The 274,692-nt window shown below is 37.3% G+C and overlaps 3 protein-coding genes across 4 annotated transcripts; 2 read left to right on the top strand and 1 right to left on the bottom strand.

Annotated features, from left to right (window-relative positions):
- Positions 1–67,823: 67,823 nt before the first annotated feature.
- On the bottom strand, positions 67,824–207,808 carry MTA3 (metastasis associated 1 family member 3). The gene is made up of 19 exons (XM_062573590.1): positions 207,681–207,808; positions 206,264–206,331; positions 204,318–204,411; positions 188,005–188,131; positions 174,773–174,836; positions 173,519–173,636; positions 152,966–153,068; positions 143,221–143,320; positions 138,127–138,315; positions 130,520–130,594; positions 124,270–124,328; positions 121,378–121,502; positions 120,268–120,419; positions 119,394–119,616; positions 110,627–110,713; positions 106,023–106,169; positions 94,135–94,166; positions 86,180–86,334; positions 67,824–67,959 (listed from the first exon to the last, which is right to left on the bottom strand). The coding sequence occupies exons 1-19, from the start codon at positions 207,706–207,708 to the stop codon at positions 67,824–67,826; spliced, it is 2,082 nt and encodes a 693-aa protein (XP_062429574.1). The 5' UTR covers positions 207,709–207,808.
- Positions 207,809–227,039: 19,231 nt separating this feature from the next.
- On the top strand, positions 227,040–237,212 carry KCNG3 (potassium voltage-gated channel modifier subfamily G member 3). 2 transcript variants are annotated; one of them, XM_062573589.1, is made up of 2 exons: positions 227,040–227,656; positions 236,567–237,212. In XM_062573589.1, exons 1-2 carry the CDS (start codon positions 227,040–227,042, stop codon positions 237,210–237,212), a joined length of 1,263 nt encoding a protein of 420 aa, XP_062429573.1. The 2 variants fall into 2 exon arrangements, with proteins under 2 accessions (XP_062429573.1, XP_062429572.1); XM_062573588.1 differs by having other exon boundaries at positions 227,040–227,689.
- An 18,772-nt stretch (positions 237,213–255,984) lies between these two features.
- On the top strand, positions 255,985–264,821 carry LOC134138358 (cytochrome c oxidase subunit 7A-related protein, mitochondrial). The gene is made up of 3 exons (XM_062571894.1): positions 255,985–256,141; positions 263,004–263,138; positions 263,996–264,821. The coding sequence occupies exons 1-3, from the start codon at positions 256,070–256,072 to the stop codon at positions 264,137–264,139; spliced, it is 351 nt and encodes a 116-aa protein (XP_062427878.1). The 5' UTR covers positions 255,985–256,069; the 3' UTR covers positions 264,140–264,821.
- Positions 264,822–274,692: the final 9,871 nt, after the last annotated feature.

Here is a 274,692-nt window from a genome sequence, read left to right as displayed (position 1 = left end):
AATCCAAGTAACAGGAATTTATATATATACACACACACACATACAGAGTATAATATACATGATCCTATCTAGAATAAAGGGTTTTTTTCAAATGCAATCCTCTGCTGCAAAATGAAGAAAAGGAGGTAGGAGTAATATTGTTTTCCTAGATTACAGTTTAGCTATATCACAAGACTTCAGATAAGGAACCCTGCATTCTAGTCATATTTTATCCCTGGTGGCTTTTGTAACCTGGTCTTCACTACTTTGTCTCAGTTTTGTTATGTATAACAAATTGGGCATAACATTTGAAATAGCTCAGCTAGAAGAGCACTAGACTGAAGATCTAAAGGTCCCTGGTTCAAGCCTGGGCTTCAGCAGGTGGGAGTCCTTTTTGCTGCAACCCTGTCTAACATGCTCTAGGTGACCCTACTTGAGCAGGGGGGGTTGGACTAGATGATCTCCAGAGGTCCCTTCCAACCTTACTGATTCTATGATTGATTCTATGGTTGATTAATTACCAGCCAATGGCTGGTGGGTTTTTAACTGCATTAGTTCCCAGAACTTCTGAGATCTGGATAAAAGGTACTTTCAAAACAAAACAAAGAAAGTTTTACCTGCTGCAAGCACTGCTTGAGGATCTGAACCATTTGTGGGGAAAGGGAAAGGGATACTAGTGAAAGGGCAAGAGGTGGCTGCCATAACAGCAGCAAGCATTACTTAGATCATCACTGGGCCATTACTCCAGGGCCCTTAGTACCAGTTTACCAAATCTGGCAATGCAATGTCAATGACAGTTATCAGTAGCATGCCGTACAGCATGCTGAGTGCCATCTGTGTGGTACACTATCCTAATCTAATGGGCTACGACACTAACGCAAGCATTCTTGTCATGGTTTTCCAGCTGCAGAAATTTCATTTCAAAGTAACCTAAAAAGTGTATTGCTGGACAAGGGAGGAAAAAAAAAAAGAAAAAAGAAAAAAAAAAGATGTAAAGTAATCAGTTTCTGCTAACTGTTGTTTCTTTCTGAAGGAACGGATGAGATTTCTTCATTGCACTTTAATGTGTGAATGTAATGTGAAAGCAGGGTGTATAATTAGCTTTTCCTGTTTTTCTCCCAGGAACTCTCCAGGGATTTCACATATTGTCCTTCATAAGTTTTTACCATTGGATAACAGGTTGCTTAAATATTTCTAAATGTTACCAATCACATGTTTAAAAAAAGCAAATAGTTACCGTTACTTGATTTCTTGTAATTATAATGTAAATTTTAAAAATATTTTTAAACACATCTATCACCTACAAAGCTTATTAAACTAAGATGTCATATGTGTTTTATTCACATTTTCATTCTTATGGTGAGAATGACTCAGATGGGTTGACTTTAATCTGTACCTTACATTCAGCCCAGTCCTTAGGGAATTATGAATGCACATATGAAAAGATCTCTTGCCAAAGGTAATCATTTATCTGCTATTCATGTGCCTGGGTGTCTACAAAAATGCCTGCTCCCTGAATGAACATTAGGATTAAGGGATCTAGGATAAGAAAAAGTTAATTTTGTAGTCTACCAAATAGGAAGTAGCTGCTATAGTGCTAGTTCGGGGTTTACTTCATCTCACAGAAATGTTTCTGTATTTCAGACTAAATAAGCAGATAAAAATACATCAACATGTAGAACAATGTCTGGAAAAATCAACAGCTCTTCACACATTCATAGGCTCTGCCATCCATGGAATTTTTATTTCAAAAATTCCATGTCCTGTAGATTATTAATATCTCCCAATTTTAGAAGTAGCTGACTTCAGAATTTAAAATATAGGCTCCTCTCAAGCTATTTTCAAGATGAGTATGACTTTTTCTAAGGTCTCTAAACCCTTAAACACCTGAACCAACTCCAGCTCTAGATGCCTTGATGCAGAACAAACTGGATCTAGAACCCTAAACCAGTTATCTGTCATCTGCTGTCCTGCTGCTTCCAATGCTCTCAACCCCACAGTTGAGCAGATAGTACTGTTAGCAGACCACTCAGATAGTGCATTAGCTTCTTTTGAGCAGCTGCTGTCACCCAGAAAAATTAGGTAAGGGAGGTCCAGTCCCATAAACGTACCCAAAGTGAGGATCAAAACAGCACCGGAAGGTTTGTAGAAAGGCCTAGATATTAAGATATAGCCCCACCAAAGAGCATCTTACCCACCTGAGCCTGTGGTCTGACAACTGGAGTACTTTCTATTGATTTGAACCTTCTTCAGACTGAAAAGGGATTGAAATCAGGTTGCCCACTGCTAAGCAGGCACAGGTGGGCTTGAGCACTAGTGCCTTCTTTTAAAGAAGGAATTGGACTCAATACTCTCAAAAGCTAGCTGAAAGTAGTCACTCTGGACCCTGAAACCAGTTTCAACTATCAGTGAGCTAAATTCTATATTTCTGAACTCAAAGAAACATTATCAGATTTAACCTCACATTTTCTTTCAGCTATCTCCAGGGGGCTCCTGATCAGTCAGATCTTTTCACGTGCTTTATACTTCCCCTGTATTATATTAAGAGGTTCCAAACATGGGACATTAAACTAGGTACCTAAAAAGCCCCACTCCTCTGTCTATGAGGAAGTTGGCCAGATGCAAGTTGGTTTCCTGGAGTTCTCTTAGCTGTTAGGTGTTGTTTACTGTGCACGTGTGGTCAGCTCAAGTCTACTCTGGCATCCAAATTTGTGGGGTTACAGCCTGGCAGTCCAACACTAATCTTATCTCAGAGAAGGATTATAGGCACCAGTCAGTGACAAAGGCTGAGTTAGGCACACTGTCTACAAAGGGCCCTAACACACTCCTGCAGACAAAGTGTTTTGTGCATGCATGTCCATGACAACACCAGCACAAAACTAGATTATGTCCTATCAATATCGGTGACTACTATCAGCGACTTATTCTTCTATACAACTCTTTTCTTTTTTTTTCTTTTTTTTTTTTAATGTAGTGTGCACTTGTTACTCAATTTGGACACTCTTTTTCCATTTGAATCAAATAGGTATTGTGTTACCTCACATTTTGTAAACTTTGTTATTGCCTTTAGCAGGACTGTGCTGACCTTACTAGTACATTCTTGCATAGGCAGTCCACGTATTTGCCACAGCTTCTCAAAGACTTCCAACAAAACCTTTCTATGTACATATATTTTAACCAGTGTTCCAGCAAAGCCTGCACAGACTAGAAACTAGACAGGGACATTAAGTATCAGGAGAACCTGAGGTTGTTCAGTTCTTTAATGCACTAACAAGCAAAGCAAGTTGATCAACTTAATGTTTGAGCCTGGTGAAAAAAATGGTAAGTTTTACAAAGAGAAAGGTAAAATATGATGGATGTATTTTATTATTGATACATTTGAATTTCTATTACAATATTTAAATGAACAAGTAATATCAAAGTTATTATAATACTAAAAAAAATGAGCAGTGACATGTAGCTTTCAGTCAGTTTCTCAGTTCATTTAAACTAGTTTAATTAATTTCAATCTATTCTGCTAATTAGTGTCTCTTATTGCCACTAGCCTAGATGAGTTTGAGCACTTCTCATGTTCTTATGCTGAGCCATGATGACTTACACCAGTTCTTCAAATAAGCTTAATACCAAGGAGGAATGCAGTGAGACTGTGTCTCACATTTTAACACTTAATAAAATATATTGATTAGCAAGATTCCATTCTATCCAGCATCAGTTCATAACAATTAATGTTGCTCAGAGTAATTACAACATTAAAAAAAAAGTAATCCTAGTAAGGTAAGCAAAGCTCAAGTCTTCACCAGCTGTTCCTAATCTATTGAAACAAGATGTACAAAAAGCAATTTTAAGCAAAACGCATGTTTGTGGTTCTGAGTGAACTACAAGAGGAAAGTAGTGACCCTTGCAGGTCATGTAGTAAACAGATCAAAGACCAATAACAGAGCTTTAATTTAAAACCAACTGGATAATCAACACAAGAAAAAAAAAACACAGTTCAGGCAAAATAATGATCTAATACTAACTACATTTCATGTTGCAGAATATAAATTGACAGCTAGCAAAAGTCAAGAGAGAAGCTCGTCTTCTTCCATGCTTGCTTTATTTTTTATATCTTACTTGTTCCTTTAAAGGAACAAGCCCCACCAGAAAAACAGATTGGGTGGATCAGTAAACTGATTTGGTGTGTTGTAGTAAATTGTTTCCTCAAACCCCCATAAACAGTTTACAGGTTGCACCTGTGAAACGAGTGATTTCACTCCTGTTGTGTGATGATAATAAATACTTTCATTCTGTTGTTAAGTGTTCATTGTACTCCAATTTCAGCTCTCCAGCAACATTTATTATATAAAACAGAAAGCTTCCCTCCCACTACCATTGCACATAAGTGAAAGGGAAAAGAATTACTTACACTCTTTAACAGATTTTCAGAAAAACAGCTTGTGTTCATGTTACAGACAATTTAATTATTTTTCCTAGCTAATAATCCAGAGTGCACTTGAAGAAAAACTTCAAGCTAATGAAGATCATAATTTTCTCGTCTGTTTCCAATTGAAGATACAAATAGTTGTAAAGCTATTCTTCAGCAGCAAAGGATGCAGAATAGCTGTCTGGACCCAAAATAAAACTGCTGCTGTTAATTTAAAAGTGAATGAGACAGAGCTAATGTACATTAATAATCATATTGCAACTCAGAGTCAATACCTGACATACCAGTGGCAAAACAATCCATCTCAGAAAGTCCTTGATTATCACTGACTAGATCCAACATAAGAAACTGCAGAAGTCAATAGGAAGTCTCCCATTTACTGGGCTTCTGACTGAAGCTTGAAGACTGGAAGGGGCTGAGGAAAGGGGGAGAGGAAAATTAGATGGTTCAGCAGTATTCAGCACATTTGCAGAAACAAACCAAGAAATGGCAAATTTTTTAGGCAAATCAAGCTCTAATGCATACATCAGATTCCCTTCTTCAGAGATCTTCTGTTTTGGGTCTGTGATCCTTGGACAATGTTTTCTGAATTATTGTTGCTCTAGATTCAATACACCACAAAAGACCTTTGGCCATGTAAATTCTGTGAAAGTTGCATTGCAAGCATAAAATGGAATACTTGAATGCTGCTTTGTATTTTTAACATTCAGTAGGTGCATGTACATGCCCACTACAGACAGGAATTTAAAGATGTCTCTCTAGTTTGGGAGATAGGTTATCCTGAAGTTGGGGTAAAATTATCTGGAATTCTACAAATACTATACTATATTACCTTACAAAGCACCGAGAAAAATCTCAGCAATGCAAGAGTATACTAAACATAAGCATATTTGGAGCTTCAGTGAGGAAATTGGACACATCTTTATTATGCCAGAGAAAAATAGGACTTTTGCAGTGTTGTACAGCCGTAGAGAAAACATTAATTTAAAGGGGTTTTAATTTTCTTTCTTGAAGAAAACAAGCTTGATTAAGAGGCAAAACGAAAGCAGGTAGATGATGAAGCTTGTATTTCACTCACAGCAGATGTAAACTCTTGTACAATAAGCTGCCCTCTTTATGCTTCACCGTTTGAAAATATATTTGACAATCCAATTATGTAAGCAATGAGCTGATGTATAATACCAGTGCTTGGAAGCTTCAGTGTAGGACTTCTAAAGACTACTGGGATTTGGCCCTGAAATACACCCTACCTAGCTTTCTGGCATCTCTCCCTTCCTCCAGCAGTAATTCAAAAACCCGAGGGTCCAATGTCTGGACTCCATGTGGAAGGCAGATTTGGGCAACCTCAGATGGGCTCCATAATAACTTCTATGCTGTGCAAAAAACAGCGCACGACACAACTGTCTGCAGCTAAACCACAGGGAAATGCCCAGAGTTAACTGCCACCTTGCAATGTTCTGCTCTAAAGGTGCTATGGAAAGCTACCTCCAATTACCAAGGACCCACGGAGCCCTGCAGTCTACTTCTTCCAAGTGCTGAACAAAGCTCATTCCCCCCATGTAAACCACAGCCAGAGAGCTATCACATCATTTTATCCAGTAGCCTAAGGAAAGGAGCAGTCTCCTCTGTGCAAGAGTGGAGATTCAGACTCTCATCTTCCCTCTCCCATGGGAACATCCCAGTCACCAGCTACGCTGACAGGGCACTCTGCACCTCCTCTTATTAAAGCTCTGCAATATTGCAGGAAGATTAACTGAGCCACACAGGAAGCCCTGCAGAGCTGCTAGTGAACGTAGTAGAGTGCAGAACTAGAGGACAGCTCCTACTCCCCAAATGCTTTTACAGAAAACATTATTCTATAAAATAAAAGCAAGCTCTAACAGAAAGCATGTATACTTTCAAAGACATTGCTCCAGAGAATTATTTGCCTGATTGCACTTGTAGATCTGAGCCATCTATAGTGTTTTGGGATGCATTACAAAATGAAGGTGAAAAATATTTTGACCTGGAAAAAATAATCTAAGGATTGTAGCATCATGAAGAGGTTAATATTGTTTATGACACTCTGAGAAAAGTGTTAACAGCTACTGGTTGCTTCTTAATACTGGTGAACAGAAAAGCAAGTGGGTGAAACCCTATATGCTTTATTACTTAGTGACAAATAAACATTAAATGTCTATATCCTCTAAGCAGATTATTCTCTTTCTGAAGAGAACAGCAAAAAACTATAAACCTGAATGAAACTGAGTAGCTTCACAAGCTTAAAAATATCTAGCTTTGATATGACACAATTCAAAGTTTGATATGACATTGAAAAGAGGAAGCATATGCATGTGAAATTCTTTGACCACAGTGTGCATACTAAGGCAGGAAGAGGAAGGGAGGGGGAAGGAGAGAACTTGTTAGCAGCTAATGAAACACCCTGCAAAACAGGCAGGGATTTTAATTGTCATCTGTAGTCATGAGCCCCACTGACTAGCAGCTGTGAACATGAGGCACGACATAAGCAGGTAACTGAAGTTGGAGGTGATGATAATTAAAAATACTGAATGATGCAAGCCATGGCTGATCTAAAGGTCTTCAGCGTAGCAGGAAGACACATAATAAAGAGCAAGAGAATTAGGGGAAGAATTAGTCCCTTTCAAATGTGCTTTCAGTTTAGAGAGATGCATCTACTCCATGAGAAGAAACAATAACTTACAGCAACTATGCAACCAAAGAAAATGAAATTGCATTTAACATTTCACAGAATACACAGGTAACTTCCCATAGTACATTTTTAACATTCAGAAAGTATTTTCAGCTACTAAAATGCACTTGATAAATCTTGAAGTGATTTCTACAAGGATCACACAAACTGCAGAATGACAAGAATTAATTTAGTATTTTATTCACCAAAACCAACTAGATTAGTTTCACTTTTAAAACAAGACAGGAAACAGTATGCTAGCACCAGAATCAGATTGTCTTAGCCCATCAGATTTAGATTTTAAAATGAAAGCTAATCAACCCTCTGGCTTCCATTTCCAGTATGGATGGCACCGCTAATTAAGACTGTCAAAAACTATTTATTCCATCTTTTGGATATAAGCTAGGTAATCTACACCCAATTCTTCATTTAAAGTAATTTGCCACTCTTATCTTTACTGGCTGTGATGCAACTGCCCTGACCGACAGCTCTATGGAAAAAGAATCAGGCTCTCATACTTCAATGACGCAGATGTTGCTCTGCTCTGTGTTCTGCATCCCCCAAAATACCATTACAAAATTTTTATTTTTTAAAAAAAAGAGATTTTATATCTACGTACACGTGTGCATACTTGTATAACTACCATGCATACAGCCCTGTATATACCTTCTTAGTATCTTTATGTGGCAACTAGTTGTTAAATCTTATTTTGCCTATACTGGTGAAATTTGTGTCAAAGCATTAATTTATGTGCTTGAAGTTTTGTAGCACAACTAGTCAGTTAGTGGCAGTCAGAGAGATACAAGAGATTGATGCTAAAGGCCATTTTTATTTATGTCAAATGCAGGATGTTTAAGAAACTTCTATGAAGCAGCTATTTCTGTGCTCTCTGTGGGTTATATGCACTCCATACATACTGTCAGAGGACACGCAAAAACAGATCATACAAATGGGAACAACTGTCCTGGGCATCACTGGCAGATGCCTACCTGAAATGCTCCATCTAAACCAGCCTCCTCTCAGCATCCCAGGCAGTTGGATCTTTGCAGCTCATACATGCCTCACAAGGCAGGAGGGACAAAGGTTGTTTTTTTATTATCAGTTTTAATCCAATAGAAAGGTTTCAAGGCATTTATTTCCTTTATAGCAAAATTAACTCTACTTGCAAAGCTTCCTCCCCCTCAGAAGGAAATAAGATGTAGGCTCAGAAGCCCAAATCCGCAATGATATTTAAGTGCTTGAGGAATTGTGCCAGAGTGTCTGGCAGAGGAAGCTAAACAGACACAATTTTTAAAGGGAATACAGTGAATGGAGAGACAGACTGAAAGTTCAGGAGAATGAAGTACTCCTTTTATCTACTATATGGGAGCTATTAAGCAGGAAACTGAGTTTCTCCTTATTCTTGCTGACCTGTGTGCTTTAACCCACCATTAGCACCGTTTCCACCTGCATTTGATATTGGCCTTTGCTACAGCTGGCACCGAGTTAGTTGCAAATGTTATTTCTATGATACTAACATTAGTCCAGTGGGAACTGGACAGAGATAAATACATTTTACTTGATCATATGAACAGTTATCCTCAAAATCTTTACCCCGCAGAACTAGTAAAAATATTATTTGTGAAAAGCACCAATATTCACCTTGCTCAAAAAAGACACATATAAAAAGTAGAAAAATGTTTTGAAAACATTTTCTACTACTTACTTTATACAGCCTGTGCGTTCTTTCATTAAAATATTTTTCATATCTAATTCCTAATTATTTCACATTGAACCCATTTTATTCATTTCTTCATGTATCTATATTGGAAGAAATGCAATCCTCAATTGCATTTGTGCAAATATGCAGCTAACGAAATTGTACTTGGCTGTGGAGCTGTAAGACTAGGCTAATCTGGCCTTCTTTCTACATAGACTTTATAGCTAAAGCATGACACAACGATGGAAATACACTAGGACATGAAGACTGCTTAATACAGGGTACATTTGCATATACCATTTCTCATCTTCTGCAAGTTGCAGCTTCACTCATATTGTTCTATTATCTTGAATAAGGTACACAATTGTTTCAGTACTCTAATGTAACAATCTCTTTGCAGCTGAATTTTTCTTTGTAGAAATGCTAGAAAAACAGAATTGTTAGCTTCATTCTGTTGAAAAGGGAGGGCTTCAAGGATGGAAGCACTGAAATGTGAACATCTAGAAACAGGCAGAACACAGCACTGGAGAACACTGAAAACATCTTAAAAAAACAGTTAATTAACTCCTTTCTCATTACTTTGGAATTCAGCTAAAATTTTTAAGTGGAGTGAAAGCAAGCTCCAAGTTAGCTCATTAATCATCTATACAACAACTAAGTTATAAATTGGAACTGAAAAACAATTCATATTTTCCAGTTTTTTAGATTTGTTCCTGCTTGCTACACTCTATGAGGGTAGACTCTAGAGAAGAGCAATGCATTCAAATGTCAGTAGTGTCTCCCATATTCATATTTCTAGGAGACCTTCATAAAGAATTTTTTTTAAAAAGCAGCCATCTGAAAATATGTTAGAAGACCAGGCCATTGAATTCTTTAATTCTTTGTATTATTTCTTTGATTAAATGCACACTATTTGAATCTGACCTTTATTTATCTGATTTGAAGTAGTAAGGTTAGAGAATGCTGTAACAATCAAGTAGTAAATCTTATAGGTATTTTATGAAGGCTTGCAAAACCCTTTCATTCTGATGTGTTTAGAAAAATAATAGACATAAATTATCTGCCATAAGGTTTCCATTGAGGAGGTTCATGCTGTGAGGATTTCCATAGCAACCGCTTGAAGTGACATAAGTGTTCATTTCTGAAATATAAAGCTCAGCGACATGATTAGCTAAAGCAATAATTCCATGTAAACTACCTAAACAGAGATCTTCTGTTCAGGGCCAAATAAACTCACATTGCTTCTCCTCTGTGGAGATCAAATTCAGAATCAGCCCCTAAGTTTTAAAAACCCTATGTTGTCTGTCAACCTTCTGCAAGAGCCACACGTGTGTTTGTATTTATACACACACACACAGAGCTAAAATGATTTCTCTTAAATTATCTAGTACACAGTACATAAGGTGGAATACAGAAAGTCTGCATGAAGACGACTAGACGGGTCACCCTAAAGAGTCCCAGAACAGCACCAGGTCAGATTTTGTGCGACGTTTCCAAGTCTATTGAAATTCAGCTGAAAAGAGCTTCCAAAAAGGACATGACAAGTTCTCCGTGATTATTAATCAAAGTATTTAGATAATAAGTACTCACCGGTATATTGAATTGAAGCTGTTATAACAAACTGAAATTCTAGTATAATATAACAGCAAAGAGAGAAGCCAAATTAATAAGCATTGCTCCAGGGGGAGAGGGGAGAAGGAAGGGAAAAAAAAAACAATTAAGATCACCTGCTTTAGCAGACACAAAAGTTGATCAGCCTGGTCCTTTACACCTAATTTCCTTCGGTCTAGATGTAGCTCTGATTTTAATAGGCATGAGTTAGGTGCAGGAGGTAAGCACATTCCAAATTACAATTCCAGCCTGCGGTCAGACACTTCAGAGATCACAGAGGGCAGCATAAACTCAATTCAAGGCTAATTTGTACTGGGATTGGGGCTGATAGGGAACAAGTCCTAAAACCCCTTGGCCCCAACTAACTCTTCTCAGCCCTGGTCTTCATAGTGTATGTTTGATCCAGTTGAATGCATTCATCTCACGTAGCTGATGTACGGTAGCTTTATTCATCAACTAAAGTCATATTTTAAAAGGTCTCCTTCTATAATACAGTACAGCTGATATAGATGGATCATTAAAGCCAGTTTGAAAAATACAGTTTACTTTCTATGTAATCATCTGAAAGAGAATTTTATACCAACTCAAGTGAAGCTCCACAAATACCTAGCCTTTATATTCTCTTTAATTCTAACATCTATTTCAAACCTCCATTAAAACAGCATAACATTAATTTATTCAGGAAAGTTTAATAGTCTCCTGCTGGAAATTTTCTCTATTAAGTTGATATTACAGTCATTTCATAGAAGGTCTGAACAGATGTCCTTTTTTCTGTAAGGATTATTTTTCAGAGCTATGCTCACAAAGGCAGTTTCTTACAGCAGAAGTTAAGTTCCTAGAAATAAATGTTTTCTGTGATATGCCATCACATCTCCTTGCCCTCTGTCTGTTCTAACAACGGCAAAACCATATGCTTCATCTTGAAGGACATTAAAGACTCAGTCACAAAAGACCTGACAGTGGTGGAGAAACAGATATGAAGGAAGAGCACTGGCTCAGATTTTCTGCAGACATATCAGCTGGAGGAAGCCACATATAGGCAGACTGCACAGGAAAAACTCTGGCTTTTGGTAAAAATACCTGGCTATTTTTAGTACTGAAAGACACTTTATCTTCTACTTTCTTGGGAAAAAGGAGGATGGCAAGGTTTTAAGGGACTTAAGGGATCTGCCAATCAACCAGTGTCCTCAAACCAGGGACTGAGTACTGAAACAACTCTACTCTGGAGCTAAGTGGGATGGGACATTCATCCCTGCTCCCCCCACAGTTAATACTTCCTCTCAAGTCCAGTGCTGGAGAATGGCATATGCTCATTGTCTTCATCTGTTCCCACAGTTCAGTAAAAGCATTTCTTCTCCAGTGTCTGCACTGACATCTACATTTACTGAATATTCATCTACAAAGCATGTGGATAAGACATAGTGTGTTTCCTTGCATCTTGGCTAGACACTGCTATTGCTACACGCCCAGAGGATTTTTCCTACGATCAGGGGAAAGCTAGTATTAGCTTTCTCTCTGTTTAGGTTTGTGCTATTGCTGGAGACCAGGAAGGAAGAGAAAAGCTGTACAGAAGGCAAACTCTGCCAACTTGACTGATCAATAAAGCAAATACTCTATGATTTAAGGCTCCCATGCACAGCAAGGAGCTGTACAAACTTAGATGGAGACAATCTGTTTCCTGAGGCTTGTAGGCTAAATAGCTAGCTAGAAAAAAGGGAGCTACCCAACAAGCAGAGAAAGGCATCTGACAAAAGCCTCATCAGCCCTCCACTTCCTTCATCCTCAGCATATGTTTGTTTCTTCTGAGAGGCAGCACTTCTGTATATCTGGTTCAGTGCTTATCTTGAGTATCCAGCAGTGAGAAACAAAGACTGCATAGTCCTCTGAGTTACAGATTTAGCGTTAAAAATTTGCTTCTGCGATCACTGTATGTTGTGAAAAGTCAAGCGGCTGACTGACAAAAGAGCAGAACTCTTGACTAAAAAAAGATTCTGCCACTGAATAGCTTTTTATCAAGATGTTGCCTCTTGATGTGTAACATCAAATTAGCAATATTCTCAGGGTGAACAGTAATATGGCAATCAAGTAATTCCTTACACATATATACCAACAATTACATGCTCTTCTGTCCTACTGTCTTTTCCTCAGTATTTTGTGCAGTGCTCATGGAATAACTTAAAAATATCCCTATGCAATAGGGAACTCATTAAATTTTTATTATTCTATCCGTTTATACTATCCCTATGATGTACACATCGTAAGTCTGAATCTTATCATCACTTGCATTTCAGTTTAATGGAGATAATTGTAGTCATGGCTGGCTGCAACAGGGGAGTCTGTGAACAAAGATGCTACTTCAAGACCAGTGTTTCTATGTTCCTGGCTCCCTCACACATCCAACTGAAATTTGTTATAGGCAGTGTGAAACACAGCATTAACCAAAGTTGTTTCAGAGGATTGTTTACAAATAATCTTAACTATTATTTTAATTGGCATTAAAAATAAATTCTATCCAAGGTAATTTTCATTTTTGTCCACATTTCCATTTTAATCAGATCAGTTTCTACAATTTTATTCTCTTATCAACTCACTTAATATCCTTTATAATCTGTGTATGTACATTAACAGAGGTTTAGATATTGTCTAGGGTATCGATTCCCACTGCAAAAAAATAGAAATTAATCATTTTTCAGACATAGTAAGCATGCCACAAGTGCATTCAGTAAGTTGTCTTTGACTGCCCAGTGATTCAGGCTGCACCTACGTGCATCCTGCTAAATAGGCTAGTGCTGGAATGGGGCTGGGAGCTGATTCCAGTCATCCCTCAGCCCTGTTTCCAACTAGCTTGCTTCAAATCTAGGGAGCACTTTGGGGGAAGAGCACTCTAAAGACCATTGCCTGCCATATGGATGAGGTTACAGCAGGTTTGTCTCCCTCTACCCTTTGCAGAACTCTGACTCCACCATGCTTGGTATTCTCCATGACTCCCAATATACCTTGCCGCATCCTAGGTTATAAAACATATGCCTGCTGTTTCATGGTATAAAAACCATGCCTCTGGCTGGCTGCAAAAACAATCCACACATTATATCAGATGCTATAAGGTAAAAAAATATACCCTTATCTACACACACCACAAACTATATTTCAGGGTCAATGGGAGACACCTGATGCCGAGGGAAGAGCCAAAGACAAATGATCCGCAACATGGATGTGTCATACTACAGAAGCGAGGTAGCTTTGAGCAGAAAGCCCAGAAACCACTTCAGTTGGCCCAGGAGCCAAGAAGCACTCTCTTCACTGTGGTATAAGGTGAGTGGGATTGTTCCTTTTTTCAGAATACACATAATATAAGGCTACCATTCCTGTAAGATTCCCAAATTCATTACATTTGTCACCATTGGTGGTGGTGGATGGAAAACCAATTGCATTTCTCAGCAATGCATGTTTTGAAGTGCTCAGCAGTACAATTGTGATGCTATCCCTCAGTAAACATACCACAGTTTTGGAATTTCTTTCTTACATCATCTTGTTTTCAAGTTAGTTAAGCTTGCATTATTATTATTATTATCCATAGCTCATCCTCCCACTTCCCCCAGAAGCACACATCTATGCATTTATCCTCTTTCTGTGAGGTATAAATTCACCTGACTATACTAATAAATAAAGCTATATTTGAATGAATATTTACAGTGAACATTTTTTTTCAGTTAAGGCCAGAGGTCTGTTCCCTCTCCAAGTGCAATCAGGAAAAGCTCAAGGGATGTCCTTAGAATCATTGGGAATTTCAACTGTATAAGAGTGGAATTTGACAGCCACATAAATTATATCTGTTCCATTGCAGGCATCTGTAATTCAATCTCCAAAATACTAATCAAGTTTATCTGACTTGATTTTTCTCCATCATCAACTTGCTGCTTATTTCTCCTTGGTCTGTTACTCTTATATACTAACAGATTTTAATTCCCCTTAATATTTATGCTTTTACATTAAGAAAGATTCAGTTACATTTATTGGACCATCTTTTTAGTGATCAATACTGCATTACCTCTCTAATCATTCTGTCCCTGTTCTCTGTTTGTTATATGGGTCTCCGTGGTCCACTTTATATTTGCACTGCTAAACTTAATGCAATGTCTTTAGGGTTAGCAGTACATTTCAGTACTAGAACTCCCTATGAACTGAAAGACTTGATCTTAATTTTTATGTAAAGTCTTTATAGTTTCATTTTATTCATCTTTCTTGTCCTGAGCTCGCATGCCTTACTCTGGTTACATTTCATGTTTTTCTCCACAATGGCAAGGGCTGGAAAACATTTTTTTTTTTTTTTAATAAAAGCTGTGATTTGTTTAAGCACTTCTACTGGAATCTACAGAAGAACACTACCTTTTTTTGTGATTTAAAAGAACTGGCTATCCTATGAAGTCTTTCTGAAAAAACATGTTGATTCATAAGTTAAGATTTTCTATAGGAAAGTACCCAGTTGCAATATCACATCATATTCCTATTTTTTCTTACTGTCTGACAGCCAGGGATAACTGGCTGTCTTATTTTTTTTTCCCAAGTTTTTTTTCAGCTGCACTTCATATTCTTTTTCCTAGAATTAATAAACCATAGGAACTTAGGAATCTGAATATATGTAGCTATGGCTCTCCCCCCCTCTCCTCACATTATATCAAAACACTTCCATATGCAACCTTTGGCTATTGAATCCATTTAAATAAATATGGGATTGTTTCATCACAATTTCAATTTGCATCTCCCAGATATGTGATTTTGAAAAGCCTTCATTAAGTTTCCTGAAAGTATCTTCTTTTCAATTTGTTATTGTTTCTCATTACTTCCATGGGACAGTTCATTAGAATGGTTTAAGAAAACCATCCAGATATTTTATACTTTTAATAAATCTCTTTGAGTTCCCCCAGTAGTTGGACTAGGATTGGTCCACCTAATTCTGTCTTTGGGTACCACTGATGATTTGTATAGTACACAGAAATCTTTGGTTTCCTTAAAGAGTCTTTCATACATTATCAGTCCTATTAATCAGAAGAGAACAATTTACCAAAAAAGTGATTTTTTATATAAAAAAATACATATAATGCAGAAGTGGCTTACACAAGTCTGAATGGCTGAGACTAGAAAAGCTGTATCTCTGTATCAGGTGGTTATTGTTTCTGACATTTTGCCAAATGGAGACTTCCATTTAGAAATACTTGACCTATTCATCCCCTGATACTGGTACCAAGGAAGTTAAAACAGACAAGAGAGCTATTTCAAAACCACATGACTGAGCAAAGCCAAGATTCTCAAAGGAAAATAAACTCAACATGGCTAAAGACACCTTGTGTTAGTATTGAATAATAATCAAATCTCAGAAAAATTATTCCATCTTTAGCATTGAAGCTCAAGAGGACATATTACTGTGTCATTCCCCAGAGGAATTTAGCCTTCTTTTGAAAGGAATTGTAAAACCTTATGAACTCCAAACAATGCTCTTCACATCTAGCCACTGTTCTGCAAATATTAAGGCTGCTTCAATCTTTACATACTCTCAGTTTTGTTGTTTTGACATACAGAAAGATTTGAAGTATCATCTAATTTTGACCTCACTATTATTAAAGTAAATCTAAAGTAATATCAGGTAAAGTCCTGGGAATCAGTGCTGATTTACAGAGATGCAGGTTATATCAGAGTACATTTTCTAAAGAAAAGGACACACTTAAAAGTTTTGTTATATCCTGTACAATATATATTATCTCAGATGGAACCTTTTGGACTTCTTCAAAAAAATAGTTTATCCCTTAATAGTCAAATCAAAATCACAAAACTGAGTTAACTCCATTGTCTCAAGATCTAGAAACATCCAGGAAGCAAGAAATACACTGGATTAATCCCTCAGTCACTTTCCCACCACCAAGTCTTATATGACTGAAGATCAGAAGAGCTAGCAAGCCCAGTTATGAGAATTAAGATGGTAAACCATACGTCTAGCATGTCCAAGTCCCTAATCCAGCCAAGCTGTTACTCCCTCCCTTGTAATAGCATCTGTTCCACTAATCTTCATAGTGTGTAGCAAAGTTAAGGAAATGTTCCCTTTTTATTCTGTCTGCTTGGCCTCTCTCCTAACTACCTACCTGCCACTTAGTTTACATAGCATGTGAAGTGTGCTTTGACAAGACCTGAGCCCCTTACCTTGTCATTTTTAAAGGAAAGGAGAGAAGGAATTTTCAAATTACAGTGAAGTGGGATGATTACAGAAGGCGTTCTTTGTAATTGCTGCAAACTCTGCAGAACTTGAGTTAGTACAAAAGAGAGAAGCACATGAAACAAGTTTCATTACTGAGCTTTCTTCCACTTTTCTTATCAGTAATTAGCATGAGTAACAAAATGTATGCACTTCCTCAATGAAAGTAATTATTGTGTAGAGGACCAGAACTTTTTAAACAAAGGCTTAAGTGACACCAAAATTACACAGGCCTCTCTCTCATTCAGAAAAAAAAATGTAGCTATGTAACATTTTGTATTACCACAATCTCTATTGGCACAGGACAGTGTAACAGTGACTATTCATCCTTCAGGGCTGGACAAATATTCTCATACTGCCACAACAAAGTATCACAGAAGCAAAAGATATCCAATACTGTTGTCCAGATCTTAAAGCATTTCATTGGTATTAATGAATTAAGCTTTCTAACTTAATTCCATGACTTCTACAAATTATCTTTTTTTTCAGGCAGGAAAAGACTGTCAGTAATTTCTGGAAGGCAGACAATAGGAAATTTGTAATATCAGGCAAGAAATCTAAAACAGCTCTTTAATTTTAGGTTAAAGGCAAAAGTCTTCCCCCCCGCCAAAAAAAAAAAAAAAAAAAAAAAAAAAGCAATAATACATCCTGCTCTCAACAGACCTGCTACTTCAAGTCACACAAACACTTCCATCAGGCAGACAAATAGGAGACATCACCGAGGTCAGTTCAAGGCAGGTCTTGCGTTTTATGGGGCTAGTGAAGACACTGAAGACACACAGCACTCCTGTATTTGCATTCGTCACCCATTTGTGAAAGGTAACTGGAAACATTTTCCATTGGAACAGTCTATAATACTGAAGGGCACACAGAAAAAGAGGAGCTAAAACAGAGAGAAAGGGAAAAGCAGAATGAAGAATATGAAGAATAGAGATGAATGTCCTTCTGAACAAACAGAGATGAAGAAGGAACCAACAAAATTCCCACAACAGTGACTATCAGGAAAGGCATTTCAGAAAAAATAGTGAGATTTGAAAAAAGTATGAAAAAGTTGTGTGGGGAAAAATAAACTTAGCAGATAGGAATCAAAGGAAACTCAGCTCCATGTTGCTCAAGTTTACCTTTAATTATCATAGAAACTGCTAACTGGCAATTAACCACAGGACTGACCCCCCTCCCCCCAAAAAAATCACACATTTACTGGTTCCTACAGGACAAAAAAGGTGTAAAGCTAAAGAGAGCAATTGTTAGGTGCTAATACGGCAGCATTTCATACTGCCGTAATTAGGAATGATTGATCCCTTTCCGGTAACTTGCAAAGTGCAGCTGAATATTTGTGATGCACGTATCCAAGTCCTAGGCACTGTCTTTTGCTCTTTGGAGATGAGGGTAAGAAGTCACATAGGACTGTTACTACTGGATGATTTACCACTACAGTGAACAGATTCCCCCTCGGTTCCACAGCAAAGGGGAGGAAATGTCTCCAAAAAAGTGACAGTGCTCTTTCGGAAGCCACATTTGCACGTACATAAATTGACAAAGGGTATCACAGAGAACGTGTTTCCTGTAGAGCGACCTAGGGAAAGGTCTCAGAAACTGAGACGATGACATGATACCACAATGCAGCCAAATGCACCCACTATTTCAAAATAGTCTAAGAGTCTCTAAAACCAAAGAAACATAGCTATTCAACAGCACATGCCAGAAAAAATGTGCTAATACATACAAGGTTTCTAACCTGGGCCCACAGACTCAAGATCACAAATATAAGTGATGTTGGATCTAAGTGAAGAAGGACTTTGATTGTGAAAATGTGCTTGAGTTGGATTTATGCCATTTCCTGTTTGTCTAATCATTTTCTAATTCAATTTTTTGCCTTCATTTACTGCTTTTGGAAAGAGCCACTAGGCCTATGCAAGTAGAACACCAAGGTTTGGTCCACAGTTTTGATCAGTAGGAAATAGAGGCAGAGACAATTCAAAAATAATATTGAAAAGTGATAATAACTAATAGGAAATATTTCCACATTACCATTTAGCTGAGGGATTTCTATTTTATATTAACATCATTTTATTGTAATCTCCTATAGGTATTTTATAATTAAAGTATATTGAGAATATTTTTATGATGAAACTTAGTAAGACAATAGGTGGCACATTTGAAGGAAAAATATCATCTCCTTAACTATAGCTGATAAATTATCAATATGACCATCATCTGAATGTTTTCTTGGTTCATGGGTCAGGAATCTCTCTAGTACTAAATGTGAAATACGCAAAACATAAAGAACAACCTCTTGTGTGTTCAGCAACAAATGGTAAATCAAGAGAACTTGTGCTTCAGCCTGAAAGGTAACTTTGGATACAAGAGTTATCAACATTGTCAGAATACATGGCCCATTAATTTCATCTTAACAGTGGCATATCCTATCTGCAACAAAACAAAAACAGTTTTCAAAAAGGATCAGAAGAAACTAGGTACTCTACTCCCACGGAGATATTTTGGGAAAGAGTCTCAGTGTCATAGAGCAAAGATCAGATCAGAGTAGATTAAAAATTTCCCAGAGGGAAAGCAGGATCAGTTTTTAGGGTAAGTTGTTACTGAACAGCTGTGGCAGATAATGAAGTTTGTGGAGCAGGGTCTCTGTCTTCAGTAACAAGTACAATTAATCTGTAGATATCATTTGAGACATGGACCATTTGCAAAATTACACTTCTGTCTCCTCATGGATGACCAGGTAAAGTTGGTTTTGCTCACCGTAATGAAATTGATTAACCAGAAACAGAGTGATTCAGACTTTACACAGAGAATTTTATCCCAGTTTACCACTAATATTTTTCCCCTCTCATTCCTCTACCAAGACTTTAACAGGGTTGGACTTGGTAGACCCTGTAGTGTGTAGCCGTTTATGAAAAGACTGTGTGTGTGTCAGATCACTTGTTAATTTCCCAGTGTTTTATATTGGTATCTCCCAAGAAATGTCAACAGCTTAGACTTTCTGCACCTCTGTGTAATGCCGATCAGTGGGCTCATTTCACAAGCTCTGCAAAGGTCTTTTTAATGCTCTTCATTCCCTGGAGTGGGCTCATTCCATTAATCACATGGGCAGACAGGCTCACAGCTGTGTCCGGGGCTCATATTCTGTACTGTTATCTTACCTGCCACTGCTTTGTTTGGTTTTCACAGCAAGTCATTCAATATTGCTAATGTCCAGGGAGCAGTGGAGATGCCACTATCTCTGTTACATTTCAAGTGTCTGCCCTGAAAAACCATGCTCCTGAATGAATCTGTCTGCTCTATGACTTCCTTTTCTTTCCAAACTTTTTCTACCTGACGATTTTTGAAAACAAATTTATGTTCTGGATATCTGGCCACATCATTTCTGAAAATGCTTCTCCTGAAAGCATTTGTATGTATGTATGTTTGTAGCACTCGTGAGTGAGTGAGTGAGTGTGTGTGTGTGTGTGTATAATCTTGACATCTTTGTTAAGACTTGACTAAAATATAAACCTGACTCAAATATTCCTTCCTTCCTTCCTTCCTTTCCTTCTTTTCCCCACTCTCCACCCCGGCTTCATAGATTATAAATTGTCTCAATCTATGGACATTATTTTGCAGGTTTTGGAAGCTACTTTCTATATTGTAAGTACACAGAGTAATATTCAGTAGCTATTTCTTCAACAAACATTACTACCAATGGACTTTAATTTGTCTATGCTATTCTTTTTGCCACACAGACATGCTACAGTAGGTTTTCTATATTGTCTTGCAGAGACATGCTATACCCCCTGAACAGGCAGAAAAAGTTCCCATCTAAGTAAGAAAAACTAGCAAAGGGGAGATAAGAGCACACCACTAGTAAGATTACCAAACTTGCAAAATGCTAACTGCTTAAACATCTGGATTTCTGAAAAACAACATTTTATGCCACTCTAAGATCAGTACTTTAAAAATAAATCTTCAGGCTTACCTATAAAGTATAACAGTTTGATAGTATCCCATAAAAGATGTCCTTCATTTCAAAGTAAAGTTTATAGGGAGAGAGAAAATCTGTTAGTAGAGCAACACAAATAAACTCTGGCTACTCTTTAAAGTCCCCCACTGAAGACAGTGATTTCCTTTCCTTGGAGCAAACAGTGGAAAGTTTTTCTGTCAGTATCTTCTGCCCACATTCCTCTCCCTCTATATCTACCTAGTCGTGTTCACACTGCATAGTATCAAGTACACTCCCTGCCTGGGGCCCATGTCATATGCCTGTGACCCGAGAATGTAATTTTACTGGGGCAACAGTGGAGAATGATATTCTATTTCAAAGAGGCATATCATAACCCATCAAAATCTCTTTTAAAATTTCTTTCTAGTATGATGCTGATGGCATGTCTAGCATTACCCAAGGGGTACCATGAAAGCATTTTTGCGTGCAAGACCAGGAGGTCTAATATTCTGGGAGAATATTAGAGGGCCGTGCAGGACAAAGGGAACCAGAGTGAGTTGCCCCTCCCATACTTCCCTGAATATGCAGTCCCTGGAACAGACCAGACCCAGATCATATCAGTCTCCAGCACTTCATCAACATTAGCAACCTGGCTCACAGCATTAATATGTCTTCTGAGGCAAATCCCTCAATTATCGCTGTGTATTGCTTATAGCTTCAATTCTCAGAATGATTTACATGTGCATCAATGTTCCTCTTGCAGGAAGCTCCAGTGTAAATGCACTCCAGTGCTTAACAGAGATAATAGTCTCCAAACTAATATGCATGTTGCAATACTGCATAGTCCTCTAGCATACAGCTAATGAACAGATATCAACAGCAAGCACCATCCACAAGGAAGCCTGAATTCTCCTCATACTACTATGAGCCAAGTGATCCTTCCTATTTACCAGCTCTTGCTTTCATCTCTCTGTTACTGCTTCAGGATCTACCAAATTCTGGTTCAAAAATTCTTTCCCATACTTATTTGCTTTACTTTCTCTAGCAGTTCCTCTTTTCAGAGCTCCTTACTTCTTTCATCAGTTGTACTATAACTATTCCAACTCTACTCTCTTCTGACATAGAGATGGCTACTGCTTCAGTATTTCACATACTGAAGTTCAGTCTGACATGCTGAGAAAATGACATAACCATGAGAATGACAAATACAAGCTGGTGTGAGGAGGTCTCCTTTTATTTAGAAGGCTGTTCTTGGCAGAAGTAATGGCTTCTTACGGTTACTCTCTTCACTCTCCTTCCACACACCAGCAACCATGAAAACTGCTGCTTGCCTTCAGTCAGTTGCTGAAGGTGAGCAGTGAAATGCAGTCCTGTTTCTGAGGCTTCCCTTGGTGATAGCTGGCAGGATCACAGCATCTGGAATAGAGATGCAGAGAGCATTTCCAATTTCAGTGAGTAGCCTGCTGGCAGCAGATCAGCTGTAGGACATATAACCCCCTTGGAGGGAAGGGGGAAAAAAAAAAGGTAGGAAAATGAGGTGCTCTTGTATTTGCTGGCATACTATTGCTTCTAATGGAATATCACAGCATGCCATAACATAACCCCATGCAAGATGGGAGGTAGGCAAAACTTTGTATCAGCAGGAATTCCAGGTAGCTGATTACAAGAGGGCAGCAGCCCATGACAGCCTTTACAATCCTGGTAGTATACAAATAGAGAGATGATGATGTTCAGCACCATCCATTTCAATCTATCACTCCACTCTTGCATACCAAGTTACAAATGCAGATAGAGCCCAGGGGTACTAATTAGTTCCCTCCAGAAGACGGCTGAGGAGTAAAATATCATACCCACAAATGCAGATGATCAGACAAGGCATTGCAGATGTGGAATTTCTTAGAGGGGAAAAAAAGGTAGACAGAGACAGTTTGACTTAGATTTTTCCATAAGAAAGGCATTTAAATACAGTCATTGGAATGTTAATACTGTAAATTAGAAGCAAAATCTAGTTAAAATCGAGTCAGGGCCCAAGCAAGGTGGAAGACTGAGGAACCATCAAGCAAGTTACAGGAGTCTTGCTGTGTTTGCAACTAGAAGCCAGGTGAGCAATGCTGTGAATACAAAGCCACTAATCTCATATAAAATACACATTGTTTTATTAATCCAGCAATATCCTATACTACCTGTTCCAATATGAGTGGAATAGTTTGAGTTCTTATGTATCATTTTCCCCTGTCCACCAGGTGTACAGGGTCAACAAGGGTATCACCTTCCCTACAAACTTTGTTTCTCCTGACAATCATGTTTGCAACAGCAATGCAGCTATCTCATTTCCAATAAGCAAGTGTTGTGCATTAATATTTATATGAATGCAAGAACACCATACTGATCAGATTAACTCCATATACATTTTCACTGCTGTAAGTATTTGAAATCCTTATACTCATGCAGTAATTTCCTTTGTGCCACCAAAATTTCAATTATTACACATGAAAAAAAGCTAATTTCTGGATAGCTGATATCATTTATTTTTTCCTTGCTACTGCCAATTTGTTCTTTGATTTTCTATAGTTTAGAACTCACAAGAATCCCCCTAATATAGGAAAACACTCCCTCTCTTTTCCAAGTCTCATTTTTTTTCCCTTATTGTCTGATAAACATGATTATTACATTGTTCTTCATTTCAAGTTAACATGTTTAGAACACATTTACATTTCTTAAATACTTAGCTTCTTAGAAAGAGAAGCATATAGTCTACAAGCTGAAAAACCTGCAGTATACTGAATATAAAGACTCTTGGAAGATAAATGACAATAACAAATACCCTTCAACATAAACACAGAAAATCTCAGTAATATGAACTGTACATGTTATTAAAGTGTGAACTGAAGTAGTTTATATACCATAGACAGAAAAACCCACATCACTCTAAGAACAGACTGATCATTTCTACTCATTCTTTCAGGTCAAAGAGGGAGCTGGCTTCTGAATTTGAGGCTTTGTCAAGGCTAAGGGATTCTTTTTCCATTTTAGGCATGAAAGACCTTTTTAGATTTCCTCCTAATTTTAGATTAAATCCAGATCACACAAACACAGAATCACATAAATAAGTTTACTGAAATGGAAGTTACCTCAACCATTAGACACCTGGAAGCCTCTATTTGGAAATTACATCAATGTGTTGACGAGTTTCTACTGGAGTTTTTCATAAAAACCTCAGAGGAGAGGTGAAGGACTTGGAGTTTGCTTCCACAAAATGAAAGGCATTCTTGTGAAATATTTATCACACCAAAATTCCCACAAAGCTAGTGGAAGTTGAAGACTCCCACCAACTCCCAGAAAAGCTCAGCATCTTGCAGTAAACCGTAAATGAGCAAGATGATGAAATATCCCTTATACCGTATTTCAATGCCTTTAGATCAGAGTTAAATATAGACATATTGGCTAGATAGAATAAGAAATGCATGATACCTCTGCCAGTGGTATGAAGGCTGTCTGTTTGGCAGCTTTCAAGAGTATAATTCTGTATATACACTTTTATCATGAAAGTTTCCTATTCTAGTGCTACAATTGAAACAGTACACAGAAATACATACAGTCACCAGCACCTCTGTACTTTATCTGTGTGACTCATCTCCTGAAATAGAAGATATTTTATGCCTGTGAGATCCTCAGACTTGCTGGTCTGACTTTTCAGCCAAGGATGCCAAATCTAATTAGTGTCAAACATGATGGCTGTTTCTGAGACCATGAAAGTCTGGTCAAGTGATCCCTAACTTTCAGCCAATCATTTTCACTGAAGCTGTTGAGATTTTTACTTCTTTTCTGAACAGAAAAAGCTATTACTCAGTGTATATGTTATGGGAGAGGCCAGGGTGCAGTAGCAAAATTATAGGGTGCCTATATAGAAACAGATGTGAAGGCATGATCCCAGTCATCAACAGCTTCAAAATCTGGGGCCCTAACTCTCTCGTCCACGTTTGCACGAGTCATAGCTCACTCCTCCAGGGGTACAGAGCTTGTATTGTATAAGGTACTACATGTATGTATAAGGATAGGAAAATTACAACTTACATAGGAAAAGAAGGGGGAGAAGAAAATGCACAGATTTGCTATACATTTTCTTATATATTTTAATTATAAGAAAGATGGAGTGCCAATCTTTCCAATCTGCCTTTAAATCCATTTTTATCTGTCTTTAGATGCTCAGGCAGATCAAAGTTGGGGGAGGGTTGTTTTCAAATAGTTTATTTATTTTATTTTTTTTTTGGGGGGGGGGGGCAGGTTGCAAAGGCAATTAACCTCAAACTAAAGTTCTACTGAAAGACGTCTACTAATACTGAGCTGTTTATTTTCCATTTCTGTTGATTAAAGTATGACCCCATTTTTCACTCTGCCTCTTTCATGATCTTAATAAACTCATGCCCTTTAGAACTACTGACTTTTATAAATCAGCTTCTCAAATACCCATCAATCTTCATGCAGAGCATTAATGTTTTATTGTTCTTGTTCTTGCAGTAATGATTTTTCACTTTCTCTGCTGATTTTTTTCAATCAAAAGTAATTTACAGCACTCTTCACCAAGACAAGCCTTTTCCCATCCTAAATACATCATATTCTCTGCCACTTGGTCAAACCAGAAATTTGACTTATATGTTTTGCTGGCTTTAAATCAAGCTGCATTAGGTAATAAATAAAAAGGCCTTGTAGGAATTTCCTAACCATTTAAATTAAAGAAATAATGCCATTTAAGCCACTTAAAATATGTTTTTTGTAAATAACTTTTGCATTATTAAGCACAACTATATGATACAGCCTTTTAAAATAACATATCTCTTATTGTTTTGATTTGCAGTCTCATGAAACAGATTTCTTAATACACAAATTTCTTAATACACACAGATGATTTGTCACTATTTATGAAACAATCACTTTGAACATGATTATACATTATGAAGCTAATTAAGCGGACTATGAATAACTTAAAAACTGCTCAGAACCAATATGAATTGAGGCAAACACCTACTTGGGTATTTTCTTTTATAGTCCATTCTATGAGAGGCAGTTCCAAAATTCTCCAAGACTTCATTTAGCACGTAATCAGTATTGCCAAAGATTTTCCTTATAAAATTTCCTGGCATTAACTCTCACTTTCAGTTATCCACTGTGCAATAAGGATAAGACTATTTCCTTTCTGACACACCGTTTTGTGTACATTAAGCTTGTAAGATCCATGGATAGCAATAGCCTTTTACTATAGGCATTGTATAGTATTTCTTGCTAGCTCCAGTACAAATTATATTAAAGTTATTAAAATAATATCTATTAGAAGCTCTTCTCAGCAATAATTTATAATAATTTGCTAAACATTCAATTAATCATTTCTAAGTCCTTTCTTATCGTCCTGAAACCAAGAATTCAGCTGGTTATAGCCATCTGTGAATTTTCTTTGCTTTGTTACATTGCTATGCTTACATATCCAGTCAATATTTGTTAACTCTTTCAATCCTAATAAGAAAATTTGCATGCACTGGGAATTTTTTGCATCTTGGAGGTTTTTCAGAGCTGAAAGCAAGAATTGATCTTGTTCCTTGGCAAAGACATTGTGAAAAATGTCTTTTTCTGTCCTTCTCCCTGCTGTTTAAGAAACAGGCTGATGAGATCATAGACAGTGAATGCTTCTTCCTTCGGAATCTGCTGCCAAAAAGCTTCAGTCTACAGAAGACAGAGTTTCTTCTAGCAGCATGTAATCCTTGAATTTTGAATAAGCTTGACATTTATATTATACAATTAGGAGTAGCAGTTATGCTGCTATGCTGCTTTTCCCATACGGCACAAAAATCTAACATCACAGACAAAGTTCATGACACCATTATACGTTCAAGAGCCCATCTTCACTGAAATATATTTTCTATTCTCATTTGTTTTAGACAGTCATCAATTTTTATTATAGGGAACAGTGCCAGATGGACCAGTGGAGGCACTGGAGTGCAAGGTGTGTAGGAGGGGAAAGGGTGCAGGGGTGACTTGTCAGCTCACAGGGTGCAAGATGAGGACGCAGACCAGGTATGTGGCTGAAAGCTGCATTTAAAAAACTAACTAATTTGAAAAAAAAAAAAAAAAACTGCCTCTTTTGCAGTTCTCTTTTGGCAGCATACTGTTTCTCTGAACCACAGGCCCCTTGAAGTGCTTGATCAACAGAAATGAAAATGAAAAGTGAAGCGGCAGCTTGGGCTGTAGGACCTATAGGCCAACATGCTGCTGCAAGCAGCAGCTGATACCCTACAGATATCAGTCATACATTTGCAGCAAAGAAAATACAGACTCCAAATCATTATAAATCATCATAAGGAAACATTTGTAAGAATCTATATGAAACCACCAGCACCTTCCATCAGGTGAAGACCTAACTAGCTATTTGCTTTGTGATATACTAGAATATAAACTGCCTTTTATTTCATAATGCTGCACAGATCTGCTAGCAAGATGATTATGCATAATACTAATGTTCAGGGCTTCCAAAAGGCCTGTTTTTGCACTGAATATCCAAATATGCTAAAATGTACCACTGATGCCAATGTCCTCTGGAAAAAAAGTTTTTATGGACAAGACATGGTGTTTTGAGAGAGAAGACCCTCACTTCCTTTCTTATCTTTAGTACAGATATCTTGTGACTAAGGAACATCATCCAATCCTGCCCACTGCTAAGAATTCTGCACTCACATTTTGCACTGTGAAGACTGTATTGAGTATCTAGCTAACAGCAGCTTTGTAGAACATAAATCCAAGGAGAGGAGTTAGGAATGGAAAATTAGCTCATCCAAAAGGAGTCAAAAGCTAATAATCTCAATTATTCTCTAAAAAAGAAAAAAGTTAAATCCATGGTCATCTTTGAAAAAATCTGTTGTTGTCAAGGTACAATACCAAGGTCACAGTCCAAGCAATCTTACTTTTTATATTCTCTCTGAATACAGAAAAGGTAGTTCAGGTACAAAGCTGATGTGCAGAAAAAGTAGTGTAGTTCTACTTTTAGCATGTAATAGTTCACTACATCTAGGTTCTCTCAAGGGAAATACTACCAGAATCTCCAATATATTCAATGTTAGGGAAAATATACAATTTAGGGCTTGTTTGTGCATAGAAGAATTGCTTTATTCCTATCCATTAGTACTGATGCAATTACAACAGTACTGTAGGCTAATTTCAATATGAGAAGCAAACTAAATTATATCAATCCAATTTCATTCACAGATTGTCTCACCTGGAATAAATATGTTGGAAGAGAAGGAAAAAGAAAAAAAAAAAAAAGTCATACCTGGAACAAAAACTTTTGTACCAGGAGAAAAACCGTGTGCAGAACCTTCATATCATAGCACTTAGGAATTCTCATCAGTGGTTGCTTGACTTTTTGTTGCTGAAATAAATTGAAGTAAATGTAAATGCATGAAGATCTTGGTCCTAAAAGCCATTCTCATCTTTGAGAGAGACATTTTCTTCTGATCTCCTTGATATGTGAAGATATTACAGGAAGATAATGATTTTCAGTAAGTGTTCTACTACTGAAGTGTACACTTCAGTAAGTGTACACTCTCAGTATTAAAAGGACAAGACCATGCTCTTAATCTTCCCACCCATCAACTGTCATTATTCTGCAGCTGAGATGCTGAAGTATGTGATTTGGATTCTACTGTTATCTAGCAAGACAACATTGCTCAGCTAAACATACAAACATCTAGGGAAATGGAAGTACTGAGCTTTCTGAAAGTGAAGTAGGAATAACTAATAACTAATGACCTAATAAATAACAGAAAAGTAACTCAGAGACAAGCTGCAGTTTACTGCAATATACAGGGTCAGGAAGTTTGCTGATAGATTCAGACCAGCTGAAGGCCTTGGAAGATCCCTGGAAGAAACTCCAGGGATTCTCTGGGAGCAAATGTGGCAGTGCACTCACCACAGCCTTTTGATGTGCACAGTGTTCACTGCACAGTACAGCACCAAACCATGGAGCCGAAATGCTAGCAAGGCTATTGTGTCCTAAGGACACATCCTTGCATCCTGGGAATTACAGTTACTTGCCTGCACTTACTCTTGCTTCTCACCCAGAAACCAGAAAGAAATTGGAATATTTCTTTTTGTGATGGCTTCTATGTGATGTTTTGGTAGGAGCACTTAAAAAAAAAAAAAAAAAAAAAAAAAAAAGAGAGAGAGAGAGAGAGAGATCTGTCAAGTTTTTTACACTGATTAGCTCTGTGTCTCATAGGGCAGGAAAAAAGAGGCTTGAGAGGTCTGCACTAAGCAAAGTCTAATTTGGAAAGGGGAGCAAAAATCAATGGAAGTACAGATGGAACGAACAGAATAAAACAGAAAATAGACTACAATAAGCAATCAGCAGGTCTGCAGTTAGAAAAGTCACATTATACTCCTTTCACTGGAGTGATCTGAGGAGGGAGTCATAGAGGAAATAAGTACCAAAACGATCAGAAGTGTATACAATCCCTCTACCATCAAGTAAATGAGGAAGAAAACAAACAATTATTACTCTCTGGGGCACCTATAGAAAAGAAAGCAAAACAGAACAGCAGGGAACAAGAAAAGTTGCCTGTAAAAGCCATAATGACCTCAGGCCATGACTAGTCTCAGAGAATACCAGCTGTGTGAATTGCTTAGGCTTTTATTAAAAACTGTTAATGCAAATAGCTGTAATAAGGAAACAAAAACTGAACAGTGCTTACATACAGCCAAGCTACAGTTCAAAATGCTGTTTTCCCTCCTCAAGCAAAAGCCTAATAAAAATGACAACTATTCAGAGAATATTCTTGGGCAGGAAGGGCTCAAAATGTAGCAAAGTGGGACAGGATACACAGATGTTCAGTCACTGCATGTGGAAAGCATGAGCTCCAAACACCCAGTTCAAAGACACACACCTGAACAAAAAGCCACTCTTCACTCTTTTGCAATTGCAACTGTAGTTGAAATGCAGTTGAATACAGTTCTGTCTCCTATACTGCCACAGTATCTAGTTGCCACGGGTATTCCGTGCATTTTGGCAGCAAGTAGGAACAGATGTCTTACACTGCAGCAGAGGCCCAACCTCTTCTGGCAGGCCCTAAACAGGATAGGCAGGCATCACCCCCTACATACATTCACATTCCTGAATTTCTCTCCTTTTCTAGAGAAATTTAGCTAAGGCAGAGCTTCCAAGATGTTACAGATGGATGGCACAACAGCAACTTCCTCCTTTCTGGGCACCTGCAGATGGAGCTCTCAAATAGGACATTAGGAGAGGTATGTATGTCCCAGATAAAACTACATCACAAGACTAAAGAACTAAAAACAAGCAAAAAAAAATCCTCAATCCCTAAAATCCCAAGGAAAATATATGCTTTTCTTTGCCCTCTCTTCACAAAATGCATGCAAGCAAATCAGCTTAAACATAACACAGCTCTGGGCACAGGAGGAGGAATGTACCAGACACAAACCAGCCAATCAGTTAGATGTGTCAGACATCCATCACATCGCATGGTGCAGTTGTAAAACTACTAAAATCTGTGAAGACTTGAAAATATCCATCCTTCTTATTAGTTTTTCAAATGTAAATATTAGTTGCTGGTTGCAAACATAACTGTCAAAAAAAAAAAAAAGAAAAGAAAAACGAGTCTTTATCTTTCCAACTCATCATCTGAACAAATTAATCCAAGTTGAAGAAACGATTAAAATGCAAAATTAATAAAAAAGTAAAAGATGCTGTCTCTTTTTGTGTGTTTATAGCCCCCAATGTGGTTGGGAGTTAAGTTCACACTGCCTTATGCTGGTATAGCTCAACAAAAATACAATCCAAAAGGATACCAGTCCATATCATTAAACAAAAGAAAATGTCCAAACATAAAGATCACAAAACTAGGAATAGTATTGCTCAACTTCTGTGTTGCCCAAAAGAAAGCATTAATAGAAAATGAAGAAAGAAGTTAATTGTGCCTTAAGTACAAGAAACAGTAACTACTTCTACTTCTTACCATGGCTTCTGCCCCTATTTACTACCTCCTTTGACTCAAAAAACAGAGTTACAGCATCTCCCATAGATTAATAACTATATCAATCAAATCAAAATTGTCCTATTTCAGAGGCTTCTCTTTAGACTGACCCTTCTGTTTCTGACTTCTGGCAAGCCTTTGCCCAGGTTACCCTGACTTAGCTTTTCAAGCAAACAAGGCCACCTGGCCACACTAGCAGAATCAACCATGAGCCCGTAGCTGAAGGGCCAAACAGGCTTGTGAAGTAAAGACTCCCCAGCACCTCCTGCACGGCAATTCTGCAGTCAGAATCTCCAGAATGTCAGGGTAACTTTTATACTGCTAGACATTGGTTACCTTTCTAGAGTTTATGAAATCCATGACTGCTTATCCAAAGCCAGTCTTAGGCAGCATTATCATGGAAATCTAGAAATGGTGCTTACTGATTCAGATGGTTCCCAGACTGGGAAAGAAAAGATTCTCTCTTTGCCCTCCCCTCACCCAGGCACATATTAGGAAAAACCTTAGAGAGAGCCAGAAAACTCCAGATTATCATGTGTTTTCTATGGTACTTACATTTGCATTAGAACTATGCATATATGAAGAAACTTAAAACGATAGAAGTTACTTGGGTCACTATTATCCTCTCTCTCACACACAGGCAAACATATTTTCAAACAAGAGGACCATTTGTCATTCAAAAACTTTCATTGGGATTTATGTGCACAAAATTAATCTTATTGATTGGTACTATGCATTCCCTTCCATCACTTCCTATGTTAATTAGGGTCACTCTTTTATTGTCAATACTAGAAGAAGAATAGTAATATGCCAAAATTAGCTACTTTTATTACTTCTTAACACTTGCTCTCCTTAACATTCCACGACAATATATCTCCTTACAACTATTTCTAAGTCAGCAATACTGGGAAGAGAAACAAGAATAGGAGAAATAAAGTGTGAACACCATCATTATAAAATACTCTGGGTGTCATCCTGGTTTTTTTACAAATTCTATAAACACACTTGTGCATGCTTCTAAAATGAGTGATCAAAACCCAAAAGAATGCCATTTTTCATCTACACTTAGTCAAAACCTGTACAAGTTAAACCATCCTATTAAGCTTCATAAACTCTTTCAGGGTTATGGAAACTTCTTTATTAGCAAATAACTTCTGTAACTGTTCTGAAAGGTGTTAAGGGCATGAGAGACAAATGCTGCTGTAAATTCTAGTCATGGGTTATGGTAAGAAACTTTTCAGTTTAATCTTTCTGTTGCTGTTAAGCCAAATACATTACTGTTATCTCAAATTCACACAGCAATTGATATGAATATGAATTGCAGAAGTGCTTCACAAATCAAATCCATACAGCAGGACTGTGCTCCGACTACCTTGGCACCAGCCTGGATCATGACTGCAGGCAAAACACTGCATCACAAAGGTAACAGAGAACAAATTCCCACTCCAAAAGGGTCACTAACAAAACACTGGAAACAGACTGTAGAGAAAGCTCCTCCCAAAACCACGCCACAGTTCTTAATCAATTGACTAGAGCAAAAGATGGTAAATGAAATGGACTAGAACACAAATACAAAGGAGCCCCTAGGAAGAAAGGGCAGGTAAATTGTTTTCCCCTAAATGCTGTATGCTATGCAACACACAAAGGTCAGCCTGGAAGTTAAGAATCAGGCAACACAGAGAGAGGGCTGATTACGTCTGGCTGACGTGGTGCACGTTCCTGGCTCATCCCGCAGGTGGCTCCCATGGAGCTCAGCTTCATAGGCCCTTGCCAATATGGGCTCTTTGGGCTCCCAGACTGGGCAGCAGGCAGAGTACAGTAAGGGGTACTCCCAGTGTCCCACAGCCCTAGGACTCTGTCCCAGCCTTTCACAGCTATTAAGCTACCCAAATAAGAGGCTTCTGAGGTTCTGAGCACCCTAGAGAACTTTAGAAATGTTTGGTAAAGGAAAAAAATCAGCATTTTCTTATTCTCTTCTTCAGAATAGAGGTCTTTATTCATGTTATATGACACAAACATGTCAATTTTCATTCCATTTCAAAGTGATTTCTTTCAACTCTGAAGTTCCTTTTGGTTTTCAGACAGCTGTGGTACAATCTTGGTACAGTTTTTAAAACGTAATTCCTTACATCCAGAAGAAATGAATACAGACTGTGATAAATACTGTGAAAATAAAGAATCCTGTTCTTGTTTATTTCATTTGGTCTCTCAAGAACAAAGACGTATGCCACAAGGCAACATACCTGAAACTATAGACATGTCTGTACCTTGTGTAAAATAATACATTCTTATGTATTAAAACTCATTTCTACCAGATAGCTCCAGCTATGTCAAGGCGTATGTCCACTAGAACTTAAGTCCATGCCCCTGAGCATACTTAAATTCAACTGTTTGGAGACAAAACCATACTTAGGCAAAGGATGTCTGCTACCCAACAGAATAAAGTGAATGGTTTAGAAAGATTCTCTACAAAATCTGGTATTTTAATGAGCAAACAGAAGAAACATAAGTTTGATTAGTGACAATTTAAAATTTAAAAAGTTATAGAAGGGTTAAATGTTTTGTTTCAGGGAACAGACTGATATACCCAGTGGGAGATGCAAGGAGTCTTTCCCTACAAATAGGTGTCTTTGATACAGCTGTTCCTTGCATCCTTAGAGTACTGAACAGCCATATACAAAGACTAATGGATGATAGTGTATTTCAAAAGGAAATTGAATGCCTAAATACTCTGATGAGACCCTAATGATTATGCTGTGCTTGCTGACTAATGAACAGAGACCTACAGATTTGGTACTGTGAATAAAGGGAGCCACTTTTATCAACTTAAACTAGTTCTTACTGAATGAGATTGAAATAAAACAAGAGTAAAATTAATGGTTTTAGTCTGAATGTAGCTTTTCTGGAGACCTAAAAAACTGTATAGTCAAGTTTTGCATCCTATGGTAATGCTTTATCTGAGCAAGTATTTCACTTGTCACTGAGGTATCTTAGCAGTTCGAAAGAGTCCATCATATTAAGTATGACTCATAATTTGCATACAAATATACCACATCTTGAAACTTCACTGTACTTCCGTTGCCGCTCACTTACAGACTCTTGGCTGGAAAGCAATTCAATTTACCATCTGACTGTGGGCAGCAGACATTGATAAACAACAACAACAAAGCCAGAAAAAGCTCCAGAACTGCAGCAACAAGCACAACGATAAGTGAACATCATAGAGCTTTGATAATTCTTGTCCCTGTGCTTGGCAGTGGCACTGCTTTAAGCATAGTTTAATTTACAGGAATCACTGCACCACATATTTATTCACTACCAAGCACCATATTCATTCAGCTTAATTATTGCCAATTTCTTACTAATAATCAGTTTGTCATTTCATATACACTACTACCTGAAAAAAGAATACTAGTCTTCCAGCAAACTTCTCTGCAGTTTTAATCTATTCATATTGCTACAGAATAGAATAGTAATCATTATATTCCTCCTTGTCATCACATTTGATTGGTTCTTTTAAAGTGGTTCCTCTGCACCACCTATTGAGTAAAATATCAATAGCTTGTGCTATAAAAACAGCAATTATGTTCTGGATTACTGCTGCACTTCCATTTCATTACCATGGAAGTTTTCCTTGGTGACAAAACTTGTCAGAATTACATACCTGACCAGAAAGATACAAGCAGCAGTTGTATGGAACTTCATCTTATTCTTTTTTTTTCTTTCTGTTTTTAGGTATCACTTTCTTCTGTGTTTTCCACATTCTCTTGACGATGAAGCATAGATTTATGGCTGAAAGGAACACATCCCAAAGATAAATGAAAGTGATAATAGTCATTGTTCTGGGGTGTGTGTGTGTGTGTATATACACGTACCTGTGTGTGTGTGTAGTGTGTATATATATGTGTGTATATAAAATGTTTATATTTATCACCTGCTTCTTCCCTGCTCTTCTGTTTGGACTATTGGTACTGTAGTTCCCTTATTCCATGCTTCAATTGCCTTTACATACCTAAACTGTCAGAGTGCCTGAACCAATTCATTGCATTTCAAGTCCAGTGTCCATAAACAGATACAAAAAAATGCTACATCTATTCACACAGCTTCCTGTAAGAGATGGAAATAAGGGTTCAACAAAAGTTGTAGAAAAATCCTCTCAAAATACTCATGTTATGAGGGTAGAACAACTTCAGGTTTGTGTTTGCATGTCCTCTGTTACTCTTGACATCTAGTCACTAAATCAGGTGCTTTTCAGCTTTTTTCGGGTTTTTGTGGGCTGAACAATAAACGTAGTAGTAAGAGATAGCTCTGATGTATGGGCTCAATTTGAGAGCTGTTGCTCACACAAAGTTCACAATGACTTTGATGGGACTTGAGCATGAGGTTAATCCTGAACTGACCTGACAGTATGTACACAGAAAGTACACAGTGTGGTTTAGGTAAGTAAGGCATCATGGTCCACCATTCAGAGAACAGAAGAGCATGAGGGACTCCTTGGTCAATATTTACAGTCTTTTTCCACTAAGTAAAACTTTGGGCAAGTTGAGCAGCCTCAGACTTTTGAACTTGAGTTCACCGAATTTTCTGTATATTCAGCTAACGCTTTGTTTGATTTCTTGAGACACTAAGGCTTCCTCTCACCTGAATCGCCCAGATTATGATTGCAATCACCACAGCCTCTATTGTACTGGAGAGAGGCAGCAGAGGCTGATACATATCATAGACAGGGAGCCACATCTCCTTAGGCTGCTTCTCTCTACCCACTGAATACAAAGAAATTTAGCATGACACAATTGTTTTTAGTGACCTTGGCTAAATTGCTGATAGTAAATTGGGTGAATTAGAGTATAAATGTTACTACTTCTGAAACTAATGGAAAGCAGAGAGTCTTTAAGGCTTACCTGTTCAAGCATATAGATTTGAAATTGTTGGGCTAAGTATCTCTGCACCGCAATTATCCAAATGCATGTAAGAACGCTTCATGCTCACAGGGGGGTTATTTAGAGAAAATATATTTAAAGAAAAAGCATTAGTATAATGACATATACAAAGCCAGACTACTCTCAGCTGTTTAATAAATAAGAACAATAACCTATTAAATCATAAAATAGACTTTTATGGTTTTATGCAGGGACTTTAAAGAAAAAAAAAAGTGGAAACACTATTTTTTTAAAGGTGCCTGGCAATCAAACAACCTCAGTATCAGAGGGACCCATTTCACTTAACAAGAGCAGAAAAATCTTTACAGAAGAACTGAACACTCTAAAAAATTAAAAATCTGTCCAGTGAACCACCACAGGAACTGGAAATCTATCCAGTAGTCTCTGCCCCAAATAGTTTTCAATCTCTTACACAAATTCAGACATAGGAATTGAATCCTGTCTCTCAAGAAGCCAAAAAGAGTTTTGCAATTATCTTCAATGTAGTCAAAATGTCATTTGTGAAATGGAAGTATGTGATAAAAAGCAACATATGAAAAATAGCTTTTTACAAGCACTTTCAATAATGTAGTTTATATGCCTGACATGCAAAAAAAGAGGCTAGTCCAGGCACAGGACGTTTATCAGAAGAGGCAGCAAGGTATGAAGCAGAAGACAACAGGACAATAAAGTGAAAACAGAGGTAAACAGTTGGCTCACTGGCAGAAAAAAGAGAAGCACGGCTTTGAGGTCATGAGGCCACTCCAGACTGACAGTCAAATAATAAGATCAAAAACTGGCTTTTCATTTTCATAGTGTAAGTTCTGCCTTTTCAGGAAAGAAAATAAAATTATTTTTCCATGTCTTGATTATCAGAAACAGGCCAAATTTCTTAATCAAATACCTAAATCTATGTTTACTTCTTTGAATATCCAGTGTAGAAGGAACACTTTGCATCAACAACGCAGGGAATAGCAGATTGTAAGAACTCAGACCAGAGTCCATTGTCTTCACTATTACCTAATCTTTGGAAAACAACTAAACTAAAGCCAGTTTTTCTGAGAAAATTATCTTCTTTGGATCATACAGAAAACAAGCTGAGAACATGATTTTTATGGGAATCTCCAGCCTACCCAGCTACAGCTTCAGTGTTTTCCTAGGCAGCAGTTCAGTTCTGTTAACACTGATTAACTGCGTGTTAACTCAGCATTAGCACAGTTGACTTTTTCTCCCCTCCAAAATGTTTACTCTCCGGGGCATGCCTGTAACTTTCAGTGAGAGATGAGGTTACTTCTCATCAGAATTCACAGGTGCTTCAGGTAAAGAATGCAGTGGTCTGAATTTTTGTAAGAGCTGAACTCTTCTTACTGGCATAAATGTTAGAAATTATGTGTCATCTCATCTTTTTGTGATGGTCAACATTGCAAAGTGATTGGAACAAAGTCAAATTATATCAGTTATAAAGCTGGCTCAAACTCAAAGTTTAATTTGAAATTTCTAAGCTATCACAGAGCGGATAATAGTTGTGTGGCTGAAACATTACCACAAAACTATCAAAAGGAGGGGAAATAGAGTTAACTTCACCTGCTTATTCCAAAGCTAAATAAGTGAACTTAATGGCTAGGGATGGTAAGAACAACGAATTTGTAGCTGATCTTTTTCAAAACTGTCATGGGAAAGAACAAACTTGTTGCAAAAAGAAATTTAACTATTGTTATAAGGCCTTTCTACCTCAAAGTGTTGTTGCAGAATTAATTCTTTGGTAGGTGGCTAGATGAAAAGTGCTACAGATGAGCAGTAATTCTTATTAGAGAGGCTCACTGTGGATATATTCAGAATTACCATCCAGCTTTAATTTTCATTTAAGAATTCCAGAAGGAAATGCTAGGCCATATTGCTATAAAAGGATGATCTGATCTTCTTCCAACTGAGTGAAATCTACCTTATGCTGGTGTCATGAGATTAGAGTCAGGCATAGCACTTTAAAAAGAGAAGCTGTTTAAAAATCACAATAAAAGCACAGTTGTTTCTTTTGTTAACTTCTTATGGAAAACAGCGGTAGCTCTGAAAACGTGCAGGATAAGACTTTCATTTGTGTGTGGAATTAGCTTCTTCTTTGGGGGATAAAGTGATTCCTCTGTAATATTTAATTTCATCTCAAACTATTTTTTATAGATGGCTGCTGAGCAGAGAGAATGGAGTGCTGTTTTCATTTGCTGTAATCTTGCAAACAGTATAGTTAATCAAACTGTGATTGATGGCATGGAATCTTTTGACACATTCTTTAAGGAGTAACCTGTTGAGAACTCCTCCATTATTCTGCCCTGTATTTTTGGCTTTCAGTCAGTACAGAGTAAGACTCGGCAAATATGTTCTAAAAAGTTTGGCAACCACTGATCAGGTTCATCAGAATTCTTTTATGCAGTGAGAGTTCTCTGCCAAACCCTGTCCAAATATGTTTTCCTCATTGAATATTTTATTGTCCATAATATGCTAAGAATACTTCTTCTCTATAGTTGTACATAATTGTGTAAAACTGAAACTCACTCAATCTATTTTGCATGAAGTAGTTTTTCGACTGCCTACAGATTACTACTCCACAGTCTGATATGTCAGGTGCTTCAGCTACATTTTAGAGTACACCAACATTTCCTGCAATTTTTCAGGACCTGCAAAGGGGCAAACCCTTACCTGCATGCTTTCTGCAATATTTATTACTCTAAAACAGTAACTGAAAATATTCCTGCCAAACTAGCAAGCTGTTTTTGAAGTTTCTTACACATGCTTTGCTTTCTTCTGATCTAAAGCTAAATATACAAGACTTAAAAGTAGAGAGAATAAACTTACTAGTAATATAATCCTCAGACTTTTGAATTAATCATAAGCTTTCCACTTAACTGAGAAAGGAAGAAAGATTTGTGGGATGCAAGTCCAGCTAATGTTAAAATGACATCTTTGCCAAACAGATGCTTCTAAGACCAGGAGGCACAAATGCATGCTCGTCTTGAGTACAAAAGTAGTTTCCAGTTAATCTACATCTGCTCATCTTTGACTATCCTGCACCAGCCTAGCCCATCGTCATACTTCACAGCAGCCAAAAACCTGCACTGGGAGCTACTGATCCACAAAGTGAGGAAGACCTGCTTGGAAACAGGATCTCAAGTCACAGACAGGGAAAGCCTTCACAGAGAAGCTGTTTAGCCCCTTTGTCTGAAGCTCAAGATGTAAGACCACATAGCATCTTCCAGCTCCTGAGCCTGCTACACATGAGCCAGCCGCATCTGGACTCCATTACATCCTCAGAGTCAGATGTATACCACTGTCACAGGGAAAAGGACCACCAGATAACGTGCCACTGTTAAGCTGAATTATTAAGTGGACAATGCCAGTGATAGGCTGCATCCAGAAAAGCTTTACACTCACAAGCATACACTCAAACTGAAACCCACCACCGTTACCACTCCAGTGAGCTGGCACAGTTTAGCTCTGGGGAAACGCAACACTGGCTATGACCAGACTCACTGTTGTGGTGGATGGTAGCTTAGCACCAACATGCAACTGTTCCACGTTGAGTCCTCTGCTTCTTTTGATGTTGGCATCCAACATAGCAGTATTTCCACAGATCTCTACTATTGGTGGGTGAAGGGAGGGGGCTATAGCCAGATGTTGGAACAGGCTGCTGGTCAAATCAATATGCAATGATATCATCCTGTATCTTTCCAGGAGTTTCAAACATTGTGCTCATATAATATTTGATTCATGGCCCATACAAAGGTGAACACACTCAGTTCTTCTTTGCACTGTCCTGTCAGCCATGATTCATCACACTCAATTACTCAACTTTGGATCCAGGCAAGATCATGATGCTTCTGTGACAACCAGCCTGGCTGCTTTCTCCTGTTCATCCTCCTTCTGTGATTCCTTCACAGGCAAGAGGGAAACTAGAAAACCAGAACCAACAAGTTCCTGTAATATGCTCTTTGCCAAGCAGACTTGACAAACCTCATTTCCTATTATCTAGACATACCTTAAATATCCAATCTCCTACTCCTACTCAGATTGCCTTTGCAAATGATCAAATAGCAGACGACCTACCTAATCCAAAATAGGCACGTTCACTGACAAACTCAACTGGACAATGCCCTGAGCAAACTGTTCTAATTTGTCCATTCTTTAAGCGGGGAGTTGGACCAGATAAGCTCCAGAGGTGCCTTCCAACATATGTTTTTCTGTGCTCCTGTGACATGATCAGCACAGGCTCTATTTGTCACTGACTTTACCACTTAAATCTTTTCAGTGAAAAAAAACCCTAAGGCAGTTTGTGTATATCCAAGATAAAGACAAATCCTCACATGGAACAGCTGTCAGGAAAGCTTTTTTCTCTGTTTAGTGTTTCTCTGCAAGTACAGGTTAGAAACCAGCTTTGGAAAATATGTTCCCAGGCTGCCTATTCATTGTAATAATTGAAGGTGTCTTAGGTTAGAAAAATCTTGGTTCTTTCTACCGAGCTAACAACCTTTTTCTCTTCATGGCACTGTGCTCAGGAACTGTAACGTGTTGATTCAATGCTACAACGTAGTGAAAAAGCTGTGCTGACATAATGTAAAAACAATCCATTGATCATCCTGACACCTAACAAATAACTTCTTAATCTGGAAATGATGGCTGTTGCACATGTTACTAAATCATGCTATAGCTATTCCATAGACTGTATTTGTTTGACTTTAGGGTTTTTTTCCTTTCACTGGTCCAGATTTCTCCTTCTATATGCCATTGTGACATTACCTTTACAGGGGAACATGGGTAGAGCCAGATGAGCTACTTACAGTGTATAGGTCATACATTTGTTATTATCTGCAGCTCACATTATATCAGCGATTAAAAAGAGGTTAATTCCCAAGGAGTAGATAGAATAAAAACACTACAACAAAAAGTAATTATGAACTCAAAGACATATTAAAGTTTCAAATCCTGTGAGGATGAGAAGCCAGTATTTCTGCATTTCAGTTCAGTGAATGTAGACCACCTTTCAGCTGACTGTGCCTTCCTTTCTCATCAAATACTAATGAGATGTTGCAGTGCTCGAAGTATTTCTCAACAATTCTCCTTTTTTGCAAATAATCCATGAGCAGATTTTTCAATAACTACTAATTTGCTTTTTGAGATATTCAATGAATTATATTTATGAATATAAATCAGACCACAAGTTTCTTGAAAAATACTTGCTATTAAAATTTTCCAGAGCATTCATCATTTACTGTTTGTGCTATATGACTGCTATGTCACCTAATTTATATCTTTCTTAGCAAAATCCAAGGCTACCCACAAAAAATGGAGGTGCTATGCAACACTTTCAGTGTGAATAGACTGATATATGGCATTCATGACACTAACTTCTGTGAATATTCCTGCAAACAAAATCTCAGTCACTCCAGGATTCATATAAACCTAATGACTAGCTTAGTAATACAGTGAACTTATGGTATTTATTTGAACAAATGCATCTTAACCCCTTCCGCTTAATATTTCTTCTCTGAAGATAGCGGCGAGGTAGGGAAATGCTTCTGGAAATGAATGGATATACCTGGTTTGGGCATAAACATTTTCCAGGATACATTCAAACTGGTGGCTTGAACCACAGCTCCTTTCCATCTCATTTTGTCAGGTTTCCTCCCCACATGGAAGAAAACATCATAATAAAAGTTCAGTGAATACACACCTGATCTTGGAAAACAAGCACTCAAGTTCATCAATTTAGACAGTCTTATCCTTTCAGCCAGTATTACATATAGTTTTTGAGTCAATTCCCTACAACAGCCACAGAGTAGTCACCATTTTAAAAATAAACACTTGCCAAGAGTTGCCAGTGCAACTGTGAGTAGCATTAACATCATCAAAGGCGTTCAGCTGGCTTCTAATTAGAAATGTGATTTAATGTTTTTACCAGCCTTTTTTGTTTCTTTTTTAAAACATCCATATGTTTGACATTTTGTTCATAGGAATATTCACAGAAAATGAATTCTGGGTCCATGACTGAGATATATAAGGAGATTAAAAAATTGTTTCAAGTGAAAGGCATTTTTAAAGGTTCATTTGTTGGGTCTAAGAACTAAGTAATGTACATTCATAATATAACAGGTCACACAGCTTCAGTATTAAATCATGACCACTAAATACCTGACTAATCAAGTTGGTGGAAAAGAAAAGAAAGGGCTTCTCCCAGGAAAACGCTAAGAAAAATGAAAAACAGTGAGAAAAGATCTATCAGCAATTTTATAAGGAACTTTGTTACCTTCCTCACTGCCATTTTGTCCCCTGCCAAAAAACAAAATCACAAAAAAGCCTACCCCACCCTAACAACAAAAATTATTTCAGAAAAAAAACAACATATTACAGACATATTAGCTTCTCTGGATCTCCCAGTTGGTAAAGTTATAATATTTAATATTAGTCTCCTTTAGATATTTTTCTTCCAGCTTGGACAACATTTTTACTGGTGCAACACATTTTCTCTCACTGTGCCAGGAGCCAAGTATATCGCAGAAGTCTGTGATCAGAGTACATCACAAGTAATGTAATTGAGCCTGAAATCCCAATCCATAGCAGAGAATCATAACGTAAGAAAACAGCAGGATTCCCATAACGCGCTGTGGCAGAATTCCAGAATGAAACATCTTATTTTCAGCCAAATATTGGCATTTTCAACCATTTGGATTTTTGAAGGGGGGGGGGAGAACCCACTCAGATAAGATACTTGTGAAAATATTTGCTTTGTTAAAAAAAGAAATACTTTTTCTACAAAATAACAACATTGACTTAAAAAAGTACGATCAGCCCATCTGTTTAGAGCCTATGGATGTAACTACAAACACCTGCATTGGTTAGGGAAACTATTTATCAATTTAAGTTAGTATTCAATATACTCCACCCTTGCTAACAGAAATAAAAATACTGAATTTAATAGTGGCAGACTGTACAAGCAGTACAATGGTGGAGAAAGAAGCTATACCACAGCTTACTGTGGTACTGTGCTTGCACAGAGAAATTACAATACAGATGCATACAGACCAGTCTTTTCAGTACGTATTATTTAGTACCTTTGTAACATAGAAGAAAGAAATGCAAGTGAGGTGCTTGATTAAAAGGAACTATGTCCTAGTTAATAGGTATCTTTTTTTCCTCACACTTACTCCTACATAAAATTTCACTGATTTCTGTGAGATTAATCTCTCATGTCTGGGTTGCAAGAACCTCTAAAACCTGACAGACAACTTGTAGCAGACAAATTAGGTGCCTGAACTGCATTTTTTTAATCCAATGTCAATTATAATATCTTTGTTTGCTGCTTGCCAAGATTATTACTGTTTTTTCTGCATGTTTACTGTATTGGAAGCTTGTTTGAACAATACTGTTATTAGCTCTAAAACAATTCTTATAAATAATAATGGATTACCAAATCATTAATTCAAAACTTCATCATAAATCAGCCATAGAATATAGTGTGTTCTATAATTACATATTACAGAAGCTTAGCTTAAAAAAAAAATAAGGCAGAAAAAAGGCTTTAATCGCTTCTTTCAGCCTATTTAACCATCTTTTTTTTCTTAGTTGTACTTTCAATAGCTGATCCAGAACTCTAGCAGAAATCTATATAGGAAGAAGGTGACCAATTACAGTAGACTGTACATTCTTATAGCTAGATTACTACAAGGAGTAAATTTTTGATGGTCAAGTTTCCAAAGTCCAGAAATGGGTTTTTTATTTTTTTAAAAAAAGGTATGGTGAAAATCAAAAACCTTGAGAATATGCTTCACATACTTCCAAATGGTCCAGAAAGCAGAACACAAATATGAAATGTCTTTTTAAAAGAGATTTTTTATGAGTTTGGAGGGCTTTTTAGAGGTTTAAGTCGGTTGTGACAAATTTCCTTACAGGAGTCCGATTAGCTGTTCTAACTCACATGAAAAAAAGCCTCTGCTAAATGCTACCAGACAGGTCGCTAATGTGGGCAACAGCTTAGCTCCCACGGAGCCAGGCAATCAAAAGGCTACTTGTCCCACTCCACAGAGAGGATTAAAACCATCTGCGTTAGGGAACGTTTTCCTGAAGCAGCAGTCCTTGCTCAGCTGTCTGGTAACGGACTTGGAGGAGCCGTTGGTCAGGAGCCAGGCACCAGCCAGGCACAAAACCTTACCCACTCCCATTAGCTGCCACGGAGTCCATAGGAAACACCTTTTGCTATAGCAACAGCTTCGCCCAACCTTTTAAAGTAACTGAAGCAGCTTAGGATTTTGAGAGGCTTTTCCCTAACGCAGAAGGCCACAGGATGGGGAGGGAAGTAAGGGGAGGAAGGGCGATAAGCACCACTGAGAAACCCATTACAAAGCAGGTACCTCTGTAACATGCCACAAGTCCGTCAGCAGCTCTGGAGATTTTACCACCACACCCACTTGGGTGTTAGTTTCTGAGCGCAGCGTTATGAACACCAGCCACGGGGCCCAGGCCCTGCAATCTCAAGCCACCTGCCTGAGCCCCCTCAGCCACCAAATCAACCCCCCCTGCCAGGCAGCCATTTCAGGGTGGCCATTTCGGGGCGGCCATTTTGGGTTCTACCTGCTCTCAGAGCTGTTCCCACCTGTGAGCAGTGAGCTGAAGGGGTGGTGACACGTAAAGTTTCCTTCTGCCTTCCTGTTCCATTTTGATGTCTTTGTCTGCCCTGTGGCACCTGTGGTGTGGAGTGGTGGTAATCAGGTGGTAATCCAGGTAATCAGCTCCAAATACAGCTAGAAACTGCATTAGCTGAAAAGCCTGGTTACATGCACCTCTCACTGAGCCTGTATTTTTTATAGCATTTTCTAATGCTGTAAAATGCTTTCAGTGATCACGTATGATTTTCATTGATCATTATCGATATTTTTCGATTTTTCGTGTTTCATATCTTTAGATTACATAACTGTAGCTATATACTGTCTAGTTAAAATTATTTCAGGATATTGTTATGATCACAGGACACAAATAGATTGCATACAAACCTGCAAATGCAGCATATCGTTCTGAAAATCACCAGCATTTCAGCTATAAGGGGGCAATAACTACTTGCCACAAATAAAGTAAGCTTTGAGTGAAAAGGAGACTTTAATATTCATTCAATTTTTAATTAAAAGTGACTTTAAGTACTTTTAAAATAAAATTAAAAGATACCATAGGATCATAGCGTAACTCACATTGGAAGGCAGCTCAAGTCTTCTAGTTCACCCTCATGCTCAGCACAGGGTCAGCTAAGTTAATCAACATAGGAAATTATGTTCCGATCGGAGAGGTCCCAGGCAATATAATTTGGTGTTGTGATGAGTATAAAAAAAAAAAGAAAAAAAAAAAAGAAGAAGAAAAAAACCAAACAAACAAAAAAAAAAAGGCTTTATTTTTCCCTGGCTCATGTCTTTAAAAATCTCATTTACTAGCATTACGATAGAAGACAAATATGTAAGCTTCCCCAAACTGCAAAACGGTAGGAGTGTAGCCTGTGTGATGCAACTCAGCATTTTGCCAGGAGAAGTCACCTTGCTTCACGGAAAACTGTGTGGAACACAAGCTGGCTTTAGGTGAGGCACCTGTAATTTAGTGAAGAGAGGATGGCGTGTTATTCAGTAATAAACTGTCTCCCTCACATTTGTCAACAAACCAGGCAAGGACGAGACACTTATTTGGAAAGGAAGAAACATTTGCACTGTGACAGAACCATTACCATCCCTTTACTGTCATTATGTGAAGTAATTGATTTGGAAACAGTATTATCATGTGATATGGGGACTGAATATCTCCAACGCAGAAAAGATACTTTGATTTAGAGTAATGATAATTATTCATGCTTCTCCCTTTCTGGTAGAAGACTGTTTCCAGTCTTTGAAATAGACACATTTATTGGTACATGATGAGCAATGAAATGATCAGTTCAGTCTCTGTAGAACCTCACGTGGGCAGTACAATACTTTATATCCAATATACTTTTTGAGTATTGTTTTTCAGAGATTTAAACTGTTTCTTAGAAATGTTTTTTAATGTGGTCAACAATTAATGAGTTCATTACACTGATACAAAGATATTTACAGAGAGTAATCATTACTTCATAAAAATTCTGAAACATAATACATGGGCTTATTCTCTTTATGCATCTAATACTACCATGGGCCTTTACAGAACAAAGTGATTATAAGCCTTTGCCCAAAGGATCTTACTGTCATGAACAACCAACTTACTTAATGATATTCCTTGTATATGTGAAGTTTGGCATAATGTGTACAAACACCAGACTCAAACCACATGAAATTAAGTGCTTCCTACCACTTGCAGGCTTATGGTATTTCCTTGAACTAAGTTTAGAATCACAGGACATCTCTGGATTAAAAATATGTTATGAAAGTAGAAAACCTGATGGAATTATTTCATGTTTTCTTTTTATTCCATTAGCTTTTGGTCTACATTTATGTTTTAGGGTTAATTTTATATTTTGAGCAATAAAATATTATAATATTTTGAATAGTCTAAGGATATGCTTGAACTTAAACTTGTAAACTGTTGGGTTAATACTATGTCCTCAAATTATAATTTGGTATAACATAAAGAATGCATAACTTAATTGTGAGGCATCTTTTCCTTTGAATTTCAAAATAAGATTTTACCCTTTCCCTTAGTTTCAGATATACCTTAAATTAAATTCCTTTTTTCATGATTTGGTACTAAATATATTTTTGTTTTGGAAGCCCAGTCTTTCATATTTGTGACATAGAAGTCTACTGAAATCAAGAAGCAAATGGGGTTGGTTTCACATTAGGAGGAAAATGAATACTTCTGGGAGAACTTAGCCTGATTCCTTTTCCCCTTCCCCTCCACAAATTTTTCCATGAAAAGTTTAGGGAATGAAGTAGTGAATGGAGATGCTTCACTTTTAAGCATCTTGGCACTCATTGTGTCACATTTTTGATGTTTTCCCTTACAGATCTGGGAACAAATGATAGTCTGTCTCTGAAGGTGATTTCCAGAGTATCCGTGAATTATCTGCTTGAACTATCTTAGGTGCTGACAAGATTTTTTTTTTTTTTTTTTTTTTTTTTTTTTGCTGTTGATCTGGGTTATATACAGCCTATATGTACTTTTGTTTCTTGCTGCTTTCTCTTTAGCTTTTTGTTAAGTATTAAAAAAATGAAATAAGCTCCATGTTTAGTTAAAAATAGCAATCCAAATGAATTGCAAACAATTCAATAGCAGTGACAAATGTAGCATGCACTTATGGTTAAAAATATCCAATTTTTCTTATTTATACTAATAGTTTTTTAAGCTACTGAGATTTAACTGAAAAAAATCCCTTTGGACATTCCATTTAATGTGTTATGTAATAGATTATTAATGATCTATAATTTTATCTTATTTAAATCTTCTACTTTTAAACAACAGTAAAATAACAATACACTGAAATGACTAGATATCAATTTGTCCAGTGGTATTTATTACACAGTTAATTCAGGATCCATGTAACCTAAAAATTTGTTCCTGGAATATGCTGAAAGAAGTTCATGAAAGTGTTTCACTTCAAATCATTGTATGCAATGGTATTTACACATCACAGTTGTTGTATCACTAGCATGGAATAATCTGCAATATATACGACCTCTAATCTTCGTTTTAAAACCTGTTTGAAACCAAGAGAGAAGCAGATGCTATTCTCACTTATTTTACACCAGCACAACTCCACTGGAATTAAGAATCTTTTGGACTAGCATCATAGTCAGTATTCATACACAACTCTTGAGTGGCTGCCAAAGTCAGCTTTAGCTGGAAAGCACAGCAGCTCTTTCCTTGAGGCCACTCTCTGGGACTGCACAGATGTGTCACTGACAGATGGGCTCCAAGAGGAGTAGCTACTCCATCCAGCCTGAATGTGCAGTATGCAGTTTCCTATACTGGACTTCCCTCTGACAGCTGGGCAGTTCAGTTGCTCTGTGGAACACATATTGGCATTGGTAAGAGTGCAGATCCAAGGAAGTATAGAGTCCCTGGCCACCATGAACTCACCGACTCACTATGCTGACTAACACACAATGCAGGTTAAAGGGACAGAAACCTTTACTACTCAGACCATACTGATCCTGAAAACGCAAGAAGACCTCTCTAAAAGAGCAATGTATTTAAAGACTCTATATACTCAAGTACAAAATATGGTATTCTTGGTAGGTTATTACCAATCTTTGGTGATGTCCACATGAAGCTTGTCTCTTCATAGCATAATACTCTTCCTAGTATTGTAGGGGAAAGAGAACAGATTATTCTCTCTTTGCCTTATTGAAATCCCTAATACCTTTTATCAGTATACACAATAATCATTTCAGGGGACTGCTTCCTGGTTGCTAAGAAATGTAACAACAAGGGCATCAGCTTGTCCCTTACCTTCCCTGTTAATTCAAATTTGCCACATCAGTGAGGCGCAGCTGAGGACCAGTTCTGGAACTCATTAAGTGACTGTGGGTACTTTGTCCACAGATACAAACACCATGTTTGTAACATGCAGCCAAGACATGTTATAGAAGTGCAAAATACTGTGGCACATTACCAAACAAGGAAGTTAAGGGCTATATTTTGTATTTGATCTAATTGACATATATTCTTTATGTATTGTCCCAAAGCAGAGTGTATTGCAGAAATCAGATAAAGTGAAATGTGCTTGTGTACCATTACAGCAAAGCCTAGATATGTAAAAACAGTTTTCACTCTTCTCTGGCACAGCTATTGACTGAGCATCTAGAAACTAGAAAAAGCTAGTAAGGCTTTTAAGTGGTGAAGCAGAGCAAACAGCAGCATATATATGCTAATATAAAACGCTAATACAAAGTGCTAATGCAAATCACAGCTGTTCTCCTGGCTGGAAAGTTTCACCTTCATTTCAGTTCAGCTTCTGCTTTTTGTCCTAAATGATACTTCTATCTTATTCAGATACTGGATTATCCATTCAGTCTGGGTAGATATGACAAATGATGTCCACAGTACACTAAAGATACCTTAACTGTCCTCTCCTCTCTAATACCAAGGAACTTGATGACTATCTGCTCTAGGAATAAGAGCAGACATTCCCTTGGGAATGGATACACTAGAGCTACCCCACCTACTCTCCACTTAGAAACTCCAGATAGGCAAACTGTGCTAACAATGGACGTGGAAGCATCTCACAGCTGTAGGAGGTCATCAAGTTGCTTACTGCTCTCCTGTGTCATACCCAAGCTGGAAAAAAAGGTAAAACAGACTTCACTGTCATAGGCTCCCAACTAACCCTCATAATGTAGAAAAGAGGAGAATATCAGGGATTAGGTTTAGCTCAGTTAGTTAGAGCATGGTGCTAAAAATTCTGAGGTCACAGGTTCGATCCCTATATGGGCCACTCATTTGAGGGTTGGACTAGATGATCTCCAGAGGTCCCTTCCAACCTTACCAATTCTATGATTCTATATGCATTAATGAGCATACTTTGCTCTAAAGAGAAGACCTTATAAACAGCTGGCATCCCTTTCCTAACAATACAGACATACGCCAAAAGCTCTCATTTCATTCTAGACATACACAAGAATTGTGATTTTTCCCCTCTCTTGTCTGGGAAGGATCCAGGTTTCATGTAGCCCAAAAAATCGTATTTGGAATCTCAACCAAATTTAATGATTTAAAAACTTAACAAGAGCTTATCTAGAATGAGGTCCTATTCTACCCTTTGCAAATTATGCACAAAATTACATGAGAGAGTGTCACAAAATGTTTTCACATGGAGCTATTTTTTAGTGCTTGAATATGTTTCTGCCATGCAGTATATGCAGTAATAATGACAATTTTAACAGCACACTTGTGTATTCTTCAAGATGACTGGCACTGCAAATGCCTAGTTTCCTTCCGCTCATCCAAGGAGATATATCATTTCAGGAAGCATGATTTCCACAATAGTAAATCAACTTACTTCTTTTTTAATTTAAATGAATTGTTAAAAAAGCCATACTTTCAAGGAGGAGAAGGTTCAGTCAACAGGAAGGGGACTGAACCTCCTGCTCCTTGAAAGCAATTTTCACGGCTCCCTTGTTTCCTCTTCCATGAACATGACAGTCATACCCTGACACTGTGCAGAGAGTATTACATCATGACTCAGATGCTGCCAGGGGGCATCTGCCTCCTTCAGAAGCTTCATTTTTACTAATAGCAAGTGAGTCTTTCCCTCTGATACAGAAAAAGCTTTGGGAGGGAGTTTGTCCCTAAAAAAGGACAGTAAAAGGGACACACACAGATACCAATGTTCCCTTGTTGACCTTGTCTGTCCAGCATCACAACTTTTCATTGTAAAAGGGTCCCAGAAAGGTCTTTCCCTTCTTTCTCAATAACTTCTCCTATCTTCTACTAAAAATAAGTGCTTATAATCCAGTTCTGGAGGAACCAGAAGTCGCTACTAGAAGCAGGGGTCACTATGCTTATTAATACACTTACAATGTCATCTGCAAATGCAAACACTTACTGAGAGATTACTTTATAGAAAAATTGTATTTGAACCATAGTCTTCAGAGTTTTAAAAAATTTCAGTAAGAACATGAAGTCACAGAGACAAGCCACCTAGCTCCAAATTTTCCCTGCAGCATATAATAAATAAGGTGCTTGCATCAAGGATTTTAGTTCTGGACAAACAATTTTAATAGGTAACTACTGCAGGCATTATGCACTGATAGCAACCTTCCTTTCTGACACTCTTGGAGGAGTATGGCTCATACTATACTTACAGATAGGTGGGAAAGATGCATCTTTCACAGAATGGATAACTCTCTCTCAAAGAAATCGTGTTGTTTTAACAAAACTTTCTGCAACGGCTCAGGATTATAGGATAACCAGAGCCAGCCAAACATCTACTGAAGCAAGAGTGATATGATCCTCATTCTCGATAAAGTGTGGATTCTTCTCTTCTGTATTGTTTTGCTGAGAAGACTGAACTTTTATAAAATTTTGCTTTAACTACCTGCTGTTTACCTGTCAAAAGTGGAAATGTCAACTTTACAAAAAGGCATCTGCAGCCTTTACTGGGCCTCCATACTGAGTTGGAAGGCATCAGCAATAATGCTGCAGATAGGGCATTTTATGATGGGTATCACACGTTTTCTTTCATAACGAATTAAAACATTACTCTGCTTTTTACATCATGAAGTTAATTCAATGCTTAGTAAAACAGGAGTGTATTAAAATATAGCTCTAATGTAACAAAGCCAGAGCAAAGTTAAAGCCACAGGAAAAACTACAGTTGCTTAAAATATCTAGCTAGAAATGCAGAATACAACACAGGTGAGAGAGAAAAGACCAGCAAATTCAGAGTCTGATCTTCAGCTGGTGAATAGGAAACATTCACACTGAAATCAAGAAAGATGCATTGATTTACAAATGCTAGGACTCAGCTGAGGATCTGAAATGATAAGACATCTGGTGGTACAGAATAGAGTCAAAGCTCCGTGCTGATATACCTATAGAAGCAGGAATTGTTTTAAGCAGCAAAATTCAGGTCAATTGCATCTAGTTCCTGATAGAGGACTTAAGGCCTGAATCACTGAAAATTGGACTGGAGCATTATCTATAGAATCCTGATAGTCATTAATTCCTGCCTTTTCTTAACCTCCTTTTTGGTTTCTAAACAGCAGCTTTTCAAGGGGGAGTATTCTTTAAAAAAAATACCTTTAGTATGGTACATCTGTGGAGTCTAGAGCAGTCCCATTCCCAGGTCACAGTCTAGAATTAATCCTTCTTGTCTGCCTCATTGTTGACAAGTTTGTGAAAGATACTACAGGTCCTTGATCCGCACTGACATCACAGGGATATTTGCCTTTGTTACAGCTTAACCACATAGCCTTATAACACACTTCACCTGAGCTGCGTTGACTTGTGACAGTTTTGGGGAGACTCATATATACATTAAATGACTATTCAGGCTCCAAATACAGCAGATTAAAGTAGCCACCTCTTTGGCCTGTCCTTACACATCTTTCTCTGGCAGCTGATTCTTTCCAGTGTCTTTCTCCTGTTCAGGTCCAGAACCAGAAACCATCCCTAAGGCATATAGCACACTAACTTCAGTGATGCGTTGAATTAATAGAGAAAAGATGACACAAGGAAAACGAGACCTTGCAAAAACACAGTTCGCAGTTGACAGGTCCCGCTGCCGGTAATGTAAAATTTGAGCAAAGCATCATTAAAATTTAGCAAGTCACTTAGATTTATGCCTCACAGCCCTTTTCCACTGATGTAAAAAGCCAGCAAAGACACAAAGCAGTGACTATATGCCTTTTTTAAGCAGTCATTGCACACAAGAAACTCAGCTGAGCTGCTCAGGACTTTGGACATCACAGAAAACAGTAGCATCCAGTACTTCAGAGCATGGGACTAGAGAGAGGAACAAAAAAACTTCTCTGTTATAGGACAGGAAAAATAAATAAAGGAGTCATTTTGTAGAAGTATGTCAGCCACTATCTTAGGTGTCATACCAAAGACCGAAGCAAGAACCTTAACTGCTTAAGGTCTCTGAAAAGGAAAAGAGAAGGGCTTAGCTTGGATCAGCTGCCAAGAACTGGTGTCAGGGCTGCTTTTCCTCTTCCATAAACGTGGCCTTGCTGCTGGGATAACTCGGCTGTTGATATAGCAGATACTGAATTTTAGCTGAATTGTGTTTTTTTTTTTTTTTTTTTTTTTTTAGTCCAATCCAATTACCACTGAGTTCTGATTACTTTCATATACTGAGTTTTAAATTGTGATGGTTCAGTAGCAACTGTTCAATATAGTAAATATCCTTGAAATGGAATCACTTAGGGTATCTCAGGCTAGATCATGCCTACTAATGAAGAAAAATTATAAAACAAATACACTGAGGGTCTCTTGATGAGACTGTATCAGTCTGAAATGCCCTGTTTGGCTTGCAGCAGGGGAGATACAAGGCACAGTTCTACTACTGGGTTACAGACCTCCTAATGGTAAAGCTTCTTCTAGACCTCGCATATACATATCCTAGACAACCCATACGTTTGAACAAGTTCTGTTGTCTATTTCTCCTTTCTGTTATCTCACTAATTGTTAAGATGATTACCTTCAGGAATAACACAGACAGACTAGAAAAAAACTATTGGTCATATTAACAACCAAATAGGAATAGGGAAGGGATTAACATAATTTAATCACACTATACCTGAAAGCACAACATGCAATAGAGCTGCATGAAAAATAGCAGATGGAGGTTTTCATAAAGGAAAACTTTTCAATATAACCAAGGCCGGTTGTTAGCCTGCTTCTCATTTGGTCTTAATTTCCCTGTTCGGAGTCATTATATAAAGCCTGTCTGTTAAAATAAACAATTCTCTTAAGGCTGGTTGTTTCATTTTTATAAGAGTAACAAGATTTTAAGTATTCTTGAGACTGCTCTCAAGAGTTAATTGTTGGGTGAGGAAATGCAAATATGCAGGCCTGTAGCCTTCAGGCTCTGGTACAAAGAAGTGTTCGCTTATGATCAGAGAAACAGTAGAACATTTGAAGATACTTCACAGGTTATATCGGTAGCACATAAGCATCTCTGAATAGATGATAAGGTCATGGGATACAGTTGTCATTTTTTTCCACAAAACAAAATGAAAGCAGAATGACAATGCTTTGACAGAATTATGCTGTGCCTCTCAGAATATCCTTTCAAAGCCATTTCAGGTGTGCTGGTAAAGGAGCTTGGAGTGCTGTTGTTTTGACTTCCCCATTCGCTGGTGTCAGCCTGGTAGCTTTCCTCTTCATTCATTGCCTTTAAGAATTTAATCATTCCCGTATTAATGTTTTGTATAGGACTGTTCCATGCACTCAGCACAGACCCCAGCCCCATTTCCAACACTAAGAACTTGCACAGAGAGCTGTGGCATTAGCTCTGCCTGGCTTCAGACTGCAATTCATGTTGGGATGTCAGATACCCTCCTCCTCATCGCACTTGATATGATGGTCCAAATTCCTTCACCTATCAATCAGATTTTTATCTTTTAAAGAAATTCTTGGAGAGGAGAAGGGTCCGACTTATGTTTACAGGAGACTTAACAAAATAGTTCCCCTCAGGTATTACAAAACTGTTGAAGAATAGAGTTAAGCAAAATCTAAGTGCTTTTAAAACCACATGCTGGGAAGAGAAATGAATACATCTCTGCTTGCAAAACAGAAAATCCATTTAACAATCCCATCAAAGACTACAATTTTGCATATTCCAGGAAGAAAATGCAGAATGGCAACGCTCCCAAACTATAACCCAAATGATAAAGCAAAATCCCCTGTGAGATACTGAAATCCTGTATGGCCAGTAAAGCACTAATGGGAGGTGGTTCTTTTCCATGAATGTAATTTTTTAATAGCTGACTATGGACCACGAATTGGAAGACCTAGAAATTAAATGCTAAACTTTTCAGAAATTACACATAGAAATGAAGAATCACTGAAGCAGAGCTTTCCAAGAGACTGCATCATTGAACTCTTTCTGCTCTGCATGCTTCAGCTAAGCAAAGCAATTCCTGTAGTGCTGGAGGCAAGACACTCCATGCTTAATGCTTATGTCTGTGGCATTTTCCATGTGGCATACCACAGAGCAACAGCTCTGCCTCAGCTTTTAGTAACAGTGATGTAGGAGACTGCAGGTCTTTTGATATGTGTGTATGTTCGTGTGTGAATAAGATAGTTTACAGTCCTTATAAATCACTTTGTTGTTGTTCTCTTCAACTATTTCTACTTAAAGAAAGTAAGCAGTTCCTGCTCTCTCTCTAGCCTCTGACAAAGTATATATTTGTTTGCTTTTGTAATCAATTTACCCATGGAAGTTCAGATCAGACATAACATCTGGTTTGCAGATAAATTTTCCTTTTCAATAGAAAAACTGAATTAGTCCATTATGAATGATTAATCAGTATTGATATTACAGTTTGAGCAGAAATAAACATTATAAAACTACCAAACATTAAATATACCATTCATAAGAATAGAATATCAAGTTTTAACAACTTTTTCTGTTTGTCTTCATGAATATGCGGCATTATGGATTTATCTTCTAACTCACCTGAATTTACACTGAACTAGCTGTCCTTTTCTTTCCAGCCCACTGTCTTTTCCGCTTAATATCTCACTCCTAGACTGCGTCAAACAGCTAGAAAGAGATAACATGCTCTGACTAAAGAGGTTACCTCAGGCTGCGTAGTCTATATCTAGCATAGTCCAAAGAAAGAGAAAAGTGTTTTGGTTAGAGAAGGTAACTCCCACCAGAGTTTCACCCTGAAATGAATGTTTATTAAATCTATTCCCTAGGCTGTACAGCATTCAGCTCCCACACGTGCAAGGTGATGAACAGTTTCAAAACCCAGCGGGCAATGAAATCACTCAGCATAATGCAATTTTTATCATTTATTGTCTGTACGATATATTCTGAAAATTCATTTAACATGTAGCTTTGGTGAAAAGTGTGTAGTTCATGTTACACTGGAGACTAGAAGTCTGAGTAGTGACTCAGGGATGATAGGTCAGTTTCAAAAGCTTTATCCATATACAGCTATGAATCATTAAAAATTTCAGTTATTAATTTGAAATATTTCAGTTTACTTAGGTCACACAGGGACATCATAAGAGAGACAAGAGCTCTTAAATTGCTAGAATGCATGGGCCCACTGAGATCAGTGATCTCACTAGAATACTCCTACGTCGTTTAAACTGAGAAAGAGAGATGCCCCCAAATAAGCCTTTTTTTCTCCTTACTCCTATTAAAAAGTTGATTCTATGTGTGAGGTTGTGTCAGATTTGGCTTTCAGTGGTTCAAAAAATTCTGTCTTAAATGTATAGTTCCTGTTTATTTCATAAAATAACAGCCAAAAAGAAAAAAAAAATCAAGCCCAAAGTTTAAAAAATCATTTTAAGATAGTCTTCCTTCCTTTTCCCCCTCCCAAAAGAATCAATTGATTGATGAGCAAATTGCAAGCTTTTTCAAATCAAATGATAGGTTTTAATCTCATCTGATTTTTAAACCACTTCTAATCTCTGAAATCCAGAAGAACGCCTGGGAGCAGATCTTTCTCTCATCACAGGAACTCCTGTGGCAGGAGACAGAAGCATCACTGGTGAGGAATGCATGAAAATGAGCAACGCTCACCAGCAGCTGTTTTAAACCCTGCAATATTGAGGAATGGAAGGTGTCTAGAAAGAAGACAGAAGCTACTAACAGAAGGAGTTTGCAGCACAAGGGCAAACAGAATGTGTTGCAAACGGTGGGATGAAGTTCATTAGCAATGGTGATTAGGGGTGGGCCTCCCCCATAGCATGACATGGAGCGTGTGCTGCATGAAGCGATGCTAATAGGAAAAGTAACAGCACACTGAACATCTCACAGATACGCTCCACCCCGATCCAGGCACACAGAAAAGACCTTCATCTCTGACCGTGTTCCAACTCTGGGCAAGATCTAGAGAACATCTGCCAAGATACAGCTAGCTGAAAGCTAGGGATTTGGTGGATCAGACAGTATCAACTCACAGCAGTGTGCAGGACTCCACATTCACATTTGCATGAATATGCAAACACATATTTGCATTTTTTAAATGATTTTTTTTAAAAAAAGTCTGCGTGCAAATAGATACATTTAATTTTCCTGCATTTCATTTTTTGTATTTATCTGGAGTGAAAGCAAGTATTTAAGTAAGGCACAAATGAAAAAATGAGGGGACAACTCATGAAAATACATAAGTGACTTGAAGATTGTGTTACTGAAAGTTAACAGGATTTAAGCTCTGATGTGCTTGTTTCCTTTTGACATTGAAAATGTGCTAGGACTTCCACTGCTAAATGCTATGATGAACTGGCCTTCTATTTATTTTTTAAATTATCTATATCGTGCACACTAGATGGTGCTCAAGATAAAAAATGAGTGGCAAGCCTATTAAACTTTGCATGAGGCTACCCAAATACAATATTCCTCTTCAGTACTTTTAACATGAAGTCAGGAAAATGTGCCTATTTATCTGACTGAGTCTCTTCCTGTACTGATCATCATGCATTTTACTAAGATTACATTTCACTTGCCTTGCTTATAATCCCTACTAGTTTTCAGTTGCATATTTATGGAAGTTTTGTAGACAGTCAGTTGTAGCATCCTGTATTACAGAAAGCTGCATAAATTATACAAATAGAAGTACACAAGTACAAACAGCATGAAAAATACATTTTACCAGCCATCAGAAATTCAATGTCTGTGTTCATGACATTACTGAAAATTCTGAAAACAGAATTATTTCCTCCTGAGTGATCACACTGGATTAATCTATTATTTTATGTCAAAGTTACCAAATTACCATACATTTCAAACAGAAAAACTGTACCAAGTGTACCTTTTACTAACCTTTATCCTAGCTGCATTCTGAGTTTTGAGCTAACTAGACTGCTTTGGGGCAACAAAGAGAGAAAGAACAAAAGTAATTCAGAGACTGGCAGTGTTTAATAGATGTCCAGTACAAGCTGAAGACTGATACATCCTTCTGAGTTGGCAGCAACTGAGGAGGTTTGGTCACCATTAGACTCAGATGAGAACACAAAATTGGTGAGGAGCAGAAACAGCAATGCCATACTGGTTGCAAGCAGAAATACTCAGACATGGCATAGTTCCTTGCACTTGGCTGGTGACATTGCATTGATTAACTTCAGACCTTTTCTACATTTTCAATATCTTAGTAACTCTTAATGCAAAATTATTTTTGCAAGGTTAATAACTCCTTAGGTAAACCAAGAGTCCTCTTCCAGAAGATGGAAGTCCTCTTCCAAATCTAGCTGTGCAGCTGAAGACTTTACTGAGCTTAGCTATTTGTCTTGCCCTGCCATCAGAGGTTCCTCCTTCCTTGTTAGTGGATTCACATGAATCCTCTTTCATTCATTCATTTCAGAAAATACTATACAGTTAAGCCTGTTTTCCAGGCTAACTTCTGAGGCAGATACAGCAGAGCCAAAGCTATTCTTTCTATTGAGGGCAAAAGCCCTCAGAAAAGGGTTAGTAGAAAGCAGCTATTCCAGAACGACATCTTCAGCCAGCATTGCTGTTTGCAATGGAAACACCAACCCCACAACATTAGCCTGGTCCTGCTACCAAATAGTTTTGCAAAACTGATGACAAATTATTCTGGAACTATAAATCAATGCAAAAGGAGGTAGGAGAGCAGAGACACCTGTGAAAGCAAATCTAATTGAATTTTATAGTGCTTCACAAATCCCTCTAAATATTTGCACATAATCTGAAAATGATCTTGATTATTTCAGTCAACACCCCCTGCTTTGTTACAGTTCAGCAGAAAAAAACAGGTGACTCCAAACTGCTGGAAATAACAAAAGGCAAAGAGAGTGTCAAGTGGTGTTTGCAGAAAGAGAGCTGTGCAGTAAAGAAGTTCATAAAATCATGAGCAAAGTTCAACTTTATCCTCTACAAATAATGTTTCAGCTTCCCTGTTTGTGTATAATGAAACAGCAATGTTTCATCACATAGAACTATTCGTTCCTTTTGGTGTATTATCCTATCTTTCTGCCTATGAAAGGAAAAGCATTTAAAAAACTGTGAATAGAAGTCACCACAGATTTAATGTGGGGAAACTATGAGAAGCTAAATTCACCACCCACCCACCTATTGATTCGGAGCAAATTCCCTCTTTTTCCTTGCACTGGACAACAGCACACCCCTTCTATACAATCTAGTGTGGTAACTGTAATAAATTGTAACTATTTGTTCATTGTTTAGAAGGAGGAATAAGCCGATGGAGGTGGGGGGAGGAGGTTTTACAACAATCAGGGTTGAGACATGGTGTCAGACAAATAAATTATGGTAAGCACAAAAGCTTATATGACCCCTTGTGGAACCAGTGTCGGGGCCCTAGCTATCTTGCAGGACTATGAAGAGCTGAAGTAAGCAACAAGCTGCTCAGAGGTTTTGAAGGTAAAAGGATAAAGAAAAGATAAGCAGGCGCCTGTAATTTTCTCACAGAACAGCATCCCAAAAGGGAGTCAACACAACAGATAAGCAAACCCCTGTGATCACTCACAAGGAGACAAACCAAAATAAAGAGACAGAAGAAGACCACGGCCTTCCTCTCCACGACCACCAGAGAGCTTCAGACGACCCCCCCAGCAACTCACACATGCACGGGACGCACCGGGAGATTACAACGCAGACTATAAGGGGGGGACTGTGTGTGAGGGAGGCGCGCGCCGTTGGCAGAGCTGAGACTCCCCAGCCGCCCAGCGCTGTTTTGCTTGTGGCTGCTTACTTAATTAAATAAATTGTTCACATGATTTAACAAACTCTCCGTATGAATTAACCTTCAAGAGAGTAACTTATGACAGTAACATCCTCTCCTGTGCCCACATTTAGGAAGACTCTACATCTAGCAGACAGCAGACCAGTTTCTGCATCTTTTTTTTTTCTTTTTTTTCTTTTAACAGCATTGACACAAAGCTGTAAGTCTAAAGAGTACTTTTAATAATTACGGGAGGATATTAGCCTTAATTTAAAGAGCTTACAAGCTTAGTCTACAATCCTGCTTCAGGATTCTTTGCTAGTTTCAAGAGGACTTGCACAGATGCAGGGGTTTGACCAGAAGGCCATTTCTAGGAATTTTACAGAGATTAATTCCACAGTTCTTATTGTGAGGGAGGGATTCTTTCAGAACACCCCTAGACAGGATAAACTGATCTACTCAGGAAATGATTTCTCTTTCTACACAACTGTACATTCTTACATGCTGTCCCCAGATTTGAGCATCCAGAAAACTGAATGCTTCAGTAGGGGTGTTTTAGTTATTCTATTTGGTGCTCTCCCAGCCATGCGAGAGAATGAATGTAGAGCAAAGCTACTTCTTTTATTGAGGATTTTACCTGTGAGAAGACAGGGGGCCAGAGCATACTACACCAGACAGCACCTTGCTGGATTACAAGGATGAGTGTCTTTGACTTCGCTGCTGTGCACTGATGAGTTTTCACATTGATTTCTGAACAGTGTATGTAGGTTGGCCCAGATGGGCAGAAGGCTGAAATCAAATCAGTAGAATGAAAAGAGCTAGTGAGTCAGGTTTTCTCAAATTAACTGCTATTTAAAAATAATAACCAACTGCAATTGATTCTCATTAGTGCATCAAGGGAAGATGGAGAACATCTAGAGCTAGACAATCACTTCATTTATATTCTTATACTGAAATCTTTCAGACTGAATCCTTACCTGCAGTAAACAGAAAAAAAGCTACTCAACATTCAAGTAGTATCTCTAATTACAGGTTGGTCAAGCATGTGCAATAGATCTACTCAAGCCAAACCCTACAGCAGAACTCCATTAAGCCTTAGGGAAGGATGAAAACGCCAAACACGGGTTGAGAGCTCAAGTTTGCAGTAGGCCCCTGTCTTTAGAAAGAACTACGCAAAGACTGGCTCCAAACATCTCAGAAGCCAGGCAAGTTTAAAGTGTTAATCTGGACTTGAATTCTAATTATTTGCCTTGTATATGATCTGCTTTTATTGATCCATAAGCCCATGTTACGTGTTCATTGCCTTCATCCCTAATAGGTATAAATTTGTAATTTTGAAAACTCTGTCATAATCCAAGTAAGATGCTGGCATATAAAATGAATTGTTATCAACAGAGGAAAGAACAATGGAAAGGAAGGTATAAAGGAAGGAAGAATGGAATAAAAACTGGCCTTAAATTGGAAAATGAATAAGATAGGAGAGGAGTAAACTTCTAGATGCTTTTACTATCCTAACCATAATCTTTCTTGCATCATTCTGAGAAAAGAAATGAGCTAAAATTCATTGATGGAGATGAAGGTTGAAGGCAGTGAAAAAAACATAACATGGCAGGCTTAGGATGCCTGAGCACTGGCAAAGGAACCAGGAAGGGAAGGAACCAGATGAGGAGTTGATCCAAATATACCTTTAGATAAGAGGGCTAGCAGCATATTCCAGTTGTGCAAAAATGGAATGGGAACATCTCCAGAGGGCTCAATCAGGCTGAACTACTTACTAAACTCCAAGCAGTGCCAGGTAGCCTTCCCCAGCCACAGAACAAGACACCAAGTACGCTAGGTGTGATGGATACACCAAGCAGACAGACTATCTCTGCACTCAGGATTTTAGAACAAGAAGCGATCCAACCTTGCCCTCTGCGCATTCAGCAACAACTGAGCCAAACCCTCTAGGAATGGGAACAGTGTCGAGCTCTCCTTTCTTCTGCACACGTATCACAGGAGTGTAACCAGAGATCATATAAGGAGAAGACATTTAATCATGCCTTAGCTGTGCATGTAGAAATTGCAAAAGGGCACTTGGTACTGAGCTTACTATTAGAAAGGGAAAATAAACATCAGGGCAGGATTTATAAACAGCTAAGACAGAGTCAGACTCCTGAAGGCAGAGTGTGCAACACAACTACCTTATGGATTAAATATAAATCTTTAGGTTCAGTGGTTCATTGTAACTGCTCTTCAATCCACTGTCTGAAAGCAGATAAAAGTTCTAATGGAAGTCAAGACTGCTTTCCTGCCAAATCGAAGCACTGCCCTGCACAGAGCCATGCATCCAACTCTGGAAACTTTTCGGGGAAATAGTTTTTTATTGACCACAGAAAATTAAGACTTTGAGAAATAATTCATTTATTTTAAGTGTGCATCTGAATAAAGGGGGAAAAAAACAAACTTGGATCCTTTCATCGATGTAATACTTCCTAAATTTCCATTGCATCTGCCTCAGTAAATTATTTTACTGAAAGTTTTAATGAAAAAAAGAGTATGAATAGTGACTTTCTATAGTATGTGACTACTATGTAGAATGAATGGCACAAACGGAACAGTTTAATGAATACAGTAAAAGCAACTACAATGTCCAGAGAACAGGAACAGAAAGGACTGTGGGATAGAATGAACCTTCAGTCATTGACAGTTGTATCTGTGGAACAAAAGAAAATCAAGGTTGAACAATCTTTAGTGTTACTTATCTTCACAAAAATACTTGAGAACTTCCTTTCTTGCTATTATTATATAGAATGTTCTTTTACATGCCTACGCAGAGGATATTAGAGAAAGAGCCACTTTAACCCAAAGGTGATACAAGCTACTTCCTCTACATTAATGAAACTATTGATTAAAATTACTGAGGAGCAAATCTCCAAAGTAATAACATAGCTGAGATGCAGGGAAAACAGGACTGCTAAGAAATTAGGGAGCCATCATACATCTCCAGACTCACTGAGGATTAGCTTTTGGGAAAACAAAATCTGCAGCTATGAATTGCTAATTCAGTAAGAAGAGCATTGAAATCTGGCTGTAATCCTCTTCATCTCATTCTATTGCTCAAAGCAGTAGAGACTGAGATTTTTATCGTGCAGGAAACTTAGCTCCTTACAAGACTCTATAAAGCCACTTAAAAACAAGTGTCCTCATTGCATAATATCAGTGCCAATTCTAGCGCTTAAGGAACATTCCCAGCTATAAGAACTGGATTTTGACCTGAATGTGTATCTCAAAAACCCTAGGCCAGATGCAATGCTTCCACCTGTTATCATAATGTAAAGAGTAATAAATATTTCTAATTTCGGAAAGATCCCCCTACTTAGCCTATAAAGAATGCACTTTTCTTTGAACCACCTTTGGTACTGCCACAACAAGACCCTAAAGTCTATTTAGGGCTTTTTCTTAAAATGAGAGAAGTCATTAATCTGTTAGATTTCTAATGTTTAAAAAGCCATAATGCATCACACCTTATGAAAAAGTGTCTCAACAAATCAGTCTCTCAGAAAAAGTATTCTGCATTTACAACATTTTATGAAAGTTCTTCTTATACCAAGGACCAAACACAAACTCAGATGCTAGTAAAGATTTTTTAAGTAGAGATTGCAGGGCTTTTAGTTTGTTTGTTTGTTTTTGGAGATTGCTGGTGTAAAGGCAGCCAGGAGAGAACATGGTAAGTATGTGTCCTTTCACTGCCGAGGCTTTGCATTTACAATCAATACTGTTCTAGTGGATTAAAGAATTAAGAGATTAAACTCAGCACTCAAGTACATATTTCCAGCAAGCAATAGAAAGGCTTTATATTCTTTCTTTGGAAGTGATGAGTGTCTTGGACCTCCTCCTTACTGACTGTGGTTTCTTGTAAGCCTAGTTAAAGAGATGTCCATTTCCCTAGCTCCTCCAGCAAAGGACAGATTATTCTCTCCTTGATACCAGTGTTCTTCACCCAGAAGGGCCAATATATGTAACTCATCATGACAAATAAATCCAAATGCTACTGAAGAACTTGAGTTTTGCTTGGAATCTGCTCAGGCCTCTTTAGAGGAGGAAGGAAAAAAATATCAGTTCAAATGCAGAAATTTGAAACAAAAATTGATGTGTGGACGAGACAGCACACGGATAATGCTTGGATCCATGCCAGTCTTGCTTTCTCCAAGATATATAGGGGGGGATTTACATGTGGAAAGAGCTACCTTGGAAGAACCTGTGAAATAGTAGACATTATTTCTGTTCAGAAGCCCCATGTATGGCTCTCCTTCACTGAAAAAAAATAATAAAAAAACTACCCAATTTAGTTTGGGAAATTACTTCATATATTAGTAAAGACAGATTTTCAGATTATGTCCTACACCTCAGGAAAGACACCAGTTCTAGGTGCTACCAAACTAATACACATAATGTCACAAATACTGACAAAGTTTAGATAGGTCCATGCACTGGAAACACTTCACTGTAATTTCTAATAATTTTCTGTGAACTGTGAATCCCTCTGCCTAGATTTCAGTTCAATTGTAAGAGATTTTCCAGTGTCCCAGCGCAATGACCAATACCTCCTGTCTCTCTCTCCCAGTCTTTTGAATCTTCTTTCTTCATCCCCAATTCAACTATTTTTGTCTTTAAATACAGTGCAGTTTAAACAGCTCATCAAATCTCAACCTTTTGATTGTTCAGTTGCCTATTATAAAATAGGATGATAATGTCAATGTAGTGTTTTCCTGCAAAAAGGGCCAAGAGTCACAGTTTGTACACAAAGACAGTTTAATGTAAATGAAATAGTACTATGTTCCATTCAAAGGTGCTCCACAGCCTCAATCACTCAGCAGCAGTTAGCCACCCAGTTTTACCATTTCCTTTCAGTGCAAACAATAGAATTTTTAAAATGACAGCTCTTTCATGCTTGCTTTATTTATTCTTCAATACTATATTTCAATTGGAACCATTAAGTCTTTATGAGCAAAGGAACATATTCTGAAAATTTATTGATCACCATATAATATGACCTCTAAAATCTTATCCCAAACCTCTTTATTCCAAAATTAGGTTGCCTCCCTCATCATGCAACATTTGAATAAAAAAGTCCTGGCTTACTCCAAAAACTTCAACTGTGCAGTTATATAAACTGAGATCTCTTGACACCCACTCTGGTTTATGAAGATAAGGTTTATATAAAGGACCTTCAAGAGAAAATGAAAAAAGAATATTGTTTGGTTGAAATTTTCAGAGGATTCTAACACTTCCATTGCCATAGCAGTACACATATATAAAGACACAATGTCCACTGTATTTTGCAATGAACTGTTACTGAAGGATTATAATCATCCTCTGCACAAGGCTGTGAAATGTTTACGCTGTGACTATAATCAGAAACTACAACGCAGCCATTCCATTTATTCAAGCCTTAGTAATTAGGAAAGTACTGGGTTAAAATCACGTTTATAAAAAAAATCTTACTTTAGATTAATAAAAGGTGTACATTATGTAAGTGCAAATTCCATTTCACCATTTTTACTACTTGTTTGTTCTTCATCATTCAAAGGGAGTTTCAGTCCCCACCCCAGTTTTTCATACATTGCTACAAGATTAGGATTGTAGAAATGAAAGCAGTATTTGCTTTTAAACAAAACACTAATTTAGAGAACTTTACTTTAATATCACCAACATATTTCAAGCAGTCTTACATATTTCAAAACCTCATTTTTCCATCCTACAAAACCAAAACTTCCATCACTAAATTGTCGTCTTTAAAAATAATCTAAAAACAACGTACAAAATATTCCAAGAGAGCAAAGTAGTTATATACTTGAAATCAACAACATAGGCATTTTAACAAGATCTTCCTACTTTTTATATGAGACCTCTGGACACAAAAAGATCATACACTTTGCATGGTTTTCTAATCCCATATTTGTAAGATGAGAGGCAGTTTTTCATATAGCTTCCTTATTTAGCTAACGAGAAAATAAATCATATTGAAACTGCAGTATGATGCTGGCTAGATTTTCTTGCTCACATTCTCAGTAAGAACAAAACTTCTTGTCCTTGTTTCTGAGGTTTATGTTTATACTCAGTTTCAGTGTTGATGACTGAGATATGTTAGTTTTAAAATAACTAGCTCGAGAAAAGCTTGACAAAAACAGTACTGAGCTCTGGTTTGTTGTGGATATACTGTTATAGCTTACAGCAGAATGTGTCATCTTTGCTCTTAGCCAGTGAAAAAATCTTTAACTCAACAGAAAGCATGAAACTGCATGACATTGTGGAAAGAAGTGGACAGTTTCTACCAAGCTTAAATTTCTATGCCCAAGCACAACAGAATACATCTTCAGCTAATCTTCCTTTGATGTTTTCTGTTGAAATTCAGAGGTATCCATCTGTGGAGAACATCTTGCAGAAGAGATAAGATTCAGAGAGAGTAGGTAAAAGACAAATATGCAATATGCGGAGTATAATTTCTCTGTGCATGTATGCATTTTAGGGGAGGGAACGTCTCTGGGCGGCAGCATGCAAAACAGTTTAAAGACGGAACAGAAGTTACTCCAATGAACAGTCTCCTTCCTGCCTTACCCTCCCCAAGAGCAGGCTATTGCAACTCGTGAAATGACTCTGTCATGCAGGGGCACAGCGTAATTTCCAGTGTATCCAGATGAAGTGTCTCAGCTTGAAGCTGTAAAGGAGGATGCTTCCTTACCTTGGATTTGATGCAAAGAGAATTGTATCAGGCAGCTGGCTGCGTAACAGGAAGTCGTGTTACGAATCTCTCTCCTCACAAGGAAAGAAGAAAAAATGACTTCACGTCAGACTATTACAAATACTAATACTTTTGTCAAAAGCAGAAAACAGTACACAAAGATTTTACAAAACACTAGCCAGACACTGTAGTACACTGACTAAAAGAAAGAATTTGAATACAAGCTTAATAAGGCAGGGTAAATCAGACAAAATCCACCACCTTACATCTAGTGACACTGAAAACAAGTCTGCGGTGTGTGATTTCAGTGATGAGGGAGGGAGACAAAGCTGTTTCTGCTCATGTTTTTCATACTTTCAGTCAAATATATTTCTCAATGATCATGTTTTCTTTATACTAATGGGTGAGGAAGCTATTATACAGAAGATATTTCCATATGTCGCAGTTAATAAAGGCAATTCTTACTAATAAGAATAGGTTGTCTCTGCTCATTATCTGATGAAAAGCCCTCCTGTTGTGAGGAAAAAGCAGATTCTGTGGATAGAAGAGACTCCTGGGACTGCATGCTTTAGCAGCTACTGAAAGGAATTTTAAGCAGATGAATCCCAGGTCTTCTCCAGCTGAATCCAAATCTTTGACAATCACTAAGGTGCTCAGGATGCCAGAAGCACTTCATATCCTAATGTCTCCTTCAGATTCACATTCTTCTTGCTGGTGAAAGACAGTGGACAAGACCTGGATCCATGACTCAGGCAAATCATCAGCGAATCCGTTCAGGAGATCAAAGGCGATTTCTTGAGGAAAGACCAGGGTGACTTTGTCTCAATAACTCAAAATCCTACACTGACTGTATGGCCAGCTATTGGCTGATATCACAGATTTTTTTCAGACTGGGAGCATAAATCACATGGGGGAGAAGTACTTCTTTTTGGACCACCCAGAGGCATGAGATGCTACTCGAGTCTTCATGGTTCTAAGCACAGAGCTGACATCTATACAATACTGTTAGAGCTACCTAGTAAAGAACCAGAAAAAAAACTCTTGAAGTTTGTCTCAGCTTATGATGTGTTCAATGTCTGACTACATTTTAAAGCCATACGGAAACCAAATCTAGTGAAGGACATAAATCGCCTTGGATAATCAATGTATCTATGTTTACATAGCAGTACTACAAGCTGGTTGCTTGCTGATTTCAAAGTAGGGCAGAGTTTGTTAACCTGTTAAGTACCTGAGTAGAAAAAGACCTGCCTCTGTTGTCGTTCCCACCTCCAGCGGGACTGACAGTTTCCTACAAATAGTTTCAAAAGGCACATCATCTCTCCATGGTAAGTATTCTTACTCATCTGCAGCCTTACAATCATGAATTTCAAAGCATTCTGCAAGACATATCTTTTCATTCAGATGTATTAAAATGTAAAAATTATTTTATGGAGAGGAAATTATTTTCTGATAGGAAAAATTCTATTTCTTCATTTTTTGGGGGGAATGGGGAATGGCATTCTGCTGGTTTTCACTATTCAGAATATAATTCAAGAAAAGCTAAAAATACCCAAAGAAACAGATGGATGCTTGCAAATATACAGACAATGGGACCAGCTCCTACACTAGCAACTAGCCCAGCTGGATGTTCGCTGTCACACAAGATACTTTCCAGCAGATTAACCAAATTTAATATGACCAGTATTTTGAAAACTAGCCACTAATTCTGGGTACTGCCTAGTTCAGTCTAAGTTTCGGAAATGCTGAACTGCTGCTTGTCCTCAGATGAGGCTCCGGATGCTCAGCACTTCAGAAAACCAAAAAGTGACTCAAGCTGACACTGAAAAATCCAAACACCCAAAGTCTGCAGCTGGTTTTGAAAATGTAATCCCTCAAGGCTAAATCCTGCTTTAAAGACACAGCAGTCATCCTGAAAGCTGCATATTTTTGCGTTATTCCACTAGAAGGCATAGACAAATGTGGAAGGCGTTGTACTCTGCATCCATACTCCAGCGTGGTCAGTGCCTGTCCTCTGTGAACGGCCAACTCTAATGACTGGCGATGGGGAGAACAGTAGGACCACTGGAGATCAGCTAGCACAGCTAACCAGAAGCAGACTTTGCAGAGATGGGGGAAAACAAGGGCTCTGTTGGATCCTACCCAGAATACAAAACCCAGCCACAGTCTTTCAAGTACTTGTGGAAGGTCTAGCTGTATCTGCATTAGCAATTAAACATGATTCTGACACAATTATGGTGCTGTTGCGGTTATCTTCAGTGCATGATAGTTTCAGGCTGTGTTTGTGCCTGCCTATTTTTCATGAGAGACTTTGTCTTCGCAATAATTGGAGTACAAGGTGTTCTGGAAGCTCTTTTCAGCTGTGATCTGGTGAACTTCTTACGAATTTTTCTGTATGAAGGGAAAGAAGGAAAGAAGAGAGAGAGAGAGAGACAGCAAAAGAGGTAAATCTCAGTCTCTAACAGAAGGCTACTCAAGAGCCAATATAAAATGTAAACAAATACTCTTACCAGAACAGGAAAGCTAGTTCATGGAAAAGAGAGACTTGTATGCAACAAGAGTGAGCCCTATCCATCAACTGATAACTTGCAGTTGTATTCATCTAGTACATGGTAATTGCTTAGTGAAAAGTGAGTTGGTGGTAGACAATATTTGGACAATAACATTTAATTACATGAACTCTTGGGCCAGAATACTCAAATCGGGAATTCTCACTTGTGATTTCAATACAAGGAGGAAGGAACACAGAAGACTGAACTGCATTAGCACCCAGGTGATTGTGTTGCTTCTATAAAAGTGATGGGCTGGTAGCAATTTTCAGTGGTGTTGTTTGCACTGTCTCTGGACTTTTTGCATTAATGCCTTTCAGGAGTACTAAGTTCACTTTGATTCTAGATATTTGGATTACAAATCAAACATGTTCACTACAGACAGTCATATTGTTCTTACTGCATCTTATAGATCCACTAACAATTAATTCTGAAACAAAAAGCTTCCTCGTGTTCCCATGGATGTCTCCATACTGAAATAAATCAAAAACCATGATGCTGAGTGTACCAAGAGTAGAATAGCAGGAAACACAGAAAGGATGCATTAGAGTATGGCAAGTACCATCATCATGGACAGAGTCCTGCATATTAGATACTGCAGAAAAAAATCACTATTTGCTTAATTCGCTCAGTTCCAAAATCCCAGTTTTCATTTAGATAGTTTTATAAATTACAGAACATATTCTGAGCTAATGGAAATGAATTATAGCAAGCCAGGGCCTCTAAGAATAAGTGAGATGTGGCTTTATAATTCAAGCTTTCCAAGTTGAAAATGTGACCTGATTGAAAACTATATGCTGATGATGTGTCTACCTGCATCAAAGTCCTGAGACAGAGACACAGGAAGTGATTTGTCCCTTTCATTTTAATGGGCTGCTAACTCTGAAACTGAAAAATGGTGGCACGTGACACTGAAGACAGAGAGGTAGTTTAAAATAAACAGAGGCTCTTTTAAGAATTTTGCCATATTGCATATTCAGTTTTCAAATATGTATTTATTGCTAGTTGAGAAATCTCATGGAATATATTCTTACGGTAATTGGGCTACAGAACAGAATATAATAATAATAAAAAAAAAAAGAAAACAAGAAGCCAAAAATAAAGAGAATATTCTGTGCTCTTATTTAGAGATTAAAGGAGTGAAGAAACATCTGTTTTGATAAATATATTGAAAAATTTCAGAAAAGTGTTTGTTTTAGCTACCTGAAGGCAGGATCTCATGAACATCTTATGGCCTGGAACACCAAATTAAGATTTAGAATCGTTTAAAAATAAGCATGACAAAAGAAAAGGAAATGAATCTCCAGAAGGTTATGCTTAGGCTTTTAACATAATCCCATAGAGACCCAAAGTACCCTTTTAGTACTTATTTTACATGAACATCTTAATTTAGGCCAAAGAAATTGGCTTGGACAATAAATTGCAACCAGAATAAGATCATGTAACTTGACTAGTATAAATACATATTTCTCAGATAACAAGACAGCTAAGTTTGCAAATTCATGTTAACAAACAAGAGTTGTTACTCGCACTGATTTTGAAAACGATTATTCCTGCACATACATGCTTACAGGACTGGATCGCTTTTTGATATATGTGTTTGCGAAAGTTTCTATTTATTTAAAGAATTAATGTTGTCACTAATCATTTGAGAGAAGCCCATGGCTTAAAAAAATATATATTTTTTTAGAGTCTGGTAATAGTTTGCCCTTCTGAATTTTTCATATGGCAACTGTCAAAAAGTTCCTACTAAGAAAGCTGCTTGCAACAGACACTAAATGCAAGGACAGTAAAGTATCTTTCTATCATTATTAATTTTCAAAACTAGCATGAAGAAAGGTTAAAAAAGGGGGGAGGAGGTGATCAGCATTACATCAAGCAAACCATTAAAAAAATAATAAATAAAAGATCTTCATTTAGTGTAGATAAAGGTAGCTCTATACAGGCTGTCAGAAGAACTAATCTCATATGCACTCTGGAAAGACAATCCAGCACTTCTATTTAATAGGACTGGGCAAAGCTTCCAGAAATTAGCTTTCTGGGTTATAGCCTTTCAGAAATAAAATTGGAAGAATGGAAATTTCCACTGACTTCATTAAACATGTGATATTTAAACATTTGTTTTCGTAAAAGCTCCAACTGTTCTTTTCGTTGCAAAAATACAAAGGGTGAAGGGAATTGATTCTTTACTCTGAACAATTTAGCATCTAAATATAGTCACACTTTTTAATAGCCACTAATCAGGTCTTATAACCCTTCAGCATTTTTTTTAACACTTGAACAGGTAGGTTGTAATAGTAACTGATGAAAGGCAGGAAATTCAGAGATAAGGTTATCAGTCCATCTTTCACTCAAAACACTTCAACACTGTCTTCCTCCCTCCCTCCTGCAATAGAGTGAATTAAGGGCAGAGTCACCCTTAATGTTCAATTTCCTGTCCCTTTTTCAGTTAATATCAGCCATATGTTTTAAATATTTAGAGCTTTTATTCGGTGGTGGCGAGTAAATGGCTTTAATATCTGTAGCGATGATAACATCATTCGTAGTTGTTATGGAAGAGTAATTGACATTTTCCCCTGCTTTTTCCTTTGATTTTTGTACTAGTGCTTGAAGTGTGATGCGTTAAAGACTTCATTTGAAATGCTAATTAAAAAAGTACTTAAAAGCTTTGGCATTGTATTTCTAGTCCTCCTGAGACCAAAGGTATGAAAATGAACCCAACTTTTAATAGGTGATTGGTATATAAAGCCCACTGTGTTCTTTTCTATGTCAAATATGATGCACTGCTGCTACTGTAGGAATAAGAGTAAAATTCTGCATGTCCCCATGACACTTGAATTAGTGACACCAATAAGACCCCTGGCACCTATTCAGGGAAATATGGAAATGTAGAAAAGCAGCACATGCAGTTTAAGACCTACCTACTCTTTGCAAGTTTTGCGCACAAACTGAAATCTACAGGGTAGAAATAACACTTTTGCTGTTTTGCGTGGCCTTTATGCCGCACTCAAATTTAATCAGGCAAATAATTTCTAAGAACCAATCCTTTCTCAGGAACTAAATGAATTCCATGTAACTGACCATCTGGTGAAGTTAAGCACAAGCCTATATAATCTGTTGTGATATCCAGGTTTCTCAGGAATATGGTAGCTGATAACAAAATTCCTAATTTGTAGAAGCTGACTCAAACATCCCTGCTTTAATTATGTCACACATGAAAAAGCAGCAATTCTTAAGTTTGAATAAAACAAAAGTGACCTTCAGGCGTTGTTTGTAAAGGATGTATTTTTCAAGACTGTTCTAATAACAGTTAAAGGTGTTACTTGTTATAGCTCTGTTGATATTGGCATAACTGTTGCTGCTTCTATATAGAAAATATTGTGCATCAGCCTTGCCTCCCCTGCATGACACCCAGGGTTGTGATGATGAGAGTGACTGTGTTCCACACAGCAACACCTGTGTAAGAAGTAATACGTTATGATAGAAGACTTTTCTCTGACAGATTCATTGCCTCTAAAGACCACAGAAATTTTAGAAGCTGACAAGCCTTGTTGTGAAAACGAATGGAAACAAACTTTCTCCTGTAAAGGGGACCCCCTCACACACCCACTTTTTGGGATGACCATAACTCTTCTAAAATATCAAGGCCCATAAATGTTTTTGATACTCTTATTTCCTCTACAAACATATAAAGAAAGTATTAGAAACTTGGCTATAAACACAATTTTAGGCTGAAGTGCATAATATCATGTTTTATGTTCTACCTACATGATTTTGGTATTTTCACCTCTTCCTCATATTAACACCACTCATACAGCTTTTTTATATTCAAAGAGCTAGTGCTGTGGAAATATCTCATTACTTAACTGTTGCTGATAGCAGCAAAGTATATGAAGAGGTAGGTAGCAAACATAAGGGAGAATTGATTCATCACACAGTCATGGCTGAAATTCCACCTAATATATACACTTGGGTGAAGCAGGATTTGTCATTTGTAAGCAGAAGCTTAAACTTGCCAGTTGTACAAAATGCTGCCACCCTGGGAGAAAGCAAGGTTTGAGGTATTGCTACAGCAAGGTAGCATTTTGCATTTTGGTATAAGTTTTACACAAAACTTGCAACCCAGGTGGCCATTGAGAAAGAAAAAAAAAATCTGCCTTAAGATTCTCTTCTAGAAAAAGATTCGTAAAGTTTTTGCTGCTCCAAGGCAATGGAAATTCTGTGCAACATCAGTTTTGAGTGCAAGGCCAGTTAGCAAAAACAACTATTTAATAAGTAACGAAGATTCCTTGGGGGATATTCACCTTAATTACAGCTCTTCTCTCTGAAGGTTTGTTGTACGCAGAGGTACGCCCTATCCGTTCGGTGGATCAAATTACAAGAGGGGGCACTATCTTAGCTGGCTGGAGATCTTTCTATTAGTTTCAACAGGTGTTTTAATCAAACTGGAAGGCAAAATGTGTGCATGGCTGTGTCTGCTCCAAGAGGATTTAACTGGGATGAACCTACAGCAAAGCTCCTTAGAAACCTGACAGAATAGAGAGAGACTGCATGACTTGCAGCAGTTCCTACATTTTTACCTGCATGGAAGTGAGGAGTGCGAATGCTACATTTCATTAAACTTGCTTGCTTTTTTATTTGGCTTGCTGTTTTAAGACAGCTATTTTCTTTCTCAGGACTCTGACAGGCACGGCACACTGAGGCTAAAACTTATCTATACTCCATTAAACTCTGAATTTATCCTCCAAATTAAAGTAACTTGAAGAAATATTTGGAAGGCAAAAGCAGGTTAACAGTGATAGGCCTTTTAAAAATAAACTCCTTGATGAAATGTTTATTTGCAAAACAAATCTGTAGTGTGTTGGTAAACAACAGCCTACTGGAAAGCAGTTGCCATGAGACACTGTTAGTTGCATTGTAAAACTAGTGCAGACAGCAGCTGGAATGCTGCAATCTCCAGGAGATTCAAGAGGTGCTACTGTAGGCACTCGAGCATCACTTAAATGTTTTAACAGCTGCCTTGTTTTTCTCCCCATAGGAAGGAAACCTTTTCCTTTGCTAATGGTTATCTTCAAATTCGGCATCAATATTTACAGAGCAAAACTATTTTCTGCGACGAAGAATCTGCAGACACACCTGTTTACAGGTTACAATGTCAGAACTTCTTGAAGAGCTTAGTGGAGTATTTTCAAACATTACACCACCTTGAGGGCTTCTCTGGTGCTTCATGTTTCAGAGCAACAGTTTATAGCTATCCTCTCTATGTAGAGCAGTAAATGATATTTTTATTGAATGTTTTCTTTACTGAGAAAAAAAACCCGGGTGTGTTTATAGCACACACTCCTACCTGTTATTGTGTTGTCCTTCACCTGCACTTTGACATGGAACAAGCCCCCTCTCTGTCTCCTTCTACCAGCTGCTGGTTTCTTATCTACTCAAATCACAATCTCTCTGGAGCAGAAACCATCTCTCTGCCTGTGTTTGTACAGTGCCTAGAACAAAGGGGCCCTTACCCACTAGTGTAATGATTTATATCCCATTTTACTGCAAATAACTGGCCTGGCTTTTGGAAAAATTACCTTGTCCAACAGATTTTCCATGCTTGCCTTTTCTCTGAAAATGACATAATTCGTTAACACTTTGAAGTGGTTCAGGATGCTCAGAAAGAAGGAAATAAAGAGATGTAAAGTATTATTCTCAGCATTATTCCTCTTCTTTTAACTGTGTTTTGGTAACTGAGAAAAACTTGTCTTCTAACCTTTAGGACAGCATCTATTTTTAATGCTTCCTATGGCAGTCATCACATGATAGGGTCTAAGTCTTAACAATCAGCAATGAAATTATTCTCACAGTTCATCTGTGAGCTTGGTAATTGCCACCAAGAGTAATTTAGTTAAATTTACGTACTGCAGACAGCTAGGACAAGCCTGATGCAAGAAGGGGTCAGTTTCAGTGCAATACTGACTTGCTCACTTTCCATAGAAACCACCAGCATATCTATGGTGCCCTACAGGATGGATTTTTTTTTTTCTTTTTTTTTTTTTTTTTTTTTTTTTTGGTTTAGCTTGGTTTGGTTTTGGACACCTACTTTGTTAATAAACCCAGACTTTGTATATAAGCCCCCTTTGAACTACTAGTAAATGAAAAGCAACATGAAAGAATTCTAAATTTAATATCTTCATACCTAATCTAATCAGAATCTAATATGTAATACCTAATTCTTCTTATATATTTCTTGCATTCCTGTTTCCTTGTAGCTTTCGTGCGCCTCTTCACTTACTCGTAGTTCAAAAAGACAGTTATTCATTGTGGCTTCAAGGAAGGGACTTCAGAGCAGGGGAGCCCTACAGACAGGCTGAAGTGTCCTGTAGAGCACTGCTTACATTTTACAGAGTAATGTGAAAGAAAATGGAGCAAATACGTATCTGATAATGTGCTAAGTTATTTACCTCTAGCAATGTTTTCCAGCTATCTGCATGGTTCAGTAAAAGGGCACCAAACACAGACATTCACTGTGATGGTCTGCATTATACCTTACCAGCCTTACCTTTCACTCCCTCTACTCACAGACCTTTCGGGGTCTGTATACGTCATGCAACAGCGCATGGCCAAGCTAGCAGTAACCAGCCAGCCCGCCCAACGGGTACTGTGCAGATTTACGGGTTCGTGTCCATAAAGTAGTCTAGCTCCACTTAGATGGGGCAGATAATACTCTCTTTCTTTCAGTTGTGTTATTTTGGGCAAAGTGCTGTAACAAGATAACCATACAGCTGCATACATACTGTCTCTTGGCCTAGAGACTGCTTATTACAGCCAGATTAGTTCTATTTATGCCCAGTTCACTGCTGCTTCCAGTTTCAGAATTCCCACTGATGAAGCCAGCCAATATGTGCCTGACTCCAGTGTACAGATATGTCCAAGTCGCATCTATCCCTACATTAACCTCCACAGACTCATTCCTGGTCCACGCTACCGTGCAATGAAAAAGTTTCCCACTCACTTCCTACAGCTGAACATTTAACACAGGTAGGTACCTCTGGCTTTGGGTCTACCTCCAGCCGTGGTCTCACAGTCTGTTAGCTCAAATCACTGCAAGTGTTGCAGTGCCCTGGCCTCAGTTCATAACTAGCAACAACATCTTTATTTCCTAGCTGTAATAACTTACCACTTCTCTTTCCCTGAGGACAGACAAGAACCTTTATAATTTCAGATATGCTATGTAAAGGGGAGGAAGCGCAGCCAATGGTGAGATATTTTCCCCTTACTCATGCCTCTCCTTAGCATCCATCTCACACTCTTTCTCCCTTCTTTTCCTCTACCAGATCTCCTTCCCATCCTCCTCTGATTTGTGGTAGACACAATTAAAAAATAATTTGCAATGGCTGGTAGGAATGATAGGGCACTATAGGGCTCAACATAGATTAACTAGCTAAAGATTTGCACTGCTACTTGAGCAGAGCTTTATTTTCACATCAGTGATACTGTCTCACTTTACACACTATTCAGCAATGACTACTGTATTGACATACACGAAGCTACATTTCACAAGAGCAGAGTCTTTTTCCTTGGAGAAGGGAGAAAGGCCTGTCTGTGGTGTCATGACATTTGACCACAGCATCCAGCTTAGCAGAGATGATTAGAATTAATAAAACCTAGCAAAATTCAGTAGAAGGAATGAGTAAAAAGTGAATTATTCATATGCTTTACAGCAGAACAATGGCTTTGACAGACTTGTAACCTGAGCTATGGGAGAGCTGCTTTTCACCTTATCTGAACTCAATTAGCCTCTCCTTAGTTACGGTTGGCTTCCAGACATTTTAAGACATGAATCCTGCTCTGTTAAAGAAAAAGCTGCTTAACATCTCTTCTCCATCAACACACGCACAAAATCACAGCAAATTTGCCAATACATAGCACTCTGGGAATCCAAGGAGCCAGAAAGCCTTCTGCAGCTCACATGTACAAATGCCAGATGATCTCAAAACAACCCTTCTATTCCAACGAGTTATGTCAGCAGAATGTGGGTGAATTCCCACACTACATAACTCTGTACCTTACCTATAGGAATTTTCATTACCATTCACTTATTTTTCAGAAGACTGGTCCTTCTGTATATATACTGATCAAACATCATCCACTATTAGATGAAAATATTACCTACATGGCAGTATACATTCTTTTTCCTGAGACAGGCAAGAAAATGGAGAGAAGATGCTTCAGAAGAAGCTGACAGCAGAACACAATTCAACAGTTTCAACTATTCCCCAAACATCTTGCATATTAGTTCAAAATTCCAGTGTTATTCCAAACATTCGAAGATCCAAACAATCCAAGGATCCAGAATATGCAGCTCCTGATTTATTCCCTCATGCTGCAAGTACTCAATACCATCTCCTCATGAGCATTAAATACCATATTGACCATTTTCAACAATAGTGTTTTCTACTAAATATGCTTATCTAAATCCCAGGAGACAGAAAATCTTAACCAACTAGTCTCAGCATTCTGATAAAGATTCAGAAAGATTTTTTGTTGGTTTCAATGATGTGGACACATTTGACTTCTAGTAGGTTCTTCAAGTAAGGTACACACTGGCCAAGTGTGTTGGTGACAAAGGGACTAGCAGGTTATTCCCAAAGGTGGAAGAAAGCTCACAATTACATAGCTTGCTTAAAACAAAACAAAGCAAATTCTAAACACAGAAATTAAATAATATTTTACATTCAATATTTAATATCCTGAAGTTTGATTACTTCAGGATAGGTGTCATCTACGGTTTTGGCCTGAACACTGTGTTTACAATGTTATAGCTTATAATACTACCAATGGCTCAAGAAAATTGACAGTATTTTCTCTTTATCAATAATGCATATACTTTTCCTGGAATAATGTATTTTAGAATAGAGTATTTTTGGATGAGGTTCTTGGCATTCTGGCTACTTACTATTAAGCAAGAATGGAAAATCAAAATCAAAATCAATCTTTCTTACCAGAAAGAGATGGAGAACAAAGGTTTCCTTTACAAAACTGTCCTTAAGGCCCCTACTCCACAGCACCACTCTCTTGCATAATTAATATTTACTTTATATATAGAAACTTCTGTGCAGAATATGGACTGGAAATCTGCACTGTGGCATCAGTAGAGGAAGGTTTGACAACAGAATGATTTGATACACTAAATAGTACAGTCATCTTCATTTCAAAGATCAGGTATTTTTTCTAATATTCAAAATATTGAAAGTCTAAGTTCACTTTCTGACACTTTGGCTGCTCTCCACTCTTCATTTCAGTAGCTCATAGTGTATGCTGGACTGCTTAATTAAAAACTGCACAATATGCTTGGAGGTAGGTAATACATTACAGTAGTAATGTATTAGTAATACAATGCATTAGTATTATGCAAGCTTACAGAAAAAAAAGTGGAGCTTCTCAGAGATTGAATAACTTGTCCAGTGTCTCAGAGCATGCAACAGAGGCAAGGAAAGAGATTCAAAGTCCAGATCTGTGCGTTTACCTCTAGCATATCCCTTCTATTGTATTTTGTCAGGTAAATATTTTAGCTGCTATCCATAGCACAAGTAATAAAACTAGTCTTCAGCATCTCCTTAATTGTGTGACAGGAACAGATATTTATCTTTATGATTGACTTTCACTGTCTCAGACATTATGTTCTCTTTGGTATTTTACATTTAAAATCCATACGCAGTTACTTATGGAAATCTTTTCACAAAAGACAGACCAACTACCATTTGTTTTTAGCAGCCTCATTTACATTAATAGCATAGGGTTGTGCCTTTAAAAAATGTTATTGCATTAAAAAGTCCTCTCAGATAAAAAATACAAAAGAAAAAATGGTTAAATATAAACACTAAAACATAAGACTAGCTCAGAATTAAGTCCTCTAGTGATAATTTTAAATTAAGAACCTAAAAAAGACAGACAGCTTGTAAATTAAAGTTAGAGTTCAGGTCTGTGTGAATTTTAAGACTGAATTTCACCGCTATTGTATTTCCAGCCTATTCATCACAGTATGGTCTTATCTTCTTTGGCATTTAATTGCAACAACAGTGTGTTCGGCACAGGACTTACCTAGTTCCTATATTTACATGCAAATTATTGAGACATATTTCTCTGCCTTCAAATAAATAATTCTTAATTATTATTGTTCACATGGTACAGAAATTTTAAAAAGGAAAAAATACCGATATTTTGCAGTGTTTGAGGGTTTCAATCATAAATAGCTAAGATTTAATGTGATAAGTTTCTATGCCACATAGGAATAATGGGAGGAGATTAATTTTACTCCTGAACTAGTGTTATACCATACTTTGCTCTAGATAACATCTGTATAATTATCTAGAGAATTACCCTTTTCTTTGATACCTCAAAATGACAGGTAACTACACTTTTCTGATAATTTAACATTTTTGTCATTATCTTGTACATTTCCCAAGACCTTTAATAGAGAAATTGGCTTCACATACACAGGTGTAAAAATTTCTTCTTTTTCAGAAACAAATTGCTTTTAACTTCCACAGTAGAAGACAACCAAGTATTACAAGAGGACGCATTATCACTGGGGATCTGTATTTTGAGGAAAAGGTCAGCAGCAAGCTAACAAAAAGCTCAACCTTAAGACTTTTAGTTAAAACATCCAGTAAAGAGGATTGGGTTCACCTTCATCAAATCCTTCGCACAAACACAGAAGATAGCTTCTGAAGAAAAACCTTTTGAAGTGGCCAACCATACTGCAGGAAATTCAAAGTTTGTCGACTACTAATAAGAAAACAGGTTAAAAGAATTGTGTGACATCCTAATTTAACACCTGACATATCAAGTATATTACTGACTTTCTGACATACTCTAGCTGACTGACTGAACTCAGTGGGAGTTAAACATGCGTTTAAAAGCTTTGCTGAATTGTACCTGGAATGTCTAACTGAGTGAGGTTTCTGGAAAAGTTAAGTATTTATAAAGGAGCTTCTTCCACCAGCATCTGTGTTTAAGACAAAGCTTAATGCATTTATCATCCTCACTGTGTTTCCTTTAAGTCTGAATTTATTTTTTGCAAGTTTCCGGTGACAATAAAATTTTGCAAATAGTCTCATTTCAGAAATTACATTTCCCTTCTCAAATGGCTACCTCTGTAGTTGCTGTCTGAATGTGAAATGACTTGTCAAAGAAAGCAGAGATGATTGCAAATGGTCAAGTAACAGAGCTGAATGTGTCAGCGCTCTTTAGCCCGGTCACATGAACTAATCACATCCAGGCTCCAAGTAATTGTAAAATATACTTTGGTATCTAAGGCACCATACAACAGTCTGCATATCTGAGTTTCTGCTTACAACAGGAGAATCCTACAAGACCACTTTGCAGGATTCAGCTGTGTGACTTTTTAGGCACCAGTAACTAGGTCATTTGCAACCATCTGTTCTTACCTTTAGTCTCATAGCTGTCATTATAGAAGCTGTGAACTAATTAATTTTCACCTGCTACTGAGTGAGGACACTCCTCAAGCTAACAAATCAACCAGGTTCAGCATGTAGCTTCTGAACTCCTGCGGACTGCATTTCCCTGAGATTTTATTACCAGTAAAGGTAAGAAGTGCTCTTTGAAAGAAGACTGTACTATAAGACTTCTGACGTGTTTTGTGTACAGCAGTCCTCTGAAAGAATCGAGTATTATTAATCTGACTCTTCAGACAGGGAATGGAGGCACATAAAGAATTACCCTAAATCTTCAAAAAAAGAAAGTATTATTGTTCATTTTGATATGAGGAGTTAGGCCTTTGAGATATGGAATTAAAAGCTCTACCTGAGGTCTCACAGGAATCTGTGACAGAGCAGGAAACTGGATTGAGTTTTCCCAAGTGCTTATCTATCTAGCTTATTGTGTAGCTTCTCTTACTACATAGCTTCAAATAGGGTGAGTAGCTTGGCACTGGAACTGCATCTTAAGCTACAAGAAGATTAATACATAGCTCCAAAGCAAAATGGTTGTATTTCATTTGTTCTGGAGACTGAAAAAGCAAAATTCCTATCATCATCTACACTCTAATCCTACTAGCTCTAACCAATGGTATAACTTATCCTGAACTCTTTGTCAAAACATTAAATTAGAGTAGGTGAAATGCTGCTGTTCTGGGTTTGTTTTTCAAGTATATACCTGTTATTATTTTTATATGTTTAAAAAAAGAAAAAGATCTTGCATGTCCTTCAACTCAGGTTGATTTTATTTTCAAGAAATGATCCTGCTTGTAAAATATAATAACCTTTAGCATTATCATAGCAGTGTTACTTTCATTTAGTAATTGTGTGAAAGGAGCCAAAGGAGAAACACAAGTACATGATTAGCAAAAGAAAACAGATACAGGTCCATGAAAACTACTCAATGAAGAACAAATGGCAAGAGATTATGAAGTAGTTTCTGTACTGCTGGTTGTGATTCTGTATCACAGTACATCAGTTAGAGCTCAGGGAAGAATTACAATTTATAAAGTATGAACAATGCGTGGCATTCATGAGCAGTCCGCACTAAATAATAAAGTCAAAATAACAGCCCACAGTAACTATTAGAATATGTATTTTCACTCTGATAAGTATATAACATTTCTAACCCAGTTAGCCAAGTGGGCTGCTCCTAAATTGGAGCAAGGAGAGTTCCTCCCAAAATTTCCAATCTGCAGTATTGTCACAGTGACTGGAAATGATTGTGAGCTGAACTGTACTCAGCTGTAGCCAATGAATGAGATATTTATAATCCTATCAGTGAGGATTAGACCTATTTCTAAGGGATACATTGTAATTCTATAATCCTGCTTTTCAACATGTATGACAACTATATAATACAGCAAAAGTAAAGGAACCAGAAAAGTACATCCTCAGAGACTTTTTTTTTTTTTTTTTTTTTTTTTTTTTTTTTTTGATTAGAGGGTAGTAGTTGGTGTATAACATACTCAAGCTTGCAACTGATTCTCCAAGAGTGCAGCCGTGCATCTTCATGCAAGTTCATTACAGGGTAAGGGTCTAATGGCCAGTTCCATGCAAATAAAGAATGAAAATGCACTATGCCCTGAATCCAAGTACAGTGAAGTTCAAAAACAGGATTAAAATTCAAATCAAATTCCCTCATTTTTGTGAAAAGTGGAGGTCATCTCTGAGTGTATGTTAAAAACACTACTTTGGTGCACAATTTTTTGTGCTTAGTTGAGCACAAATTATAAAAGAAACGTGATGATGAGCATTTCTGTGATATGAAATTGTATTTGTGAAGCAAAAGAAGAAACAGTAATTACCTCTGGAATTTTGACTTTGATCCACACCTGCATCTATGCTCTGTAATATGGACCCTACTTAGTGGGGCCTTACTCCTCCAATTTCTCCTTTTCTCCCAGCAACACGCTGCATGTGGTAACTCAAACACTGGAGCTGACTTCATCTAAGCATAGACTAAAACACACGCAGGAGAGAAAAGGGGCAATGGCAGCATATACATCACCATTAATGTTGGTAATACTTATCAGAGTTTGATTTGCCTGATTTAAGTTTGCTTTTAAAGGGGCAGGTTAGGGTTTACACTGACACAGCTAAGGACATTAGTGGTGTATGTAGGAGCACAGAAAAGGGCTATCAGCTTTGGAATTAGTCTCTCCCAATTCTGCAAGAGAACCAGACCACACATGACAAAGCAAGACTCAACGTTTTGCCAAAGTTAGCATATCAGCCTCACACACTCTTTGTTTCTCAACATGCAACTTTGGTTTTAAGCTTCTTGTGTGTGCTAGGAGACATGCATAAATAAAAAGTGGTATCAGATAACTTTATCATTGCAATTGTAAATTCCTTACATAGTATCTCAGCAAACCAAGGGAAGCTTTTTATTTTGGAGAAAGAACGTTATGTGAAGATAGGAAAACTGCCGATATAATGCTGCCTCAGGGATGCATGATTTTATCAGCAAAAAGGAAGCAATGTCTGCTGTTAACAACTGAAGATCATGTTCTCATTTTAACATTTGTAGTTAACTCATTCCCAATGGAGTTGCACTTACCGTGAGAAGATTTCTAACTGCTTCAGCACTGAAAGGAAACAAGCATCGAGTCATTCAACAGTAGTTCTATATGCAAATATGCTTTTTGGCCCATGAAGGGAAAGCATATGGAATCTGCTGCTATAACCCATTCAGTCAAAATTTCCATATATTTCTTATAATGCAAATGCTGGAAAAAAAAATCATTTTCCACACAATGTCTTAGGTGCTCCTAAACAAGTGTGACCATTAGCATGCACATATTCTTTTATAGACAAAGCACGCGCATAGGAACTGTATGCACACTGCATACCTAGAATTGTGAAGTAAAGTTTTAACCAGCAGACACATTTTCCATGATAACCAACAATTATATTACTAATTTTATTCATAAATTATGATTATGTCCTGTATAATTTAACAGATATTAAGCTGATATATTACATTTTTATTAAACGGCTGGATACCATAATATGAATGGTCCTATTTATTCCATTATTATTTAAGTCCCAGAACGGTAATACAATATGAAGAATCCAATATCATATAACATAATTATTTCATCACTAACCTCCAACAGGATCTACAATAGAATCTGCATTATAGCAGATTTCAATGAAGGAGGAATAAAACCCGAAAAGTGTTTTTATAGCCCAAGTGATTTAGTACAATGTCTCTGAACAAAATTCTTTTATAGTTATGAGGCTTCTGGTTGATCCTAAAGCATATACATAGCACTAGAAGAATCCTAGCAGCTAATATCTAGATATATTAAAAAAATAAGGGGGCTCCCTTGCTAAATAGTGATAGGCATAAGGCTCTCTAAAAAGTGATTTTTCGATGAATTGTGTAAACAGACTTTGCACTTTAGAATAAAATACTGAGCAAGCTATTTCACAGTAAGGATTTGAATTTCGTTCAAAAAGAGTAAGAAAAGAGAACTATGCAAAAAATGTTAAATTCAGCAAAGTTTAACACAAAATTACAATGTAACGTCAAGCTAAGTGTTCCTGAAGTGTCACCTGTTCTTCTGAGGAAAACCAACCCCTGCCCTGATCCTGCGACTGACTGCTGGTGTTGGAACCCCAAGTGAGCTGGACTCGTGCAGGTGCCAGGAAGGTTTTTGGATGGAGCATCTTTGGGTTGGCTAGCACAAAATAGACTAGCACTGCATTTAGTTTAGCGGCCATAGTATTATATTATTTTCTCAGATAATACGGACCAATTAACATAGCATGATTATTTTTTAGCTAAACATCTGAAAAGAATTTACCCTCCAAACTGCCTTCCTGCTATTTTATAGAAACACTCATCACAAACTAATTCATTCTACAAACAAAAATGTTTTCGGGTAGAGAAATTAAAATTATTATCTGTTATTGCAAACAAAACATTATATCCAAAAAATATTTTTCATTTTGTAGACTGTAATTAGCATGTCTTTTTTATGCATATTTTAATAAATAAATATACATTATAAAATAGATGGGATCCTGAGGCAGCATGATACGTAAACATGTGCTTCAAAGCACAAGCTAGTACCTTGACTTGAATGGGACGATTACTCCTGAGCTGAGTGTTCAGCACAAATTTAAACACCTAACAGCTGCAAACTGGCAGCAATTTCTTCTCAAGCTGTGACAGGGGTGGATAAATTGTGTTTTGCTTCCTCAAAGCCCCCTCCTGCCCAGGTATCTCTTCCCCCTGCTGTCATGCTGCAGTCAAGCTTGCCACGGCCACACGCGGCTACGTGTGCTCCTAGCAAAGGAGGGGTTGACTTCTTGTCATTTCAGGAACGTAAGGGGCTCATGCCTACTCCTTCCTCTTCCCCCTCTCAGTTGTCATCGTGGGCATAGGGACACTCCCAACAGCCGGACCGGGAGGTGCTTTCCACTGTAACGGCTGGAGGCACGTGAGAGCTGAGAGGAGAGCTCTTCCAAATGACCTTGGAACAGGAGTAGAGGGAATCAAAGGTTAAAGGAAAAGGTAAGAAAGGAGAGTGTACCCCCGGGGTTGGGAAGGAATCAGCTGGGATCGGTTGGGAAAAAAAGAAAAGACCTGTGGGAGAGAAGGAACAGATCCTGCGTGAAAGGGTGTTTCAAGGGATAAAGAGTCGCTGCCTCCCTTCAGTTGCAGTTTTGAAGATGAGTACGAATGAGGCACTGTTACTCCTTGTGCGTTGCTATCACAGAAGGAAGAAGCACGCACGTGCACTTGCACTGACCTACAGTCTTGTCAGACTGGGGGAGGTCGCAATGGGGCTGCTCAACCACTGCGTGTCCCTGAACGTTCCCTGCTGCACTGCTCTCAGCACGGGCCCACGGGCCCGTTTTTAAAACCTCCTCCTTCTCTGAGGGCTGTCGTTGAGGTCTAACTGCCTTAAGTTCCCCGTGCAAAGACACCTCAAGCGTTGGTCTTTAAACTTCTAATGATCTGGAGCATAGATGGAGGCAGTGCAAGCTCTCACCTTGCTGCCACACCTCAACCCTGGTCAGAAATGGTGACCGTGGCCATGGAGGGGGGAAGGGGGATTTGTGAGAATGGGAACAGACAAGGTTGTCATGCATGAGTGTTTTCCAAAGACCAGATTCATCTCTCATTAATTCAGACACCTAGAATAGAATTCAGACACCCGGTCTAAGCCAGTCATCTGAGCTACATCTGAGATCATGGGGAAAGAGATCCTGAACTCATCCTTTAACAGGCACCTCTCTATATTAACTCTATAAAAACAAACAAAACCCCCCTCCATATTCTTAAAATTCCAAACCAGTGGTTTAGGTTAGCAGCCTCACTTTGAGACAGAACAGCCACTAGGGATTAGTCTGATATTACTAAGCTCTTTGTATAGAGGCTACCGAACAATTCTCAAAATAGTGACTACTGGCAACCTGGGGTAGATGCGAAACACAAGTCTAAGAGCTCATCATCCTTCCAGCAATTTCTCTGAATCTTTGAATTCCTCATTTAAAAGAAAAATAAAGTATCATATTTAATTGGTCTTGAAATATCCACCAAATTTTCACATACTAGTATTTTAACTTCCCTAGAAGCTTTTACCATAAACTGAATGAACTATGGAGCTAAACAAGGAAAATGTGCATATTTATTTATGTTATTTCTCTTCCCTCATTTTATTATTTACGTTTCTGTTCAACCACCAACCTTTTAGGCTCAGGTAATAATCACACAATTGAAGAGCAGGCTGATATTACTTGCCATAATAATCTTCTTGCTTTAAGTTAAGCAAGATTATAAAGGTTTTTAAATAATGTGCCCAGTAACCACAGGTTACATGAACAGACTATAACCTCTTGTCTTAGTCTGAATTTAATCAAGTCAGCCAGGTCTTCACAGATGAGCAAAGGAAAAGAGATGCCTCCGGAAAGCTAGCGACTCTTCTGTGTTATCAAACTCTATTGGGAAAAGCTGGCGTCTATTAAATTCTACCAGTTAATCTCTAAATGAGAGAATGAAAAAGACAATCATCTTAGTTCAAAAAAAAAATATCTATCCTGGAAGAGGTGCTGTCTGCTATATTTTCCTTTATTGTCCACTGTGTGTATATGTGTATCTATATATACGTGTGTGTGTGTGTGTGTGTGTGTATATGTATACACACACACACATGCACACATTTTTTTGTGTATATATATATATATATACACACACACACACATTTTTTAAAAAAATCTGAAAATTTTAGAGTGGAACCTGTGTTTTAGATTCATTTAGCTTTTGCTGAATGATCAGAGAGGCCTTAAAATTTCACTGAATATGATGTACAATCAGTAAGAATTAAAAAGCTCTAATCCTTTTCACAGATAAGTGTCCTGACTGAACAAGTCTTGTTAGGGTATGCTGATAATATTAGTACACAAGAAATGCAAAATTGGGTGTATGTTCTGATGTGCCATTGCTCTTCGTTGTAATGCAATTTCAGGTAATAATGACAAAAACTGTTATTTAAATAGTGGATCAATATCATGTACCCAGTGAAACCTCATTCCCTGCTTAGCTTTCATTTCTCTTACCTGGTCTCTTCTGTAGCTATAAAGAAACCATCATCTGAAGCATCAAGCCAATTTTGCCTCTGCCTCTTGATCACCGGAATGGTGCTTGTCTTAATGGCACTTGCAGTGGCTTGCAAGGCCTTACCATTAGTCATATGAACATGGGGAGCAGCATGCTGAAATCATAACAAAAAATGGGAAAAATATTTGCCTGAGATTGAGCGTAATTCTGTCAACCAAATCTGCTCTTAAGGGCAGCCTACACACAATCATACTAAAAAAAACCAGCTACTTTTCTTCATCAAGTCTCTGAGGGTCAGATAACACCCTCCGATTGTCTGTTGCAGAGAGCGCTGTTTCGTCTCCAGTTCTGAAAGCTCTTTAAAATAACTGTTGCTAATGCCATTCTATACAAAGAGAAATTGAGATACAAAGCAACGCCATGACTAATGCAGGTCTTCAACAAAAATCTCTAGATTTAGAAAAAGAATTCACTTTTCCTGAGTAAATACTTAGTATCCCAACAATGACCTATACCACTTCTTTTTTAATAACTAAAATGATCCACACTTCTCACTTCTTTGGTCCTCACTCTCTCTGGCGTTTTTTTTTTTTTTTTTTTTTTTTATAACCCAAACCAGTATAAGACAAGTGGCCTGGTCCTGCTGCTAACTTAAATGGAAACAGGATGACAAATGTTTATATTACCTCTTTATATTACCTGTCACTATAGTTTTAAGTTCACTCACAAGTCATTTTATACTAGAAATGACTGCAAAACTGCTCTCTTTATTTTAACACAGATAATATTAAACATAACATGATGCATTAATTTTCCACTATACCTTTACCTGGAATAATTGTGCAACAAGATTTAAAGACAGTAAGTACTTTAATCTAATGAGAGAGGCTGCCTTCTGATATATGGAAAGGTAGAGAATAAAAATGTTGTTTTCTATGCAATCTACAGTTTGCATTTTGGAAGCATATCCAGCTATGAATATATTAATTTTGGAAATTAGAGTCTTATTTGACACACAGTCAGTTGCTAGCAGGATTTAGAAATAACACCATTTGATCCAAACAGATATTTTATATTCTAACAATATATAACAATGAGACTTCTGCTTACTTTATCTAACATGGATTCAGCATCATGTTTTCTTAGGAAGAAATATTTGATGAAATAATACCAAGTAGTCTCATTAAAGATAGCATTTTCGTAAAGTTCATTAAACGGGCAGAATTCTGCACATTCACATAAGTAGCCTCCAGTTAGGGCAACAACTGCACTGAGTGAGGAAAGGCTGGTAACATGCACAAAGACTAGCAGAACAGAACTCAGAACTGATCTCTCAAATCATATGATGAGAATACAACAGCTGAAAATAGAAAATAAGGGCTTTGTTTCCCCCCATGAAATTCTGCCACTCATATCCCATGTATTACGTTCACATCACGTTGCAACCCTCAACATACCCTGACCCAGACCACTTGCTCCCTCCAGTAGAAGAAATTTTATACGTTGCAGGAAAAATTTAGTGTTCATTATTTTAACTGAACAAACACTGAGCAAATAACTGAACAATCTCCCCTCTGACTTCTTAGATCTGATGTGAAAACACATACAACAATAGAAAGGGTGACAAGACATCAAATTTAAGTGAGTCACAGATAACTTTCTTAGACCTAAATTACATTCCTTTGTCTCACAGACAAATAAGGTTTATGGTAATTTCAGTTTCTGTTGCACATATTTAGGGCTGTAAATCCTCCACTGCAGTCTCTTTACACATTTGCTTAATTTTTTTCCCCCATGTTTTCATTAAGTGCCTAGACTGCAGTTTGGTTTTGATGGTTTTTTGTGTTGGTTTTGGTGGGGAGGAAGAAAGAAAGGGCATACTAATAGAAGCAATTCAGCTGTTATTTAGAATAACTTCAGGATAAAATACATTGTTTGGATGAAACTAGAAACTCAATTCATACACAGAAAAATCTGTCATAGATCAGATTTTATAGTACCTCCAAACTATTTATTTTTGCCTGGCAATGGACAGTACTATACATTATAGAGAAACTTTCAAGGACCGAAAGGGAAAATTTTTGCTGTGTTTCCCCGTTCAGAAATGCATTTAAATTCTCAAACACAATAGATTTTATCTTTTCCCAGGTTCCTTTTTAATACAACTTTACTCGAGATACAGGCAAGCACAGGCAAAACACATTTAGGAAACGCACAAGGTATGGGAAGTGCATTTCCTGTGGCATGAACCCTGCCACATGAATAGTTGAGCCTCATGGAAAAACGTAGTTGTTTTTTCAGACCCCCTGGCAGAGGCAGATCTCATTACTAGTTCTGAACTTCTGTTTTTTCTACTTTTATTAGACAGAACTTGTTGCAGGCAAGATATAACAGTACAGAAAACAGTGCAAGGGTTACGATATCATCTCATTCCCATTGCATCATATGGATTAGTTTTCCCTTTTTTTCCCTTCTGCCCCAGTCCTTTCAAGTTATTTGAAGAAATTAATTATATTGTATTTAAAGACAAGAGAAAATAAGATAATTATTCTCCAGCGCTAGGGACCACATTGCCTTTAATTTCTATTTAATCAGAACAGTTAAAATTCTTGAGCAATTGAAGAATAGAAAATCAGTTTATCACTTCCTTTCAAAAATATATTTACCTTTTTTTTATAAAAATGAATATGCAATGCCATTGTCATACTAATGTCAACACCCAAAGCAAGCAGACCTTTCATACGAAGTCCTTGTTATATAGTTTGAATACTTTCTAAGCTACCACAGGATCTACCCACTCGATCAGAGAACGTGCATACATACAGAAAGCTACAATAATTTAATCACGTGCAACTCACAGCTGGCATTTTGATTTTGATTGTTTATACTGTTCCTAAGCTAGCTATGCTATCATTTTACAATAAAACTGCTGAGATTAGGATTCCACCTAGCAGTGACAAATCACCGCTGCTTTGTGCCTTGGCGGGAGGCTTATACAGACCTCACCAGCTAGAAGTCAGACAAATCTTTCTCCACACTTCTTGACTCCTTTCTCAGAAGTTTTTCCTCACCTCAACCAATACACATTTTGAAATCTTCTGTATTTATAGGGCATCATTTGTTCCACACCCAAAAGGCATTATGAGAAACCTATTTGTGAGTGCACTTGAAATAGAAACCTCACAAGACTAAGAAACTAAACCCAGGAGTCCTAGTTCAGGTAAAGCTAAAGCTAAATGGGAAGTGGTTACTTAGAGTACGCCCCTGTACCACAACAAGTAACTTCTCTGAAGTTTCTCATGCTTCTCTCATGTTTCTCAGCTTATGCAGTACAAGTTGGCTAGAAAAGCATCTTCACACCAAAACTTGAGTTCAAGTCTCACAAAAAGAAATATCCTGACAATACTTGCTTTAAGGTGTTGTCTATAAATTTAAGGCTGGATGCGAAAACAAAGCACTCACCAGTTTGCTCTACAGCTATGGGAGGGAACACGGAGTTGTTCCGTGGGGTCTTTATGTCACGTGCTACGTCCAATGAAGGACACAAATATTTAAGGCAACACTGAGTTACTTCTTTGAACACTTCTGTGCAGTAAACAGGTCTGCATGAATACATCTGAATACGTGAAACAGAAGCTGAATACATCTTCACCGACTTCTGAGACCAAAGGCAATCTTTTCAAGCCCTTCAACAAGTTTTTCATGAGGAATTTATGAGAAAATTGTTTGTTACAGTGTCTTCACAATTTCCCCTGTCCCCTGCTAAATTATCATTCTTCTACAGGCAATATTCTTGGAAATTTCACTCACAGAAAAGAGTGAAGGACGGATTTTAAGAGTGCCTGCAAGTGGTGCTAATCAAAACTCACCTGTGAGATACCTCAATTTCCCGTTTATACAGACAAAAACTCATTTCCTATTAAGCATGTAAGACATTTCCACTGTTCATTGAATGCAATACTCCCTTTCCAAAAGCTATGTAAGAATGTGTTTGTTAATCTTCTGAAAGCAGCAGCATTAATTCCAGGATAATGAATTGAATTATTTATTTAATTCTAAATAAAGAGCTTTCAATACAAGACACTAGGCCTGAGGTTTTGACGAGCCTGGGAACACACAGGAATCAGTTGCCACTATATATGTCATTCATGTTATAGTGACAGCTACCAGTCCAGCCAAGTTTGAATTCTATTCTGAAGACACCTGCAAAGATACTGCAAACATCTTATATTAAAAGTGACAATGTAAGATATGATCCCCATTAGGAAGAGCACATCAATACAGAATTAACTTTAAGCATTGGTTAAAAGTGTTATTCCAGGGTAAATCTCATATCCTGACCAGATCTTAAGAGGAAATCTAAGCATAAGGTAAACTACTTGTTGCAAAGTCATGGAAGAATCCTGTAAAAATGTTGGAAATGGGACCCAGATCCCAGATCATATTCTAGTTCCCTATCTACAAGTTTTTCAATTTATAATGGCCAAACATTTATGTGTTGAGAATCACTGGTACATTTGCCATCATCTGGAGACTCAAAAAAGATATCCAATCTTGAAATAAAAAATATATAGCACTAAGAGGCATTACATAGGTAAACATTAGCGGGAATATCTATGATGTGATTGAAAAAATGTTAAATTGGATTATCATAAATTTCTATGTAGCCTTGAATTTATGATATCCTGTGTTCTTTCGCATGCTTAAAAAAGAAAAACTACCCCAGCAACTTAGATGAGTAATTTTTTATTTCAGGACTAATCATTTGTCTCATCCTTGAACAAATCAATCAAATCAAAGGGAGCAAAGGAAACTGTCTGTATGGAGAAAGAAAAAAAATCTCTATAAAAAAAATCAGACATGTTCAGATGATTCAATTCATATCAATTTGTTCAGTTTAGCACTGACCCAATTTTACATGGTGTAAAACAAGTCTAGAATTATGTTAAGTTTAGAATGAAGTAATGATTGTTTTGCAACACCTGGGTAGGTATTCTTATTATGCATTAGCTTTATATCTCTAATAAACATTTTGTCTTGTTTTGCTTTATTCATTCATGGAGATTCAAGAAAAATGGAAAAACTACAAAACATGTTTATAGGGGTCTCCAAACCGACTTCAGCACTGCAACAGAAATATTAGACCTCATATGCAGGCAAACGTTTATTTAGGCCATAGAATTTCACTTAAGAAATCTGAAGGCTATTTAAAAAGAATATATATTTTCAAACACTAGAGCATGTACAAGAAACTAAAAATAACCAAATAGTCACAGAATACAGGTATTACTTTTGAATCTACCTCTTGATTACTATCTAACCTTTCATAAAATATGCAGAACAGTTATAATGCTGAAAACCCAAGTCAATGACCTTTCTGTGCAGGGAAAAAAAATATATACTGTTGACTTCCCAAGGCATCTTTGCTAAAATACTACAATGCTTACAGCCTCTATACTTCATGGAAGCTACACAAAACTGCTGGATAAACCATGTCTTTAAAAGCAGCATTTTGAAGTAAATATTTATTGGCAATCCTTACACCAGTAAGTAAAAAAAAAAAAAAAAAAAAAAAAGAGTAACCCAGATATTTATCTACAGAGTAACAGGAAATTTATTTTATCCTTGAAATTTAGAAGACCACATCCTCCCTCCCCTGCCTACCCCAAAACACAGAAACACAGCTAGTTTTTGATTTCTTATGAACAGGAATTTAAAAAAAAATACAATAAAATAAAACAAAAAAAGAAACCATCATTTTCATAGTTTAATACAGAAAAAGAATCATTTGGGATTTAAAAAATAAAGGTAAATTTAATTTTCTCAAAAAACTGTACTTTCTTTTCCAAAGCAAAGTGCACTCTTTTCCTCATTCACTTTGATTTAACCATAAAACTGGTATCTTCAGAGAAAAGATCAGGTTTAATGCCTTACTTATGTTATTTCACCACCTATAAATGCAACTTAAAAGCATTTCAGTTGCTGTGTTCTGATAAGACAAAAGCTATTTCACAACAAAGTAGCCTAGGCAGTATATACTTCTCTCATTCTGTATGACTAAAGATTAACTTTATATCAATTATAATAGCTACCATAGTCAGTCAGAAAAAAGTGGAACTTATTTAAAAGTAATTATTTATTGCAGTACTCATTCAAAAATGGATCTCAACAGTATTGCTTTAACGTGTCTGCACTTTACTGCATTGAATATTCTCATACTATTTCTAATGCACTGAATAATACATATTTTCTGGTTTTACTGATTGATGTAATCTTCCTACTCACAAATGAGTAGGAAATTTTCCATTACACATTCAATCATGTTTTGATTGCAGGGAGGACTGGACATTTTCACACCATCTTAGTAGCACACTTGTTTTTAATTGTATTTTCATTTACTTGAATGCAAAGACAATGATTGCATTTTGCTTTGACTGCAGAACATGAGCACAAGCAGCCTCATTTCCCCATGAGCCATCAGCAGAGGGGTCTGGAAGGGCTCGCAACTAAAGAACCTCAAAAACTCGAGTTATTTAAAAACCTTTCTCACCTCTTCAAATTTTGACACTTTGGTGTGGTGATACACTTGTATGGGGGTGTTGGGAAGGGAAAACATTTCTCTGCATCAGTTTTACAGATATTTAGATACATTAGTGGAAAAGACAGAGTGTCAAAATGGGAGTTATCCTGAAGACTCATGTAGGATTTCTTCTTTATAGTAAAATTAATGGGAAAGAAAACTGAAGAGTCAACTTTTCATCAGTTCAGCATTAAACTCTAGCTCTCTTCCTGACATCAATGCAGAATTGAGAAAATATTGAAAAATAAGTTTTAATCCCTTTCAAATTTTTATAGGATAGAAATATAGTGGAATTACCCTAAGTATCTTATTCTGAAATAGTATAATTTAAACCAAAATCATGGTGAACAAGGATTACATCATATTCAGTAAGAAAAAAAAATCACTTTTTTTCTGCCATGTCTCCACTGCTTTGAAATTTGGTGATCTATGATCCTTAAAAATTTATTACCCATTTGCACGGGATTATTAATAAATACTGATGATGAATTAAATATATTTACCCTTTCCTCCTAGTTGAATCAAGTTCCTGTGTGGGAATTTACACATCCCACAAATACTATGCATGCAAAAGAGGTCATAAATTTGAAGGATACCCTGATATCTACAGAAATGAAAATAAACACAGACTCTAGCCAAGTCACGTGCTGCTGGGTTTTATTGTGGAATTCCAAAATCTGCTCCAAAAATTGGTCTTTTTTCCAGAAGTGGATGCGCCTCCTCCCAAATCTCCACAAGACAGGCACAAATCATTCCTAACCAGAAAGAGGTTTTCCTTATGTAAATTTTAGTTTGGCTTCTAACACGAGTTTGAAACAGAAAGAGAATGACATAATTTCTCACCCTACAAAAACCCAAGAGAGACTCTAAAGCCATTACATTTTTATGTAGAGAAAACTTTTTTTTTTATCTCATTTTTGAAGATGTATCTATCTTTTAATATTTCTCTGCTTCTGAAACCCGAATTATTAAACTGAAAATAAATTTAGAAACCATCTCTACAGGACTTTGACACAAGAAATTACTCAGTGTATGTTTTGAACTCTAACAATGTTCCGAAAGATGTGATACACATAAAATGCAAGAAATTTTATCAACCTTCATTTAACATAACCAAAATCATTCAAGCAACCAATAGCAGGCTTGTAACTGATATTCATGTGCTCAAACCAACAGCACTATGATTTCTTAAGTTATTCAACCTCACGATTTTTCCCCAAGGTTCTCCACGAATTGTGGTGGCAGACAGACTCATTCGGTCTCCACAGTGGAACCATATTGTACAACAACATTGAATACTGCAGTGTGCACTTTGTTTTCAAGAAAGTATCATATCTACAGATAGCTCTATACCTGTAACTCCTCTATACTTACCATTATTGTTCTTGTTGTATGGCTGGAGGATTCTGAAAAACAAAAGAACCACAGTGCATTAGAGTATTGTCTTTATCCTTAAAAACCCTATTTTCTTAGGCTCAGTCTGCAGGCTAAGATGTCAGTGCTCAGTGACAACAATGAGTAGATCAGAACTGCACAGATGGGACAGATTTTTCATGAAATGAACATGAGACTCATCAGTGATCCTGAAAATACGAGCCAGACATAGCATACTCTTAAATGCACTCATTTTCCTTGCTTAATTATCCTCCTCGGCAGAAATATTTCTGAAACAAAGAAATGGAACTAATTCGTATTTCATGTTTCAAGCAGTGGGCTTTATCATTTTGCTTTTAACAGGTGGCATCACTTATCATGGATAATGATTAGCTCTCCTGAAAAAAGTACAAACAATACTGGCATAATTCCATAAATCTCATTTAAAAAAGCTGTATGAAACTAGGCAGCCTTTTTCTGAGAGTTCTGAAATGGCTTCTCATTTTTGAATTGACATAGTAGGCTGAAAAGTATAACATTCAGAAATCTTAATTATACTCTCCTTTATGAGGACAGAAATTAGGAGCCAGTCAACTGAATTTATGTATTTATATAAAACTGCAGAGAAATTATGACCAGGCCAATAGCTACCATTGATTTCATCCTGCAGTTTAAATTAAATTAGAAATTTGATTTTATTTTCCAGGACAGATGATGACTCCCCTCTGGCTTTAAAACAGTACATTTGTCACATTACAACTGTGTTCTTTGTTTTTGAAGCAGTATAATTTAATTAACTAAACACTCTCTTATCTAGTTAAAAAAAAATAAAAATAAAAGGAAGAAAATTTGCTGCTGATCCATAAAATGTAAGATGATACCATCAATCTCATAGACCTGTTTGAAAATTCTGGTAAAATATTATCAGCTGTAGTTCACAGAGGTCTTAAGGAACTGACACGTAGTAACATGTAGTAACACTACATGCAGTTCTGAGGAAAACACACAGTTGTGCAAGGGCTAAATCAGCCAAGTCTCCCTTCTGCAACTGAGATACAAGTACAACAATTACAAATAGTTTATTATTACTCCAGTTCCAGATGGTAATCCTTACTGGGATCCCAACTGGCATATAACTGTAACAACAAATGCGGAGTATTCTTTAAGAATTGCATTGAAGAGACCAAAAGGATATGAGACAGAAGAGCTGCACATCTCATCCTGAAGGATGGTAATCACGCTACCAAACGGGTGCTGGTGGCACTTTCTTTTATTCTACAACATTTTGATGGGCCATCCTTACAGGTCTGAAGGTAGAGTTCAACCACAGAGAGAAACAAAGGCAAGCCATTTCAAGCATCCCACGCTACTTAGAAACATCAGTCCCACATTTAGCAACGACTCCAGTATCTAGTTTGCATGTATACTTTCAAAAGTCTTCATCTTTAACAAAATCTCATCAGAAATCAAGACAGGCATCAATAACTTCCATTGAGAAAGGCTCTGTAATGTAAAAACTTACCTATAGCCACTGATCTTTTAGTTGTGAGCTTCTCATGTCCTTGTTTTCCCCACAAAAATAAGCATACATAGAAACACATTTTGTTCACCATTCATCCAGGCAAAATGTAAACTGGCAATGTAATAATAAAATACTATGCCAACCTACCACCTCTTTCCTGCTACCTGAATCTATTTCAATTTTACTCTGTTTATCAGTGAAGAGAAGAGCACAGTAGAGGGAAGAACACTACTGTCTGTTCAATTTGTATTTTCAAATACATTTTTATTACTATAACTTTATGTATTGTTTTGACATCTTAGTCAACAAACATTCAGGGCCTGAAAGTTTCTGAGAAAGCCGGGAGACTGCATTCATGGAAATATACCCATCTAAGTAACTCTTGAGACAAGGATTCATTCCTTTTACAAGCACACCTACCCAGAAAAAAACCTAACTCCAATAGCACAACTGCATTTCCTAAGAGGTCCTCAAATCAAGCAGAATATCAAGTTAAACAAACAGCAGAAAAAATGTTTTCTTCTCCTTTGAAATATACAGACGACACCTTACAGAGCACTTCCAATCATCCCCAAAAGAGGAAACCAAAAAAAAAAAAAAAAAAAAAAGTCACACTTTTTATACTCTCATGCTACAGTAATAATTTCTCCACTCTTATTCAGAGGTGCTATGCATTTGGCATAGATTTATATGCCAAAACTATAAAACCATGCTTAGCCAAGATTGTAATACTGATGCCCCAAAATAATCAGTTCCACAGACAACCGAGTGAAAGGTGGACTGTCTATTTTGGTGGAACCGAGGACTAGAACACCAAACAGAACGTACCTGAATGTTGCTAAATATAACATATTTTCAGGAATATTTTACAGACACTCTTAATGCAATGCTAACAGCCATTAACTCAGTACCAGACTACAAAACTGTTCTCTCTTTACGGCTGATGAAGTGCTAGTGATATGGATTACTCCAGACACAGATAGTTAGACAATATCACTAACAAGAGGTGTTGGTTATCTGATGTTAAGTTACAGCAAACGCATCTTCAGTACTGCCAAGATGTTTAGAAGCTCAGTATCTTGGAGTAATTGATGCATCAATGTCAGAATCTGCCTAATGTTCTCAAATGCTCTTTCTTTGACCTCACAAGAAGAATTAAGTAAACTGTATAATGAAATCCCCTCTCATCAAAAAGTTGCTTTACAGACTACACTGACCAATAAATTGTTTTTTCCTATATACAGGCACTAGGAGACTGTCAAACTTCAAACTATAAAATTATTTAAGGCTAAATCAGAAACACCCCACTGCTAAGGGATGGTGCCAGCTACAGAATTATTTCAACTAGACATACTATTCACTCTGGCATATTTTTTTCATTCCTAAAGAGTTCTTCAAACCAGCACAGAACCCACCTCCTTAATAATATTTAAATCCTATTTCAGCTGTTCATATATTTGCTTTACTTGTGTTATCTTCTCAGCCACTCTGTTGATAGAAAAATTTCTTATCTGGTATTCCTCTTTCTCTTTTGTATGAGCAAGGTCACCAGTTATATTACTGGGTGAAAGCTGCTCTTTTCTAAACCTTCTAGAATAAATGAGCTTGAAGATAATGTCATTTAGACATATGAAAAACAAAGACAGCCATGAAATCGAGGTCTTTAATCTTAGTAACATTTGCAGCTCATCATGGTGAATGAGTCTATAAAGGACCTTTTCATCCAGGAAGGACCAATTTACAAAACAAGTCGAGAAAGGAAGACACTTTCATTATTTATGCTCTGGGTTGTGAATATTTATTTTTTTTAAAAAAAAAAAAAAAAAAAAAAAACAACTTAATTACTTTTTCCTACCAGTTTGTAGCAATGGGACAAGTGACCTTAAGTGTTATTTCAAAAGTATTATTAAAAAATAAATAAATAAAATAATCTTATATTAAGAATGAGTTTGACTTTATTTGGGGAAGACCCTTAGTCTCCCCAAGATTTAAATCTGAAACACTGAAGAAACAAGTTACAGAGAAGAAAAGCAAAAAAGTACGAAAACATACAAATTCTCTCCAAGCATTTTCCCAGATGCTGGACCTTCTCAGTTACAGTGCTTACGTAGCTTTTGAAGGTGGCTTCCATATTATATTACGTAATGAAATCGTTAAGAGATATTTCTCAGCAATCATAGCTTAGAAAAAATAATCAGTTCAGTTGACAGTAATCACACAAGGAAGCACTTTAAGAACGAACTCCAGATCTCGAATCCAGAACATGTAATTCATGAGATAATATGCTACTAACCTTATTATCCAACAGACAATATTCTCTTTCTGCAACTTGTAATTCTTTAAAATAATACCAGGGGAAAGTAATGATTCCAGGAATTAGGTTCTGGTTATCTGCAGTGTGCTTTGTATAATAATTTGATTACAGTGTTCATCTTATTGTTTACTGTTTTAAGAGCTGATTTATTTTGCCAATTATAAAACACACTGTTGCCATAATTTCATGCCTGCGCGTAAGGGGGAGTTCACCACAAAGTTCCCTTTCCTCCATCGGTGAGGACAGCTTGCTCCTTCTACTCCAGCAGCTCTTCCCATGCCCTCCACCTACCAGTTTGGGGAGGGCTACCAGAAGCGTGAGTTGCACTTGTGAATACAGAGATACAATGCTATTTTCTTTTCATAAGCATTCATTTCTCCAGTACAGCAAAAGAGAAGTGACGTATGACACACACCAAGTGGTGTATCAAAGCACGAATATGATTCTAATTTTGTGGCTTTCTGAATCAGATGTAGGCAGAATGTGCCTCAAATCCACAGACACATTTCTGAAAGAAAGGGGGAAAAAATATATTCAATTGCTAGTATACTTTCACCCTTGGAAATAACTCGTTTTTCAGAAAATACTGTAAGCCTGAAAAGTACGGTCATATGGAGATTGTGTCCTGACTTTGGCAGAAAAAAGCAATCACCGTCTCTATTTAAAAACACATATGCACAGAGCACAGTGATGTGATGTGCTAGTGCTTAGGAACAGTTGTTTCTCACAGGAACTCATGGAAACATCCATTTACAGGACTGCTCTTGTCTCAAGTCCTCCTATGCCCAAATTCATTAAAAAAAAAAAAAAAATAAAATAAAAAAAAAAGAAGAAGAAGAAGAAAGAAAAAAGGACACAGATGCTGCTCACCTTTACCTACTGAGAGAATACTCTGCATTTTCGGCAGTCTTCAGACACGAAACAGAAGACTGCTCTTTTATTTGTGATCAAAACATCTAATCTGTGTGAGTAATTATAATGTGAAATCAGCATAGGCAAATGATGACCACACATTTATCATTGCAAGACAGTAAACAACGTTCTCAATTTTAAAACATCATTATCCCAATAAGAAATTCCAGCAAAAAAAAATCTCTTATTTCTCAGGCAATGACAACGAAGATGTTTTTTGATCTTATTAGAAAGGACACATATTAAAAGATTTTCTTCCTTGTTGATTATTTTTTCTTATGAAGTCGTAACACTACTTATATCACTGGGGTTGGAGGAATGCAGACAGAGGTGGAGAGGGGGAGATCGTCAACTCAATGTAAATGAACTGAAGGGAAAAGCATTATTTTATCATGTAAAAATTTAGACAGCAAAAAGATTAGCTTAAGAAATGCAGACATGAGATATAGTCAGACAAGCAGAATTGCCATGTTCCCGGGGCATCTTAGATCTACACGATAGCCAATATTAGCACTTAAACCTTAGGGGTAATTAAGGATCGCATAAATTTCCAGGTACATAATCTGGGCCTGCAAGTTAACATTAGTTCTTCACATCTAGCATCATCATTTATACATCTGCAAAAACAACTGAATACACTGAGCATGGAAATAAAAGCTTTAGAGGATTTTATTTTTTTACTAAATATTTAAAATGATTGCTTCCAATTCAACGCTGAAAATGTATGGATATTGGCTGCTCTTATGCAAGTTCAACTTAAAAGAAATCAGCGGTAAAAAGGTTTTCATGTTCATCTCTTCAGGGCGATGTTTTAATGACTTGGTATAGATCTATGCATGACATGGCTCCTACCATTAAGTATTTCATATGATCATAAAAATACAAGTTTTGAGTCATACATGTTAGGAAAAAAAACCCAAGAGCTATAACTAGCCTTTTCATAGGCCTCTGCTTTCTCAGTGATTTTGACCAAAACATAACAGCAACATCAGTGCCTCCAGACAGACCTACTCCCCTACTCCATGGTCAGATTTCCCTTGACATCAACACACACGTTCCAGAAAAGCAGATCTTTAGCAAAATATTTCAGAACATTTGCTGGCTAAACCAAAGACTAAAATCAGAACATAAATGTCCAAAGCAACTTTCAGTGAAGGAACTGGCTGAAGAGCAACGATACCTAGGTTTTGTTTCACTTTTAGGAAGTGTTACACAAGTCAACATCAATCACACCTTAAGTTTCAGCATGAAAGAAATGGCAGAAGTAGATTCACTTACTTATCACACCTCATTACCTCTCTTTCAGCTATAAATTGCTGGTACATAAAATGAGATTTATTGTCCTTCTAACATACTCCTTCCTTCTAACATACTTTCACATAGGGTTACGTGAAACGAGTTATGATGAACTTACTAGAACTGTTTTTCCCTCTAGAAAATTTTGGGCAAGAGAGTTTCCAGCCTCACTGCTTGTCAGTTAGACTGCTTACATTTTCCTGTGTTTGACAAGGAAGAGTCCCAAATTCCCCACAGGACTGATGGAAGTTGCACATAAGCGTTTCTTCCTTACTCATCTCTTCAGCAACCAATACTAACACTTAGAGAGAGAAGAAAAGAGAGACTGACCAAAATAGTATCGAAGAGAGGAACTACATTTTTTGAGGTCTTTCTTGCTTTGCCTATTGCTCATGCAATTTTTCATCTTGCTGTGTTAAGAGATGTGCTGGTTCCTAGGCAAATGAACCAAAAATTGCTGTCTCGTTCTTAGATACAGCTGCATACATCAATATTTGATTCCCCGAGGAATTGAAATTTGACTGTTTGGGCATCAGGACTGTTGGTTACAGTCTCTTCAGTTTTGAACAACTGGTTTCCCTATTTCTGCATTCACAGAAAATGGTATCATCAAACTCAGAATGATTTCTGTACTTTATTAGTGACATAAATATCCTGGGCTTCCTGGGGATATTTTGGCTCTGATGCATATAAAAGTAAGGAAATGTCTGCCAGCAGATAGAGATTATACTCATGAGAAATACCTTTACTTATCTTTCCAGATATTTTAGAGAAAATTACCATTAGTCATCCTACCAAAGCAATAGTTTGACATGAAACTGAACTACTTGGATGTACTTTTGCCTACAGTTAAGAAACTTGTGGGTAAAAGCAGCTGTTCAGAATAGTTTCAGATACTGTAAAGTAAAAGATCTCATTCAAAATTTCTACAAAGTACTCTATAGTTATACCTGGATTCTCTTATCATCCACTCCAGTCATAAAATAAGATAAATGTAGCATTCTGCCACGCTGTGATTTTCTGAAGACAGAACTTTCACTTCTGAAAGAGACTGTCTTCACTACGGAGAACCATTTAAATAACCTCGTGTTGACTCAAGTATTTTCAGCAGCACGGAAACTCTATCTCAGAGTGGTTAAAAGCATTAGCACGCATATTACAAGAAGACTCACCCTAAATATTGTAATCTTTTCCAGATGGAAGAGAGCTTTCTGGCATTTCTCATTCTACCATACAGAACGCAAGATTTGCTATTATTTGAAAATAGGAGAAAAACACTTTTCTAAAAAGTCTTCTTTGACCAGAAATGATACAAACAATTACATTTTCTACCTGTGAGGAGGGAAATAGCCTTGGCTCAGTCTTTCTCCAGCAAACACCAACGTCCCAGAATAATAGTTATAAGATACGTTGGTTAAGCAGTGCAGCTTGTGGCAGTGCAGCTGCATTTTGTCCAGGTCTATGCCTCTCGCAGGGAACACGCACGCAGCTAGAACTGCACCTCTCAGCCATCGCTGGTTGGTATTCCCAGATCTGTTAACTGCAAGAGATCATGGCACAAACCCACTGTTTCTCAAAAGAAAGGAATGAACTCCCTTCTTAGCACTCTCAAAGGTCAGGCAACAGCAGTTAGGAATGACAGACACCCCTGTGAGTTGCACCAGACTTCAGCTAGAGGCACCTCCGCTGCACACGAGAGGGAAATGTGCACCGCACTGGAAAAAATCAAGATTCAAGCCAACAGAAGACTTCTTCAAGAAATGCCTTGATCTTACCTAAGCACAGTACTCTTCAAAAGCATTAAGCCAAATACTAATGATACTTCTCATAATCTTTTACCACCCATAGAAACATAAAGAAGTAGCACTGCCATATTACGTTGTACTGTTTCTGAGCCACTACTTATTATTTTGCTAACAACAACTTTGGTCAAAATATAGCTCTCAACTTATGTATTTAACAAGACTGCCTTTAAATATGCCAATCTAGATATATATTTACAGAAGACTAAGTGCTGTTTACTCGAATGCCCTACATTACTCTATATCTTAAACAAACATATTTCTATGGCTTCTTCAAAATAAATTTCTAATACTATTGAGAAAAAAAAGCAAAGCTGAACATGCAGACACTTCTGTGTCAATAACATTAAGATTATGAAAATAGCAAGAGATAAGCCTTAATGCAAGTCCAGTGTGCTCATTTTTGTTTGCTCATTTCATCAAAGCATGAGTTGAAAGTCAGAATAGATCATCCTCACAGTAGGCTTTCTGGGTACTCTTAATTGGTACAATGCAATAAAACCAGGAACAACCAACAGTATTTTGGTAACAAAGAAGCTTTTTAGTATATTTATAGTAACATAAAAACCAGAGAGGGAATGAGGGGAGAGGAACCTTTCATTGCACAAATAATACATTGCTATGAGTGCAATTACACAGAAACCACTATTTCCCAAGTTGCTCTGGTCGCTCAGTTGTTGTTCTGCCTTGAAAAGAAGCTGAATATATTATAGCCCAAAAAATTATTTTATATTTACCAATAACTAGAGAAATAATTAAGTAGTAGCTACTAAAAGTAAATACTTTAAAGTCAAAAGTAACAGAGGACTTGTGCTGCTGAGTATCACCACTACTGGTTTAATGGTTTTTGAGAGTCTGGTTTTCTTTTGCATTTTATTTCTTTTGCATTTATTTCCAGGGAGGAGGATTAAGCAATGGAAAAGGAAAGAAAATGGCAAGGGGGATGACAACTAGTATTGTGCCAATACTGAAAAATGGAAATTGAGATATCAAAGTGACTACAGCCAGGGTTGATCTGAAATAAAAATTATGGTGAAGGTTGACAAGTGGCAGAAGACAATAGTGCAGTTTGCTTTATGAGAAGTACATCTGTCACCAAAACTCAAAGATAGCTCATCAAAAGGATAAGCTTTGGGCAGTAACTTTAAAAGTTTGATATTTCTTAAACATCTCTTTGACTTAGTCCAATAAGAACAATTGTTTTAGAAGATGAAACCCGTACTTAATTATTTAACAGTGAGGAAACGCCCTTCAGGGAGGGAGGGTCTCCCAGGTTCCCACTGGGCTTGTGCTTCACCTACTGCAATTCTTTTACTGGGAGGTTGAAGAAGCAAGAAAAATACCAGTAACACCTTCAAGTGCTATAAAGGACTTCATTCAAGAGTATACAGTGATACTACTGATTAAGCTATTTCTTCACATCATTGATCTCCCCCTCATACTACAAAGTGGTAGGAAATTTAGAAGCACAGAAAAGAAAGGTTATCACAGCTATCAGTTTAATAAGTTTCACATTGCATTGCTTAGGGAATTACTTCCAGCCAGCTCTTTAAAATGCCTGGTCTCTCTTGGAAACTATTCCTTTGAATTTCCCTTATCACTTTTGTATGACATCCAGTATTCCAGGAATTATCTTGCAGTTTGCATTGACTACACTTCGCATGCTTTTAATTAAAGAGGGGCTATGTCAAGAACCAAAATAGCCATCTTTACACTACTAAAATATTTCTTATAGATTTCCAGGGATTTATACTTTCCTAAAAGTTATGTTTTCACAGAAAACAGAGTAGCAGAAATAATAGCTGTTTACTAAAGCAACAACTTCCAGAGCCCAATATGAATTTTTCAGATCAGATGTTATTTTGTGCAAATTGCCTTAACACAATTAGCTATCATATGCAAACTGATCAGTGTGTCTACTGACTGGTTTTATAAACTGTTTACTTTGAAATTAATATTCTTGCTAAATAGAGCAAAATTTTTAAAAACTTCCAGGCATACATCCTCACATACAGACATTATTATAACAACTAAGTTTACTTTGAACCTATTGCTACAACTTTCTCTGCAGCAGAAAAGTAACATCATATTTATTTCCAGATGGAGTCATTCATCCCTCAAAGATCAGACAGTCTAGTCTAATGGTCAACGTTAGAGGGGAGGGGGGAAAAAAAAAAGCCTGGATTCATAATCTCATGCATTAACTACCAGATCATCACTACAGAACTGCACAGTGAAACTTCAGGTCTGTGAAATGCTCTGTACTTAAGGCTATAGCTATTAACGGAGTCACTTTTTGTCCCAACAACAGCCACATGGCTGTCATCCTGGCCCTGTCACCTCGGTCCGAGGAACGGGCTTGCGCTGCCACGCACGCTACCTGCCTACTGTGCAACTGCTGTGCGCACGCTGCACAACGGTCCAGGCGATCCTCTCCCCTGCATCTACGGACTCACCATTTCGTGACTTAAAGGTATTGTTAAAAGTACAGCAAACATTTTCACTGTAAGGTACAAATAATGCTAATTGCGACAGGGAAGCCTGATAATTATCAAAGAACTCACTAAGTTTTCCTATATTTGGAAGACTATTTCTATTAATTTGCTAAAAAAAAACAACAACAAAAAAAAAAAAAACATACAAACCCCCTCATTTCTACCTATTCAGTGAAACATTAAAACAGACAGTTATCTCTTTTGTACACATCATGTCTTGAACAGTCTATTTCAGACCCTAAATTCACGGTCTAGTCTCAATAACCATACTGAATTACAGAACAAATAAGCTGATTGCTTACAGAAGTTAAAACTCCCCAAAAGATACTTCAGGAAATGCAGTGCATTTCTCTCCAGTGCATATTGACAAAATCTTGCTGGATTCTCTTCCTATTCGTACATGAAGTGAAATTGCTTACACTTCCAGTTAAAAACTTTTCTCGCTGGAGGTAATGCCAAAAAATTTCCATAGTACACAGTCACTTTCCGGAATACAAAATACAGATGACTTGAGAAACTTCAGTGTTACTCACTAAATTTCCATCATTTTTGGCACAGCTTCCTATCCAATCTTCCCAAAGACCCACTAACACAGTGGCTGGGTACCAGGATTATCAAACACCTCTGGAGCGTACAGGAAGCCTCCTCCGTATCTCTGTGACACTTTTTTTTTGCTTCCTCCTCTGCAAGTGGCACAAATATAGAGACGGTCTAAGGAGCTCCTATCTTCCATCAGTCCTGGCTCTTGTAACTGCTTCTTTCTTTTTTAATCAAATCTGTGACTTCTGTCTGGGGATGCAAAATGCCAACAGCTTTTTTTCCCTCTATTACCAATTACAGTTTTGAGAATCTAGTTTAAGCCACATATTGAATTCATATACTAGCAAAGAGATTGGTTGTAAACCAGCGGGTCAATTATTTAGCTATTTAGCTGTGCATAAAATAATTTAACGTAGCATAATTCATAAGGTCTTGTATATCCTTGCAGAATATTTCCTCAAATAAAAATGCTATGTGATGTGTCAAAAAAAAGCATACACTGCATCTCCCTTCGCTAAATTCTCTTTTTTGTCCTTTATTATTGAGAGGGAAGATTAGTCAGAAAAACAGCAAAAAATAGTTTTCATAAGAGATGATCTTAATATAACCATATTCAATGAATATGCACCACCACTCATTGCATCAAGAATCCATGCTATGAATGTACTAATCATATCTTACATTTCTGTCATTACAAGCATGTTTCTCCAAACTGTAATCACAGTACAACTGTGAATGAAATAACTCTACAATTTTCAATGGGTTTTAAAAATTTTACAGTAGGAAATAAACCAGTTCTACAGATATACTTTTTATAGCATTAAATTTTTGGCACAATTTCATGTTGCATTTGTTTCTTAGAGGCCTATACCCCTTTATTGAATGTAATTTCTAAAAAATGTATTTCCTACAGAAAGGTCACAAAACTTTGTCATTTCAGGTCCACAGAAAGGAGTTTTGTAATTCAGAGACTCAAAGAATATTTCTTTTATGTTCAAATTACATACCATCAAGGCCATTATGATGAGTGTAGTTTCTTTTTCCCAAAATACTTAATGAAGAGTGATTAGATGGTGCAAGCAGTCGCTTTGCACTTGGACTTTGAAGGCTTGCAGTTGACCTGATTACATTAGGTTTCACTGCAGGATGAATCTCTGTTTAAAACAAAAGAAGAGAAAGACTGTACATATCTGATCTGTAAAAAGTTAGTATTTTTCCATTCATTTCTGCTTCATTTCTAGTGAAATGAAAGTCAGCTTCTTCAGTAGGAGTGTGTTACAGGACCGTGAATAATGATTTAACAATTCAAACATGAGCCTCTGTAACTGTGGCTCTTCCAAATGAGAAAATTGGATTGCTGACTTCACTGTTACGGTGTGGATGTGTAAGGGTGAACCTTCACAGGTGAAGAGACAGTATCTCAGCAAATCTGGAAGAGTTCTGTATTGACGTTTTTCGAGCCTTTTGAGTTTTGTTTTGGGCCTTATAGATCTTAAACAAGCAGATAAAAGCATTTTATTATAGTGAAATCACCTTAATATCTAAAGTTATTTAGTATTTTCTATCACAATAGGATCTTTATGGGATCTTCCCAAACATAAGTGATTAGATGCAATGGCCAGGGAGCAAGCTAGTGCAGGTGTCTGAAGCTGAAACTACTCCAGAACTGCAGAGTAGCACGATCTGTGTCAGGAACACCAAGAAAACCCATTAGGATTGTACTGGATTCCCCCTGTGCTGACAGGCTCTAATACAGAATCATTATTACAGAGTTTCAAATAGCCCAGAGTCTCTAATACAGTTCATTCAGCAGGATTATTCTAGAGTTGGTGCCAGAAACTAAGTAAGAGGCAGTTAAACTCATTTGCCCAATGCACTTCAGAGCAGGTAGCTGGTTGCAGGGAAGTTTGTGGACACAGTGTTAAGAGTCGCTATAACCCCTTCATATGACATAAATAGAAAGGCAGGATAGCTGAACAGTTTCATCAATACCCAAATAAATAGAAGTGCTGCAATGACATGGCCAGACAACATGCTGGGAACAGCATGCCAGGAAGAGATAACATCAGCAGCTTTCACTTTTGAAAAGATTTTCCTTAGCTTCTAATCAATGGGTTGGTCAGCCCATGTAATCACACCCAGAGTACAAATATCCTCATTCAAGATGTTTCAGGAGAGTCAGATTAAAAAGATTAAAAAGGTGTAGTGTAATGCACCTATAAATTGTTAATAGAAATTGGAATAATGTAAAATGAGGGAGCTGGTAACTGCTTCAAGACAGTACTTGGCAGGCTTGGGGTGTAAAGGCTGCTTTGATTAGGCTGATCTACCCTCCACTTATTTAATTCAGAGCTTTCGACTGCTATTCATTGTAGTATTCATCTGCTTTTCATATAAAAAAGGCAAGGATCATCAAGCTCCCAATGGATTTCATGGCATCTCCCACTTCTCATGCTGTAAAAAACAAATCTATTTTGGTTCTTTACTAAAACAGGAATGGAGGTGTGTTTAATGTTAGGAAGACTATTTCAGTTTAACGTTTTCCATTAGCAATCAACAGAAAGGTTTGCACCGTTTCCTGAAGATGAGTGGAATCTGAATCCTAAAATGCTCACTACACAATCTTTATCAATCCTCTGAAAGAAAAAATTAATCTTCAGGACTAACATCACATAAATATTACCTTATTTGCCAAAGAGCTCCAGCAGCAACCACAATAATCCCAGCACTAGGTCAACAGACAGTAACTTGTAAATCCCATCTGTTTGCAGAGCACAGGAGAAAGAATCTTGTATTTTCCGGAACAGCTAACAGTCAAGGAAGGAGGCATTTCCTTCCTTTGACATTTCTTCAGTCTGGAGGTCACTAATCCTCAGTTAGTTTTCCACAAAGGCTCTCCTTTCTCCTTCTGCAGTAGAGGAAAGTAGTAGGAGCCAGGCTCACCCTCTCCTTTCAGTTCTGTAGAGGAGCTTAATTAAACAGCCAGGACCACTTCACAGCTGATCGAGTCCTTTGGGAGCCTCTTACTTTGGGGTCTTCACACCATACGCTCTCATCCTCTACCTATAGGCTCGCTTCAAATATTTGCACGGTTTACAGCCCCTTCTTAACTAACTAACCTTTCACATCTGGGAGAGGTAAATTAGGTATTTCAGATCTTTTGCATGAATCATATTATCCCATTATATTACTATATTATGGAATAATAGAATTAGGGATTCTTTTATTCACGCTGCTCATTCTATTGCCTGGTACTTTTCTTCATTGAAATCTTCCTAGCCACTTGCAGCTTCTGCTAACTCCAAAAACTAAAAATAGCATCTGAATAACCCAAATGACCCCTTTACCTATGCAACAAATAACCAGTCAACCAGATTCACATTATATGATCTTTTCTGAATTCAAAATAAAAAATACATTAAGAAGAAACAATACTTGAAGCACATTTATATTATAAGCCCAGGTTGCAGCCTCATGTAATTAACAGTCATAACAACTCTGAACTCTTCTTCCATTTCCACTAATGCCATTAAGGTAAAAAAAAAAAAAAAAAAAATACCCAAAGCAAACAAGGGAGAGCCAAAGGGTACCATTGAGCCACCTAAATAAGCAGCCTGAATTCTAGAGGTGTTTACACAGCTGCATCATGTATCTCAGCTGGAAACATTTGCCTGGTTTCCTCCTAACTAAGAGCTAAGATAGGGCATTCACGTAGGCAGTGGTTCACCTTAGGGGGGTTGTTTAGTAAGCATAGGGAAGACCAAAGTCATTACAGAAGATTAGCTCAAACTCTCCAGGACAGTGCCTACTTTTAACGCTTAATCTACCTCACCCGTGGAACGGGCAGCTAAGCAGCAGAACAGGGATGAAGGGAAATGATGACCCAGAGAGTGCTGAAAGTTGAATCCCATCTGCCTTACCACTGGGACTGAAAACGGTAGTACCCTGTGAGAAATAACTAACTATATTCCAGTAAGTTCTTATGGGAATGGCATGAAAGGTATTTTAAAAAGAAAAGAAAAACTTCATGCTCAAGCTATGACTTGATATCTAATAAGATATTTAAGAGGAAAATAAGGTAAGCACTACTTATTTACTGTAATATGTTGGGATGAGGAAACTAAAAACCATTTCCTAGCAATCTTTATGCAGCTAATTTATATGCATATCCATGGACCGTATCTGTGTAGCACATATTATTTACCTTCAAACTGTAGTGAGATACCTTCACTTGCCGTAAAATCAAACGCTAGGCTGACTCTGCAGATACCTGGTATGTTTTAGCACGGTTAATCCTCTTACAAAACCCTCACCTAGGGACACATAGTGCTATCTGACACTGTTCATCCATTTACTGCTACTAAACCTCCCTGAGTTACGTTCTCCCTGAGTTACCAAGATGACCTTTCACAGACTAAACCATGAGGTACTAAAGACACACAGCATCTTCCAAGATGCACGTGCTGTTGTTTCTGCTTTTGACTACCCATCAGCCAGACCAACCATCTTCTGCCGGAGTGCCTTATCTCACAACCAGAGCTGCATCAAGTAAACCAAACCAGCCCCTTCTCCGTTCATGCGACTGATGGCTATTACAATGCAAACAGCTGGAGCACCTACAGTTCCACTAGCTCTTTTTTCTTAAACTTCGGGGTAGGACGAATCAAAACTCAGCCAGAATGAATATTAATTCTTCCTTATCCAGTTTTCTGAAACTTAGATTTTGTTAAATGTGATGTCCTGGAAAAGCAGTTATATCTACATTAATTTCTATTTTAGCAATTCAAGAGATTGTTATTGTTTACTTTGTTTTAGTATAAATGAACTCCTGTTGATTGAAATTTTGAGCGAAACACCTGGACTGAGGTCTACCCTCAGCTATAATTCTGTGAAATGAGATTAATATGCTGTAGATTTATTCACTGCTTCTCTGAATAAAGTATTGATTTCTATATTAATTTAAAGATTAATAACAAGCCTATGAGGTATTGCATCTCTTACGTGATTATGTAAATATTTAATAGTCTGGAGTGGTTCCTTACAAAGAGGACTATTTTGGATTTTTTAGTAATGAATCAAATTACTAGACTTTCCTTTAAGCCCTTTTTTCCACTATCATGTGAGTTTCTTGTCCTCTCGGCTATGATCTCAGTATCTCAGAATTTCATCAGATCTTTTTTTAAAAAATGCCACCAAATTAAAAGAGTATCAGCATCCAATGTGGCCAAAGTCTGCTCCTTTTAAGTGCATGGGAGTATTACAAGTGGATTCAAGAGGTACAGATGTACAGCAGCACTGAGTATACTGAATATCTGCTCTTCAAGTGTTTTCTATGTAGACTAACAGATCCTTTTTCACATTCTAAATTACAGTAGGTTGCAGTCTGTCATTTTAACCCAGTATCAGAAATCTTTCTGACTACAGTCTTCAAGATCATCATGCAGTTTTGCAACCATTTACAGTAGCCCACCAGAATTTTTATTAATTTATCTTAATAGTTCTCTTGTTAATAAAAGCATAAATCTTTCATTCTATGCATGTATGATTTTTAAAATATCATTAATAGTGAACATTTACTTGATTTATTTTTTCTCTGAAGGCAGATACCCACCTAAATACCCAATGATACATGACAGTGGTTTTCTGGTGCTTTTGATCTTCAGAGGGTTTCCAGCAACTTCACAATGTCGATCTGCATCTGAGAATTTTAAACAGTAAAGCTCAGTTTAAATATTATGCCACTGCAAAATATAATTAGGATGCACCTACCAGTTTCACACTTATATTCTTACCACAAATTTCTTGACTGTTTTTTTCCCTTTTACCATATTTTCTTCTTTTCCATCAATGCTAATAACGATTAAGATTTTAAGGCAGGCCATGTTCTCATTTGTGCAAAAGTAAGTTAATGCACATTGTACTGAAATTTTAATTACATTTTGTATTTACAAAATCCTTTTGGAAATAGTCAACTATGCAAATGAAATGGATGAAAGCATGAGTATTAAAATAAAAGTAGCTCTATTAACAAGGATTTACATGGAATTCTTCATTGTTTTCTACAAGGTTGCCTGGCTCTAAATGGAGAACTACAGTGCTAAGAAGGATTCTAAAATTGCAACTACTGAATTCTATCACGTGTTACTCCCATGGTACAGTGATTTCTCTCCTTAAGTAAAATAGGACACTTGCTGATTGTGGCCAGTTGAATCTGTTTCCATCCTGATAGGTGGTTCTTATGATTGCCTTGGATACAAAAAGCTTATGATGAAACCCTGTCCTCAATGATGTCATTGCGAATTTTTCATTTACATTAGTGGTCCATCATTATTGTATAGTAATTCCTGTTGTATGCACTATTTCCTGTACTTACTGAATTAGAGACATTTATATGGGGCACCTGAATTGTTACCTGATCATAACAATGAGAAATTTCATCCTAGAACTAATAGAACCATGGTGGTGATGGTAGATAACTGAGGGTTATTAACTCCTAAAAGTACTCAGACTGCTCACATGTTATAAGATGCTTCATATAAGATAAAGTATACAATGCTATTAGCTGTGCCCTGGATATTAATGGGTTTCAAAGCTTCTCTGCTATTTATCAAAAAAAAAAAAAAAAAACAAAAACAAAAAAAAAAAAAACAAACAAACAAACAAAAAAAAAAAACCCTACTATGGAACTAGCATAAACAGAAGGTGTTCTGCTTTATTGTGTATTTTTTCTTGCTTGCTTGCCTCTTAAAGTTAGCTAACAAAATTTAATAGATTACATGGAACTTTTAAGATAATTTTGTATGGAAAGTAAATACACATATTTCTGACCTGGTATCCTACAAATATGAAGCTTGCATTACTCATATATGGCTACATATATTCACGCACCATATTTAAAACATACAAAAAAGTTTCTGTAAAAACTTCTTAAAAAATTGGTCAGTTTTAATCAAATATGATAGAGCTCAAAAGTCTAAGATAATAACTTTATGTAAAATATATGAAAATTTACTTAAACAGCTCTGTAACTACCTGAATTTGATACTACCACTACGAACTCGCATCCTCATAGGCACTCAGAATGCACAAGCAGTCTCTCCAAATACAGAAGAAGTGTTGTTAACAAGTGGTTCACACTTATACACTAAAGTTAATCAACCTAAGTCAAAATCCACACAAAATTAGCTCTCATTAAGTAGTTTCAAGACTACTGGAACTAAACTACCATTTTAAAAATACTTTGGATGACTGGATCATTGGTTTTCCAAAAGCACAGGAATAACCCTAATATGGGACTTCCAGTATCCCTAGAACACAGGTATTTTGCTTAGTACAGAATTGCATAAATATTTTTATTCTGTATATCTAGAATTCCCATTTATTTCTCATATATACATACCTACATACATGTTTATTTGTATAGGTATCACACACAGGTTTGCGCTTTCTGATAAGCTTTATAGGAACTAGATATTATAATGAGATTACAATAATATAATTCCACTTTGACTCTACCTGGTGTTTTGTTTTTACCAAAAAGTTCCTATTCATTTCATTCCAGCACAAATGAGGACATATGCATAAAAAGTGGGTAAGAAACAAAAAGCATGGAAGTCACAAAATCCATAATCTTTTTGTATAGAAAAAACACCTATGTCATGTTACCACAGCAATGACTGAAATATTTATTTTCAGCATTTGCCTTTTTCATAAATGTTTTTAACCCAGCAGACAATTCAAAACTTAGTTCAGTATATTAAGCAATCTACATGAAATTCTTCAAATTCTGGTTATCAGCAAAAAAGCTGATATCTGGGAAGCCCAAAGGCTCTAGAACTCTTAACGCTAAGTATAAAAAGTACCTTTTTTGTTTTATCTTAATATACATAATGGAATACCCTGTTCTCGGAGAAAAAATGCCTTGAACCTAGTGCCTGGAATATTTTTGATATTCTTCAACACTTAAGTATTTTAGATGAAAGAATAGAAAGATGCACCTCCACTATCTCCTTGTGTAAGGATGATTCTGTGTAATCCAAATTTCTTATGCGTGTAACAATAGGACAAAATTTAAGTAGGCAGTTGTGAAAAAATGGTCTCAAAAATATTCCCCCTCCAAAATTCCTAAAATCAAATATGGACTTTTACATGAACACTAGAAATATTTACAAAATCAGTGAAATAATGAAGCTATGAGAAATAAAAAGGTATTTAAAAACTTTTTTTGGAGGGGGGGGGAAGGATATTCAAGAAAAGCAGTTGAAAAGAGCACAAACTCTAGCAAGTTAAATGTGTAACCACAATAAAACATGCCAAAATTACTTTGATTTATGCTCAGGGCATAATATTTGATACTATCTTTCTTCCAAACACATCAAAAGTAGAAAGTACGGTAGTGTCTGTAGCAACATGAGATGATCAAGGTGTGAAGGTAAGAAGAAAGAGAAAGATATCGCAGGAAAACTAAATGAACTTCTTGTATCAGTCTTCACTGCAGAGAAACTTAGGTTCCCTTCCAGAATGCTTTTATGAGGAAAGTGTGAGAAGTACCTCATATCAAGGTGTCCATTGGAAATATTTCAGAACAAACTTGTAAGTGAATAAAAACAAATTACCAGGACGAGGTGGAATTCACCCAAACAGAAATTCGTATATTACAGATGTTTAACCTTGCAGAAGTTTAGCCTATTGTTTAAACTGGTCTCAGTGCAAGAAAACAAAAATATGGCACAGTAACATTCTGAGTGTGATCTGTATAACGGCAAAATGGTTGTACTACTAATAAAGGCATACAGCTAAATAAGAAAACAATAAAAAATGAACAAAGATTTTGTAAAAGAAAAATCTGTTAATTGCCTGTCCTTGTAACAAGGAGGTCGGCCACACAGTGGGCCGTATCAGGAAGGGTGCAGACAGCAGGACAAGGGAGGTGATCCTTCCCCTTCAATCGGCCCTTGGGGGACCACATCTGGATGCTATGCCTGTATCTGGGCTCTCCAGTACAAGAGAGACATGGACATGGAAGTGTGTCCAGCTACTTGAGAATCACCAAGCTGGTCATGGGGATGGAGCACACAGCATGCACAGAGAGGCTGTGGGAGCTGCATCTGTTCAGCCTTGAGAAGGGAAGGATAAGGGGAGACCTGAATTATTGCTGCCTTCAACTACCTGATGGGGAATGCAGAGAAGATGGAGCCCGACTCTTCTCAGGATGAGGGACAACAGGAACAAGCTGGAAAGTTGGGAATTCTGGTTAGCTGCACGGAAAGGTTTATTTACCATGACAGTTGTCAAACACAAAGGTACCGAGAGAGGTCGAGGAGTCTCCTTCCCTGGAGAAGTACCAAACTTGGCTGGACAAGAGGCCTAAGCACCCTGAGCTCTGTGTAGAAACCTCCAATGGTTTCTACCTCCTTCCTCCTCTTTCTTACTTCTCTATCTTCCTACACTCATGACTATGAGTCTGTTATTGCAAGTGTCACAGGTCTAGGAGGATTTACTGAAGGAATCAGTTCATATAGGTATGCAGTTGATAGCACCCTGCTTGGTATTTCAAGTAATTTTGGACAAACTGTGTAACCAAAGACTGCTGCTTTCCAGCTGTTATGGGCTAAAAGGGAAGTTTTTCTTTCTTCTTCTTCTTTTTTTTTTTTTTTTTTTTTTTTTTTTTTTTTTAGGGAGTGGTACCCAATTAAAAGATAAGACAGTAATTCTCCATGCAATCCCCAAAGGATCTGCACTGTTCAACATATAAATGATCAGGAAAAGAGATGATTAGAGAGTTAACAAAACCTGATGATGCAAAATCCCCAAGTATAATCAAAACTAAAACTGATCGTGAAGGATCTCAGCAGGATCAAGGAAAAAATGCAAATTAATTCTTAAGGGGTAAAATGACTATAATATACACATATAATGATGAGTTCCAAACCACCATTCACGTAGGAAAGAATTCATGGAATTATCATCAACAGCTTTCTAAAAGTATGAAGTCAATGCTCAAGAGTAGTCACTCAAAACACTTAAAATATTCAGAATATTCCCGGTCAGAATAGCTGATGGGATGGAAGGAGGAACAAAACAGAAACTCTCAAGTGCTTTGCTCTAAAATTATGGAAAACTCACATCTTGAAGTGCACGTAATTCAGAACACCCTAACTTTAAAATAGATACAGTATAATTAGAAAAACTACAGGGAACAACATCATGAGCCACAGTATGAAATGGCTTCTCTATAAGAAGGCTTTTAACAAGACTGTGTTCTCAGCCTAGAAAAATGGTGATGGATGTAGTATCACAGAGGTTTATAAATCATAAACACTATGGAAAAGGTGATAGGGAATTATTATTCACTATTTCTCAATCCATCAAAATTAGAAGGTGCCAAACGAAATTACCAGGAAGCAAAATTAAAATAAAGTATCCTTCTCTCTCACTGCACACACTTTATTACACTGGGAAAGTCATCTCCACAGGATGTTTTAGACAAGAGAAGTTATGAGATGGTTGGAAATGGAACGATCATCATTTGCATCATCATTTGGCATAGAACCGAAATGGCTTGTTCTTTTAGACAGGAAGAGGAAGACCCATTTGTCTTCAGGTTTTTTTTTTTCCTACTGGATTTCTACTAGATAAATCTACTAGATTTTCTACTAGCTCTCTTAGCTCAGAGACTTTCACTTGAGAGTTGTTTCTCTTTCACATGCCATCACATCTTTATCAAGATTCTGGTTATCTAATGAACTTATTTTTTCTGTAACTATTGCAGTTACTCAAATTTAAACTACTATAATTAATGTAAATACTTATATTGACATAACTATCTGTAAGCAAAACAAGAAAAAGACTTTCTTAAAAACTTCCTTTGTTGAGTAAGGTATTGCGATGCATACATCAACACGCCTGTAAGCTGGAGACAGATACAGTCTTGTCAGTGACCAGCTAGAGAAGAAAGCCAACTTAAGTTTCTTCTGATTAAGACAACTTGCATAGACCGGATAATTTTGCTTAACTTTCTAAAAATCATGTCAAATATATCCACGGTAAAAATAAGAGGTTTTTTTGATTTAGAACATGGGAATTTCCTCCTACTGAAGCAAACCACCAATTTATTCTTGAAAGCCCATCAGACAAGTTTATTGTCAACAACTAACACAAGTCTATTACCTTCAAAACTAAATTTGCGATTTCCATGATGCACCACACTCCTAGCAGGAGATGATACGCTTTTTCAGTCCAGGGTAGCCATCCTTTGATTGAACTGAGATGTGAATACATCCTCTCCATTATCTCCTGCTGGCATTTGACCTGAGGCCATGCTACTTGGTTTACTAATCAGAAAAATCTAATTCTCTGCACTGACTAAAGAAATGAAGAACATACGATACCACCTTGTTTTCCTGCCTATGGATGTAATAGGCTGAGGCAGATGATGTGGATTGAATTACAAGAATCAAACAAAATGCTCCAGATGAAATCTGTTTTTTCCAAAGGAGGTTGGAGCCTGAGATCAGCATTCTCAAAAGCTTCCGTCCCCCTCTGAGACAAAAGAAGCATCTGCAAGGTGCAATGCAATAATCAATTTATTTTTACAACTAGCTCTGACTGGCTTATTTCCCTCTTCAGAACTGGGAATTAGTTTCATTTACAACCTTCAGTGAACTGCATAAGACTAAGAGCACATAAAACTTGGTACACTGCTGGGATAAATGCCCTCCCATATTTCTTTTAATTTTTAGGTTTCCGAATATGTGATAACGTTGTTATAGTACCTACCGCAATGTAACTGTGAAATGTAGTTACATTTCCAAGCCCTGGTTCTGTACATATACACATACCTATACAAACTGGGTCAGGTGAGTCTTGAAAAGCATCTAAAATGTCATCAGATTCAAGTTTCAGCACACCAATGTAGAAAATAAATTCCAATTCTTAACCAGTTCTTGGATGTCCTGCCCACCTCATGCCCTATCAAACGAGTAACCTTGTCACTTTGGCGAAGTTACTATCTCAGTGCAATTTTAACTGCTCCAACATCATTGTAAACACTGATTCAATATTGTAACTGTTAACATCTTTGTTATTCAGTGTATCATCACTATTAACTAAATATCTCATGTAAAAATGACTGCCATCAAGCTATCTTAAAAAAAAAAAAAAAGGTTCAAAGGCTCAAGAGGAGTCTATTTAAATACATAATTAAAATCTGCAGAATGAAGTGAAGACCTAGGTCACCAGATGTAAGAACATGAAAAATACCAGAAAACTATTTTATGGACTTACCTAACAGGATTACTAAAGCAAGAATGTCACAAAGACAAATTGTGCGTAGGTTAAGAACATTGTATGATTCCATATGGAGACACAGTCAGAAACTGAGCGTGTACATACACACATGTACACACAAACATGAACAGAATTTACTAAATTATGTATTATCTGATCATCACTATTATAAAATAGTTTGAAGGCTGTGTTCAAAAAGAAACAACTGCAGGTTTTTTTCAATCTATTTCAGGACTGCAGGATGAATGAATGGAACAGCAGCATTTGAATAGACAAAACTGCAAGGTCCCTGAAAGTAAAAACAACAACAAAAGACAGAGGCTACAAGGCTAAAAAAAAAAAAAAAAAAAAAAATCCCAAACCTTTCTGCTCGAGGTTAATCTGTTGTGGTGTTTATTCTGTCAAAGGAACAGAGATGAAACATTCACAGCACTGTCAGTATGATACAAGAATGACTATCCCCTGTTGAAAAGCTCAGCTTTCATTTCTTTGTTTTAAAATTTGAACTGTGTGTAATGTTTGTTCTAGATGATGATTAATAGTTGGATTTTGTTTTCTGTTTTTTCTCTTCCTTAAATAAAAGCTTCTAGAATTAATTTCCCTTCACGGTCTATTAGAAATCAGTGCCAATTACATATATTAACAAGTACAATCTTTTCCTCTTAGGAAATAACTTATTCTACTAGTTCATGGATCTTTCAAATGGTTTACTGTGGAGTTTACTCAGGATAAGTACAAGTCTAGTCCAGCCTTCAGACACTTCTTCCATTAACGTACAAGAATAAACCTATTTTACTCACATAGTGGACACACAGTTTCCTTTCAGACTAGTTTAAATCCAGTGATTTCCTTAAAGTTGATCCTGACTTAAATAGCTTTGAAACAGGAAAGAAAATGCCCAATGGGACAACAGAATAAATAAGAGAAGGACAACGAACAGAAATATTCATCCAATTCTGGATGTCCACAGAAGTGGATGAAGAGCTTCCTTTTGAAGAGGGGCTGGTGTTGAAAGAAAATTAAGGAAAATAATAGGTCAAAAACAGATTTTAAGCCTCAGAGGAGGGAATTCTCAGCATGACAAGGACATCACTGGCATTCCAGTTCACTATTTTTCCAATTTTAATCTAGGAAACATGGTTATAAAAACAGTATCTAATATTCTAAAAGTGTCTCTTCAATTCTAATACGTCAGGTTGTGTTGTCTTGGCATACTAAGCAGATGCTCTGGGAACTCAATCTATGAAAGACTGAGAAATATAATCAGTGTGAGCAGTAAAACAATGTGCTCAGAACAGATATAAAACTCGTGGAAATGTTCAATGTCTTCACTGGACTTTGGACCAGAATCTAAAACCATATTAACATAAAAAAACTTACTGATTGCTGTCTATAACATCTCATAATCATTCGTAATACTACCAGTGAATTCTTCAATTCTTTATAGTTTGGTTAAAAATATACAGAATTATATTTAAAGCTAAATTTAAACCTGAAATGGGAAAAAAAGATGCAATTATGATGAAAAAATAAACAAGGCTATCAGCAGTATCTGAACTGAACAATAGTAAATGACTGTGTTACAGGCCAGACTGAAATTCTTACACATCCTCAGCAACACACCTTATTCCTTGAACAACATCACTGAGAGAAAGTAAAACAAAAGTATTAGTCTACACTTTCTGCTCAGCAAAAGAATTAACTAACAACATAAAAGCAAATCTCTCACAGGAACTAGTAGGAAGCACGGCTTACATGTCACAACACTGATTTCTCATGAGATTTCTTTTTTTTTTTTTTGATAACAATCTGTGATTAGTTAACAAGGTAATGGATACACTCTTTTAATTCATTTGAAATGTCCCCCCTTTCACCTCTTTCCAAATATCTTCTGTTCTTAAAATAGTCTGAGATCTGTTCAGGGTAGCTAGACTTTATCCAAATGTTTTGGTGATATGCTAGACAAATGAAAAAATGAAAAGCAAAAGGGTATAGACAAGAAATGTTTATTGTAAAAGAAAATAAAATTAAAAGACAAAAATGGGTGGGAAGCACAGCACACAGAACTAAGAATTAAAAAAACATCTTACATTCTGCCTTAATGGCAGCACAGTTAATAGGGACAAAAGGACGTCTTGCTGCCTGCCGCAGCCGGAGGGTATTTTTGCAGACCTGGCGGGCAAGTTTTGTCCAACACGTTGTGTGAAGAAAGAAAGCTTGGCGTGTTTTCACTGCCGACTTTGGACTCCCAGTGTTACGAACTGGAGTACCCTGTGTGGCCTGGCGGGACATATGAGTTCTAACATGCGACTCCTACAAAAATAAAACAAAGAAATCATAATACAACATCTGAAACAGACAATCTGAATCTTCTCTAATAGTGACAAAAGATGTTTGCAATGATCACCTTTAATGAACATTTTCTAATACTATTAAATACTGTGACCATAAGCGGAAAGAATGGTATTCTTTCTTCACATATGAAGAGAATGAACAAAAGAAAGATAATTCCCTCATATTTCAACATTAATAAATTCCAAATTTGGATAAATTCACAAGGTTAATCAAATGATATACCTCAGCACCATGCAAAAAAGAAGCTATAAAACAAAGAAGTGTGCTCTATTGGGAGTGCAAATTTAATACTGTTCTAGATGACATACAATATAGCCCTATTAACACTTTACAGATTACATGCCATTTGACCAACAACATAACATCTATCACTGAAAATGCATGAAACGGACATTTGTCTACTGAAGATCTGGTCAAATAAAGACATGGCAGGAGCTACATTCTGTTCAGTCCTACTTAAGACACAGATATTCATCAGTTAAGTTTTGTAACTCTGATGTTGAACACAAGCATTCCACCAAATGCTGAAATCACAGCAATCTTGAGAAAGTGTCTTTTTTTTTTTTTTTTTTTTTTTTTTTTTAGGGAAAATTTTCTACATGATCCTACCTCTGTAGGTTGGCTGGAAGACAGTTTATCTTCATCTGTCTGTGTGGGCATTTTCAGGCCACCATATTTCTTCCAATAAATCCAGCAAGATGCACACAATCTACATTGCATATTAGGGGGGCCCCAAGAATACCACTGGTGAGACTGTGGAGCTAAGGAAGAGAAAACAGGACCACTGAACTGATGCATGCTGCATTCAATATAGTAAATCCCAATGCTGTAATAAATGGTATTCTGTAAGAACATCATAAAGTTAAATATTTAATTAATTTGACCTAGCAAAAATAAGAAATTGAAAAAGCAAAATATGTTTTAATGACAGTATTGCCACAAAAGACAATTCCCAGTAAAAAATTAGAAATACTTGCATAGGGAGACTCATTTGTAAACACCAAGTTAAAATTTTTTCTTTCCTCCTCTTTTTTGCATCTTTCAGGAGAAAACTATTCTTTGAAAAATGCAATTTGAAAACCAATAGAAGTATGTAGCTTGAACTTCCCATATACAAAATGTAATTTGAGTTTAATTGGTGCTTAAGACACAGAAAGTGACAGCAATGATAAGTGAAGAACTTTCATAGGCTAAGCCTTTTCTATTCTTTCCAATTCTGACTTTAGATTATACTGAGAGAAATCTGACAATGTCAAAAGTATTTCAAGAGCAAGTTGGTCCAACAGGGATCACTGGAAATCCACAAATACTAAAAAATCCACAACAAAACAGCCCAAAGAGTAACCAAGACAAAAAAAGTAAAAATTAAAAAAAAAACTCCCAAAACTCTGCAATCTTTCTGGACAAACAAAAATAACTTGATTTTGGAATTCTAAAGGTAAAAGATCAACATATAACTGCTATTGCATTATATTACCTTTCTGTAACTTTCTAAATTGTTCAAAAAAAAGGTAGCTCTAATTTGAAAGTTACTTCTGCCACAAAGTTAATTAAAAATTAACTTCAATTTATTTACAGCATGGAAATAAAGTATGTTTGTTTGTTTGTTTTTAAAGGTATATATTAAGATTGGCCAAAAATCCTAATAGTTGGAAAATGACACAAATATTACTAAAAATAACAAAAAAGCCACAAAAAAACTCAAGAAATTTTACTTACTATAGCAACTTTCACAAGCTCGGCCTATTAGTGAGGCTTGTGCCTGATAGGAGGCTCCCATTGCTCCATTCACTGCAGCAGGTTTCCCATTGTTGCTGGATATTTGATTGGGATTTGGTTTATTGCTTTAAATAAAATAAAAAGTCAACTTTCAGAAGTCAGTTTATTAGCAAATTAATCAACACAAAACCAGCTTAGTTCTGGAATTCTTACGTGTGGTGGCAAAATCTTAAGAAATATCTAAATTGCAAGACTAATTTTTACACTTCTCTAGGATTTAACACAGTAAGAGACTTCATTATGTAAAGAGTTGATTCAATACTCAAACTTACAGAGCTCTGTAAAAAGCAAGAGTAAAAATTATTACACAGCTGAGTAAGCTATGCAAAAACAAAGTCTCCAGGTCAAGCATAAAAACAATTCAGAACACAGCATGGAATTTAAGAAGGGAGTTCCAGTCAACAGGTTTAAAACCGATTAAGCTTTACAAGGTGAGGCTGGGTTTTGAGTGAAGTACAACACATGTAAGAGTAGTAGCACTGCCTGTAATTGTGTAAAGCTCTCCACAGTAAAAGGGGGCCTGTCGAGCCATACCTGAAGCAGAAGTACATATTTTTGCATCAACTGCAGTAAAGGTGAATGCCCTACAACTACGGTAAAGCTCACCCAGATGAGAGTGTTTCAATCACTTCTGTCCTGAGTAGGCTTGCCTTTTTTTGTTACATACATATTTTTTAATCTATTATTGCTCCAGTGTAGTGGGACTTTACTTCCGAGACAACTAATACAATCCGCACTAGCTTAAGTACAGTATTTCCAAAGCTCCAATTTTGTGCGTGTTATTTACCCTTCTGATGAACAAAACTCATAATACAATGCAAGGCTAGATATATTGATTTCTAACATGATTCTTCCTAAATATATACATAAAAATATGTACAATAGTAATTAAAATCACTAATTAAAAGAAAAAAATCTGCACAGCTATCCCTGTTTTTTCACTACTCCTGTACAGAGTACAAGCAACCTTTGCTGCATCAAGTCTCTACTCCAAATAAAGCAGGTCAGTCTGTTTGTCTCTATCCTTCTCGTTTTTTACTACAGCCAGTGAGAGACACTTCTGCAATTTTCAGATGCTCTTTATTAAGTACCTTTTGAAGGTACTCAGGAAAAGTCCCCTGGGCTCAAGGTACAAGAGAAGAAATCAAGAGAGTATTACATCTCCCACCTTAGGGTCCGTTGCTTAGTTACCTGCCAAAGAAATCTAAAACTGAAAGGGACTCTCTGGTTATTGAGGACAAAACCCTGCTTTTACAGGAAATAGTATCTTATGATCAAGTTTGAAAAGGTATTCATTTCTAACTTAGAATCAAATCTACTCAGATTTCAAATGCAAGAATTCAATCTTGGAAAACAGCAGTAACAATTCATTTGTCCATGAATGCATGTGTGATTGCACAGTTATCGAAGATTTAACAGCTCCTACTCTCTTACTGTTGACTATGGATTTTATCTTGCCTTGGAGGCAACAGACAGCAACAAACAAAAAGGCAAAAAAGAAATTCCGTATTTCAGAACAGAGTTTGTGATCTAATACAATTAGTCACTACTGTGAATAGAGATGATATATTGACAGAAGTCCCAAATTGCTAAAACAGACCAGGAAAATTGAAGTATTATGTGAAGAATGCGTGCCTTCCATAACCACGGTTTTCCGAAAGCAGCTATTTACCTGAGAGAGTTATGGAACACTCATACCAGTGTTTTCAGGATACAACTCAAACCTATGATGCCAAAGATTATCCAAAATCAGCAATTATTAAATGTTATTTTTTTAAAAAGGTGTCATTTATTAGGGACTTGAGACATATTAGAGACTTATTTCTTCAAAGAAGATGAGATTAGAAGTTCGAATTTAACAGTCTGCTGTTTGTATTATTAAATCTATTCAGGAGACAAAACTTTTTAAGAAATATGGAAATGAAGCTCCATTGTAGGCAATTTACAGAAGCCATCAAAAATGTAATACTGGATTTTCAAATTGTTTCATATTGTATTCCAGGCTTGTTACATAAATACTCATATAAATGGGAAAGTTGCACAAACGTGCAGTGAACATGCCCACAAGGAGCTTAAAAGAACGTAATCCCCTCTGTTCTCATAATCTTGAGGAAATTATGAATATGGAAGAGACAGATTATATCTTGATTTTATAAATTAAATAACAAAATTAACAAAATAACTAAATTAACAAGAGCAGATACAGCACTCAGTTTAAATCTAAAAAAAAAGATACAAATCCCGCAAAAGTAAACAGATTTTATTAGTAAAGTCTGTTCAAAGACAAAGATTTTGTGCTGTTTGCTATCGCTAATTCACAATCAAAGCATCTCGTCTCTAGCTTACATACAGTAACATACAGTATCAATAAAGTTGTAACTGAAATGGGAAGAAAGCATCTGATTTCATTTTATGTAACTACATTATCAACTGCTTCTATCTTGAAATACTGCATTTACACAAATATGAAATGTTGGTTTCACAGAGATTCTGACATGATTACCCTTCCCCCCCCCCCAAATGACAAGGCCATTCTTGGATGCAAGCTGTTCATGTAGCATTTGAAACTAACTTATCAGTTTTTGTAATACTTCTCATCTTTCCAAAACAGACAGTTTGGAAGTCGAAGACAAAGGGCTGAGTCAAGTACAAAAGTTCCACTTAAGGAAAGAATTGACATTTTCCAATTATATTTGGTATATAACAAGCACTGAGAAAGCGTTAAGAACTGAGACTAAGAAAACATTATGCATATTACTGCATGTAACTGCATGTTACTGTTTCAATTTTACCTACACATTAATCAAAAAATGACTTTATCGTTGTACTCACTAGGTGGGGATGTATACTTGTTTCAATTTACTTTCTGCTTCAGCTGCTTTCAGACGTTTCTAGTTGAAAAATTAACACATTATTTATTACATTCAAGCATGCAAATTCATAAAGCTGCACACAATCCATCTTTAAATTATTTTTACTTTATACAGTGACTCCACAAGAGCTTCCAAAACAAGCGCAGAATTCTACAAGATGAAAACCTTGAGAAACTGGAGTTTCCTGTTTTTATTGTTAGTTTGAAATTATAATATATTGTCTTTCCCTGGTAAAACTCACAGGCCTCAGTGGATAATGACAAGCCTGTAAAAACGACTATTACAATTTGCATCAATTACATCTAACAGACATGTATAACATTGTGGTTAACCCTTGTAGGAAAAAATGTAAAGTGTACTTTAAATTAAAAAAATAAACTAGTGAATGTGCACACAATGAGTCAAGTAATTTAATACTATGCATGTGTTCAATCAAGCTCAAGGCCAGGCTTTTTAAGCAAAGTAGGAATTAGAAAATTCAAGTCCACTGACTGTTAGAAAGAACATTTACTTCCTTAAATGCCACTGAAATTCTAACACAGTAACAGAGAAGTAGCAGGAAAGCATGCTACTATCAAGATATTCTGTGAATTTACTAAACTATGACTTTCTTCGTGTGCCAGCTTGCACTCAAAATAGTATTACTAGTTTAAGACAATATAATTTGGTGTGATCTTACAGATCTACTATACACAAAGAAGTTATCCTTGACATATGGCCAGCACACTTGTAACTTGTAAAAAGAACACAATTTTCTTTTGAAAGCTTCAAAACATTAACACCTTGAAACAGTAAAGGCAAGAATTTTGCTAGTCAGTGAAAAACACGCTGGTGTGTTTGAAAAACACCAGTTAAATGTCACTCTCTGCTGGGTGACCCCTGGAGTCCATTGACTTCAACATGGATTTTGTCACTCCTTCCATCTTTATACTCTGTCTTGTCTGCAGCAACAGTATTTCAGGTGCATGAGAACTCTGACTTCGTTTTTTTCTCATTTGTTTTGGTTTTATATTAAAAAAAAAAAAAAAAAAAAAAACACAAAACCCACATGTGTAACCAGGTCTATGGTATAAAGGAGTGAAATCTTATTACCTTTACTATAGGGTTTAACAGGAAGGCAAGGTAAATCCTAAAATTACTGATGAGCTATAAAGTATGTAACATACAATCTAGATATAAAGGTATACTTAAACAAAACATAAAAATATGATACACCAATCAGAGTATCATCTGTCTGGTACCTTTTGAATACATGAAATGAAACTTAAAATGGAAAGTCTTAGGCACAAACACTAGGAACTTCTAAAATGCTGAGAAGTAGCACTTATTGCCGTACATTCAGTCACAGCCGATTCCTCCAGCTGCTGGAGCACTCCTATCCCCCTGCCACCTTTCCTTTGATTAGCAAGTTTTTTTTATCAAGATAGGGAAAAGGATGATGAAAACATTTGCTTTTCTATATGGAAACAAAAAAACTGCAAAGGTTTCACATGCTTTTTTCAGCCCTGCAGAATCTCAGTGGTGCAACCAAAGGATTCTGGCTCATAGCATGTAAATAGAGGGGCAGAGGAAATGCATTCAGCAACCCATGGTTTCCTCATCTGAAGTGGATTCTGCAAGAAACCAAATTTAGGGGTTTTTTTCTGTTATGAATACTAAGTCCAAAAAAACGCAATTCAGACAAAATAAGAAACAAGGGAACACTTGAGATGACAGGAATAGCTACGACAATATGCTTTTCAGCACTAGCACAAGAGACACAGGGTTCAGATGTCTATTGGTTATCCAGAACATCCACCTCTACCTATCAGACCTATTGTCTTCTATCAAGACAATACTTCTGTTCACTTGAAAAAAAAGGAGGAAAGGGGTTAAACAAGGTCAATTTTATTTAAGGGAAAAATAAACTTTAAAAAGGATATTAATATCCAGCAGTAAGTCAACAGCATCTCTCTGCTTCTCAGGATTTCTCCTTTCTTCAGCATGTGTTTAATACTCAGACCTCCATTTCTCCTACAGTAGCCAGTTCTCTCTTCTGCTGTACTCCTGTTTTTTGATACCCAATCTTTGCAAGATTAAGAATCCAGGAAGGTACTTCCCATGTTGAGAGAAGTATCATCCTCTTTGCTCTGAGGGATCTGAGATGAATTACTAGGTTAATAAGCTTTAACAGCTGAATAGCCTGAGTGCTTTACATGAGGCTTCCTCATGTATTACTCCTTTCCATTTGAGAAAGTTGCCTCTGTCTCATCCATCAACACACTTCTCATTTACAAAAACTGCTTTTTCACTGTGTCTCTGAGGAGCAATTCATGCAGTCTATGCCACCAAAAATTAATTCCCATGGGATATGAGAGTCCTTTTCCATTTATTTCCAAGACAAGCCTTCCACAAGCATTTTGCTGCTCACATGTTCCTACTTGTGTTTTGAGCTGCAGAACTGACTTCCTCTCTCATCTCAGCTACACGTGGTGCAGCTCTGTCCTTAGTGGCACTTCAGTAGACACATCACAGTGATGCAACCACGGAATGATTTGCCTCACTTAAGTCAGTTTTTGCAAGTGCAATGAAACAGAACGGCATCTGCCAAGCCTCATACACTGGCCGCTTTTAAGCTGAGAACATTTCTTCAGAGCTCCAGCAGAACAGCTCAATAGTGAACTGCTTTTACTTAACAGCTCCAGGCCACAGCGTTTCCACAACTGTCTCCTTTTTCTTTCTCTTTTTTTTTTTCCTTTTCATGTTATAATCAACTATACATATATTTGGTTTTCAAACTGAAGAAATAGGTGAGGCTACAGATCAGCAGATAACCTGCACTTCACTGAGACTCAGAAGAAACTGGGACCACTGTACAAAGAGATCTCACTAAAGCTCACTACACATCTATCATCTGAGAAAAAGAAGAAAAAATGTGATAAGCTAAAAGAAATTATGTAAATAGCTTTGAAGTGTCAAATTTTAAAGCCACGTGTAGCAAGCTGTACTGAGGCCCTGTGGGCAGTGTCAATGAAAGGTGGGTATACACACTAACTAAATTTTAGCATACTTTTAATATTGGCATGGGGGCTCTATGGAATAGAATTTTAGCAACTCCTTTCTTCCTTTATTTATTAGAATGAATCATATACTTTCTTCTGCAAAATAATCATATAGTACTATTTTAGTATAAGCTATATTTTTATGCACTAAAACTATAGTTAACATTGCACCTTAAAAGCAACAGAAAATGTCATGGCTTGAATTCACACTGACCGATCAACTTTCAGGTATGAAAAGAGAAGCAAGGATGCAGAAACAAAACCATCAACAAATAACTGCAGTTTCTGAAATGAAACCTGAGCCTACTGAAATTTGGAGAAAGTTGGCAAACTGGAAGTGTTCAGAGAAAAAACATGAGAAACGTTTATGCAGAGATCAAAACTGATAATAAAAGACTCCCAAATATCATAGGAAAAGGCTGGAAGTTGAAGCTAGATGAATTAAGGATAATTAATCACTGTAACAATTTAACCAGGAGAGATGATCTTTTTTCCAAAAGATATGTCTGATTTTAAACACCAGCTACTTCAAGGAAGTCCGACAGACTGTATTATAGACTATCAAACTAAATAATCTCAGTTTTTCATTTGGCCTGCACTGCTTTTACCCAGTTACACTTGAAAATTGAATGGTATTTCTTCTCTAGAACATTTGTTATGATTATCAGCTGACAAATACCCCAAGGAATGAACATTTCCCTATGTAAGTAATGTTTTCAACAGAGAAAAATAAATGAGAAGGAAATGTAATATATTGTTGTAGTACAGTAGTTTGAAGTTATCTGTTCTCTACCTTAATTAATGAATTTGTAGTAGTTTTGCAAAAAAGGATCCTTTGCTTGCACATATTCTCCTTTTTCTGCTGAAAAGTCTTACTAAAAGATTTTTGCATCGAACCAGATTTTTAAGCAGAAAACTGCGTAACATGAGTGGTCATGAGAAGTGCCAGACCGTCAAGAGTGACTACTGAAGGGTTGAATCAGTTTTGCTACACGGGTTCCATACAGGTAGAAAAGATTACTTATTTAATTCCCTTCACCTTGACTTGACGGGGTCATGCTCTGAAGGCAAGGTGGCAGGAACACCTCCATCCCCATTAAAACATCACCTTTAGCTACCAAGCAAAAGAACCATTTAGTGACAATTAAGGCAATGAAATCTGTCCTATATACAGCCAATTCACATGACAAAATAGGTAGATAATTAAGTAGCAAATTTTCATATTAAATCACACTGATCTAAAGTGAAAAAAATGTTTTATGCATAAATAAGATTCAAGTATGTATATCAACATTTTCTTTTCCCATTCTCCCAAGCTGTCCTACCTCTCAGGCATGACATTTCAAAAAGAATGACTCCGAAATTGCCACTCTTTTACTGAACGTATTTTCTCCCGGCATACATTCAATCATCACAGCTTGTTCTGATATAAAAAACCCAGAGATACTATCTTTACTGAACTATATTATTTTTACTATTTCAGAACAAACTAAACAATGGCAGGATAAGGTTCTGACCTGTTAGAATTCCCTAATTTCTTGTTAGGAAGGATTACAGAAATATTAACCAGGAGAAAAACGGGATAATTTGGCCTACACTGTTTTTATTATTGATGATGATGCATTACCCCGGAAGAACATCTCTGCAGCATTAGATCCCAGGTATAATGCCATATTAGGAACTAGGATGTTACAAGTTTACTTAGAGATAAGCAAAAAAAAAGACATTTATGTCTGTAAGAGTATTCAAGTTCTGGGTAACCATAAGGCCTTTTGCAGTATTTCTATATGATCTTTTTGTATCTGAAGCTAAAAATCTAATTCTACAGAGGGGGACACAAAGTCAACAAAATGCCGCACACTCTGATTGTTGTGGCAACAGAATCATAATGAAGCCTCAGAGAATGTTAGAAGAAAATCCCATCTCAGCATCTTTTGTCAACTACTCTAGAGAAGAAAAAAATAAAAATCACAGGAAAAGAGAGAACAGTTTCTGCGCAACCTAAATAGGCTGACAGAAGTCAAATTTCAATTCAGTTTTTCTTTACTCCAAGGCCTTCATCGCTATAAAATCTTTTTATCTGATCTTTCAAGATCCTCCACTACTCTCCTGAAAGCAACTCTTAAGAGCTGAAAAACAGCACAGCAAATCTCTGCTGGCAATAAGAATGGAGATTAATGCTGCAAAGAAAGTGTGAAAAAAGTTAAATGAATGGAGACAAATGGAAAACACATTTTTAAAACACAACAGAACTATTTTCTATTTGTATGACCACAACACTAAAAGGCCCTTGTCATAGTCTAAGACTCTACTATGTGCCACAAGACTTTTTATATCCTAACAAGGCAATCACCCTTCTGACACAATGCAACTAAACAAAGAATAATTGTAAAGATCTACCTAAGGACACAGCTGAAATCACAAGACTTATTTCAAACATTCTGTATATAACATTGCTGCTAACTGTAAGGCAATAACAGCTATCAATTTAAAATCATAAATTAAAATGGAGGGTTTTATTTTTCGACTGTTTAGAAAACTTCTGAGTATCTAAATCATGGCATAAATATAACGCAGAGTACAATACATAAAAAGCACTAATACTCCAATTTGCTATATCCCAGTATAGCTAGCCAGTGTGTTCTTATCATATTTTTACTGCACAGAGACCCAAGCAGCTGAATACTTAGTCAGAAGGACGCCATATTCACTATATGCAGAATGTTCTCAGCTTTTGTTTTCAAATCTTGACAATACGAAATTAACTTCTTATCCTGGACTATCAATAAAAGGTTCAAAGCATTAGAAACTACCTTTAACACAATATATTTTTCCTTTTTTCAATCCTATGTACAGCTTCAAAGCTTACTGCATTTTCTCTGCAGCCTACCTCCTTCCTATCTACAGCAAGAAACTGAAATTGCGTTGCTATAAACCAGCACACAATAAAAGAAGGCTCTTCACATCTGTGTAACGAACTCTAGTCATTCGACGATTTGGCAATGTATCCTGTGATCCCATGACACTATTGGTCTACAGCCAAAATTATTAACGTATGCCTCCAAACACATGTCTAAGACCACAAACACATCTTTATGCTTTAACAGTTTTTTTCTCTCTTTTAAGAATAGGGTAGACTTGTTCATATTGAAATAGGCATTAAATTACCTGCTGCACATATCTGTCAGTGGTTTTCCACATGTAATAATACTCAATGATGCTAGTCAACGACTTCCAAGGGAGCTGAAAAACATTTGTTACAAATTAAAGCGGTTCCAAGAAATTGGAATGTCCACATCTTATTAAACACACTAAAATCTTACAGATTTGACATATAAATAGTAGAATGCACATGCATTAAATTCCTACATTAAAATATATACACATATAAAATAAATATACTACTAAAAATAGAGAAGTCTTCTTTATGGATAACAAAAATGCAGGATTGAAGTGATATTATATACAGTAAATTATGTTTGGATTTGGATGTGTAAATCATATGTTTAAACTAAATGATATCTTGTGCAACCGGAAACACAGAAAGCAACATCTCTATTATAAAATGTATCAGACGGAGAACACCATTTAGGACTAAAATAAATCATCTTGACAAGAATGTGTTGGAGTCCCACAATTATTTTACATTTAAAAATACATCAGTCACAGCACTTAATTCACAAGTTCTTCAAGTCCCATAAAAAGTAAATGATTCATATAACACAGCTGTTTTTCCATAAACTTTTGGAACCCCCCTTTTTTTTTATTATTATTATTACTATAATTTGATTTACAAGCTTGTGTGTACATGTTCATTTGAAAAGTAAAGATGTTTAAGCCTAAGTTTAGGATAGAAATAGCAGCCATTTGTAATCGTTATAGAATTATCTAGTCCACTGCATGAATCATCTCAATCATTTAAATTAGTTATTCTCTCACAGAATTCATGCAATTCTTCTTCATAGCCTGAAAACATACCACTATTTTGCGCATAGTATTTTACAGAAGCATGTATTAACACCAACATTTTCTGCTGTCCAGAGATAAAGCTGAAAGTTAGAAAGTCCCAGAAATCTAAGGCGTAGAAACTTATCTTTCCAATCCGATCAACTCCACTTTGGGACTTTCTCCATGTTCTAAGCCGAAAGTGCAGGCTCCTGAGCCTTTACGCAAGTTCCTCAAAGCAACAGAAGAATCCTGAATCAAGTTGCCTCTCCCGGCATGCAAGAGCTCACCGTCAGCAACTGAGTTTTACCTCCACCTCCGGGAGGTATCTCCACCAGCTAGGATTCAGATCCAGGTTCGCTTGTGCACTTCTTCTGAGGTAATGCACCACAGTGGGCAAACCTCTGGTCTAAACAATAGCAGTTTTGTCCATTTGCATTTAATCTAACTTAACCGAACCAAACAGCAGTACAACAAATGCATAAACTGAATTTGTAATTAATAGCAATACTATTCAGTTTACCAACGTCCTTTCACTTTCTTGGGTAAATCATGCCTTAGGAGAACTTTGCCCAAGAAAAGGTTGAGACTGAGTGTTTGGCGTCAGTGGACTTACACAGGTGAGATGTTTCTCAATGCCTAAATCTACATCTTATATGTACATCCTACATATACCAATGCACGCAGCATGGGGAACAAACAGGAGAAGCTGGAAATCTGTGTGTGATCACAGGGTCGTGATCTTGTTGCAATCACAGAGACATAGTGGGATAGCTCTCATGACTGGAATGCTGCCATGGATGCATATGTGCTTTTTAGGAGAGACAGGCCAGGAAGGCAAGGTGGTGGAGTTGCTCTTTATGTGAGAGAGCAACTGGAATGCATCGAGCTCTGCCTAGGCAGGGAGGAGGAGGAGGAGGCAGTTGAGAGCTTATGGGTAAAGATCAAAGGGCAATCTAACATGGGGGACACTGCTGTGGGTCTACTACAGGTCACCTGACTAGGAAGAGAAAGTTGATGAGGCCTTCTATAGGCAGCTGGAGGTAGCCTCACGATCACAGGCCCTGGTTCTCATGGGGGATTCCAACCACCCTGACATCTGCTGGAGGGACTACACATCAAGGCACAAGGAGTCCAGGAGGCTTCTGCAACGCACTGATGATAACTTCTTGTCACAAATGGTGGAGGAGCCTAAAAGGAAGGATGTCCTGCTGGACCTTGTCCTTACCAACAGAGAGGGACTGGTTAGAGATGTGAAGGTTGGGGGCAGCCTTGGCTGCAGTGACCATGAGAAGTGGAGTTCAGGATCCTGCAGGAAAGAAGTAAGGTAACAAGCAGGATTGCAACCCTGGACTTCAGGAGAGCAGACTTTGGGCTCTTCAGAGACCTGACTGGTGGAATCCCATGGGTTAAGGCCCTAGAAGGAAGGGGGGTCCAGGAGAGCTGGCTAGTATTCAAACATCACTTCCTCCAGACTCAAGAGAGGTGCATCCCTATGAGTAAGAAGTGCAGCAAAAGGGGCAGGAGGCCTGCGTGGGTGAGCAAGGAGCTCTTGGCCAAATTCAGACAGAAGAAGAAAGTACACAGAATGTGGAAGAGGACACAGGCTACTTGGGAGAATTACAGGAATGCAGCCAGAATACGTAGAGATGCTGCGAAGAAGGCTAAGGTCCAGTTGGAATTGAAGCTGGCAAGGGATGTTAAGGACAACAGGAAGGGCTTCTTCAAATACATCAGCAGCAAGAGCAAGACTAGAGAAAATGTGGGCCCACTACTGAATGGGGCGGGGGCCCTGGTGACAAGGGATACAGAGAAGGTAGAATTACTGAATGCCTTCTTTGCTTCAGCCTTCACTACTAAGGGCAGCCCTCAGGAATACCAAAGCCTGGACGTGAGGGAGAAAGTCCAGAGAAGGGAAGACTTTCCTTTGGTTGAGGAGGAAAGGATTAGAGACCGTCTGGGCAGGCTAGACATCCACAAATCCATGGGCCCAGATGGGATGCACCCACGGGTACTGAGCGAGCTGGCGGAGGTTATTGCCAAGCTGCTCTCCATCATTTTTGAAAAGTCCTGGAGAACTGGAGAGATGCCTCAGGACTGGAAGAAAGCCAGTGTCACTCCAGTCTTCAAATACGGCAAGAAGGAGGACCCAGGCAACTATAGGCCGGTCAGCCTCACCTCCATCGCTGGAAAGCTGATGGAATAGCTCATTCTGGATGTCATCTCCAGGCATATGGGGGAAAAGAAGGTGATCAGGAGTAGCCAGCATGGATTCACCAAGGGGAAATCCTGCTTAACCAACCTGATAGCCTTCTAGGATGGAATGAGTGGCTGGGAGGATGAGGGGAGAGCAGTGGACGTTGTGTACCTTGACTTCAGCAAGGCTTTCGACACTGTCTCCCATAACATCCTCCTAGGCAAGCTCAGAAAGTGTGGGTTAGACGAGTGGACAGTGAGGTGGATTGAGAACTGGCTGAAAGGCAGAGCTCAGAGGGTTGTCATCAGTGGCATGGAGTCTAGTTGGAGGCCTGTGGCTAGTGGTGTCCCCCAGGGCTCAGCACTGAACCATCTTGTTCAACTTTTTCATCAGTGACCTGGATGAAGGGACAGAGTGCCTCCTCAGCAGGTTTGCTGATGATACCAAGCTGGGAGGAGTGGCTGACACACCTCAGGGCTGTGCTGCCATACAGAGAGACCTGGACAGGCTGGAGAGCTGAGCGGAGAGGAACCTCATGAGGTTCAACAAGGGCAAGTGCAGAGTCCTGCACCTAGGGAGGAATAACCCCATGCACCAGTACAAGCTGGGGGCTGACCTGCTGGAGAGCAGCTCTGCAGAGAAGGACCTGGGAGTGCTGGTGGATGACAGGTTGACCATGAGCCAGCAATGTGCCCTTGTGGTCAGGAAGGCCACTGGTATCCTGGGGTGCATTAGGAAGAGTGTTGTCAGCAGGTCGAGGGAGCTGATCCTGCCCCTCTACTCAGCCCTGGGGAGGCCTCATCTCGAGTGCTGTGTCCAGTTCTGGGCTCCCCACTACAAGAGAGACATGGAGCTGCTGGAGAGAGTCCAGCGTAGGGCTACAAGGATGATCACATGGCTGGAGCATCTGACCTATGAGGAATGGCTGCGAGAGCTGGGCCTGTTCAGCCTGGGGAAGAGAAGCCTGAGGGGGGATCTTAGCAATGTGTACAAGTACCTGAAGGGAGGGTGTCAAGGGGACAGGGACAAACTCTTTTCAGTTGTCCCATGTGACAGGACAAGAGGCAATGGGCAGAAATTAAAGCACAGGAAGTTCTGCCTGACCGTGAGGGGGAATTTCTTCCCTGTGAGAGTGACAGAGCACTGGCACAGGTTGCCCAGGGAGGTTGTGGAGTCTCCTTCTCTGGAGGTATTCAAGGCCTGCCTGGATGCAACCCTGTCTAACATGCTCTAGGTGACCCTGCTGAGCAGGGAGGTTGGACTAGATGATCTCCAGAGGTCCCTTCTAACCTTACTGAATCTATGATTCTATGATCTTTCCTGAGATCCTGCTGAGAAACTTCATCACCCCAAGACCTGCCATTGCCTATTAGTCCATTTCAGCTTCTCTGAATTTGTTTTCTTTTCTGAACACTTTTCCTATTAACACATTAGTACCATGGACATACTGGCTTTATCTCCAGAAAATACTTCTATCTGTTTTAAGTCAACTATGATTGTGACAATAACAGGAGATTCACTCACTCAGTAGGTGACCACAATCAATTACAGATAATTAAGGTGTTTTGATTAGATAACCATAATACTTCTACAACTTGATTTACATCTCAGAAAACCTGTTCAACATACTGAGAATGAATATCCTATATTCTAAGTGTTGACCGACACTCCTAAATGATAAAGTCCTATAGAGGCACATGAATTTTCCAGAGGTTGCTCCTAATGGCCACAGAAGCCAGAAACAGCCACAGAGTAATGTACTCTCATTATCAAATTCTGTTAAACACTGACAGAAAGAAATGCAAATGATGTGGCATACATGGCATGAAATTTTGTAGGAGAAAACTAACAACGAGGTATCAGCAGCACAAAAACAGGAAGAGGCATTTTTCAATTTCATTAGTTTTTGTAGGGTAAAAATGGACCACTTAAATCAGTCCAGTCTGAAATACTTTGGATTCTAAAGCATTTTCAAAATTTATGTTAACTTTAAAGCATGCTTCCATAGTTTCCTGAAGTCGGACTCTTGCTCCTGTTTTATTTAAATGGCTCAAGTCTGATTCCCAAGGCCTTTCCTATCATATCTGAAATACGAAAGTTACAAATCTGTGAAAAACAGTGATAATAAGAAACTAAAAACTTAATGAACAGTACAGAAGACACCACAAGAACTGTCTCTAACAATGAAAAATATGGTTCTGTTTAGTGCACATAAAATACTCACTTTCTTCCCATTCTATTATCCTGGAATGGGAAGTAATTCAAATTAACTCAATTAACTTAAAAAGTTTAGGTTCATTAGGAGTTACATAGGTTCTCACAGATAGCGGTACCTCAGTAAATGGATCCTGTAACAGCTGATTAGTCAACAGCAGATGAAAATGATTGTTCAAAGGCTGGACTGTAATTTGATAATAGGCAAGCTTCCCCATTCTATTAAAAAAGGTAAACTCCTTTACACCATTTAATTAAATAATAATTATCTTGCTTACTAATATTTAACATTTATACCTCAATGCCTGAGCTGCACTCTGAATATCAAATAGTGTCAGTTCTTATTATTTGCTGGAAAAGTAAACGTACCTGCCCTTCAAAGAACTGTAACACAAGGGTTGCAATTGCAGTTACTTTGTCTTGCAAATCTAGGATCATTCTGAAAGTGCAATTCTTGTAATATATAATGACTCAAGTGGGTATTACATAAGTATTTTGCTTTAGAATACTGCTACCAATCATTTACTTTCATGCCACACAAAAATCTTGCTGGTGCTGTGGCACCATCAAGCTGACTGCTTAGAATCAAACTTAAGCTCAGACATCTATTTGCTTTTACCACACTGCCTTTTAGTCAAAAGATATAAAACCAAAGGGATTTAATTTTATCATTAAATACTAAGTGGCCAGTCAAACAGATTAGCACGTATACTACTAGTTCATTAGCTGCTTTACCATGCTTTTACAACACATATAAAGGTAACTTACTTTTCAGTGACCAATTAGCGAAAAGAGGGATGAGAACATACAGCATTTACTACAGAATGAAAGTATTCTCATGGATAATTGCAGTTTAAGTGCTATAAATTCACGTCTACCTCACCTTACAGAAACTTGTTCATATTTGCACCATCTAGATCTTGAAAGGATTATTTTAATGATTACTTTTAACCAAATGTTTGCTTTTAAAAGGCTTATACCTTATAATCACATAGCTAGTGGGAATACATAAATCTTACTCTACAGAAATGAAGACAACCTGCAAAATTACATAAATGATTACATATGATTGAAAGCTTCCAAATTACGTAGTACACAATCTTGACATTACTCTAAATTACTGATATGTAAAATAGATGTCCTCTTAATGATGTTTTAAAAATGACGTGTCACTTTTCCAAAGGTAAAAAAGTGACTAAGAAAAGAGACGATACTTGAGTAGTATCCATATCCATTGGTGTTCTACTGTTTCATCATTAACGCACTCTCAGTAGACTGCCTAACCCTCCCTCTAGATTTTTTCTCATTTTATTCTTAGCAGGAGGACAAGGGAAAAAAGAAATATCTGTATTTTATAAAGAAGAGATAGTGAAAGAAAGAGGGTAATCAGGAGTTCACCTGAGATTAAAAAAAAAAAAAAAAAAAAAAGAGAAGAGAGAAAAAAAAGAGAGAGAGATATCACCAACACTAAATGCTAAACAACTTCCCAGCATCCCACACACCTTTCTTGGAAGGATTTCTACAGCTCTACATCATGTACATATATCGTACATCTTCTAAAGTAGTATGGTTTTCCCCTCAAAGATGGCTAAAGCACCATCCATTGCTAGTAAAACATTGACTTCACTTTGCAAAGAAAGAAATTGAGCTTTCAGAGTCAGGCAAAATGAAATATTCACAAAAACTTGTACACAAAAAGGCTTTTTCATTAAGAGAAAGGAAAACTCCGCAAAAACATGCAACAAAATCACCAACAAATTACTGAAAATCCCAGCAATGAGTGATTAAAACTCAATTTCATTTCATTACTTTGCATTAGAATTCAGTAAATTAAAGCTCTGTAAAGTCTGATACTTCAGAATCAAAACTAGCGTAGTTAGAAGGTATTGAAAAACATCTCCTTTACTTTTCAGAAGCACCTTGATAATGAATGTGTCAAAGTAACTCCCTGTAGTGCATTCTGAAAGCTATCTGAGTATGGATTTCTCTCTGGTAATCACAGAAGGAAATCCTGGAGTTTCCAAAAACACTCAGGGGAGTGAGGTGCAGAGCTGCTAATGAATTTCAATGGAGCTTGTGGAAAAGTTCTGAAAAGTTTCTAGAATTTCAGAACCTTGTAAAAATCCTTATCAAAACAAATGAGAATTCCGCATATGAGCCAGCCTACCTAGTATTAAGTCATTTACCAGATTATCTTCTGCCAATATCTTTCCAAAGAATGGCACTGAACAAGAAAAATACTCACTTTCATCTGGATTTATATATATATGTACACACACACGTGTGTGTGTGTGTATATGTTAATTACATATGTCCAATGCACAGATTTCTCCTCTAGCTAACCTTTCAAGCCTACAGAGAACAGTTATGCTCACCCATTCAAAAACACAACACAAAAGAGAACTACTTCAGCACTTACAAAGTCTTGTCGAATGTCATTGAAGTCCTTCCCGTATTTTTCCAATGCCTCTTCAAATAAACTAGCTTCCGATGCTGACCATTCTTCCATTTCATCTCTACACAAAACAGGCCCTCCAAGCGGCACTAGAACACTGATGGCACTGCTCAAATCATAGTTGTGTTTATGCAAGGTATCCATTGCATGGAACTAGCAAAGAGAAGGATACAATAAGAAAACTTGTTGAATTAGAGAGTAGCCCATTTCAATCAACGCAAACTCAATGTATTATTTAGTATATGCCATGCAACAATCTTTAACTAAAGCTAGATTTAGAATTTATCCTGGTGTCATACATTTTCTGTTAAAAAAAAAAAAAAAAAGAGAGAGAGAGAGAGAGAGAGAAAGAGTAAGGAAATTTATATTGCTCTATTACTTAACTTAGGAATGGAAATGCCTTAATTAAATGTTTATTAAAAATGACACTAGTTAATCAGTTCCTTCAAATATTTCTAGAGAAGCTTTAGTTGGTAGAAACTGGTTTGAAGTAACCCAACAGAGAAAACAGCATATTGTCTGAGGAAAGACTGAGGAGCACTCTGAATTAAGTTTAATTAATTTGAATTCTAAATAGTAGCTAAATACTCAGACGTCTATGGGCTCAGTATTTTTGTTGTTGGGGAAGGAAATCATCGTTTATTCTTTTCACTATCACCATACCAAAAACAAACAAGGTTTTTGTCCTCGCTAAACACTGTTTCTGCAGATGACTAAATGAGGTTTCGTTGTTTATTTCAGTTTCCTGTAGAAAAGAAGAAAACAGAAAACAAACAGGTGATAGCATTCTTCACCCAGCCTGTTTAGAGCCCTCTCTGAATATTCACATCACCAGCAAATGATGGAGAGCGTGAAAAGTAAGTTGCTACATCACAGATTCACCCACAGGGAAGATGAACAACATGTAAGAACCCCTTCTAACTCAGCATCCCGAATGCCCCTATTACAGAACCTTGAATCGTTGTGCTGATGGAGTTATTAGAAGTATAGAGCACCGTACATCTGCAAAATACGCAACTGTGTAACATCAGGCTCCAACCACAGCCATCAGCTGCAATTGTAGCGTGCAATACAGCCCTAAACTCTCCTTACAAGAGTGGGCGCCTGAAACCTTTCAGGCAGGAATAATCCTGCATTGTATGTCAGTATAGCACTTACAGACTGATTCCAGTTGAGCTTCTGGATATAAATGCACTAAGAAATAAATTCTCCTAATCTGTTATTATCTCCTATGAGTGACTAAGGTCTTCAGCTTTCAATATACCTCTTGTAGAGCTACTGGGGACAGGATCCTTGAACTGTTTCATCTGCATGAAATAATGTTACCTTTATCCTACAATGCATCATTTTACATAGGGTTCAGGTCAGATTCATCAGGCTGGAGAAGGAGCCATTCTTAGAGAGAAACTCTAATACTATACAATGTCTGAAATACATAATCTTCAGATTAGAGAACATAAAATATATTACTGGGTTAGTACTTATCACACAGCCAATGATGAAACCTGGCCTAAAGACTGAACTCTTACAGTATATGCATTACCAAGGTTTAAATCTGTTTAACTCTCACTACTTGCAGAAAAACAGTGCACAGTATACATTTTCCAAGCAGCTGTTAAACCCAGATCTATTCACTGATAACCAGTTTTCTTAAAAATGAAAACAGAAACAAATAAACCAGGATTTTGCCCCTACTTTACATTTGTTTTTGCATCTATAATAAACATCAACTTTCAGAAGTGTTTTTATTACTCAAGAAAAGATACATAGAAACAACTCAGTAGATAAGTATTGCCTTCGCTCAGCTGTCTGTGACAGAAGATCATTGGCAAGTTCCCACAGTAACACTCTTTACCTTCTGCTGCTTTGTCAGCCCCCACTTGCAGTCAGATTCCCACACTGCAGCACATGAACTGTACCAGCAAAAGCAAGAGCAGCCTGAAGACATAACTGGAGCCCAAGACAAGAAGTCCTGAAGCATGTTCTTTTTGTTTGCTTTTCCCAAGGATCTGAGGACTACAAGAAAGTAGTACACGATGCATGAAGGGCAGGAGGCTGGGAAGAGCTGTCAGTGCCTCTCCTGAAGTGGACCCTGGAGTACGGAGGGAGAGCAACCCCTCCCTAAGAGCACTTGCCTAGAGCTTCCCTGGGCCAGCAGGAAGGGATTAGCCACACTGGCAGAGGGAACTTCAAATGCAAACTTAAGCAGGTGGGAAGACACCATTTGCCAAGCCAAGGAAAGGCAGCGTGGGTCTGGGGAGAAAAGGAGTGGCCAGGCACACTGCAAACAAGCTGTAGCATGTAGATCCAAAAACAAGCTGCCTTTTCTGTAGTCTTAATACTATAATAATATTTTAAATATGTTTGCTGCAGGGGCTACCTATACAGAAATCTTATGTAATTCAATAAAAAGTTTTGTTACATATAATTCAAAGGAAAAGCACGTTTATATTGTTTATTTTCAAGAGACACCAGGGAATAAAACTAGTTCTTTATAGTAAAATAACACAGGCTCTTCAGGACAAACCCACTGAAAGCAGTGAGCACAGTGACTTGTCAACCTGCTTTGCTTTAATGCCTCTCACCAATGGATGCACTATGTAGTATTTAGGAATCCAAACCAGTAAGTCTTTCCAGTTTCTTTTTCTTCTCAGAGATCAAGCTTCTTTATAAAAGAAAACATTGGGTTTGAGAAGGCGAGAGATATAAGCTTCAGGAAGCTGTATGTCTCACAAATCTTTATTATTGTAAAATAAAAAGAGTATGAAATCCCACATTGCTTCAGGACATTTTGGCGACTTCTACCATCTAAGAAGTTCAGCCCACACGGTTTCAGGTCTTTCAGCAGGACTTTCCAAATGGCTTGGCAGTTTCCTGTCTCATTATCTTCCCCCCACATCTTTGAGATAAGGAAATCTGAAAGTAACCACTCACTAGCTGTTAAGCTGGCAAGAACTCCTTAATGTGCACATTATCTTCAATTTATTCATGTTTATAACCTGTGCATTTTTTTTCTATTAGTCTGTTTACAGTCACCTAACTGAAACAACCAATTTTCTTAGTGTGATACTGTATCACCTCTAAAGCATTAATACGTCACTTTTGCAAATATCTGTACTAAGTGTGGCTCAAAATATGCTCCCAATTAACAAGAGACCATATGAAAGAATAACTACTATAAACACAAACACAAATATCTCTTTTCTTAACTTAGAAGAGAGTACATTACCAAGGATCAAAAGAGAAAGGTTTTAAAAAGCTGAGGGGGCAGAAAAATGAGAAAGAACAGACGCAATAATTAAACCTGGGGTGGCTCCTCCAGTGCCTCATTATAAGATATTCCCTTCATTAAGTGTAATGGAACTTAATGGATCATTTGCAAAGGAGAAACATTTATATGGCACTCAAACACTAAATGTATCACTTTATTAGCAGCACTGCACAGATACTTTCAAACAAAAAGAAACTGCTATATGGATGAATCTATTATATTAATCACTGAATACTGTAAGAAAGACCTGCATTCTATGGGAATTATTAGAAATGCTCAATCTAATGAAATTTTAATAAAATGAAAAATGTTAAACTGGAGAACTATTTTGATGGGAAAAAGTATAAAACATTTAATGCAAATAGAATTACGTCACTAAGGTCGTACCAGGGAGTATGAAACAGAAAAAGTATCTTTTGAATGCAAAAGAAATTCTCCTCAGTATTACTGAAAACACTACACACTGCCACTAGCTTTCTATCTACTACCACTTTATACATTCTACCACTGTCTCTCTCAGCCCACACTGAGACAGTTTCCTGTTTAATAATCTCTACGTACTCTGTAAAATTTAAGACCTTAACTATTTTTCTCATCATACTAACATTTTATCTTAAAAACAAAAATTGCCCAAGTGGATCAGACCAATGATTTATCTAGCCAAATACTCTCACAGCAGCACCAGGAGATGCTACTTAGAAAGAATGTGCAAGTCTAATCATGCTTTGAGGTTCACCCCCATTTCATTCTCCAACATCCACAACCCCTGGGAATTAGGAATGCTAGATAGTATACCTCTGCCAATTCTCAATGGTAACTATTATGGACCTGTTGTCCATAACATTTTTAATCTCCTCCCTTTTTAACCTGCTGATGTTGTCAGTTCTTACAGCGCTAAATTCCAGAGGCTCTCTACCCACTAAGTATCTGTCCACTTCACTGAATGCCCCTAGTTGTAATACTTGAGTATTTGATGAATAACAGCTCTACATGACCCTTACCTATTATATAATGTTGTACACAAATTCTTAAAATAATAAACTCCTTTCGCTGGTGTCTTTGGAAAGCTAAATCAAATTTGATTCTGTCAAACAGTAAGATTTTGCTCTTGCATAGTCTTCCTGGCATGCTTTCACTACCGTAGCATGTTTCATAATCTCAGCAAATACTGGGACAAAACTTTGGTCTGTAACATTATATATATACTTTATATAAGTGTGTGTGTGTGTGTGCGCGCGCACGCATGTGTATATACATATTTATAAAATTTAATTTCTCTTAAAGATGCAGTATGTATAATTAGTATTTCAATATCCTAAGGAAGCATCCTAAGGACATCCTAAGTAAAATGTTCTTCAAAAAATTGCTTACAAGTCTGATTGTTTATACTCTTTACAATATTTACAGACCCATATATATAATATATTATCTAGACAATGCTCAGTGTTATTACAACATAATTTAAATCACATTATTAATCAACTATATTGAGCGAAGCTTTATAAAAAAATGTGTATTACCCACACTGCTACTGTGCAAATTGTCACAACTGAGGATATCATATATAAGTACATTTCTGTTGAAGTCAATTAATTCACAGTATGACCCGAACAGGCAGCACCAACAGCCTTATAGAAATCCTACAGGATATTGACTATATACGCAGATACCTTGCAAGCAGGTATCTAGAAGAAAGCAGATCTCTGGAGGACAGAGATTATGGAGTAACAGATTCTACTGAATTTCTAGATGTAAAAACTTCATAGAATTTTTAACAAGCCACTCACCAATGTGATGTCTCGGGAAGCAGCAGCTGCACTCATGTGTAAACTAGGTTGCCTGACAGAACTACTGCAGTCCAGTGCTCGAGCAAACGTGCCAACCGCCCTACAAGAGAAACAGTAGACAGTAAATGCACAGAAAGATTTAACCTCTTTTTTTGATTAGCAGACTCTCTGTTGTGTCTGTAGAAGTGTTGGTTTAAAATAAAAGTCACATACCATAATTCCAAGATTTCAGATCTTTGCTAATAAAGGACAGTTTGATAAAGACAAGCCAGCAAGCATGAAAGTAAAAATTCTGACCCTCTCCCTAAGGAGAAACATCCTACGTAAAAAACCCAATACCTTGAAACAGCAGGAAAACAAAAGATACCCACAGAATTCTAATGTACCAATTTTCTATTTATTATGATGTCAAAGACACTAGCCAGTTTGGGTTTTGTAACTATAGCCACTATTTTTGAAATTAAAAAGTCTAAATACTGTTCAATAAATTCAAACACGATTGAAATAGGAGAACTACCATGTTCCTCAACTAACTCTATTAGCAGAATTACAGGTAAGTAACACAGAAAATACTAACATTTGATTCACCTCAGTAATGCCCATCTACTGCTTCTACCAGTAAGGTAATGAAAGCATACTGACCTTAGTATTAAGTAGTAATAAAATAAATGCCTCTCTCAACCTACTCAATAAAAGTATTCAAACTGCATCCATATATACATAGTTTTCTCCAAGCCTTACGTTTTTGTTGTATTTTTGTTGATGGATTGATTGTACATGGCATTTATGAAACTTCAAAAATAACCACAGCAACAAAAGACAAGGCATAAGGATGGAGGATGAGTGTGATAGTAACTGTTTTAGCTTTCAAACTTTGCTTGGAAGCACATCTAACATATACTGTGAAGCAAAAAAAAGAGTAAGTGAATTTTACTGGGCTCAGCATATCATAGGACAAATCAGTAAAGATGCCACAAAACACGTGAAACACTACAAATTAATAAAACAAGTGCTGCTCCAGCACTGAGTAAGATAATGAATCTGGTGATGTAGTGTGTCACTACAATATTAGAAAAAATGTTTGTTGCAGTTATGATGCAAGTCCCTCTAAATTCAAGGACATAATTACAACACCTAACATTTTTAGGATCACTGCAAGCCTCTGATTAAGGAGTGGAACCTCATTCAGCAATTACATTCCATGTAAAGTATCTGTGCAGAATTGTACCAATTAGGTCATTGGCAGAAATGAACATGCTAAAAGTATCAGGTCAATGCATATTATAGCCTCTATAGTCAACGACATAATAATATAAGGTGCCTCAAGAGTTTTACCTGCCAAGGTGTATTTTTGATCATGAAGAAACTGGTAACATTTAACTGTTATTTCAAATTTATTTTAGATCTCAAAACATTTAATAATGAAGGTATGTTTCACTACTCTCTGCCAAAAACTTTAAGACAGAATTAAGATTAAACAGCAGTGATTCACACTCCAGAAATTATTCATTTAAATTTCTGAAGGCTGTAGAGTAAATAAGCTATATTCCACAACCTTCGCTCCTTCTTCACTAGGATGGCAAATATGCAACAAATATGTGATTAAAGTTTTGCAGTACATAAAACAGTATCTCTCTACAAACCAGTCCTAAGAACACGGCTGTATTCTCAACACATTTCCTGATAGTCAGTCAACCCCATTAAATATGCTGGCATTGATAAAGGTTGTAGCTAAACAGTCTTTCCTTTAATCCTTCTGTCACTACTGTTCAAACCAATAAAGCAACATGTAGCATGACTATATTTCCCTTCTGCTGCTACTTACTGGTTTATCTTCCTTTTGCATAATTAACACTATTTTTGATGACATTTCTAAAGCAAAATCAGAGTATGCTATGGAATTTGCAAAGAATATGTCCTTTCAAACCATTTACTTTAACACATCAGGCTGCCTTCAGACTTTCTAGGCAGATGTGAATTAGCTTGTCCAGTATGTCAAGTCAAAATTAAGACATAATACAAAGCTAGGTTTACTTTAAAGTGATAAAGAAGTAAGAATTGATGCACTAGTTGACATCACTATCAATGTCACACTGAGGAGGGAAGGACCACAACTGCCACTGGAATTGGGGTATGTGTAAATGGTAAAAACCATCATAAAATGTAGGCAGTGTGTCATTTTGAAGGGGTGGAGTGTCTGAGGCTCTACCCTGAAAGCAACATTAACTTCCGATTCATCTTTCCCTGGAATCTTTTGAGGGATGCGGAATTTTTCAGACAACCCAAGCAAGCACAGGAATTTTAGAGCATTTGCCTGTTAAATGGTAACCTAGTCCCCAAATTTAACACCGTGATAGTAGGTGCTCTGTATAATCTAGCCACACGATCAAAATCCAATTATAAATACTAATTTTAAAAAGTATTAAAAATAATATTTATGTTTTTCATTAAAAATACAGGTATGAGGTACACATTAATATAAAGCTCATAAAATTTAATTTGTGATTTTTGCTTGCATGATTTTTTCCAGTAATACAGACCAAGGATGATTTTTAAAACTTTAAAAGCAAAACCAATGCCCATTTCCAGAACCCACGCTATTGTCTTTACCTATCTGCTAGCAAAATAGAATTGTAAGACTTTCCAGGTTACTCACTCAATGCAGACTGAACAGTCCGACCCTAACTACTCATTTTTTCTTTCAGATGGACTCTTCAAATGTAAATGTTCCATAAATCGGTAGGATCTAAAGAATGACTACGAACACTGTAACTATGTAGTTAACTGTAACTATGTTTAATTCAAGAATAACAATAATAAACTAATATAACAAAAAACTGTATTCAGCAAGCTACTAACAGATTGGTTATTCAATAAGTAATTAAAAGTACTGTAAACTTCAAAGAGACTTCAGATAGAAACCAACACCCCCCACCATACAAAACAAAATAAGAAAGCTGACCTTGGCCAGAAAGCATGCAGACAGCAAATTACAAAGGCAGCAGTGAGATGGACAAGAATGAAAAGCAATTACTGATATCAACAAAGATCATTTTTTGTACAGACTCTACAAGCAAGCAGGCATAAGAGTTTTAAGAGCTAGATAAAGTAACCTAGTGTTACCTTAGTTAGGTAACTGTAATCTCATTTTAATCATCTTAACCACTTGAACCAAGAAAGTTATCTTAAGGCCTTATAACAGAGATTGCAGCTGACAAATGTAAAGCAAATCAAAATAATCTGGGGCTAGAATCTAAGACTACGTAATAAATCCGTAAGTTCTACAAAAATCAACAATATCTACATGGGGAAAAAAAAAACAAAAGCAATCCAAAAAACCTGACAGAAAACTTTGTAGGGATGAAGCAGTTCACTTTTTGACCACTCATCCAGAAGTAGAGCTTCAAAGACAGCCTGCCAAAGCATTCCTAGCACAGCGATGTTTCAAAACAATGGAACTTATGGGCACCATTCAACTGGTAAATTATTATTTTATTATTAAACTTTGTACCACTTCCAAATAGTTTTACTAGCTTCAGGAAACAAACTATGGACTATTAAAAGTTGGGGGGGGGAGGAAAGGGGGGGGAGGTATCAGATACTCCATTTATTGCTATTTTCTTGTGCCTCAGAGCCCTGTGTTCAGACAAAACTTCAGATCAGGTATTCTGTAGCACTGAAAATACGCTGCTCCAAACTTCTGTTAACTCAAATCTGTGACATTTAAATACATGAGACGGATATAGATGCTTTTAGAAATCTATACTGGAGTATTGCCCAGTATAACAGACAGTGGTATTGTCTTGGTTTAGGGTTTATATAGTGCTTTGTAAGCATGGGTAAGAATGTGCTAGTAGGAGACAGGATTGGTATCTTGTTACTGAAGTGAAGTAGGCAAAGAGTACAGGGGCATGATGAAAGCAATGAAGAATAAATTTCACAGTAGTGTCTTAAACTGATCTGAAAAGACAACAAAGTCAGAGAAGTGAAGTAATCAAAAAATAAGATAATAAGAGATTGGATGGAAGCTGTCGCTGTGGGTATACTAGATGAGGAATTTTACAGGTATTATATAGGAAGAGCTGGCAGGATTTAAACACAGCCTGTGTAAAGACATAGCCGTGTATGTGAGAATTTGCAGGGATGTCCAAGATGAGCAAAGAGAGTAAGTTATATATGACAGGCAAATGGCAATGTCATACCCTGTCAACAACTACGCTTTTAAGGGAAATAGAAAAATTCAACTGTTAAGAAAAAAAAAAACACGTGAAGAAAGGGAGGAAAAAAAAAAAGGTAAATAACCAAACAAGTCAAAACCTTTCGGAAAGACATCAGTCAAGTCCCACCAAAAACTGCACTGATATCCCTGCATACGTACATACATATGTACACACACACACAGTGATGATAATAAATTACTTGTGCTCATTCTGTAAGAAAATGCAGGATTCTCTATGGACTGTATAGTGAAAACCTGAGCTCAGTTCTCCATAAGTCACAGGAAAACATACATATTTTTTAGAGATTATCGGAAAAGGAATGGAAAACAAAACAGGAGACCTTTCTGAATTACTTATTCAAAAGTAATTATTATTTGTTGTATAAATCTACAGTGCATCCATACCTTTAAATACTTGGCATGGTTCTGCTCTCCATCTCAGAATTCACTATTACTACAAGAAAAGGTACAGAAGACTACACCAGAGGATGATCAGCAGCACAGAACAGTTCCCAGATAAAGATACATTATAGAGACTGACTCTTCAGCTGGGTAAGGATGATGATTCCACATGGATTTACTAAGAGTAAATCAACCCTGACCAAACTAATAGCCTTTCGCAATAAAATGACTTGTTCAGTGAATACGAGGAGAGCAGTGGATGTTGTTCTTCTTGACCTTAGCAAGGCTTTTGATACTGTCTTCTGTAATATTTTCCCAGACAAACTGGTGAAGTACAGGCTACATAAATGGCCAGTGAGGTGGCCTGAAAACTGGCTGAAATGCCATACTCCAAAGGTTGTGACCAGTATCATAAAGTCCAACTCAGCTGGAGGCCAGTCACTAGTTGTGTCCCCCAAATATCAATCCTGAGGCTAATGCTGCTTAATATCTTCATTACATTTATTATCTCTGCCATTACACTTAATTCTCCCTTTTATGGAGACTCTAATTCCTGTCACTTCTCAGCACCTCAAAAGAATCCACAAGCACACTAATATTCAAGGTTTCTAACTAGTGAATATTTATTTACTTATTTTCATTAATAAGCTCTTGCTGTCTTGTATACTTCCACTGACTACACTGAAATATCTTGTAAGCACAGAGTTACAGATTATTACTGTTTTAAGCACATTTTAAAGTATTTTCACTTATTGTGCTCTACTGATGAGTGGATTCTTCTCCTGAATGCAATAAAAGCAATAAAAGAAATATTACTAGTTGAAGCAGCACTCTGTTCCCTTCCTCACAGTAAGATAAATTCTTTCAGAAATACATTCCCACTTACCACCACAAGCACTAATAACCAAATCAATGGTTAATAACAGAAAATGAATATAAATACTCCTTCAAAGAACATGGAAAAGTGAAAACAATACAGGAAGGATCAAGCTATAACTGAAAACGAATGGGACATAGTTGTCCATTCTTCCGTGATTTTAAATCAAAAAATAAGCAAGCTTTCAAATGAAGGGAGATGTGTTATATTAAACAGAGGTAAACAATGAGCTTTTCACTTCACATGACTCGAACAAAATTTTGAAGTTGAGATGCACATGCAATGCTTAAAGGCTATTTTAATTCACTTTCAAAAATCCGTTTTAGTTAGAAATAAGCTGAAACCACAAACGTCTGGCAAACAGATTAGTTCAGAAATCTTCTGAAAGAAATATGTTGATAATCTAGCCAAACAGAAGAATTAAGTGAATTTAAGTAATTTTGTTGACTTAACATCTTTACTGCAACATGAAGTATATAAATAGATCCATGATATATCAAAAACTTAGCCTGTAATGAATTTTAGACCAAATTAACAGGTAGAAAGAAAATGAAGAAACAGGTCAGGTCTATGTCTCCCAGCTTCTATCCAGACTGGACTCACATCTCCCATCACATCCGAATCTAGGTCAAGACTCTTTCGGACCACTTGACAAGTAAAGAAAGAACAGGATTACTAATTCATATACACAATAGGAAATCTTGTATTTCTTACTGCTATGCAACATGCAACAGGTTAAAAAAAGTCCGGTCTTACAAGGAAATAAAGTATTTCTTGTATATTAGGAATGACAGAGAGACATGATTGCGCAACATCCTGACAGAGTGCATTTATATTAGTGTTTAGTTCAAATAAGAAAGGGAGTTTCAAAGCAAATATCCCCAGCATCTTTATTTACCACACTTTGGTCAACATCACAAAACTGTCTTGGCACATACGGACTGAATTTCTGCTAAAGTAAAATAAGAAGTCATGCTCCACATACTAGTAGTTCAGTCCACAGGAACAGACTAGTTAGTCCAAAAACAAACCCCCTCAAAACATGCATAGTATGGATACCAAGAGCTCAGAATCAACATTTCTTTCTACAAATCTGTTTCTACTGGACTATACTATTTGCTAACATCAACAGACCTATAATCCTGACAACTGCTTTTGCATCTTCTCAGAGTTCTACTCCTCTTTGAAGCTACTAGACACAGAACTGTTGCCAATAGAATAACAGACAGAAAAATGACAGAATAAAAATTGGTCAAGGAAGTTTTATTATGCTTGAAGTGAGTGGAAGATGCTGATGTTGGAATTCTCATTGCCAGAGTACAATTGATGGTGTATCCTCCAAAAAAAAAAAAAAAAAAAACAAACTTGGAAACATAGCCTGATGCCTTAAGTTCCTCGTAATAGGTGCCTTTAATACTTCAGGCAAGGGCCCCTCTCCAAATTATGCTTCAGTAGCAGCAGTAATGCACTCCCAATATTTGTTCAGACTGTAAAAGGCTGTAAAGTCCACAGAATGGCGTATGGAAGCTCCAGGTTGAAAATCTTTCCCTTCAAGTCCTCGCACACTTTGTAAGTCTCTGTAGATTTTTCTGGAACCACTACCTCTGATTTCTGGACAGGATACGCACATTCTTTTATCTTTATGATCACCTGTTTGCTGTATGTACGTGTTTAATGATAGATCTACAGATTTACTAAGCAGATAAATCTAGATAAAAGGCCTTTTCTTCCTGAGACAGTAAACAGATCTTGCAAGACTGGGAAAGCTACATGGCCAGCACCAAGTACAAATGTTCTTGCAAATGGACAATATAAAATAGAAAAAGACAGTAGTCAAATATCTTCTAAAGAACAAAGATACACAGAGTGCTTGTGTGATTGAAGAACCTGAAGTCTATAAGGACAAAAGCAACTCTTCCTTCAACCAAAGCAGACTGAAAAAAAAAAATCTTATAAGAAATACTTTATGCCCTTGATGCAGCATGTACAAGGTTCACGTGAAAAATCTTATTCAAGTTGAAATACAGATGTCATGAGCACACTTAACCAGAATCACATAGAGGAAAATATTTAGAAAAAAAATTTTATTAACTGAATTTCAAATTTGCAGGTATAAAAATCAAACATAATTTCCAGAAACCAGAGAAATCCCTTTCTCATGGGAAAACCAGCATGCATAGCAAATGCTCAGTTAACTGCAGTTAGGACATGGCAGAAAGATCTTCTGACCATCTAAGCATTGTTTACCAGATCATGAAGCAGCTCTGCTATTAATCAAGCAGCTTTTAATGGTCTGCAAAATAGCAGAGCACACAACACAGTTAATACAAAGCCACCACAATGATCTAAGGTGAACTGTTTCTCCAGAGATTTATGAGAATTTGTCACAGAACTACTTGATACAACAAAGATCTAATCCTGCAACCTGTGAGCACAAGTATGTAGGATTTTAGAAAGAAGTCTTGTTAGTCAGAAAGCAGCATATAAAGATGGGTGGAGGTTTGGGGAAGAGTATCAAGAAAGTAGCTTCTGAGTAACATCTGATGGCCATTAGTGATTGGTCTACCACGAGATCTTGGATAGCTACAACTAGTAAGTGATGGTCAAGACATTCCTGTCATAACAAAAACCTTATTTACAGAAATTTATCAACTTTTGGAAGAATGCAGTCACGGTCAGAGCCTTTGCAGCATTGCACAGGGTGTCCTAGATAAAGTGAAACAGAAAAAGCTTGTTTTTCTCTAGAGAGTCCAACCATTTATCCCTGTCACTTCCCAGTACACTGCTGGCCAGTATACTCCTTTGGGAACATCTTCAGCTTTATAGTACACTTCAGCTCCTCAGAGTAGCTGAAAAGTTGGAAGAGAAGGGATGTGAAGGTAGTGAATAAGCTCTTCAGAAAATACTTGAAATCAGCTTTGTAACTCTTCACCTTCAGACAGAAGAGATGAAGGCATTCACATCTTTTTGAAGACATGCTATGAAGGCATGCTATACGGTCAACCCATACATCTCCAGGTAATACACTGCTGGTGATATAACAGTTCTGTTTGTTTGGTTCCTCAGATCTCAGGCTTACATCTCTGCAACATCACTGAAAGGTCTGCTCTACGGAGCATCTCCCACACATCATGATCTTGTGAATGGATACATGCTCAAGTTCGTTATTCTCCAACTTGGCCGGGAACTTAACAGGGATAAGCATTTTCTACTGCTGTACAGAAGGGATATAGACCTATTAAGTGGGGAAGAGATAAACCTGGGTAGATCCTGCAAAACAATAAATCAGCAACCCAGTACACAATATGCATAAGTTGGAAAATATAAAGCACAATTTCTCTCTCCTTTTCCTTCCTGTAATGTTTTATTCAGAAGGGAGACAAGAATAAAAAAACCAAAACCTGGATACAACACTAAAGTATTATTCACCTGACAAGACTTGAGACTATGCTCTGCATCCAAGTTAGAGAAAAAAAAAAGGGGGGGGAGATGGAATGATTCAGGATAACATCCCTACATTAGCTGTGATTAGCAGTTTTCTGCCATCCTTTAAGGTAGAACAGCAATGTATTTGTAAGTATGAATTACAGGACAGAGGGAAACATGCTGTATCTTATGAAAGTAGATTTGTCCTTCAGTAAAAAGATGACAGTAATTTGAAGGAGTATTTTTTAAAAGTACAGATATTATTTTTAAAAGGCTTTAATGTTCACCATCTGTATAATCATATGTTAACTTATAAAACTGAGTCGGTCAGATTTTTCACTAATGAAATTCTTTATGTCAACTTTCATCCAAAATAATTGCACTGAATATCACAGCCAACTTATATGCAAATCTGACAAACTCTGTAATCGTTTAATTTGTTTATATTTTAATTACATTCTTAACTTTATATTGCATTCTGAAATTTCAAGTATGACAGTAAAAGTCTGAAACATGAGCAAACAAATCCTATTTCACTTATTCAGAAGGGAAAGTGAATTAATGTCTAGATTTAAAGTATTAAATTCTGCCATAAGCTGAAATACAGGCAGTCTAGTATTATTACAGAAACCTCTCTTCCTCTTTTATTGTATTGCTAGCTTCGATAAATATGCAGAAGGTTATGGTCTGATTTTCTCTCTTAGCTAACTGTGGGAAACGTCACAAAACGGAAAACAAGTTGAGTAACACGATATAGGGGAATAAATAGCCAGCAGAAAAAGGAAAAGGAAATTTCTTTTATTAGAGGATTTTAATCTTACCGTGCTACAACTAAAAACTGGTCAATCTGACGGTCAGTAAGGGGGCTATCTGGATCCCATACTTTTACTTCCAGCTTTGCCTGTTCTCTGTCATCTAATTCTCCTGTCAAAAGGTAGATGGGACAAAACACTTATTACTCACAATGTTTTTCTCTGTCTTCTTATACTGTGTTTAAATGAGACATTGAACATTTATTTATATAGATATATACACACAAACAAACATGAATACTTAATAATACAGCAGTTACCCATTTAAATTTCATACTGCAGCATCAGTAAAATAAGTATCTTCCTTTAAAATTAGCATTTTAATTTGTTTTAAGGAGGTACTCTTAGGAGGCATAGCATCAAAGAACTTTAATAAAACGTGATTATAAACTTGAAGCTACAAGCCTAAATAACCAGTGGGTTTTTTAAATTGCTTCTCAACTACATCAAAGTCACCATTTCACTTAAGCCATATTAAAATTAGTCTTACATTTAACCAGCTTTAGCAATTAAATGCTATCTAATTTGTATTTTGAATAGGCCCCAAAACAGAAATTATTATGAAACAATGGTATCTACTACATTTAATTTTTCAACTATTTCAACACTTGCTCTCAGCACCTATATTATTTATATTGTTAAAACTAATCATTCTATTAAAATCACTATAGATGTTAACTAGTTATATCTATTATAAAGCAATTTATAAGGCAACAGCACAAAAAAGTTATTATATATTACATAAACAATTCCAAACTGATTTTGTCTAAGCAGAGCAATTTGGGTATATGCACACAGCTAAAACAGTGGTGCTTTCAGAAATTTAATTTGCCCTCCTATTTATTATTACAGAGTATGGCATTGATACTGCTTGGAAGAACAGTGAAGTGTAAAGATATGACAATGACGACACTCATATTGCCTAAATATTGCTTTGACTGCCATAGTGATAATTTCCACTGCACAGTAAGAACACACGTAACAGAGGTGAGGTAGTAATTAGCTAGGTAACCTACATTCTGCTAGTATAAGATGATTTTTCTATGGGATGCGGTGAACACATTTGTGACCATGACAAATGACAAAGTTATAGAATCGTTCTCTTTTTTCAGCATTTTAGAAGACGAGCACATTCTTCCTCCAGTGAATGTGTGACAAATGCAAGCATTTAGCTGCCCTTACTACTTATCTCTGACTTTTATGAACTATTGCAGGAATAAAAACCTTTTCCCAAATACCACCAGTTCCATTTCCTTTGAAAAGCTAAGCTGCGTGGGTATTTCTCTGGATATACAAAGAATCACTTTGGTCTATATGTTATTTCTTATGGCTTAATGACAAGAGCCAGCCTAAAAGCGAACAGTAGCAACAAGACAAAAAGTAACCTGTACATTTAAGAGATTAGAAGCAGATTGCAAACGAGTTCCTGGCTCTTCTGAAATCTGATTATATATGGCAAGCTCCTCTAGCACACTCATTCTGGAAGAAAATGAAAACGTGGTATATATTTATCCCCAAAACACAAGTTATAATTGTAGCATGCTGTCTGGTTAATGTTTCAGGGGGAAAAAAAATCATAAGCCATTCTCAGGAAAGAAAACACGGCACATGACTTTCTTCTCATACACAGGCAATAAGATCTGCTTGCCCAATGCAATTTTATGCTTCTTTTAAAGCTAATTCACATCCAATACTAGAGACAAACTGTTAATTCCTTGGGTAGGATTTTATATCTATAAACTTTTTCAATGGACTGCACACTTGTCAATAAATTCATTTTTTCCATCTGTGACAGACACATTGTGGGTGAAGTTCTACATTTTATAAATAACCTAAAAGTACTTCATTTCAATCTGTTAATACATAGTTTTTAAATATCTTTCATGGTACTTCACTGTTTCAGGACATCACATCCTAGAGATCATAACTGCAAAAGCATGGCAAAGCAATGCTTATATAGGCAAGTTTCTTACAGAGAGGGAAGTATCACAGAAACATAGCTCAGGTATTCAACCACAATACATCATGCTCCAGAATAAAGTTTGCAGTGAGATAAAAAAATTTCCAATACTACATCTCTTTCTGCAGTTAGACATGGCTAAACACTTGTTACTATGAAACATCTTTTTATCTGTTGATAAAAGTAATTATCTGAATAACTGCCAAACTATATTTTGTAATGGCAGTAGACATGACTAGCAATACAAACAATGAAGTATCTGAGCTAAAACAACCCTACAACATATAATGCAATATTTTCAGTATTAAGTATTACTACAAAAATTGTAGACAGAGAGGTTCCCAGAAGATACTCTGTCTTTGCCAAACTGTACTAGAGAAATGTGTTTCCCTTCTGATTTTCTGCTCAAATGGTCAAATATTGTCACGTAATTAAACAGGGGAAAAAAGGAGGCCTAACAGATCAAATCATGGAGGTAGTCAAGTGTTTAAGTAAAAATCTTTTAAAAGCTGATTTCAGGAGTAAAAATATGATTCACCTCCTCTACATTTGCAGAATAAATCAGCGTAGGAAGATCATGTAAGATATAAAAGAAAATTACATAGGCCTTTCAAAATAATAATTTAAAAAACAACAATTTTCTTTAAGCTGTCCTTAGTCATATCTGTACCCTGTATAATAAGATTTTTTTTTATTTGGCAGGCCCATTCAAAGCTAAAACGGATTTTCCCTCTTCACACCTCCCCATCTACCATTTACATTTTTGAATCTGACACTATGTAAAATACTCAAACCAAACAGGGACTCCTCAACAACGCTGCCCTAATATTCATCCTTCGTACTGCACACAGTTGGGAGACTTTAGGACACGAATGGGATGAGGGAGTTTTACTGTAAACATTTTCAGTGTTGCCTCCGAACAGGTTCTCAGTTTCTTTCTTACAATGGCAGGAAAGTATTGCCAACAGCAACATATCAACCATCTCCTTTGGCTTCTGAGAAGTACTTGGCTATCTTTTTGAATGGCTGGTATGACATACCAGCATATCCAATTTACTTCAAACACAGCTTATAACTTTATTACAGCCAATCTAACACTAAAGATTCATTTTACTGGAAAACATTAGCAGATGGCCAGAAATACACCTCTTGGTCTTCTCATCAAACGTTTTGTGCCTTAATTCTCGTGCTTCTCTTCCCGTTAAGTGCAAAACATAAGGTTTTCTTAATAAACAAACTCCCTTGGAGTTCTGCATTTCAACTGGTCACTTCTAACAAGGAAAATGCACATCCCCTCCACAAAACAGTTCCAAGAAAAATTTCACACAAGTAGAACAAATGCAATACAAGCTAAGTTAAGACGAAGCTTAAGATGAAGTAAAGGAATTTAGATCTAGTTACTCCACATCAATCTTTTAGTTACTCCACATCAATCTTCCCTTGCTGCAGATAAATAACCCTAAGGTAACTAGCACATTAGATTCAGCATGGTTCTGTGACCTTTTTATAACATGTCCAAGTGAAAGAATATGATCTGCTAACATTTTCCTAGAATGCAATCCTTTTACTTTTTAGATACATCACAATGCTGCATCATTTATCCTTTTAAAAAACCGAAATCTGAATGGTTAATAAACCAAAATATAAAATCTATAAAATTATTTAAGTGATTTTTTTCAGGAAAATCAATGCCAGTTGCATTTTTTTAAGATAGACTGTTGATTAAGTATCTGACTGAAAAATGGCCAGAAGGGCAATTTTTAGTGGTTCCACTTGTCTACTACTTTGTATTTTAATTTGCAGTGTTTTTCAAATCCTCCCTTTTTGTTCCCCCCAAAAAATCATTTTACAGTCACTTCAATCTAAATGTAAACTGAATACCTGCAATGCTCAACTTTCTGAATGAATCCACCTTTGATGACATGCGAAAGAGAAGCACCAACTGCAGATTCATTTATCATATGGAACATAAAATCTGTGATTGTGATTTTTTTTGGTCATAGTGAGAAGGCAAACATAACTATGGACTACAGTCAGACACCTAGCCAATAGTTTGTGCCACAGAATTCCTCTTACAATGGCCTGGGGAAATTCATTCAGGGCTTGATACAATCTCTTGACACCAAACAGAAGTTTTGACTCGGCTCGATACTTAAGCACCTACCTAACTTTAAACATGGAAGCCTTTGGAGATGGTTACATTCTTAATATCTGGCATATATTAAGAATTGATTTCAGTGGTATTTTAGTCTTTTTGCTTTAGTTCTGTACCTGTAAAATGGGAACTGTATTTCTTAGTTACATCGCAAGGATATGGAAGAGAAACATTTATCAATTCCTATCCTCTCTTATCCCAGCTCAGTATGCACCAAACAGATTTCTGTCAAAATGACTGGACAGTATACTAGCCATACGTAATCCTAAATGCCTTCTTTGAATACAGCTTCACGTGCTACATAATTTTGCAAAAACAGGTAACTAATTACTAAAATGAAATATCATTTCATAAACCATCTTCATATACTAGTATTTAGAATTTTGTAAACTTTTTCTCTGTTTTACAGAAAAAAAATACATCGTATCATATTGTATTTTCTCTTAATGTCTAGCTTTGAACAAAGTTCCAGACATTAAATCTGCCTGTCTGAAGTAAACCCTGAACTTTCTCCTCAATGAGCAATTCACTAGTTACCCTCTAAAATACTGGCATACTTCTACTGTATATATATATGCACATCCATACACAGATGGTTAATTATTTCAAAATATCATACAGCTTTTCTGCAAACAACTGGCTATGAGTAAGGAGTGAGGGCTGAAAAGCTTAGCTGAAAAAGCAGGTTACAAACCAGTTATTTCCATTGGGAAGAGGAATCTTACATGAGGGGATAGGAAAAAACATCTTTCAGATGGATATACTTTATCTGTGGACATTTAATGAGTTCAACTCCGCATGAACTGAATTTATGGTAAACAGCTGGCTGACTTTGTCTTAACCAATGGAAATCAGAACTTTTCTCACTATAAATGCTCTGCAGACATAGAATTTTTATTATTTATTTTGGACTGATCTTCTTTTTTGATGATTATGATTCTCACCAGTAATAATAATCAAAAAATCATCCAGGAAAAAAAATCCAAAAGCTTACACGTGACTCTGCAAAAAATAAAACCAAATTATGTACAAATAACTATTCTGATTAAAGTAACATGAGAAACCTTACATTATTTTTAAAATGTAAGCAAAAAGAGAAATCATTTGTCTACCTCTCAATTTCAGGGCAATTCCCCTGCCCTATTTTATCTGACAAAAGTATATTCCAAAGACCTCAGACCTCAGAGCTCTGTTAATGCTCAGTCTTGCACAAATCAACTAGATAAGATCATTCTGATAAAAAGCCTTTACGAAGCACTCAAAGAGCTTTAATTCAGTATGTTCTAAATTCCTAGAAATAAACAGAAAGAAATGACAGCTGGGTTCAGAATCAGGCAAAAACGGCCAACTTCTCCATAATGCTGCTTGAAGAATGACTGACTATATGCAAATGTGCAGCCCTGAAAGAAAGGAATGAATCCTCTTGCCTCTTTCTCAAAACCCCGCAGAACCATCTGCAAAAAGAACCTTCCACAGATCTAAGAAAATGAGGTATCATGCCTTAGAGACAGACCATTCCCGACTTGATGGTCCTTACAATAAAGTTGCATCTAAGCAGAAACCCAAGTTATTATAGGACTGAAATAACAGTCAGTCCTCTCATTTTAGTTTTTTCACAACACTTCTAAAAGCTATGACCTAGACACATGAATTGCATAGAACTGTAAGGTCATCTTCAAGGAGGAGATTCAAGTAATAAAAAGGCACTTGAACTTCCCCTGTATCTTGGAACTGGTTTCTTATCCTTCTGTGATTTCTGAATAATCCTGAATGGTGTGACTTGTACTAAGATTCTTCTTTACACCCATTCGAGTTGTTATTTCTGTTGATATTTAAATTTAACATTGTGTAGTGGAGTAGCACTAATGGTACTTAACAAACTTAAGTATTAATTTAAATTTAAAAGTACATTTTAATTTTAAAGAAAAATTATTTAAACAGTTCAATCCTCTAAGGAAGTAACAGTATGTATTTCTTAATAAATTATTTTGTCTAAATCAAACTTCAATTCTCTATTCATTTCTATTTTTCTCAATTATATATTTCCAATTGTCATGCATTCCAATCTGAATACAAAGAGATTTTAAGTTTTTCTAAATTCCTGAAGGAAAAACACATAAGGTAATATGGTTTCCACGGAATCACCCTGAAAAATAGATATTGTATATAAATATTAATGGTACTGTACTGTATATGAATATTAACAACATTTAAAACACTTGTTTTGGAAAGTGTGATACCATGACACACAAATATTTCATTTTTCAAAAAAAAAACTAAGTTAAATGAAAACTCTAGTCCTGCAATTTTTTTTTTATAGATGTGAAATCCCTTTGACTATGGTATTCTAAAGATAAATAGAAAATTTTTTTTGCATAAAGTTAAACATGTAAAATTCACAGGATTTCTGCCTTAAGATGAAATGCGTTTTGAAGTATTCAAGTGCAAAAACACATTTCATCCACATCTGACATTTGTTTTCCATCTTCTAAAGAGTAACTTAAAAGAAAATCCATCTTTTAGAAATTATTACTCTAAAACAGGAAAGGAAACAACAACAAAAAAAAGCTAAATTTATGAGTTCACCTAGACAAAGTTACTGAGGTAGAAAAATACAGCAAAGTCCTTTAAACCCTAAGATGTTGCCGTCTGAAAGCCACTTTGTGAGTGCACACTGCAGTACTTTTTTTTGGAAAATAAGCACATGCAGTGTTAATATACAACAAATAAGTATATCCTTCATAAGACTGACTTCTAGACAGAACTCATTTGGGATCTGAATTTCCAACAATATTGTATAGCTATGATTGATAGTGCGCTTTACAATCATAACACGCTACCTTCCATACCAAGAACACAGCAAAGACTGTTAGTCTTGCATTGCAACCAAAAGGCAAAAGATAAGATGGTTGTTTTAACCATTTTGTTCAAGTTATTGAAAAACAAGAGGCTCACAACAAAAATAAGAACAGAACGAATACCGATGCATAAGTCTCCTTGAGTAGCTAAAGACACCAGGAAATCATGGCTGCTGCTATGAAGACTGCAACTCCAACTGAGTACTCTTCAAGAGCTGAGCAAATCCTGAAAATGGTAGACCTGTTTTAAAATTCAGGTCATTAGGAAAAGAGGGGATACAGAGAAAGCAGAGAAAAACACAACCTCAACAACCCTAAAACAGAACCACCAGAACAATTCCCTTCAAACTGTTAAAATACTTTTTATAAGTTGTAATTGCTAAACAACACAATTTCTTACTCTTCCAATTTATCACTTTACTGTCAACATTGAAGCTGTGAATGATCTGAACACATTCTAGTTCAGAAATGTCTATTACTATGTTTGCAGATATAAGAATGAAAAGAGCCAAGTCAATCCACAGAAAAGCTTGATTAAACATACACACATTTTTTTTTAACCTCATGGAAGTGTACTAAAACACAGAAAATATTTTGAAATAACTTTGAGTAATCTAAAAAATAAGCTTGAAAATTAGAATACATCTATAATCAAGTGATCATGTTGTTTTGCTTTACATTACTTTAAGGACTTCAAAACATGCTGTTTTATAATACAGTTTTCCAATATCAAATAGTGCTTCTGTAGCATATATAGCTGCACCCCTGAACTACAGATTTCCCTTGTATTTGTAATGTCAGACAAAGGCAAATTAAGCCTTCACTGAAAACAGACACAAACAGGCAATTTACCTGTGCTTTGTGAGTTTAATTTATAGCAAAACTGATAAAAGTCTGTATACACACATTTAACTGCTCAGCAGGTAAATCACTAAATTAGCTCCCTAGAATTGGCAAACCTGCTGTAAAGGGTATTATAATCCTATTAAAATTTGATGTGATCAACATTGTAAAGAGTATTCTACTAGTTGTGCCAATCGTGTATCTGACAGATAACTACAAAAAGTTTACTTCATTTACTTCAATGATAAGAAAAAAATGTTCAGATCAGACATTTGCTAACCCTCACAGAACAGCTCCTTCTTCAGAAGATTTTATAGCAAACTTTTTGATGTTAAGTTAACGTCAAAAATGTAACTAACAAAAAACTCCACTTGAGAACAGAATTTATTTGAGCAAACATAGGCAGAAATTATTAATCATTATCTCCTTCTTACATCAAACAGCAGTCCTCAAACGTATCTCTGCTTCTAGCTGCTCTGACTGACGTTTTGAAATTGTCAATTATTTTGCTGAAAATTTACTTTATTTTTCCAGAACTTTGCAGCTTCACTGCCTTTCACACTGAAGATGGTGAAGCAGATTCTTAGAAGATTCCTGGACAGATGTCCAAGAAGCAAATGTAAGTTAGGCATAAACACTTTCTTTCATAGTTGCTCCTGAAGGTTCTGGTATCAGAATTTGGGTTTTGCTTACTGCTATCTATAACCCACTCATGTCTTTTTGAATAGATGAGATACCTGGTTTTAGACAACACACTAGGGATTCCCAAACTATTCTATGTAGGCTATCAGAACTACAAAAGCTAGTTCCTTCATCCCATTCAAAAAAGTATCTTACAGTCCACTGCTTTCTTCCACAAGAAATCTCTCCTCCCATACTAACGCGACTCAAAGAGCCTAAAGATGCCACTGCCGTTTCTCTGTGAGCGCAAAAGTAAAACAGTTCTTTCTTTGATGACTGTACCCAAATAATGGAAGCAGAGACATCCTGGACTTAAAGTACACCCACTAATTTATTTTAGTAATCACAATTTGGTTCATTCACAGAGAGAGCATTAACTACTTCAGAACCACATATCCTCAAAATCATCAACCCTTTCTTCAAGTCAATTAAAGATGCAAGGCTAGACATTTACTTTGTGAAATGCTAAACTAAGAAAAGAGCAAATACTTTGTTGGCTGGTTTACCACTGAATTTTATTTTCTACAATCTACCTATTGTATTAACAGGCCCAATTTTCATATCCTGAGAATGTCACAAAACCGATGACTTCACACAAATTATGGGCCCTTTTTTATAAACATGGATAGGACAGTTAAGATGCAATATTTGAATGATCTAGGTTCATCCTATCATTCTTATAACAACACATCTGTCTTCAGAATCCTCTAACAATTGCATGGCTCTCCAGTTTTTAATACATAAAGATTTTTATACTTAATATTTTAAAATAATTTCACATGAGCCGACTCAAAAGGCCCAATTCTTTTCATCTTACAAGAGACTAAGACAACTGCAACTACATTAAAACTAATAGAGATAATCTAGTGTATACATGTTTGACAAGAGAATCAGGTCTGCACTCGTTATAAACAACTCTAGCAACTGTCTGGCTAGTTTGGGTAATTTTCAAATTTAGCAGTGGTCCTTCAAATAAAAGGAAGTATTACATATCATTAAAAATAAAACAGACTCCTCCATTGGCAATCACAGATCACTGGATTTCATTATTCTAAAATGGATTTTTTACTTATTTAATGAAACTAGATTTTAATTTATATGGGAAGCATTCAGAAACCACAAAAAACAATACCTTGAGCGCATAAGAAACCTGAACTTTCATAGTGTTAAAAACTCAAACAGTATGTAGATGAATTTTGTATCTGTCTCTTTATTTAGCAATTTTTAAACTTAAAACTCATGCAATTTCAATGGGCTGAAACATTAACAGGCTTGAAATCTGAATTTGACAGTTTCCAGCTGATCTTTCTGATCTGTTAAAACAAAGCGCTCTTATTAACTGAACAACTGAGTTGAAATAAGAAGTAGAAAATAGCGAAGACATTAGTAAATGCCTCAACAGCAATTATTTTGTTCTCTTTCAAGGCAGAGACATGCTCTAAAGGTCTTGGACCTGAGCTCTCTGAACATAATCTAAAATTTACAGCTTAAATTCCCCTAACTGCTACCCTTCTGCCTATTAAGCGCTCAGCTATCTGAACTCCATTATTTCTAAAATATCTTACCTTCAAGAAATGGAATTGACTGCACAGCAAGTGCTACTTCTAGACTCTGAATAGTTTCAGATGTACAAGAGGGACTCTGGGTTTTACATGGGTATTTTGAATGTAGTTTGTCCTTTTATTAATTGAGAAGAAAAGAACTTCCAACAGAACATCAGTCCTACAGGCTACTACTTTGTTCATCGAGAGATTGTAATTCTTCTTCATCGCCATAACTTTAGGGGTGGTCATTGTCTCCCTGTTTCTTCTCCCCTGCCAACTCCAAGCCCTTTCTGCCAGTTAAAATGGTCAGATAGCATCTGTGTCAGATTCCTGCTCCAGAACGAATCCTCCAGCACAGGCACCACAGCACAGTACTTTTAAACACTGAAACAAGAATTAAGTAGTGCTGGGCCAGGAACAGGACAGCAGTAGGAAGGAAATAGCCATCTTTGTAAAAATTGCATGTGCTGCAGCAATCCACAGGCATTCCCATAACATAACTAATTCAGATTGTCCCTTAAGGCTAACTAAACCAGGGATTTGCAAACAGAGTTTGCCACCGCTGGTGGTAATATTCAAACAATTAGGACTAGCATTACTTAGTACCAGCAACCAGTTCTCCATCAAATCATACATAAGTTCTTCTGTGTCTCTAAAACCCATCTTTCCTCACCATACCTCTCTCTCAGCCTCCTGAAGCTTGTCTCCAAAAGCTCATTTCCACTCACTGGCAATCAGCCTTAACCCTTTCTGCCGCCAAAACCAAATCCCCTCTATAATGTGCCCGTGCTGCTCAGAAATCTCTAGTTCCCTATGACTTGGCCCCCTCACCTCTGAGCAGGATGTGAAGAATCCAGCACTGAGCATTCTTTCAGCAGGCACCAGGAGCACATCAGGAGGAGGTGACAGAAGCTGTGGCTTTACATAGGAACATTTTATTGATAATTAATTGCCTATCAGGCAACTGCTACTGTTCAGATAAGCGTTTGCACGCTAATAGATAAGAACAAGTGCTACTATATAACCCTCATGATAATACAGGCTGGGAATCTGTACTCCCAAAGAGACCCTCCAAACACCTGTACAACTTAAAAGATACAGAGAAAGCAAGAGGCTTAATTCCCTCTGCAGTATATTCTTTCCGATCAGTGGTTTTGTATTATTTTACCCTATGCTTTCACTAGAGATTTAAAAAAAAAAGATTAAGGTTGGTAGTTCCTAACTTAAACATATTGTGCATATATTATACTTTCTATAATACTGTAATATATATAATCTAATTATATTAAATACTTTTTGGTATTAACACTGGTTGCTTAATCTTCGTTTGCAACTGCTAATTCAGAATATTCTAACTTTTCATTTTCATTGTTTCATTCTAACATTTTCATTTTTAGATTGAGAGTTGATAAAAGCGCAAGGTTTTATCTCAAGGCTTTACAGAAAAGTCAGCTAGGACCAAATATGTTAAAATACGCAATGATCACATGCATACAAAGTCAGCCTCCTTCCCTCCACTGTTGGATAGTGGTAAGTATCAGGCTCCTTTTGCAAGCTGCCTTAGTGAAATGTGCTTATAACATGGCTGTAGGCAAGCCCAGAAAACATGCCCAAGGCTCATCTTCAGAGAGTCAGTGTTTTGATTAAATGCCTGATCATTGTGAATCATCTTTTCTGTTCTTTGGAGGTCAGAAGGCTACAGAAACAATTGGATAACAATTAGCCAAAGCTACAATCTAGTCAGCATGCTGTTAAGCTAGAGCACTGTAGTAGGACCACAGAACAACTCAGGCTGGAAAGAAAAACTGCTCTCTAGTCCAAACTCCTCCTGAAGGCAGGCTCTGCTGTCAGGCTGGCCCAGGGCTTCACGCAATTGGGCCTTGACACCTCCAAAAACAGATTTACGCAATCCCTTTGGACACCTGCGGCACCATCTCGGGCCTTTAGACTGTATCTAGACTTATGTTGTTCTATCCAGAATAAACCTCTCTTGTATCAATTTTTGCCTGTTGCCTCTTGTCCTCCCACTACGTACTGCTGTGCATAGCCTAGCTCTGTCTTCTCTACATATTCCACACAGGCACTGGGAGGCTGCTGTTAGCACTATCCAGCCTGGGAATCTGCACTAGTTTCTTGTACTGAGGAATCTAAAACTGGATGTTGTACCTAGATTTAGTTTAACAAATTCTGAATGGCAGCGCTACCATGAAACAAGACTTTTTTTTTTTTTTTTTTTTTGGCTTGGAACAAATTAAGTTCAAGTAGTTAGCCCTGTTAACAGCTAAACTGTTAAAAATCTGAAATGTTTACTAATATCATATTATTGTACAGATCAGTTGGTTAGAGCGTGGTGCTACTAATGCCAAGGTCGCGGGTTCAATCTCCGTATGGGCTATGTGAGGGTTGGACTAGAAGATCTCCAGAGGTCCCTTCCAACCTTACCATTATATGATTCTATGATTCTTCACATATATTGTTTTTATATATTTATAAAATACACAAACAAGAATACCTTCATATGCTACAGTCCTCCCTTCAGCTAGAATACCCCTCACACACACACACACACACAAAAAAAAAAAAAACACTCCAACACAACAACAACATTAATTGAATTCTAATCTCAAACCATGGGGGAGAAAATGGTTCCTGCCACTGAATCGCTTTAGCAGACAGAGTGTTAAATTTTTAAGCCTGTCACTCTCCCTTCATTCTCCTATTTGCTGCAACATTGTATTACATACATCATACCTAATATACAGTATTATGTATACCACTGCATTACAAATATAAGGTATTCTTAGATAATCAGTAGAACAAAAAGGAAGAACTTCGAGGAACAAAATGGAAAATAAGTTATTTTCATGCATATCACGGCAAAGAACCTACCAAAAAGTTTAAGATCATTATGTGATCAGTTTTAAAATAGAGCACTTAGAGAAATTCAAGCTAACTATTAGCAGAGAAACCAAATTCATTTCTTGCATTGGGACTGGAAGAAACTGGAGAGGTTCACATACTTCATGCCAGATCTATCAGAAGACCTGCCTCAAAATGAAGTACCAACAGGAGAGGTCACAGAACAATTACATGAAAAAGTTATTTGAGTTTGGCAGCATTCACTCAAGATTTCTAAGGGAACTAAAAGATAACACAGTTACTGATAGCAATGTGTGAACTCAAAACTGATTTTGATTTCCAGGGTCAAAAGAAAATGAAAAAAAAAAAAAAAGAAAAAAAAAAAAAAAAGGAAGATATAAAGCCTAAAGGGAAAATGGAGGCAACTGAACACTGTCAAAACTCACACAGTCATACTGGCCATAATAGTAAAAATTATAAAAAAGAACAAAATTTCTGGACACACAGGTGAGTATGATAGGTCAACATGCCTTTTATAAATCATGCGTCACATGATTTCACTGGAGTTCTTCAAAGAAATTAAGGAGTAGATATGCAAGGAAACTCAAGGTGACAGTCTACTGGATTTCTAATAGGTTTTCATCAATTTTTAAGATTAACGTAATCTCCAAAAAAGCACAAGATCTTTCACATGGATAAATAATTGATGGTCTGACTCAGCATGGTTGTTCTTACATTTGTGGACTAAGTTTTCTTGAAAATATTGATTTCACATTTAAAAACATTTTAAACTCCCTTACTTGCCTACACTGTCTTACCAAATTCTGCTATACAGACGTTTTATTCATTATTGCTTAACAAAGCAAAAAAAACCATTTTTTTCCAAATATTGTTCTCCTGATTTTCTTAAAATTGTAGGAGATGGTTAGTCCAAATTTATCTTTTATAATTTTATTAATTTTCTTCAAAAAAATCAATGTGCATACCAGATTTTTTTAAAATAAGAATTACAATTCCATAAATGTTCCATACATTTACATAACAAGCATGACCAGAACACAGTCAGTGTTCTTTCTTAGGTTTATTTAGAAACTGCCCTTTGCTTCAGAAATTTCAACTCAGCTTCAACAGACGGACAGGAACAATTAATGACTTCTGCTGACTATGTCTCAATTTTTCCATGTGATTCACAACACCATCCACAAATTAAAGTAAGCCTTGCTTAAGAAATTACTGCTTTAGCCAATTAGGTTATTTTAAACACTTGGCTTCCCTGTCTACAACAACACTTTGACCATGTTTGTAGAGCTAAGCTGTCATATATTTTATTGCATAACTACAATTAGACCTATAACAATTTTTGTAAGGCAGAAGGACTAGTACAGACATAGGAAACTATTTTCAAATGCATTAAAAAATCCTTTTTTTTTTCTTAAGCTTTATCCTATTCTTAAATATTACTCTATTTTATGAACCATGTTCCTAAAGCTATGCTGGTACTTTACTTATCTCATTCTCTGCTTTCTAGCCAACTTTGTAACATATCATTAAGAGCTCTGTTGCTGAAAAATACTGGTCAAAATGCCAGAATTTATAAACATTTGGTTTTAAATAAATCAGGTTATGAAATAGGAAAAGGCAAAAGACTTCTGCAGAAGTCTATCTGAAACTGATCTGTTGCCTTGGAGCAACATGCCTAATTTTCCTAAAACTTCTCCTTCTCTGTATATAAAACAGGACTAAATAAAATATATGTCAGTTAATGTTACAGCAGCATGATCATATTCAGAACAATTTATAAAAGCATGTATTTTAACCAAATAGTGATAATAGTGATTTCTTTAGAGGAAATTTGTAGGAGTTTTTTGATTGTTTTAAAATATACCTCTTCTCTAAGGTAACAACACTTGAACTTAGTAGTGGCACATATAAAAATTGTTGTCTTTCAGATATATGTGCCCTAATTGTTTTAGTTCCGTCAAGGAATTACAAGTCTATGCAATTTATTTAATTTATTTCATAAATGAATGCCTTGTATTAATTTCATACAACGTAAGTGGGCTGTTCACAGCAGATGCCAGAATTTTGCAGGAATACACTTCTTAAATGGCAAGAAGCAACTGTGGGAAGCTGGGGGAAGAAGAGGGAAAATGGTGACAATCTTGATACACTGATCAAACACAGTAGCTAGATGAACCAACTCAACATATAGAAGCTTCTTGCATATACTTGCAGAGACTAGGCAACTTGCTCCTGGATTGCAGAGTATGGATGTAGATGCTTGAAAAGATGATGCTCTTTGCCCAAACACGTGCTTTGGTTCTCCGAGACAACCCTTTTTGTTCTTGCTTTGCATAGGGAAGCGAAATTTTACTCCACCTTGGAAACATACACAACTTTACAAACCATACTCAGGGTAAGCCGCTGGAGAATGTGCGATTAAAAGCTGAGAAAGGACCTTCTCGAGTACCATATTAACTAGTAATTATGTCAGTGCTGTAGAATATTGTTCTCAGATTCCCCAAGATAATAACAAAAATTTAAAAGACTCTTAAACTTCAAATTAGAGTAAAGAAAGACTGGATTTGGCATGGTGGGGGAATATGCAACTAACACATCATTCCTAATCTGACCAACTTTGAGAGCAGTTTTACTCCCAAAAATGCTCGTAACAAAGGTCGTAAGAGACGTTAAAAGAAGTCTGATCTGTTCTTTCTCCAAATATATAGTTTTCAATAAACATGTAATATTTTAGTCTAGCTAAACAAACAAAAGGAGTGTAGAAGAAAAAAGTATAGACATTTTAATTTTTTTTTATTCCCATTTACTATAAGGATATAGAGAATTTATTCTTCTGAAGCGCATTAAGTGCAAGTTCTAAAAGGCGTCACAAGTCAATTAGCTTCTACCTGTCTTTTGTGCAATGTCCCTTTCTAACTGTGTGTCCTTCATCAACATCTGACTGATAGTGGACAGAATTCCTGCTGCTAGCTAGCAACTACTTGTAATTCTGCATGACTCCGTATCTTATTTCTAACATTATTTAAAACCTACTCTCAAGATACAAAGAAAGTGCCTCTTCCTGTCACTTCCCACTGCGTAACTACAAAATGTGCACTTCACAAATACTCTGATTTTAATGCTCCCTCTATTTATTGTGCTCTTTTCTACATAAGCAATTCAGCATCTGAAGAATTAATATGTCAGGAGATATGCATGGGACTTCCAGGTGTTCAGTTTGAGATACATAATGATGACTTGAGTTACAGGTAACAGCTGTATTTTCACATGTTAAGCCATACCTTATATAACTTCCATTCCTTTAAAAATACTGCTTCACAAACAGTCTGCTAGCTTATACTCTTAGACAATCCACACAAAATGAGCAACAGAGGCAAAGGGAGATCAGAGATGCAAGAGGTCTTGGTGGAGAAGAGTCAGTTATATAAATAAATGGGGGCAAGAAAATTATGTGAAAACATAAGATTCTAAGACAAATTCCACTTAAGTTATCCATACATGAACTGTCCTACACTTCTGCTAAGAAGATTATTTTTAAATTTTATCTTATTTACAGTCTGGAGGACAAATACATCTGAATACTACAGCATCTTTTAATGCTTTCTATTGAAAAATACTGTTCACATTGATGTCAACTGAGCATTTCCACAAATCTGACCCTACATTACTTTAGTTGAAAATCCAGAATTATGACTCCATTCTGTATTGGAAACCCAACAGCCAAAGTTACATTCTCCACATGCTCTGCGTTGCCGTATGCAATCTTCAGTAAGTTAGAGGCACAAGTGAAGGTTCTGAATTTTTCTTTTTCTTACTAATGCATACATTCAAACATGCACACCTTCACTCAAACATGCATATAAGTAGTAATGGACTTGCCATAAATTCCCAGGCTGCAAGTTTTCTTTCTTGTTTGTGTTTTACGAAAACTGATTACTTTCTGAAGGCAGGCACTGGGATACTGAGACAGGTAAGAATTACAGCTGATCAGTAGATAGGAAGAGTAGTATTCAATTGTATGTATAAGCAACGCATTCCATCTTTTGGAAGACTCTTCTAAAATGATGCAAATCAACAAATGTTTCCATAAAAAAACTGTGTGCATGCACATCTATCGAAAACTAAAGGTATACTTAAACACACACAGAACTCTACAAGAATAATTCACTCTATCTCCAAGTGGACAAAGAGCAGAACTTACAATACTTCATTTTATCTTTTGATTTTAATGAAACTTTTTATCTTTTGAAAAAGAAAATAGTTTCTTCACTGCACAAATCAAAAAATCAAAACAAATATAAAATAACAGAATTCAGCCATGAAGAAAAGCCATGTCGAACTATCCAATGACTGGCCTAAGTACCTGATTTTGAAGTTCTGTTTTATTTAAGGAGGAAAAAATAGTAATGTCAAGGGGGGGGGGGGAATCTATTCCCCCCCCCAAATGGATATATTGTGCTTGAACAAAACACTATAAAATGAAAGTGCTCTATTCAAACAGAACACAAATTATCACAGTATAATAGAAAAGCATGCCATTTGAATTTTTAGTCCAGAAGCCTACTAGAATCCATCAAAATGTTTACACTGAAATAATTTGATATTTAAAGATGTGTAAGGGCCCTCACAGTTCAAAGAACTATTTCATTTATCAGTCATTTTGTGACTAGCCTTCAGAAAACTATCTGAATTACCATGCTTTCAGTCATTTTAATTGGATTTGTATGCCAGTAACATTAAAAAAATGACTGTTCATTTTTAGATTTTTCTATTTCTTTTGTGGGGTGTATTTAAATGTATAATATGTTTACTAGCAACTTACAAGAAAGGTAAATTTCCTCTCTTTATGAAAAAATTTGGTATGAAAGAAGTTTTCAAAGTATTCTAAATTCTCTTTCATGAAGATCAGTCCGGATTTTTGAGAGTCAATTTTTTAGTGTTATATGTTATGGAAGCAAAATTTGAGTGACGGATCATTAGCCACTTTTAAAAATATAGGCTGAAATACTTCAAGATTCAGATATCTGTAGCGAATCCCGTATTTTCAAAACATACCTATTTTATGGTGGTTATTTTAACCACTTTTTAAAATATATTTCTGTGAATGAGAAGGCTCGATTATGAAGGAATTAACTGTTAAACTGTCAGGTTACACAGAAACAGAGATGCAGCTGAATCATCTTCTGCACTCTGGAGTTCAGAAGACTACAAGAACAATTAAGTAACAACCAGTCAAAACTACAATTTAGATCATTTCATCCTCCTAAAACCAGACTATTTATTTTTTCACCAGTCACTGGAAATAAATGCAGATTAATCCAATTAAACCACCAAAAGTGTTCTCTAAAATACCTCATATCTTTCGTTTGCGGATACTGTGTTACATTGATCTATGTGGGCAACATCATATTTCTCAATCTTAGTAACTGATGGAGTATTGCTCTTTACTAAGGGCAGCTGGAAGACTGCATCACCTACTACACTTCTGGGACTAAGAGCGTGTGAAAAAAGCAAAACACACAGTAATACAGAATAAAATCCTGTCTTCATGAAGCAAAAGTAAGATCTTCCACTCACTCATTTAACAGAAGAAAGGATTTAACTCGGGAAGTTAAGCTCTAGAAAAATTTAATAACTTCTAAAAAAAATATGGACAGATTTTAGGGGGGAAAAAATGTAAGGTATAAGTAAAATCTCCATTTACCTGCAAAGTAACTGTTATGATTCCAATTAAACCTTGTTTTTAGTAACCCGCATAACAGAATTCAGTAGGAAAAAGCTTTCTGGCTGGCAAGCAACCCTAATTCACCTTGAAAGCCTCAAAAATTTGACAGACTATTTTGGAAATACGTTAGTACCTCCTGGTTACTTGATATACATACTGAAACAATCATTTTCTTTAACTCTCTACGAAATATTCCTCTTCAGCACATGAATATCTAGGTAACTATTTTGTTCCCTAATATTTTCTTCAGACATTTTATAGCAAGAAAAGTAGTGTATCATATTCCAGCCATGTTCTTAAGTAAGGCTGCACTGTTTATAATCAAATCTGGAAAACTCCTCCTATAGCTTATTTCCAGTTATTAAAAGAAAAGTCAAAATAATAATGCATGTATCCACTAAACTGCACCTATAATAAAATAATTTGCCACATCCTGGAAATTGAATCATTCTTCTTTTATATAGTTCATTAAATAAGCTTTGTAGAAAGAATATTAAAGAATATTTTTTGAAGAGACAAAAGGTATACCTTTTGTCAATCATTGAATTGTAGAATCATAGAATCAGTAAGGTTGGAAGGGACCTCTGGAGATCATCTAGTCCAACCTCCCTGCTCAGCAGGGTCACCTAGAGCATGTTAGACAGGGTTGCAGCCAGGCAGGCCTTGAAGATCTCCAGAGAAGGAGACTCCACAACCTCTCTGGGCAACCTGTGCCAGTGCTCCGTCACTCTCACAGGGAAGAAATTCCCCCGCACGGTCAGGCAGAACTTCCTGTGCTTCAGTTTTTGCCCATTGCGTCTTGTCCTGTCGCATGGGACAACTGAAAAGAGTTTGTCCCCATCCCCTTGACACCCTCCCTTCAGGTACTTGTACACATTGCTAAGATCCCCCCTCAGTCTTCTCTCCCCCAGGCTGAAGAGGCCCAGCTCTCGCAGCCGTTCCTCACAGGGCAGATGCTCCAGCCCTCTGATCATCCTCGTAGCCCTGCGCTGGACTCTCTCCAGTAGCTCCATGAAAATGCCCACACCCAATGTAAAACATCCCATCTAAGGTTATGAAAATGTGTATTTAGCGCATTCAGAACTGTTTTTTGTTTTTGTTTTTTTTTAAAGGAATAAGCAGCCAAGATTCTTGGAAACAATTTTTATGCCTAGGTATTTCTCAGGAAAACTTTTTATTTTATTATTACTCAAAGTAGAGTATAAAATTCACTGACAAAAACTGTTCATTTTAAAATTTACTAAGTAAATATTATCATTACAAATATATAGCAAAACATCGCTGCTCATACATCTTGTAGAGCATCCAAATTAAGTAAATATTGAATTTGAAATTGTTTAAAAAATTAATGTTACTATGTAGCACAAGACAAAGGTACAAAGAGTTGTGCTATATTAAGAAAAAATAAAAGATTCATGATTTTAAAACTATCCCAACATTCAAAATATTTATCTCATTCCTGCTACAAAACAAGATGCTCTGACGAAGTCAGTATCTAAAAATACAAAGACACAAAGACACGCATTCTACATACAGAGCCCACTTTAAAAGAGAGAGAAAGGAAATGTTTTTTCACTTACTTTGTTATTGTATAATTATTCTACAGAACTGACTGGTTCTCAACATTTTCTTTCCATGAGGCCTACACAAAAGATATAGCTAGGCTATACCATTAGCTAGATAAATCAATACAAAATGTCTACATTGTGTTATGCACAAACTTTAAAGGGACAATTGCAGTTATTCCAAGCACCCTTTCTTTGCTTCATCATAATACCTACCAGTATTTGCCAATTTTCTAATCTCTGCTACTTTGTTTTCCCTGCCTTTAGGCAGACTACTGTATTTCAGAGTTTCAGCACAAGCACTAATGCAAGATGTGAATTTTTTCTGAATGAAAATCAAAAAATATTTACCTTCCGCAAGCATGTCTGGCACATCTGCTTGGTACCTAGGCCCCACTCTGATTTCTCCCTTGTCTGCTAAAAGTGTTTTCAGTGATGGATCATACACCAATGAATAAAAAAAAGTATCCTAAAAAAGAAGACACAGCATAATGAATTTTTACATTGTTTTTGTAAATTTACATCTTACTCCATTTGAAAATTACTAAAGCAGTCCCCCTCATACACTTCTCATCTATTTCTTGATGGTACAGGTCAGGTAGAAGAATAAAAATTGTGGAGCGTTATTTCTTATTTTAAGCAATGCAGATGTTTTATGAGTACTTTTAAAAGGCTGATAGAAGCTTCTTCCATTGCTCACAAGCTATTTCAGAACAGTAGAATGATGAACAGATCTATACGCAGCAACATATCAGAGAATTTGAAAAGCAACAATGGCAACTACTTTCTGAATTTAACGTGCTACTTTTCCTAAATATCCCTATCATGCTTTTATAAGTTAGTCTCAAACAGCATAAAACACTGTCAGTTTCTGAGAAAGGCTTACACCACACCAATAGCATCAGCATACCTGGTGCGGTCAGCAGAATTAGCAGGTAATGCTTTAAGGGACATATTATAGGTTACCTAGATCACATATGGTTTAGCATATAAATATGAAAATAAAGACATCCTAAGAAACTCCAAAGAAAAATGTATTTATTTTTAAAGGTGTTTTACAATATGTATGCTTCCTGGGGCTTTTTTTTTTTTTTTTTTTTTTTGGGGGGGGGGGGTCTTCTCTCTAGTGAGGCTAAACTCCCACAAGTTTTCCCACAATTCAGAGCCCCTAAAATTAAAAATCCTGTGCCAAATTGCCCTCTAGAGGAGTAATTCTCTCTCTGTCCATTGTTTATGGAAGGTTCTTCCCATCAGAATACCTCTCAGTAAAAAACGGGCTGTGTGAATTCTCCCTAAAGTATCCACTGGATGAAAACTGTTCATGTCTTTTTCTTTTATATTAAGATATCATACAAATTACTTTGTAGACTTAAGTTATTTTCTACATATAGTAATAGGCAGAATAGAAACATAATACAAGATAGAGTCATATAATAGTTTTTATTCCATAACACTTTTAAAATCAAGTGTTTTCTTAACTTCTAACATAATATTTTAAAAAATATTTCCAAGGCATTATTCTCTTAGTTATGAAAAATAGTGCTGTAAAAATCATAACATAAATCTGTCCCAACATTTAAACAAAAAAAAAGTCACATATATTACCTCTTTCTCCAGATATGACAACACAGATTCCGTCTCATTCAGAAGTGCAACACTGCATTTTCCCCTATACAGACATAAGAAAATTGTTACCTTTCTAAAACTGATTTTTTTCTGAAGTCAAAAAAGCTATTTATCAGAATATAATCCAGATATAAAATTTTACATTAAAAACATGGTGAAATGCATTTTATGATATTTTAAGACAAAGATTGACAACAAAGCAACAAAATGAATAGCTATATTGATCCACGTGCTCAAAAAAAAAAAATGCATACAAATTCTGCAGCACTGGGGAATGAAGTTTGAGAGTTAAAAAAAGTAGCAATGAGGAAAAAGAGGCATCATGGCAAACTGTATTTATTAATACTCTGAAATACAAATACAATTAATAAAAAAAAGAATTTAAAAGACAGTTGGTGTCCCTGGATATTACAGCATGTGCAGAAGCATCTGAGGAAAATGTGAATACAACATTCACAGCGTCATTTCTATTTTCTGCGGAACTCTGAAGTCCTTATTTTCAATGGATTTCAACACTGAATATACCTTCTTGAACTTTATGATAAATTATCAAATTCTAAGCACCATGTTGCTGTCACAAATCATCTTATGATCCAATTAGTCACTATCAAAGTGACCTTAGTTTGAAGGGTTTGTTTTACTTTCGGTAAGTGAAGTTTTTTAGGAGCACAGAAAGCATGTTACATACGTAACAGGAAGTCATTAGCACTGACAAGGTAAGAAAGTTTCAATACTTATGCTACAATCCATGAATTGATTTTATTGATGCAGAGATACCAGCAGAGGAAGCCACTGAATTTTTTCCTTATGACTACATCTGCAGGTACTGCACAAGCTGATGTGGTTTGATAATACTAGAGGAAGACTAGTTAAATCATCAACCACACTTTAAAAACAGTTTGGATTTGGATTACTATAGTCCTGATTTTTAAATACAAAAAACTCCAGCTTTGTAAACACCTCTGATCTTTTAAACATAAGATTTCATATAAATAAACAATTACAAAATTTTATCAGATCAGCTGTATCAGCTCATCTGAATGTACTTCCATCTGTATAAGCACCAATATCACTGACACTCCTAATACATATGCATTTAGTTAGACATATGTAATAAGCTTACATTACAATTATTGAACCTGTTACAAAAACTAATAGTAAGCTATTGCTCCAGTGTTTACATATACAATCTTTCCAAGACTGAAGGCCTGGATGAATGGAATATTACTTCCTAGATTAAAAAACAAACAAACATAAAGCCTGAAAGAGAACTTTTTGTTCACCTGACATAATAGAATTATTAGCAGAGAAATGATGAAATGGTGTTGCTTTTCCAGTTCTTCACGATTTTCTGCTTTTTATTAAAACATAGTCTAAAATATATTTTAAAGTAGTAGATTCAAAAAAATATGTACTAATGGCATTAACTGCCAAGAGACACTGACCCAAAAGTAGCTTCCTAAGGCTCCAAAGGAAGCTCCCGAGACTCAAGGCAAGGGTTACTGAAGAACTCCGGAACCAACAAGAATATTAGGAGAGAAAATTCACTGTACAAGTTCTACTTGTCATTCAAAAGTGGCTTCTCTTAAGGCAGGACAAAAGAGAGAGTATCTCAAATCAGATACTTAGTAACTTGATTCATCCTCACCACCGTGCCACCAAACAACGCAACTTTCCTTCACTTGATTCTCTACTCCTTATTCTTTATGTCTTTCCTGCCCTTTCTCATTTCCCAAATTTACTGCCTTTTTTAAAAAAAATAGAATCAGAAGAATCTCGGAAAAACCTAAAGACTCCATTCAAGAAAGCATCCAAAAGTCTAGTGTGAACTCTTAAGATTCAACGAATTCACTCTTTCATAAATTTTCTCCTTTTGTACCTCAACATCCCACAAAAAAATTCCAAGAGGACCTTAATGTTATTAATATGTAACATCTTTTGGATTGTTAACCTAGGAGAGGAGATCTGAGTGAGTGTGTCATTGCTGGCTTACTAATACAACTAATAAATTCTACAGAACTAATACATTTCAATCATTGTAATTATTATATCCAATACACACACACACACATATATGCCTCTCCCTCTTCCAATATATTTTTTATATATATATATATATATGTATTCATTCACACACACGTGATCTCCTTTCGGCCACTCTAGCTCATACTGTAACTAGTAACACCATGAATATAAGCAACAAAGATCTAAGATTATGCCCTGTTGATACAATTTTATCCTTTAGTACATTCTCTTGTGCACTTAGTCTCCCTTCTACGTTTAGCCTATTTCTGACATCATATTACCTGCTCTAAATCTTCACCTTACTATAATCTGTCAATTAACTAAAGAAGCACCTGACTTCATTATAACTTTTGAACCAGAGCTAGAAAATTCTATGAAATAGAACTACACAATAGCGAATTTCAGTGTTTTTCTCATTCATTAAATTGCTTCTGAAATGGGTGTTCTGATACCTACCACCACCACTACTTTAGAACAAGGCAGCTAAGTGTTCTCGTAAAACAGCAGAAATCTTGGTGGCAAGTCTGACAAAATAAAAACCACTGACTGAAGTTAACGAAACCCTCCAATATATTATTGCACTACTAATAATACACTACTACTTAGTAATGAATGAACGAAAAGTACATTAAAACCCAGCTGCTGTTAGAGAAATAGAATATGTTTCTGGCTAATACGAGAAGACAAAAAGTTTAAGTCCAGATAACAGTATGGATTCATTTTAAATCCAAAAACAACATCACAAAGAATAAACAGATGCAGAAAGAAAGAATTACTGATTTATCTTAGAGAATTCAAATGGTAATGTTGCAAGAGAAAAATCAATTAATCGTGAGAAATTACATTAAAAAAAACCACACACATTCCGCAATCAACTTCACAATAAACATTTCAGCACCGTTAAAAAGTAACAGGCCAAACATGACAGCTGATAGAGCAAATCTACTTCCACTGGTTTATATCACTGATGAATTTGGTCGTACAACAGTGTTAAGGACACAGGAAACTGTCTACCCACTATGAAAAAAAGATGACGACTCTTCTGGGATAGTTGTGCAAAGGCTTTGAGCTCAAAGCCTAGATCAGCAACACCTTCCTGAACAGGCACAAGGCAGAAACTTGCAGGGAGCAAGCCAATGCCAAAGAACAAGATAGCAATTGAAGACTGCTGATCACCCAGTGAAATTAGAACATGAATCCAAGGAAGGACTTCTAAAAACAGCCAGGTGAGAGGTTTGTACAGAGCTGCAAAACACCCAATATCTACACGTAAAACAAGCTACCACACTTGAAAAACACTGCCCAAACAAGTAAAGGTGTGTTTCCGTCATGGATGAGATTTAAATTTTTAATACTCATTTTAGCCCACTGTATGATTTTTGTTGTTGCTGGGGGATTTTTTAGGGCGTCAATTTTTTGTTTTAACTGTTCAAGACTTTTGTTATATGAGCACTAGGAGAAAAGGTACTTCCCTGGATTACTGATCCCACCTAGTCCCTGCTACTGTTACTGAAGTAGGCTGGTTGTCCCCCATTGCTAGTCCTGCAAGGCTGTTTGCCTTTATACTACTAGGTTAAGTAAGCCTAGCTTTTCAAGTCACTGCCTCAGAGAATAGGCTTCTTATTCCTTTATATTACCTCACAAGTCCAATTTTCTTTGTCAGTCAGTCTCTAGTTTGATAATAGATGAGTAAAACTAAAAACAACATGAGCTTTTTATCAATGCACTGGAAATTCAAACTAATTTTCTTCTGCATGGCAATATTTATCTTAGTTAATCATGGGATTTTATCCATTTCTGTCACGGCCACACTAACGTTAATTCCAATGTTTTCATGAATGCTATTAGTAGAAAGTTTCCTGCTATTCAGAACTCGTACAGATCTGCCCATGTGTAATGCATAAAGGTAACACAATGGGAATTTGACCCCACAGTCCTCCTTTTCTCTTTCCTTTTTCTGATCCCCTTCTCTCCCAGTATTCTTTTGGCCTCAAATTCCTCTGCCTCTGATTTCCCTGCAAGTAATCTATTGATTTATTTTCAAAATATGGTGTTTTAGAGGTACACAGAATAGCTAGACGTGTATGAGAAGTTAAATGTGCTGCATCATCTCATTAGCAACTAGCATTTGAACACTATCAATTTGCAATCAAATTATCATTTTATTAACAATATGTATTGCTCCTTTAGTACATGACTTTGCACTTCATACATCTAAATCTGTTTCTAGTAATTTATTCAGTATTTACCAAGAGGCTCCAGTGGCATATGACAACAGGACCTACAACACCCTTCGTTCTGCCATTTATAACAGACCAGTGTGTAAGTAAATGTTAGCAAATATAAATTGTTTGCAAAGACCTCCTTAATTTTAAAGATGATCACATCTGAAAAACTTCTTGTGAAAAGTCCTCATTTGTTTCAGTGAACGTTGACTGTTAAGCTTAACAATATGCATTAGATGCCAGTTAACTGCTGATCATTACACAAACATACACAATTAATGTCTTATTCATTACCACTGCACATCATGGGAAATGAGGTTAAACCACTCATCAAGTCCGCAGTATATAATCTCCTGAATTTCTCTTAATTTCAGCAACAATGTTAACGAGAAATGGTGGAAAGATGAGACGAAAAATCTGACTGCAATGCTTGCTAGCAGATGCAAACATTTCACCGGTAGAGATCTAGGAATGCTTCCCTATACTTGGATCACTATGAATTTTTTTTTTCCTTTCATAATTCCAGAGCACTGACTTCTAAAGATTAACTATAAACCAATGTCAGTGTTTTGTGTTGTGTATCAACTTCATTTTCACTGATTTTTAATGTAAAAGGATAAATAAGAGTCCCTGGTTTACTTCTCCAATTTACTTCTCTAGTTTGAGTATCTGTAGCATACTCGCTTATTCCCTTATTCAACGCCAATTATTGCAAGAACATTCCTTCAGTATCATTGTGATATACCCTCCTGAAGAACATTCATGGGAAGACCAAAAATAGTCCAAGTAATTCATTACTAAAACACTGCAAATTAATTTTAGCAAAAACAGCTAGGGCAGTGTATTAACCGACCTTATACCTTATTGCTGGTAATTTACAAAATTTCATTTTATTTCTTTAATTGAGAAAACTAACCACAGCATATGCCTTCTAAATCAGTGAATTTCCATTTGATGTTGTATTTCTTTACAGAGTATTTTAACCATCTAATGGCTGGATTCACGTGCATAGATAGTACTGTATCTATTACACATGCATGGACTATTATCTTAAAAACAAACAAAAAACAATACTAGACCTGCAGAGGTAGGTTCTACGCTAAATGAAAGAAAGCATTTGCAAACAACTAAGCTACAAAGTGCCAAAATAACACGTATTATAGTTACCACCTTCTGTGAACTAAAAACAAAACAAATTTCTTAGAAATAATGATATGGAGATAGGACCTAATACACCTTGAAACTGAAGACAAAAGAGCTACGTCTGAGTGAGGTCCAATGGACGCATGGAAAACATGAGGGAACATAAGTCAAACAAGACCATGATAATGATCAGCATTCAGAACAGCGAGATACATGAGAAGACATTCTTTATTAATCTATTTCAATGAAGACACAAGATGAAGACAAACCAGACAAGCATTTAAGCTATACAAAGAAATGCCATATCAAAGATACTGTACAAAACAAAATTATGACAAGATTTAGATATAGCCTGGTTAAAGCATCTAGAGCAAAACACCAAATTCTCCACAATATACACTGAATGCGTATCTGGAGAAAAAAAAGGCAGTCCTATTGTTTGTACTGTTCTAGTCTTTTTTTTTTCCTTAAAATAATCAATAATGCAAACTGTTCAGTCAAATATCTCCCAAAATTAAAAAAAAAAAAAAAAAAAAAAAGAAAAAAGAAAAAAAAAAGTCTTCAAATGACAAAAAAAAATTGCAATCCACAGTAACTATTTTGGTATTTTAAAGTTCTTGTTTGTTTCACCATAATTTAGAATCATAGAATTGGTAAGGTTGGAAGGGACCTCTGGAGATCATCTAGTCCAACCCTCAAATGAGAGGCCTGTACGGGGATCGAACCCACAACCTTGGCATTGTTAGCACCACACTCTAATCAACTGAGCTAAACCTAACCCCAACTTCTACTTTTAAAAACAGTGGAATGCGCCCTTCAATTCCTGTTTTGTTATCTCTGCATGCTATTTCTTCATCTATTTTCACCAGATGAGTAAGACAGCCCACAAGATGCAAATCTTATTTTAATGAGGATCTCGTGGGTCATGAGATATACAAACAGAAACTTCAGAATGAAATTATAAGAGAAACAAAATGCTTAGTGCCTACTAACCAGAACAAACCATTAGAGTGGAAAAAGCAACCTCACAGGTATAGTACCATACCATATAATTTTTCTATTGCAATGCAGACAATGTTCTGGATAAGCTTACTGCAGTATAAGAGTTTTCTGAACTCACTGCTCTGATTAGAACAGTAAAATCCACTCAGTCAATGAAACTTGCTATGCACTGGTCATTAAGATACAGGCTAAAGAAATAATATATGCAGGGATGACTCCACAGTCCTCTAAACTCTGCTGTTAATTGCACTCCCAAACGTAACAGAATGACACTGTATACCTCTGTGCAGAAATGCTAATTGTCTCTTACTGATATTCATGAGAAAATTGTGGTCGCACATTAGAAATTTTGAACATAGGAGTGAGTCACTAGCTCTACAGATCAGGAACAAAATAACAGCAGACAATATTAAGAAACACGCTTGTGAGGAAAATTTGATTTATACCTATGTTATTATTTTAATGATAGCTGAAGATAAAACTTAAGATACAAAATGAAAGAAGGCAAGGTTTTGTTCAGGAACAGAACTCAAGAGTAACGTTTCTCCTATTTGCTATAAGATGAAAGGAAGAGAAACAGTACAGATACTGAGTAGAAAAGAGAGCAGCCTTAAATAAAAAGGGGTTTTCTTGAGCTGTCTCGAATAGGAAAGTGTTTTGAAAATTTCCAATCACGCAGCCACTTTATGCCAAGTCTTCACTCCTTCCAAGCAGACTAAATTGCAGTGACGATCACCAAACCACAGCCTAGAAATTGTGGAGTCCTGAGAGCTTCCGCTAATTACATGAAATTCACTCCCCACTTATGGGAAGCCAATACCAACAGTACTTGCGTATCTTGCTTTTATGCACAATTTAAGAGGCATTATATGATGTCTACAGACACATATCAGAGGCTTTATAGCAGATTTCAAATTCTCCAGATTGCACAAGTATTTACAATTTGCAAAGCAAACTATCGTACAGCACTAAAAGCAAGAAAATATGAAAGGCATAAAAGGGTTGTTATATTGACGTAAATCTGTAGCAGACTCCTAGAATTTGATTTTTTTTCTTCAGACAATGTCCAGAACTTAAAGGTCTGTACTGTATTGATTCATATTTAGTTAGCCAGAACTTAGTACCAGTAATTTACTAAGCTGCCTCAAATATAATAAAAATCACACTTAATAGCTGAATACTACTGATATCTGTGTCTCCATCAAAATAATATCCATCTCCCAGTACTGTATATGTGATGTACATCTGTGGCCAAAAGATAAATGAATAAACTGGGAATTATCTAGTTAACATACTCTCAATCAAAGAAAACTAAAAACGGAATACACAGAAAATTGATTTATGTTACAGCTGAATTAATCAGTAAATGCCTGGCATCTGAACTTGCATATAAAAAGATATGGATAGCCCTGGCGTTTTTGTGCTGCCTGCGGCTTTTTGTCTGAAAACTGAGAATCTTCAGTAGAACTGTAGTGCTGATTTCCGTATCAGTGTACAGAACTAACGAAATTTAAGGGGAAATTCTGTCTGGAATATCATACACAATTCCCACAGAGTTCAAATTAACCTGCTGATAACTTCCACACTCATAAATTGTGGCTTTTCATGCATACCTAAGAAAAGGTTCAACTTTTTCTAACTCTCATCACTGTTACCTAGCCACAAGATAATCAGAGGACAAAGCATTCCCCATCTGAAACGCCTTGTTTTTAAGGGACAAAAGAATGTAAAGACTTTGCATTTAGTAACAAGCTGCATAGTTTATACATATGAACTACTACATTGCAGTAAGCAAAAGAGCCAAAGCTTTCAATTTTATCAAAAGATCTTAATAGGTGTGAAAGAGTTAAATAAGTATAGGAATGTACAAAAAGTTTTCAACAAGTATACAACAAAGCTCCAAAAACACTTGTTGATTTCTTCATCACATTATCACCTCAGACTGGGTATACAATAATATTGTTCCAGTTTACATTACTAACCGAACTTTATTTTCTGGAGGTGAAAAGGGTTTTCAAGAAGAGACTAAATGGACTGGAAAGAACAGTTTACTGGGTGCCAAGAAGAAAGGGATCAGAATCATGCAAGGAAGATGTTTTCTTGGTCTAAGTGCAGCAGGATTAGCATGTTTAGATACCTCCAATCAAAGTGAAAATAACAGTTTATAGGCTTTCTATATATTATTTGCAGAAAACACTGATTGCTTTTTCTCCCTCCAAAGATTAACTATTTTTAAAAACTAAAAAATGACTACCCTTTAGCAAAGCAGCAGCAATACACATGTATTGAAGACAGACAAAGGAAGTTGGTTATGAATGGTTTTTCAGCATGACATTACAAAGTCATCCAGCCCAGAAGCAACGCATACCATTCCACGCAATGGAACTTAAAAAAATTTTGCAGTATACAAAACACTTTTAGTTTGCAATTAAATCAAAGAAAAAGTTATCAGACTTGTTTCAAGTCCCTTTGCTCTTAAAATAACAACAACAACAACAAAAGCAAAACAAAACAAAAAAAAAATCCATCCAATTCAGAAAGGAAAAGTTCCTTTCTTAATTTTCTTAATGATCAAAATTTGCAGGTAAGCACATGTCCGTGCAAAGCAGACCTACTCCCTATACAGCGGTCTGCTTCAAAAATACAAGTGTGCTTTTTGTACGCTGACATAAAAATATATGCAGGCTCCAAATTTCTCAATAAAAACTACGAACTCTTAAGATCAGACTATTTTAAAGTTTTTCCATGCCACACATGAATATGCATTCTATGAAAACGTTCATCTTCTTCCCAGTCTTACTAATCAGCTCTTAAAAAAACAGCTTATCTAATTAAAATCTTTGTAAAAGGCTCAGGAAGTCCTTTCTTTGCTGGAAAGGAATTAATAAAGCAAGCCAAGAGAATCTTAATACAGATTTATAAAGAAGGGGATGTATGAGAAGGATTGAAAAGTTACCAAGAATTTAAAATTCAAGAATCAGAGTTCAGAAAGATTTTCTGAAATAAGGTTGTAAGGATATTAAAAAAACCTGACACGGTGTTTAGTCCAAGGAACAAATATAATCCCCGAACAAATACAGGGAATGCTTAGTTCACCCAATGGCAGACTGATCAGCACAGTAACAAACATTATATGCATAATGCACAGGTATCATATATTATTAGACAGCCACAGGTCCAGAAATCAAGCTTAGCAAGAATTTCATGTTGAAATTATGTCCGAGAAAAGCATAATGTGTTCAGTGAAAACACAATCTCCAGAAAACAAACAAACAAACAAAAACAGCTTAGTATTTGATTAGAATCCCATGCACTATAAAAGACTGGTACAAGTAAGCACAACCAACAACTGACAAAACTACAAAGAGATATGATATGGCAAATATTACATCACTTGGAAACTTTTCAAACAAGCATGAATGTATCACCTAAAAGTGTATTTTAATTTAAGCACAAATGGTTGGAATCAAGTCAACAGGCATGGCCTGTTTTATCAGGAAAAAGGAGTACCAAAATCATTATAAACCCCTATCACTGGTCTTTATTCTCAGGAAAGGACTTTCAAAAACTTGTATTCAAACTCTTGAACAGACCTGAAAGATTGATGAACAGAAAGAAATTTGCTAGATTCTGTTTTTGTTTATTCAAAGTGTTTCTTACTCTACTGAAATTAAGAAAGTAAGTACTAATTAGCCTGCCAAAAAAAATCTATTTTTTGATTTTTTTAAAAACTCACGATTGCATTAACCAATTAAATAACCAACATTATATCATAGATCTATTGAAGTCCTTTTTGTCCCCACAAATAGGCACCGTTTTTTAAAACCTTTCTCCAGTCTCAATCTATATACAGACAGTTTGTCTTCAAACAATACAAGCTTCATTTTATTTCATGATTTATTTATTTATTTTAACTGCAGTACAGAACAGCCCAACAGATTCAAATTGATTTTGTTAGGACAGCTGAGAATGGAAGGCATACCTGAGCCAAGTAAACATAAAAAACAAACCAAAACAAACCCCTAGACTGAGACAGATAATTATTAGTAAGAATTAAGATAATTAAAGTATAATATGAACACTAACAGATAAATTAACAACATTTCTACACAATTTACACGAACTGCTAACTTTGAAAAGCAGTTTTAAATAATACGAGAAATTAATGCAATCCTTTGCAGCAATCTAAACGTGGGCATGTATCACCTATTAACTCTTGGGATCTTAAGAATGAAAAACAAATTTAAAGCCCAGTCAAATAATCCAGTGCATTTCCCCAAAATGCTAATTATTTGCAAATTTTTTATATAAACATTGGGCAGAACATTTTTACCATGTGGTAATTTGCATGGTGAATTTTGTATCTCTGAAAGTATCTCACCATAATGATGACTTAAAAGAGTAAGATTTTTCATGTGTCTTCTCATGTCTTTCCAAATTACTGAATTTGGTAATGCCCAAACCTTTAAATTGGCATCCTTAAAACAGATACCAGTTCAGCTCAGCTCAGCCTTCCCTGGGACTGGTATTGCTTACTAGAACCATCTGCATGAATTCTGGATGCATTCACTGTGTGATGGCAAATGTACTTAATGAAGGAGGGCATATGAAGTCAGCAGTGCAGGTGTGTTACAAGGAGATCTGGAGATTAAAGCGCCCATCAAAACTGCATTTGTAATATGCAGGGATAGGAAGGAAAGAGGAAATTCACTACAAGGATGCTACTAACTATATGCATCAAGGGGGTAGGGAAGACAGAGAAGAGTTTCACTTGTTACTTGGCAGATCAAATATTCCTTTTTCCAGTATCAAGCATGTGTTAAGGTAACAGCCTGTCCTTGAGACCCAAGCTAGTACATCAGCCTGACAGTGTACTGCACCACATAAAAATACTGTGTTGCTTACTGGATAGCTAACATGGTGCTGCACTAAAAACATTATACCTTCTCAAACACATTCCATTCCATGAGCAGTGTGTCTAGGAAACATCATCGCCACCCACTTCTATTTCTTTCCTAAATCTGGCATTCTGGTGTCAAAACTTATACCACTTCTTAAAGCTACCGAAATAACACAATGATAGCCAATGTAAATGGGAAGCAAGACTATGGGCTAAGAAATCATAGAATCATAGAATTGGTAAGGTTGGAAGGGACCTCTGAAGATCATCTAGTCCAACCCTCAAACAAGCGGCCCATACAGGAATTGAGCCCACAATCTTGGCATTATTAGCACCACACTCTAATCAACCGAGCTAAACCTAACCCCAAATTCCAATGCTTATATCAAAGCATATTGTATTTCAAGGAATTTGTACATAATTATACCACATACACAAAAAAAGGATGAGAACAAAGACCGGAACTATATTTTAATAATTCAAAAGCAAGCAAATTACATGTGAATTATCCCAAACTCAATGTTACAAATCAAAGAGCTTCAAAACTTAACTTACACGTTGAAGAAATCTAAACCATTATGATAACATAAGCATCTCAGCTAAAAGTAGTGACACCTAATGTATTTGTATGAATGAGACACTACAGTGTTTACAAATATAAATTAGAATAAAAGCCATGTCAATCGTACTTTTTTTTTCTTTTTTGGAGGGTTGACATATCTTCTCTAACATTCTAGTTTAAAAGGTAAAAAGTAAAACTAAGAAGTAGAAAGATAAAACAAAAGCAGCAGAGGTTGTATTAGTAAAAAGTAAATGGAAATATACTATATAAGGTAAAATTGTATCATTCCCTTAAACTGCAAGCAGAAAAGCAAGCAAACTCAGGTAGTTTCTTCTTTTGGCTGAAGAGGTCAGGTGAAGTGTAAGATCAGTAGTTGCCAAAACAACTGTAGATGGTTCAGCCTCCTCTATCCTCTTAAAAATCACTTTTAGCTTTCTCTTCTTGCTTCTTCCAAAGGAAGTGAGCTTTTATCTTCTCACTCCTGAGAATATTTGTCTCTATTCTCCACTCTATTCCACTGTATTATTTCTTATCTCCTGCAAACCTTTCCTATCTGGGTGCCAAAATCACAGGCAGTGAGAACTAACAAAAACCCACAGAACAGAGCTGCTCAGGCTTTCACTGCCCGAGAATCTAAAATGAAGGACGTGGTGACTGGAAAGAGTGAGCCTGGCACAAACCGATTAATCCGTTGGTCTTTGTAAGAGAGACTGGCTTGGTGGTCCAGTGACAGCAGTGAATATTGTTTACCTTGACTTTAGTAAGATCCTCAACAGAGGGTCCCAAAGCGTCCTTTAATCATATTAATTACATATGGATTGATTAAATAGACAGTAAGGTTGTAAGAAATCTAGCTGGACCACCTAGCTCAAAGGGCTGTAGCAAGTGGTACCTAGCCCAGTGTGGACATCTAACCGGTTAGCAGTGACATCCCCTAGGTGTTGATACTGGGCCCCAATACTGCTCCACATCTTTACTAACAACCTAGACAACGGAATGGAGCACACTTTCAGTATAAGTTTGCAGATGATACCAAACGGGCTTTGTTCACTTTTCAGATGACTTGGGTGGGGGGGGGGGGGGAGAGGAAATCTTACTGCTGTCTTCAGTTACCTAATGAAAAGGTATATAAATAAGATAGAGCCAGGCTATTTTTAGAGGAGCACACCGATAAGGCAAGAAGCAATGGGTATCAACCTCCAACCAGGAAAAATACGATTCAGTGATAGGGGAAAAAAAAAATCATTGTATCACCAAAATCACCAACAGTGGTTCAAATAAATGAGCTTCTGAAAGGCAAGCTTCTGACATCCACCTCAGCAGAATACATAGATGAATATTTTCTTTTTCTTACCTGATGTGTGTTGCAGGAAGCGACTCATACTGGCGAGAAAGGAACAGCTCCCTGTGCTTCAACTGGTGTTTCTGTTTATCAGTCAAGTCAACCTCAATTGTGGTTTCAGACTCTTCTTCAACTTCTTCTGCAGAGAAGCAGAGCGTAGGTCGAAATTAACTCTGTTACATAATAGTTTCAGCCATTTCATCTGACATTCCCCCCTCTCCTTAGCATCCTCCCTTAGTATTTTAAAGAAAGGATGAGTTTAGCAAGTCATCAGTTTATATAACTTGGTAGAATATGAAGTATTTTAAATTCTGTGCATTCTACCTCAAACCTTTAAAAAATTATGCTGCTTGCCTACTGTACTATACTTTGATGTCTTTCAAACAACTGTAAGATCAACTCTGACAAAAATTACTCTTTTTTTTTTTTTTTTACTCATCAACTTTTATCTCTTTTTTTTCTGGATATGCCTGCTGCTTGGTCTAAAACAGACCTCTGTCCAAACTAGACACTTGTTTTCTGTTGAAGGTACTGTAAACGTCTATTCCAAGTCCTGGGGAAAGGCACACTTTCTATGATGCTAAAATTTACTAAAAACAATGCACTGCCAAACCACTGCCTAAGAAAATGGCAAAATTCTACTGCCTTCCAGTACTATTACCTTATTAGATACTGACAACATTTTTAGATAAAGCAGGACCTTAAAATATCGAAACATAAAGTAATCTTGTGTTATAACCATCTGAAAACAGCTGACAAGAATCAGGCAGTTGGAAAGCGATTTAGGCACCAAAACACAGATGTCTGGAGACATTTTAGATAGCCTGAAGTATCTAAGACCTCTGACTGCACAGAGTAGGTATAAGACAAATATGTGAGAATACATTCGTTCTAAAGCGGCAGCACAGCACCAAGAATCGTATCCCACAGCCTAAAATGGCTCACCTATTTAAATAGCCCCCTTAGAGTAAAAATTAAGATTTTTTAATCTTTCATTTATTTATTGTATTAAACTTGTGTAATCCAAGAAAGCATTGATTCAAAAGCCTGAAGCTGAAATTAAAACTCATACACATCTCTTACAACATTCCAAGCCTAAACATAAAATAGAACAACATAAATTTGTTTCTTGAATGTATTATTCATAATGATCTAACTATTTCACATAGCATTATTATGTAAGTAATAAGTAGGACAAATCATGGTCAGACACAGCTCAGTTCCACTCTTAAGACAATATAATTTATATTTTTTCTTCTTCACAAATATAAAACAAAATAATAGTATTAGTATGTGGTAATACTAGCAATACTTTGCCTTAGGAATAACAAGGCTAGATTTAGGAATTAAGCACTGGAAAGCACAAAGAAGTTAGAAAACTAAATACCTAACCGGCCTTCCTGATGGTGATACCAAAAAAAAAAAAAAAAAAAAAATCTGTATCTGAACAAACCTGTAATTAGCTGCTTTTGAACCAAGTTTTTGCACAGAACAGGCCTTAATGCCTATTAGAAGAAAACTGGTGAAGAACTTCCTGCAATTCTAGAAGTATGTCTCTTCACTTTTTTTTTGACTCATATTTGAAATGTATACGAAATTTTATTTGCCATAATCTTGTCAAAGAAGTGAAGCAGAAGGTACCTACAGAAATCATAAAGTACCACTATGATAAGTACATTTTCAGTACTTAGCGAAAGAAATATTTTCATATTTCTATATTTCATATAGAGCGAACAAATATTTTCATACAGAAATACAGTGATAACATACATAGACCTCACCATTTGAAGATTAGAGAGAAAATAAAATTCAGTTCAAAGCTGTGCAAATTAAAAATACACTGAGTTTTACATACAACCACAAAAATAAATACCATCAGATTTTGAAACTGATATAATCCCTTAGGCACCTTGGGTGAAGTTTAAGATTATATTGTTTTATAGCAGTTTTCCTCTTCTGTAAGAAATATTTCATTATTTAAGAGAAAAATCCCAGAGAGTAAAAGCAGGGAACTCCTGTGAGCTCTTAAAGCTCTAGATTTATCTATTATACATGGGCTTTCCAATCAACAATTGCAAATATTCGCTTCGTTCCTGAGAACCAGAATGATCTCATGATGCTTTCACTGGCAGTGGTACAGGCCTACCCTTTCCCTTCTCCTCTCTCATGCAAAACTCTTTTAAGAGTTAACTGAGTCAAGCAGACCATGGATACTGGGAAGAAATTATAATCCTTGCTCATTTTCTGCATGCATTACGCAATGATAAAATGAAACAGACCACTTCAGAGAAAATGTGATTAACTTTGCTCTTTTTCTCTTCCATTTAATTTACGGGAGTCACTGTTAGAAAATGGTGTTCTACTTAACGACCTTGTGAACAAGAGACAGCAGCTGTCCGTACCACCCAACCTTCATATGCAGTGTTCTTTGTAGTTTTGTGGTGACTTAAGCTTGCTACCTGAAAGAACTACTTGTTTTTAAAATAAAAATCAAAACTAACTGAGCATAAGTCACTAGAAGCATAATAAATCCATTTTATATCAACAGTTTGAAAAATAACTAAAAAAACCCCTGAAGAACTGTTACATGAAATTACATTTCATGTGTGTAATTTCAAAATGTGACTCCAGCTGCTCTATTTTAAACATCAGCCAGTAATCAAGCTAATCTCTAGTATACTACTTTACCTTATCTAAGTCATAATAACCAACCATGTGCTCCCCTCATCCACTGCAACAGAGAGCAAGAATTAAACGCCAAAGGCAACCTTAAAAGGGAGAATGAACGTTCCTCCCTCTGCTGCTACCAACTTGCTAACAGTGATATTTTCAGCTAGTGGTGGGCTGAACCAACCACTAGCTGCTGTTTCCATAGAATCACAAAAATACAGAGTAATTCAGATTGGTAGAGACCTCTGGAGATCTTTAATAAAAACTTCTCCTCAAAGCAGGCTCTGCTGTCCGGTCAGAACTGTTGCTTGCTCAGGGCTTTATCCAGATGGGTCTTGAAAATTTCTCCTCTTCTCCAAGCTCAACAAGCCCAGTTCCTTCAGCCTCTTCTCGCAGGGCAAGTGCTGCAATTCCCTCCCCCCCACACACATACACACACATCTTGGTGGGCTCTGCTGAACTCATTCCAGTTTATCAACACCTTTCTTGTATTGGACACAGTACTCCAGGTGTGGTCTAACAAGTGCTCAGTAAAGGAAAACAAAAGACACAAAGGAAGGAACAAAAATAAAAGACAAACTAGGAATACAAGAGGGGAAAAAACAGGACCACTCCTTTCACCAGCAGCAAGGACTGATACTGAATTAAATCAGTAGTATAGCCAAAGATTGTGTGCATTAATTTTCTATATCATGAAATTGCTTCCAATCTGGAATTCATACCTCATCTTAGCTGCATCTGGATTATGCAAGTTCAGAGAGAGATTTAAATTACTATCACAATTTGCACCTTTAGAACAGTTTCTAAACACTTTTCCCTTCCTGTGTATCTTTTTCTTCTATACCCAGCTCAAAATTGATATGCATCCTACATATTGCCAACTACTTTAAAACCTAGAGATAAAAAGCTGAGCATACAAAACAGCAGCAAGATTACCACAGAGATCAAAGGAAATACTGATGTGCTTCAGTCTCTTAAGCTTGGCTGGTTGTGGCAAAAGTATCAAATAAGCATTTGGCAGCTGGATGCAATGGCAGTATTATAAATACAGATTTTGAGGAAAACGGAGTAAATCTATATACTGCCAAAATGAGAACTGAAGATAAAGGTTAAGTCTAACTGTATGAACCATTCTAGTTCAGACTGAAAATAAAGTGCTCTCTTAGGTGAACAGTTAGACAATTTGCTTAGCCTGCATGAGGTTTCTTGCCACATGGTGTGTTATACTAACTTAACCATGATATTTAACCTCCTAGTGCTGTAGTAAAGCAATTTAATCAACTTTTTGAGCTAGACTGCACAGTTAGGTTGTCAATTTTACTGAGAAAATGTTTACCAAAGCTGAATTCATTAGCTTTACTTACATCATATCTGTCAGTACAATACTCAGATTGCTGTCAGACATGTAAAATCAATTTTATATTTTTTGTTACTGTCAGGTAAGATTCAAAGTTTAAAGCACAATTTCTATGGTATTATGGGTCATTTGGATAGTATATAATTATCTAATACATGGATCTGAGCAATTCTGCAGGTAAAATAGAAGACTGATTGGTAGTGTTTACAGTGAACAGGTGTATATTTAACTCCTTTTACGTAGCGTTCATAGACATGCAGCCTCTCAGAGGTTAGCCATATTTTTCTTACAAGGTTATCCAGGCGATCCTCCCACACTCCATCATTGTCATCGTCGTTACAGAGGTCACAGAGCAAAGGACAACTATCAGGAACTAATATGCCAAACCAACTCCTCCATATTGTAGGATTATTTTGAAAATCATGCCAAAGAATTTTTTTTTATGAATACGTCTAAGTAGCATGTTGCAATATAATACAATTCCCAGAATGACCAGTTATAACCAAATTGGTAACTATCTCCTGTTTATCATAGGCCTGTGGTAAAAATATTTAACAAAAACTACCTCAGTTTTCATTACCAGGAAACTCTCCCCTCCCAAATACGATGGATTTTTTTTTTTTTTTTTTTTTTTTTGGATAATTAGTCTTGGAGGTTTTCAAGTGCAAGGAGCTTATGGGTAAAATGTGGGGAAGGATTACCTTTAAAGGTAATATGAATCATAACATGCCACAGTAATAAATATACCTTAATAAATTAAATGCTTCATGATTAAATACAGTAGTAAACACATTGTGCTTCTATCCCTACTATTTATCACTGCAAACTAGTTGATGACACTACTACAAAACAGGAGGATCTTGCAGAAACACAAGAGCAGTAACATGCAGGGTATGGTGAAATAGAACTGGCAAACCTGTGCCATAAATCTAAGCCAGATTTTTCAGTCTCCCCTGACTCCACCTTACTTGGTCTCTGTCTCAACTAAACAAACGAAAAGTCTTCCAGAGGAGAAAATATTCTGTTACAGGCCTCAAAATTTGTTTGGTCATGTGTACACCCATACAGACGACAGCAACCTGCTCTAATAGCTGTGGAGGCTCCAGTCCCATGCAGAGTTCCTTTATGCAGCTCACTGGTACAGGCAAACAGCATGTGCAAGATTGCAATATACACAGCTGTGTACATTGCACAATGAGCATTTACAGTATCTAATCACTGGTATCAAGCTCATCAGCTGAATCAGAAATTGATTGGTTATCTTGGTAAGTGTATTTACATTTAGAGCTGAGGTAGGAAGGAAAGTGAAAAGTGAACACAGGCTGGCAGACCATTCACAGATACTACAAGCACGGGATCCAATGCTGCCAAAGCAGCAGTTCTGGAACCTGGTGACTTGCGCAAAAAATACAAAGGCCATCTGTAACAATGCCAAGCAGACAGGAGACAGAGCATGCTCAAGAAAACTCATTTCTTCAGCGCAGTAAATACCTTATAGGGACCACTTCTTGCTAAGGAATCAGAGAGACACATGCCAGCTCTTCAGAATTATCAGATCTAGTTTTGAGAAGGGATACCCGTATTTTCCATTTTCATGAGACCAGTGTTATTAGCAACTTTTCCCATCATCTGGATTTTCATTATTTCCTTATAGATTTCCTACTCATAATACCTTGTTTTAGACAGTATTTCTTTTAGGAAAGGCAACAGGTGTGTCTGATCTAGGAAGCTGACAAGTAGTATAGTTGCCACTCCTTAATAAAATGTATTGCAAATATTAAAGCACATATCATTTAGAGAATTAAGAACCTCAAAAATCTCATGTCCTCTCTAAGAGCCCAGAGTCCACAGCTAAGATCTACACAGTGGCATTTTCTTTCACTGTGTGATATGATAATCAGAGTTTGAGAGATCTAACCTGCTTTTCTAACACATAATTCGCATCTTCAGTAGCAGGTAAACAGCTTTTCAAAATTTATTGGCAGATAAGAAAAGGTACAGATTGTACAAACACTTTCCTCCCGCTACTCAGAACAACATATGATTCTGCTTATAGAACACAAATGGTTTTTCTTCTCCAGTTGAATTTTGTTCAATTTTGTGAGAAGGAAGAAGAGGAAAAGTTGCAAAAAAGGAAAGAAAAGGGGAGTTTATTCAGCACACATAAAGGATTTGTATATCCTGTTCTTCAGTAAACTTAAGTAAGACACGTTAGAGCACTATGTTCAGGATTTTGAAGTGAGAAAAATATTATCCAAGAAAATGTCTACTCAGTGCCAGCATGGTAAGAAAGCTTTTTGGTTTATAGACCTGATGAGACGAACAAAGCAAATGGAGTTCATTTCTTCTGATTGTCAGTAAAGTCAAAGGGTTTTTTTTTCCATCTTCAGCTGTGCTTAGAAGAGATTTACTTCCCAGAGGATATTCTTTCCTCAATGTACATAGACAAAGATTCCAATTAATGGGACATATACACATGCACTGAGGAAATTATAAAGTGGTATGAATACAGATCACTTAAAACATTAAAAACATTTTAAATCACTAATTCAGATGCCAATGAAAAAAATCAGTGTAGGAATAAACACTACATTGTATTAATCACTGTATTAACCAATCAAACCTTCAAAACATATAGCATTTTTGTCTTAAGGGTAGTAACATTTTTCTACTTTTAGTGTTTTGTATATAATACATTCAAATACAATTTTTGGTATTTTACTTGATACTATAGCAAAATCACTATTCACTTCTTGCATACTAAATATTCAGTATTTGATACTGATATTTTTCCTTTTGTGAAAAATATTTTTTTAAAAAAAGGAAGAGCATTATGAACTTATGTAACACTAGACACCCCTTGAAGGTTAAAATAAATGTAAAATTTGTCCTTTTATCAAAGCAAGTTTTGGATTCAGATGGTCAGTGTAAGTCACAATGAGCTTCTTAGCTCTCCAAAATCTTTTACAAATGTGATAACGGAGAATAGGGCTTTACTGGCAAAACTGAACAGTTAAACCTGTTTTGCCCACGGGTGTTATATGTGCTGCATCAGTAGCGAACATACCTGCCAGGATCCTCGCAGAAGCACTTGTGTAGCACATACAGAATCAAAAGGCAGGTTTACTACACAAAGCTTCTCCCGCACAGGTAGAATTACGACGCTAGCTGAGAGGAAAAAGCAATGTATTGATCAAATAGACAAATCACGTCTCTAAACAGCGCAGACGTTTTGGCCAGCTACTCTGCAACTCCATGGAGACTAGACCATGTTAATATACATGGGAACAAACCACAGCAGTACTTTACATATGAATCTCACCTGCTATTTCTACTTTTCTGTAACATCCCACACCACGTGAATCAGCTTGGGCAGGAAGCCCTATATCCATTTTCACACAGTGCTTCACTTGAGCTAATAAGCTCTGCCTCTGTCACACACTCTGAAGTTACAGGCATACAGCTGTTTTACCAAGGGCAACTATTACCAACTTAATTCCACTGTATGATATATAGACATATTCAAGAACTACTGCTTGGAAGCCTTTAAACCATAAGGCCTGGCCCATGCTCTGTGCATTTACCTGTACAACAAAAAAGAGTTTATTTTACTAGAGATTTTATGCCATTCCGACTCCTAAGTGATATAAACTACTGATTCAAGTTTATGAGAGAACTCTTTGAAGATATAAACTGCATCTCTAAGGAGAGCTTTACAGACAGGGAAAACCTAGCAATGCTTTTGTAGACTAGAATTTATGCCTCAGGTGCTCTTGTATGGTGTGGGTGTATCGCGAAGAGGATGGAAAAATTCACTTAAAATTTTGAGCTTAAAGAAACACATATATGTATAGAAACACTCAAGATCATGATATCTAATGAAATATCCTATTCATTTCAGTGAGACACTAGGAATCAGTAATATCAATGTCACCAGTTTTTTATAGGTCACACAAGAAAAAGAAATAGGATCACTGGTCAGCCAAATTAACTGCCATTATTGAGACAAAAAAACAGAATTTGAGTTACATATTTTCTACACATTGAAAGAGAAACAGGGTAAGTAATCTGGCAGTACTGACAGACATATTTAAACTTGATAAAGGGGGAACAAGTCCTGAAGAGCATAGGGGAATATAGAGAAAACACAGTGGCTTGTCAACTTTCTGTGAATGTATCTGACTCATAGAGAAAGAATACATTTATGGACAAAATTCAATAAATGCCACCTTCTCCTGTCTCCCACTCTGGAACCTCCACTGAGGCAATACACTAAATAATTACAATAATTAAGGAATTAAAACCCACATTTCAGAACAATATTTACTTCTAAAACTATATACCTTTTAGCATAAATATAAATTAAATTAATAATTTGAAGCTTTACAAAGCTGCACTCTACACAGCTACACAAGTTTATGGAACTAACCAAGTTTTTTTTTTTAGTTTATTTTTACACACATAAAGTTTGGTAGTAATGTACTCAAACTCTAAAAGCTACATGTTTAAATTATAAGATTTTTAACTCCAAAATCTTAAGCATGTCACCAAAAATTATTTATCTATTCAATAGAGATCAAAAGATGAGGCTACTAATTCTGTTTATGCAAAAACGCAGATGTAGTTACACAAACAAGCTGCATAGAGCGGACAAAATACTTCCGTATGTGCCAAATCCTACCTACCCAAACGCAAACCACATACAGACAAGAAATGCATTTATGTAAATTTGCCGTTAGAGCTAAGATTTCCTAAAATTATGACCTTAGATAGGAACCCACTCACTTCATTAAGAGAAGGTGTTCATTAACATTCACAGACTAGCAAGACATTCTGCACCAAAGGAACTGGCTGAATGGCCACAGCAGTTAATAATTCCACAAGACACTTAGAGCTGACAGTAAACTGGTTAATGAGACAATATACACTACAGTTAACTACTAATTATAAAATGTCATTCACAAAAAGACTCTGATACTGTCAGAAGCAAAAAGCTTTTCGTTACTGCCTCTTTATTGCTTTTACCATTCAGAGGAAAAAACCCAGTAATATGCAGTTCTTGTAAAAAATCAAATGAACAAAACACATAAATTATAAGATTACCCAGAGCACCCTCAAAAAAGGATAATTGGTAGCCCTGGGACAAGTTTCTCCTTGGCAATAAGGACATGGTTTTGGACAAGGCTTGCTCTATTTCAGCAAGTTCTGATCCCCCCCCCCCCCCCCCCAAAAAAAAAAAAATAGCTGAAGTCATTCTCTTGGGTAAAGGAAGGAATAATTCATGTTCCCTTGTTTGAGAGGATCAGAAAGGGCATGTCTTCCCCCACAAAAAAAATCATTGCTCAAGCTTATTTACTAGTGAAAGTGACACATACATTCCTATGCACATACCTTAACATTCTTTAATCAGTGACAGAGTAGCTTTTATGCTACCTGTATTGGTCTTAACGTGCATCTTACCCATATCACAGATTTCAGGATGTCCAGAAGCAACACATTATGTAACATAGCTGAATTTGCTAGTGCTTATTTACAGTCAACTAACAGAGGAACTAGAGATATGTAAACTAAGTAAAAGATACAAGATTCCAGTCTCAAGCAAGACAGCTGCTGGAACTCATTCTCCAAAACTTTCAAATTCGTTTTTGTCTCTGTTCTCCACCCTACCTTCAAAGCAAATGTAGAAGTCTTCTGACAGTTTGCTCACAAACAAACTTTTGAAAGCCTGGTCTTCTCTTCAAAAAAGTAGGGGAGAAACATGAGGTCAAAAATAATTCTCTCTTAATTCCCTGGTACTCACAAAGAAAAAAAACAGCTAATCTGCAAACAAACACCAGCTTCAAGACTTCAAGACTTGAAGACTTCAACAAAGTAGCATCTCACTAGACCAGTTGCACAAGTCTGCTCACCCACTCCTCAGGCACAACTAGCAGCCAAATCTTCCTCTTCCTTATAAACCCTCCAAGAGAGTTTTCTATCCTTGATTCCCAACTCTGCCATCCCACTCCTTAGCTCCCTCCCCTGCTATTTAATATCCAGAAAAGCTGTCTGCATCCTTACAAGGTACTCGCAAGCCACTGTTTTTTTGGTATCAAGCAAGAAAGAGGCCTTCTTGGCTAGTATAATTAAAACAAACTGTGCCCTAATGAAAAACCTTCTGCAGAACACTAAATTCAATTGAAAAAACACTTCCAGGTTTCTGTAGAAGAGATGAAATGACCAAACTATTGAGCTCTAAGGATTTATCTTCTTGCACAGATAGGAACATAAGCAAAACCCAAAAGGTTTATTTCTATTTGTATCTCTGGCCTTAATACAAATAAAATGATCTCTGTTTCATTGGAAAGACCACCTGATGAAAAAGCAACTCTTCTGTTCTCTTGAGAGAGAAACTGAAATAAAAACACTCAATGTTTCTGTACACCTTTTCCCCTAGAATAAGGACCAACATTGATTTCCACTACAAAGAAACTGTATTAGTTCTTTCTCCAAAAGATGCATTGAAGATACAACAGTTTCCCAAACAGGTGTTTCCCAAAATAAAAGGTATGAATTATTTCAATGTATTAAATTATGAGAATGGATAAAATGGATCATACCTGATGCAAGAATAAACATTTGTCTGATTTTCATTAGCCAAACAGCACCTCTAATTAAAGATAGGTAGTGAAGACGGTATGTTTTCTCATGGGAACTAATGGAACAAAGAAGTCAATTTTAAGCTTTCCAATAAAACCTCCAGTCAAAAGCAACTTTTTAAAGTCTAAGATAAAATGTATTAATTAACAGGAAAAGTTCTTCACTTAGAATTATTTTTCTGAAAAGGGATTTTGATTACAGAAATTTTTAAAAAAATATTTCCTTTCAGAATAACGGTTTTTTAGTTTGACATGCAAGAAATTCTACATTGAAAAAGACACGAGACAAAAAAAACAACATTTTGTCTGCGTCATCCTGTGACCGGACAAAAATAACATAGTAACACTGAATTATTAGTGTTTTGAATTATACTGAGTTAAATAAGTGACTAAGAAAAACAAATAACAATGAAAAACAAAAAGCATTATAGGCATTTTATTTTAGAGGTCTTTACTGAGGCTCTAGGGTACAGGCATGCGTACAAACACACACACGTCTTCCTTATCATTTGAGTATACAAACTGCCTTATCCCTATTTCAGTTTTGTGTACTTGAGAAAATACTAAAAATAGAAACTTTCCAAGTTATATTTCTTGAATTGTTGAAGAAAATAAACATTCTCGCATGCTCTATCTGGAATTGAACATTAAGATAACTACTATGCAACAGCAACCATATATTCAGAAACCTAGTGACAAATATAAAAGCAATTCACATTTCGGTTTTGTGTATTTTTGGGGAGTACTAATACAAGCCATTTGTACTATAAAGTAAACAATATTTCTCAAATTAAGTTCATTTTCTTGCCACCTCCTATGCTACCTCCTACACTGCTGTTCAGTTAAAATAGTATTTCACCTGATTTTTCTGAAGCGTTTTAACAGCTGCATTCTCTTGGATGCAGCTGGAATGTTTGGCACTCACCATGAGACTAATATACAATGTCAATATGTAAAATAAATTTGCTATTTTTCCGACAAATGTGAAGCATCTTTGCACAAAAGTAAAGAGTGCTCAATAACAGCAAAACTACTATATAAGAATAAACTGTTTCCAGGACTTCTGAAACACTCTGGATATTAATATACAAAAATAAACAATCTTAAGCTAATTATTTATAAAGTACTTGGATCTTTTAATGCGAGTTATAAAAATATATAGCTATATATATATATATATATATATATATATATATATATATATTTTACCAACTTTAGGGAGAAGGTTTCATGAAAGTATTATTTTACAGTTTGCAAACTAAAGTGCAGAGAAAATACTTGATTTGTTTTATGAACATCAATGTCAGATTCAAGGTCAGAACTGAGTACAGACTCAAATTGCTCGACAGAAATCAATAACAGGATTTCTCCTTTGCTCCTAGAACCTTCTTCTGTAGTTCGTGCAAAAATGTTGTAGTAGAAGACCACTTTGCATAGCAATGAGACATGAAACATGACTGTTCAGGAGCAGAAGGCGAGAAAAATGTCATTAAGTAAAAAAAAAAAGAAAATACAACTACAAAAAGAAAAGACAGCAAGTGATCTCTACAAAAAAAAAAAACGTATGGAACAGTAAAAGGGAAAAAGTAGATTTTGACTAATGCTTCTGTCTTCTAGAAGATCTCAGTTTTACCGTTCATCTCTCAATTATTGGAACAAATATGCCTCAGATTAAACTGACTCTCAGGTCATTCATAAAAGCATCAATTTTGTTAATCAGAAAAATTACACAGTATGTGGACTTTACCATATGTAATGCATTCCCAGATAAACTCTGGGCATTAATCAGGAGCACCACCCACCTGAGTCAGGGTAAGCTCTCTCAGTAAATCAGAAGACAAAGGTCTCTGATGGCAGGAAAAAAAAAATTATATCCTCCCTAGGAGGCTGACTACATAAAAGCTGTCTGAAGAACTGCAAGACAAGAGTAACTTCAGGCATAGTGTTATATAACAGGACATAACTAGATAAAGAATTTGAAGGATAGGGAACTGTAGAAAAATGGCCTCACACACTCAGGTCACCCTAGTCAGCTTCAGTAAATAACAATGCCTAAATCTACTATAAAAGAAGGAAATACAGGAATTTAGCCCTTTTTTTTTTAACCCCAAACCAATGATGGTATGTAGTTAGTATAGTCCCCTTTCCAGCTATTAAAACCTGCCCCTAAAACATTTACATCAACCCTGTTTTATCTTAAAGATCTACCAGATTTCACAGATCCAGCTACATTTGACAATCTCTGCCAACTCACCACACTACCGCATTTCATTAGAAAACATCCCTATGCCACCCATTCGGTTGCTTATCCCATTTTCACGAGCTGTGCATTTTTGCCCCCTATCTCCTACTCAATTTCTTATGTACTTCGGTCCTCTCTTGCAATAACTCTTTACTGCCTTTTCTCTCCTCATCCCCCTCTTCTTTCCCTCATCCCTCACCCTGCCACGCACAGAGAGGCGCGAGCTCCTCGCAGCGAGCCCGCGACACCTCTCGCCCACGAACCGAGGGTGGTGGCTGCGCTCCGAGCGCCGCGCGCCGGCGGGCACTGCACTGCCCGTACAGCTCAGCTACTCTGTTCAGGAGGCTGCACAGATCTGGGCCAATGTTTTGTTTTGGCCCTTCATGTGGCCTTACCGTACACTGTTTTATAGGAACAGAAGTCAAAGGGGGAAAGAGCAAAAGTCTTGGGAGTCAACAAAACATTCAAAAATCCTCTGGATTTCAGCAGCTGCAGTTAGCTAAAATAACTATTCCCAGACCTAGACTGACATGGTAGACACATGACTGGTCTACGTGACTGGTAGACAAAGAAAAATGCTATGTTAATTAGCCAGAAACCACCAAAATTACCAGAAACATCGGAGAAAAGTCGGAGGAAGTACCATTTCCTTGTAGATTACTATCAGATACCCCAAATTGAGGAAATTCTTGTCTAAGTATTTTAGAATGGCCTCAAGAAAAACCTGACTTTTCCTCCCAAGTTTTTTTAAAAAGGAGCATACTGACACACCCTACCTGTGATAGTATCACAGATCTGGTTTATTCTGTTTTTCCCAAACATATTTTAAATTTGTTTTTGAAACTGGTTTCAAGAGCTATTGAAAATTTGTTCTTAAATAAAGTTCCGAAGTATTTTTGTAGGAAATAATTTTCTTTTTCGCTAAAAGGGACTCAGATCTACATCATAAAATGTCACCAAAAAACCCCAACACCTGCTCTCTCCTTCACCCCTCCCAATTTTTGAAAAGAGAAAACTATCACGATTAAGGTGCTATAAGGAAGAAAAGCACATTGCTAGGAATATAAGATTTCATTTTAAAAAGTTCAAGCTGAACAATTAGAAGATTTCACTGAACACGTACACTGGAGTATTCAACGACTGAGCTAGAAATTATATTCTGTAAGAAATTCTTATCTTTTAGCATTTAATTTATAACAAAACAGGTAGAAATGTTGGAGCATCGACATGTTCAACTACACAAAATATTCCCCAAACATTCAACTCATAAATATCCAAATATTTTGCTTATGTACATCACATTTTAAACAGAATGCTGTGATATTCCAGAATCAAAACATTTAAATTGATTTGACATCTAAATACATCGCTGTATGAGTTTTACAGAAGACCCAGTACTGCAATCTTTCACTATGTGCTGCCCTCGCAACTGGAATGTCTATCTCCTGTGACACCTTAGCTGTACAGATTGATCATAGGGAAAATAAAACATACAGAGAAGATGCTGTCTGCAGAGAAATCCAATCAGTAAGAATGATGGGTTATAAGCTTTATGACCTACCCAGCACAGAGGTGTTCTAAGGATGCTTGTTGAACCAACTGGAAATTGGTTCATCTCAATATGGAAGGAAAAAAGAAAAAGGAGGAAAAAAGGGGGAAAGGGAATTTCAGTACAGAAATCATGAGATGGAAAATTCCATGTGTTTCTACTGACACCAAACTGCGAGTACATGACAGTGAAAGAGCACTGGACCGTCAGCAAGTCCTTTACATCAAAGTGCTGACAAAAGCGCAATCTAAACAAGCTTACATGGGAAATGGAAAAATCTTATTCACTTTTTCAGATCTAACTATGTCTACAGTACTAGTATCCCCTTTTCTAAAAACTAAGCCAACCAAAAAAGGCAAAATGACTCATCTTTTAAAAACAAATGCAAAAGTTATATTTCCAACAAAATTATTATCCTTTTCATTCCTCCTTCCCCCCCCCCCCCCCCCCCCGCCACGCTAGAAAATAAAAAAGCCCTAGAAAGCTAGTGAAGCTCACTAGAACATTTATATTCTTATGCATTTCACATGGAAGCACTGAAAGAATAAAATGACTGGGGGGACTAACTACCATCAAATAGGTTGACAAAAATCTTAAAGTGTACCTACCTGTATTACAAAAAACTTTAAATAAATCATCCCCTTAAAAGGTAAACAATATATATCTACCATTGAAATACTGTACTGTTAAGCTTTGACAACAGTATAATGAAGAGAATTAGAAATTATGAAATTGTCTACATGATATTTCTGCCTGCTTTTTTACACAGTCTAGTACCTCTTTATAGAACCATCATTTTACCTACCACATGCTCAAATCATCTCAGCTTCTCTATGACAATGAAAGAATATAACAAAAGCCAAAATCTAGCCACTTCTCTTCTCTAAAGGTACCTGCAAGAATACAATTATCACAACTTGACCTTAAACAAACTGTAAAATGTTTTAAGGCATAATTACTCCATCATGTATCCGCACACAAAATATGGCATTAGCCAATATCTTTTAAGATATCCATACTGATATACTACAAAATACTTGGAGATTTAAAATACCTATGCCACATATTCACACATTAATTTTGAAAACTGAAGTATCATTTATAACCAAACTACTTAACAACCTAGAAGACACTGACATTTTAACTCTTAAATTACTTACAAACATGAGTGCAATATCTGCAAGTAATTGTTTTCTGAAGTTTCCCAAATTCTTTTAGATTCTGGCTTTTGTCTTCAGAATTTGTAAACGTACAGAAATGCACAGAAGCAGCGTGTTATTTCAGTTGCTGACTGAATGGTAGCTACTAGAAACAGTAAGTATATGATAAAAACAGAACTTTTTCTTCTACTACCACCATTTCATTGCTTTTTTGAAAGACCAGTGAGATGATGCCTATAATAACCAAAGAATATCTACATGTACCATAAATGCACGATAGCTAACTTACAAACAAATCTCCAAATGTTCTTCAATCTCCTGCAAAACATTTCACTCCTTTCAGTACTACTTCACATGTGTTTATATCTAAGCCACAGAAGTGGCTAGACATGAATGCTCTTCAGCTTAAGTTGAATTACACCCAAGATTCACTTTTTGTATTAAAAGAAATACAGTTGTATTTTTGAGACCAAAAAGAAGTATGTATATTTAAACTGAGATGTTCAATCACTTTAATACAATTTAACTTTAGTCCCAAAAGCAACTACTAGGAGCAGGGTCAGCAGATAGTGCTAACCATCTAATTAGATATTAATACCTAATATTCTGCAAACATATTCTTCATGCCAAAGAAATACAATTTTAAGTAGTTGCAGAACCCGAACAGCTGTGATGGAAAGATCAAGAAAGTCCTACGCAATCTACTTACTAGCATGCTTATCCGCAAGCATTATAAGACTGTTGGAAATATCTCTTCGCCTGTAAAAACACACCACTTTTGCTTCCACATTTCCATTTGCAGTCTAAAAGAGAAAGACATTAAGTCAAAATCCATCCTTGCCAAGCTGAGTAGTAAGAATGACATGTTCTCCACTATGTTTTTTTCTAGTGTAATTGGTCATGCTGAAATCAACAGAATTTTCCAGAGCTTCCTGATAGGTGCCAATATCAATTTCAGTTCACACAATCACATTGATTTAATATATAAATAAATTCTTATGAATAATTTTTTCTCTTACTTAAAAATGTAGTATCAATATTATGCTAACATAAGAATCTTTAAGAAACATTGGACACTTGTTAACATTTCTTTGCAACCCAGTTTTAGACAGAAATGCCTATTTTAAACTACCGTGCCAATTTCCGAAACTGTATTTAATACAACATTTGAAAATTCATGTCAGTCCGTAAGACAGAAGTTATTACTCCACAGCTCGTTTGTATTACTCTTATTACAGTGATTTACCTTTTAGAATGTCAAAAAGGACAAAAATCTACTAATATTTTAAAAATTGCACCTTCTTTCTTGTTATAAATATTAGAAAGTTAGTTATATACCTCAAGTTACTTATCATATTTAGAACTCAAGATGTGGCACCATAAAGAACCACCTTTTAGATAAGCTTCTTAATAAAAAAGAAAGCATCTTATGTCCAGTAGACAACTAAAGCATTTCATTATGTATTTGCATAACATCTCCATGTTTGCTCAACGCCTTTAATACATGAACAGCAAGCACATAATTCACAATTAAGGTATCTGGACTATATCCTGGAAATCTCTCTCAAAAATCAATGCACAACTCTGCTGTACTATCCACAAGCAAGATTACATTATAGCAATGCAGTTTAGAGATAATAAACATTAAAGATGATTGGAATCACTTTAATTGCTGTAAATAAAAAATATTCTTCTCTAATAAAAGTCCAAACTGATTTGCCACGTACAAACAGTAGATGAATAGATGTAGTGTTGGACAGAGCTAACAAAGAACATGGATCACAGCTGAAGTAGTCTCATGTTCCATTAATATGAAAACTTTTCACAGTTCATCAAGGTTTAATTTATTTTCTAACCACAAAAAAAAGAAGTCATGATCCTTCATATCACAACAGAGATTTATGTCTACTTTTGACATAGTTTATTTGTAAATTGGAATACCACTATATTGAACAGGATAAGAAATAAAGAAAAGCTGCTTTATTTTTTCAAAAACATTCTTAGCAGCACAAGAACTAAGAACTAATTATGTTTTCCTCAACGTGACACTCCAAAAGCAACAGCTCAGTCAGTAGAAACACACTCAGGATAAAGACAGAGAACACAGACTATTTCTATTCAAGACCGAGCCTTCATTCAAAGCTGCCAGTAAGTGTAATAAACAGCAACAGAAGCTTTGTATTCTATTATTTGACCAGTGCAAATTCTCACCGATAACTACTAGGTGGCTCGGTGTAGACAAACACACACTCTTACATGTAAGGGTGGGTGGGTGTAGACACACACACACGTATGTGCGTGCATATATACACACAATGTGTATATCTGTGCTCTCATCACCACGTAAAGCACTGAAATTATTACTCTCCCAAACATTCATAGAATTGTTTATTTGGCCTGGGCATTTTTCACTCCTGACCACCTAAAATAATCAGCTGGGTGCTTCCTTAGATAACAGAGCAGAATTATAGTGTATCACATAGCAGTAATTCAATAAATGGACACACAGAAGGCCCGCAACAGATCTTAAGAACATACAAAACCTTCAAAAAATTCTACTCATGGAAACCTTACAGGACGGAAAGAGTTTTCAGTTTTTGAGAAGTGCACTGATTATTATCAAAGGTTAAACAGGAATCCTAGATACTTGTATACCTTGTTAAGCTCTTCAATTCGCCTGATGAGATATGGGTTGCTGGAAGAATTTTCAAAATATACGTAATCTACAATGAAAAGAGAGAAAGATACTGAATTACTTCAAGAGTAATACATCTAGAAGAATATCATTTTTGTTAGTGTAAGGTTTTTGTAAACCTAGAAGCTGGTAAAAACCTGAGGTGCCTCACTCCGTGTTAGTTAAGTACTTCTATACTAAGATTTTCTCGAAATTTACTTTTATATGGTCAAAAGCACGCACCAAAGGCTAATTACACTTTTGATTTGACGTGTGATTTGCACCATACATCTTGCAAATTATTATTTTTTTCTTTTAAACGAAACTGGGCTGGGGCGTAACAGCATATAAAACCCTTTGCAAGGCTGTGACACAGCATTACAGTGGCACAACCTCAGGCAGCTCTGAAACAAGCGAATGCGACTGCAAGCTCTGGAGATCGTCCAGAGTTGCCTATAAAGCTCAACGTGAAAAACCTTAGAATTGTTGATGTAAGCAGCACACTCTACGCAGGCTTCGAGGGCGCTACTCAAGCGAGGATTACTTTCACGAGTAAAGGCTGCTGGGATTACAGCCCACACGTCCCCGTGCGGGAGCGCCCACATGGGCGACCTGCAGCATGCAGCAGCGCACCCTGAAAGCGACTCAAGTGCTGCCACCCCTCTTCCCTTTGCACCTTCCCTCTCCTCCCGATCAGCGTGCTGCGGGGGCGGCGGAGAGGAGGCACCGCCGCGCTTCGCCCGGCGCTGCACCTGAGCGGCGCCGCCGGCAACGCGGCCATGTTCCCCTCGCGCCCGGCCGAGCGCCAAGTCGTCCGCACTCGCCGCGCCGCGCCGCGCCGGGCCGGGCGCCGGGGCAGGCGGGCAGGGCGCGGCGGAGCGCGCCGCGGCAGGCGGGCAGGGCCGTTCCCCCGCCGCGGGACCCCCTGCCCCGCGGCACCGCCGCACTCGCCGGGGGCGCGGGCGGGGGGCAGCGGCCGGGGGCCGCTCGGCCCGCCAGGCCGCGGCCGCGCCGGGAGCCGCCGGCAGCGGCGCCGGGGGAGGCCGAACCCGGCGCGGGGTGGGGGCGGCCGGCGGCGCCGCCGCTCCCCCTCCGCCCGCGGAGGGCGGCGCTGCCCGTCCGCTCCGCGCCGGCGGGGGCCGGCCTCCCACCGCCGCGCAGGGCAGGCAGGGGAGGAACCTGCGCCCTCCCCCCGCGCCCGCCGGCCCGGCCCGGCCCGGTCCGGCCCGGCCGCCCCGCTGCCCCGGGCCCGGCCGCGGCGCTGCCCACGGCGGGGGAACGCCAAGGGGAAGGGAGAAGAGACGGGGGCGGCTGCGCCCCCCGCGCCCGGCCGCCGCCCGCCTGCGCCCCCGCGCCGCGGCCCCGCCGCGCAGCGGCGGCCGGCCGGGCCCCACATACCTCCCACTCGGTACATGTTGGCCGCCATGTCTGCGCTCCGCGCCCTCCTCCTCCTCCTGCTGCCGCCGCCTCTGCCGGGCCGGGCTGGGCAAGGCGGGAGCGGCTGCCGCTGCCCCCCCGCCCCGCGCTCGCCCCCACCCCGCGCCACCCCTCCCGGCCGCCCTCCTCCTCCTGCCCCCGCCCGGGCACGGCCCGCGGCGCCGCACGCCTCACGGGGCCGCGGCCGCCGCCGCTTCGGCCATTTCCGGAGCCGCCCGGCGCCGAAGGGGTTAAACAACCGCCCTCGCCCCCTCCCCCGCGCTCCGCGGCCCCGGCCGGGGGAGGGCTCAGCGCCCGGCGCGGCGCCGCTCGGCTCGGCTCGGCTCGGCGCCGCCGCGCCAGCCCCCGCCCCGGTAGCTCACCTTGGCCGCAGAGCCGCGACGTGGTGTAGCTGCGGGCGGCGGCGGCGGCTCTGCCGGGCCGGGAGCCCCTCGCTCCGCGGCGGATGTCGCCGTCGCCGCCACCATGGCTGCTCCGCGGCTCTGCGCGCTCGGCCGGCCGCGGCTGCGCTCCCCCCCGCACCGCGCCGTGGTCCGGGAAAGTTTCTGACACCTGTGTGCACAGCACCTGTTGATCGTTGGTTTGGCCAGGGTTGGGTGTTTTTTTGTTTAAAAACTAAGACACAACCGACTGGAGCACACGGCTTTGGCTATGCCCATCTCCCCTGCTAGGCTGCGGAGCAGCCGCCACGCGCTGCGGAAAGCTGCTGGGGAGCAGCAGAAAGCACCTCCAGCCCCGCAAGGATGCGTGCGGCGGGTACCTCCGCGCCCGGCCTGGCCGCGGCAGGATGCTGCGGGACAGCCGTGCCCGCGCGACGCAAAGCTGCCAACGCCGGCCTCCGCGGGCTCGCTGTACCGCACAGGCGGTTCACAAACCACTCGGTCCTGCTTCTGAACGCCTCCTTGGAAGAGAAGGGCCTTTTGGTTTGGGGGGTTTCGTTCTTTTTTTTAGTCATTTTCTTGCAAGGATCCACATTCAGGATTTTTGTGCATGCATCTTGGGTTCCCTTTACCCTGAGCTGAAGCAATATGCAGTGTTACTAAGGGAGAAACATGGTGATTTTTAGGAGGATGAGCTTCACTGGTGTTTCAGATGATCATACGCTCCCTTCCCTTTCCCTCTTTGAGTGGATCTGTGGCCATAAGGTTACCTTTTCTACTTTAAGCAATGCACTTTTCATTTCCTGAGTTAACTCTTTTGTGTCAAACAAGCAGCTGAGTTAGGCTCCTAAAACGTGTTCAGCTTGTACACAAAGCCCTCAGCGGCTTGAACTTCTTTAAAAAGCAGCAGCAAATTTACAGACCTAAAGGAAAAGCTGAAATCTTGCTTTGTCTTGTCTCTTGACAAGCCAAGCAATCCTATGGGATCTGAAAAGGTCTGCAGAAATTCCTTGAGAAGTACCAGCTCCAGTGGAATTGGTTATTTCTGGAAGCACAGTAACACTACCTTGGCAGGACCAAATAGCTAGAAGTTAAACAGTGTGTTATTTTTATTCCTGTGTTTTATTTTTTGGTAAATAAAACAAATTAAACTTTGCAGGCAAGAGAACAGTTAATTCAAACAGTTGGCTTGTTGCAGTCATTATCAATTAAACAGAATGCCTCCAAGCTCTTTTACTGAGCTTTGGTCTGCACTGCAACACTAGAGGAATTTCCCACGCTTTCAGTCTAACAACATACACTCATCTAGCAGTGTACATTGGAGTGGATTTTGGTAGAAACGAGACTGCGTGGTCTTTGCATGGTCTGAAGACGTGGCCTGTGTTAAGATTGCTACTGAAGAAAAAGCATGTGGCTTTTGAGAACATGAAAGAAAACAGCCCAGGAAACCCCATGACTACAGGCTGCCTCTCACGCTCTAAAAACAGTAAGACAGAGCCTTATTTACTGTTGCCTAATGAAGGCATGCATAACAGGCCTAATAACTAATGTGGTTTATATACCTCCGTACTGAATCACTGAGCCTGGTTGTTCGCACAAATGTGGCTTGCATAGGCACAGACTGATTTTGGATGGTGTCACACTGCTCTTGCTGCATCTTTGCATACTTTAAAGTGACTGAGGAAAGTAGTGGACATAGCTGGCTGTAGCTGGGTATGGAGTTGCAGGAGGGTCAGTATATCTTACTCTGGTGTAATGTATACAAAAGCTTGGATAGAGTTTATTTTCTGTCCTATCTCAATACATGGGAATAGTAAAAGTTGAAGTTCTATAAATACCTTCATATTTCTAAATTAAATATAATGCAAAACTTAAGTTACCTCTTCTTCCAACCATACTCTTGTTACACAAGATTCAGATAAGAACTTTGTCTTAATCTGATAAATGGTCTTTTTAGCTATATACAAAAAATTACTTGTGTTATTTGAAAGGAACCACATTTCTGTGGCAACTGAAATCGATGCAAAACATATTATTCCTGCTAGAGAAGCAGATTACTAAAGAATTGCATTTGGTAACAACTTGTTTTGTTATGCCATCCTGAGCAGCTCATAATTCCTTCTGATGTCTGTGCTGCTCTTCAATTGAGAAAAGTCTTTGTACCCATTTATGGAGTCAAAGTGAAACAAATCAGAAAAGGTTAAAAATAACCTAGGAAAAAAGAAAGAGGTATAGGGATTGTTTTTAAACCTAGACCAATTCCCTGATCCAGGTTCACTAGCCCTACAATGAGCTAAATCAGCAGCTGAAGGAGATGGAGCTGAGAGGAGGGCTGTCTGGGAATGTTTTGTGATGTTACCAGCATGGTATCCATTGACCTGTCCAGACCTCACTCTCTTTTTTAATTTTTTCACTTTATGTGATGCTTTTAAATCATACACACTAAATACCCATTAAGCTGATTGGTGCAATACTATGTCCTTATTCATTTAAAAAAATGCAATGATGATATACAGATTTTTCATTAGGGCTAATACAAAATGTTTCACAGAACTGCTAAGGTTGGAAGGGACCTCTGGAGATCATCTAGTCCAACCCCCCTGCTCAAGCAAAGTCACCTAGAGCATGTTAGACAGGGTTGCATCCAGGCAGGCCTCGAATATCTCCAGAGAAGGAGACTCCACAACCTCTCTGGGCAACCTGTACCAGTGCTCAAGCTGACAATTCAGAGATATACAGTAAAATGCGTCCAGAGATGTGTGTTTTAAGAATGACCAACTACAAGGTGAAATATTGCAGACTTCACAAATAATGATTTTGGCACTGTGACTCACATTCTGCTGAACTACTGAACTGCATGCATGTTCATCCTACAATGTATCAGCTATGCTTAGAAGTGCTTATCACAAGTAGCTGGAAGAATTTTGAATCTTTTAGGTATAAATGTCTTTTAATTGAAATCAACAAAAGCATTGAAGAAAAGTTACTAGTACAATCTAAAATGTGCTCAGTTCCTTACAGTGCTTTTATGGAGACTCAACTCTCTGCTGACGCAGCAGAAAGGAAAAGGCATTTAGACGTTCCCATCCTTGGGCCTTATTCACAGGGCCTAATTCAATTCAAGTACTCAAGCCTAGAATTTCATTTTGGCATGAGCAACCTGAAAGCATAGGAAACATTAAGCAGAGGGTTTATGAATTCATGCCAAGGGAATGTGGCTCCCTTGTTAGTAAAATTTTGCTACAAAGAATAATCGGGCTGTGTGTGCGCACACGACCCACACAAAGGGTTAAGAAATACAAAGGACTTCGTGTAGGGTCATTTCTTCTCAGCCTAAACTCGGCTTAAAAGAGAGTAATTCACCACTGCAGAGGACTTAAGTAGCTCACAAACTTGTCCTGGGGTTCAAAAATAGTATGTAGACTTTATAAAGTCACTTTCATCTAGTATGAATAAACATGCCAGTTAATACAGCTGCACATTGATTAGATGGAAGCTGAAAGTACATATGCTTTTTTTTTTTTTTTTTTTTTTTACTAATGCAAAGACGTACAAGTTTGCAAAACCTCATTAAATAATTAGTAACAGGAACAGAATTCTCTGTGCTATTACGTATTGACTGACTGGAGAAAAGCATTTTGCATGCCAATACTGATATATTTACAAAATCTTAGATTAAATTTAAAAATCTCACACAATGTCTTTTATAAAAAGAAAATTATTTACAGGAATATAAAGTTCAAGGATTATTATAGTAAGCAGTAGGAAATTTTAGCTGCATCTACTGAAACATTTGTTACGTAGAATCTGTGATGGATGTTTCAGCATCAACCTCTTTATAAATCAGCAACGAAATCTCACAGAATAAAATAATCTTTTTTTGGCACTCTATTTTTTATTGACTTTGTGAATCAGATCTCAAGAGACTCTTCACTAAATATGTAACTATTTTCATTAAATATGCTTTAAACAATAGCCTAAAGTTAACTGTGGAATTATCAGTAGTGTACAAATTTAGATGTTCAGTCTAAATCTTGAAGTTGTAAAAATGCCATTAAATCAATTTGTATAGAAAAATGATGCTTACGCTGGCAACAAGTTCTTATCTGATTGTGTAGTGGAAAGAGATTTGGTAATGTTTTTTCAATAAGTATTATACAATTACATTAATAGATGCTATAGCCTACCATATGGCACTGCTTTGACCAAACACATAATTCACTATAGATCATATAATTGAATTAAGGAGTTTTTGTGCTAAATAAGTCAGATCTAGACCTGTAGCTACCTCACTTCTTGTTCTGACTGCATTTGCTTTAATGAAAACCGTTCAGTCACAGATGGCAAGAATACTGTAGGTTTGGGAAAAGGAGGGAAAGATGCTAGAGTAAAGGAGGGTCTATTAATAATCTACTTTAAAGACTAGATGTGCAAGTAATGCATTTCTTCTACTCCACAGGCATAACTCTTACACAGTTTTTGCAATAGTCTCAACATCAGCATAAAAATCATGCTTATTTTGTAATTTTTTAAAGGAAGTCTGGCCATCTAAAGCTTTTGTTATACCTCCCAATTTATTTTGCAGTTCACATCCTAACAGAGAAAAAGCCTGCAGCTTTAGGATTCAGTCTGCTTTGTTTGCTAGATTTAGAGATGAATTAGGTTCATGTCTTGCTTCTGTTCAAGTCGATGTGAGCTTTGTGGTTGACTTCATTAGGACTAAGATGAGACCATTTCGTCCCTTTGTTGCCTTTGATGCAAGCGAAGCTGAGCATCAGCACGCTTGGAAGCATGCTGGAGCGCTGCGTACACCTGCAGCTCTCCTCAAGGAAGCCATCTTGGGCTACAACATAATTACACCTGATAGAGATTGAACACACCACACTGGATTTACTTTTTATCTCCCCCTTTCCCTCAATTGATCTATTTTTTTGTACTAAACACCTGCTAAAACGCTGTCAAAGGTGCTTAATGACACATATTTAACTACAGTACAGTACATTCATCTGTGCAGAATTAATTTAACTCAAGGACTCAGCATCTGTTCAGTTCAGTTTTTGAGGACTGAATGATTGCAGGAAAGTAACACTGAAGTATAACATATTGATCAAATGTACACTCGATCCCTTCCTTCCTTACCGTGCCTTTAAACACAGTTTCACGTTTCCATTACAGAAACATTTGTCCTAAAATTCTCAAGCGCTATCTCCTTCATTATTATTATTTTTTGCTTTGAAAAAAATCAGAATAATTTCTTTATGCAAGTAGCAAGTCTGTAGGTCAGTGAAGTGATACGAGAAAAGCTAATTACTCTGTTTTTATAAGGAACTTCAGTTCTGAAATGGGTGAATTTCAGGGACACATTTATCACTAGAATAATAAAAACACACTATCCTCTTGAATCACTGGAATTGTGTCTGCTTGCTTACACACAGCAAATTTAACTTTGTTTCCAAGTGATCTTTATTTCTAAAAATAGGCAAACTGACCTCCTCTGTGATATTGCCTATTTGGTTAACAGGCTTCTGATTGGATGACTGGCTGCCAAAAAAAATCAGTATGCATACTGACGAGGAAGAACAGCAGCACTGCAAAGAACTATAGTAATACTGTTATTTTGGAAAGTGTAAATGGTCACCATTAAGCAGGTCTTTGATCTATAGACAATCACATACCTGGCTGAAGTCACCAAAGGACATGAAGCATTCTCTCAGGATGAATGGAAAGAACAAAAAAGAGTACCTTTATGTATCCAAATTACTGGAGATAGTTGAATTTACCATGCCGGTGGTGGTAACTTCACCACCATAGGTGGTGACAGAAGAAACTTTATAGACTGTAGGCTACAGAATGTGAGGCTCTATAGTTGCAAGGTTGACTTTTTTATTTTCTTTTTTTTCGGGGGGGGGGGCCGGGTAGTAAAAAGAAATGAGCTAGGTCATCCATGGCAAGAAGAAACAAACAGTTCAAAAACCCTGTTCCTTACAGCACACAATGAACTGAAGGAGAAAACTTACATGCTCAGAATTTGTCTGCTATTTTTCTACTGCATGCAAGGAAATGGGAAATTGTACATATTTTATAAACAAGAATATAGCAAAGAGCATAATTTCACATGTCATACAAATTCAGACGTCCTGCAAGATCTCAAATAATGGCTAACAGCTTGTGACACATAGGCAGCAACTGAATAACTGCACAAGTAACCTTACTCAGTAAAACTTTGCCCAACAAGTTTTACTTTTTTTTTTCTCTGGAAAAGGTTTTTGACTCTATAATCTCAAGGTCTGTTTATCAGATGAACCTCTACTACTCTTTAACCTCTGCAGTTAGACCCATTCACAGCTTGAGTCTCAGTTGCTTTTAGTGACAGAAATCCGTAACATCTGGATACCTGAGGTTAAGGGTCTCCAAATGTTTGAGTTTTAATATTCAACAATGTTATTTAAAATACCAAGGAATATTTTGGGGTTTAAAGACAAGTTGTTCTTATCATTTATATTTCAACAGAAACAACAACAAGAAAAAAAAGGTACAACAGCCCTTTTCTCCTTAGGAAGCTACACTGGGATGTAAGAGTACAACATACAGCTTACACTAACAGAGCCTAGAGTCGAGCATTTCCATTCTCCTGTGTTCCTCAAAGCTATCCAACTAACTGCTCTAAAAGAGGGAATTGGCAGTGAGAAAACTGCTGGGGGAAAACATAAATTCTTGCTGCTCAGAAAGAATATGACCACAGAAGCACTTTTTAAGGTACACTCTCTGAAATAACCCAGATTCCTCGATCCAGTGGATCTGCAATGCAACACTGAAAATACTTCATGCTCCATCCTGGAAGTTCTGCTTTGTGACAGAACTCCAAAGTTCCTGAGAAAGAGACACAAAATAGAAAGAAGGAAGGAGTCATAGGCTGTCACATGTATGACGTGTTTGTTTTCTTACTCTTGTAAGTCTGAAATAAGCTATACTGGAGTAAACCCCCTTTATACTGACACGGCTAGCTTCTCTTGAGGGATCTGTGTAAGTTCTTAGACTTAATGTATATCAACAATAATGAAAAAAAAAAAATTAAAGACCAGCCTTTAAGAGACCTATGCAATACATTATTCAGGCCTATATTTACCTAAACTAGTTCCTGAATTTCACCAGAATAACAACTAACAGCCAGGTCAAAGTACAAACATCTTACATCTGTGCATGTAAAATGCCCAGAAGACAGGAGAGAGAAGATAAACACAGCTCATAATAGTAAATCATATATATTCTGAGATAGAAAAGCTTGCTCTTGCATTTTCTCAGATCTACTTCCAGAAGTTCTGGTCTCCTTCCTGAATGGAGACTCATATCCCTTTGAGGACTGGCTGGGCTTGTGAATAAGCAATGCTCAAGCTCCAAAACCAAACTGCCTCAGTTCTAGCAAGTGCTGAACACCATCAACTTTCATGAGATTCAACTGCAAGATATATAATATGACATATTGTTAGAAGGCACATGAACCTTCCAGTGCTAGAGGGTACTGTGCAAGTTCAGATCAAATCTTGAAATTACTATTCTTAACGTCACTTCCCTACAGACTTCTCCATGAAAATCGGCTAAAATAGTACTATGAGGGAGAGGGGAGGAATTACAACAGAAATACCCTAGCTACAGTGGCAGTCAAGCATTTCAGAATATGACATCTTTTAATGAATATTTTAAGGTTCCTCTTTGGTAGTTGCCCTCCATTTTGGCATGAGGAAGGTTATTTACTGTTGTCTGATGAATATTTTATTCTGAACATGAGTCATCTTGTGTTTGGCTATCAACCCTTTCTGTTTAGAAAGAAAAAAAACAAACAGCTGAATTATAGTGGTCTCTTGTGATGGGAAAGAAGCAGGAATAGAATATGTTTGCGCATGTGTGCAATGTTGCTTTCCATAAGATGGAATGAGGGTGCCACAGAGTTTATGCTGCTACAGCCGAGATTTTACTCTAGCTCTTTAGCAAGCTTACTAAAATATGTTATGCAAGCATATATGAAGTTTATGTTAGTTCTCTATGTAAATCTTAAAGTAGTATATTGCTTAATAACAATTGTGACTTAAAGTTGACCAGTTGTTTTTAACAGCCTTTTACATCTCTGTTTTACCTCATGTATCAAAACATAAAAAAGCAGCAAGCATAACTATCAACTTGTAGTTTAAGCCTCTTTTTATGGAACAAACTGCTGCTGAGCAGCTTCCTTATTAACCTTCACATTTCTGGGATGGAAGTATTATAAGGGCTGAAAGCAATATTTGCTGCTGTATTAGTCCTCAACAAATCTCTGCTTCTGAATGTAGTGCACAGTTCTGCAACTTTGTTGTTGAGGGATGAGCTGTTTCCTACAAATACTGGCTAACTAGGGAACGTCCTTACACTGTCACCAAAATTATTTTCCCTTAGAGAAAGGATAGAAAGGAAGATTTTCATGATCTTTCTGGAATGATATAGTAAATCCAAGTAGTCACTTTTTGTTGAAGCCTGCTGTTCTGAATAGCAAAAGAGAATGTTGCTATTTCAATTTTGTGATCTCCTTTGTGTGTAAAAACTTCCAGGCATAGATAATCTATAATATCACTATTCATAACTCCAAAACTTTCTCCATCACTATTTCCATTTTGGTTACAAAGTTATTTCTCTAGTCATGCAAGGCAAAGAGCTAAGAGAATATTGTTTTTATGTCAACAAAACGCTCAAAGAATCTAATATTGCAAACGACTGTACCAAGCAATTTATCAATGAGAAATAATTCATTTGTTACTTGAAATACCAGTCTCTTGAGACAGGTGAGCTAAACAGTCACAGTTTCTGCAATGCAGATTCCTTTCAGCCAAATTCATTATATACATACTAAAAACCTACTTATGTACAGTAGGCATTGCACTGTTAGTCTATCATTATTAGTGGTGAAAATGTATTAATTTTATTAACCTACAAAGGTTCAGAAATACTGGCTCATAATTCACTCTCAGTCATACTGCTGTAGATCCATTCCATTGATAACACTGAGTTAATACAGATTAATCCCAGTCTTGGGGAAAGTGAAGGAACTTGGTTACATCATTAAAATGTTGTCTGACACTAAATTTTGAAGGCACAACTCCATGAAAGCAAGACTGCACAACACCTATCTCTCCGCACCAACTATGTGACAGGAAACAGTAAGCTTCAGGTTGGGAAAACGCCTGCTAGAAGTCCCCAGGGCACAGAGAGGAGGAATACCGTTCCACCTCAGCAGGTTCCCTCCCACAAAGTTGCCAAGAAATTTTGGATTAGGAATCACAGCTCCACATGCTTATCTCCCCTCTGTGCTTTCAAGGACTGCTCATCCAGGAATAGCAGAAATGTGAAAGACACTAAGATCACATGTATGAGTAAGCAATTTGATTACTTATTTGGCAGTGGCTGAATATTTTGCACATTCTGTTGAACTTAAGAGACAAGGAGATTGTAAAGAGTATTTTGCAAATATTCTATGGAACAATAAGAGATAAAGTACTATGTTCTGGCATATCCCTAATTTCTTCTGGGAACTAGGCCATAATAACTTTACATGGCTTTGGATGGAGAAAGCTTTCCATAGGGACAGACCAGAAGGAGTTGCATCTCTGAAAGGTGCAAGTCCCCCTCAGCATGACTGCAAATGTTTAGGAGAAGCAGAAAGCCTAGGCAACCACCGCTCTTCAAAATACTCTCCAGGCAGAGTGGGGAACTCCTCACAGTCCTCTTTTAAAAAGAGGTACTAGATGTATGGGACAGGAGAGGGAGAAGATAAACCTTTATGTTTTTTGAGGACACTCAAAAGGAATGTCCTACTTGCTACAAAAGGGCTCCTAGAAAAGAGCACAGGATTTCAATCCTATGTTTTAATCAGTACTGATTGTTCAGGAGAAGACCTTTTGTTCTTCCCTATTTTTATTGTCTTTTGAAAAGAAATCATGTTAATAAGTGAATTACAGAAAATCTTAGAAAGCAGAGTATCAATGATGTACATTAGTGAATTAAGGATAGATCTCAGAATTGAGGATATAATTGTAGGAGGAAAGAAAACAAACAAACAAGGCACTGCAAATTGGGATGTCTGTTCCCAGCTTGAAGTCTGTTTGGCAGCACAAATGTTTTAACAGATGAAATTGTGGGGAAAAAAAAACATTTAAATCTGCTGACGGAAAAACAAATGTACTGATCATCTGATAACAACAGTCTTCAGACTGATCAAGAATCAAGGAAGTAACATGACCTTAAGGTCACATGTTGTGGTCTTGAGCATATAAAACCACAATATAAAGTTAAAAAACAAAACAAAAAAACTCCCCAAACAGAAAGAAGATCTGCCAGCTTCTTTGGCATATAAGACAAATGCTGCAGTTAATGGGCAAAGACTTTCTGCCTTCTGAAAGATAGAAACCTTCTGAAACAAGCCGCAGTGGTATTACTATAGTTTCCCAGTTTTTAGAAACAGAGCAATATTATAATCATTGAAGTGCAACACAAGTGGAGTACGTGTCATTAAATAATGTTAAGCTTTTTCAGGAAGACATGTACAGATTTCTTCTTACTGCAGTTTTGAGATTACTGATGTTGCCTGCCTTGTTTGTGCTATAGCTCAAGAAAAACAAACTCAACAACAAAATAACAACTTACTGTGGATCAAAAGACAACATGATTTAGAATCTGAAATGAGTGATCTACTTTATTTTTACTCTTGCAATTGAAATGCACATGCAATTTTTTTTAAAAAAAGTCATGTTGAAAATTTACCAAAGACCTTTATCAGTATAAATTTGCATAGACTACATTAATAATTTGTTTATTAGCCATCAGAGAGCTGCAACTGTTTAGCCTGGAGAAGAGAAGACTGAGACAGGGCAGGAGGGGGGAAACCTTATCAACATGTATAAATATCTGAAGGGAGGATGTAAAGAAAACAGGGCCAGACTCTTTTCAGTGGTGCCCAGTGACAGAATGAGAGGCAACAGGCACAAACTAAAACATAGGAAGGTCTGTCTGAACATAAGGAAAGACTCTCCTTCTGTGAGAGTGACCGTGCACTGGACCAGGTTGCCCAGAGAGTATGTAGAGTCTCCATCCTTGGAGACAGATACTATAAAGCCATCTGGACACAGACCTGGGCAATCTGCTCTAGGTGACCGTGCTTGAGCAGAGGGGTTGGGCTAGATGATCTCAAAAGGTCCCTTCCAACCTCAGCCATTCTGTGATTAGTCCCAGGAAAGATCTTTTTTCTCATCAAGATTGTAAAACTTTGGTTTTCTGCTGTACACTGGCTGGAGTCAGTCCTGACCTGATGGCAAAGTTACTCCAGCCTCAGCAATTAGACTCTACAGTTTATTGCAATGGGCAGCAGGGAAATTAAGGGATGCCTGGATTGCTTATATTTGTCAATTACCTTTACATCCTGCAGATATATTGGTAGAAGAGTCAAGAGAGGTAGGCGCCATCACAGCAACGCAGGTGGACCACTTGTAGTTTGCATTTCTGCATGACACAACTGTTCTGAGCACCACAAAGTCCACCAGCAGCACTTTGTGACACAGCTTATGGTGACAAAGGAATCCATCTTACTCAACTGCAATTTTCACCATAGATTTGCTGCACTCATGTGTAACAGAGTACCACCACTGGAAAAATTGCTGATCCTCTGCATCCCACCCTTCCCTCTCCAGGGGGGAAGGGAGGGAGCCCGTATTATGTTGCCGCTAAGAAGTGATTTAGGAACTGTGATTTGGTGACACTTTGCTTAAAATGTAGGGGCAGCTCTACATGTAAGTAGGGCCTGCAGTTGCTGGCAGGTAAAAAGGTGTGTTGAAATAGGCAAAAGCATGTTCAAAAAATAGTGTGTACATATGAAATCAGTAACTGCATAAAATGAAGATATGTGACTTATACCAGAGGAGAACATAGCACAAAAACTGCTCACAAGTACATATTTCTACAGTACAAAAGAAAATATATATATATATTTATTCCTGCAGTTGCTTTAATCTGAAGAACCAGATCCTCAGATATTTTGATCACCTCTTAGAAGAGAGTTAGCAATGTATTGTATTGTTCTGGTGGATTTTCTTGCAAGTACTTGTGTGTGATCTAGAATATCAGTTGTTACACCATCACCTTGAAGTCAAATATAGTTGAAAATACTGTCAGGAGGAAAACTACCTTGACAGAATAGAAGGAGAGAGAGACAGACAGACTCATTCTGACTATTGAGAGCCATTTCATTATAATGGAGCTAATGATATGATCAAGTGATCATGATCATGTATGATCATATCACACTTCCAGGACATATTCTAGTCTCTTGGGTGATTTAGAAAGGAATGTTTTCTTGTACAGGTGAGAAATATCTATGCTTGGAAGCAGATACTATTACAGCAATGGACTCAGGGAACACTTACGTAACTTGCTGAGATGTTGACAGTGGTTATGTAGGCACCCAGGGAAGCCTTTATACAATTGCTTACATGCAACCTAGGATAATAAAACTCTTTTGCTAGGAGCAAGAATACTGTCCAATATAAGTCAGTTAAGTCAGATAATTTACCAAAAGTACTGACAGATCTTTAGCTGCACAGAAATGAAAACTTCCATTTAACATCCGATGCAGTAAACTCAGGCTAGAGTGGCTTTATAGGCTTCACTAACTATAGTGGAGCTATGCTCCAGTTGTTACAACCTTTACAACGCAAAGGTTTTAACACCTCGTTGTGCTGCAGCATCAGGTCTACGTCCTGAGGAAGGATGTGAACGTACAGAATTCTCCAGCATAGTGGGAGGCGCAGGAAATGAGGACTTTTACAGAGAGGTCAGAACCCATTTTCACTGAGAACCAAGTGATTGCTTTGTGAACAGGATACAAGAGACTATGGTTCTACTTATTTTAGCTGGATAGTATTTGACTATAAAATAATGGAAATATTTTATAAACTTGAGCATCATCTTTAATTTTAAATAGCTAAGCAAACATTTATCCATGTAAGCCAGCTTGATTATTTTAATAAACCTGTGTTTGGGAAGAGTTTCTAGGACTTCTCGAAAACATGTAGTGTTCAATTAGAAAAATGAATACTTTTTCTACAAATGAAAATATGCATCATGTAAATAAAGTGATTAAATTTTGTATAAACTATTACATAAAATACAATTTTGCGCTTTTTTTTAATTATAGCTTAGTATAAGCAAGTGGCTGATTGTTAACAACTCAATATTTCAGAAAAGCAGCATTTAAGAGTATTAAGGGTATTTAAGGGATTTAATATCCCTCCTCTTCACCAGAAGGCTAGTGATGTTTTCTTTTTTTTAAAAAAATGTTTTATCTAACTTTATTTCCATTGAAGTATAAAGCTGGGAGCATAGTAATAGCCAGAGAAAGTTTCTGTCTTTTCTCCTTCCCCTGAGAGCCTAGATACATACAATGGAAAATATACTATTTTCCACTAAGAAGAAAAGAAAAAAAAAAAAAAGGAAAAGAGAGAAAGAGAAGTTAACCAGTATTTCCAGAAATTTCTCCTTAGAACTTTTTTTTTTTTTTTTTCCCTGCAAGTCCAGTAAAACGCTACCAGCTGGACACTAACTCCCCTGTGGTTGAGTCCCATATAATTAGACCTCTGTGCTTAGCACTTCCTCTAGGTGAGCCAGGCAGGGGTACCCATGCTTGCTCTGTTGGCTCTACCGTAAGTTCTCTATACCTCTTCTCACCAACGGGATTTCAGAGTCTCAGCAGTCTGAATTCCCTTCCCAAAGACCACTGGTGACTCACTGGTCACTTAGGCACGCAGCTTCCCGAGTCCCAACCAACAGATGATCTAAGTTTCCAGTCCTGTTCTTCAACAATACGTAACAGATGCATAGGGCTCAATTCAGTCTTCTAAATGCATTTTAAAGGCATCTACAGTCATCTATAGGGGATCCAGGACATCCCCAGGGACTGGTAGATATGACACAGATGGCTCATGCAGTACTGGAGCAGCAGACGGAGACCAGGAGAAACTAGGGCATCTCCAAAGGCACTAACTCATGTGCATTTAGGCAACTGAACTGAGCTTGTAGTCTTTGCTAAGGATTCCAGAAAAACAACAAGAAAAAGACCTCTTTATGTTAGCTAATGCAAAAAAAAAAAAGTAAGATTGTGACAAAATAATATTTATATGCATTCACTTGGCTCAGCTTCTTCCCATCTCATAGCATTCTTTGGATTCACCTACACACATGGCTTCCCCAAATCACAGCATTTCTATCTTCTCTGCAGCCAACTTCCCTTCCTCTTGGTTGGCATTTAGAAAGAGATCTCTCTGGTGTGAAAGTATTTTCCTACGTTCTTCTCTCCTGTGAGAAGTTGTTTGTGCCTTTGAATTTCCCATTAGCAAATCTCCTTCTAATCACCTTCCTCAGGCAGGCAACGTGCTTCTCTCTATGCTTTGTATCCTTCTCTATGCTATGCTCCTTCCTGGAGTTCAGGCTAAACAAACTGATTTATCCCAGCTAGTAGCCCTCTGTCCAAGAGAAATGAACCAGTCCTCAGGAATTAGCCCAGCATCAGCTCCAAGAATCTTTGCTGGGCTTTGTCTCAATAAAAGTGAAAGACAGGGAAGGCAGCTGTGCCTCACATTAAAAACACTTGTACCTGTGGGTCAGACTGCATCAAGACCCCACCATCAAATCAAATTCAGGATTCGTACACAGCCAAATCCCACAAATTGTTAATGTTTCATGAAATAAGCTAGTCTAATTATAAATGTCAACTACAGATTGTATTCTGTGCACATGTGAATACCCAACTCCCTACTAAATGTCATTCATCCACTTTTAGAAACATTCATATTCAAAATTATTCAGATCTTTAGAAGTGCCTCAGTGACAAGGGAACTTGTGTCAGGTGCCACTGACAATCCAAACTACTTCCCTTGTTAGACTCTTTATTTTGTAATTACGTGTGGTAATAGGCCCATTTCCTGAGAAGTTTTCTATGTAGTCCACAAATCACACTGAAGTTAGCAGGGCTCTGGTGCACAGAGAAATCTCATAAAAGAAAATACATCTAATGGGAACCATTTTTCCCAAGATCTAAAATAAAGATAATTGTAAACCATAGTCCATCTGTGCATGCTGAACTTTTTGGAGCATTTGTTCTGTTCTTTATTGCCTCTTTAAGTAATTAAGATAGATATTGCCAAACACAATATGTTTAGCACTCAAAGAAACCTGCCCTCATTTTGACATCTTACAGACTGCACTCTCCTTGGATAAGGAAATCTTTTTGATCTGTGTGTACATGTCTATCATTATGGTGTCCTGCTCCACCACTGGGGTTCCTAGGTGTTGGTCATACACATAAACAGGAATCCTGACAGAAGGCACCCTACCAAAACCTATTTTCTCCTGCACAACACTCAGTGGTGGCTTGGTAGTGACACACTCAGCAGCACTCAGTAATGACTTTAGTAGGAACAGCTCTGATCCTGGGTTACAAAAAATGCCTGCCACCAAAATAAACCAGTTTGCTTGAATCTTCTATGCAATCTCTTTTTTAAGCTAACATGATGCTCCACTTAGAACATAGAGCAGTGCCCTCAGCATGGGGCCAGAAAGATTTCGAAACTATGGGAAATATTTCAAGTTCATTAAATACTCTTAGGATGTAACAGCACAAACAAACATTGAGAATAGATGTTGACTTACAGGAAGTCATTTTTACATAGTGGCTATAAATATGAATTTTCTTCTGGGCAATAAATGATACAACTATATAACACCAGGAAAAGAGAGTAATTCCATTGATTTAACATCCCAGGGAGTATGCCCAGAGCTAAAAACAAAAAACCAAAAACCCCTACAGGAACTGAGAAATTCAATTGACTACTTGAAAGAGATCTTTATTATGTTTTAGATTACTAGCCAGCTTAGTTCTTCTAAAGATTCATTTTTAACCTTAAACTCTACCATCAGCATAAAGGTTGAACACTATTTAGTTTTATGTTGACCCATTTACATGATATTATTGGCTTGTTTTACTACTTTAGTATCGTACTTGACAACAGCACAGTTGGAACTTCAATACACACTTTAAAAAAGAAAAGGTTTTAAAATGTCTTTTTCCTCTTATATTACTAGATGTTCCACTGAGAGTCACACAAAGTCTTTTTTAAAATGTCCTGTCTCTTTCAGGATCTCAACCTTGTTCTTCAAATTTCATAAGATCTTCACTCATGAAATTCAACAAAAAAGGCTTGCACTCGCTGAAGTTTCCAGGAAATAGTACAGATTTAATACAACCACTGAACCGACAGTTCTAAATTCTGAGTAATTCCCATGAAACCATCTGAATTACCACAAATTTACGATAAAACATCTATTTCATAACTACAATGGTATAACCACTCTCAGAACGCCAAAAATCAGAGCACTTACTGGAAAATTACAAATTCTGTCTAAAAAATCTGAGTTTCTGTTCCTACTAAATGACTGTTCCTGGTGAGAGAACACATTGTTTGCAGCTATTGACACCAGCTAGCTAGAACAAATCTCTTCTATTGAAAGTCAGTAATTATAACTAAAATAACTAAACTGGAACATGCCAGACCACAGAGAAAACAACGTTGCTGTTGTCATGTTAGCTTTGCTTATCAATGTGTGACAATGCTATTCTAAAGAAGGAAATAACTTTAAAAACGACAAATAGAATTACATATTAAAACAACTTATCATGCTTCATAAACTGATATACAATAAAGTCTGACTCTTGTATGCCCAACACTTCACCTGTTCTTCCATACAGCTTCACCATGCAGCACATAAAGCTTTTCTTCTCTTGAAACTATTTCTAGAATGAACAGTCCAGCCCATTATTCTATGCTTCTGGAGTTCAGTTAGTAAATTCATGTCTTAAGGCCATGTTAGTTGTACTTTCCTCTCTTCCTCTGCAAACTCACAATGAAGTATGAAGGGCGTTAAAATGTATGGAGCAGGAAGCACGACAAATTACAAAGCTAGGAGCACCTGGATTACTCATTATCACTGTGAGAGTTCTAGCTATTTTTTGCTATTTAAAAATATTTTTAACCAGAAGTTCTAGTAAGTGTTCCAGTAAGAATGAAATACTGAAGCACGCATGTCAGAGAAAGGTGAAGAGGTTTAGAATAGCGATTGTTATAAAATTAACTGGCAGCCAAGAAACAGTAAGTAAATGCAGCTGCTGGTAGCAAAAATCATTCCAGCTATGTGAAAACAGACATCCAAATGACTAAACAGAGATCAGAAATGACCTTACTGTGCAACAACAGATTGATGTGCATGCTTTACTACATTTCATAATTGGAGTTCGGGTGGCGGGTGGTTTCTTCTTTTCCTCCTTAGTAAATTAACCGAGAAAAATGACTAACGGTGACCTCTAGCGGACATGCTGTGCGGGCTCTGCCGAGCGCCACGGACCTTGCGGATTTCTGTTCGGTGGTAACATGCACGTTTATTCCTACACGTCTCTCTAGATATTTTTGAGGATGCCAGATATGGTTAAAATAACAGTATTTTGTTCACATTCTCATTTAAAGCAACCGTTGTTATTAGAGAGTTTGATGATCATCCATCCCTTTTAATACACCTAACTGCCACCCAAACCTCAGCTGGGAAAGTAACATGGCAGCAACAAAAAAAAAGATAAACTGTAAAAACACATACGTGTATCTACAGTAGCAAGGAGTGGGGATGGTGAAACACCGTGTTAACCTGCACGCCCCTTTCTGAGACACAGTGCTCCAGTGACAAACCTTGGGCATCAGCTTTGAGAAGATGTTCACTCACCTGCCCTTTCTCCGGGACACCCGGAGCCGCGTTCGCAAGGGGAAGCATCTCGCCGAAGGGGAAGGCCGTATCACGGGCGGTTTCACCCCGCGGTGCTCCAGGTGCCAGCAAGCCTAGAAAATACAACTGCCACGCGGAGGGTAAGAGGAAAGAGGAAAGAAAAGGGGGGGGGGAGAGGGGGCAGCAGTGGAAATGAAGAACTCCTTGTGCCTAGTGCAACCCCCCCAGATCAAGGCTTTGGAGAGCAGGCTGGGGTCACCCCGGCTGATGTGTGCTAACGTTGGGTACAGGTGTAAGGAAGGGGCGACACCGCGGGGGGGGGGGGCGGATAGCGGAGCGCAGGCCGGAGGCTGAGGCTGCTGGAGACACGGCAGAAGGCGCTGCCGCCTCCAGCTACCCGCGCTCGCCGAGCGAGAGGGCAGGGAAAAGGGAAACGCAACCTCCCCGTGCCGTGCGGTGCCGAGGGGCGGTGCGGAGGAGAGGGGCAAAATAAAACTTTTTTTGGGGGGGGGGGGGGGGAGGGGAAGGGTGCGCAACTTCGCCCAAGTCCGCGTACGCGGGGCGGGCGGCATCGGCGAAGCCCCGGGGGGGCGCCCGGGAGGCCGAGCGCCGGCCCGCTGCAGCGGAGCCTTTTGCCGGAGGGGCGGCGGCGGCGGCGGACCCCTCCGCGGGTGGGAGGAGGAGGGGACGGGGCGGGGAGGCGGCGGCGGCCCCGCGGCGCTCCGCCACGTGCGCGGGCGGGGGAGGAGGCGGGCCCCGCGCCCCGCGGCCCCCGCCCGCCGCCGCGCCGCCTCCCGCTCGCCTGCGAGCCGGCGCCGGGCGGAGCGGCGCGGAGCCGAGCGGAGCTGGGCGCGGAGCCCCCCGCCGCCGCCATGCGCGCCCGCCGCCGCCGCTGAGCCCGCACCCGCAGCCCGCAGGTGCGGGCGGGCGGCGCCGCGGGGGCGCGCAGCCTCCGCCGCAGCCCGCAGCGGCGCCTCGCCGCCCGCCCCGTCGCCGAGCGGGAGCCGGCAGCGGCGCGGGCAGGGTCGGGGGCAGCCTGCGCCGCCCGCGCTGCCCCCCGCGCAGCCGCCCGGCCCTTTCCCCCCTGCGTCCCGCCCAAGCCATGAACTTTGGCAGGGGCCCCTCGGTGGTGTTGAACGTCGGGGGCACCCGGTACTCCTTCGCCCGGGAGGTGCTGAAGGATTTCCCGCTGCGGCGGGTGAGCCGCCTGCACGGCTGCCTCTCGGAGCAGGACGTGCTGGAGGTGTGCGACGACTACGACCGCGAGCGCAACGAGTACTTCTTCGACCGGCACTCGGAGGCCTTCGGCTTCATCATGCTGTACGTGCGGCACGGCCACCTGCGCTTCGTGCCGCACATGTGCGAGCTCTCCTTCTACAACGAGATGATCTACTGGGGGCTGGAGGGCTCCCACCTCGACTACTGCTGCCAGCGCCGCCTGGACGACCGCATGTCCGAGACGTGCACCTACTACTCGGCGGGGGAGCCGCCGGGCGAGGCGGCCGCCGAGGGCAAGGGCCGGCGGCCGCCGGGGCCCGAGGGCAGGAAGTGGCTGGAGAGGATGCGGCGGACTTTCGAGGAGCCCACGTCCTCCGTGGCCGCGCAGGTCCTGGCCACCGTGTCCATCCTCTTCGTCATCGTGTCCATGGTGGTGCTGTGCGCCAGCACCCTGCCCGAGTGGCGGGCGCCGGAGAACCGCAGCGTGGAGGAGCAGAGCAGGTACACAGCAGAGTCAGTGAGGGAGCCCTCAGGGTAGGAGGATCCTTTATTTTCCCCGCTATCCGGTGCCCGTGTGTCCCGTCCAGTGTGTCCTGCCGCTCGTCGTGATGGTCTGTCGCTGTTGCCGCCGCGGCTCCCCGGCGGCCGGAATCGGCTGAGCGCCCTTAAAACCCTCGCCCGACCTCGCGGAGTCGGGGCGGGCGGGGGCAGCGGAGCCCCCCTGAGGGCAGCAGCGAGTTACCCTTCCGCGGGCGCTGAATTCAGGGGGCAGGCGTCGGGGTGCAGGCCCGGCGGTGGGGTGCACGGCGAGCCCTGCCGCCGCCAGCCCCTGGCCCCCGGAGGCGGCAGGCTCCAGCTCCGGACGGCTCCTTTCCCGTGTGAGGGTCTCACCTGCGACGGAGCTTGGAGCCCTTGCGTGCTCTTGCTTTTAAAAGCCGTGGGCTCCTTACCCTCGTAGGGACGTTCATACACTTGGGAAATCGTAGTTAGGTCTTGCAACTGTAGAAAGAGGCAGACTAAAACCCTAGAAGAAAATAACGCAATTCCTTCCTCTCTTACTTCGGGAAAATCACAGCGCAGTAGGCACTCCATGTGTATTCGTACAAGCCCTTCTCCTGGAGCAGATACAGTACGTGTTACAGTTGTGATCCTGTAAAATCTTAAATATGGCAGTAGCCTTTCCCCTAGTCCTCATGTGGGGACACAGGAGATGATCAAATTGAGTGTTAAGCTCTTGCAAATGGATTATATTGTGCCCCAGTATTGTTTAAATTTGCTTTAGACAAAACATGTTTAAGAACACTGAATGATGTGATACACTCCTGCAGAAACCAGCCTGTAGGGTTATAAAGCTCAATCTCAAGACTTATTAGTATGAGCAAACCCTTTTCCATTTTTCTTGTGATCTGCTTAGAAGTACACTGATTCCACTGACTTCAGCATCATTACTCTCTATTTTCTATTACCTAAAGAATGTAATCGAGACCACTTAAGTGGGATTTCCCTCATAAATAAGACTGACGCATACAAAAAAAAAATGTTTCTTACTTCTATCAAGAAAAGCTTCTAGCTTTTCCCTTCTTTTAGGGAGGTACAACATCCAACAAACTTTCCAGCTTAGACTCTGCTAAAGGGACCTTACAGTGAAATCGCAATCCTGTCATTATGAAATGACCATCTTTTACCATAGAGTTAATTGGAATGTGATATATTATACTTTAGTAGCCAAATTAATTCCTTGGAAAGTATTTTCATAGTTTCCATTAACTTAATGGAAAATGGCACCTGTAATTCTCTTTGTAGCTAAGCCAAAGAATTAACTGTATGGAGGAAAAAAAAAAAAAAAAAAAAAGCAGGTACAGATTGTGAAGCAGTTGATTACTGACTAGATTCAGATATGTCAAAAGTTGCCTTTACAGGTTCTTCCAGTTAAAAAGCCCTATTTACGCTTTGAATAGTTCCTCTTGCATTGCAGTTACTTCAAAGATTGGATGCTCTGTGTGATCTTTACGTAAGGCACCAAATTTCTTAGATACTACCGACAGATACGGAAAAATATATGCAGCAGTACCATTCATGACATTGTATCTTTGTTCACATCTTCATGATGTGGAAATTAACTTTTCACTTACTGAAAGAATCTAACTTGCCGATCAATAAGGCATACGATACACATTTTTTCTTTCTTAGTGTCTTTGTGTGTGTGTGTACATGTGTGTGTACAGTGTGTATTTATACACATACAGGCGTAATTTTATGCTTCTGTGTAATCGTGTATTATATACCAAACGCTTGAAGGTTAAGGTCCCAAATACTTGTAAGATATACACTTCATAGGGCAGTGAAAGCTGCTTTTATAAATAACCACAAGGACAGCTATCAATGATAGGCTGAGTTTCCTCAGTACTGATTGTAGTACTCTATGGAATTACAACAACAAGGGTGATAACTTACTATAAAAGTTGAACACCTCTTACCATGTTCTTGCATAAGCCCCTTAGATACAAACAGTAGTACAGAATGGTTCATTTCAGATATGACAGCCCCTGTTCTATTACTGTACATGAATTCATAGTGATTTAATGGTGAACATCTTGAAGACAGAACCAAATGTGTTCCTTTCAGTCCACAGCTTGTCACCTTCTGAGTTCACCGTATTCTCTTACAAGAGCAACCCCTTTCATATATGCTGTAACATGATTAAAAAGCCCACTCTGTCTGGAAAAAAGAAGCCACAATCAGTGATGAGTGACACAGTTAAGTTACAACCACTAATACTTGCCACAGGATTTGACCTAACGTCCAGTTCTCTTTTGACTTTATTTCTCTGTATTTGTTTACATTTTCTTTGCTTTTGCTTGTATTAATTTAATATAAAATTACTTAGGCTTATTTGAAAGTCTGGTCATAGGAATTGCACAGCAGTATCTGTAATTGAGCACTTTGGCAAAATTGTCCTTCTAAAGTGGGAATGCTTTTAAAAATCTGGCCACTAGTTTCCGATATGTCCAACAGTTTGAAGCCAAATTACACCTTTTGTTTATTAAGCAGGGTTCTTCATTGAAATCAAGAAATTCTGTCTCACATAACAATACAATAATACTTTTGTCAACAGAAATTGTAACATTAATGCTATATATGAGTGAGTTTTGACATATGGTACTGTAATTACAAGTATGGAAGCTTTACGTTATTCTGAAAAGGTATCTTGAAAACTTCCGAGAGTGAAAATTATATGGGCTTATCTAGAACGCCTCAGAACATAAATTTTCGATGCAATTGACTTTTCAGATCAAAACGAGAGATACTGAGTTACTGATAGGAGAATTGTTTCAAGAAATTTAGCAGCTTTCAAACCTGCTCTGCTATTTTTAGTCTCTCATGTTCACTGATAAAAACAACTGCCCTTTCCTCAATATTACGTTACATTACTTAAGGCTTGGAGAGATGCCACACTGATAATTTTTGTGGTTGAAATGCAGTGACTCTCCACAGAACCACTGTGGATAGCGGCAGTGAAAACAGCTCTACCAGTGTGTCTCCACCGTGTCGAGGCATCATCTCTAGACGTGAGAGAGTAACTGACTCTGTAACTTACTGCATCAGCCTCTTGGATGCGGTTAGAAATAAGGGTTACTACTGTTACCAGGTAGTACCAGCTGTGTTCATTTTTCTTAAGTGAACACCTCTTCTCTAGAAAAGAAATTGAGTACACCACACTTTTCCCATTTTTTCTGAGAAACTGTTATGTTGTTGGGACCCTTTGCTGTGACCAAGCAGTTAAAGGGTGAACAGTCTAGAAGACTATTTCTGATCCTTTGGAGTAACACCCTTTAGAGGGCAATAGAGAACTCCATGAGTAAGACTTTTTAAGAGGAGAAGGACGAAGAATCTGAATTCTGAATTTCAGAGATACTGGATGCTGACAGAATAAAATTCCCTGATTTGCAGAGGGATTGCCTTTCCCGAGACCAGTCTCAGAATGTGTGACGAAAATGACATATTAATGAATTAAAAGATTTTAATTTTACTTTATTTATTTATTTATGCTTTTTAAGATTTTGCTCTCTTCCCTGCCTTGGCATGTTTCACTTCTCAGTGCTAAAGATTTGCATCACATTAGCACAGTTTAGGAGCAGACAGCAGGGACACCTGTCTCCCCTTCTGTTGCTTTTGGCAATTCCAAGTCATCGTTGCTCTCTCCTGAACTGTGCCAACAGATGCATGCTGAGAGTCTCTGATCAGGGACCCGTCTAAAAACTCATCATAAGCATAATCTTTTGGGGAGTTTCTTAAGCCCTGCAATAGCAAGTCATTTGAAGCCGCTTGACTTAAAGCCAGCACAACGCTGTATTTCTTTAAACTATTTTTCTAATGCTATATACAAATAGCTTGTTAGCACAAGGAAGAGACTGTTGTCCCTTTTCCACTTACTGAATCATGATTAAATCTGTATTGAAAGAATCCCTTGGTTATCATATTACTGCTATGTTCTTAAGCAAAAATATATAAACACAGTAACTTTTCCAAAAAGCATCTCTGAACAGCTACCAATGGGATTTTGTCATTCTGGCAAAACATCAGTTTAAAAAGTTACATTTCAGCTTCAGAGGCACAAAAATCATTATACTTTTAACTCTGTGGAACTTCAGAAAATATTCATGTCCAACATCTGCCCAAAAAGCCAAGAACTTACTCCTTCCTTGGATAAGATCTAACCTGAATTTAACACTAAGTTCTTAAAGAACGTAACTGAAAAGATCTAATTTAAAAATAAAGATGTGGACTCTTCTGATGGATTCAAGAGATGCTCAAAAATGTGGTAGAGTTGTTCCAAAATAAAGATAACACAAAGCATGCATGCAAGATGCAAGATGACATGCATCACTTGCCGGCCACAGGAGAACCTTGAAGAGCTCATCAGGGTTGAGTGCTATACACATGTTCAAAGAAGGTGGAAAACATGTTTATGTCCAGGCATCCCCTGACAGCTATGAAAGATGTTTGGCTCTTCCCCCAGGGGTGCTGAGACAGATTTCATTATGTCCTCCAACATAAAAGGCATGCAGCAGTTTCATGCATGAAGACATATTGCTACCAAAGCAAGGATAGAATGGAAAAATGCCAGCAAAGTTATAATGCAATGAGACTACTTGTTTTATGGTCCTTATTCTCCAGTTTGTTGTCATACAAAAATTCTGTTGATTTCAAAAGGACTGAAAAACATTGTGTGTGAAATGACTAGGAGTCTTCCTGAGCAGGATGGCTATTGCTTGGACACTTTCTGTTTTAATGTGCTTTACACGGAAATAGATTTTAGCAACAATTTAACTAAGTTGTGTTAGCAGTGTTTAATCTTTAATCCTGTCATATTGTGTCTTCAATCATACCATGTTTTCCTCATATCCTGTATATGTGCATGTTTTATTTATAAGCTTAATTGCTAATACTGCTAATAATGAATATTTTTGGGAGATTTCAGCCAACTCACCGGAAGATACTAAAGCATAAAATTGGCACTTTGAGGTGAAGAATAATGCTAAGCTGAAATACTTTATTTACAATATGATCCTTTTAGTATAACAAACTAGTCTTGTTAATGATTGAAAAAGTTTAACGCTGCATGTAAAATAGCTTATTTTGAAAGGAGGTTATCAGATGGAACAGAAAAGTAAACAGTGATTAGATTACGGAAGAAATGAGGCTTACAAAGGCTTGACTTTCAGTTTATGGACAAAGAGACTCATTAAAGCAATCTTGAAAAGCTGTTAATTACCAAAAGGCTTAAAATTTTAAGGGAAAAGAAAAAAAAACCTCCTGTGCTTAAGTCTGGGACAATGAAGATCTTCCAAAAAATAAGTATAAGCAGAAATAAGCATAAGCAGAAATAAGTATAAGCAGTAACCAAATAAAAATTAGGACCTAGTATTTTCTTTGATTATTCACAAATTTTGAGGGGCTCTTTGAGGAAGCAGTTTATTGGTTTGTTTCTTCTTTCCTCTTTCTTTTTTGAATACTAACTATTTTAAAAATCAACTGATGGGAGAAAAAGGCAATCAAAAACTGTGATGAAAGTTTATAAAACAGGTACTACATTTTATCAAATAATGCTTATGATTTAATTATATAGCTATAGATTTTTAAATTGCATATTATTTCAGGAGTAGGCAATAACAGGCAGTCTGTCATATGAATACGCAGGAAGTATTTTAAGAACTGATTACAGAAGATGTAGTAACTTTAGTCTTCCAAGAGAATGCATTCTAACTGGCATTAACAGCATATTAAGTTAAGTTCTCTTAACGACTAGCTGTTAATTTTGGTTTCCTCATTGGATGTTATTTATCCCTTAACAAGTATCTAAGTTAGTTATAAAGATAAGTCAGTTTAAGCAGAGAGAGACTTGATCTTAAAGTGGAAACTTAATATGTAGCTCTCTAAAGTTCACAAGAGGCAAGAGGTTTCCAGTTCAGCTTAGAGAAGCAGTTACTCACTTTGATGTGATTGATTAGTACTGCTGAAATCCATTTATAAAGGCAAAGAAGAGTAAAAAGAGAGGAGCAATCAAACTCTTCCACTGGTGGTGAACAAGTAGGGAGATGGTAGAAGAAAAATGAGAGATTCTTTTCCATCGTTTTCTCCCTGTGTGTAATGGATGGGAAAGATGGGTAGGTATAACATGGAGAAACGGAAGTGTGAAATATAATGGAATGGCAATAACACATTTCACACTATCTTGATCTTTGTCATCTTTGCATCAGTGATGTTCCTTAGGTCTCTCAAAGTCTGGATCTCCAGTCCTTCCAAGTGCAGTATAATTGATTTATAAGTAGCTCTTCAGCCAAAAACTGCCAGTAGAACTCCAGAGTAAAACAATGCATTGATCACATTTCATCTAACATCAATTTTTAGTGGCACAACTATTTCCCAAAGTTGTATTAGACCAATACTGATTCATAGATAAGACTTCCACTGAATGACAAAGATCTGGACTGAACTTCCTTACAGCTTGAGTCAAGGATAACCTGCTTAATTTGTGATAGTAGAGTAATCATGTCTTCAATGTCCTCCTCCATCAGGAGGAAATATTAAGTGGAACATCTTTAATTTGCAAAATTAAGAGTAGCTTTTTCATTTCATAGGTCACAGGCAGAATTACCAGACGAATTTCATAAAATATAATAAAATACTGTGTATTGGAATTGTAGAATATTCCTAGTTGCAACTTTATATCCAGCTACAATTTTCTTTAAAGCATTACATGAGATCCCAATTAGCCAATAACCTATAAGTACATTCTGACTTTATCAGTGTGTCCACTAGCATAATCTTGCTGCTTGGCTGCTTTTTAGTAGAGAGAGTCTTCTGTATTTCATTAATAAAAAAAAAAAAAAAGCTTTCTTCATCATGTGTGTAATGAGGATGAGAGAGAAAATGCTATATTTTGAAGAGAACTTAACAATTTTTTTTCTTGATTTTTCCACATGAAGGAATAATAAATTAAAGGTGTTATCCACATTTATACAGAAAGGTTCATTTAACAAAGTACATGAGCATTTTGTTTTGAGGACATTATGAGCCAAGTATCTTTTTAAGAAATCAGATCAGCACATGAGGTATCACTTATTGTCATTATTAAAGGAAGCAGTAGTATTTTCAAAAGCCTAATTTCTAAGAGAAACCATAATTCTTAAGAGAAAACTATTTTGATATTCATAGTTCTTTGCATCAAAAGTTGCTGACATAAATACTTTACAAGCCCTTTATGAAGAAAGGCCATTTGCTTACAGAACTTTCATTGCTATCCACACAACAAGAATAGTCTCTTATTTTAGGTGAATAATTATCTCTAAGTAGTTTATTTATGTTCATTTAAACTTGCTGTGGCTGGAATTAAAGTATAAGTTAATGACTTTATGTCAACTGACAGTTACTATTTCCTCCATTTCTAGCATAAAACTGAAGTATATGATATGAACAAAAAACTGTTACATTTTAATATGTGGAACTCCTATAAAAGTTAGTTTATGAAGTTTATTAGTATCAGTTCCTAACAGAGCATTGCCTCAGTAATAGCAGCAGATTTCAGAACTCGTAAAAATGTATGCAGATGTGTTAGGGAAAAAAAAAACTTAGTTTTTAAAGGACACTTGGATGATTACTTATGAATTAATTATTGGTTCTACAGATACTACCTTGTTAGGGTCTCTTGCAGTAGGAAGAAACTCTGGTTTCATCTAGTATTGTCAAATCTTGATTCTTACTTCAGTTGCAGACCTGTTGGTAGGAGAAGAGACTGGTGACTGGCTTTTACCTTGCTGAAAATGTGAAAAGAGATAAGCAAAGGAGGGAGGGAAATATTAGTTTGCATTCCCTCCTTTATTAAACAAGTGAGCACAGTTTGGATTCTTTAGGGGTTATTTTCAGATCCATGTTGAGATACTTGGTACACAACAGTTATTGAATAATTCTCAAGCAGTATTTTTATCTTCTGTTTTTACCTTTCATTCATTCAAGTGAGAGAATGTTCTCAAATCTCATTCACTGCATTGGAACTTTAAAATATCCAAGAATGTACTGAATTTACCTTTTTAGAAGAAACATTGCTTTCTTTTATCTAGGCTATTATTTATGCTTAGCAAGAAGACAATCTTGCCTATTGCTTTGGTTACCTTGACATTTTTGCTACAACACAGTTTAGCTGAAATTGTGTTTAAAACAAAAGATGAATTTCAACTACTGCAGACTGTAGTGTGTACCCACTGGTGAAGAATAAAATACTGGCTGTATGTGTTGGCTATACCTACAAAGTTCTGAATATAGGCTCTAGGTAAGCCCCTGTTTGGGAGGCATACGATGGACTTACTGATGCTAGATGATGAAGACCCAAAATGCATGGGGGGTCTGACGCAAAAGCCAATTTCTACCTCCTCCATCTTCACTTTTATAGTAGTTTAGCAGTTTGGTTCAGTACACTGCTGTTACTAATCAGGCAGTTCACTGATCTTCAGTCTTCGGCTTTCCTAGAGTGGATCAGGCATCCTAGTTTAAAAAAGAGAGAGAAATGGAAAAAAAATGTTCTAGATTATGTTAGACATGGACATGTTAATTTCTTGTAGCATTCCAGATTTCTTAGGAATATTTGCACAGAATTATAACTAGTAGCAATTTATAATTCTAAGAAAATGATCTCTGAGTTCTTAGCAGACATTGGTTTAAAATTCTCAGTAGATCTACAGGTTAATTGCTGAAACATGGTGCTAGCTGCTCAGAATACGCATAGTGTGGCTTTCTGTTTGTTGTCTGTGAAGGTCTGAATGTCAATTTGGTAATGTCCATAAACAAACCAAACATCCATCCATTAAAGCATTTTCACAGAACATAAATACTGTACTTTGTTTCTTTTGGCAGGATAATTGAAGCTATCTGCATAGGCTGGTTCACTGCAGAGTGCATTGTGAGGTTCATCGTCTCCAAAAACAAGTGTGAGTTTGTCAGAAGACCTCTCAACATCATTGATTTACTGGCAATTACTCCCTACTACATCTCTGTTCTAATGACAGTTTTTACTGGGGAAAATTCGCAGCTTCAGAGGGCTGGAGTCACCTTGAGGGTCTTAAGAATGATGAGGATTTTTTGGGTGATTAAACTTGCTCGTCATTTCATTGGCCTTCAGACACTTGGTCTGACTCTGAAGCGTTGTTACAGGGAGATGGTGATGCTACTTGTCTTTATCTGTGTTGCTATGGCAATTTTCAGTGCACTTTCCCAGCTTCTTGAAAATGGGCTGGACTTGGGAACAAAGAATAAGGATTATGCCAGCATCCCTGCTGCTTGTTGGTGGGTGATCATCTCTATGACCACAGTTGGTTACGGTGACATGTGTCCCATCACTGTACCTGGAAGGATTCTTGGAGGAATTTGTGTGGTTAGTGGCATTGTTTTATTAGCCTTGCCAATTACTTTCATTTACCATAGCTTTGTGCAATGTTATCATGAGCTCAAATTCCGATCTGCTAGGTACAGTAGAAGCCTCTCTGCTGAATTCTTAAATTGACCAAATTTGCATTCTGTTGTAGTTACTTGCTAAGCTTTGTCTTAGAAGAGAATGGTGGAAAGTCCCTTCACATGTTCTTGACTGGATAGTCCTATGGAACATTCTCACCAGCCTGGAGAAAGCTCGTCACCATTCAGACTGGAAGGATGGCCATCTGGCTTGGGCACCTTGTAGGGAGAGGGAGGGATGTCTCAAAGTTGAGAGAATGAAATAGCAAAAGAGGACTCAGAAGCCCTCAGCCAAGCCAGTGGGGTCTTCAGCTTGCCTTTCCACACACACACACAAAAAAAAATAAAAAGAATAAAAAATGGGCTTAATACTGAGACTCATCATTCCCATAAATATATCTTGTATCATGCTAAGCAATATGTAGCAGAAATTTTTCAAAGACTTTAAAATCTAAATCCCCCTCAGAGACATTGAAGCCTACTCGACTGACATATCTCCACTTTTCACACAGATAAGCGAATCAGATATTGAAGAATTGCTGCTACTTTTGAGCCTCACAACAGAGTAGATCTTGTTCTGCCACTTAAAAAAGATGAAGAATATAGGTCTGTAGGGCAAAAAAAATTAATGTCTGATTCTGATCTTTGATGAAGCACACAAATCTTTAGTAAAACCAGTGAAGTCCGTGGCATTGCTCTGAATTTGCAGTGGAATAACCAAGATGAGTATGTGCATCTCTGAATGCTGTAGCTTGCATTTTCTTGGTTATAAGCTCTGGAACAAGCTCTTTTTTTAGAAGTAAGCGTTGTACTTTAACAAAGATCAGCACAAAAATCCAGGCATTGATAAATATATTTTTTGGTAGCTTAGTGGAGCAGCTATCCAAATTTTACTTAGGTTTTTTGTTGAACTCCATCCACGTAAGATATATATCAATAAGCATAGATTTTTCTTCCATTTAATTAACCACATAGAACACAGCATAGTAAAAGTTCTCTAGGAGAAATTATATAATTCTATCACTTGAAACAGTCTGGAGAAAGCACTAGAAAACAAGAATAGCTGCTCCCTGTCAGATGATACTCCATCATCTTTAACTTCTATGATTCTTATTCAAGGATACACTTTAACTTAATGGAAGTTTCAAAAACAACTGTAAAAAGCCCAAAGGATATTGAAAAAAGCAAAATATAAAGTAGGAGTTGCACTTGGCAAAACAGTATATTCTCCAATGTAACTAGAAAATTAAAATGAATCAAGTTAGGTTCTGAAATATTGTACACTACATTTCTTGTGTAGTACTGCTTTAGTAGCATTGTTCAGTATAATTCTGAAAGACTGTCATGTAGAACTGTGCAGTTAAACATTAAAACACATTTAGGTACAGCTTTACAAATTTAGGTACCAATAAACATCAGCAGGGAGCTTTCCTATTTATATGGAAGTTCACAGTCATCAGCATAGTTGAATTTGGTGTGCTTGCCTGAAATTAGTGCAAAGTATTTACTATTACTGTACTGCAGAAGCATCTTTTGTATACATATTTGTTAACAGCTTTAGAAATAAAATGAGTTATCGCCTAGAAAACACATCTCTCAAATTGCTCACTCAGATTAAAGTACCAGACTGGTGAGTAACCAGTACATTGAAGGCTCTACCACGAAAGAGTACTCAAGACATGAAAAATTCGTTAGCATTTGTCTTAAAGAATTATATTACAAATGGTTTCTGAAGGCCTGAAAATGATCTCAATAGCCTTCCCACTGCCAAGCTTCACTTTTCCTTCTGTAATTTTTAAAGAACAGAGTTTTAAGTAATATTACAGACATACCTCTGTTTCTTGTCCATGATGAGTACTGATGTTCAGAAGGTCAGCTCTATACCGCCCTAGACTGCTATATGTATGACCTTTATGTCAGAATTACGTAGTTCAGAAACTTGCTCTTGCATTCCACAGAATGGGGAATATCAGTTAAGCAAAAATTTCATAGGTCAGATTCACTGCTGATGTTAGTTAGACAAGTATTGACTTCAGAGACACTTACATGATTTATGCCAGCTGAGGTGCTGGCTCTGTATTCCTGCATGTGTAACTATATATATAAATATATATATATATATATATATATATATCCTTTTTATATTATATATTAGTCAGTTGAAATGTTTTTTCCTCCTCACAAAAACAAATTCCTCCTTGGATGTAAGTCTGAAATTTCAATTTTGTCAAGCACAGCTGTTGAAGAAAATAACATTTTTGTCTTCTAATGAAAAGTTTATTTTGACAGTATCAAAAAAATAGCCAATTTCAAGGAGGAAATACCTGCTTTGTGTGTCCCTCTCCTATTTTTTCCATTAAAAATGGACAAAAAACCATATAAGAACGTAGCCTGCCAGGTTTTCACATGCTGTTTTCCAGGTATTAAATACTTGGAAAAAATATTAGTTTCCATACGACCATTAAAACTTATTTTGTCTTTTGTCCATGTATTTAACCAAACCAATACCCTGAGATACAACCTTCCCCCCTTCCCCAAACTCCTAAATTTGAAATGCATAAGGAATCTGTATATACTTTTAAAAATGTTGCAATCTTGATTTCAAGACAAAATAATATGCATTTTAGGACTACTTATATAGCTAATTTTTAGCTGTCAGTACAAAAGGAAAAATACAAATTAACGCACATAGCTTGTGAATACCAACTTACATCGTGAATCATTTTGTATAAGTAATTAAGGACAGGAAGTTTTCAAAGATGCATAAATTCAGATTATATCTGGTAGAAGAACAAAATGTCTGATGCTTCATGAAGTGTTTGCCACTTAAAGAATCTCTTACCCAGTATAAAAAGATTACCTACTGAAAATAATTGTGTAAAGGTCTGTGGAGTTTTAAGTCATTTTAAATAGCTAATCTTTGATTTTTGTATGACAGAATGTAGGCAAAATGAACTTATGTATTTTTAATTTGAGGTATAATAAAATATTATTTTGAAACTTGCTCTCCATGTAATCCCCCTATGTAGAGATACAAACTTTTTGTTTTCTATTTTGTGTAGTATGGTTATGAGCGTGTTGACTTCAAGTTTCCTTAGAAACCAAGCTGAAGAAGCCTGATGTCAAAGGTAGCCTTTGAGGGCTTTACAGTAAATAAATAGACTTCCTGACTTGTCATTTTCAATAGATTGGTGACTTTCTGGTGAAACTTAAAAAATACTGAATTACACATGAGAACATGAATAAGCTTATCTTTAAACAGATTAAATTGTTTTACTAAAGTTTACCAGAGACTTTGTTTTATGCAGACATGGGGTACAACACGCTCTGTGCCTGAATACAGCATTTCCAAAGCCAAATGAAGACAAGTTGGCTCATTTCTAATAACTGCCAATCTGAACCTTATACAATAAAACATTTCCTGGAAAGTACCTCCTTCAATATATGAAGCATCTGCAGTTGAAACAGACGGAACACGAACATAACACAACTGGCAATACATGAGGACGCTATATCTAACTGTGACCCAGCTTTTCTGTTCATCTAAAATGAAACCAATGCCAATGAATTTTGAACTGCAGTTACACATCTTGATGATAACAAAGGTTAATCATATGTTACATACGAAGTTCAATCCTTAGGACTGACTACTATATGTTACAGTGTGTAATTATATATTGACTGCAGTCCTTCAAGGTACTGACTGCCACTTGAGAACATTTGATCTTCCCCAATATCATTGGAATTGAGAGGTGTCTACAATGCATTTTCCTTCTATAGTTCTACATGAAGCCAGTATATTCACCAAAAATAAAAATTACAAAGTATGGAAGGTTATCATCTCTTTTTATATAAGGCTATGCTAGCGGTAATAAAAGAAAAGCTATCATGAACACTTTATGAACACTTCCAAAAAATCTGAATAATTTGATCAGCTGGTGATTTTAAACAGTTTTACCAGCATGTGGGGCAGACATTTAACATGGGATATTAACTTTTAGAGTACAGTGGCTGATCCTTGTGTACCTAGCAACAAGTTTGATGAGGATAAAAACCCTGCTAATGTAAGATTCATATCTTGATACCCTTGTATTTAATGAAAAGTTACTGCATTTTCATCTTGTATAGGAAATTTGTGCCTATAAAGAAATTAGTCTTCAGCTTTTGTAGTACTTAACCCTGATGTTTCTAAGATAAAATTGACACTCTTATGGGTGGAAAACACTTGTCTCTTCCCCTCTGAGTAATAACCACAAAAATCTTATGAGACTGGAATGTCAGCCTAGAAGTGATCATATGTGCACACTAGTCAACTAAAAATCAGTAGTCATACCAGTGAGTTTCTTGTGAACTGGTCACCAGCAAAATGAACATGGTCTACCAGGTTCAGAATTTTCTGCCACAGAAAAGGAAATTTTGGTCATTTGAAGTACCTTGAAAATTTTAGTATTTTCCCTTCAGATGCACTTTTGAGGAGGCATTTGCAGGAAAATTACCTAAGCTGTACACAGCAAAAGTGATTATGTTGCTTTGAAATTTTTTTTATGATGATTTAAAAAAAGAAAGTTGATTCATATTTTCTCCTGTTTACTTGTTTGTCAAAGCAAATATACACATTTGTGTGTGTGTATACATATATATTAGTTCTTGCTCCACAAACCAGATCCTTGTTTATAAAGGAGGCACAGTAAGAAAGACAGGTGTTCAGCCTTGCTGGAGCTTTAACAGTTTACATGAGCAGATGTTCTGCCCAGCACATATAGAACAACAAAATGCTGGTTCTACAGTTAAAAACTAGTATTACATAGGCCTGTGAAATGCTACATAACATAGGGAATTATCTTTTGCAGATGACAAATAGGTTAAGCATCATGAAGACTGCACAGTGAGCAACCAACTGACAATCTGTTTTAACAAGAAATTTTAATAATAACAATAAAAATCTTTGGTCAGATTAATAAAACGTGAATGTTTGCAACTACAGCATTTTAGACTCTTTTGTTCTTTATAAACACAAAGGTTTATAATTTTATAGAATGTTAATTTTCTATATTGTTCACATATCTGTAGAGAAATGTGTATAATATAGTCTGGAAAGTTATAAATATTGTCTTGATGTGAATACAGTGTTAGATATATAAAATCATGAAACAAAATTTCCTAGCCTTTTGGGTATACTTCACAGAGCAGGGGTCAAAACAAAGATTTACAACTCTATCAGATGTGTTCCTTTTTTAACAAAGGAATTCTATGGCTATTCATACTGGTATTTATCTTGGCAGAAACTTTCTTCCTGCAACAATTTTTTGCTACCGAAAGGACGTATTTGCTATTTAGAACCAAGGAGGATTACACAATAAAAAAAATTCTTTATCTAGAAGTCAGTGAGAGACAATAAATAAAGTTAACCCTACACTACTGCTTTTACAGGGTTATTCTTCTCAACAACAGCAATTGCATATCACAATTATGGGCAACAGAATTGTCAAAACAAAATGAAAAATGAGACATATAGCACATACATTATTCCTTGAAAATTATTTATAAGAACAAATACAGAGAATTTGATTGAATTTGACTTCTAGTTCATTCAAATTTGTTTACATTTAAAAGAAAAGTATAATAGAGTTAATTCTGGAATTTCAAAACAAACAGAATTTTCACTAGTGCAGTACTTACATTATTATTAGTCCTACAAGCTAAAGGGACAGGGTGAACAGATTTAAGACGTACTCTGGTGATTCTTTAAATTAAGCCATTTAAAATATTATTTCCAAAAATTAACAAAACTGATGTTCTTCTAAAAACAAAGAATCATCTGAGTATCATAACAGTGCATTATGAACTATTCTAGCATTAGCCCATTACATTATTATGAAATAACAGAATTTTAGTTTAGAAATCATGGGTGTTTTTACTTCTCATATTTTATTTATTAGTTTTAAAAGTTTTAAAATGAGATCAATCACCAAAGAAATCAAGCATGTGTCCAAATAGTCATATGAGATTATTTTGTCAGTAGTTTTCTAACAGAATTTCTAAAATGTTTTGGAATCAGAAGTAACAAGAGTAACATTCTTTATCTTTAAAGATCTTTAAAGTATCATTAAAGTTTTAATGCTGTTATTCTATTCCAGATATTCTCAGCACTATTAGTTTGAGTTGCAACTCTGGATACATAGAACATATTAAAAAAAATAAATTCTTGATGTCACAGCATTTTATACATTTTTGTCATAAGAATTTTAAAAAGAAAAAAGCAAATAAGTTCATTAAATTTTAAAAATCAGAAAGTTAAAAATCAGAACTTTTTCCCTTGTATCCCAGGAATCTCTGACTTCAATTTTTATTTCTATATTTCTTTGATTGTTATTTTACTACTACTAAAGTAGAATTAGGAATTATAATGGAGGTCTCTTATTATACTTTGGCTCTGCAGCCTTGGATCAAAGTGACAATACTACTCCAAAACCCATATAGCCTAAGACTGAAGCACAAATCCAAAGAAATACACAGACAAGATGGGAAGATGGGAGGAAAAAAAATAAAAAAGCAAGGAAACACAAGGCATTTCTCTGTTGCATGAGTGCCACTAATTTGTTGAGTCTGAGATGAATTTTTAAAAGTACTAAGTATTTAAATACAAGCTGTTTCTGCTTTATTTTTCTTGTATTTATTTTAGAGCTGCTCACACAGAATGCAGTACTTAGATGATAATCCCTTCTACATTGCTAAAGGCCTTGTCATACGTACCGGCTGTGCCAAGACAGCACAGGCTCTATCCACGACTTCTGTTGTTAAGAGTTTAATGAGTATTTGAAGTTGAAGTCAGTTGAGCCATCTGATGGGAAACCACATGACATTGAGACCGTATGTTAGGATACCATCTTGAATCCTTGATCACAGACCCATGGTAGATGCTGTATGAGCGTAAAAGAAAATAAATATTCTCGAAGTTTATTCTCTAAGTACAGCCATTCAGAAAAGAAAAGCATGAGTAATAAGAAAAAAGTTTCAATAAAAATAAATCAAATCTAAAAGCCCTTTTAGACTAATCTAAAATTACCAACTGCTACTTACATTTTTCCTGAAAGCACATTGTTTCTCAGCAGTCAAAAGCAGAATGAAGCTTCCCATTAACCTTCAGAAGTATTAGTTACAATAGAAAACAAAGATAAATTCTACATAAAACTCTCAGAAAAGAGCTAGTTGCCCTGAAAACAAACTTATAAGTACTAAATATACACTGCAGTGCACAGATAAGAATGAATCACAAAGTTTGCCTACTAACTTGATGACAGGATTTTATTGTATCTTTGGAATGTGCAGAATATTTGTCATTGGAATACTGTGAACAAAATTAGAAATCCTTCACCCACAGTTTTATCCTTTGTTCTTTCAGTTGCATAGGGCCTCTCCTCCAAGGTTCCTCCCCTCCAACATGCATATACAACCCTTACCTAACTGCTGTGCTCTCTGTATTTCACATTCATTTACAGGTCCAGTTTTCTGAGATACCTGAATGGTACTTTCTTTCTCCTCTCATACTATCAAGTGGAGAACATCAGTTGGTCTGTTCTCCAATTTTTAAGAGCCTTACTATGCAAATCATTGCTCAGATCCTATTGCTCATTTTGTATATTGTAGCTGGAATGACATTGGGATGGACAAATGTACTTAAGTACCTAACATAACATGTTTTTATACAAATCCTTTCCAGTTATTTTGGATTCCTGCCAAAGATTCTTGTTTATAACCCCCTATACAGACCCCTTGAGTATTCCTGCCTGTGGTGCAGCTTATTTGGGATGTATGTTGGACTCTGATTCAAACTGAGCTTATTGGTAACAGCAGCTTTTTGATCTCCATTGTCTCAAGAAGCTTAAAAATCAGAAATGTCTGAAGACAAAATCTTCTCAAAGAAGTCAGGCACCCAGTAGTGAATTAAAATTAGCTTTGATAGCTTGCTTTGTTTTGGAAAAATCTACTTGTCATCTGAGTAATGGAAGACAGAGTTTGGGAGATAATTGCCAGGTTACCCTCAGCAAGACCAGTGACCATGAAGCTCATCTGCTTCCCTCTAGCATCTCTATCCTATTAGTTTTCTTAGACTTCCCTCTTTCACACTTCAACACTGATCCTTATTCAAGGAGCATTAAGGTTAAACATTAAAATCTAGTGTTTGAGGCTGCTGTTACTTTTGCCTTCTGCTCATGTAGGCTGTCCCATGCACATGTGAAGTGCAGTTCAATTACAGATTAGATAACTGAAAGCAAATACTCAAACATTTCTCTCTGTGTCAGTGCAGAATAAAAGCTTTCTCTTTCCCTACAAGGAGTGTCATATGTAACAAGAGGAAACAGTCATGCAAAGCAAAGCTTTTACAAAGCAATACAAAATATCCTAGATCATCCACATCTGACCCTACATTTACAATCTTAATCTAGTACTCCACATCCTGCAGCCCATTCAAATCCACTCAAAACTCTGCAGTAGAGATCATTTGCCTGCATTTAGCCACCTACTTGTATACCAGCATTAATGGTCATTCAGCACAAATTCTTGACAGCTGAACAAGTACTGCCAAAGAGACGTTGGACTTACAGATTTGTAGATACCCCTTTACATTTTGATGGATTACTAAAATGAGATTGCTGCTTCTACCAACCAGTGAGAGCAAACTGGCCAAGCTGGGACAGTGCACTTCCACTGGCTGGTCCATTTCCAGTGTATAACAGAATAACACTACCAGCAACTCAATAGTCTCAGAAACCAATAGTCTTTCACCCTAGTATTAGAGACTATTATAAACCCCAGTTTAAGACCGATAGGAAAAATCATTATTTTTGTTTCCTCCATTGTAGACTTACCACTACTTACAATACAGGATTGTCATATGAACTGAAAAAAGACTGCAAATAGCACATGGTAGACTGATTAATGAAAAAAGGAGATGGGGTACAGGGGTAGGGAGAGGTTAAAAATATTGTATTACAATGCAAAAGGGGCAAGCACGTATCAGTCACCTATTTGTGACAGGCAGTAATGAAGTCCTTTCCAACAGTGACTCCGCCAAAGTTAAGAATGTAAAGTGCAGATAACTGTCAGACTCTAAACAGAATAGGACTTCACTGTGCTTTTTTCAGCTGTCTTCCTGATCACTGCTGCTGTCCTGCCACACTTTTTCCATCCAACTCCATGCCCCTCAGTTACTACCCTTTTCCTAGCCACCTCGTTTTCTTTCTGTCACTAACCAAATGAGCAGGCTTCTGTGTCTGCACATAATACCTCCAAAATGGCAGTGCCACCCCACCTCAGTGGCCCAGCAGTATGAGCTTCTGCTTCCTATCCTGCCTGTTCTGTTCTCCTACTGTCACCTCTGTATGTAAACACATATCAACTCTGTCCTGCTCTCAAGGAACCATGCTGAAAATCACTTCTCCAGTCCACTCATCACTAATAAATATAACCCAATTGCTAAAAATAACCCCCAATTCACCAATTTCTCGGGGTTATACACTGTGATTTACTATTTTCTTCTGAATGTTTCACTGGCAGAAGTCTTTCAGATCAGGAGAATAAAAGAGAATCTTGCACCATCTTTTTCTATTCAGCAGTTGTTTTCCTTTTCATTCAGCACTTATCACTATCAAAAGGCGTAAGGCATCCTCAATAAGGAAATCCAGGGATCCTACAGGCTGCAACTCAGCAAAACACAAACGCAGGCAAATAGATTTTTGACTTAAAAACAGAAAGATCACATCCCTTCCTTTCTGAGATGAGCATTGGAAAATTCTACTGAAATGTGTCATCTCAGCACGGAGAGTCCCTACCCGACCTTTACTCGTAATAGCTGATATTCTAAACAGCTTTTGCTGCTTACACAGGTCAAGTTGTGGTCAGCCCCATGTCAGCCAACACACGCTCTAGACTACTGATAACATTTACAGCAACTGCTGCTGTGTTTAGCTTTGCTCTCTCTAACATGGGCTCCCAGGCAACATCTTTATCCTACTAGTTTTCTCCTACTGTATTAAAACAGTGTGTATACAAATGATACCTACTTACTACTCTGGTCTTAAAAAGAGAATGAAACAAAAGCTCTGGTAGAGCACTATGAATTGTCTTGGAGACTAGAGCAAGAAGATACACACTACAGTACTTGAGTAGGCATTTATTTCACTATTCAAGTGAGAGACATAGACCTCCTGAAGCAAACAAAAGATGTTCAGCTTGCATATTAGAGCTCAGAGGAAAAAAATAGGGTAAGTTCGTTATCGAAACATGCAGTTATTTACTAGTAGTCATAAATAATCCATAGGCTCTCTGTTCAGTCTTGTATTTCTTTCTCATCTATCAAACATGCAAATCATATCTCATGAATTACTTTTTTTCTGTAACCAGCTTTAAGAAAGTTTTTAAGCTTTAGGGCTGTAATCAGCCCAAAAGGAACACAAAAGGCACACAAAAGGGTGTTGTTCCAAAGCTCAAATTCATTTGTGTGTGAACTAAAGTCAGCTCTTAGATTACACTGAACATACATGGGATCTTAAATAAAATCTTTTTAATGGCATTAGGAAAATGGTTCCCTTGTCTTTATCAATAAAACCTTTCTGTAAAAGAGGCATGTAGATCTCACTCCTAATTCATTTCTGCCTGAAGCACTACAAACATGATGCTATAATAATTTAGTGAAAGCAAAGAAAGAAATTGGAATAATTTGGTTCCCATCATTTTCATGTGATCTCTACACTATAAGGCAAGTGTTTAGCCAGTGTGTATAACAAGCCTGAAGTTCAAATATTAGTAATCAGATACTGTCTGTTTGGTGGCAACTGGATCTAGAACAAGCAATTTAATGGGGTCAAAGCATTGCCTCCAGCAATCCTGAGGAACCATAGAAGCAAGTTTCCATTCCACCTTTGAATAGTGAATAACACATACTGTTTCCTAAAAGAGACACAGAATCCCTCAGGCAAACCATATCACCTCTTAACTGCAGAATCTAAAAGGAGAACTATATTGGGGGGGGGGGGGAAGAGGGGAGAAATCAATAGTATACAAAGCAAAAAGCAAGTAAAAGCATGGTGCCAAATTTGTTTCCATACCTCCTTACCACCACTTCTCAGTCTCCTGAAGCTGCAGAACACGACATAGCACTCTTACTAAAACATGCCTGTGCTACCAATGCTCTTGCAAGCTCCAACATTTTCTGGGAAAACAAAACTTATTTTCCAGTTACAAAAGCTCAGGCTCCTATATACTGAGCCAAATGAAACTCTCCATTAGCAATCAGCATCACAGAAGACAGTGGAGTCACAGATGGTTCAGCAATATTTACTGTGAAAAATTCTTAGGAGGCAGAATATTGTCAAGAGACAAATTATCAGCAAGATTTTTTTTAGTGAGATGTTAAATGTGGTCAGCATCTGAATCACATTGCTGCCTTGATATCCACACAGGTAGTTACACTGGTGATCTCTTGCTTGGGGAAAAACAAACAAAAGATGAGAAGAGCAGAGCAGTGCTAAGAAGCCTAATGTCACCATAGCTCTTTAAGGCTGTGTACACTCAGCTGAAGAAAAGTTCCTGCACAATGCAGAGCCAGATGCCGCAGGCAGCTTTTTCTTGGTGGCCTCCCTGCTTCTGCAGCTATCCAGCCCTTTCACGTGTGCAGCTCAGAACATTTTATTTTGGCTTTCCCTCCTTTAATTCTAGTCATTCCAACAGTCTCTAGGCCTTTTTTTTCCCCCAGAACTGCAATTTCCCCTCACTTAGGACTTTATGTTCTCCCCAAATCTCTCTTCCACACTGCTACCTGATCTTCTTTCTCCCATGCAGGGCATGCTATGAGAAGGGAGACCATAGTTCTTTGATCTGCTTGGATCCCAGTTCTACAATGCCCCTTTTCTGATGAAAGAAAGAAAGCAGATAGATATATACAACTGACAGTGAGAATATTTAAATTGGAAAAATATCATTTATAATACAGCGAGACAAACGGGAAACACATCGAGAAACCTGCAAGAGGTTGCAAGACCTCCTAAGATATATCTGAGTTATGCTATGCTATGAAGAAACCAAACAGGAATAACTACAAGCTTATAGAATGTCAGCGAGGCTATATATGCTACAGAAAAGGTAACTAGGAGAGAATGTCAGTTGTGAAGCACTTTATCACAGGGTAATGGTTCCTGCTGCTAGAATAATACAATCCTCAAAAATAAATACAGTCAAAACTATGAATTTGTATTCAGCGCAGGGGATGGTGATCTCATGACAGCAATCAATTTTTATGATGGTACCTCTGATATACTAAATGATTCATAAAACAGGAATATTTTCTATGAGAAAGATTTAGCTAGTAATTAGACAGTTGACATTAGTATTACTAAATTTAAGTACGTCCTTTTTAAAATCAGCTATACAGAAATCCCTCAAAATACAGCCCCTCCTGACAAATAACCAGGGCAAAGCTGGGTTTCTGAGTAAGTATAGTGAGAGTTCAGCTGGCTCTGAGCTGTTTTATCCCATAGCATTATCATGAGGAGCACCTTAGAGGTAGTAGCTGTGAATGTGATTGTAGGCAGGCATCAGAATCTAGAAAATCTACCCTCATATCCAATCTTCCACATTTCCCAGGCTACTACCTTGTAAGTAGTGCAGACAACAGCAGCAATGTGTAAAATGGAGCAGTTGATGCTGAGGACCTGAATCTTTCAGGGAAGGATTACATTAGACTGGCTCTAGTCTGGGCCTACTGACTGAATAGCAGCTGGGGCCCATTTGGTGTGCTGCTTAAGCGCATCTTGCAGTCTAGCAGGAAATCCTGCTTCATCTAAAAATGAATCTAGTCTATGAGTGCCAAGATTGCTCAGTGATGCAAACCAAACAACATCAGGAAGAAATGAGTGTTTCACTTCAGAAGCACATTTCTGATCTAGAGCTTCCCAGCTGAGTGTATCTGGAGGAAGGTTCCCTTTTTGTTCCACGTATTTCAGTTTCTCCTGTTCAACATAATGAAGATCTGCCATTTGCAACCTTTGTGGATTCAGGGAACTGTAAGCAATTCACTTCAGTTGCAGATCCCAGTTTAGTAAATCAGAACCTACTACCAAATGATTTGCTTTTCTTAGGCTTCATCTTGGCTGAGCAGTCATGGCACGCAGCATGGTCCTGGTTGCTTATTCAGTCTGCAGACTCAGCCAATGCCTGCTGTAGAAAAACTAGGAAAACTGGATTCAGGAGCAGACTGACAGATGATACTTCAGCTCTGCATTCCAGCTACAGCCTTAGCTAAAACACAATCAACAGATCTTATCTACTGTCCTGACACAGATTCTTGGATATTCAAATCAGTCAAAAAAGTACAACTACTTATGGCACTACCTTGAGAATTATTAGCAGTGATGCTCTGTACGGAAGAATTGCTGTTATTGTTTTTGTCCCCTGAATAGCATTGGTTCAATGCATTCTGTCAAACAGAATTGCCTCTGCATGTACTTATAGGTCAGCTTCCATTTTGTTGGGTGTGCAGTTCTAACAGTTTTTACTTTCACTAGGAAGTAATAATCCAGAATTTATGAACTTTTGAGATTGTATTAACTATGATAACTCTTACAAGAACTCAAAGGATCACATGAAACTCTGCTTTCATCTATTCATGTTCCTTACATCTTCAAGCTTGAGAGAGAAGTGGGAAAACCTGATCACAATACTAAGAAGTAAAGAAACTGACAAGTTTTTAAAGCCAAACTCATGATTTTTGAACAGTTGGCTTTGGCAATCCTACATCTTAAGGACTATTATCTTCTCCAGCAAAGACAGGATACGGGGCAGTGTCACCACTGGGAGAGGGTAAATAAAGCCCAAGTACAGCTGTACGAAATGTTCTGAAATGTGACCAATAATAATTAAGATCACAAATATAAGTGACTAATGAGTGGGCACTAGACCAAGCAAGCAAAAGACTTTGATACTCAAGTCAAACCACCTGGTGTAAATTGCCCTGTAGGTTTCCAAGACAATTATATTTCAGTTGTTAATACCTTGCTTTCCTTTCTTTCCTTTGAGAAACAGGTTTCTCAGCCCAGCTCCACACTACTATCATACAACAGAAAATGCAGAAAGCATTTGCAGAAGGGCTTTGTCTATACAACTTGCCTTATTCAGGGAAGTTCGTTAAGATTTAAGGATGGGGTTGTCTCTGGAATCCAGTCTGTGGATTTACATACAAGAAAGCTGGCAAAAAGAAATGAAATATGAGGACAACGCATCATTGTCCCAGTATCTACAACAAATCCGAGAAAAATAAACTTTTGCTTGGGACTGTTGAATGTTTGGGAAGTAAACACTTCCATCTGCCTCCCTAGGCTGTAAGAGATGAGGGAAGACTTTGGCAGCAGTGTAAAAATATAAAACCTAGCAGACACCTTTGGGTGTCCAGAGATACTGCTCACTTTATTTGGGAACTTACTCCACTACCTGTAGAATGTTTAAAGGAAAACCTCAGGAAGAATAAGGTACTGCCATCTTGCAACTTCCCTTCTGGTTGCAGAGGACAAAGGATGTCATGGCAGAAAACCTCTAGGCAGAAACTTTGACCTATGGTCATCGCTATCAAAGTCAAAGGATCCAACTTTCTAGTATGACATTTCAAAAGTGATAATGGTTAAAAGCCATAAAAATAAGGCCTAGAGATTTCAATTATTTTTTTAAAGGTGGAATACGCAAAACTTCTAGGTAATTATCAAATATTTTAAGTGTCTCTAAGTCTGTTGAAGAGAAATTTCTTAGTTGAAATGAAGACTTACACTGCTATTGTCAAAATGTCATCTGTACTATATTCAGTATACAAGGACAGTAAAGCACCAATAAATTCAGGTACACCTTTTAGAAGCAGCCACTGCCTTGGGTGATTATTCTGCACACAAATTTAACTTACTTCTTTCACCTGAGAAAATGTTTCAATTACAGTATGTTTACTCAGTCTCTGACATTAATAGAGCTTATGCTTGGTGATCATCTAGTTTGGGGTTTTGTATATATTATATATGCATATATTTATACACAGACACATGAAACAAACATTAAGCAAATCCAATCTATCTCTATTAAAAATGAGTTCTGCATAAACAAACATGAGTGCACACAGCAATTTCATGTTCTAAATCCACCCACACAGTTGTTCTCAGCAATTCAAGAACAGAGCTGCATGGGCAGATTCTCAGAGTTGGAGTTACAGACATCTGTGCTGAAATAGTGATCAGCATACTGATCATTAAGTAATAGAATAAGGTCTTGTTTTATCTTCAAAAAGAAAATAAATACACAAAATTTGAAGGAAAAAAAACACAATAACCTCAAGGTACTCTGCTTCTTTCATTCAGCCCCAGAAATTACTCATCTTGAAGCATAATCTTAATGCTATTTCAGAAACAAGCCATGATAAACACAAACTTGCATGTATTAAATCAACTGCCCTTAAAACATAGGAAAAGAAAAAAGCAATCCATTAGACTATAGTGTGGGTCTTAGGGTAGTATTGTCTCCAGCTGCTGCCAATACCACCCTGCAGATGAAGGTATACAAGACCTATCAGACAGGGACAACGGGGATAGAATACCCTAACCTCATGACATTGCCCCCATTTGACCTAATGTCTAAAAGTCAAAGCTCAGCTTAAAATCTCTTCCTTCTAGGACATTTTGTTTACATTAACTGTACACAGTTTTATTGTCCAAAAAGATGACCAATCCTTCTTTGAAGCCTGCCAGAGTGAATGGCCTCATTTCACCCCGGTGACTTCCTACCTCAGTAAGTTTTACAGACTAATTACCCAATATATCAAAGTCTGATAAGCAAAGGAGACTTTGGCAAAAGTCTAGACCCTAAAGCAAAAGAAAGTTTCTTCCTCTAAAGGAAAGACTTTACCTAATTCTGAATTTTTTACTTTCCTTTTCATGGACTGTCCCCATGCTCTTTTGTTATGAGAAAAAGAGCATTCATTCATTACTGTAATTTTAATTGCATCATTCTCTTATGCATCTCTTTCACAAAGTAAACAACTCCCAATCTTTTAAATTTTCTGAGCTAAAACAGAGAGGCAGAGACCAGATTTCATTTCAACAGCTTACAGCAGTGAAGTGTCACAGTTTACTTTTAAGCATAATGATTTAGATTAATTAAGCAAAAAGGGGGATAAAGTAGTACATGTGTTTCACAGCCTCCTCAGTGCTTCTGGACAGGAACCTTTCCCTTCTTTGGCTTTCAGTTAATACTGGTGACACTTCAAGAACTTGATTCAAGAGCATCCATAGAAGAACTAGAACACAGAAGGAGATTATCTTCAGGTATGACCTGCCCAGAAATTTCTGCTCCTGTGGGACTGCAGAATATATTAATTTTGGAACAAAATGTAGACAAGCAAGGTATACCTTAGTAAAAGCTTGCCAGACACAACTATTTCATCTAGTAAATGCCGAAATAGCTGGAGGCAGGGAGCTATAGTGCATCTGCAGACAGATTATGGCCAAGGAAGATTTCAGAGCAGTTATAACATGAGCCAGCTTCCAAGGATTTCAGTAGACTTTCAATAGCACTGTAACTGTCCAAATATAGCCTAGATACACAGTGTTCCACTCTAAAATATATATTCCCTATCTTTAGGGTCCTCAGCTCCATCACAGGCAGATTTGCAATCAAACATATATTCTAGTTTAGTTTAATTTGAAATAAGTAGAATCTTGAACAGCCTCCTTTCTACCATAAGTTATGCAAGACATATTCCAATTCATTCAGTATTTCCTAGTCTTGTAAAATCCTTAAAGCTTTCAATTATTGCCATAACATTTACAAAGTATTTTCATAAATTTCCTACTTACTGTGCAGATAACCTGCAACCTCAGGTTATCATTCCTAATACCTAACACCCAAAGTAGATGTTTCTCACTCTGTATGAAACACCCATCTGGTTCTTCTTTTAACAGGAAAGCAGAGACAGAATTTGCAGAACTGAAGTCTCAAAGAAAAAACATCCTTATCTTGCAGTGCAGCAGGCACGGATAAGAATAGTAGTACCAAGGACCTACACTTACTTCTGGTTCACATTCGTGTTCTTACAACCAAAGAGAAGTACAGGGCTCACAGGGGCATTTCTTGTTATTGAACTATTGTTACTCTGTACAGAACATGTCTGTTCATAAGGGGGATAAACCCAGGAAGACTCAATGCTCCATTTACTTGCCAACAAACTCAAATTCTACAAAACTAAATAGAAAGTGTCAAAGGGTTAGGCACAGGAATCATACGTTCTTTATATAGGTATTTTACTTTGTAAAACACTTTCAACAGATAGATCTACCCTCAGTTTATAAAAAAAGTATATTTTAAGTTTTCACTCAGTGCAGGACCACAGCAATTTTTACAGCATGCATATCTAAAACTGCACGTGGGACTCCTAACAGATATTTTAACTCTGGCCCAGGACACTAATGATGAAACATTATCAATAAATCACTGTTTCTTAATAAGACCTCATTACTTATCATCTTAACCAACAGTATGCAACTCAGTGTGAATTCCTGTTAAGAGTTTGCACCATCAGACTCAGAAAAGAGCAGTATGCTTTGGATTGCTAGCAAGGAGATCTCTACTGGCAACAATCTACAGCCCAAAGCACATGCAGAAGCCAAATTACTACAAAACGTCCATAGTTTCAAGGCCTCTTGGGACCGTGAATGCTCCAAAGCTTGGCAAAACCTCTACATTATGCCTTCAGTGTTTGTGCTGCTAGACTTTTCAAGATTACATTCAAAACAATAAAAGCACCTTATCACATTCACCCACTTCATAGTGCTGATTTTATTATGGAAGGCTCAAAACAAAAAACATTACAGATTTTGTATGTATTAAAAAGGTTGTTGGAGTGAACGCAAACTGCTTAATAGAAAAACACAGAAATAAAGGTGCAGAAAGCAAGTTTGCCTTTTTTCTTGGTTCCTGTAAGAAAACTAGTATTTCAAAACAGTCAACTTTGTCTCAAAATCTGAATAACCTGAATTAAGTAATGAAATGCTAATACATCAGATATCCATAATTACCACAATACTTATAGCAGGGCAACAACAACCTACATGTCAGCACTGAGAGCACTCTCAAGGGGAAACCTCAACTGTGTCAGAGAAGACGAAGCAAACTGCGAGAAAGAACACAGAACCATGTAGCTGAACCCTGTTTTGCCCATGCAGACTCGCAAACGCACCACCAACAGCGCAGACCCACTAGAGAGCTTTACAAGAGCTCGCACAAGCAACACCACTCAGCTCCTACACAAGAACCTCCTTCCCTCGAACCGCCTTCTCGGGCTCTGGTGCTTGGGGTGAAGACACCTCCCTGAGACCCGAGAAGACCCCCCACAGAACCGCCCCCAACCGCCGCGGCCCCAACCGCTGCCCGCGCGACTCCCCAACTGTCCCTCCCGCTCGCAGGAGGCGGGGCTCCACCTACCCCCTGCGCTGATTGGTCGATCCCCCTTTCCCCCCTCCCCCCCCGTCGTCACCACCTACCGCAGGCCCACATCCCGCTATAGCCTAGTCTGCAAGGCATCCAGCATGCTGCCTGATTAAAATGTCCATCAGCGTTACCGTGAGAACAGCTCCTGCACAAAACATGTCCTTCCTATGGGCTCAGTAAAGACTCGTGTTGTTTCTGGGCTTTTTCTTTTTCATCCCGCTCCCTCTGGCAGCTTCCCGAGTTCACTGGTTTCAGGCATTCGGGGCAGAGGACTATAACTCTTCGGGACCTTGCGCGCTAAGGAGGCGCAAGAAGCCGGCTGGGGTCCTTCTGCGTGAGGCGTCGCAGGCGGGCGCCGGTGGGCCGTTAGGTGCGCGCGTGCCGGCGGCGGCCACCATGTATTACAAGTTCAACGGTTTCACGCAGAGGCTGGTCGGGGCCGCGGCGTCCGCCGCCTACAACCCCCAGGTAATGGGGGCGCCGCCGGAGCCGCCTTGGGCGCCGTCGCGACGGTGACCTTCGGTGTCCTCTTCCGTGCGGGGCGGTACTCGCTCCCGAAGTCGTGAGGAGAGCCAGGCCCGTCGTCCCTCCGCCGAGAGCGGCTCTGGCCGCAGGGGGAGGCGGGGGCAGCGGGTCGTGGCAGAGGAGGCGTGACTCGGTCCCGATCCCCGCGCGGTTCTGGCGGGCGCAGAGGGCCGCGGAGGGGTCGGGCGAGCCAGTACCCTGGGCCGAGAGGGCGCAGAGCTCCCCTGTAGGGCTTCGGGATGCGGTGGGTTTTTCTTTTTTTCCTCATTGGGGGAGAAATCTTCCCCAGTTCCCGTAGCGCGTCTAGAGTGCGCTTGGTAAACAGCAACGCTTAGTGCCCCCATCCTCGGAGGAGAGCTTGTGTCCTCCCGCGGTTGGGCTCCCGGCGGCCGCGGCCTGCTGCAATGCTGTTGGCCTATCGTGTGACCTTGGGCAAGATGAGACATTTCGCTTTCCTGTGCGTTTTGTGCATCAGTTCGGGATGCATTGGATGTTACAGCTAGGAAATAACAACTTCATCAAGTAGTTTTGTATTGCTTCTGAGCTATAACAGCATCCAGTGTTGCTTGTAAAATAGAAATCGTAACAACCTGGAACAGCCCTGCACCTAGTTCCAAGCCCTTCTGCCTGTGCAGGCAGAAAAGCTAATTACTGGAAGTATAGCTTAGACTTGTTTTAGTGAGTAGAAGCTTTTTAAAGCAAAACAAAAAAACAAGCAGCCTTTCTCATGTAGAATGCTTGCTTGCTTGCTAAACACATAGAAATTAAAGGTTAGGTTCAATAAGCCTATACTTTCCATATGTTAAAGTTATAATATGTGGTCAGTTCTGTTTCTGATGGGGAACAGATCCTGATTACAGCAGCCCCTTTAAAAAGATTTAAAAAAATGCATATTGGTAAAAGAAAACCAGTTTTATTTTTTTTATTTTATTTTTTTTTTGTGTGCATCAACATAGATTCCTGAGTCATTCGGGGAAATTTGTAATGTGAGCCTGTCAAAAAACAAATGCAGTATTGTTGTTGTAGTATTTAAGTTTCTGAATAAACTTTGATGAAAAATTTAAGTTCATATAATAATAACAAAATAAGGCATTCTGTTCTGCAGGTTAAGGATGGGAAAAGTGATTTAAAAAGAATCAAGCTTCCAAAGAACTAACTACAGAAAGCAAATATTTCTGATATGATTTCAGAGTTTTAAAAAAGATTTGAGTACATCACAACTGAAATCAAAGTTTTTTTAATATATATATAAACTTATTAATAAAAGCTGACTGGAAGCAAGTCTATTTTTATAGACTAATGTGTATTGTTATGATATAAAGGTAGTTTTTCTTCCTAATTCTATTTCATCGTTTCTTAGCCTAATTCTGCTTTCTTGGATCTCCTTGGCTATTGAAGCTTTACTTGGAAAATCCAATCACCTTCTGCAAGCAAGAATATTGTGTTAAGCTTTTTTAGAGTTATTTCAAGGGGCCAGAGCAACCCCAGAGCTCCTCTTAAGTTAGGATGAATAGATAACTAGGTCTAAAAAACTGAATGGTTGATTAGGGTTACTGGGTCATGCCTTCCCTGGAGGCTCATTAAAAAGTGGAGTATGACAAGGTACCTTGGATTTATCAGTTACTTGGAGCAGGAAGCAGTGGAGTGTACTCTTATGAAGTTCATAGATGACAATCAAATTTGGAGGGGAGGGGGGAGATTTGGTCAAAACATTTGAGAGTAGAGCTGTAGGGACAGAGGGAGGACCTGGGGCTGCTGGCAGATAGCAAGCTGGATGTGCCAGCCAGTCTTGTGCCCTGGCAGACGAGCAGGCCAGCAGTGTCTTGGTCTGTGTCAACAAGAACATAATCAGTAGATCAAGGAAAGGTGATTATTCCACTTTAAATGTGATCTAGTGAGTAGTGAATAGAGTACTGTGTCCAGTTTTGCGTCTACCAATGGAAGAAATAAACTGATACACTGGACCAAGTTCAACAGAGGCTACCGAAGTGGCTGGGGGGTAGGGGGGCTGCTGAATCCCGTGCCTTGTAGGGAGAGACTGAGGGGTTTAGGCCTGTTCAGGCTGGAGGAGAGGTGGCTTTGAGGGGAATCTAACAGCAACCTCCTAGATGACTTCAGTATCATCACTGAAATGTTAGAATCTAAATCTTGGAGAGAATGTAGTTGAGAATATGAGATTGTATCCAAGTAGGAGCATTTCACATTAGTCTTACAACTATTATCTCTCTTTGTAAATGTCTTTTTTTTTAATATATATACATTGATGAAAGAAACACTATTTTTTGTTTGGCTCATCATTCACACAACTTAGTCTTCAACTGTGGGAATCAAGTGTTCTATACAACAGAATAGCTGCATTAAAAAAATACCTTCAATCCCTTTTTGCAGTGCTAGTAATCTTCTCACTTTTTGGTAGAGCTTTAAGTTTTACTCTACCTCCAAGTGACACATTCAGAACAATCAGTCTAATAGAAGAGTTTGCAATAAATAGAGATTAAAATATGCAAAGAATCATGCCTCTAAGTAAATGTTAAGTTAAAAAAGTAAATGCTAAGTTAAAAGCTTTGGAAGTAAAGCTTTTCCTATTGATTTCCGTGCTATATTTAATAAACAAAGTCATAGCCCAGTGTTTAAAACAGTTTACTTTTTATGCTACTGTGTATCTTAATGTTTTTGTGAAAAATCAAGATGCTTTCTGCAATTCAAATTCTTTTTGGTCAAATATACAGTATAATAATTCACTGTTCTGTACTGTCACATTCAGATGCTTCCCAACGGAGTATTGTTCTGATGCAGATTATTGTGCAAATTATTGTGCAGATTATTGATGGAAGCTTATTGTGGGCTTGCAAAATATCAGTGAAAATGCATTTTAGAAATTCTTCTGCTGACATTAACATTACTAACAGTGTATACTAACAAAAATATCTTAGTTTGAAACCTTTGTTGTTTTTTCCATCTTACCGTTCTTAAAAGACTTAATTTGCATTTTACAAAAATGTGTAAAGTAGTTTGAACAGCTTAGCCTGTTTGAATAAATGGCAACTTTCTCAGATGAGTAGTCAAATTTAAAATTACTACTCATATTTAGGAAGGTAATGACTGCCATAGCCCTTACAAATAAAATGAAACCCCTTTATTCATTGAAAGAATTGGCCTATGTTTAAAGCACAAATAGTGAGACTAGTACCATCAGATGAGGTAGACTGTATAAACTTTTTCTCCCTAGTTCTTCAAGGTGCACAGACCTCAGAGAAATTTGGTCGTGCTAGGGTAACTTCACTTGATACGAGTTATTTCACTTATAGCTAGTAAAAATCCCACAAATCACAGACCTTCTGCTTTGGATTTTTAGCTGATATGAATTGCATGGAGTTTGTTGGGAAGCTATAATGATTAACCTTTCGTAATGTAGATTATACTTCAAATACACAAAGTCATTTTTACTTGTGTGCGCCATCCTAGTGCAAACAAAGCCTCTAAATGATCCCGTCTAAAAGCATCATGTTAGTGATGACAAATATATTTAGCCTTGTACAATGATTTATGTTCGGCTGTGAAGGACCTGCTGTTTAGGTGATAAGTGTTCAGGTTCAGTGTGTCCATAAAGGTTACTTCAATGCGTGTTCTGTAATAATAGTTCATCTTAACTTCCTTTCCTTTTTCCATTTTTCAGTTCTTGCCTTACTTCTTTCCGCTTTCTCAATCTCTGATTCAGTCTGAGCATTTGCAAGCTAAGAACATGGTGCTATCTCCATTAAATTAAGCACCAAATCTTTAATTCCTTTGTGCTGTCAGGAAAACATGAATGTTGCTCGGGAGTGCATGCTAGCAAGGCATATATTTGTTCTAACTTTGAACATTTTGGCCAATCAATGGATGGATTGTGTTCTAAGACCTTCAGACCTCTGCAAGGAAGGAGGGGAAAAAAAAGAAAGAAAGTTAAACAAAATGTTAGTGATATCTGAATGCTTTTCTTTCTTTTTTTGTTTGTTTTCCTGGATTTGTTCCATGTCTTGATCTTTCATTAGGGATTTCAGCATTTTTAGGAAGTAATTGCCATAGCATCCTGATGAAATCAGCCAGTGTTGACTGTCCTGCATGACTAGATCTGCTATATTTTGTCCAAGAATTGGAACAAATTCTTAGTAACATGATTATGAAAATATTAACACCTTTTTATCAGTAGAGGAATTATCAATGTGAAACATCTTGACATGTAGCATAGATCAAAGGTGTAGAGGCATAAAAGAGGATGCTGAGTGTAGAGAGACACTAATGTTATTAAATAAGCCTGCAGTTTTAGTGGAGTTGAACACAATTAAGTATAACAAGCAACAGTAGGTGTTGCTTAACGTATCTTGATGATATACTCAAAAATGATCTATACCGAAATTGTTATTTGTAAAATTTCTTTACAGGCACAGTAAGCTTGGCAAGCAGTAGGGTATGAGATAAGGGCCTTAGCCACTTTCAGTCCAGACACTCATGCACTCAGCTGAAGTAACCATGTGGTTACTCTAATTTAGTTGAGCTTGGTTGAAGTTGACCACAAGATTCATGGACAAGATAAAAATAGAATTTTATGCTGGGGTGAGTGATCTTGATTAAAGCAATATCCGCATTACATAACTGAACTTTCTTCTCCAGCTTTTATTTTATTATATTCTTTTTTTTTCTGAAGCCAATGTGGCAATATCAGTGACTTTTAAATCTGCTGTGTGATGTTCTTAACTGGTTCTGTGCTGTTTTGGAAGACAATTTATAATGGTATACTGATGATTGTGTGAGTTTTCTGAAAGGATTCTATTTAATTCCATAATTAAGTTAGTCACTTGAGTCAAATTTGAATCTCCTATTAGTTTTGTTGAAACAATCGAATTGGAACCTGAAAGACATTCCTGTTCAGGTGCTTTCTAAAACCTTAAAGGGTATACCATAACTTGCAGTTGTTAGCATGGCTGATTCCAGTATTCTAACAGCAATCCATAGAATGCATTTTGCCTCCAGCTATAGAAGCAGGAGACTTTGAGCCAAGAACAAATGGAGCTGATTGCCTCAATCACAACTTTATTTCCTCCCCTCCCCCCAGTCTGTGAATTTAAGATAGATGTAAGAGGTATCTGTACCATGGAGATTCAGAAATGAGGTACTGACAATCAAGAGGGCAGGAAAGGTTGCGAGGAGGGGAAATCACAAGTACACTTATTACAAGTATCTGTTCTGTAGTTCTTTCTATCTAACCACTAGCCTTTTAAAGCCAAATCTAATGAAGTACTTTAAAGTTTTCTTTAACAAAAATGCCAAAGTCCATAATTGCTATCTCAAAAAATATTTGAACTAGCTGCTACTTATCTTTGGATTTATAAGTGCTAACTACCCTGGCTTAGCAGTAGATGCTTCCTTCTTGCTGTTTGTGACTAGAACTGCTTAGTCTTAAATAACTCGGTGCTTGCCTTCTGTCCAAGCCTGTTCAGTAGGATGGCACTCGTTATTTCAGTCCAGGAATACTTGGATTCACTAAGTCACATAAAGCAGTTTTGGCCACTTTCTTTCAAAACATAACCAAGAAGGTCAAAGAGATTATAATATTCATTCAGGCACTAGAAAAGTGAGAAATTGGACCCATGTCTTCAGGAAAGAGCCCTGATGATCATCCCCTAGGCAATTGTGGGGGGCAGAAAAAATTAATCTTTCTGTTGAAGATAGCTATCCTCACAAAGAATTTATAGAGGTATAGATAAAGCATATCTGAGCTATGGCAGACATGAGAAGAACAAAAGCCTGCAAGTCCAGTTCCTACTCTAAATACTATACTGTTACGTACAAAATGAATCGACGAGTCCTTTGAGAGGAAGCTAGAATTTTAGTGCAGCCTTAACTTGATTTATGAAAAGTAATTGCTACTTCTGTTTGAATGAAAAATTGTTGCATTAATTTACTTGTATGTTGCTTTTCATTTCTATGGCAAGTCAGAAAAAAGAAACCATGTAGTGTTTCAGGAGACATAACTTAAAATATCACTGCTGCGTGTTCAGGCATAACTCTTAACTCTAGCTATAATAATAAATGCAAGGAGGCCACCTCATGGTTGCTGAGAGAAGTTGTAATTTTGTTCACTTAAAAAATAAAAATTGGATTTATTTTGGCAAAAGTAGAGAGCAACTATCTGAACTAAAAGAAAATTAAATGCTGCTCAGAGGAAATACATGAGGGGTGGAAAGTTGCGGTAGCATGTGAGTTACAGGGTGTAGTTGCACCTTCATTAAGAAAACCCCTTTAGGACTTCTGGAGTGTCCTTAAGCACCACGTAATACTTTATTATGAAACAGCATATAGTCTTAGCTGTTTTTTCCTCAACACATACATCCCGTCTCTTCACTGACCTAAGCAGCAAGAATTCCCTGCTCCAGTACCACTGCTCAGGCAGGGCCTAGGTACAACCACGTGCAAAAACAACCAGCAGCTTGGACCAAGTAGCAGCACAGAAAAACTTGCAGGAAAAAAATATCTTAATTCTTGCACCTATGATGACTAGAAACTTATGTCATGAAGAAATCAAAAAGGAAGCTTCTAAGCTGCTGCTTTTCTCCTCTCGATGTTTCCTGACCCGAAATTGTAGCTGAGAAAGAAGTGGGCATACAATGCATCCTTAGTTGTGTGGTGGTTTTTTTTTTTTTTAAATCGCAGGTCGTCATGCAAGATAAATATTCTTTGTAATGTATCCTTGTAATGACTGGCAGTGTGACAATTGGTAATTCTGCAAGTGTTATATACCTTGATATTTTAATCTTTATTTATGCAGGGACTCAAACCAATAGTATCCACTGAATCCCCAGCTTTGATTTTTGGGACAACAACTAAACTTGCTTCAGATTTACCAGCAGCTGGTTCTTTCTTGGGTAAAAACAAGGTGCCAGACCTACAGAAACTTTTTCAGGTAACGACAACTTAAGATGTTAAGATGACAAGAGTAACTTAAAGAAAACTGGAGAGAGTGGGCCATATTTTGCCCTATTTTAATGTGGCTAAGTAAGAATTGTAGGTATCGTAGAACGACAAATTAAAGTTTACTTAAGAAAATGTCAAGTACAGTATAACCTGAATCAGTCTCCAGTGACCTTGTACTATGTATAAATATAGAAAGTAAAAAGTCTAGTATCTTTTTTTCTGACTTCAAAAGATGCATCTCATATCCTTTGACTATTGGAAGCACTTTTCCTCCAAGCACATGAGTTAAAGATCTGGAGGAACAAAGCAGAGATTACTACTATTTTGTATTTTGTAATTGGCACTTTACTGAAGCTGTGTATAACATAATGGAAGAAGAGTACAGTAAGGTCTTCAAAGCTGGTTTGTTAGCTGTGCAATTTTTAAGTGTTTGAGACTTCTGAAAACAAGTTATTTAAACATCAAGAATGTGCTTTATAAAATGTTCCCTTTTCTCTCTTACATGCCACTTGCATTTGGAATGTGTCAGTCTGAATTGGTGAATAACCTTTTATACGTATCTTTTCACATCTTTTGTTGGTGACATTTTTCCAGTCCAGGTCCTCTTTAAAAATTATATTTCAAGATGCATTCTTTGTGCCTGCACATAACAGCTTTTGCTAATAAAATTAACTTGCCTTTGCATTTGTCTTGCTAAATGAAAAACACTTAATACATTAGACTATAGATAGCCCATTAGTCAGCAAATTTCCCTCTTGGAATTCTTAGTTTTACCTGAGGTTGCTTGTTCATGGTGGTCTCTGTGTGAGTATTCATTTTTTTGTTGTTTTTAAACTGTTCCCACAGAAAGCAGATGGACTGCCAGTACACCTGAAACGGGGAGTTCCAGATAAGCTGCTTTATCGGACCACTATGGCTCTAACAATAGGCGGGACTATCTACTGTCTAGTAGCACTGTACATGGCCTCACAACCAAGAAACCAAAAGTAAATGAACTAATGGGACTAATGGTATTTCTCTGAAGGACCTCCTGCATGTATCTCTCTCCACTTGCTTTTTAATCCTGCAATCATATAGGGTGTGTTATTCAGATCAAATGTGTTTGAGAAAGTATTTTTAAATTGGTTGCCTTATGTATTCTGAAAATCATAAAAACAAGGACTTAAAGCAGTCGTTGTATTGTATGGTTGTTGCCTTGCATTTGTTCTTGTGCAGGAGTGCATAAACAGTTGGAGAAAGTTTACTTTTCTTCCTTCCCTTCTTCCACACTGTGGAAGACACACAGATAAGACAGGAGAAATACACTTTTTAGACAATATTCCATGCCACTTGGTGGGGAGATGCTATCAGTTTCAAAAACAGCAAAGCAAATGATTTAATTAGTACTTGACACCAAGAATATGTTCCTATCATAAACAGCTTGTTTTACATAAGCAGGTGGCAATAGAACTTTTCCAAATGCTGGTATATCATTAAGTATTTGTACCTTTAGTAATCAATAGGACAAAGGGCTTATCTCCTTGGATTATTCAAGCTGGGTTTTTCCATAATGTAAACATCAATGTATACAGCAGAATGCAGCAATACTGTAGCATCAGTTATACCAGTTTTTGGACTATTACTTGTCAAACTCTCATATTGTGCAATAAAGCTAACTGCATGAATAATAAAAGTGGCAAGTCTTTAAAGTTTAATGCTGTTTCAGCTGGCCCTGTAGTGAAATATATTAGCATGCTTTAAGTTCAACTTGTAGATCTCAAACTGGGCAGTTGATTGAACTGCCTTATTGTAATCTTTTTTGAGATGGTAATCTTTATCTCAGATCTCAAGGAATTCATGGAATGGTTAACTCTAAGGTGTGTTTGTGAAACAGGTCACTACATTTCATAGCTCAGCTGTGCACACACACACGCGCACACACACACACACATATATATGTATATATATACATACATACATACACCTATGTAATATTTGCTTTGCTGGGTGGGGAAAAGGGTGGAAGTTAAAACCCTTCAATTAATTCTTTTTCCCCTGTAAAATCAGAACCTTGGGCTACAGCTAGTCTTTCACACAAGCCTTTATACAAGCATCTTTTAATTTGGTAGGTATTCTCTAGTGTATGAACAGAGAGTATTCACTCCTGGTTACTCAGCCACTAAGTTTGGATGAGCATGGTTTCACTAGCATCTGTCAAAACCCATCTCTTCCAGAACCACGAAGAAACCATCTTCTTCATAAATAGGCAAGAGAGTTGATAAAGGAACCTAAAATTACTATTTCTTCATTCTTTTACTAAAAACATTCTGATTTATTTTTCCAGTTAAGTTGTACTAAAGCCTTATTACTGTTCCATAGAAAAGAAAATAGCTGACTGAAACCTGAGATCAGAGTACAAGCAATGTTGCTATTTCAGGAATAGAGAGATTAAGTCACAGGATAAGAAATTTGTAAGGACAGCAAAGCTCAAAAAATAGCAAAGAATTAATGAAGTTCTACAGGAACTGACAGCTCTATAGTCCCTACTGATAAAATGTATTATCCTCAGTAGCCCATTAGCCCTAGAGATCTAATATTCTTGTGCTGTAGGCTGCAATATTAAAAAAAAAAAAAAGCAAGTTATTGTCTATATCTTCCCTGCATTGTCGTATATTAAGCACCACCTACAAGAATCTTCTAATAAAGGATACTTTGCTTGGCACACAAACTTGACAGGTAAGTTTTAATGGGAATGAGTTTTGCTTAGAGAATTTTTTCTGAGCTTTTAAAAAAATAAACTATTTTTAGCATTCATATAGAGAATAACAACTTTCTGGTTGTTGCTAAGGCAAATGTGGATAGAGTAACTGAAATGTTATCCCAAGGCTTATTAAGAAGTGGAAATACTCTTCCATGTACTTGTGGAAGAAACAAAAAAAAGGTACGTATCACTCGAGTCCAGCTTTCTTACAAAGCAAATGGCTTATCTAGAGATAAACACACTCATGGTAAAAGGGAAAAAGACAACATAAAATCTTGCAAATAACCTGATATGAGATAGCCCATGTTTTTTTTTATTTTCTCAGCATATGGATTTTGGAAAACTCACTTTTCCCTTCCCAAGCATTCTGATCCAGTTGAGGTGGGATGAGAATGCTGCTTCAGTATGTCAGATTCACAACCGTGCTTCAGTTTGAGGTTAAAGAATGAAGGTCTTGCACGTCTGCAGCCATGGGGATGGGCTCCAGTCTTGAGAGAAAGAGGAAACTGCATTTCTGTATTCCCACAGTGAACTGCACTGAACAACAGGAAAACTTGCAAGCTGCAGCCCAGAGTGTTAGGATGTGGGAGCAAAATCTTGCCCCTTTTCTCAATTATTCTGAGAGTATAATAAAGAAGTTACAGCATGATTAAAGCCTTTTTTTCCTAGGAAAAAAAGCTCTATTAATCTATTTTTAAACATTCCTGATGCCAGCGATCTCTCTCTAGGACAATTCAAGAGGATTTAAGTATTTTGAATTATTGTCTGTCTTAGAACTAAATTCTCTTTTCTTAAGCCCTTGAGAACACTCTTACCTTTAAAACAGACTCTCCTTGCCCTGATGTTAAATTGGGTCTTAAACAAGAAAAACAAGGAGTGAGCTGCAACATCAAGAAGGCTACTTCCTTGTATTTTGAGTCATCATCCTCAAAAGGAAGAATCTCTGACTTGGATACTACAGCTTTATTTTGTATGTTAGGTTTTGTTTTTGAAAGAGCTTTTGGTTTTATCTTGTGACTTATATAACATGCCAGCATTGATAACCAAGAAAACAAGATACATTTTTATAAGTGATAGCTTATACTCTAATGTTTTGGCTTGAGTGCACAGCAGAGAATAAAATATAGTAAGTTCTTATACCCCAAGGTGCTGAAGTTGGGAGGGAGAGCAGCTATGATTTCTAGTACTTAGGAAAAAAATTATCTTATGATAATCATCCATCCCCATGGCATTATCTTATTGCTAAGAGACTTTAAATTAAAGAACATTAAATGGTCGTTTTCTTTCTTAAATGATCTTTCTGACAACCTGAATTCAATAGTTTTATTTTTGTAACTGTTTTGAAATAAGATCTCTCTCTACCTTTTATGTGGGAGTACTGGAACAAATGCACTTGAGAAAATGTTGATAATATTGCAGTATGTCTTTGAGCTGCTTTAAAAATGCAGATATAGATAAGGAGAGGATTTCTCTGCAATATTACAGTGTGACCATACAGTCCAACAGACTTCTGCTTTTCCCTCAACATTTTAAAGTGTTAATAAACTTTTTTTTTTAAAAAAAATAAGATATTAATGGTTTGATCTTGCCTTAAAGCAAAACTTTTCTAATGAGAAGGCAGTGGAAGGAATACAAGCAAGAAAAACAAGGCAAATAGAAACCTGAAATTCCTACAAAATGTAGTTTATTATTCATGCAGACTTCAGAAAGCTGACCAGAGGATTTAAGGGCTGTTTCTCACATATACACTAAGGACATGGTATTCCCTCCTCCTTCACCATCTTTTCTCTAAATTCAAACCTTCTAAGAGGCTTCTGAAGAGTCACAGGTCAGGGTTTCTCTTTTGTCACTAATCATTACCTCTGCAGATTTTAAGAACTAGAAGGTTTTTGCACAGGGGAAAAAAATGTGTGTGTAGCAGATAAATGGAAAAGCATAGTAAACTGTTCTCAAAAAATCGGTTACAAACCACCTACATTTTATGACATAGTATACTATACCTTCCCTCCCACAATTGTTAACCTAGTCAAAAGCCTCACAGGAATCCAAACTCTGATCTGCATTTAAAGTGGAAAATAGGAGGACCTTTCTTGTAGCCTAAGCATTAGTTTTAGCCATAGGCATGAAAAATAATCTTTTGAGTATTCAGTACTAATTAGATATTAGTTTACTGAAGATTATTAATTAATTGGAATCTATTTCAGTTGGCTGCACTGCAAGTGATACACAGGTGGCTAAAAAAAAAGGTGTATTTGCTTTGAAGGGAAGCACAAAGAGGCTACAAATGCAACTTTGTTAACAGTGTGCCTCTGGATCAGGAAATGGGGTAGACACCATCAAAGAACATTATAACATCTCACTAGCACAAAATGCTGTTTATTTTCAATGAATTGTCCTGGTACCTTACATAATCTCAGACTGATTTTTGATATAGCACTAGACAGAAGGGAATCTTTATTTCTACATGAAGCCACCCCAGATACAAGGAAGTTAAATCTAAGGGTCTATTTTCCCCCCTCCTTCTGTTGTAGGCAGCACACATCTGGCCTATAAAATACAGATGTTTTTTTGCATCCTGTGGCTCCAAAAAGATGCTCCATCAGATGCTCCATGCTAGAGCACTTTCTGAATGATTTTGCCCAGTGGCTCCAATGCTGCAAAACTGGGAGGGGGTTGGGGGGGGGTATGTACTTTCTTACCTCCTCTTCTGCCCCTCCCACTGCCACTTTTCAGAGATTGCGCCCATAACAGAAGGTCCAGGAACCTCATTTCAGCTGCATAAAGCCATCACTTTCCTGTCTTCCTCACTCTCAAGCTTTTATTTACAAATCTAGAAATTCACAAAGAATAAAAGAACTGAGTTTTCTAGGTTGCTCCATTTTTTTTCACTGTGTTTAACATAGTCTATGCCATGAAACGAACAAAATACTGTTTTTAGTGTTTCTAGAGCATCTCTGAAATAAGAATATGGGAAGAAATGTATTTGTAATATGCATTATTCTCAAAATTTGAACAGACCTGGAAATATCCCCTATGAAGTACATGACCATGCCAACCCAGCAACTAAGTATGCAAATGAACATATTCCTGCAGTGGAGGGAGCTGTCACATAGGTGTGCAACTGTAGGGGCATCAAAAGAATTGCTGCTTCCGAGCATCTGTCTCTCTAAGAGATATGGGAAATGTATTTGCTGCAACGTTCTTAGGCTTACAACCATATTACCTCAGACATACATTGTACCTGTTTTTATATCTTGTAATTCAATCAAATAGTACTTCAGTCTTGCTATTAATTAATTGCTTTATTTGTTTCTGGTTTGGTGCTGCTTCAAACCTCCTGGTTTGTTTTTCTAATTTCATCACTGAACTCTAGTTTTGATGACACCCAAATTGGAAATTTAGGCTTTGAATATAATGTATACCTGCTACAAAGCTTTCACTTTTGAGTTATAGATTAGAGACAACTAATAACAGCATCCGCAGTGAAGTTCAACATAATCTATCATAATGCAGATATTCTTCCAAATACACTTGCCTGTTTGGTAGAAGCTGAGCATTGCCTGCTCCATAAAACCGCACAAAGTGTGAAATGCATCTTCCTTCAAACTGAAATCATAGCAGCACTTCTCTGGAAAGAGGTGTGGAGAGGTAGTGTCAGCTCCACCAACTTGATCCAGGTTTGTAGCGAAGAGAGCAAAACAGAATGCATTTTTTTTTTCTGGCATAAAGAACAAGTGCTGCTTATTAAAACTACTCTTGAACAATCCTAAGCATAATGCATTAATCTTGTAATTGGAAATGATTAAACAAGTCTGCTGATATGCACAACAAAACACAGTTCAGCATAGTGATTGTTAGCAGCATGACCGTGCAGAGTTAATAGGCTTCCAGACTTCTTTTCAGCTTTTCATAAAATAGCAGCAGCAGCAAAACGCTGTATTACAATAAAGTAGGCTGGAGCCTGCATAGGACTGCCAAAATTTGGGGAGACAACTGCCAGTACAGCACCCTTTTTATAATATAATTTCAGAAAAGTACACTTCAAAAAAAAAAAAAAAAAAAAAAAGGAAAAAAGGAAAAAAAAAAGACTATTTCTGGCGATCTTGGAATAAGACTTTATTTTCCCAAAAGTTCATATGAAGACCTTTCTAAAGGTCTGTGAAATTTTCTATAGTAGTTAAAGGACAGCTTGCTTGACAAAGGTCTGGAGTTTTGTTTACACATGCTCCCAGCTATGCAAAGCCTGACAGATAATGCCTATTAGGTCAGTTTGCAGAGAAGCTGTGTATTTGATCCCTCTGTATTACAAAGCATAGAAAATGTAATCTTAACAAAATATCCAACTGTGACAGTATTCAGTGTTTTGAATAATTCAGAGAAGCACAAGCCCTTCAAGCAGCTTCTCATCCGAGTAGCGTATTTTTACTTTCACTGACCAAAGGTTTGCCAGAAATCCCTATAATAATAAACATGGAATTTGAGTCTATAATCCTATAAATCCTTAATTAAATTTTATGGGATAAACAAAACTAAATAAAACTAGAAAAAACTCCATCAGTAGCAATATTAACCAGTCTTCTCTTACCTCCTGACTCACTGCCCCTCTCAACAGAAGTGGTGAGTGCCTGGGCTTTTCCTGCCACTGTTTCTGAGAGTAGAAGGCAACACACAATCATATGTCTCTTCACAGTATGATTTGTCTTACTTCTAGAATGAGTGAGATTGAGTGGCAACAGAGTAAGCAACTTATTTCCATGATACCAGTTCTTTTCTTTGTGGATGCAATCAAACAGCGAGAATCCACAGATTCTCCATCATCTAAAATCGCAGAGCCTCCTATGCCTGGATTAAGGAGGAGAGAAAGATCATCATGAACGCTTCGGCTGGTCCCTGGACAGGTCCAGCCGCCATGGCTGGCGCCTAAGTAGAGATGGCCAAGAAATGGAAAAGTTGCATTCAGTGTGACTGAATGTGGTCAGGGAACAGGTCACCTGTGAGCAGCACCATCTAATCCCAGTAAGTCTACTGGGAACGTCACTTCTGAGCACATGTCAGATGGTGATTGTGTACGTGCACACTTCTTCAGCTCTAAGTTTTTGGTTCCCTGTTATGAAATTCAGCAGCTTTCACCAGGTAGATGACAATCTGTTTTGTGAATACTTGTAAAAGTGCTCTGGTTTTTACATATTGTGAACTCAGTGATACATACCTTTAATCAGAGCTTTTCTTGTCTGTAAATTTTAAGTGGCATCATAAAAGCCTTCAAGTACTAGATTAAGTAATACTGAAATAATCTTCTAACTTCCACTGTTTGTATTAAATAAATATTTCTATTAAGTATTTGCTGGAACAGAACTCTAGTATCTGATCTTGCATGGACAGTTCTGCTTATAATAGCTGAGCCTAAAAGTTACAGCAGTTAGTGTATGAATTAGTGATTATGTGCTTTATTTTTTGGGCTAATACATAGATAGGCATACATGAGGCTTGTCAGTATAATTCTGTTTTTCAATCACACTTCAGGAAAAAAAAAAAAATCCAGGAGCAGCAATAAATAAGAAAATAGAATCTAGTATCTGTACCACAGACACAATTTACCTGTTTTGCACCACTGGCTTGAAGAAACCAAACTACACAAGACTCCACTGAAACTTGTCTTCACAAGGTAAATGAGAAGCTTTTTTTTTTTTTTTAATATATATATATATATATATATATATATATATATATATATATATATAATGTGTTGAAATCCACTGCATACAACATACAATTAAGCTATTAGCTTCAAATGAGGATTTTTCTATTCATGTATATGTTTGGAAAATTGCAAGGGTCAGCTTCAGAGTCAGCTTTGCTAGTACACAAAGTGTTAGTCCAGAACTCAAAAATTATCAGGCTGATGTATATCAGACAGAACTTCTGGGCTGAATCATAACAATATTTTTGCCAAAATATTATCTCATTTTTAGGTTGTATTTCTCTACTCCACAATTTTATTAGAAAAGTTTATTTTATGTTCATTCAGGTTTGCATACTATCCTTCCCAAATTTAATTCCTACTGGCAAAATCCAAACCAAAATGGATGTGGTACATGTGAAAGAATTCTACTACAAAGATTCAAGGTTAGGGTGAAGGGTGTTAGAAAACCAGAGGAAAAGGACTAGCAAAATTTCTGTGTACTTTTACAGGTAATGATAGGAAACCACTGCAGATTTTTCCCTCTGAAGATTGCTTTCGGATTCATCTCTCCCAATCAGAAAGATAAGTAACAATTCATTTTTTTCCATGAAGCAGTTTGTAGTAGGCTGCATCTTTGCAGCTCCAGCCACAGATCTCATACTGACACTGATGGAAGTTCTAAATTTGGATTTGTGACACTGTATATGATCCAGTTTTACACTCTTTTGGGAAAAGTTAATGGTACACAGAGTACAGCTAAAACTGTAGAACAATTGTGTTAAAATGGTTCTTTTGTCATCCAGGATATCTCACGTAAATCTGTATCTCCATACCTCCCCAGCGACACAGACAGACAGACTTCTGATCGTCAAGTCTGCAGAGGCAACATAACCTAGAGACTGCAAGATGGATAGTACTGCTATGACACAAACATCACCACTGTTCAGTAAATGAGTCTCAAACAATTGCTCAACATCTCCCAGACACTACGCATTTGCACAAGTACCAATACGCAGGCAGGAGAAATGGGCAGTTGTCAGTGGATCTGCTGTGTCCAAATAGTACTTGTATTAAATATTCTGGTGCAATCAGGCAGAACAAAGGGTGTTCCAAGACTGGCAGTCAAAGATATCTTTGTATTTTTAAAGGTTGTCTGATTTTGCACCGAGTACCAAGTGATTTTGACTTTTTTTCTCCCCTCTAGACAAATTTACTTAGCCGATTCTGGTGTTACAGTCTATTTTTGATTTCTGTGGTCTTCTACTTTTTTTTTTAAATTCCTTTTTATTTGAGTAAAAGTAAAGAATGTAAGAGTGATATGAAAAAATCTATCACTGTTTAAGAGGTGAAGAGTGCGGTAGAAGCAAGAACTAATCCAGTACAATTCAGATTGAAAGTTCCTTACAGCTACTTAATAACGTTTTATTATTATTTATTTATTTTTAATATAGCTAGAAAACCACTAGAAGACTTGCATTATATTTTGTCTATATCATCATTTACATTTTTATATTCTTGTTATTTATCAACAGCAGTCATTACAATACACACAACTGCATCACTGAAGCCAAATATTACTATTTTGGCTGGAGTTTCACCCGAGTGATATCTAAAAGAGAGACAGAGAATCTGATACACAAGCAATTGCATATTTGCGATTTTTTTTTTTTTTGTAGTAAAGGACAACTTCTGATCAGACACATTGAGATAAGTCCAAATAATATTAACTTTCTTAGACTGACTCTAGATTGACCTTTATGTTACACAACGGCATTAAGGTCAGTTATCTGTTACAGGTTACAACAGCACTTTTAGTAAGTGTTGGCAATAACAATTATAAACAGATTTAGTTTTATTTGGGGCAAATAGCTGGGTTCTGTGAGCCAGACAGGACCATCAAATCTGACAGCCTGAATGGCCATAGAATTTCATCTTATCATCTATTTTATTTTCATAGAAATTAGGGCAAGCTTCAGTATAATATGTAAAATAATAAATATATAATAATAATATATATAATAAATGTAATATCTCAATTTCTAGAGTAGATAGAAATGCTAAATGGTCCTCTATTTCTGTCTTGCTGATTACAAATCAAATGTGATTTACTCTGTTAATCCTTTATTAATGATTTTCTTAGGAATTAACTGTGTAGGATATACATTTCAATGTGGTAATAAAAGGATTGAAATGTATTTCACATCAGCATGCATAAGAAAAGACAGAGGTCTAATTCTCACTTATTTCATCTGCAGTAATTGTTATATCCATTCAAAGTAAACTCAGGATAGTAACATTTTAATTCAGTAGCCTACTAGATATAAGAAAATTTGGGCCTTTTCTATTTAAAATTAATCTTAAACCAGTACATTCAACTTGAAAAAAAGTTCTTCTTTCAAATAATCTAACCTTAAAAAGAACGTTAACTTTAAAAGAAAAGAATGAGAGTAAACATTCTTTATGAAGCCTTACGTGTCAAAAGAAACATTAAAATTTATAGAATAAAAACTGGAAAAAACTTACATAGAAAAAAGTACAATATTCCTTATTGTTTCTTCTTCCCTGAGTAGCTGAAACTATTAATTGAATTTAAACCAAGTTTGAGAATCATTTAGATTTCACTGAAGCTGACTGCCTTAAATTAATCATATTGTTTTACTTAATCACTTCTTTTTATCTATAGTGTAAATGGCTTCAACATAAGTGCATTTACTCTTTACAGGACTAGGTAGTTGAAAAATACTAGAAAATAATCAGGGTAGTAACCATTTTAAGGCTAATTGACATAATGAAAACTAAAAGAAACTATATAGGAAAAAAAGAGTGAGGTAATACAGTAAGGTACTAAGGCTTTAATAAAATTGGGTTAGTATACAAGAGCTGAAATCCAGACTTTACTTCATAATAAAGGCAAAATTGAATGTGATATCTAAAAAACTGATGGGCCAGATCACGGCACTGACTTTCCCCCCGTTGTTCCCCTTGGCCGCCCAAACCACCATCCGAAGCTGCTATCCAAACGGTTTCACTTCTTGCTCTTCTATCAGGGATAACACGAATAGTTATGCTTACGAGGGAGACATTGGCCTTTGAGTGGATGGTGGAGAGCAGATCTTCCAT

Source organism: Rhea pennata, chromosome 3, assembly GCF_028389875.1.
Source record: "Rhea pennata isolate bPtePen1 chromosome 3, bPtePen1.pri, whole genome shotgun sequence".
NCBI lineage: Eukaryota > Metazoa > Chordata > Aves > Rheiformes > Rheidae > Rhea > Rhea pennata.
This window is presented reverse-complemented; position numbering and strand designations above follow the sequence as displayed.

Excerpts from the sequence above, each read along its gene's own strand:
- LOC134138358 (XM_062571894.1), top strand. The coding sequence starts at position 256,070 with ATGTATTACAAGTTCAACGGTTTCACGCAGAGGCTGGTCGGGGCCGCG. Across the intron at positions 256,142-263,003 it reads CCGCCGCCTACAACCCCCAG|GGACTCAAACCAATAGTATC; the intron begins GTAATGGGGGCG and ends TTATTTATGCAG. Across the intron at positions 263,139-263,995 it reads ACCTACAGAAACTTTTTCAG|AAAGCAGATGGACTGCCAGT; the intron begins GTAACGACAACT and ends CTGTTCCCACAG.
- MTA3 (XM_062573590.1), bottom strand. The coding sequence starts at position 207,708 with ATGGCGGCCAACATGTACCGAGTGGGAG. Across the intron at positions 174,837-188,004 it reads CTTCCTGCAACACACATCAG|GGGAAAATGCAGTGTTGCAC; the intron begins GTAAGAAAAAGA and ends ATGTCTGTATAG. Across the intron at positions 130,595-138,126 it reads ATGACATTCGACAAGACTTT|CTCCCTTGGAAGTCGTTGAC; the intron begins GTAAGTGCTGAA and ends AATGTTTTTCAG.
- KCNG3 (XM_062573588.1), top strand. The coding sequence starts at position 227,040 with ATGAACTTTGGCAGGGGCCCCTCGGTGGTGTTGAACGTCGGGGGCACC. Across the intron at positions 227,690-236,566 it reads TCAGTGAGGGAGCCCTCAGG|GATAATTGAAGCTATCTGCA; the intron begins GTAGGAGGATCC and ends TTCTTTTGGCAG.